The sequence below is a fragment of the Aulonocara sp. 'chitande type north' Nkhata Bay genome, linkage group LG13 (assembly GCF_057382095.1).
Source record: "Aulonocara sp. 'chitande type north' Nkhata Bay isolate Kocher_YH1m ecotype deep benthic linkage group LG13, A_spYH_male_GT1.1, whole genome shotgun sequence".
Classification (NCBI taxonomy): Eukaryota; Metazoa; Chordata; class Actinopteri; order Cichliformes; family Cichlidae; genus Aulonocara; species Aulonocara sp. 'chitande type north' Nkhata Bay.
The window spans coordinates 12,351,227-12,625,797 of record NC_141356.1 but is presented as its reverse complement, the minus strand read 5'-3'; the positions used below and the strand labels follow the sequence as shown (position 1 = coordinate 12,625,797).

The 274,571-nt window shown below is 42.3% G+C and overlaps 35 protein-coding genes, 1 long non-coding RNA gene and 2 pseudogenes across 38 annotated transcripts; 4 read left to right on the top strand and 34 right to left on the bottom strand.

Moving 5' to 3' along the window:
• Positions 1 to 6,088: 6,088 nt before the first annotated feature.
• Positions 6,089 to 10,140, top strand: LOC147315796 (uncharacterized). The gene is made up of 3 exons (XM_086258757.1): positions 6,089 to 6,175; positions 8,991 to 9,181; positions 9,304 to 10,140. The coding sequence occupies exons 1-3, from the start codon at positions 6,089 to 6,091 to the stop codon at positions 9,779 to 9,781; spliced, it is 756 nt and encodes a 251-aa protein (XP_086114883.1). The 3' UTR covers positions 9,782 to 10,140.
• Positions 10,141 to 16,758: 6,618 nt separating this feature from the next.
• On the bottom strand, positions 16,759 to 22,782 carry LOC147315795 (uncharacterized). Its single transcript, XM_086258755.1, has 3 exons — positions 22,702 to 22,782; positions 17,445 to 17,620; positions 16,759 to 17,353 (listed from the first exon to the last, which is right to left on the bottom strand). Exons 1-3 carry the CDS (start codon positions 22,780 to 22,782, stop codon positions 16,759 to 16,761), a joined length of 852 nt encoding a protein of 283 aa, XP_086114881.1.
• Positions 22,783 to 40,421: 17,639 nt separating this feature from the next.
• LOC147315794 (uncharacterized) lies at positions 40,422 to 48,267 on the bottom strand. Its single transcript, XM_086258170.1, has 3 exons — positions 48,203 to 48,267; positions 41,048 to 41,104; positions 40,422 to 40,914 (listed from the first exon to the last, which is right to left on the bottom strand). The coding sequence occupies exons 1-3, from the start codon at positions 48,265 to 48,267 to the stop codon at positions 40,422 to 40,424; spliced, it is 615 nt and encodes a 204-aa protein (XP_086114296.1).
• A 2,125-nt stretch (positions 48,268 to 50,392) lies between these two features.
• On the bottom strand, positions 50,393 to 62,323 carry LOC147315792 (uncharacterized). The gene is made up of 5 exons (XM_086260170.1): positions 62,264 to 62,323; positions 58,971 to 58,979; positions 58,527 to 58,702; positions 57,968 to 58,393; positions 50,393 to 50,462 (listed from the first exon to the last, which is right to left on the bottom strand). Exons 1-5 carry the CDS (start codon positions 62,321 to 62,323, stop codon positions 50,393 to 50,395), a joined length of 741 nt encoding a protein of 246 aa, XP_086116296.1.
• On the bottom strand, positions 50,642 to 56,490 carry LOC147315793 (uncharacterized). Its single transcript, XR_015124319.1, has 4 exons — positions 56,083 to 56,490; positions 55,830 to 56,004; positions 52,740 to 52,810; positions 50,642 to 52,639 (listed from the first exon to the last, which is right to left on the bottom strand). It is a non-coding gene; the product is annotated as an uncharacterized LOC147315793 (long non-coding RNA).
• Positions 62,324 to 67,015: 4,692 nt separating the features above from the next.
• Positions 67,016 to 70,855, bottom strand: LOC147315791 (uncharacterized). The gene is made up of 4 exons (XM_086258049.1): positions 70,680 to 70,855; positions 68,231 to 68,235; positions 67,750 to 67,928; positions 67,016 to 67,634 (listed from the first exon to the last, which is right to left on the bottom strand). The coding sequence occupies exons 1-4, from the start codon at positions 70,759 to 70,761 to the stop codon at positions 67,016 to 67,018; spliced, it is 885 nt and encodes a 294-aa protein (XP_086114175.1). The 5' UTR covers positions 70,762 to 70,855.
• A 4,806-nt stretch (positions 70,856 to 75,661) lies between these two features.
• Positions 75,662 to 78,603, bottom strand: LOC147315790 (uncharacterized). Its single transcript, XM_086258048.1, has 3 exons — positions 78,523 to 78,603; positions 76,392 to 76,567; positions 75,662 to 76,259 (listed from the first exon to the last, which is right to left on the bottom strand). Exons 1-3 carry the CDS (start codon positions 78,601 to 78,603, stop codon positions 75,662 to 75,664), a joined length of 855 nt encoding a protein of 284 aa, XP_086114174.1.
• Positions 78,604 to 86,329: 7,726 nt separating this feature from the next.
• LOC147315789 (uncharacterized) lies at positions 86,330 to 88,832 on the bottom strand. Its single transcript, XM_086258047.1, has 3 exons — positions 88,717 to 88,832; positions 86,964 to 87,139; positions 86,330 to 86,840 (listed from the first exon to the last, which is right to left on the bottom strand). The coding sequence occupies exons 1-3, from the start codon at positions 88,783 to 88,785 to the stop codon at positions 86,330 to 86,332; spliced, it is 756 nt and encodes a 251-aa protein (XP_086114173.1). The 5' UTR covers positions 88,786 to 88,832.
• A 28,200-nt stretch (positions 88,833 to 117,032) lies between these two features.
• On the top strand, positions 117,033 to 118,698 carry LOC147315788 (uncharacterized; annotated as a pseudogene).
• Positions 118,699 to 134,244: 15,546 nt separating this feature from the next.
• LOC147315787 (uncharacterized) lies at positions 134,245 to 139,029 on the top strand. 2 transcript variants are annotated; one of them, XM_086258751.1, is made up of 3 exons: positions 134,245 to 134,504; positions 134,737 to 134,817; positions 135,935 to 139,029. In XM_086258751.1, the coding sequence occupies exon 3, from the start codon at positions 135,959 to 135,961 to the stop codon at positions 137,708 to 137,710; it is 1,752 nt and encodes a 583-aa protein (XP_086114877.1). In that variant the 5' UTR covers positions 134,245 to 134,504; positions 134,737 to 134,817; positions 135,935 to 135,958; the 3' UTR covers positions 137,711 to 139,029. The 2 variants fall into 2 exon arrangements, with proteins under 2 accessions (XP_086114877.1, XP_086114876.1); XM_086258750.1 differs by lacking the exon at positions 134,737 to 134,817 and having other exon boundaries at positions 135,935 to 139,023.
• Positions 139,030 to 139,655: 626 nt separating this feature from the next.
• On the bottom strand, positions 139,656 to 143,737 carry LOC147315786 (uncharacterized). 2 transcript variants are annotated; one of them, XM_086258753.1, is made up of 4 exons: positions 143,480 to 143,737; positions 143,167 to 143,247; positions 141,044 to 142,049; positions 139,656 to 140,368 (listed from the first exon to the last, which is right to left on the bottom strand). In XM_086258753.1, exons 3-4 carry the CDS (start codon positions 141,674 to 141,676, stop codon positions 140,048 to 140,050), a joined length of 954 nt encoding a protein of 317 aa, XP_086114879.1. In that variant the 5' UTR covers positions 141,677 to 142,049; positions 143,167 to 143,247; positions 143,480 to 143,737; the 3' UTR covers positions 139,656 to 140,047. The 2 variants fall into 2 exon arrangements, with proteins under 2 accessions (XP_086114879.1, XP_086114878.1); XM_086258752.1 differs by lacking the exon at positions 143,167 to 143,247.
• A 5,038-nt stretch (positions 143,738 to 148,775) lies between these two features.
• LOC147315785 (inverted formin-2-like) lies at positions 148,776 to 149,981 on the bottom strand. The gene is made up of 4 exons (XM_086259948.1): positions 149,952 to 149,981; positions 149,653 to 149,817; positions 149,326 to 149,416; positions 148,776 to 148,951 (listed from the first exon to the last, which is right to left on the bottom strand). The coding sequence occupies exons 1-4, from the start codon at positions 149,979 to 149,981 to the stop codon at positions 148,776 to 148,778; spliced, it is 462 nt and encodes a 153-aa protein (XP_086116074.1).
• A 2,100-nt stretch (positions 149,982 to 152,081) lies between these two features.
• Positions 152,082 to 153,287, bottom strand: LOC147315784 (inverted formin-2-like). Its single transcript, XM_086259947.1, has 4 exons — positions 153,258 to 153,287; positions 152,959 to 153,123; positions 152,632 to 152,722; positions 152,082 to 152,257 (listed from the first exon to the last, which is right to left on the bottom strand). Exons 1-4 carry the CDS (start codon positions 153,285 to 153,287, stop codon positions 152,082 to 152,084), a joined length of 462 nt encoding a protein of 153 aa, XP_086116073.1.
• Positions 153,288 to 155,148: 1,861 nt separating this feature from the next.
• On the bottom strand, positions 155,149 to 156,763 carry LOC147315783 (inverted formin-2-like). The gene is made up of 6 exons (XM_086258167.1): positions 156,713 to 156,763; positions 156,560 to 156,630; positions 156,325 to 156,443; positions 156,026 to 156,190; positions 155,699 to 155,789; positions 155,149 to 155,324 (listed from the first exon to the last, which is right to left on the bottom strand). The coding sequence occupies exons 3-6, from the start codon at positions 156,352 to 156,354 to the stop codon at positions 155,149 to 155,151; spliced, it is 462 nt and encodes a 153-aa protein (XP_086114293.1). The 5' UTR covers positions 156,355 to 156,443; positions 156,560 to 156,630; positions 156,713 to 156,763.
• A 1,452-nt stretch (positions 156,764 to 158,215) lies between these two features.
• On the bottom strand, positions 158,216 to 159,830 carry LOC147315782 (inverted formin-2-like). Its single transcript, XM_086258168.1, has 6 exons — positions 159,780 to 159,830; positions 159,627 to 159,697; positions 159,392 to 159,510; positions 159,093 to 159,257; positions 158,766 to 158,856; positions 158,216 to 158,391 (listed from the first exon to the last, which is right to left on the bottom strand). The coding sequence occupies exons 3-6, from the start codon at positions 159,419 to 159,421 to the stop codon at positions 158,216 to 158,218; spliced, it is 462 nt and encodes a 153-aa protein (XP_086114294.1). The 5' UTR covers positions 159,422 to 159,510; positions 159,627 to 159,697; positions 159,780 to 159,830.
• A 1,490-nt stretch (positions 159,831 to 161,320) lies between these two features.
• Positions 161,321 to 162,935, bottom strand: LOC147315781 (inverted formin-2-like). Its single transcript, XM_086258089.1, has 6 exons — positions 162,885 to 162,935; positions 162,732 to 162,802; positions 162,497 to 162,615; positions 162,198 to 162,362; positions 161,871 to 161,961; positions 161,321 to 161,496 (listed from the first exon to the last, which is right to left on the bottom strand). The coding sequence occupies exons 3-6, from the start codon at positions 162,524 to 162,526 to the stop codon at positions 161,321 to 161,323; spliced, it is 462 nt and encodes a 153-aa protein (XP_086114215.1). The 5' UTR covers positions 162,527 to 162,615; positions 162,732 to 162,802; positions 162,885 to 162,935.
• A 1,452-nt stretch (positions 162,936 to 164,387) lies between these two features.
• LOC147315780 (inverted formin-2-like) lies at positions 164,388 to 166,002 on the bottom strand. The gene is made up of 6 exons (XM_086258087.1): positions 165,952 to 166,002; positions 165,799 to 165,869; positions 165,564 to 165,682; positions 165,265 to 165,429; positions 164,938 to 165,028; positions 164,388 to 164,563 (listed from the first exon to the last, which is right to left on the bottom strand). Exons 3-6 carry the CDS (start codon positions 165,591 to 165,593, stop codon positions 164,388 to 164,390), a joined length of 462 nt encoding a protein of 153 aa, XP_086114213.1. The 5' UTR covers positions 165,594 to 165,682; positions 165,799 to 165,869; positions 165,952 to 166,002.
• Positions 166,003 to 167,512: 1,510 nt separating this feature from the next.
• LOC147315779 (inverted formin-2-like) lies at positions 167,513 to 169,127 on the bottom strand. Its single transcript, XM_086258045.1, has 6 exons — positions 169,077 to 169,127; positions 168,924 to 168,994; positions 168,689 to 168,807; positions 168,390 to 168,554; positions 168,063 to 168,153; positions 167,513 to 167,688 (listed from the first exon to the last, which is right to left on the bottom strand). The coding sequence occupies exons 3-6, from the start codon at positions 168,716 to 168,718 to the stop codon at positions 167,513 to 167,515; spliced, it is 462 nt and encodes a 153-aa protein (XP_086114171.1). The 5' UTR covers positions 168,719 to 168,807; positions 168,924 to 168,994; positions 169,077 to 169,127.
• Positions 169,128 to 170,675: 1,548 nt separating this feature from the next.
• On the bottom strand, positions 170,676 to 172,290 carry LOC147315778 (inverted formin-2-like). The gene is made up of 6 exons (XM_086258044.1): positions 172,240 to 172,290; positions 172,087 to 172,157; positions 171,852 to 171,970; positions 171,553 to 171,717; positions 171,226 to 171,316; positions 170,676 to 170,851 (listed from the first exon to the last, which is right to left on the bottom strand). Exons 3-6 carry the CDS (start codon positions 171,879 to 171,881, stop codon positions 170,676 to 170,678), a joined length of 462 nt encoding a protein of 153 aa, XP_086114170.1. The 5' UTR covers positions 171,882 to 171,970; positions 172,087 to 172,157; positions 172,240 to 172,290.
• A 1,412-nt stretch (positions 172,291 to 173,702) lies between these two features.
• On the bottom strand, positions 173,703 to 175,317 carry LOC147315777 (inverted formin-2-like). Its single transcript, XM_086258043.1, has 6 exons — positions 175,267 to 175,317; positions 175,114 to 175,184; positions 174,879 to 174,997; positions 174,580 to 174,744; positions 174,253 to 174,343; positions 173,703 to 173,878 (listed from the first exon to the last, which is right to left on the bottom strand). Exons 3-6 carry the CDS (start codon positions 174,906 to 174,908, stop codon positions 173,703 to 173,705), a joined length of 462 nt encoding a protein of 153 aa, XP_086114169.1. The 5' UTR covers positions 174,909 to 174,997; positions 175,114 to 175,184; positions 175,267 to 175,317.
• Positions 175,318 to 176,047: 730 nt separating this feature from the next.
• LOC147315776 (uncharacterized) lies at positions 176,048 to 180,169 on the bottom strand (annotated as a pseudogene).
• Positions 180,170 to 180,207: 38 nt separating this feature from the next.
• On the bottom strand, positions 180,208 to 181,822 carry LOC147315775 (inverted formin-2-like). Its single transcript, XM_086258042.1, has 6 exons — positions 181,772 to 181,822; positions 181,619 to 181,689; positions 181,384 to 181,502; positions 181,085 to 181,249; positions 180,758 to 180,848; positions 180,208 to 180,383 (listed from the first exon to the last, which is right to left on the bottom strand). Exons 3-6 carry the CDS (start codon positions 181,411 to 181,413, stop codon positions 180,208 to 180,210), a joined length of 462 nt encoding a protein of 153 aa, XP_086114168.1. The 5' UTR covers positions 181,414 to 181,502; positions 181,619 to 181,689; positions 181,772 to 181,822.
• A 1,507-nt stretch (positions 181,823 to 183,329) lies between these two features.
• Positions 183,330 to 184,944, bottom strand: LOC147315774 (inverted formin-2-like). The gene is made up of 6 exons (XM_086258041.1): positions 184,894 to 184,944; positions 184,741 to 184,811; positions 184,506 to 184,624; positions 184,207 to 184,371; positions 183,880 to 183,970; positions 183,330 to 183,505 (listed from the first exon to the last, which is right to left on the bottom strand). Exons 3-6 carry the CDS (start codon positions 184,533 to 184,535, stop codon positions 183,330 to 183,332), a joined length of 462 nt encoding a protein of 153 aa, XP_086114167.1. The 5' UTR covers positions 184,536 to 184,624; positions 184,741 to 184,811; positions 184,894 to 184,944.
• Positions 184,945 to 186,454: 1,510 nt separating this feature from the next.
• Positions 186,455 to 188,069, bottom strand: LOC147315773 (inverted formin-2-like). The gene is made up of 6 exons (XM_086258040.1): positions 188,019 to 188,069; positions 187,866 to 187,936; positions 187,631 to 187,749; positions 187,332 to 187,496; positions 187,005 to 187,095; positions 186,455 to 186,630 (listed from the first exon to the last, which is right to left on the bottom strand). The coding sequence occupies exons 3-6, from the start codon at positions 187,658 to 187,660 to the stop codon at positions 186,455 to 186,457; spliced, it is 462 nt and encodes a 153-aa protein (XP_086114166.1). The 5' UTR covers positions 187,661 to 187,749; positions 187,866 to 187,936; positions 188,019 to 188,069.
• A 1,432-nt stretch (positions 188,070 to 189,501) lies between these two features.
• On the bottom strand, positions 189,502 to 191,101 carry LOC147315772 (inverted formin-2-like). Its single transcript, XM_086258037.1, has 6 exons — positions 191,051 to 191,101; positions 190,898 to 190,968; positions 190,663 to 190,781; positions 190,364 to 190,528; positions 190,037 to 190,127; positions 189,502 to 189,677 (listed from the first exon to the last, which is right to left on the bottom strand). The coding sequence occupies exons 3-6, from the start codon at positions 190,690 to 190,692 to the stop codon at positions 189,502 to 189,504; spliced, it is 462 nt and encodes a 153-aa protein (XP_086114163.1). The 5' UTR covers positions 190,693 to 190,781; positions 190,898 to 190,968; positions 191,051 to 191,101.
• Positions 191,102 to 193,779: 2,678 nt separating this feature from the next.
• On the bottom strand, positions 193,780 to 194,986 carry LOC147315771 (inverted formin-2-like). The gene is made up of 4 exons (XM_086258165.1): positions 194,967 to 194,986; positions 194,657 to 194,831; positions 194,330 to 194,420; positions 193,780 to 193,955 (listed from the first exon to the last, which is right to left on the bottom strand). Exons 1-4 carry the CDS (start codon positions 194,984 to 194,986, stop codon positions 193,780 to 193,782), a joined length of 462 nt encoding a protein of 153 aa, XP_086114291.1.
• Positions 194,987 to 196,864: 1,878 nt separating this feature from the next.
• Positions 196,865 to 198,071, bottom strand: LOC147315770 (inverted formin-2-like). The gene is made up of 4 exons (XM_086258164.1): positions 198,052 to 198,071; positions 197,742 to 197,916; positions 197,415 to 197,505; positions 196,865 to 197,040 (listed from the first exon to the last, which is right to left on the bottom strand). Exons 1-4 carry the CDS (start codon positions 198,069 to 198,071, stop codon positions 196,865 to 196,867), a joined length of 462 nt encoding a protein of 153 aa, XP_086114290.1.
• Positions 198,072 to 199,949: 1,878 nt separating this feature from the next.
• LOC147315769 (inverted formin-2-like) lies at positions 199,950 to 201,564 on the bottom strand. The gene is made up of 6 exons (XM_086258036.1): positions 201,514 to 201,564; positions 201,361 to 201,431; positions 201,126 to 201,244; positions 200,827 to 200,991; positions 200,500 to 200,590; positions 199,950 to 200,125 (listed from the first exon to the last, which is right to left on the bottom strand). The coding sequence occupies exons 3-6, from the start codon at positions 201,153 to 201,155 to the stop codon at positions 199,950 to 199,952; spliced, it is 462 nt and encodes a 153-aa protein (XP_086114162.1). The 5' UTR covers positions 201,156 to 201,244; positions 201,361 to 201,431; positions 201,514 to 201,564.
• A 2,025-nt stretch (positions 201,565 to 203,589) lies between these two features.
• LOC147315768 (inverted formin-2-like) lies at positions 203,590 to 205,204 on the bottom strand. The gene is made up of 6 exons (XM_086258035.1): positions 205,154 to 205,204; positions 205,001 to 205,071; positions 204,766 to 204,884; positions 204,467 to 204,631; positions 204,140 to 204,230; positions 203,590 to 203,765 (listed from the first exon to the last, which is right to left on the bottom strand). Exons 3-6 carry the CDS (start codon positions 204,793 to 204,795, stop codon positions 203,590 to 203,592), a joined length of 462 nt encoding a protein of 153 aa, XP_086114161.1. The 5' UTR covers positions 204,796 to 204,884; positions 205,001 to 205,071; positions 205,154 to 205,204.
• A 2,025-nt stretch (positions 205,205 to 207,229) lies between these two features.
• Positions 207,230 to 208,844, bottom strand: LOC147315767 (inverted formin-2-like). The gene is made up of 6 exons (XM_086258034.1): positions 208,794 to 208,844; positions 208,641 to 208,711; positions 208,406 to 208,524; positions 208,107 to 208,271; positions 207,780 to 207,870; positions 207,230 to 207,405 (listed from the first exon to the last, which is right to left on the bottom strand). Exons 3-6 carry the CDS (start codon positions 208,433 to 208,435, stop codon positions 207,230 to 207,232), a joined length of 462 nt encoding a protein of 153 aa, XP_086114160.1. The 5' UTR covers positions 208,436 to 208,524; positions 208,641 to 208,711; positions 208,794 to 208,844.
• Positions 208,845 to 210,444: 1,600 nt separating this feature from the next.
• On the bottom strand, positions 210,445 to 211,651 carry LOC147315766 (inverted formin-2-like). The gene is made up of 4 exons (XM_086258163.1): positions 211,632 to 211,651; positions 211,322 to 211,496; positions 210,995 to 211,085; positions 210,445 to 210,620 (listed from the first exon to the last, which is right to left on the bottom strand). The coding sequence occupies exons 1-4, from the start codon at positions 211,649 to 211,651 to the stop codon at positions 210,445 to 210,447; spliced, it is 462 nt and encodes a 153-aa protein (XP_086114289.1).
• A 1,878-nt stretch (positions 211,652 to 213,529) lies between these two features.
• Positions 213,530 to 215,144, bottom strand: LOC147315765 (inverted formin-2-like). The gene is made up of 6 exons (XM_086258033.1): positions 215,094 to 215,144; positions 214,941 to 215,011; positions 214,706 to 214,824; positions 214,407 to 214,571; positions 214,080 to 214,170; positions 213,530 to 213,705 (listed from the first exon to the last, which is right to left on the bottom strand). Exons 3-6 carry the CDS (start codon positions 214,733 to 214,735, stop codon positions 213,530 to 213,532), a joined length of 462 nt encoding a protein of 153 aa, XP_086114159.1. The 5' UTR covers positions 214,736 to 214,824; positions 214,941 to 215,011; positions 215,094 to 215,144.
• Positions 215,145 to 217,130: 1,986 nt separating this feature from the next.
• On the bottom strand, positions 217,131 to 218,745 carry LOC147315764 (inverted formin-2-like). Its single transcript, XM_086258032.1, has 6 exons — positions 218,695 to 218,745; positions 218,542 to 218,612; positions 218,307 to 218,425; positions 218,008 to 218,172; positions 217,681 to 217,771; positions 217,131 to 217,306 (listed from the first exon to the last, which is right to left on the bottom strand). The coding sequence occupies exons 3-6, from the start codon at positions 218,334 to 218,336 to the stop codon at positions 217,131 to 217,133; spliced, it is 462 nt and encodes a 153-aa protein (XP_086114158.1). The 5' UTR covers positions 218,337 to 218,425; positions 218,542 to 218,612; positions 218,695 to 218,745.
• Positions 218,746 to 219,441: 696 nt separating this feature from the next.
• LOC147315761 (inverted formin-2-like) lies at positions 219,442 to 240,115 on the bottom strand. The gene is made up of 25 exons (XM_086258031.1): positions 240,051 to 240,115; positions 235,231 to 235,392; positions 234,882 to 235,143; positions 234,554 to 234,669; positions 233,322 to 233,481; positions 232,926 to 232,959; positions 232,697 to 232,838; positions 230,972 to 231,104; positions 230,206 to 230,733; positions 230,011 to 230,137; positions 229,863 to 229,928; positions 229,668 to 229,770; positions 229,474 to 229,559; positions 229,261 to 229,361; positions 229,071 to 229,141; positions 228,159 to 228,266; positions 228,006 to 228,076; positions 227,824 to 227,889; positions 221,451 to 221,505; positions 221,152 to 221,316; positions 220,825 to 220,915; positions 220,328 to 220,450; positions 219,912 to 220,256; positions 219,743 to 219,811; positions 219,442 to 219,497 (listed from the first exon to the last, which is right to left on the bottom strand). Exons 2-25 carry the CDS (start codon positions 235,357 to 235,359, stop codon positions 219,442 to 219,444), a joined length of 3,207 nt encoding a protein of 1,068 aa, XP_086114157.1. The 5' UTR covers positions 235,360 to 235,392; positions 240,051 to 240,115.
• On the bottom strand, positions 223,490 to 224,696 carry LOC147315763 (inverted formin-2-like). The gene is made up of 4 exons (XM_086258162.1): positions 224,677 to 224,696; positions 224,367 to 224,541; positions 224,040 to 224,130; positions 223,490 to 223,665 (listed from the first exon to the last, which is right to left on the bottom strand). The coding sequence occupies exons 1-4, from the start codon at positions 224,694 to 224,696 to the stop codon at positions 223,490 to 223,492; spliced, it is 462 nt and encodes a 153-aa protein (XP_086114288.1).
• Positions 226,595 to 227,815, bottom strand: LOC147315762 (inverted formin-2-like). Its single transcript, XM_086258749.1, has 4 exons — positions 227,771 to 227,815; positions 227,472 to 227,636; positions 227,145 to 227,235; positions 226,595 to 226,770 (listed from the first exon to the last, which is right to left on the bottom strand). Exons 1-4 carry the CDS (start codon positions 227,798 to 227,800, stop codon positions 226,595 to 226,597), a joined length of 462 nt encoding a protein of 153 aa, XP_086114875.1. The 5' UTR covers positions 227,801 to 227,815.
• A 3,232-nt stretch (positions 240,116 to 243,347) lies between the features above and the next one.
• On the bottom strand, positions 243,348 to 249,396 carry LOC147315760 (uncharacterized). The gene is made up of 3 exons (XM_086258748.1): positions 249,243 to 249,396; positions 244,585 to 244,760; positions 243,348 to 244,461 (listed from the first exon to the last, which is right to left on the bottom strand). Exons 1-3 carry the CDS (start codon positions 249,309 to 249,311, stop codon positions 243,951 to 243,953), a joined length of 756 nt encoding a protein of 251 aa, XP_086114874.1. The 5' UTR covers positions 249,312 to 249,396; the 3' UTR covers positions 243,348 to 243,950.
• Positions 249,397 to 272,001: 22,605 nt separating this feature from the next.
• On the top strand, positions 272,002 to 273,122 carry LOC147315759 (uncharacterized). Its single transcript, XM_086258029.1, has 2 exons — positions 272,002 to 272,097; positions 272,183 to 273,122. Exons 1-2 carry the CDS (start codon positions 272,090 to 272,092, stop codon positions 273,120 to 273,122), a joined length of 948 nt encoding a protein of 315 aa, XP_086114155.1. The 5' UTR covers positions 272,002 to 272,089.
• The last annotated feature ends 1,449 nt before the right edge of the window (positions 273,123 to 274,571 follow it).

The following is a 274,571-nucleotide window of genomic DNA, read 5'->3' as shown; positions in this document are numbered from 1 at the left end:
TCTTCCATAGCTAACCTATAATTTCCTTTGGGATTAATAAAGTATTCTGCTTCTGATTCTATCATTTCATTTGCGGATTTTTCAGCTACTGCAGTAAATCTTGTCGATATTCAATTTGTGGGTAATCTATTATTTTCTTTCGCAACTTCTAAAAGTTTGACTTAAGGGAGCAGAATATCAGAAAACCCTCTCTATAGTTTTTATTCCTTTTTGGCCTTCATTAATAGAAGATTATATTAGCTTAGTGTCCCTATAAAAGTGTCCCTAACAGAAAATTTAGACAGCTGTATTTAGGGCTGCACGATTTTGCATAAAATGAGAATCACGATTTTTTTTCCCAATATAAATATTTCTTGCACTTATTACCTGCACATCAACTTCATAACAGTTGAGACTGAACATAAACAATAAATGTCTCACATTTTGTCGTTGCCGCAAAATGTTGTACTGCTTGTAATTCTGTCTCCACCGTTGCTCGATACTGCGAGCAGGTAGTGGAACCTGGAAAAATAGTTGCGGGACGGCACTGTGTAGCGTTTGTCTAAGGTGTTGATCATTTTCCTAAATCCCTCGTTTTGCACAGTGTTGATGGGAGCCATTGATAAGTAATAGCCTCCGTAATTTCTTTGTGCCTGCGGGAGTTCGACAGGTATGGGGAGGCGCTGTATAAGGTTCCCGTTATTGATGTTTGGGTGGTTGACAAGGATGGATTTTCTCCTGTCACTTTCTTGGCTTTTACAGCTTCATCATCTCTCACGTGCTCTCCGTTGTTTTTTCCCTGCCAGCTGGCTTCTGTATCATGTGGTATAAGGCTCCGCCCTTGTCATTTGTTGAGCAGGAAGAGCGAGCGCTTGTTTTCATGCAGATTATGTCCCGGATGAAAATGTGGTACAATCATCGTTTTGTTTTTTTAAATCGTTGTCCTTTGGAAATGAGACCGCACATAAGTATGAATTGAGATTGCGATTTTCTAACGATTAATTGTGCAGCCCTAGCTGTATTATTAAATTACCTTCACAAGAATCAAACACATAACATTTTTATTGCTTTGTAGTAAAGATAAAAGCAAATGACTGATCTATCATCATTTCTCTGTCAAGTAAGCTGAGTAGAAACAAGTTCAGTTTGCTGATGACCATATACACATTTACAAGTTTAAGGACATACTGTTAAGACTTTATATTAATAATTGTTAATAGAATCCGGATTTCTTGTTTTCCCCATGAGCTTCACTCCATTCATTGATCCTGTCTGCAACTCTTGGTGCCACTGGGTGCTTTGGACCCAGTGGACTCCTGGTTGGTTCCTGTTGTGGGATCTCTTGAGAAGAGAATCCCCTCCTTTTCAACGTCTGTGTTGGCGTGGAGCGAACAAACCTCCGACCGGTGGATCTAGTTGTCACTGCCTTGGAAGTTCCTGACCCAGTTCCTCTCAGGTTGGGTTTAATTAATGCCAGATCAGTAAAAATAAGACCTTCATGTAGAAGGAATTTTTCTCTTCCCATGTGTTGGAATTTCTTTGAGTGAAACTTGGATTCCATCCGGTGAGTTAAGTGTCTTTTCTGAATTACTGGCTGTGCCTATTTTAGTGTTCCGAGAGTTTCTGGCCACGGTGGAGGGCTAGCTGTTATTTTTAAGGCACATCTTGACTTTAAGCAGCTATCCCCATCGATACACCACAGCAGTTTTGAACTTTGTTTGTGCAAACTTGGCCACTCGCCTTCTCTGTTGTGTGCGATTGTTTATCGGTTATGCAGTAATTTTTCTAACAGACACATCCTGAAGTTTGCTGATGACACACTGATCGTCAGTCTTTATGTGAGGGATGAGTCAGGCCATGGGCTGGTTGTAGATGATTTTGTGGATTGGTGTGATGAGTCCTTCCTTTCACTAAATGTGTCAAAAACTAAAGACATGGTTATTGATTTTAGGAAGTCCTCTTGCTCATCACCTACTATCAATAAAGATGCTGATATTGGGATTGTGGAGAGTTACAAATATCTAGGTGTGGTACTTGACCATAAACTGTGTTTTGAATCTCATGCTGATGCCACTACCAAAAAAGTTAAACAAAGACTGTTCTTTTTAAGGAAAATTAGATCTTTTAACATCTCATCTGAGATGTTGTCTGCCCCTGCGACCTGGCCCCGGATAAAGATGGATGGACTATATACAATAGAATAAAATAATATACACAATAGGCTAAAAATAGAATACAAATGCTATATACAACTGAGTAAAAATACAACTTTGTCATTAAAAGAGTATTGCACTTAATCTTATTGTACGTGTCATTAAACATGAATATAAAATATACAAGAATCAAATTATGTGTGTGGTAATTTTTTGCATAGTTAAACATTGGAATTATAAATGAATTTTGTTATAAAGTTTAAGATTTAAATTTTACCTTTCCTTTTGTAAAATCTTATGTCTACTGGATAGACCCAACCCCTATTATTAATTGTATACAACATATTGATGTAGTACCAATGACATGATTTATTGGCCTTTTTACAGACAAATTTTTTTTACTCTGGTCCAAGTCAGTTGACACCCGTAAACTTGTAGCTTTTTTCAGTGGTTTGATTTGTTTTCACAAAGATAAAATTCTAAGTGACACCAAGCTACCAAAAAGCTAACAACAAACCATGTGAGATGGTTCAGTCTACTTATTGGTCAGATGCGTCTGCAGCAGGAGCAACAAAAGTAAATACAGGAAGAAGGTGCTGTGTCCTGGACTGTTGGGGAACATGGAGAATTTATGTTAATTCCAGGGTTAGTTGCTAGCCCATGCAGACATGTTTGCACATTTGTGTTACTTTCCTGTACTGAAAACCCAAAGCATACAAGGCTACAGGACAAGGCTGGATGAATTAATGTATTTTTTTGTTTGTTTGTTTTACACCAAAGCCATGATGTATTCCCAACTAAACTCTGACTATTACTAAGCATCAGCAGGCTATATTTATCTATTCCTCTGTTCCTCTGTGCAGTGGTGTCTATGCTTTTGAATATTTAGCAATTGAGATGTTTTTTCTTTTATCCCTCAACCCTTTAGAGAGAAGTAAATTTCCACTCAGCTGTGTGTGTTAGAAATGGAAATACTTGTGGTGAGTAATAAACCACGAGTAAATTTAGTCTTTAGTGGTTGAAGTAGTCGAAAGCCCCAGTGAGTAAGCCTTTTCTGAGAAAAAGTAGGAGGATGTAGTGATCTAAACTGAAAGTTTAACTACACTTGTAGCAGCTTTGCTAGTTCAAAACTCGTTATTTACATTTATTTTCATTTTGAAAATGCGAATATGAATGATGCATGAGTCAATTATACTATGGTTTGCCTTTTACATTTATTTTCATTTTGAAAATGTGAATATGAATGATGCATGAGTCAATTATACTATGGTTTGCCTTTTTTGTGGAGTTAAATAAAGAATTATACCTGAAAGGTCAATACCTTTCTATAGACTTTAATGCCATCATATTTGTTATTGAAAACAGAGACCTGTTTAGTGCCTCTGTGTTTCTGGTGGTGGTCAGAGGGCCCGGTGGCGCCAGTGTCTGGCAGCCTCGCCTCTGTCAGTGCGCCCCAGGGTGGCTGTGGCTACATTGTAGCTTGCCATCACCAGTGTGTGAATGTGTGTGTGAATGGGTGGATGACAGGTTGTGTAAAGCGCTTTGGGGTCCTTAGGGACTAGAAAAGCGCTATACAAATACAGGCCATTTACCATTTACCATTCCTGTGTGATCCAAATAGTTCCTGCTTCAAGCAATGTTCTGAAAATGCAGAATCTGGGGACGAGGGGGACGACTTGCCTCCCCTTTCAGTTAGTGATTACAGTTAGATTTAAATCTTCATGTTTTTGTTGCATATTTTAGTATACTCTTGTAATTTTCTTGCAAAATCTTCATTTACATGTTAGGACCTTTACTATTCTATTGCTTCATGTCTTATATTGATACTCATGTGTCTTTTGTGCCCTTCCTTAAGTCTCACTTCCACCTGTCTAGTTGTCAAAGAAGATAATTTGTCTCAGCTGTGTCTTATTGCCCACATGTCTCTCCTCTACCCTAATGACTTTTCGCTGCATCTTCATGGTGTGTTCCTGCATGAGTCAAAAGTCCAAATTTCTGAGTTCCCAATCTGAATTTGAATCTGGAAGGCCCCTTCTATTTGGATTTTATACTAACTAATAACAATCCAATATAAATAACAGTAAAACTGTGATTTTTAAAAAAAAATCTATGCTGCCCTGCCTATTTGTGATTTGTTAATAAATAAGCCACACAGAGTACCAGCAGACTTCGACTTAACTACTGGGATGTAAAAGAAATGTAAACTCAGGAATTACATCACTCCCAAGTTCAGTATTCAGACTTTGAGGTATCTGAAACTCAGTAATAGTCATACTCGTCATTTGTCTTCTGTCAGTTTTTGTTTGTGGTGCCTTGTGTGTCTGGAAGGCTTTCTACTTTTAAATTCTGCTGTTTGCTCCCTGTTTCTGAAGTTTCATAGAATTCTTCTACTTCACCTAAATAAAAGTTTCCTTTTTTTAAAAATTCCATTTTGCTTTGAGAGCACTTAGCTCAGAACAAACTGGCCCATTGCAGCACTGAAGACTGTGATTATTGACTGTATATAAAAGATAGAAGGAGTTTATGGTTTTGAAATATCTAACTAATATGAAAGTAAATTAACTTGTATTCCATGTAAGGGTCAACAGGGGATGACTTTCCTGGTTTCAAAGAGTAGTCTGATCATGAATAAATTTCTTTATGACCTAGTTTGACCTCAGTAAACACATTCCTTATGAATTTATTGTCTCAGTTGATAGATACAATATGATGTGTATTTTATAAAAAGTATTAGGAAACATTTTTTGAAAATTAGTTTTTGTATCATTGTAATTATATTTGGGGAGAGGGAGGTGTGGGCCTCTTTGCTTAGGCTGCTGCTCCCGCGACCCGGCCTCGGATAAAGCGGATGAAGATGGATGGATGTAATTATATTATAAAAACATTATCATAGTTAGGCCACAGAAGCCAGCTCAAGGCTGGATCCAGGGCTCTTGGAAATAGTTTTAAACATGAATAAAGGGCACTAGACCCTGAAAATAAAGGGTCTGTTCTTTAAAGATAAACGTCGCTCCAGTCTGAAAGCGAATGTATTTAAGTGGGGGGTGGAGTGTAAAGTATGTTGCCCCAGCTTCCTTGTTCAAAACAGACTCAGCAGATTGTATACAGTGGTTCAACTATAAGCAGTCCTGAGGCAAGTAAATGTGATTTTTTTCCTTTCATATGCATATTTTTTCTATTTGAAGAGGAAAACATTAATAGGGAAAGTGTTTCACAATCAGGACAAGTCTGTGTCATCAGATATCCTACTGAAATTAAGGAACAGTCACGATCCTGGGTCTTTTGACCCAGCGTTTTGAGTTTTCATTTATTTTGATGTTATGGTTGTTTAAGTTCGTTAGCTTATCTAAGTTCATTTACTTATTAGTTTCCCCTTGTGTTTTCAACCCCTGTGAAGTCTCCCTTACCCTTCATGTGTTTCATGTCTGCGTGTCTTATGTTGTCAAGTTCATGTTGTCATGTCTGTCATACAGTCGGCCTCTGCCAGAGGAATATCAGTAACTGATATTTTCAACTCACTAGAAATGGTTTTGATGCAATGTTTGATCTAAGAAGATACAATTAAGGTTTATTTTATCCTCTGTTTCACGCAAGTACAGATGGCTAACATTCAACTCTAATGACTAACTTTTGGTTTAATAAACATTCAACTCTAATGACTAACTTTTGGTTTAATAAACCATTCTCCAAACATTTGTATCTATTCATGGAGAAGTCACTTGGATGAGTGATGAAATGCTTCTCCCACTAAGAACGTTATGTCCAGATGAACAGAATCAACTTTTTGGGATTCCATTACCTGGATGATTGAGCATGCATCAAGACATTTGTATCTGTAATTTCACCTCTGCTCAAGAGCAGTACTAACTTTGTCCCTTTTTTAGTCTTATTTATTTTATAAGATAAATAATGGACAATTTATTTATAGCATCTCCATCACTGAAGAGTGAACACAGATGGAGCCTGTTGAAGTGATAATGTGGATTGACGTCTGTGTCTGCCTTCCTTTGACCATACTGATCATCTATTGTATGTGCTGTGCGGTATGTATGTATGCAATTACGTCCATCTCTATCAGTATTTGAAGATTTAACAAATCAACTAACCTGTACTGCTAGTTAAGTATTCACTGTGCTTTTTGGATTTAGCCAACCGCATTTAGCAAGATATAAAGAGCTATTGCACACATAAGGATTCCCAAACCCCTAGACACTATAGTGAGTTAATGTAATCAGAATCATGAGTTTAAACATAAATTAATGTTGCCTACCTTGGCTGTAACCCATCATTACTAGTAATCATTACAAATACTACAAAGTCTAGCAGACCTAGAATGACAATAAAATCAGACAAGGTTGTCTGTGGGAAAAGAAAGCTGATGCATCTGCATCACTGGCTTTCTCCTTGGGGTGGCACTGACTTCCTGTTCCTGTTGCAACACACAGTTGTGTTTTTGTGTATCTTGTCTGTTTAATTAAAAACTTTGATAATGTCTTATTTCATAGTCCAGTCTTTATGTGCTTTAGCCAAGCATGCTCTGTTGATTCACTCATGAATTATATTCACAGTATTCACTCACTGTGTCTTTAGCTTAGCTTAGCTTGTAGCCAACTCACTAGCAGCATGTGCTCTTCAGCTGCCCTTCCCTCACTTTCCTGCTCATTGTGTAAGATATTTGGTTACTCCTCGGCCTCCTTTAGTGACAATGATACTAGCCTTTGCAGATCTGGAGGCCCGGATTACTGGAGACCTGGCTTCACAGTAGGGCTGCTCAATTAATCGAATTTTAATCACGATTACGATCTGGGCCTTCAACGATCATTAAAAATGACTGAGCCGATTATTAGCCCCTCCCTCATTTATCCGCGACACCTTAAAGGCCGGTCTGTGAAAATATTGTCGGGCATAAACCGGTCCGTGGCTAAAACCTGCAGGACACCAGCCCTCAAGGCCTGGAGTTCGACACCCCTGCTGTAGACTGTGCAGCCTCATTAGCTCTGATTCTATCCAGAGTTGCAGTCAATGACCCACAATAATTATTTTATTGTGGGTGATTTTAAATGGTAAATGGTAAATGGCCTGCATTTGTATAGCGCTTTTCTAGTCCCTAAGGACCCCAAAGCGCTTCACACTACATTCAGTCATTCACCCATTCACACACACATTCACACACTGGCGATGGCAAGCTACATTGTAGCCACAGCTGCCCTGGGGCGCACTGACAGAGGCGAGGCTGCCGGACACTGGCGCCACCGGGCCCTCTGACCACCACCAGTAGGCAAACATGGGGTTAGTATCTTGCCCAAGGATATTTGGCATGCAGCCAGGAGGCAGCCTGGGATCGAACCACCGACCTTCTGATTAGTGGCTGACCTGCTCTGCCACCTGAGCTACATTTTAACATTTATGTAGATCAGGGCTGGGCAACTGCAAGCCTCAAGGGCCGGTATCCTCCACGTTTTAGATCTCACCTTGGGTCAACACACCTGAATCAAATGATTAGTTCATTACCAGGCCTCTGGAGAACGTCAGGACATGTTGAGGAGGTAATTTATCTATTTAAATCAGCTGTGTTGGATCAAGAACACATCTTGATGCAGGACACTGGCTATTGAGGCTTGGAGCTGCCCACCACTGATGTAGATGCTAAAAATGACAGCCTCAACATGGCATTTAATCTGGGCGATCGTGGCTCAAGAGTTGGGAGTTCGCCTTGTAATCGGAAGGTTGCCGGTTCGAGCCCCGGCTTGGACAGTCTCGGTCGTTGTGTCCTTGGGCAAGACACTTCACCCGTTGCCTACTGGTGGTGGTCAGAGGGCCCGGTGGCGCCAGTGTCCGGCAGCCTCGCCTCTGTCAGTGCGCCCCAGGGTGGCTGTGGCTACAATGTAGCTTGCCATCACCAGTGTGTGAATGTGTGTGTGAATGGGTGGATGACTGGATATGTAAAGCGCTTTGGGGTCCTTAGGGACTAGTAAAGCGCTATATAAATACAGGCCATATACCATTATTACAGCGGTCTCCAACCTTTTTTGCGCCACGGACCGGTTTATGCCTGACAATATTTACATGGACCGGCCTTTAAGGTGTCGCGGATAAATACAACATAATAAAACTAGTACCGGTACTGAAAAAAAGAAGATTTATTCATAACACACGTGAAAAGACCCAGGAAAACAGAGTTAACGATAAAAACGATAACAAAATAACGCTGAAAACCGATAAAAACCCTGAAAACTATAAATTTCACACCTGAGCCTCAACTCTTGTGGCCCGGTACCGGTCCGAGGCCCGGGGGTTGGGGACCGCTGTATTATTAGACTCAGTTGGCTTTGTTGAAAATAAAAGAACCTACCCAGCACATTCTCGATTTAGTTTTAAAGGTCTGTCGAGCCAGTGGTTATGATTTGGTTATTGATATTCTTTGATTTAAGGTTTCTATTATTTAGTTCCACCTTGTGTTCTGTCTGCTAGCCTGCCTGTCTATTTTACTTTATTTGTATTCCCAGTTTAGATAGTGTTGGTTTTTCAGGTGTTCAGCAAGAAAGCTGTTTTTTTAGTTTACAGTTTGCCTCCTGGAGTCTGCATTTTGGGTCCTCCATTCCCGCCTGCTGCACACAGCTCTGGACAGTAACCTTTAAATCCTTAAACCTTATATAGTGTTTAGTTATATGTCCTTATTAATGAGTAGGAAGGGGGAAATATAAAAAAGCCTTTGGAACAATAATTTTTATTTATCAAGGTAAAAAGGACTCTTGGTCCACTTTCCTTTGCAGAGACACTAGACACTGAATACAGTAAGGCAAAATATATAGTTATATAAAAAATGGCTTATTATTGTAAATCTCATATTTTCTGCAGAGACGAAGGGATCCAGGCCCTGCCCCCTATTACATACACATCCTGGTTTCCAATCTAATCCAGCTCTGTGCTCCAGTTCTTTGGCTGGCTAAACTGGAAGACCATCATCAGCCCACCGGTGTCTCTGCAGTGTTTGTCTTCTTCGGTGTTACAACTAGTCTCAACTTCAAAACCTGCATTGTTCTGGAAAGGTATTTATCTTTCATATATCTTTCAATGCAAGTATACTACATTTTATTGTGACTTGAAGCATCCTTACAGTCAAACTATTGTCTACCGCATCAATCAGAATACTGTCTGTTTTGTGTTGCAGGTATTTTTTCATCACCTGTCCAATGTTGAACTTCATAAGACAAACTAAAGGTTCTATTTTGGTCTCTGTTCTGGTCTGGACCGTGTGTGTTATCACTATCTCTCTTGCAATATTACTACCCCAACATGAACGCATCTATCTTTTTACCTTCTACCCTGCCCCTCTGTTCATTCTTTGTTTAGCTGGGACCCTCAAAGCTCTGCCTGCTGCCACCTCAGTTCCTGCTGAGGAAAAACGAAGAATTATAGGAACTTTGTTTCTGTTGCACCTGAATTACTTTGTGTTGGTCTTGCCTGCAGTAATTCTATTATCTTTTGTCAGAAATGTAAGTTTGGCCATGATCCTGCTCAGTCCTTTTGTGGACTTGATGCTATTTTGTTTCATGCAGAAAGGACCTGTTGACAGTTTGCTGTCATGTCTGTGCTGCTGCAGTATGAACAACACTGCAGCAGATGTTAGCAGCAGATCACCAGTTTAACTGATTTTAGCAGAAACAGGTGGGCTTGTGTTGGCAAAAACAAAGTGAGAATGAAGAGGGGAACATGTGATGGGACAGATGCAGAGAAATTTAAAAATAAAGATGGACTATGTGCACATAAACACACAGAGGAATGCAAACACAGAGTGTGTAAACAGTTGATGGAAATGTCATGTATATGTTTTATATATTTTTGGCTTATTTCATCATCTTCAAAACATTTATTTCATTAAATCTTTAAATGTCCACAGCATCTATACATATCTGCACAATTTCTTTTACAATTTCTGAATTTGATTCAAGAATCTTTTACAATCTCTACATAATTTTAGTTTTACTTTTATGATAGTTTGTTTCTGTCAAACCCTTTTTTTTCTCATTTTGCACATTTGTGACTTGACCAAATCCAGTAGCTCCTTTAGATCCCCCCCTGAACAGCAAGTAAATATTTGTGTCAGCTACAAACAATAATTTTAATACATCTTTTACTACTTTATCTAAATTCATGGTCACATGGTAAGAGAAGATAAAGAGTTCTAAAATCCTGTAAAGAAATGTGGCTTAGTTTTCTGTACTGACAATGTGGCACATTATAACATGATCCTTGTCCAATACATTTTTACATGACCTTCATGTATGCTTTTTATTCATACAAACATATTTATTAAAAGGTACAAAAATGAGTTATGTTTGTCTATTTGCTGCTGTGATGTACATGGATATCAAGGGTTTTTTTTAAGTGCTGTATAAGTCACCTAATAATAACAATAACAGTAATGGAGCTTTTCCATGCATCCCAACACAGTGGTTGTATTTCATTTCACTCTAAATTGGGATATAAATATTGAAACATTTGAACATTTATTTTAATCAGGTTTTCATAAATGATGAGTTCAGAGGGTCATGGTATGATAGTAACTACCTTTCCAGTATCATTTAATCTTTGAAATTGTCATGTCTGCAGTGGCAGACGAGTGGAGATTGAAAGTAGGACCCAAGATGCAGGCAGCTTCTGATGTGGGCGAGCTTTATTAATATGGTAGGTGATACAAACAGGAACATAATGGGCATGAAACAAAACAAAATGAAAGGATAACTTAAACTGTGAAAAATTAACCAAACAAAACTGAAACCTTAAATGGAGGCGCAGGGATGATGATGCAGGGAAAGAACACAGACAAACCAGCAATGCACACGAAAAAACACAGGGCTTAAATACACACAGGGCAATCAGGGAATGGGAGACAGGAGGGAGACAAGGCTGGGATTAATGGGACGAAAAGGGGAAGCAAAACTAGAAACATTGACAAGAGAAACAAACCTTAAAAAACACCAAACCTCTAAACACGCAAACTTAACACAGACTGGGGAGACAGAACATAGGAACTTGAAACGTGGAACAGAAGAGCACAGAGGACACAAAGCACTAGGGATAATCACAAACAACCCAACAGAATATTAATACACTCAAGCATAAACACCAAGTCCACAGACTCTGGACCATAACATAACCAGAATATTGCTACTATAGTAAGGCTACTACTAGAATCAAACTTAAAAAGTTTGAATTAAAGAACAGGGTCTGTAACAAAACAATTTCCCAGTTTGGAGTGAATAAATTACTCTTAATTCTGAACATTATGTGTACTAAAAAGGTGGACTGAAGCTTACATTCCAGAGTTCTGTGTCATTGTTCCCTTTGTTCCCTTCATGTCCACTCTGTCCAAGTCTCATCTTTGTGTTTTGCTCTTTCATTTCCCTCAGTTATGTAACTGTGGCTGTCTCCAGCTTGTTCCACCAACAGTTCCCACCTACTGCCATCCTCTCGTTACCTAGTGTGTTCTTAATTCCTTAGTGAGGAGCAAGTTTGGGAACCAAACTCAGGACTCCAAAAGCACAAAGGTTGAATAAAAAAAAACCCAGATTTATTGCTGGCCCCTCTCAAAATGCCAGGAATCCTGGTCGAGAGTAAATAATCCTGAACACGGGAAACACTCTTGAGGAAGAACACAGCCATCAGAAGATGACGAAACAAGGAACAGAGGGACACTGGGACATAGCAGACATGGATACGTGACAGACTGGGGGATAAGAGAAAGAATACAAAGACATGTACATGACGAGGAATAGGACTGCAGATGTAGACAGCCACTGCCCGTTCCTGAGCCTGTTCTGCTACTATTTTGTTTTTTCTGTTATATAGGAATTTTATAACAGGGTTTTCCATCCCATTGTCACCAAGTGCTTGCTAGAGTCTTTGCTTTACAATATTAAACACCTTGAGCCTACTGCTGTTGTGATTTGGTGCAATATAAATAAAACTGAACTGAAAATTTAATTGAAAGCTCCGTCATGTCGAAACTAGTGTGAGGGCACAGCAATGTTCAGATCTCTCCAGAGATATTCAATCAAGTTTAATTCAGGGCTCTGGCTCAGCCACTCAAAGAGATGACAATACCTACAGACCTGCTGTTAAGGCACAACAACACCTTTACTTCCTAAGGAGGCTAAAGACAGCCTAAATCCCCTCAAACTGCTCATCAACAGATGCACAATAGAAAGCATGCTCACAATCAACATGTCAGCTGCACCAAAGGTGACAAAAAGGCACTCCAACATGTAGTGGAAACAGCACAAAACACCAGTGATGCACAGTGAGCATCTCTGGGTCTTCTCTACAACACTTGCTGTGTATAGACGACCAGACAAACTGAGTCATCTGCTCAAGCTATTTCCATCAGACAGGTACTTCAGAACAGACTGAAACATAGTTTCTTCCCCAGAACTGTATCAGCTGTATAATTTATTTCAAATGAAGAAAATCTAGATTTGAATGAAGGAAATTCATTGCTGCGTGCAAAAATTATGTTTTTAACATGTTTTAATGCTGTGTATCTTGTTCTATTTAATCTGAACAAGCCCCTAAAAACAGTCAGTGATCATTGTCTGCCAACTTCAGTAACCCTATGAACGTCACTGCTATTTACTTTCCTATCTTCATTTATGTTGGAAGTGATAGGAGGTAGCAGATAGCAGAGCTGTACATTTTAATTTTTTTCAGAAATCCCTAAGTCAGACCATGGTATATTATATTTAGATGGAAGCTAGCGCCCTGCTAACTTCTAACTCCATTAAATATAATAAATTCTGTTTTCATGGATGTCTGGATGTCAAACTTAACTGTTACACCTAGTAGAGCAGCCACAGTGATCATTTTATTACAGATGAAAGAATTTATACAGTTTTTCAACTCTCAGTAATGCTGCAGTAATCATTTGACTTAGGGATCTGCAGTGGAGTTTGGGCCCACACATGGCTAATGACGTCAGACTTAAAGACCGGACTGTGTGTGTATATGGATAATAGCAAACACTGAAATAAATTTTTTACACGCAGCAATTAATTTTGTTCGCTCAAATTTAACTTTTCTTCGCTCAAAATAAATTTCTCCTCAAAATTCAACACTTGTACTTGCAATTGTTTTTTTCACATAAACCTTTATCGAGTGGAAAAAAAGTTAGCGTTCATCCTCCAGCTTCACTGTGTTTATATTATGCTAACTATAGCTGTGTAGCTAGCCACCACACAGAACATCATTAAATATACCAGCTAGCCCAACTTCAGACAGTAACCCTACAGTAACTTGCTGGATCCGCTGTCCACCAGCCATGTGATGACCCTCCTTCCCCCCAGCCAAGGGAAATACACTGCTCTCAATAGAACAGTGCTACAGCAGTAGAGTGTCTCGTGAAACTCCTCTCTCTTTTGGGCCTGGGTGATGGTACCGCTCTCGAGCTCATGGAGAGCACGCTGTCCTTGCTAGGAACAGATGATGGTGGATTCCGCTTCGCTCATGTCTTCCTCCGACAGTTGCTGGTGCAAGGTTGACCTCGTCAACTCCCTGCTGCTGGCTGCAAAGGATTACCACCCTCTCGCAGAAGAAATGGGTCGCATTCTCCTGGCTACCAGGAGCTTTGAGATCCGGGCCATAGTTCGCGACTCACTGACAGTATCTCCCGCGCCCCCACCGAGCCTCAGACTCATAGTGGCTGGGATCGGGGCACCACAGAAAAGGACAGTGTTCTTACCATCAGCTTTGCAGTTTTAAGCCCCAGGGAAACGAGCCCGCCAACGCTCTGTAGTGGCCGCGACCAATGGCAATGAGGAAAGGCTGCTCTTCATAGAGGATTCAAGCTCGGGGACATGTTTTCTTGTTTTACTCCGGCTCCCAGAAAAGCCTCGGGAACTCTTGTATCGTCTTTGCATACCTCCCCAATGGTATATTAGTTGATTGGAGATTTCCTGCGTATCACCAGAGAGAGCCCAAATACCAGTAGTGGTACGCATGCCACCGTTTGAGAAAGACTGGAATAGAGAATGTGTTCAGGCACCTTTAATCGCTAGCAGTATGACTCTGAAGTGCTGTACTGTATGTTTGTAAGTTTTCTCCCCAACAAACACAGCAATATCAGTGAAACATTTTGCTGTAACCCACATAATTTCCTTAAGGATCAATAAAGTATTCTGATTCTGAGAAAAAAAAGAAAAACAAAGAACCTCAAACTACTCAGTTCTGATGAATCGCAGTAGTTTCATCATTCTCCCACTGACATTTTTGCTGATATCTGTGAGTCAATATACTGAGACTAGGGCAGGGCAATATGACCAAAAATATTTATCACGATTATTTGAAAATTTGTGGTAACGATATAACATATGCCGTATGATATGGCCCAGCCCTAACTGAGACTATGCTTTTTATTCCTCATATGCAATGACTGTTACTGTCTAAAAGGAAAAACTCTAGCATTAAAGTATAGGAGGAATCCATTACTCAAAAGGCCAATTACAATAACATTTTATACATAGCTCTGAATATCTTATACATATTTCCATACCATTTTTTTCTATGCATATTTCTGTATATATGAGCTCCAGTTGCGAATGTATATAGGACCACCTTGTGTCTTCCTTTTATATTTTATATTCCCTTTGCTATAAGAGCTGTGTAACACTGAAATTTCTTATCAGTGGGATAATAAAGGTTTATTCTATTCTATTCTATTCTATGCTAATAGTTTTGAAGGGTAAACAAACAGGTGCATGTCAGGTTAAAACCAAAGGATTCATCACAGCATTTCAGAGGGATTTGCAGTTAAGGTATACTGATGTAGATTTAGCACAGGAGTATAAATGTTCTCTTATTAAGCAGCTAAACCACTAACAAAAACTACCCTCTGCTCACACGAGTTTTCTTGTTTCCCTTCATTGGCTTCAAGTTAAATTTAGAAATTAGAAGTTTTATTAATTACATAAAACACTGACTAGGATCCTAAACAGACACAAGACACTACTATATGGTTCTGTAACGGGTTGATAGTTTAAAGTCTTAGGATACAGTCATAAATGCATCAATGTAGGTTTTCCTGCAGTCACTGATCACACCAACAGATTAGTCGTCTTCTTATTGATTTTTATGCTGTCTGACATCTTTATGAAACCAGGGAAATGATGGCCTGTTGGTCTTTAGATTAAATTCTTGTAATTGCAAAAAGTTAAAAAACAAATTGTTTTCTTTTCAAGATATTTTTTTAGTTTCACCAATGCGGCTTCAAAGAAATTTAACCAGCTTGCAAAACACCAAAGACTTTTTTGAACTTAAAAAACACACACAACCTAAACACAACCACGTCAACATTTAACAACAATATTATTAATAATACATTACACACTGTCATAACTGAATCAGAGGAAATTCAAATTCTACTGTAACTGAAAATTCAATTTGTGCAACACTTAAAGTATCCTTTCAAAAAAATGTAAAGGATAAAATAAAAACTAAATATGATATTTATATAAATTAATGACTGTAATGATACAAAATAAAAATGTTTCAAGAGCTCTTTAGATGATTAATATTTGAGTTTAAGATGTCTTCAGATGAAACTTCATCAATCTTTTCTTGGTGGTGACTGGAGTTGATCCCAGCTGTCATATGACATCCTGGACAGTCTTCACACCTACAGGCAGTTTAGCATCACAAATATATTGAACTGCATGTTTTGGTCTGCAGGAGGAAGTCAAAGAGGAGAACCGTTCATGGAGATCATGCTGTGGTCTTTCTGCTTTTTTCTTCTTCTTTTAGTCATCACTGTTTTTCTCCCTCTGTTCCTCTTCTTCTCCTCTCTTTCTCTCTCTCCCCTGCTGTTAACTTTCTCCCAATCATTACTTTCTTTCTTTTTTCTTTTCTGTCCCAGGCCCTTGTCTCTTTTGGTTATAATAACCTAAAATAAAAATTCCTAATACAGTTTTAATTTGACTATCAAGTGAACCACTATAGCAAAGTGTGTCTCATTTGCAGGCGTTGGAGAGGCGGAGGTGGAGTTAGGATCAGTGTCACTGGCAAGACCTGGGCCAGTGTGCCAGGACTCTATATAAAAATCCTTTAGGGCAGTTTTTTTTTTTGGGGGGGGGGGCTTTGAACTTTGCTTTTAACAGAATTACATGCACACGCTCCACCCATCCACTCGCTTACACTACTGATGGTACTGACTACACACACCACAGTTTTTCTTTTTAGACAGTGCGTTTTCTTTTCTGCTTTATTTATTTAAAAAATATCTCTTGGAAGACATTCCTATCCATGTCTGGGTTTTTTGTCATGGCCGTGCGGCCCGGTTCATGACAGTTTAGTTCTTTTTCTCCTTCAGACAATTCTGACTGCTACACTGTCGGACAGGACAGGGAAAGAATGTAATAAAAGTCCCCATACTTCCTGTTGTGAGGTGACATAATCACTGCACCACCTTCATGCTATTTAGAAGAAATTACAAAATAATTTGTACATTTTCGTTTACAACATTCAACTACTCAAGCAAACAATATTTCCTGTTACTCCCAGTTGGTGCAAAGAACAGGATTAGGTGATTGACAGTCTGAGGGGACAGCTAAAAATATTTGGAAAGGATGGTGTTTACTTATCTCACTCTTGCTAACTCATCATCTCTCCTGTCGTGTGACCCTGTTTCCTCTTTCCCCTCATCTCTGACTACATGATCTGACCTGTCTGTGCTAACATCAGTCACATCTCCTGTGTTGTTTCTCTCCATAATGCAGCAGCACAGATGTACCAGCAGCCTGTCAATGGGTCCTTTACGCATGAAAATACACAGAATGAAGTCCAACAATGAACTAAAAAGAAACAAGATCATAATGATAAAATCAATAGTTTTTACAGGGAAGCGTCTCTCAAAGTTCAAAGTTAACAGAGTGACTGCAGGAAGGTTTATGAGAAAGTAATTAAGCAGCAACAGAACCAAGGTTCCTACAGTTCTTCGTTTTTCTTCAGTGGGCACTGAGGTGGCAGCAGGCAGAGCTTTAAGTGTCCCAGCGAGACAGAAGATGAACAGGGGGGCAGGGAGGGCGGCATAAATAATTAAACGTACAAATTCATATGAAAATACAGCAAGAGCAACACTAACACTACAAAAGACCCAGACCAGAACACAGACCAGCACAGAACTCCTAGTTTGTCTGAGGCAGTCCAACAGTGGGCAGGCGATGAAACAATACCTGCAACACAAAAGAGAAACAAATGATGCTTCAGAGTAAAAGATAATGTTCAGAGACATGAAAGTGAACTCACTGAAACACAGAGAGGTACCTTTCCAGAGCAATGCAGGATTTGAAGTAAAGATTGGCCGTCATAGCGAAATAGTAAAAGAAGCATGCAATGACATCATGCATTATTATCCTCCAAAAGAATGTCATGCTGTGATGGATCAGAACGGAGATGATGAGGTTTGTGTAATAGATGACAGGAACCTGATATCTGTGACCCTGCAGGAAATATTAATAATTGAAACCATATTAATACAATAAGAAATTTGACATATTGCACATATTGCAGGTGTAGATTAATAAAAAAAATTTAAAAAACACCTAGCACGCCCCTGCGGGCGGTTTATCCTTCAAGCTCGGGTCCTCTACCAGAGGCCTGGGAGCTTGAGGGTCCTGCGCAGTATCTTAGCTGTTCCCAGGACTGCGCTCTTCTGGACAGAGATCTCCGATGTTGTTCTCGGGATCTGCTGGAGCCACTCGCCTAGCTTGGGAGTCACCGCACCTAGTGCTCCGATTACCACGGGGACCACCATTACCTTCACCCTCCACATCCTCTCGAGCTCTTCTCTGAGCCCTTGGTATTTCTCCAGCTTCTCGTGTTCCTTCTTCCTGATATTGCTGTCATTCGGAACCGCTACATCGATCACTACGGCCGTCTTCTTCTGTTTGTCTACCACCACTATGTCCGGTTGGTTAGCCACCACCATTTTGTCCGTCTGTATCTGGAAGTCCCACAGGATCTTAGCTCGGTCATTCTCCACCACCCTTGGGGGCATCTCCCATTTTGACCTCGGGACTTCCAGGTTATACTCGGCACAGACGTTCCTGTACACTATGCCGGCCACTTGGTTATGGCGTTCCATGTATGCCTTGCCTGCTAGCATCTTGCACCCTGCTGTTATGTGCTGGATTGTCTCTGGGGCATCTTTACACAGCCTGCACCTGGGGTCTTGCCTGGTGTGATAGACCCCAGCCTCTATGGATTTTGTGCTCAGAGCTTGTTCTTGTGCTGCCATGATTAGTGCCTCTGTGCTGTCTTTCAGTCCAGCTTTGTCCAGCCACTGGTAGGATTTCTGGATATCAGCCACCTCCTCTATCTGCCGGTGGTACATACCGTGCAGGGGCCTGTCCTTCCATGATGGTTCCTCGTCTCCCTCCTCTTTCTTGGGTTTCTGCTGCCTGAGGTATTCACTGAGCACTCGGTCAGTTGGGGCCATCTTCCCAATGTATTCTTGGATGTTCGTTGTCTCATCCTGGACTGTGGTGCTGACACTCACCAGTCCCCGGCCCCCTTCCTTCCACTTAGCGTACAGCCTCAGGGTGCTGGACTTGGGGTGAAACCCTCCATGCATGGTAAGGAGCTTTCTTGTCTTTATGTCAGTGGCTTCTATCTCCTCCTTTGGCCAGCCTATTACCCCAGCAGGGTACCTGATCACGGGCAGGGCGTACGTGTTGATGGCCCGGATCTTGTTCTTACCATTCAGCTGACTCCTCAGGACTTGCCTGACCCTCTGCAGGTACTTGGTGGTTGCAGCTTTTCTAGCGGCCTCTTCATGGTTCCCATTCGCCTGCGGGATCCCCAAGTACTTGTAACTGTCCTCTATGTCTGCAATGTTGCCTTCTGGTAGTTCAATCCCCTCAGTTCTGACTACCTTCCCTCTCTTTGATTCCGTCGTCGGTATCCGTAGCCAGTCTTGTTAATGATCTCACTGAGGGGGTTCAGGCCTATGCAGAACAGCAGTGGGGACAGAGCATCTCCTTGGTAGATCCCGCACTTGATGGTGACTTGTGCTATGGGCTTGGAGTTGGCCTCTAGTGTTGTACGCCACATCCCCATTGAGTTCCTGATGAAGGCTCTTAGGGTCCCATTGATCTTGTACAATTCTAGGCATTCCAGTATCCAGCTGTGGGGCATTGAGTCATAGGCCTTCTTGTAATCAATCCAGGCAGTGCACAGGTTGGTCAGTCTGGTCTTGCAGTCTCGGCTGATTGTTCTGTCTACCAGTAGCTGGTGTTTTGCGCCTCTGGTATTCTTGCCAATTCCTTTCTGTGTCCCGCTCATGTATTGACCCATGTGCCTGTTCATCTTAGCCGATATGATGCCTGACAGGAGCTTCCATGTAGTACTGAGGCAGGTTATTGGTCGGTAGTTGGAGGGGACCGGTCCCTTCTTGGGGTCCTTGGGGATCAGGACCGTCCGGCCTTCAGTTAGCCATTCCGGGTGTCTCTCGTTAACTAGCAGCTGGTTCATTTGTGCTGCCAGACGCTCGTGGAGTGCAGTCAGCTTCTTCAGCCAGTAGGCGTGAACCATGTCGGGCCCTGGTGCTGTCCAACTCTTCATACTGGAGACCCTTTCTTGGATATTTGCCACTGTGATGGTTACTGGACCCTGTTCAGGGAGGTCGCTGTGGTCTGCCCTCAGATCCTCTAGCCACTGAGCATTGCCGTTATGGGTTGCATCCTTCTCCCATATGCTCTTCCAGTATTGCTCCGTCTCCAGCCTTGGTGGTGCTGTTCTCTTATTGTTCCCTTGCCACTGAGAGTACACCTTTGCTATGTTCCAAAGGCGTGTAGTCTAACCACTACGCTATCCAGCTGCTATGTGTATATATATATATATATATATATATATATATATATATATATACCCAGCACGCCCCTGCGGGCGGTTTATCCTTCAAGCTCGGGTCCTCTACCAGAGGCCTGGGAGCTTGAGGGTCCTGCGCAGTATCTTAGCTGTTCCCAGGACTGCGCTCTTCTGGACAGAGATCTCCAATGTTGTTCCCGGGATCTGCTGGAGCCACTCGCCTAGCTTGGGAGTCACCGCACCTAGTGCTCCGATTACCACGGGGACCACCGTTACCTTCACCCTCCACATCCTCTCGAGCTATTCTCTGAGCCCTTGGTATTTCTCCAGCTTCTCGTGTTCCTTCTTCCTGATATTGCTGTCATTCGGAACCGCTACATTGATCACTACGGCCGTCTTCTTCTGTTTGTCTACCACCACTATGTCCGGTTGGTTAGCCACCACCATTTTGTCCGTCTGTATCTGGAAGTCCCACAGGATCTTAGCTCGGTCATTCTCCACCACCCTTGGGGGCATCTCCCATTTTGACCTCGGGACTTCCAGGTTATACTCGGCACAGATGTATATAGAATACAGACATGTTGACTCTGTCATGCTGAAGAGACGCACATAGTTGTTACGAGAGTGATCACATTTATCTTGTGTCAAATCTAAAGTGAACCCCATGAAGGATCCAGATGCAGTACCTGGCAAGGTGCTCAGAGCATGTGCCTACCAGCTCACCCTCATCCTCACCAGAATCTTCAACCTCTCACTAGATCAGGCAGCCATCCCATCCTGTCTAAAATCAGCCACAATCATCCCTGTGCCAAAGAAGTCTCCCATCACTAGCCTGAACGATTACCGCCCAGTCTACAGAGAGGAAGTCCTGAAGTTGGCAGCATGCTGTTCAGAGAACAACCTGGCAGTGAACACCAAGAAAACCAAAGAGGTCACAGTCGACTTCAGGAGGCAGAGTGTCGGCTGACCTCTCCCCTCCCTGATGGACATTTATTCCTCCCGCTGCCTCAATAGAGAGACAAACATCATCAAGCATCATCAAGCTGCTCTTGACGAAGGCGGTCGCACTTTTCTCCTCTCCTCTCCCTTAGCTTCCCTGCTTAGGCTCTTATGTCCTTGTCTAGTCTCGTGTTTTTTGTATTACTTTTCCCTGAACAGTCTCTCACAGTCTGTTCTCTAAAACCGAAAAGAGAATTATGGATTTGATGAACTGGTCTCTGAATGCAATTGACACCCCTTCTCAACGAGAAGTCTGGGTTCGGGTGAGCCTGACTGCTGAAGATATCTACCTATTCGGAACCATGATAACAGGGTTCTGGCTGATTGGAGCTGGCTTGGCCCTGGCTTATCGAAGAATTAAGGAAGCGGAACCGGCTGTTCAAACCCCCACAAGGCTGCCCGCTGGGATTGAAATGATGGGACGAGGCGTGAGTTTCTCAAAATGGGCTCATTGAGTGCAGCACGGAGAAGATCTTGGAGAGGCTATGGCTGCTGTGAATACTCAGAACAAGACCTCTGAGTGAAAAACTGGATTACATCTGGAGGGGCTAGCTCGAATGACACCTTTGAGCGCAAATTCGATCACATCTTGGGGAAGTGCACTGCGGTCGTGAGTTCTCAGAACCTGCTCTTTGAGCAAAAAGAATGACAACATCACGGAACGTAAGCTTGGATAACATCATAGAAAGCTCACGGCTCTCCAACGGGAGATTGAGAGACCAGTGTTGGACTGTTAGAGCAGCTTACAAATTCATATGAGTTGTTCGCACTGAAGTAAAAAGCACCATCACTTCATGCGGATACCCTCTCGGTGCCAGCTGCGGTCAAGGCTGGAGCCGAACAAAAACACCCTGATAACGACTGTGTTTAGTCTGTTCCTTCCCATTCCATGCAAGGCCACCTGGGTTGGCTGGAAGACTGTTTACTTAGCCTAGCAGGGTGAAGGACACTGTCTCAGCTGAACTCTGGACACGCACACACAGACATATACACTGATATGCACACACTCATCCCCCCTCCCTTTCCAAACGCCTTCGACACTTATTCCCTTCCGATGCTGATTGTATACATTGTTATACCTCTCTGACCTGTCTTCCCCATGTGATGTTTTGTGTAATGTATGTATGGTCGGAGGCCATTGCGTGCAATAGGTCGGCAGCCTTATGAAATTTCCCCTTCTGGGACTAATAAAGGTATATCAAATCAAAGGACGGCTCCCACCCTGGTTTTAACTTTTTCAACCTGGAAGTGCTACAGGTGCATCAGCACAAAGACCCACAAACTCAAGAACAGTTTCTTCCCAAAAGCCATAACCACCCTGAACTCACACATGCACCAATAAACACAGTTCCACGCCCCATTCCAAGTACTCCCTCTATAAACCACCACTGTAAATTAACCCAAACTGTATATACTAAACATTTCATTTCCTTTTTTTAACCGACTGTATATTTGCAGATTTTATATATATTTCCTGTAAATACTGTCTACATGTACATAGTGCTGCAGAAACTGTACACCCCCATCTCCCCCGCCAAACACACAAACACACACACACACACACACACACACACACACACACACACACACCTACCTACATATTTGCACTGAGTAGGAGATGCTGTGTATTTCATTGTACATCTGTATAGTGACAATAAAGGCATTCTATTCTATCCTATTCTGTTCAATAAAGAGATGTGACATATTTACTTACCTCACGGCACACACACAAGAAGAACAGTACGGTCGTGGAAAGGAAAATGCAGATCAAGATCCATATCAGCACGTTCCACATCGCTCTCATTTTTGTGTGCTGGAGTTCTGAAAGAATCTTCGACTGACTTTGAATAAAAAAACAGAAAAACAAACAAAAAAAACCCCATGAAATAGCAGGTGGTGAAAATGGTTTTCTTTTAATGTTGTGAAACTCACTGACACTGTGCAAAAGATTTAAGAAGCACTTGGATAACACACCGGACACCAATGGAAACAAAATAGCATCTTTGATTGAAATGAAAATGATAAACCCACAGAGGGCAGAATTCAAAGACACCCTGAAAATGAAAAGAAAAGAAAAACAATTATGCAGCAGGCTCCTCCTGTCTCCAGGATCAAACAACTAACTTATTTAAGGAAGCTTCTTTGTAGCAAATATATAAAAACTCATTTCGGGTGTGTCAGCATGTCTCTGTCAAGTAATATGTGACTGTTGGGGTTTCTTTCTAATAGTGTAGATTTTCTCTGACTATATGAAGCACTTTAAGGCAGCCAGTGTGAATTGCCATTATATAAATAAAACTGAACTGACTGACAGAATCAGGTATAGTTAGCGCATTATCAATACACACATTTCCATTCACTGTATTTATCCAGAAGCACAAACTGCAAACACAAAAGAAATGAGTACAATCGCATAACACTGACTGTCCTACTCATGAGGCTGTTTCATCATACTTATGCTCCTCTTCAAGTACAAACAATAATAATATTGTAAACATTGCCTTCACTGACCTGAGAACTGCTTTCAGTTGAACCGGAGTGTAAAATCTGTAATATGATGAGTTTGTCTTGAACGGGGAAGTTGTGGTAGCTGCACCCACCCCCACTGACATGAGGTCACACTCACAGCGCAGAGTAGATGGTTGATTTTTAACATAGAGTTTTTCTTTTTCAGGATGTGGCCCACCTTTAACTTTAATTTACAATAACTCGTCTTTCCAACTGTGTGTTTCTTAAAACCAATAAAGTGGCCACATGAAACTAATAGGAAAAGTAAACAATTTATCTATGATACTTATGATTTAGCTTTTTTTATACTTTAAATTGTTAACGACCAAGTTAGTAGTTCATATCTGATATTTTAAACCCGTAAAGCATTCATTGTTAATCCATTTTTCTTATAATTTATGTTCCCATTTATACCAGTGAATTCAGCACTTGCTTCAGATGGTTGATAACATCAGAGTTTAACAGTCTTTATGTTGAAGTTTGAAACTCTGTCAAAGAGAAGTGAACTAATAAAAATGCAGTTTAACGACACAGACGCTGTCTGGGAATTTAAGAACTTAACTGCTCTAACTACAGAGCTCAATCATAAAAGGAAAGATATTCTGATCTTATTTATATACTATTTAATTTACTCGACCCCCCCAGGGACAAGGCCTCTTCTCCCCTGTCATGCTCATAGAGTATGAATGCCTGAATCTGTAAAATGTCTAAATCTTACTGAGAGACTGAGGAAAACAAAATATTATACCTGATTAAGACTTCTGTGCCTTAGACATTACCTAGGTCAGTGTTTCCCAACCTTTTGGAGCTAAGGCACATATATATGTTGATATATTTTAAAGTGTATTAATCCCAGTATGGAAATTAAACCATTCACTCAGTGACACAGTGAGCAGCCACCAATCCAGTGCCCAGGCAGCAGTGTGTAGGGATGGTACCTTGCTCTGGGGTACCTCAGGATAGCCGTTCGGTGGATTGGAACCCCCGATCTTTCAATCAAGGGGCAAACGCTCTTCCTGCTGAACTATCTCCTCAACATTTCACATTAGAAAAATCACAGGCACATTACCAAACAAAAACGTCAGAAAAAGCTTATTGATAATTCCCCCTTGCACACCAGGCATAACGAATTTGGCTCGGTTTGTCCCAGTTTACCTTTTTTGCTTTCTAGGACCTGAGTCATCTGGGTTGGAATTTTCTCCATGACCCAGTTCAGACTGATTATCAAAGAAAAATGTAACTAAGACAGAAAAAACAGTCTTGTATTTAAACATACTGCAGTGTCTCATATCACCAGTGCAGTAAACTGAACTAAATAATTTTATATGAAAAGATTTAAAGTTTTTATTACATATTTTGTAAAAACTTTAAGAACATTGAACATACAAAGACTTCTTTATTGTGTTTGAACATTTGTACAAAACTCTTATCCATGTCACACATCACAAGTTTTTTTAAATGTTTGTTCAGTCCATTTATTAACAACAAAGGAGAAACGAGGAGATTAAGTTGCTGCCTCCTGCTGCAATATTTGAACCTGTGGTGAAGCAGCTTCATTACTGAAGTCACTGTCATCAGCTGCAATCCACATAGACATATATGATAAACATAATGAATTGTACAATGTTATTTCTAAAAATTTCCACAGAAAAAACAGACAAACTTTAGAAACAAAGAAAGATGACGCGGCAAAAATAATTACAAGCAAGACATAATTCTGGGATCTATGAAGTGTCAAAGCTGTTTATGAAATAAAATTTAAATTATTTAGACTGACACTCCAGCAGTTTGCAAATATGCTGTTTCTGCATGAAAAGAAACAGCATCAAGTCGACGAAAGGACTGAGCAGAATCAAGAAAAGACCAATGGATGGTAAACCAAGAATTAAGCAAATGATTGTGAGGAGGATGATTAGTAAGTAGTTAAAGAACAACAGAATCAAAATTCCTAGACTTCTACATTTTTCCTCAGTGGGCAGTAAAGTGGCATCAGCCAGGTGAAGGTCCGAGCTGAGCAGAACATGAACATGAACCATTGAGGACGGCATAAATAATTAAACGTACAAATTCATGTAAGACGAAGGCAAGAGGGACACTAACAATACAAATGTTAATGTATGTCTTGTTAATGTTGGTTTATAATGGAGCACTGTAACAAAAAAATAATTTCCCCCAGGGATCAATAAAGTATTCTGATTCTGATTCTGAAAAAGCCCAGACCAGAACACAGACCAGCACAGAACAAACTTGTTCCTTTGAGGAAGTCTAACAGTGGGTACCTGATGGAAAAATACCTGCAACACAAGAAAGACAAATTCTATTTATCATTGTATAGAATAACATGTTTATAACTGCTATACAGTATAACATGTTCAGAGACATATAAGTACATACACACACACACACACACACTAAAAAATTGACAGGTACCTTTCCAGAGCAATGCACAACTTGAAGTGAAGACTGGCCATCACACAGAAGTAGTAAATAGGATTAGCTATGCTACTTCTTGTCTTCAAGCAACTTAAAGAAGTCCAGACGCTTTGCTTTGCAAGCTCCTTTCACTACAATGACCTGGATGACTGAGAACCTTAACAGACATGTGAAGTACATGTAAAAACTGTAAAATGTAAAACATGTAAAACTCATGTAAAACTCATGCTGGATGCCTGTAATGACTGAGTATCGTGTTAGAAACCAAAGGATGCCACATAAAAACTGTCAACCTAAAGAGGACTGAATTCAAAGACACCTTGAAAATCAAGGGAAAAAATGATGCAGCAGGCTTGTCTATGTTGCAGAAATTTCATTGCAGAAATTCAAAATGGTACTCAGTAGTTTATATGCATCCCACATGTTGCTATGGAACAGTACATGCAATATGTACTGTTTATACCACTGGGGAAACCTGCAGTCAGCTGAGACTGAAGAAGTCACTTAGGTGAATGACGAAACGTTTCTCCCACTGAAAACTTTACGTCCAGATGAACAGAATCAACTTTTGGGTATTTATTTACCTGGATGATTGAGCTGAAAGATCAGTTGAAACAGTTTTTGTTCACTCTCTCTGGGGTTGTGATGTTGTTATTTATTTATTCATGCAAAGACAGGCCCCTGCACGGCATGTACCACCAGCAGATAGAGAAGGTGGCTGACATCCAGAAATCCTACCAGTGGCTGGACAAAGCCGGACTGAAAGACAGCACAGAGGCACTAATCATGGCAGCACAGGAACAAGCTCTGAGCACAAGATCTATAGAGACTGGAGTCTATCACACCAGGCAAAATCTCAAGTGCAGGCTGTGTAAAGATGCCCCTGAGACAATCCAGCACATAACAACAGGGTGCAAGATGCTAGCAAGCAAGGCATACATGGAACGCCATAACCAAGTGGCCGGCATAGTGTACAGGAACATCTGTGCCGAGTATGGCCTGGAAGTCCCAAGCTCAAAATGAGAGACACCCCTCAGGGGGGTGGAGAATGATTGTGCTAAGATCCTATGGGAGTTCCTGGATGGCCGTAGTGATCAATGTAGCGATACTGCATAACAGCAAGATCAGGAAGAGGGAATACGAAGCTGGAGAAGTACCAAGGGCTCAGAGAAGAACTGGAGAAAATGTGTAAGGTGGTTGATAGGTTTGTAGCATAAACCTATTCGCTGGAACGTTAAGGACAATCTGCTACGCAGCAAAAAGCAAGACACAAGGCACCAAAGTTCTCTGGTTCACTCATGCATGAGGGAGACCTGCTGGAGCCAAGTGTCGTTCCACCACTTGACCTCCATCAGACTCTCAGCCAGGTTCCCCATAGCACTCCTTTTATTGTGGTTACATGAATATGCATAGGGTCATTAACATATAACATCTTACATAGGTATACATGTGAACAAAGAATACTGTGTATGTGTGTGTGTGTGTGTGTGTGTGTGTGTATGTGTGATTTGTGTGAGGTCAAGATGTGACCCTGTGAAGACTCTCCAAACGCTGGTGCCAGGAGTCTAGCGGGTCCATCTGAACAAAAGGCTCTTATACTTAAAGAGATATACATATGTTTGCTATGACATATATCAACAAAGAGAAAATACGACCTCTCCTAGGAGGTGTGTGATCTATGCCAGAACACTCTGTAGAGGAGTGAACGCACTCCCCTCTTCACACAGAGTTGTTACAGACCTCCTAGGATGAGACATTCTTTCAATCTACAAATGATTATACACCTCTAAGCATATATGGTTAAATATTTCTTAATACAAATGACAATAATAAAATCTAAACCCATCAGTGGTCCCAGTGGTAATCAGAGCACTAGGTGCAGTGACTCCCAAGCAAGGCGACTGGCTCCAGCAGATCCCAGGAACAACATCGGAGATCTCTGTCCAGAAGAGTGCAGTCCTGGGAACAGCTAAGATACTGAGCAGGACACTCAAGGACCCCCCACCTTTCAGAAGCAGGACAACGACCCCAAACACACAGGCAAAGCCATTAAGAACTATCGTCAGTGTAAAGAAGAACAAAAAGTACTGGAAGTGATGGTCTTTATCTGCAGTTTGATGGCAACACTAAATAATATTTGTAAATGATGCTGTTTGATTATTTTCTCTGAATTTCTTTCCATTTTCTCTCTCCATTTCACTGTATCAACTGTCCTTCGTGTTACCATCAGTCACAGTAATGATCAACTGCTACATCTGATACAGTGTTGCCACCTGCTGCAACTGGTTGGGGCTGATGGGAGGAAGACAAAAAAACAAAAAAGACAGTGTGGAAGAGAGCCAGAGATGAATAATTAATAATTACATGCAGAATGGTGTGTAAACACAATGTGAGTGAAAAGGGTGAGAGAAGAAAAAACACTCTACTATGCAGTGTTAGGCCTATGCAGCATAACTGATGGGTAGTAAACACACGGCACAACATAGAAGAGGGCGTGGCTTACAACGCCAACTGTCTGCGACCTACAATGTAGTTTTGAGATCCTCAGAAGGCATCGTAATGTCCACTCACATATTTTTTCAAGTGATTTCAGTGGGTCAAATGACAGGGAGAATCAAGGTCTCACAATGGTTTCACTCGAAACCTCTCCTAATATGACCCATACTTTACTTTGCTAATCACTTTTTCCTCTCTTTCCTATACTTCCTTATTACATCACTAAGTCTGTTTCTCCTCTCTTCTGTCCAGAGGGTATAACAAACACCATCTTGCCCATTTCCCTCAGCACTAAAAGTTGTACGTTCTCAGTCCTCATGATACTCGTCCCTACTACACAGAGCCTTCCTCAACTATTTACTGAACGCTGTATACCAACTTTGTATTGCCTAGGTGGTTGGAAACAAGCCTTGATAGCTCAGCATGGATGAACCACACAAGATGATTAAATCCCTTCCTCTTTTTTCTTTCCTAAATAATTATCACACTACCTGTGTATGCTCCTGATGTTATAGCACTACATGTGTTCGTGTAAAGAGGTGGTATGAAGTCAGAATGAATATTTTAAACAAATCACTTAATTTAAATAAATAAATCTTTAAAGCAGGAATGCTAATTCAACACAACTACCAGTACACATGTGGTAAACTGATTTGGTACAATTTTAAAACAGTCTGCTAACGAGTAGTTTGAGGTCCAGACATTTCTTTAAATTTTGTTTGGAATATTATAATATATTTTCGAGGGTAAATAAAATGTTGTAGCTGATTTTTTGAAAAATGAGGTCAGAGGTTTTTATATAAAATCTGATATACAATGTGACTTCAGGGTATATAAAGTGACCCACAGCTTCCTGGTTTATGTGGAAATATGTGAGACTACTATAAAGTGCAATTATATTTATTTCAGTTTTGAGCTTTTTTGTGCTCTTTCTTGTTAAATATCAGTCATGTCAAAGGGTTTAAACAGTTATTTCCTATTTGATATTCATTTTTTTCCCCATGCTGTTTTTAAAGATGTAGCATGTGACGCGATAAAATAAGCAACTGAAATATTAACTGACATTACTGTACCTATGGGGGAAGAGATTGTCACTGGGATAGGATTCTATAAGGTACTACCATAAAGCTTCCAACTGAGTGCATTCATTTGTACCATTTTACGTTACAGAAATAAGTCTTGGACTGTTTTGACCTGGTAATGATAAAAAAAATTTAAATTTTTAAAAGTTGAAAACACACATAGTTAGAGTTGGGACCATGAATTTGACCTCAGAGAAAACATTCAGGTACATTATATGACCAGATTGTTTGTGAATATATTGAATATAGCACACTACAGCTGATTGTTTCACTTCAGTAGTTCATCGACACAATATTGCAATCATAAAAACTCTTTGCAGCAGGGTTTTTAGCAGACACCTTGACTGGTGTGAGAAATACTAGTTTATGTGTTTTTCCTTCCTGTTGTGTTTGGGTCAAATCTGACCGATTGGCAAATTAAAAAACTCATAAATATTGTGTTTTACATCCGATTGCCTCGAGGCCTTATGACATCCTCCACACTATGCACTTGGACATATAAAAGTGATGAGCACCACTTTTGTTGAATTTTGAATTTTGTGGTTTAATCATCTGTGGTGTTCCCGGTCGAAAGGACCATAGGAAATGGATAGGATTGATAGGTGTTAATAGGAAAATTGTACTTAGTAGTCAATATAATCTTTTAATGATATAAGTTTGCATATGGTAGAATGCTGCATGTAATCATTTGTGTGTAGAAGTATATAGTTGGTGGCATATTGAAAGAACGTCTCATCCTAGGAGGTCTGTAACATTCTAGGGTGTTCACCCCCACATCCTAGGAGCATGAGAGAGGTCGTACCTTGTCTTATTGTTTTACGGTAGGATTAACGTAGCTATGTCAGTTTTAGTTTAAGTGCCTTCTTTACATAAAGATGAACTGTTGGATTTTCCAGACCAGCAGGTTAAGGGAAGCCACACACACACACACACACACACACACACACACACACACACACACACACACACACACACACACACACTTTACATCCTAAAACCACAATCAATATCATCAACAAGGAAGTCTCTGCATCAGCCCAGCCACTTCATACCATTAAGTCGCTAACAACATCTCTATCCCGCATCCCGATTCAATCCGGGCCCTGACTCCAATTTCACGAGTTTATCTTCCGTCTGTATGTTGACAGGTGTTCCTAAGTGGGATGCCAGTTGCCAAATGATTTTTATGATTGTTTTAGCCTAGCATTTGGCCTAATTAGATAGGATCCCAGTCGGACGCTAACTCAAGCCTGTCAAATGTAAAGCAAACAGAATAACAGCCCAGTACTCACATTGTTTCCACAAGCCATACATCAGCTGGTGCACAGAGAGAGGGCCCTCTGCATTATACAATGACCCTGGGATAGAGGAGATGAGAAGAACGAGCAGGAGTAAATGTAAAGAGAAGGGGAAAGCTATAAGGTGAAAGGGGATTATGGTGGGGAATAGTGGATAGCATACTTCACGCTAAGACTGTGGCCATACAAAGTTTATGGAATCTGCCTGATCCATTGTAAAGCCACAGACAGAAGTAAAGAAGTAATCAACAACAACTCATGAGCACGCCTGTGTTGAGACGCGGATCTTAATTTCCTAATGAGTGCCTGCTGATTGCTTGCTTGAGTTAGAAGTAGAAGTGCAAATAAACAAGATTTTAAAAAGTGCCTGCCTCTGAAGTGACATGTGTAAAGAACATGTTGACAAAGGTCATTAATCCCCTAAACTCCTACGTGTTTTCCTCTGAAATTACCCCCAGCTCAGCGCCCTGCAGCATGTCACACACCCTAAGCTTTTGATTTGTTTGCTCTGGTCACCTGCGCCATTCCTTTCATCCATCTTCCTGCTTCTGTGTCCTCATCCTTCTATCTTCCTTTTAGACAGCAGCATCAGCAATCTTCCACTAAGCTATAGAAAAATGAAAGCAAACCTATAAAATCTAGAAAAAAAAATGTGTGGAAGAGTTATGTTCACCAAAGCTAAAAAAATATGTTTGACCTAAAAAATTGCCCATTTTTAACAATAACAACGATTCCAGTTCAAACCTGCATAGATGAGCATTCTCTTTCTACCTCCTCTCTCTCTCTCTTTCTTTCTCTTTCATGTCATGGCTAACTGCCATTGGGCCCTAATATAATTATGGCTCACAGTTGTGCACATTTGAGAAATTGATTCCTTTGATGAAATGTGAGTGAGGCCAGTCTGCGAGAGATGTATATCCAGAGTGGTTGCTGCCAGCCACCCCAGCCTTGCGGAAGGCCCCCTGGGTACAAAACCGCCAGCTCAACCAGGCCCAGCCTGGCCCGGTCTGGCCTGGTCGTTAAAAGAAATGATAGCATATGTGCTTTGTTTGAGTTTGATGTCTTCGTAATGCATTACACAATTAGATTGATTTGACAATTTCCATTATACTTGATAAAATATTTATGTAGGCCTGAAGATGGTAGTTCTTATCAAAGGGGGCTGATCTGCAGTCCAGATGGGAGCCCTGGTCTGCAGTAAGAAGGCCATTAGTCAGTTAAAGCTGGGCACATTTGTGGGCAAATACAGCCTGTACCTACTCAAAATCTGCAATGTTAAAGAAGGTAGTTTGTAACTCATGAAGATATGTAAAATATCTAAGTGTCAGATATCAGTAATTAGATGCAAATAAATGAGATTAGTGAGTATCAGTTAATCAGTAATGTTGTCCTTGAATTTCTGCCTTCCATACAAACACTGATTGCTTTAGAAAAGAGAAGCTTGGCGGTGAAAAAAACAAACAAAAAAATCCAACAAAGACATTTTTGGTTACTCGCATTTCCGGCACATTAGCTTCAGATTTGCTTCAGCTGAAACCTGCAAAGAAAGTGCCAAAACATACTGTGTGCAGGCATCAAGCATAAAGACATACTGATGTTTGCTGTTAGCCTCATAGCTTAATTTGTCAGGTCAAGGGTCTGGATCGAGTATGCCATTATATCACCTCCATAACTCCACTGTGTGTGTGTGTGTGTCCTGTGCACTCAGAAGAATTCTAAACTTTAAGAACAATTTGACCCCATGTCTCCGAACTTTCTATGTCTGCGCCGTACATTAAAGAGTAAAATAAAAATCCAATAAATACACCAATTTAAGCAATAAATTCAAACCACTCATGCTCAGAGGTGAGTCTCCTTCACCCTTCTTTCCTTCCCTGTTCTCACATTCTGTGTCACACTGAATGTCCCCCTCTTTCTCACTTTCCTCACCTGTCTCCCCTCTCTCTCGTCCATTCCCTTCGCAAACCTCTCAGCGTGCACAGCCACCCCACATCCATCACAGCCCAGAAATTTAAGGACCCAAATTGGCCTCATCTGTCTCAATGTTGGATGCAGATGGAGTTTCTTCTGCAGAGGGAGGTGCGGTTAGTCACCCCTGCTGCCCCCACCCCTTCAATGTACTGACTTAAAGCCAAACCAGTCTGCACCAGTCTCAACACTAGAGCCGCATTATGAGGCCGGCTGCTGGGTATAAAGAGGGCACAGCGGCGAAGTGACCACCGCACTGACCACACGCGTTTTCTGTTTCATTCAGTTTTCTCTCAGTGACATTTTTTATTGTGTTTTTCCATCTAGCCTTCATTCTGGTTCACTCTCCTTCCTCCCCCCCGCTTCCCTACTCCTCCTTACTCATACCACCAGCACGCAAACACCTACACAAACACAAGCCATTGGTGGCCATCGCACAGTCTGCAGTACAGTCTCAAGCAGCCTGGTCAGGCCTGGCTCATTAATAAAGGCCCTAAATGAGGCGACATGCATAAAACATGAAGCGCTGCGTGCTGCTGTAATGAACTGCTGCTCCATAATTGCATCTCAGAACCGTAAAATGAAGACAAAATATTTGAAGAGGGATTCTGTCACCTCTCTGCAGATGCAACACTAATCACAGGCGTTCTGCGGGGCCCTGGGGTCCCCCCCACCCGACATTGGCAATACCCTCCAACTGTTGGGACATAATTGAATAATTGCTGATTAGAAAATAGGGGGAGAGGTAATAGTGTAGTGTCCAGTGTGTTATCTATAATAATCCCACTGGGAAGGACAAAATGTATATCTATAGTGCCCACTAGGAAATTATTTTATTAATTGAAGGTTCAGTTGTCTAATAGATGATAGAAAGATGTTGTTTGTAGCTGTTTAGGGAACCAGTAACTAATATTACTGTTAGTTACAGGGCTGATTTGTTAACGTTTAATACAATAAAACGATTAAAAAAAGGCAGATGGAGTAAGGTGTAAACACACAGGCAACAGAGACATCCAGACTCAGTGTGCGTACAGAGTGACAAGCTCGGAGACAGGCAGGCCTCCGGATGAGAGATTGGAGTCTCACCCAGGGGTGTCACACAGACGGTTAAAGAGTTGCTGTAGTGACAGGGTGGCCGTGGTGACATAATGAAGGTGCTGTGGTTGTCACAGGGGGTCAGTGGTGATCACCATGCCCATCTGGGAGGGGGACAGGAACATGTATAATGATTCTACCATTGACAAATGGCCTTCAACACAGAGACATGTGACAAACACACACACACACACACACACACACACACACACACACACACACACACACACGCACACACACACACACATTCTCTTAACGGGCCACTTTTGAAGTAAGAGGAATCCATATTAATCCATAATAGTGCATTTTAATTTATGTGAGCATGGAACTAATGATTTTATTTTAATGATCATGAATTCAAATCATTACAGACCCTAACATTTTTTTAAAAGTTTCTTCTAAATCTTAAAATCATTCAAATACTCACAGACTCATAAAAAAATATATAAATAGAAATTATTATTTACTTACTGCATAAAACACACAGTAGATGATCAGTATGGTCAAAGGAAGGCAGACACACATTTGATCCACATCATCACTTCAAGGACATAACGCTCTTCTTGATCATTTTCTATGATGGGGTTGTTGTATATGAATCTAAGAGGACCTCTTCCTCTGTAAAACACTTTATGGCATAGCAAGTAAAGGAAAACACACCAGAGTATTAGTGTAATTATTTAGACATGAAATTATTGATGACATTAGTTAAGAAGAAGCAACTCCTGCTGAGCTGAAAGTAAAAACATGAAAGAGCCTCAACTTGTGCCGACAGGGACACGTCTGTAAAATAAAGCTGGGATGAAGAAAAACCGGCTTAAAACCAGTTTGATAGCACTTGATTGAAACTCAATGATTTCAGTCAGATTTTGTTAGGTGTACAACAATGTTTATAAACATTTGATTTGAGCACATTTGAATTTAAATGTGTTGTTATATATGAATTATCAAAGATACACAAAAAGTAAAAATAAACAGTAAAAATAACACTTCTCTGTAGGTTTTTTTAATTTATTTTTTATTAATTTTTGTAACCACCTTAAAGGCTTGACTTTGGAAATTAATTGTATTCTATTATCTATGTGTACTGCATGACTGGATGGATAATATGAGCAACTGTTTTTTTTTTTAATTTTGTGTTCACCAGGATCACCTGTTGTATTTACTGCTATTTTATATAAAGATGTGAACACAAATGACTGATCTGTCATCAGGTCTCCATCAAATAATTTAATATAAACTTAATACATTACCAGCACACACATTTACATTAGCTACACTGAAACAGAAGTGCACGACAAGAACAAAGGAAAAGAAGTTAGTAGCACAACTTCAGTAGTTATTCAGCTGTTCTAGTTATGAGTCAGTTTCTTCATAACTATCCTCGTTTTCATGAAGAGAAAATATGAATAAGTGTAAACTTTGTCTCAGGGCTGCTTCCAGCTGAACCAGTGGGTAAAATCTGTAATGTGATGAGTTTGTCTTAAACAAGGAAGCTGTGGTGACCTACTTTACAAACCTCGTACTCACAGCAGCCCACGAACATGAAGCCAGTGGCAGTCAGCCAAACTTTCTACACAGTGAAAAATATATTTCCTGTTTGTTTGGTTAATGGTTACCCGTCTCAAAGTGACTGGCTGTAAATGAACCTCATATGTTTTTCTTTCTCTAAAATCTTCTTTGCTTTCTGTTAAGTTTCAGTAAAGTTCTGTAAGATGTGATTAGCATTACTGACAGTGTCATAAACGCAAATCATGATTTTGTTCTAAACATGCTCCAGTACTGCTGTTGCTAAAAGTAACACAGCTATGGAAAACTGAAAATAACATAAAGGAAAAATAAACTTTGTTACATAAAAGGCTTTTATCTCTGATGTTGATTATTTGGCATGTTTTCACAGGATTTAGAGTCATCCTTCATTTCTTGATATTTTTATTGGCAAATAGAAAAAGCTGGAGTGATTTCTTACAAACATGTAGAAAACATACATTAGCTACATACAAAAACAGCAAGCACAGGAAAGCAGTGAGTTTATTTACTGTGGATGTAGCTGTTTAACTAGTTACAAAAACTGTCTTCAGGTAGTGGGTCTGTTGGTGAATGCAAGTCTCTGGGGTTTAATCCACACAGACACAGAATCTCTCCACAGCTCTGTCTCACACATAAACACCACGGCAGGGAAGCATCCAGGCTTCTGCACAGAGGAGAACACAGATTAGCATTTTACTGAGATTCAACTGAAACCGGACTTACCAGACTTTTTTTTTTTTTTTTTGCCTGTCCTGTTTGGTTCTTTAGCCATTACATTTGTTGCCTGAAGGCCAGCAAAGGTACTGATTTACTTTACCAAGTGGATCATCACGGCCTTGCCCTATTGGTCAATTTTATTGACCTTTGTTATTATTATTTAGTTTTTTATTTTCAGTTGTTACAGACGGGACAGAAAAGGAAGAAAGAAAAAAAAAGGAAAGGGAGGAAAGAAAAACAGAGGGGAAGAGTGACGGTGAGAAAAGGCACTTAAATCTCCCGGATCACCTGTTGAGAGAAGAAGAAAAAAAAAAAAGAGAAAACAAGCAAAAAAGAGAACAAAATAACAAACACAACACAATTGCAATAATCTAGCTAACTGTAAATAACGGTAACTACTAAATATTGAATGTTGTTGTGCAGCACGCAGGACCGACAGCACACAATGTGCTTTGAGGCACTAAAACAAGCAGTGCAACACTCAGGCAAAGAATGAAGGTTTGCTTCCAGTTTAAATATGCTGGCCGCAAATTGGCTGATGACAAACAGGTGAGCTTGATTATCCCAGGTGTGCCAGGAGGAGGAGGGATGTCCAGGAAGACCCTGCCCCTGAAAGGCAAACCATAGTTATTGCTAATTTGATGGGTTCCAGATGTTGCTGCTCACTAGATCAGTAGATCAAAGTAGTGTTTAGCAGTGCTTTTCTGTTTTCAAAATGTTTTGGAAATCTAATCATCATTCCTAATTTTCAATATTAGGCCTGAATGATGTTTTGTTTTTTTTCCAAATAGAAACCATTTATATGCAGCCCCAAGCTATGACAATCCTAACATGTTTTACAGATGAAGACACTCACAATATACGATACAAATTGTTAACAATACATATTGATGACAATTTGAACCAAAAATTTACAATTTGGATTCACTCCATCTGACCTTTCCACTGATTTTCAGTCCAGTCCTTGTGTAATTTGGAATAGCCCAGCTGTCTATCCGTCTTTGCGTTCCTTAACAAAGGCTTCTTCACAGACATCCTCCCACTGAGACCATTTCTGTTGAGGGATCAGTGAACTGTAGATGGATCGCTGAAGAGCCAGATGCATTCCAGCATTATTAGACAAAACTCAGACAAAAAAGTAATTCAGTAATTCTGCTCAGTGCAAACATGGTAGATAATTTCTCAGACAGCTGAGTCAAACAAGTCTCCTGAACAAAAATGTAAATACTGGTAGCTCCATATTCATTACTATAACACATAAAAATGAATGATAGATAAAATTAACTTGTTAATCCAATTTCAGCATTCTGAATGAGTTATGTTCTTTTGCGGACCTTTTATGCAGCACCCATCTTATATTTTATGGTATACTGAACAGAGTTTGGATGTCAGGGTTTAACACAAAATAAATAAGACAGAGTGTCTTTTTATAGAAATACTCCCTAGAGCAGAAGTTGTGAATGAATCCACAACTGGAAATTTAAACAAATGCAAAAGTTAGATTTAGTCTAACTTTTTGAAATCATGTTTGTAACTTCACGAGCTTGTTACAACCCTATTCTTCCTGTTTCCACCACATTAAAACCCACAGACACAGCAGTAGTTGAAGTGGCGGCACGTAACGTGATTAATGACATACTTTTTTAAAGATTGCTATCTTCATTAGGAAAGTGTGGCCTCTGACATGCCAACCAGAGATAGGACTGAAAGCCTAAAAATTACACCAGTTTTCACCTTTATGTAAGTTTAAACTCACTGAAAGTATTTCTCACTTTTACACTTTTATAGTATCAAAGTAGCAGTGCACTATGTTTTGTCGTGCTCCTGTTAAAAACAGGTAAGCAGACTGCTGTATGCCTGTCAGCAGCATTAAGAGCATTAGGATTAGCCTAGAAGTAAATTAAACTAAAAATGTTTTAAAATATCTTATCTTATATTAAAGGAAGCCACTGATTTCTCAGCGGACGCAGTATTTTAACCCAACACGCCACGCGTGACGGATGCTCGCGCTCCTACCAGGTCAGAGCACCGACGGAGCTGCGTTTCATATGCTGCTGATCATATGAGTCTGATTAGTGCTTTGGCAGGTCTCCTTTTAAAGTGGACATGAAAATCATTTATGCTGCAGAGCCCTGCTGTCAAAATCTGACATATTTAATACTGTGTTGTTTAATTAATTTTTACATGTTTTAGAACTCTTCTGCCATCGTGTGCCAGTCCAGAGTGTGACGTCACATGGTGTTCCCTGGCTGTACTGCCTCCCTGCTGTAATATTCAGGTTTATAAAGCACATGAGAAATGAGGACTGTGTGGAAGAGAGAGAGTGTTAAATCCATGTTAGTTTTTGAGAGCAGTGCTCCATAGTGTAAATTAGCCTTTAAACATGTAGTATTTCATGTCCAATTTAAGCTCTTGGTCCAACACCTCCTCTGAAATGTGTTCATTCATAATCATTTTAAACTTAACACTTGCAACTGTAGGATGTTGTGGTGTGAGGGGGTTTTGTTTTTTTGTCACTGATATAACAGTAAAGGTAGTGAGAAAACTGAATTCACAGACACTTCAGTTTTTTCCTACAAACTTTATTAACCAAAACACACACAAAAGAAATCAAAACTTGGCTGGGATCCACGAGGGCAGAAGATCTACTCTTGTGTTTGACTCACAGGTGCTCACTCACTTATTTGACAATAATGGCTGATTGTAAGTGGAGTCATGTGTGGAGCTATTTCAGCTCCACAAACAGGAAAAAATACAGCATACTAAAGGAACAGCTAGAAGTGTTGAAGAAAGAAAATAACTTTAACTACAGAAATTGAAAGACTGAATGGAGAAATAGACAGTCGAAAGGCTATTAAGGCTCTGGAAGCAGAGAAAAAGTCTCTTACCAGCCAAGGTACCACTCTGCAGAAAGAGCTTGAGGGGCTGCGGCCAAAGCTGGTTAAGGAACAGGCTTTGCATCAGCAGAATAGTGAACTTAGAGCAGAGATCGACAGGCTCGCGATTTCAACTCCTGCTCTCCAAGCTGAAATTGCAGAGCTCCGGAAAAACCTCCAAGGGAAAAGAGTTTTTAACCTTGAGTACAATTCCCTGAAAATGGGAAAAAAAGAGCATTACTGAGCTCAACAAGGTCCTGCAAAAAGAAGTGGATAAGCTAAAAGAGAAAATGAGAAAGGAAAAGGCTCTGCAAGAGAAAGTCGCAGCAATGAGAGCGAAAAAAGAGAATGTATGCAGACAACGAGACGCTCTAAAAACAGAACTCAGCGATTTCACAGATTCAACAAGGTCAGACTTTGAAAGCTCAGTCACAGAAAGCACCAGATTGTCAGTTTGGAGAAGATTTTATACACCTGTTGTTAAAGAATTGACTGAAACACCTGATTCAATTATTTGGATTGGTGAGTGAAAACTTTTGGCAATATATTATATAGCAGTAGTTATACAAAGTAGTTTTAATGTAATATGACAACACCTTAGTAAAAATATCTCTCTTCCTGTTTGTGTCCTTCTGTTGTTCTCCCAGTCCTTGTTATGCCTCCTCTGATATCTGTTATCTAATGTACCATCAGCATCATATACTAGCAAATCGTGTAACTAAACTGTTTGCTTCAAAAGGAAGGTATAGGAAAGTCACACGTATCGTTTCACAGAGTAAGTGTGGAAAAAAGTATATGAAATGTATAAAAAGCCTTAAAAGGATTGCTGACATGCACTTGCATAGATGTTCACTGTGCACTGTGATCAGCTAGTTCAACTGAAAACAAAAACTTCCAGTTTTTTTCTTGTAATTTTTTAAATCCAACATGTAAAAGAAGTTTTCAAAACAAAGTCTCAACATTGAATCACTATATTCAGGTAACAAACACAGCCAAAGCACATATGCAGGTACATATTTCATATTACTAGTTTTACATAATGGAATCATAACTAGTAGATCAGAGGAAACACAAATGTTATTGTGAGGAACACAAAACTCAAAAAAGGACAAAAAAGGCTGAAATGTAAATGCAACATTAATAAAGGACTATTTTTTAAGAGTACAGGAGAATTCATTCATTCCAATAAAACAATGCTTCCTGTTAGGCGGGTTCAGATTGACTGAGAACTGGATGCCAGGTGGTCAATAGCCAAAGATGCTTCAACTGAGAACAGCAGTTCTAAAATCCTGGAGCTGTCCGATGTCCATTTGCAGATGATGGTGTTTGCTTAATTCACTCAAATCTCTAAGCTCTACCTTCATGTGAGTCCCCATCTCGTTCTCTCTTTGTCTCTGAATGCATGAACCCAACTCCCTGTGCTACCATCAGTCACACTGATGATCTGCTGCTGATATCTGCTGCAGCGAAACTGCAGCAGTACATACATTCCAGCAGCTTGTCAATGGGCCCGTTCTGCATGAAAATAAACAGGGTAAAGTCTACAAAGTGACTGAAAGGAAAAAAAATTAGGAATGCAATGCAATATTGGTCAGTGTTGCTAGATAGATATATTGATAGATTAACTGCAGGTAGGTTTATCAGAAAGTAGTTAAATAGCAACAAAACCAAAGTTCCCACAATTCTTCGCTTTTCTTCAATGGACACTGATGTGGCAGCCGGCAGGGCTTTGATAGTTCCAGCTAAACAGAAGATTAACACGGGGGCAGGGAAAAAGGCATGAATGATTAAGCGTGAAACGTCTTCTGTGGTTACAGCAAGAGCAGCACTAACAATACAAAGGACCCAGACCAAAACAAAGACCAGCACAGAACCTTTAGGTTGCCTGATGTAGTTCAACAGCAGGAATGCGATGAAAAAATACCTGCAAAATATGTAATATAGATATTCTGATTATCACAGTACAGAAAGGTATATGTCTGAACATAATGATGCTTCACAGTATAATATAATGTTCATACACGTGCAAGTACACACACTGAAACACAGAGCGGTACCTTTCCAGAGCAATGCACATCTTGGAGTAAAGAGTGACCATCAAACCAGCGAGATAAATGACAAGAGGAATACTGAAGGATGTATCGCTGATCTTCATGCCCATTACAAATGGGAACTGGAATAGATTGAAGACAAGGAGGCTTGTGTAATATGTGACAGGAGCCTGATCCCATCGCAACTGCAACAGAAAAAAAAATGCATTAATGCAGTTATACATTACACGTCTTAAACTAACTCTCTTTTTATAAATTGTTTTTGTAGTGACAACATACATTTTTCCACTTGCTTTTACTTTAATTATTATTGTGGAAATGTTTCTGAGCATGACATGAGAATGAAGACATGAGTGGCATATCATAAGGAGTTTAGGAGTTTAGACCTCACTGATCAGACTGTGTCGTGTCTAATGTTCAGTTTTTTTACAAGGTTTCCTGGACTTTGGAGTTTCCTGGAGACTTCTATCTCTTCTTCATCTGGAACCATAGTCAGATTGGTCCCTCTTACTCACATCACTTTTCAAAATCCCTTTTCAGTAGTCAGAAGCAAAAGCCTTTTTCTTAGCCCAAAGAGTTATTTACCCCAACACCTATCTACATCCAACCATTCATTGTCTGGACTGACCATAAAAGCATCACTTATCTCAAAGAGGCGAAACATCTCAACGGGTGACAAGTAGGTAGTCCCCATGCTTGATTAATTTCGACTGCCTTCCTCCTATACTATTGGCTGACTTACCTGGGGGCTTAAATCACTGGTCCACTACCCCACATGGCAGGAACCCTGGACTTTGTAGCTGGTCTGTCGCCATCTCAAGGTTACACAGTAATATTAACCTTTGTTGATTTTTTTTTCCTAAACTAGCCCACATTGTTTGCTGCCTAAATTACTTTGTACTCTGGAGGCAGAGCCTTAAGTTTTCAGGACCCTCTTCCGTGGAACCAGCTTACTGGGAGAAATTGGGAGAAAGACACCCTCTCAACTTTTAAGATTAGGCTTAAAACTTACCTTTTTGCTAAAGCACATACTTAGGGCTTGACCAGGTGACCCTGAATCCTTCCTTAGTTACACTACAATAGGTGTGGGCTGCTGGGGATTCCCAGAGTGTTTCTTCTTCAGCCACTTTCCCCCCCCCCAATATGTGTTTATACAACTCTCTGTATTTAATTATAAGTTATTATTAATCTCCGGCTCTCTTCCACAGGATGTCTTTGTTCTGTCTTCCTCCCTAAACCCAACTGATCACGGCAGATGGCCCCGCCCCTCCCTGACCCTGGTTCTGCTTGAGGTTTCTTCCTGTCAAAAGGGAGTTTTTCCTCGCAACTGTTGCCAAAGTGCTTGATTATAGGGCTCATATGATTGATAGTGTTTCTTTGTAGTACTGTAGGGCCTTGAGGTAACTGTTGTTATGATTGTCAGCTATATAAATAACACTGAATCGAATTGAGGTAAATTGAAATCGAGGCCTAATTAACCCCGTTTCTGTCTGCCTCAAGTTACCACATAAATGGTAAATGGCCTGTATTTGTATAGCGCTTTACTAGTCCCTAAGGAACCCAAAGCGCTTTACGCATCCAGTCATTCACACACTGGTGATGGCAGCTACATTGTAGCCACAGCCACCCTGGGGCACACTGATAGAGGCGAGGCTGCCGGACACTGGCGCCACCTCTGACCACCACCAGTAGGCAACGGGTGAAGTGTCTCGCCCAAGGACACAACGACGAGACTGTCCAAGCCGGGGCTCAAACCGGCAACCTTCCGATTACAAGGCGAACTCCCAACTCTTGAGCCACGATCGCCTAACATGACATGCGGTTCCATAATGTGTTTCACATCTTCCAGTTAAAACCTACAAGTTCCTGTTCATTGAGAATACTGAAGAAATACCTTAATTGTAATAATCATAAATTAAAGTTATATTGAAAAACACAAAGACAAATGTATCTACAGACTGTAGTAGAAATGTGAGCATAATAGTGCCATGCATTATTGTATTGGAGAGATTGTTTTCCTCAAATTATTCACATCATGACAGATATAAAGAGACATGAATATAAGTTATTATTTACTTACTGAAAAACACACACCACAGATAACCACGATGGTCAAAGCAATACAGATGCTCCCGCAGATTGTTAGCACCACGAGGATAAGCCCCATCCCACTTTCCATCCCACCTCAAGCTCAATCTGTGATGAAGTTCCTCCAGAAGATAATGCCAGCTATTGGAAAAGCTAGTGTTGGAAAAAGCAAGAGTGTAACACCGTTAGCTGAACATCAAATGATGGATAAAAATAATGGTGAGAAAGCAAACAAGTCATTGTACATGTACAATTTCCTTGTACAATGACAATGACAATAAAAGGCTATTTTTACTTACAAAACTGGGTTTACTTGTGTAACACAATATTGTTTTCAAGATTGTGCCTGTAGCAGTCTGGATTTATGTGTCTAAATACTTTGTTTTTCAGTTTTCAGTTTTCAGTTTTATTTGTCATATGCAAGTTAACACAGGGTCAGCATCGCAATGAAATGTATTTGATGAGCAAAAGACAGTCACTCAGCAGAATGGTACAGTAGAAGAAAAAATAAATAAATAAATAAAAAATAAATAGAAAAATAGTAAGAGCAAAATATTAATAAGATGTAGTAAAAGAAAAAAGAGATTTTTGGTTAACTGTCTAAATATATTTAATCACTAGTGTGTACATATATATAAATATATGTATGGGATATAGTCCGAACTGGCTGACGAACGTAGCTCCAAAAGCGTTTGTCTGTCATACCGAGTGTATGATCGCGCTGTGCGCACAGAAATAGAAAGCAGTACAAAATAAATAATAACATTTTTGCTGAGATGACTGGGAGCTCTCGTCGGTGCAGCCATCTTACGGCGCAACCGGAAGTAGATAAAGTTGATAAAATGATTTTGAACCAAAATGACAAAATAATCAATTTTTATGCATTGTGATTTAAAAACTAACATTTCTCTGTCAAGTAAACTGAGTAGAATTAAGTTCAGCTAGTTGATGAGCATATACACCAGGGGTCCCCAATCCCAGTCCGTGAGGGCCGGTGTCCTGCAGGTTTTAGATCTCACCCTGGGTCAACACACTTGAATCACATGATTAGTTCATTACCAGGCCTCTGGAGAACTTCAAGACATTTTGAGGAGGTCATTTATCCATTTAAATCAGCTGTGATGGATCAAGGACACATCTTAAACCTGCAGGGACACCGGCCCTTGAAGACTGGGATTGGGGACCCCTGATATACACATTTAAGTCAAAGTCAAAGTCAACTTTATTTGTCGATTCTGCCACATGTACAGGACATACGGAGAATAGAAATTGCGTTACTCTTCACTCCCTAGATAAATAGCAAATGAACATTTAAATATATTTAAATATAAAAGTGATTAAAAAATGCAAGTAAAATAATTAAAAAGTAAAAATTTAAATAAATACAATTTTACATATAACAAGAAAGCTATATAATATACAATATAATGGGTAAGTGACATTGAGTGTAAACCAGGCAGAGTAGTGCAAATAGGCAAAAGTGTATATAAAGTGTCATGACTTTATGTTAATAATTGTAAGCATTTACATTACTTTGCGCAGTGCTGCTTCCACCAGAACTAGTCACCTGTCACTAGTGAGGATGTTTTTAGAGCTTGTGTTCAACAGGGAAGTTGTGGTAACTCACTCTACATCTCACTCACAAACATTCACAGTCAAGCAAGTAAAGATACAAAAATAAAATATCTGATTTGAGATAAGGGGTATGGCAAGTAATTTTAGTACAATTAGTTCAGTCCACATTAACTATATATATGGAAGCAAAGAGCACAATATCATTACTTTTCATAATTTATTTGTATTTATATTAGTGCCTGTCAATAGATTAAAAAAATAACTAATCTCACAATTTTCGGTAATTAATCGCGATTAATTGCAATTACTTGATCAATAGCCTGGTTGCAATTACATTTTTCAACTTTATATTTAAGCTTGTAACTGACATTTATGTAATATAATGAAGTAAAAGCAGAATAAACACAAAGAATGCATGCTTAAATTCAAAGAGAATTTGAATAGTTTTCTTCAATCTTTTAACACAGGTTCTCTCCTGTGAAATACAACTTCAAAAAAACCTATATACCAGGGGTGTCAAACTCAAATACACAGTGGGCCAAAATTCAACACTGGAACAAGGTCGCGGGCTAACGTTAATATTTATTGAAAAAAAATCTTATTCCAGATTTAAGAATGAAGCTCTTCTTATGGACTCAAACAAGTTTTGCTGAAAAACTGAATATGGAACAAGCAAAGCTTAATACTAAACAATATATATATTAGCTGTATAATACCAGTAGGCCAACTCTAATAATAATTTGGAATGGCTTTGCGGGCCAAATGTAATTAGGCCAAATTTGGCCCGCGGGCCAGAGTTTGACACCTATGCCCTATGCTAATAGGTAAGTATGCTGTCAAACAATTAAACTGTTTAATCAGATTCATCACAGGGTTACTGTGGATTAGTTGTGATTAATCACGATTAAATATCTTTCATTTTTATTCTATATTAATCTCATTTCATTTTGCATGAGCAAATAGACTCAACAAAAAAGGGAAAATATACGCACTTAACGTGTTTATTAAACATCTTGAACATTCATGGTAACAGAAAACAAAAGTATTTATCCACTCTCTCTCTGTCACTCTTGGGGAGGCACTTCAAGTCCTTGAAACGAGGAACCAAAGCTATGTAAAGTGGATGTTCTCAATCATATTAATAGGTCTGCAGTTTGTTGCAATCCATTTGGCAATTGTGTCAGTCAATATTTCCGAGGTAGACTTGCTGAGTCCCCGATGCTCTGTGAGTGGTTTGTCGCAGGCTGGGTGACACGTTAGCCAAAGTGCTAACAGCATCCTCGACTAACGTATGCTTTGCGTCAATGTGATATTTTAAGCTGGAAGCGCTTCGGTGAAAAGAAAATTCCTTCTTGCACAATGCACATAATACTTTATGTAGGTCGACTGTTCCGTCTTGTTATTTTTTAATACTCAAATTTCCCATCAAGAGGGCCAATGTCCGTTTATCATCTTCCAGATTGAGTTGATTGGTTCAGCTGCCCGTCACTACCAGATCAACTGCCCGTTTGCGTATGTGCGAAGGTAACTCTACTTGGACAAACTGCCCAAAATGTGTTGGCAGAAACATTTCAGGGATTTTGAGTCATTCTGCACTCCAGATGCGTTCATTTTAATCGAGTTGACCGTGATGGCGGATTAATTTGCGTTAACGCGTTAATTTTGACAGCACTACTTAGTACATAAAGCAACCAGAGTGAAATAAAATAATTTCACTTTGATTATAAATAAAATTAAACTGACCCAATCTGAACAGAATCTGGTTTATTTAGTGTATTAACAATACACACATTTCCATTCACTATTTTACACAGAAGAACAAACTGCAAACACAAAAGAAATGAGTAAATGATAAAAAAAAAGGCCTGTATTTGTATAGCGCTTTACTAGTCCCTAAGGACCCCAAAGCGCTTTACACATTCAGTCATCCACCCATTCACACACTGGTGATGGCAGCTGCATTGTAGTCACAGCCACCCTGGGGCGCACTGACAGAGGCGAGGCTGCAGAACACAGGAGCCACCGGGCCCTCTGACCACCACCAGTAGGCAACGGGTGAAGTGTCTTGCCCAAGGACACAACGACCGAGACTGCCGGGGATTGGAATGGCAACCTTCCGATTACAAGACGAACTGCCAACTCTTGAGCCATGACCACCCTAATCACGATTAAATATCATTCATTTTTATTCTATATTAATCGCATTATGAGTACAATCACATGACACCGACAGTCCTATTTATGAGGCTGTTTCATCATATTTATGCTCCTCTTCAAGTACAAATAATAATAATATTGTAAACATTGCCTTCACTCACCTGAGAACTGCTTTCAGTTGAACTTGAGTGTAAAATCTGAAGTATAATGAGTTTGTCTTGAACGGGGAAGTTGTGGTAGTCTACGTTACACCCCACCCCCACTGACATGAGGTCACTCACCGCTCAGAGTAGATGGTTGATTTTTAACATAGAGTTTTTCTTTTTCAGGATGTGGCCCACCTTTAACTTTAATTTACAATAACTCATCTTTCCATCTGTGTTTCTTAAACCCAACAAAGTGGCCACATGAAACTAAAAGGAAAAGTAAACAATTTATCTATGATACTTATGATTTATGAATGTTTTTCTTCTTTGAATTGTTAACGACCAAGTTAGTAGTTCATATCTGATATTTTAAACCTATAAAAGCATTAATTTTCAATCCATTTTTTCTCATAATCTATGTTCCAATTAATGTTTTATATCAGTGAATTCAGCACTTGCTTCAGGTGGTTGATAACATCAGAGTTTAATTAGAATTAGAATTAGAATTCAACTTTATTGTCATTGCACATGCACAGGTACAGGGCAACGAAATGCAGTCTTTATGTTGAAGTTTGAAACTCTGTCAAAGAGAAGTGAAAGCTGCACGCGGCTCTTTGCCTGGTTTCATGCGGCTCTTACGTTGATATCAAAGTTTGGTTGTTGTTGTTGTTGTTGTTGTTGTTGTTGTTGTTGTTGTTGTTGTTAAATGTGCGTGTTCGCTTCGTTTGAGTTCAATACGGTATTTTCATCAAATGCGAATGTGTTTGAGATGAAAATACCGCAAAGTTTCCCAGTAGGGGCAAGTTCGCCCTCAAAATGGCAGGGAAAAAATGCACAGCAAAACCAAAATATGAAGATGAAGACAAGACGTTTTTAACAGAGTGGGAGAGTTTATATTTTTTTGTTGAACGCAATGGTAAGTCACTCTGCCTTATATGTCAGACATCATTAGTGCATTTCAAAGCTTCAAAGCTTCACCGCCACTTCAGCTCACGCCATGCTAACATCGACCAGAAATTTCCAAAAGGGACTGAATTTTGCAAGCACGAGTTGGCCACTTTGAAAAGTCAGGCAGAAAGCAGTCACAGTTTTTCCAAAGATTTACGAAGCGGTCAGAGACCATAACGCTCGCATCCTATCAGCTGGCTTGGAACATTGCACGGGCTAAAAAGCCATACAGTGAAGGGTAGTTCGTTAAAAAAAATGCCTCAGTGACGTTGTTGAAATCTTGTCTCCTGAAAACAACAAACTAAAACGCATGGTATCAGACATCCAACTGTCCTGCCACACTGTCGAACACAGAATATCGGACATTAACAGGGCTATTGAATCACAGTTGCACTCTGACCTTCAAGCATGTGAGTATTTTAGTGTTGCATTGGATGAGAGTTGTGATATACAAGACAAGCCTCAGACCGTGCAAATATTGCCAACTGTGTCAAATGATTGTGTGATCAAAGAAGAACTCCTGGATATTGTGCCATTAAAACACAGAACCCGTGGCATAGATGTGAAAGAAACCATGATGGCAGCAAATCTGCACATAACGAAATGAACTGCAATAGCCACAGATGGAGCACCAGCCATGATGGGATCTGTGAACGTGCACTTAACCACAGGCAATTCAAGAATCTCATCGCTTAGCTGGACCAAGGGCTTCCAGGCGACCTGCCGCTGCACTGCACTTTGAGGTGGCTGTCAAAAGGCCAGGTAGTCTCTCGCTTGTTTGAGCTTTTGGATGCTGTGAAACTTTTTATGGAAAAGAACGACAAGGACTATCCCGAGTGGATTATGGATCTGGCCTTTTTGGTCAACATGCTGTGTCACTCAGGACAGACTGAACCTGGCCCTGCGGGGTAAGTTAAAAATGCTGCCTGACCTGGTGCAAAGTATGTTTGCGTTTGTCAACAAACTGAAGCTGTTGAAGATGCATATTCAAAAGGGAGATTTAACGCATTTTCCCACCTAAAAGCCAGCGGGCAAGTCACCAGCGCCACCCTGAGTAAGCAAAGAGCCAGATATGCAACGCTGGTTGAAAGCTTACATATAATCATTTGTATGCTGATAAAAATCATCATATTAGGTCTGATAAGATTCTTTGTGCACTTGTGAGATGAGAAGAAGCAGTCTCGATGTTATAATTCCATTATAGCTTTTGAAACCAAACTGTCCTGTTCTGTTTTCTTTAAACGTGCCAGAGTTCACACCTTTAAATGTGTATTTGAGACATGACCCATTGCAAGTTCCTGTTCTTATAGTTTAGCAAGACGCTTACTTCTGCTTTTCTGCATACAGTTTAATTTCATTGAAAGGTCATATGTCTATGTATAATATGGCTGGAAACACACACACACACACGCACCTACACACACCCACACACACAGAATACAGACACTGATGTTGCTCAGATATGCCTGCTTAAGGATGTATTTGTAATTGCATATCCATGAATGATTACTTGCTAACAATAAAAAGGGCTGTAGCAAAGGAATCAGTCGAAGTTGGTTGGGTTCAGGTGAAGGAATCTTTTCCTCAACTTTGACTGACTTCCCTCGTGAGCCACAAAGACAAAGAGCTCTGTCTTGTTTTGTTTTGTTTTGTTGTGCAGTTTGTTGGTCTTGTGTTCCAGCGGGGTTTGTGCCTAGATAAACCCAAGAAAAAGTCTACAGTCAACTGGACTAACTTGTTAAATCACTCATTAATTTTCATTAGATCATTTTAAATTAATATGTGAGCATGAAACTTTCATTTTTATTGTAATATGAATGATTAATTCAGTGATTATTAAATCACTGCAGCCTGTTGTTATTCCCCTGTTTTTTAATTCTGGCAATTCTTCAAATCATTCAGATACTCAAAAACTGTTTCAAATTCAAATTCAAATTTTATTTGTCACGTACACAGTCATACACAGTACGATATGCAGTGAAATGCTTAGACAACTGTTATTGTTGTTATTATTAAATCGTAAATGGCCTGAATTTATATAGCGCTTTATTAGTCCCTAAGGACCCCAAAGCACTTTACATATCCAGTCATCCACCCATTCACACACACATTCACACACTGATGATGGCAAGCTACATTGTAGCCACAGCCACCCTGGGGCGCACTGACAGAGGCGAGGCTGCCGGACACTGGCGCCCGGTGTCTGCCCGGTGGTGTAGGGTCCTGATTACCCCAAGTTTGTGTTCCAGAGGGTGATGGGAGTCAAAGAGGAGGTACTGGTACTTTTGTCCCTCTGTGGGGGGATACTCCCACTAGGTTTAAATCTGGGACTCTCCACCATTTGACCTTAGAACTGAAGAAGTTTCTCGGATGAGAGGTCAAATGTCTTCAAGCAACTTAAAGAAGTCCAGACGCTTTTCTTTGCAAGCTCCTTTGACTACGATGACCTGGATGACTGAGAACCTTCACAGACATTATCAGAAGCAGTTACAAAAAGTGAACAGCAGGTGTCAGTGTTTTCCTTTTTCTGCAGGAGCAACACAGATGAAAAACCTGTTATGACCAAAAAAAAAACCCTGTATATAGGATACAGACATTTTGACTCTGTCATTCTGTAGAGATGCATATAGTTGTTATGTGAGTGATCACATTTATCTTATGTTAAATGTAAAAAATTGTTGTTCAATTCAATTCAATTCAATTCAATTTTATTTATATAGCGCCAAATCACAACAAAAGTCGCCTCAAGGCGCTTCATAGATACAGAGAAAAACCCAACAATCATATGACCCCCTATGAGCAAGCACTTTGGCGACAGTGGGAAGGAAAAACTCCCTTTTAACAGGAAGAAACCTCCGGCAGAACCAGGCTCAGGGAGGGGCGGCCATCTGCTGCGACCGGTTGGGGTGAGAGAAGGAAGACGGGATAAAGACATGCTGTGGAAGAGAGACAGAGGTTAATAACAGATATGATTCAATGCAGAGAGGTCTATTAATACATAGTGAGTGAGAAAGGTGACTGGAAAGGAAAAACTCAATGCATCATGGGAATCCCCCGGCAGCCTACATCTATTGCAGCATAACAAAGGGAGGATTCAGGGTCACCTGGTCCAGCCCTAACTATATGCTTTAGAAAAAAGGAAAGTTTTAAGCCTAATCTTAAAAGTAGAGATAGTGTCTGTCTCCCGAATCCAAAACTGGAAGCTGGTTCCACAGAAGAGGGGCCTGAAAACTGAAGGCTCTCCCTCCCATTCTACTTTTAAATACTCTAGGAACAACAAGTAGGCCTGCAGAGCGAGAGCGGAGCGCTCTAATAGGGTGATATGGTACTACAAGGTCATTAAGATAAGATGGGGCCTGATTATTTAAGACCTTGTATGTGAGGAGCAGGATTTTGAATTCAATTCTGGATTTAACAGGAAGCCAATGAAGGGAAGCCAAAACAGGAGAAATATGCTCTCTCTTTCTAGTCCCTGTCAGGACTCTTGCTGCAGCATTTTGGATTAGCTGAAGGCTTTTCAGTGAGTTTTTTGGACATCCTGATAATAATGAATTACAGTAGTCCAGCCTGGAAGTAATAAATGCATGAACTAGTTTTTCAGCGTCACTCTGAGACAGGATATTTCTAATTTTAGAGATGTTGCGCAAATGGAAGAAAGCAGTCTTACATATTTGTTTAATATGTGCGTTGAAGGACATGTCCTGGTCAAAAATGACTCCAAGGTTCCTCACCGCGTTACTGGAGGCCAAGGTAATGCCATCCAGAGTAAGAATCTGATTAGATACCATATTTCTAAGATTTTCAGGGCCGAGTACAATAACCTCAGTTTTAAAGTTGTTAAGTGCTGTGCTGTGGAATAACAGTCTAGCCACGTGTAGAGGTTCCTGAAAATGTAGAAACATCATGTTTTTCTTCTTCAATCAAATGAAATACAAGTTAAATGTCTAAAGGAGATTTTTTTTTAAACATTCTTTTCAAACATAATGAAAGCACCAAAAGATGAAAATATATATTTTAAAGAATAGTGTTCAGCCCTCTAATAATCCCAGGAATTTAGAGAAAGTAAATAATAGTGGAGCTGTGAGCACATGATTGGCTTTAATGAGTTTCTTTTATTCACTCATCTGTATGTCAAAAGCCCAGCAGTTAACATGGGATCTGCTAATTTTATGACATGACTGTATCTGGTTCAGTGATGTGACATTATTACACTTTACTACTTTTGGTTACTGGGCTACTTTTGTAGCAAGATTAATCTGCAGAGTGTACCTGGAAAGTGTTTGATTGTCAGACTTTTTATTTTATTTGTTAACATTAAAATAACCACTTAATTTTAATGATTCAACACTCCATGTTTAGAGTCTTTTTCAATTTTTCCTTTTAGCAAACTGCTTATCTAGTTTAGGGTCATGTGGGTGCTGCATCCCAGCTGCCAAACGTCGGGTACATTCTAGGCATGTCTATTGCTTGGCTAATTTTTTCCGGCTCGGACTGAGCAGATCCCTCCAGCGCGCAGACCTCAGGCTCTGGCTGAGATGTGGCTGGGCTTGACTGAAGACTAGTAGCCACAGGGGTGTGAGCAGAGGATGCCGTGGCTATAGCAGGTGGTTTAGATGAAGATGGCGGCGTGGCAGCTGCAGACAGGTGAGACGTGGGGGATTACAGTCGATTACAGTCGTCCAGCCTGGAAGTAATAAATGCATGAACTAGTTTTTCAGCGTCACTCTGAGACAGGATATTTCTAACTTTAGAAATGTTGCACAAATGGAAGAAAGCAGTCTTACATATTTGTTCAATATGTGCATTGAAGGACATGTCCTGGTCAAAAATGACTCCAAGGTTCCTCACAGCGTTACTGCAGGCCAAGGTAATGCGTAAGAGTAAGAATCTGGTTAGATACCATATTTCTAAGATTTTCAGGGCCGAGTACAATAACCTCAGTTTGATCTGAATTAAGAAGCAGAAAGTTAGCGGCCATCCAGGTCTTTATGTCTTTAAGACATTCCTGCAGTTTAACTCATTGGTGTGAGGCTGAGCAGATCCCTCCAGCGCGCAGACCTCAGGCTCTGGCTGATTTCCTTAAATAGGTCGCTCCTAACGAGAGTGATCTCGTGGCTGCAGGTGACGAGCGGCAGGTGTGGCTGCCTCCAGCACAGGAATACTTCCAAGATCGCCATCCTTCTGGCAACCAAAACATCCGGGAGTGCGAACATAACATAGCACACACACACAGGGAGACTGAGAAACTAGTGATGTGCGATACCACTGATTTCCTTTACGATCTGATACCAAGTAAAATTCAGGGTGGTATCGACAATACTGATCCGATACCGATACTTCGTACAAAAATTTAATGTTTTATTGTATTTCAAATTATAGCTTCATATTGATTACAGGACATCAACTTACTTGTTCTTATTGCTTAATAATGCAGAATTATATAGAAATAAAAAAGTTGTGCACTATTTGAACACTTTGAACACAGCACTAAATGACTCCGCGGGAGACGTCTATCTCACGCTAGCAGCACCTGTCCCTCTCCTCCTTTTCAGTTCTCCTCAACATACGCTCGTCATATTCTGTGATATGATTTACTCTGAGGTGTTTGACGAGGTTAGTGGTGTTGCCACAACACCTCACTGTCTTGCCACATGTATTGCAAACCGCGTTATGGCTGTTTGTGGAGGCAAAATATGTCCACACGTGACTTTGTTTACGCTCAGCCATTGTTGTGAGTGCGCACGCCAAGGGGCTACAACACATTTATACAGCTGTATTTTGCATGTGACTATGAAAAGCGGAAGAGGAAATAGTTCCTTTCAATTTAGATGATCCGAATGACGGATGCGAATCAGAGTTTCTTTCCACTGCGTTCCTTTTAATGATAAACTACAAATTTACCCCAAGGCACTAAAATATTGATATTTTAATATGAGAATCGATTCTAGAACATAAATAACTGGTACAGGAGGAATCGATATTTCAGTATCGATTCCACTAGGAGAAACAGGAAAGAGACAAAAAACACCAAAAATACATGAGCCCTGGGCCCCTAGACCCAGGCCGTGACAAAAGGATGCTAAATTATTTGGTTGAAATTAAATTGTCAACGAGCTCTGAATTCAAACAAACCATGAAAAATCCAATTAAAATACTATGCATCAGGCTAGTCTATTTTGCAGACATTTCATCAGTAGCAACTCAAAATACTCAGTAATTTTTATTGCTCCCACATCCTTGTATGCATGCCTGACAATAGGATGATTGCTTGTGTCCTGGGAGATCTCATTCCACATGATGTGTGCCAATTCTCCATTAGCGAGTTAATGCGGATGGGCTGCACAGTGCGAACGCGTTAACAAGCTACCCGTGCTAACACGTTAAAGCCGTGCAGACCTTGCACGGGGCGATTCGCATTATGGCCCGTGTTTAGTCTCTGTTCCCATGTGTACTCTGTACTTTTCCTGTGTCCACGTTCCCGTCTAGTCACTTTTGGCTCTTTTCTGCTTCACAGAAAAGCTAAAACATAAAATCAGAAATGAACCAAAAGCAAGTTTAAAAAGATGAGTTTTTAGCTGTTTTTTTTAAAATGAAACCATGGAGTACACCCATCTCAGACTCAAAGGAAGGGAGTTCCAGAGTCTGGGGGCCACAGTTACAAATGCTCTATCGCCTTTCGTTTTCAGCCTCGTATGCTGGACGTCCAAGCCCTGATCACATGACCTCAGGGACCTGCTGGGGATGTACGGATGTAAAAGATCTCTGATATAGGTTGGCGCTTGTCCAGGCAGAGCCCTGAATGTCAAAGTCAAAATCTTGAAGTGGATTCTGAATTTTATGGGGAGCCAGTGCAACTGGATCAGCAGAGGTGTAACGTGAGAGTATTTAGAAGACTTGGAAGCTTTGCAGCAACATTCTGAACAACTTGCAGGTGATCCACAGAGGCTTTACATAAACACTGGAGACTCTAATAAGTGCAGTTTCAGTAGAGTGTCCTACATCCTGCCTGCTACACAGAACTCACCATGACATTCTAACAACAATTGTAAACATTGTCTTTACTTACCTGAGGTCTGCCTTCAGTTGAAACTGTGGGTAAAATGTGTAATATGATGAGTTTGTCTTGAACGTAGAAGTTGTGGTGGCCTAATTTACACCCCACCCCCACAGACATGTGGTCACACTCAAAGTGCAGATGGTTTATTTTCAGCATAGAAACAACTTTTTTTTTCTCCAACATGTACCCCACAATGAAGTTTAGTATACACTACTCAGTTGATCTGTGCTGTTTTCTATACCTAACATAGTGGCTACATGAAACTAATAATACAAAGTAAAGGAAAAGTAAACCTTTTTTTTGTTTGTAATACTTTTTGATTTTTTTGCTTTTTTAAAAATCTAAATAGTTAACAGTTATGTATTGATTTCTTTCCCCTTAAAATATTAATTTTCTGTACACTTTTTCATATGATCTGTAGGGATGGGTATTGATAAGATTTTAACGATTCCGATTCCATTTTCGATTCTGTTTAACGATTCGATTCCTTATCAATTCTCTTATCGATTCTTTTTTTTTAAAAAGGAGAACACTAAGGTCGATTAGCTTAGAACTGTGTTTTATATCTTCTCTTTGAACAAGATAGAAATTTAGGAGTAACATGGCCTTACAAACCCAACAGTGAGATCTTAAGAGATCCACAGTCTACGGCTCTTCAATGGGGTGTCACAGGGTCCCCAGGAAAAAAAATGTATATGTAAAATAATAAAATAAATATTCTCCTGTAGCAATAACAAAGTGTAACATAAATTATTCTGTAGCAATTACACAAGAATATCCAGTAATGTCCTGCCTACAATTAAACACATTCACTTACCAAAGTGAAATCGGGGCATCTGCTGTGGCAAATGGGTTCAAGCCTTTGACCACAAACTTAGACACTGCTCGGTGACATTCGTCTATCCTGGCCTGAAAGGAGACGCTACCGGTAGACTGCAGCGAGAGCTGCCAGCATCTGAGCCAGCCAGACTCTGTCTCTCTCATCATGGTCACTAAATGCACAGTAATAGCAGGTTTTGTAATAAGGTAAATCGCGCTAACATAATATGCAATGCTAATTGATTAGTTACCTGCAGTATTAACGGAAGAGGACGTGGAAACGCTACCGCTGCTGCTGGGTTGAGCTTCGCTAGTCCGGAGCGGATCAAAAACACGACATTCGTTGAAAGCAATCGCGTGTTTTTTGAGCAAATGCTTTTGCATGTTCGTAGTGTTTCCTCCCTTTGATGAAATCTCTACTTTGCAAGTATTGCACGTTGCCCTGTTGTCATCCTTTCTCATAAAGTGTAACCAAACTTTGGAGCGTTTGTGCCGCTCAGGCGCCGTGTTTCCTACTGGGTAAAAGACGCTACTCAACGTGATGACGTCATTCGGGGCGACTGGAATCGATAAGGGAATCGTTTTTAAAAGTGGCAAACGATTCCAAGGAATTGAAACAGTGGGAACCGGTTCTCAACAAGAACCGGTTTTCGATACCCATCCCTAATGATCTGTGTTCCCATGTTTGCTTTGTACACGTACTTTTAATGCTTGGCAACTGCTTTAGGTTGTTTATAAACCCAGTGATCAGCAGTTTGTGGTGTTGCCAGGCAGAAATAGAAATATTTCTACATGAACACGGTCCTGCATAAATGACTGACATATTGAGATACTTTTATATGGTAGGCCTGTTTAAGATTCAAACTATCAACTGACAACATAAATGTATCTGTGAGGAGTTTACTGCATAGATGACAGCAACAACAAGCAATTTTGTCATAGACTTTAACTTTACATCTTTATGAAACCAGAGAACTGCCACCTGCTGGCCTTTATTAAATGTAGACTCCATACTACAGTCATACTGAAGTCAGAAAAAGCTATTTTTTCAAGCAATATTTGTTTTATTTCACCAATACAGAAGAAACTGAAGAAACAATGAACAGACAGAAAAATAACAGTCCTGTATTTAAACATACTGCTGTGTCTCATGTCAACAGTGCAGTAAACCAAACTAAATGAATATTATTTACAGTGATGTAAGACTCTTTTATTTCATCTTTAAAAGCATTGAATATACAAAAACGTCTTTATGTGTTTTAAAACTTGTACCAAACTCTTGTCCATGTCACACATCACAAGTATTCTTGCTGTTTGTTCAGTCCACTTATTAACAACAAAGGAGCGATGATGACATTAAGTTGCTGCCTCCTGCTGCAATATCTGAAGCTGTTTTGAAGCAGCTTCATTATTGAAATCACTGTCATCAGCTACAAGGATTGTCTTGGCTGCATATAGATATATGACAAACATAACAAATAGTACAGTATTATTTCCAAAAGTCAGTACAAGGGAGGAAATGGAAATGTTAATGTAACGAAACACAAATATAATCCAGAAAAACCAAATGTTAGCCCTAAATCCACAGAAAGAAAACCCATTATCATTTAAAAAAAGAAGAAGAAATCCATCCAAATTCCATCTACCGAATTTCTCACCCTTTCTCTAAGGGAGAGGCCAGCAACCCTTTGGAGGAAGCCCATTTCAGCTGCTTGTATCCATTATCTTGTTTGTTTTTTTCGTTCTCAAGGGACAAGTTATTATTTGGACATACTGTAGAAACAAAGAAAAATGATGTGGCAAACAAAATTATAAGCAAAAAATAAGTAGACTACTAAAACCTATGTGGGAAAGAAAAAAAAGGTGAACAACATTTAGATAGGCACTCCAGCAGCCTGTCAATGCATAAAAGAAACATAATCAAGTCCATGAAAGGACTGAGAAAGTCCATAGAAGATAAAACATAAACAGGACAGATGATTGTGGGAATGGGTATGGCGGAGAGTCTGATATTTGTGGAGGATGGTGTTTGGTTAATTTGTCAGAATTTGTAAAGTTTGATGCCCATTTCTCTATAACTGTGTTTTCATCAGCCCACCTGTCTGTGCTGTCAGTCACACTCTTCCATCAGCTGAGCACAGACATGCCAGCAGCTTGTCAATGCATCCTTTTAGCATGAAAAGAAACAGAATCAGGTCCACAAAAGGACTGAGCAAAAAAAAACCCCAAACAACAGAAAAGTAACGAAATATGTTACTGATGATTGTGGAAACAACGATTAGAAAGTAGTAAAAGAACAACAGAATCAAAATTCCTAGACTTCGACGTTTCTCCTCAGTGGGCACTGAGGTGGCAGCAGGCAGGGCTCTGAAGGTCCGAGCTAAGCAGAAGATGAACAGGGGGCCAGGGAGGACGGCATGAATAAATAATCGTCCTAATTCATCTAAGACTATGGCAAGAGGGACACTGACTATACAAAAAGCCCAGACTAGGACACAGACCAGCACAGAACTCCTCGTTTGTCTGAGGCAGTCCAACAGTGGATATGCGATGTGAAAACACCTGCAACAGAGGAGAGACACAAATTCTGTTTATAATTAATGAGAATAATATGATTCTGACTGTAAGGATGCTTTAAAGTACAATATAATGTTCAGAGACATGCAGGTACACACACTAAAAGACGAACAGGTACCTTTCCAGAGCAATGCACATCCTGAAGTACAGACTGGCCATCACACACGAGAGGTGAATAACAGCAGGTATGCTACTTCCTATTCTTAATAACCAAACAATCATTATGCAGATCTGGATTAGATTGGAGAGGAGGAGGTTTGTGTAATAGATGACAGGGACTGGACTCCTTCGCACCTGCAGGGAATATAAATGAATAATAAATAAATGCAATAATACACACGACATGCTGTTTATGCTGTTTTTATGATCTCTGGCAGCACAAGGAGAGTAATTCATAAAACAACTATCAATATTTATTTCAGATTGTAGCAACCTTTGTAAAATCAAAGTGTCTCTTGACTTCCTTGCTTTTCAGACTCTGATGTCAGAACTTCTCCTTTTTTCTAATGGTTCAAACTGGTGCATGTAAAGCACCAGAGGACAAAATACTCACTTGGGTTACTTCACAACACTACATATAATAGAAGTGTCAATCATTTAGAGGTGGTGTGAAGTTAAATTAAATTTTAGTGAAAGACCCTTTTAGGTTGATTGTGATAATAGTTGTTATTGTTGTGCTTAAATTTGTAATTTTGTAAATTTAGATATTTTTCTGTTCCTCCCCTACACATCTAGGATGTGGGGGAGGCAATTAGCTATAGTGTTTAACTGCAGGCACGTCCTATGTGAAGGTTCTCTGTCCTTACTTAGTGAGGATGTTTACTTCTTGCCATTTATGGCCTCGCCTATGCTTGTGTATGGTTGTGTACTGTTAAAAAGGGGTTAAGCCATATACAAGATGAGGGGAGATGACTTTTCTGACCAGCAGGAAGTCACGTATATAGAGAAATATACACACACATACAGACACCCACACATGTGCTCGCACATGCATGCACACACACACACACACAGTGCCTTAGCTTTTATGGCACACAATATGGGTTTTACATTGTTTTACAACTTGCCGGACGTCCCTTGCTAGCAAGTGAGAACCGTATGGAGTGTCTTGCTTTTGTTCACAATGACAAACCTCTGCACCAGCGAGGTCTGACATTAGAGCTAACAGATCCATTTCTAAAGAAATAAGATCTGTTTTGTTAGAGGCAATGTTGCCTTGATGAGAACAGTGACTTTAAGGTAACTTCTTTATGGTTTTTATGGTATGGGCTTTTAAATTCTGAATGACTCAGTAATATTGGGAAAAGAGCATTTTGTTTAAGTCACATCGTACATGTGATACGTGTGAAAGTCTGCATGTGTGTACGCTTCCATGTTTGCTGCCCTGTGAAAAACTAAATTACTGCACATTTAGAGGAACAGTTTGTCACTAGGATGGTGTCTGCACTGCCGAGGTGCAGCTGATTTAGGTCTTATTGCTCGTTCACTAAGAAGGAGAAAGTTCTTTCTGCTCCCAAGCGGGTCTTCAGAGTTTTTGTTTCTTAAATTAATTTAAAGTCAAATTATTTGAAAGATGAATTATTAAAATACAAAACATAGATTATATGTTTATAGATGGCTTTTTATACTTTTATACTACAAAAAACTATATTATAAAGTACAAAAACAAATATCCATCTTAATTTGATAAAGGGTCCAATTTCTAATAGTATGTGTAATATTTTAAGCTTTTAACTATTTAAAAGCATTTCAATCTCCGAAGCAGGAACCAGACCCATGTCCCGACCGACACATCACTACATGATATCACTGAGACGATCTATACTTATGCCCTCGATGTTTGTACCTTACAGAAACATATATATTTAAATATATATATATATATATATATATATACACATATACACTGAACAAAAATATAAACGCAACACCTTTGTTACTGCTCCCATTCCCCATGGGATGGACGTAGAGACCTAAAATTCATTCCAGATACACAATATAACCATCCCTCCCAAACAGTGGTCACAAATCAGTCCAAATGTGTGGTAGTGGGCACATCTGCTATATTGAGATAATCCATCCCACCTCACAGGTGTGCCACATCAGGATGCTGATCTGACATCATGAGTAGTGCACAGGTGTACCTCAGACTGCCCACAACAAAAGGCCACCCTGGAATGTGCAGTTTTGTCTCACAGCAAAATGCCACAGATGCCACAAGCAATGAGGGAGCGTGCAATTGGCATGCTGACAGCAGGAATGTCAACCAGATCTGTCGCCCGTGCATTGAATGTTCATTTCTCAACCATAAGCCGTCTCCACAGGCGTTTCAGAGAATATGGCAGCACATCCAACCGGCCTCACAACCGCAGACCTCGTGTAACCACACCAGCCCAGGACCTACACATCCAGCAGGTTCACCTCCAAGATCGTCTGAGACCAGCCACCCAGACAGCTGCTGGAACAATTGGTTTGCACAACCAAACAATTTCTGCACCAACTGTCAGAAACCGTCTCAGGGACGCTCAACTGCATGCCCGTCGTCCTCATCGGGGTCTTGACCTGACTCCAGCTCGTCGCCGTAACAGACTTGTGTGGGCAAATGCTCACATTCGATGGCGTCTGGCACGTTGGAGAGGTGTGCGCTTCACGGATGAATCATGGTTCACATTGTTCAGGGCAGATGGCAGCTGAGAATGTCCCAGTTCTTGTATGGCCAGCATACTCACCGGACATGTCACCCATTGAGCATGTTCGGGATGTGCTTGACCGGCGTATACGACAGCGTGTACCAGTTCCCACGAATATCCAACAACCTCGCACAGCCATTGAAGTGGAGTGGACCAACATTCCACAGGCCACAATTGACAATCTGATAGACTCCATGCGACGATGTGTTGCACTGCATGAGGCAAATGGTGGTCACACCAGATACTGACCGGTTCTGGGACCCCAGACCCCCAATAGCGCAAAAAACTGCACATTCCAGGGTGGCCTTTTGTTGTGGGCAGTCTGAGGTACACCTGTGCACTACTCATGATGTCAGATCAGCATCCTGATGTGGCACACCTGTGAGGTGGGATGGATTATCTCAATATAGCAGATGTGCCCACTACCACACATTTGGACTGATTTGTGACCACTGTTTGGGAGGGATGGTTATATTGTGTATCTGGAATGAATTTTAGGTCTCTACGTCCATCCCATGGGGAATGGGAGCAGTAACAAAGGTGTTGCGTTTATATTTTTGTTGAGTGTATATATATATATATATATATATATTCCCATTTTCAGACCATGAAAATGTGCTGTGGACATGCATGTAAATGTAATCAAGTTTGTTGTCTTTGCTGTGTTGAAACAATGTTGATTGTTTTACTTTAGTAATTAATCAGCACAGTTTTACAGTTAAATGAGCTCTTTGAAACACCGTTTGTAGTTGATGGCTTGAGTGTTGTTAAAGTCTAAATTTTGGTGAACTCTCATTTTACACATTGACATTTGTTATACTAATAGGCAACTTCTACAGTGGAACGGAACACTCTTTTAAGTCATTCAGTAAGTTATTATTATTATTATTATTATTATTATTATTATGAAGAGGATACAGGCTAGTGAGGAGAAAGAGAAGGGGAAGACGGGTTAGAGTCAAACTCTGCCACTCATTTAACTCATTTGTGGGTATTTGCTCAACCTGTGAGCTAAATCAGCACTAGTAAGCTTGAACTCGAGTGTAAAGGACTAATTATTTAATTTTAATGATCCATAATTAAGTCATTCCCTTCCTTTATTTATGTATTTATTTTGCTAAATCGTCAAATTATTCACATATAAAAAAATTTTTTATTTACTTACCACACAACAAATCATCAGTATGGTCAAAGGAAGGCAGACACACGTGTCGATCCACATCATCACTTCTAGGACTTTCTGAAACTCTAGATAATTTCCTGTGATAGGGTTTTGTAGGAATCTATACACTTTTGGTGTGGCATAGAAAATGATTTAAAAAAGCAGCAGGTTAACATAGTCATGAAATTACTGATTATGTTGGTAAACAAGCAGCAAAGGCAACTGATAATAACGTGGAATAGCCTCAAATGTGCTGGAGAATTAACTTTTAACTTTAATTAAAGTTAAAAATAAAAACAGATTGTCAAAACAAAAGTTGGCACAGAATAATAAACAGTGGTGGTGAAGAAAAGGATTATGAAAATATAAAATAAACACAATTTAAAGTCGATTGCTAACACTTGATTAAAACTCAACTGGATTCAACTTTTTTGTGAGTTCAGAGAAGTTTACAATTATTTGATTAACCATAAATTTCAATCAAACTAACTCTAATATAAAATCTACTTTGCATTACTGATCTTGATAACTTTACATGCCAATCTTTAAAAATGATTCAGAAATTGCTCATGAAATATCCCTGCACAGCAACAATGAAAACAAAAACACCTCTATGCAGCTTTAAATTATCCTTATAACCTTCATGTTTGCAAGTTAGGATTTTAGACTCTATGACAGGGCCATTCAATTACAGCTTATTGGGTCAGATTCTCAGAGCAAGGAATTTAACTGGACCAGGAATTTTCAGCTCTCAGTAAGAGCATGTTGTGATGAACCAACACAAATGTACTGAAATAAATCTAATTCAGTTCTGTCAAAGCCATCAGTGCACTAACCATAGCAGTGATACATATGAATACATCTACTGCTGCAGGCTCTGTTTTAAATCAACATGTGTGATTAGGCTGCATGGTTCACATTGCACATTGTGTTGCTATGCAGGCTACAGTTACGCTGACATTCTGTGGGAGAAGTTATTTATATTAATTAGTCAAATAGATTGAGGAGGTACAGTTAGTGCATTACCAACACACACATTCACAAAAAGCTGCTCACTCCAAGCACAAAAGAAAAGAAGGTAGTGACTTTAATAAACTATCTCCAGATGTTCTAATTCAGTCAGTTTCTATGTTTTTTATAACTATTCCTCTCTTCAGGTAGAAATAATATGAACATGAATAAAATAAGTGTCGCCCTTACTTGTCTCAGGACTGTTTCCAGCTGAACCGTTGGGTAAAATCTGCAATATGACAAGTTTGTCTTGAACGAGGAAGTTGTGGTAACACACTTTATAATCTCCACCCCGTACTCACTGACGTTCAAACTCACAGAAGCCCAAACATGAAGCCAGCGAGAGTCAAGATATATTTTAACTTAAATGATCAGTACAACAACTAAGCTGCATCGTTTCTGTTCTGCTGATGGTTTTATTTTGCTTTACAGTCACAAAAGCACATGCATTTTAATCAAGATTTTTACTCAGTCCAACTGTTGCCTAAACCACAACTCAGATCCAGCAAACTTAAAATATCAGGGATTAAAAACGTTGTGACAGCAAACATGACATCAGCTCCTGTGACTGTTAGTAAAAGTTTTTATTCAGGTAGAAATCTGGTCTCAAAGGTGTTTCCATGGCACATTATCAGCAGTAGCAGTTTAAAGCCACGGGGCAGCTGATGGCCTGATCCCCATGAAGTAGACAACCAAAAAGCTCTAATGTCTCTTAATACATGTGACAGTATTTTTACACAAGCTAGTACACATTGTTGAATAGTATCTTTATAACAGGTTATAGAGGGAGGCAAAAGTAGTCGTATCTTTACTACAATCATCGAGTGGATAACAGTAAACTGATTAAAGAAGAACAGAATCTGCTGCTCTTTGAAAAATAAATAAATTCTGGCAGTATTCATTTAAATAACCATATAAATGAATTACAGCTAAAATTAAATCTGTATTTCAGTTTCAAACTAAATAATTTCTGCAGTTTTGGTGAATCTATAATCTCTTATTTAACACTCAAAAATTTATGTCTAACAATTATATTTTCTTGTATAATGAGCACAGAGCTGCTTTTTGATAAAAACACTTTCCTTTTTATGGGAATAATTATTAGAACATCACTTGTGAATTAAAGCTGGAAATACTCCCAAACAAATGTAGTATATACATGTGTTTTTCTTAACTTTATTAAAACCTGCAGTTGGCAGCTGCTTTATGAACCCATATTTGTGACTGTATGAACCTCTAACAAGCTTAATCTTCCTGTTTGCACCATATTAAAACCCACAGACCCACCAGATGAGAGTGGCTGAAGTGGCAACAAACACCTTGTTGATGATTTTTAAAGATCGCTATCTTCAGTCAGAACCTGTGACCTCAGAGGTGTGAACAGAGACAGGGTGTGAAAGTTCTGACACATCTGTAGAGGTTATTAAGCTTTTAATGCAAACTAACTTACTGGCAATATTTTGTTTATTTACTTTAATAGAAAGAGTTGAATAGAATAGAATAGAATAGAATAGAATAGAATAGAATAGAATAGAATGCCTTTATTGTCACTATACCAATGTACAATGAAATACAGAGAATCTCCTACTGAGTGTAAACATGTGGGAGAAGAAAGGGGGGTGAGGTGCACAGTTTCTGCAGCACTATATATATTTGAACAGTATTTTGAAAAAAAAAAACAGCAACAAAAAAACAAAGAAGAAACAAGGCGCAGTTTCCAAGGCTGTCCATACCCGAAGCCTTGGAAACTGCTAAGCCATGGCTCACAGCCTTGGCCAGCTGCTTGATGAGGTACACCAGAGAGATAGAAGGCAGGAGAATAAACCAGCCGTTCTCCACAGAACCAGCCAATTTGTACTCTCAGTGGCAGGGTAGGCAGGCCTGAACCCTCTCAGTGAAATCACTGACAACACTGGCTATGGATACTGACTACGGAGTGTATGAGTTGTCAGCCACCTCCTGTACATGGATGACATCAAGCTGTATGCCAAGAGTGACATTGATTAACTGATCCACACCACCAGGATATACAGCAATGACACTGGATGAAATGTAGTCAGATGATAACAAAGAGAGGGAAGGTAGTCAGAACTGAGGGGATCGAACTACCTGTTGGACTTCCAGATACAGACGGACAAATGGTGGTGGCTACCCAACTGGTCATAGTGGTGGTAGGCACACAGAAGAAGACGACTGTAGTGATAAACGTAGCGGTTCCGAATGACAGCAACACCAAGAAAAAGGACCAAAGGTCTGCTAGATGATGTGAATCATCTAGCTGACCTTCTGAGGGTACTTCACGTAGTCTTGGTAACCAGCTACAGGGGATTCAGGTTTCAAGCTTCACCATAATCCTATCTTTCAGGTCAGTTCCTCTATTCCTCAGTCTGCTCCAAAGGCGTGTAGTCTTACCACTAACCTATCCAGCTCCATACTGATATATATATAATATTTAATCACACTGGTTTTCAGTACTCAAAGAGTTTTAGAAGGCTAAAGTATTAGCTGGCATAATGTTAGCTTACAATGTTATATTATTGTTTAGCCGACTCCTGTCAGCTGTCCAGAGATGGCTGGGTCTGATATCTGCTGATGATAACCAGCTGCGACAATATCAAGAATAAATAAACATGGTCCTGATTTCTTATGTTCGAACACTTCAGGTGAGGAGGAACAGGAGGAGATGGAGATGAGGAGAAGAGAGTAGTGGTGGAGTAGAGGAGGCAAGAGAAGACAAAAATATTGTTTGAAACAGATACTGATTAGAACTTCATATAACTGATACTACTATTCATTTCATGCAGCGATGTGCACATGACGTCACATATCTCTCAGCAGATACCCCTGTTTGTTAATTGTCTGGCCGGTTATATTAAGTAAACCTTAGTTGTGTTTTTGTTTAACTGGCTCAATGAATATTAAGCTCATAGCTCTTTTGCACACATCTCTGTTTCACACTTCAATATTTTGTCTTATTTGTTGTCTTCATTTATTTATTTGTGCTATTTGTATTTTTATCTGTTCTGTTTCTATTGTATATATTAATCGGCATCTGTGTGTGGACAGCAAAGAAAGAATTTCATTGCACAGAGAAATGCCTTTTTTTCTATGGACACATGACAGTAAACACTTTGAATCTTTGAATGTAAAATACTGTGAATAAACACAATGTATTTTCAGTTCTGTGTTGTTTATAAATAATAATAAAATAATAATAATAATAAAGATAATAAGAAGGAATGCAACTTCCAAGGACAATATTTATTCATTTATTTATTTTTGATAATTCAAAGAAGATTTTAACAAATGAGGAATTCAGGTATTTTACTTCAAATGTTGGGGAAAAAAAAGGTAATTTTTACACATAAAAACCTGCAACCATAAAACATCTTCCAACAATAACAATTGGAGGAGTTGAATACAAAGCTAACACAGGAAACCCTTCACACCTACAGGAAGTTTAGGATCACCAGTTAAACTAACCCTAATGCAGGTTTTGGACTGCAGGTATTAAAAGTACCTGACGAGGGCGCTCACAGACCTGAGGAGAACATGCAAACTCCAAACTGAAAGGCCCCAAACTGGATATGAACCCGGGTCCTTCTGGCTACCTCACCACCACGGGGCCTTTAGAAGAAATTATGAAACAATTTCTACTTTTAAACTGACATCATCCAACTACTCAACAAAACAATTCTTACAGCCTGAGGCTTCAGCTGAAGAAAGACTTTGGATGGTGTTTGCTTATCTCACACTTTCTAATTCCTCTTCATCTTCCCTACTCTGGGATTTTCTTTCCTCTTTCCCTTCATCTCTGACTACATGATCTGACCTGTCTGTGCTAACATCAGTAACATCTTCTGTGTTGTTGCTCTCCATACTGCAGCAGCACAGATGTGCCAGCAGCCTGTCAATGGGTCCTTTACATATGAAAGCAAACGAAATGAAGTCCAACAATGAACTTAAAAGAAATAGGATCATAGTGATAAAATCAATAGTTGTGACAGAGTGAGGTGAATAAAAAGTCAAATTTAGTAGACGCAAGTTAAGAGTTAATAGAATGACTGCAGGAAGGTTTATAAGAAAGTAATTAAGCAGCAACAGAACCAAGGTTCCTACAGTTCTTCGTTTTTCTTCAGTGGGCACTGAGGTGGCAGCAGGCAGAGCTTTAAGTGTCCCAGCGAGACAGAAGATGAACAGGGGGGCAGGGAGGGCGGCATAAATGATTAAACGTACAAGGTCATGTAAGACTATGGCAACAGCAACACTAACACTACAAAGGACCCAGACCAGAGCACAGACCAGCAGAGAACCCTCAGTTTGTCTGAGGCAGTCCAACAGTGGGCAGGCGATGAAACAATACCTGCAACACAAAACAGACAGATGATCAGATTATCACACAGAATAGTTTGTTTCTGAACGATGCCTCATAGTTCAGTATAATATTCAGAGACATGCACACACACACGCACTGGTACCTTTCCAAAGCAATGCACAACCTGAAGTAAAGACTGGCCGTCACAGCAAAATAGTAAATGAAACGTGCAATGTTGTTGTAATGCAGTATTTCCTCCCAAAAGAACATCATGTTGCGATAGATTAGAACGGAGATGATGAGGTTTGTGTAATAGATGACAGGAACCTGATATCTTTGACCCTGCAGGAAATATTAATTGAAACCACATTAATACAGTAATAAAGATTATATAGTCATAAGTGTAGATTAATGTGTATGAAGAGTAAATAAATAAATAAAATATATTTAGTTTACTTCTTAAAAAGTAAGTTATTTGTATGTTGGAAAAGATGAAAAATAATAATAATTACAATGTATTGTTTTGAATTAATTATTCATACACCTCAAAATAATCACAAATTTCAAACACTCACATCGGCACCTAGAATATCAAATTAATCTGACTTGCATGTCCAGCAGAAACAAAACGAATATTTAAACACAGCACCTTCCTGCCTGATCACAGTGAAGCGAAAGTGCGGGAGATATACTAAATATTTTTTAATTTAATTTAATTTTTCAATAAGAAAGTAAAATTTGGTCTCCAGGATTTAGAAAGGTCAGATGCAGAGCATACAGGAAGATTAACAGAAGCAGTTACAAAAAGTGAACAGCAGGCGTCCCACTGTGTCAACCTGTTTTCTTTGACTATAACAGCAACACAGATGAGTGACAACCAGAACCAAAAAAACCTGGTATCTCTCAAAAAACAGTGTATATAGAATTATATATTGCAGTTACTGAGAATATTACAGAGAATGATCACAGCTACCTTAAGACATATCTAAAAAAAATTAAGTGTTGACTGTTTTGCTGTAGAATAACAATATAGTCCGGTGCAGAGGTCACTGAATGGTCTAAAAATGTGAGGCTAAAATTTAGACCCAACATGTGTTTTTTTCTTCAGCCAAACTGCAAACATGTTGAACGTCTACATGAGATTTTGGCTTTAAGGAGTTTCATTTATTCACTCATCTGTATGTCAAAAGCCCAACAGTTAACATGGGACGTGCTAATTTATGACATGACTGTATCTGGTTCAGTGAAGTTGAATGATTAAAATTTTTACTTTACTTTTGCTGCACCAATAAAATAATATGTTAAGAATTTATTATTTTATTCTCTATTCCTACACTATTAATGGGCTACTTTTGTAGTAAGATGAATCTACAGAGTGTAACTGCACTGTAAAATGTAATTCTAGATGTTTGTTATTGTAACATATTATTCTATATCAGTTTGACAATAGATGACTGAAGTTGTTGTTATAACATAGAATTACAAAATAAAAACGTCCCAATTACACCAAAAAAAGCTAACTTAAAAACTCATGTCCAGCTAAATCAGCAACTTATGTGAACTTGACAATGTGGGGAAGTTGAGCACAGCAGGATTCCACGTGACTGCTATCGAGGTGCATCATGGGGAATTGGCGGTTAACGACATTCATTCATTCATTTCATTCATTTATTTGTTCATTTTCAGGCACAACAAATACCTATATTGAACATAAAATGCACAAAACACACATGCTCACATTACTTGGACGTTTTCTAATCGTCTTCATTGGAATCTGCTTTCAAGGTGAGTAACATTGATTATAACTATAAGGAAAGAGAGCTACAAAAGTTGGAACATGTTTTGAATTTATGGCATGACGCGGGTTTTTCTCTTTTACCGAAATGTTTGCTTTAGCTAATGTAACTTTAGCCGACAAGGTCCAGCTTGTGTGTCATGACCAAACTTAATACTGACCTAATACCTAATACTGACATATGACCTTTTTTATGGGTTTAATGTGGCACTGACCAAATCATAAGTATTGTGCCGCTAGCTTTAAGGTTGTGCACTCAAACACTGTTGCAATATTAGCAAGCTAACTCAGCTAATTAATAAAGCTTATTTCATATTGTCTCTGTACTTGTAAATTTCTTTCAAGTTCACAGGCTGTTGTATTTTGGTGGAAGTTCATTTTGGAAATATTTCCAATAATCATTTTCTAAAGGAAGATCCCTCACAGACTCTCAAGACTGTGAGGGTTAGCATTGTTTCTTTTAGTAAATTTAATAATTACAGCACCAAAGTGGATTTTAAATGAAACAATCAAGTGGTGATTGAAGTGCAGACTTTCAGCTTTAACTCAAAGGGTTAACTCCCTCCTCCCTGTAGATGCCACATGATAACATGTGTACTTTTTCTACACCAAATGTATTATTACAAGATCTTTGACACTGGAGATGGTCTGGGTTTTAGAGAAATTAACTGGCAAGCTAGCATTGATATTATTAGTGTCTTGTGTTTATTCATGTCTTCACCAGGGTCTTTGACATTTCGCTGCTGTACTGTTCACTTCAGCTTTACGTTTGATTTCTCACATTGTATATTGTAATGGCAGAGATATTAGGATATTTAAGTGCCTGCAGTGGCTGCTACAGCTGTGGGGGGCAATACTTTGGTGAAGTGTCCTGGACCCTGGAAATAAAGTTACCTTGAACGTTACCTTGAAGAGACTGTGTAGACTTAACTTAAAATTTTAAGGCAGCCCTTTACATCATATTTTTAAGTTGAAACAACAACTTATATTTTACAGTGTGGAAAATGTTTGATTGTCAGACTATTTTATTTGTGAGTATTTAAGCAATCACTTAATTTTAATGATGACTCAACAGTCCATGTTTATTTATTTATTATTTCAGTTTTTCCTTTTACCCAACTGTTTATCTTGCTCAGGGTCATGTGGGTGCTGGATCGTATCCCAGCTGTCACTGGGCCAAAGGTAGGCAGGTCGGCAGTCTTTTGCTGGGCTAATTTTTATTTCTTTTCTTTTTTAATATATTTTATTCTATTGTTAATTTTAATTTTAATTTTGTTTTTTCATTGTGACATACTTACAACACACACAGCAGAAGAACAGTATGGTCACGGGAAGGAAGAAGCAGACCTCGATCCATATCAGGACTCCCCACATCTCCATCTGACTTTCTGTGTGGTGGAGTTGCTGTAGAAGAATTTTCTACTCTGAATTTTCTACTCTGAAAAAAAAAAATATGTGAAACAGCAGGTGGTGAAAGTGATTCACTGGTTTGCTCTAAATGCTGGAAAAACACTGAGTTCCTCCAAATGACCCTCCTCAAACTCATATTTTTTTTTCCCGTTTGACTTAAAATACATGTGTGGGAAAAGTCACACACAGTTAGACGGAGAAACAGGAGAGAGACAACAAAACACCAAAAATACAAAAAAAGCTGTATTTCGCATATGACTATGAAAGGCAGAAGAAGAAGTAGTTCCTTCCAATTTAGATGATCTGAATGATATAGTTTATTTCCACTGGGTTCCTGTTAATGATAAACTAAAAATTTATCCCAAATTATTAAAATATCGATATTTTAATATCAGAATCGATTCTAGAACATAAATAACTGGTACCGGAGGAAGCGATATTTCAATATTGATCCACACACCAGAAACAGGGAAGAGACAAAAAACACCAAAAATGAGCCCTGGGTCCCTTGACCCAGGCCGTGACAAAAGGATGCTAAATTATTTGGTTGAAATTCAATTGTCAACAAGCTCTGAATTCAAACAAACCATGAAAATCCAATTAAAATCTTATGCATCAGGCTAGTCCATTTCATCAGCAGCAACTCAAAATACTCAGTAATTATTAATGCTCCCACATGCTTGTATGCATGCCTGACAATAGGATGATGTCTTGTGTCCTGGGGGATCTCCTCCTACATCTAGGATGATGTGGGTACAAGGGCATCACTGAGCTCCTGGAAAGTGACCCAGAGGTTTTCCATTGGCTTTAGGTGAGTTTGGGGTCCAGTCAGTGGTATTAATTCCTTCATCTTCCAGGAGCTGCCTGCTCTCACTACATAAGACCGAGTATTGTGTTGCACCAGGAGGAACCCAGAACCCACTACACCAGTGCAAGGGCTGGGTTCCAAGGATATTATCCTGATATTAAATCACAGTCAGGGTGCCGTTGCCTAACCCATAGAGGACTGTGTGTCCCTTCATTGCAGTTTCAGCAAAACCATTTTTTGGGGTGGTTGTCTCATTGTTGCCCCTCTGATGCACATTTTGCTAATTTCATTAAGACCAAAGCAGCCGAAACTGATTAATAACACCCACGCCACTCAACTTACCAGATCAATGTTGTAGTTAGCTTCTCTGATGATATATTCCGATGAAGACTTTTTAAAAGTGTTCTTTAAATTTTTTAAACTCGTATATATAATATAGAATTCTTAGAAAGAGAAGGGAGGCATAATTTTAGAGGGAAGTGGAATTTAAAATTACAAAGAGTCAGAACAACATTGAAAAGGATGTCTATTTCAATAGCTGGAGTTAAATTCTGGAATGTGTTAAAAGAAGAAATAAAGGTCAGTAGTGATATAAACCAGTTTAAAATAAAACTCAAAAAAGAAATATTAAATAAGTATAAGAATGAAGAAAATGCAATTAACCCAAGACAGCAGTCAAACTCATGTTTATTTTCTTCTGCAAATTAGCAAATCTAAATATAGTTTTAGTTGAACATGTGAAAATATTTTTTTAAGATGTTATGTTCTAAGTTGAAGGCATTGTATACGTTTTTGTTGTTCAAATTTAGATGATGAGGATGTAAACCTGAGGGGGTAGGGCTAAATAAGTATATACTTCTGCCTACTCCCTTTCAAACAACTGTATGGAATGATTTTATGAAACGTTGGTGAATGTATATGTTTGAAATAAAAAAAGAAATGAACTCGACTGAACTGAATATATAGTAAAGAGATGCAAACTTTTACTTTGTGAGAAACTTCTCAGAGTTACTGACCCCCAATGTGTATTTGAAACTTTTTAAAACTGCAATTTCTTTAGTATTTTCTATGGTATTTTGGATCCCCGATAACTTCTTAGGTAGAGGAACTAGGTATATAAATTTCAGAGCTAAACAATATGTTTAAACTCTGTTAAAACCATCAGTTTTACATGAACTCTAAGTGCCACAGTCAGAAAATGTGTTTTTCATATTGGCTTTTTTTTTTTCTCTAACCGACTAAGCATCAAGTTTTAATAACAAAAGAAAATATCGAAAAACTTTAACATCTGTGATTTTTAACATATGATTTTTACTTAAATGTTGTTACCAAAGTCATTGTCCAGTTGTGTTTCTCCCATATTAAAGTTTTTTTTTAAATATTGTTACGTTTTAACTTTGAGCAACTGCTAAATTTGACATTATATTTACCCAAGAAGTTAAAACCAGTCTAATTTCATCTCCAAAGGTTGACTCTGTTCATCTGGACGTAGCATTTTCCGTGAAATGTTTTGTCACTCATCCAAGTGACTTTTTCAGTCTCAACTGAAGGCAGGTTTCCCCAAATCTTATAAACAGTCCATTTGCACAATGACTGAAACCAGCCCACCAAAGGAACGATGGGCTGAGAGGTCAGTTTCTTCATCATAATTATGCAAATTCTCATAACGATTGATTACAAAACACTGATCAATGGCCATGAGTACCATTCACAGTGAGTTGGGGAATGGCTGCAATCACAGCATTGTGAGATGGTGACAGATGTACCCTTAGGCCCCCTCCTCGATTCAGAGATTGTCTTTCCCTTTTCACGTAAATGGCCTCCTTGACTCCACGCTCAAACCAGCGTTCCTCCCTTTCCAGGATGTGAACATCCTCATCATTGAAAGAGTGTCCACTGTTTCTCCCACAGAAAGTGCTACATCCAGAAGAACAGAATAAACTTTTGGAGATTTACTTACCTGGATGATTGACCATGCATCAAGACAGTCTAATTTAAGGTCATTTTCATGAAGGCAAGTTTAATTTAGACTAGGAATGTGTACCCAATCAACTGGTAACTGATCATGTCAGCAGCTAAATACAGTACTTATTTTATATTCACCAGGATCAGACAACTAATTTAAGAAACATCAATCTAAAATAAATTGAATTATGTTCCTTATAAATGATCACAATAATTGTAAACATTGTCTTTAGTTACCTGAGGTCTGCCTTCAGTTGAAACTGTGGGTAAAATGTGTAATATGATGAGTTTGTCTTGAACGTGGAAGTTGTGGGAGCCTAATTTACACCCCACCCCCACAGACATGTGGTCACACTCAAAGTGCAGATGGTTTATTTTCAGCATAGAAACAACTTTTTTTTTCCAAGATGTAGCCCACATTCAAGTTTCGTTGATACTAATCAGTTGATCTGTGCTGTTTTATAAACCTAACATAGTGGCTACATGAAACTAATAATACAAAATAAAAGAAAACTAAACCTTTTATCTATGATACTTTTTCATTTATTGCTTTTTTTTAAATCTAAATTGTTATCACTTATGTATTGATTTATTTCCCCCTAAAATATTAATTTTCTGTACACTTTTTCATGCAATCTGTGTTCACAAGTTTGCTTTGTACAAGTACTTTCAATGCTTGGCGACTGCTTTAGGTTGTTTATAAACCCAGTGATCAGCAGTTTGTGGTGTTGCCAGGCAGAAATAGAAATATTTCAACATGAACACGGTCCTGCATAGATGACTGACATATTGAGATACTTTTAAATGGTAGGCCTGTTTAAGATTCAAACTATCAACTGACAACATAAATGTATCTGTGAGGAGTTTACTGTGGCCATAGATGACAGCAACAACAAGTAATTTTCTCATAGACTTTAATTTTACATCTTTATAAAACCAGAGAACTGCCACCTGCTGGCCTTTTGATTAAATGTAGGACCCATAATGGATGAACAATTTGTAACTGCAAAAAATTAGACAAAGCTATTTTTTCCAAGCTAGATTGTATTTTATTTCACAAATACAGCTCTGAAGAAAAATACAGTGTCTCATATCACCAGTGCAGTAAACTAAACTAAATAAATATTACCTCAAACCACCCAGTTCTGTTGAATCACAAAAAAGTTTGTTCCCATCTATGTTTTGTACCACAAATAAATTTAGCCTTAGTAGTTGCTTTAGGTTTTTGTTCAGTAGATTCAATAGTTTCAGCATTCTCGCTCTGAAGTTTTGATGACATCTGTGAGTCACTGTAAGAAGAAATTAAATGCTCATTTAAATGCGCATAGAGGATCATAACTTCCATGGACAATTTTTATTTAGTTATTTATTTTTGATATCTCAAAGAAGAGGAGTTTAACAAATGAGGAAAATATCAGGTATTTCAGTTCAAACTTCAGAAAAATAATAATAATAATTTTTGAACATAAAAAACCTGCAACCAAGAAAGCATCTTACAACAATAATATTAATATTACACTACATTGTGTCATAACTCAAAAGATCAGAGGGAAATAAATTGTTACTGTGAGGGAAAACAAAAGTTATCCAAGAAATTAAACAACAATATAATTAAGTATGATATTAAAAAAAAAACAATGTAAGCTGGATATGATCATTAAATGTCTTATAAAAAGCAATAACATAATAATAACCTTCTGTGATTAATATTTGAATATAAGAAGCCTTCAGAAGAAATGTCATCAGTCTCTTTTCATCCTCCTTATAGGAGTTAAATACAAAGCTAACACAGGAAACCCTTCACACCTACAGGAAGTTTAGGACCACCAGTTAAACTAACCCTAATGTTTTGGACTGCAGGAATTAAAAGTACCTGACGAGGGTGCTCACAGACCTGAGGAGAACATGCAAACTCCAAACTGAAAGGCCCCAAACTGGATATGAACCCGGGTCCTTCTGGCTACCTCACCACCACGGGGCCTTTAGAAGAAATTATGAAACAATTTCTACTTTTAAACTGACATCATCCAACTACTCAACAAAACAATTCTTACAGCCTGAGGCTTCAGCTGAAGAAAGACTTTGGATGGTGTTTACTTATCTCACACTTTCTAATTCCTCTTCATCTTCCCTATCATGTGACCCTGTTTCCTCTTTCCCTTCATCTCTGACTACATGATCTGACCTGTCTGTGCCAACATCAGTCACATCTCCTGTGTTGTTGCTCTCCATACTGCAGCAGCACAGACGTGCCAGCAGCCTGTCAATGGGCCCTTTACACATGAAGGCAAACAGAATGAAGTCCAACAATGAACTAAACAGAAAAAAGATCATAATGATAAAATCAGTAGCTGTCTCAGGGCGACGTGGACGCAAGCTGACAGGTAATAGAATGACTGCAGGAAGGTTTATGAGAAAGTAATTAAGCAGCAACAGAACCAAGGTTCCTACAATTCTTCGTTTTTCTTCAGTGGGTACTGAGGTGGCAGCAGGCAGAGCTTTAAGTGTCCCAGCGAGACAGAAGATGAACAGGGGGGCAGGGAGGGCGGCATAAATAATTAAACGTACAAATTCATATAAAAATACAGCAAGAGCAACACTAACAATACAAAAGGCCCAGACCAGAACACAGACCAGCACAGAACCCTCAGTTTGTCTGAAACAGTCCAACAGTGGGCAGGCGATGAAACAATACCTGCAACACAAAACAGAAAGATGATCATATTATCACACAGAATAGTTTGTTTTTGACCACAGTGATCCTTCAGAGTACATAATAATAATCAGAGAGATGCAAGTACACACACACACACACACACACTGGTACCTTTCCAGAGCAATGCACAACCTGAAGTAAAGACTGGCCGTCACAGCAAAATTGTAAAAGAAAGATGCACTGTTGTCATACAGTGTCCTCCACCAAAGGAACGTCATGCTGCGATGGATTAGAACGGAGATGAGGAGGTTTGTGTAATAGATGACAGGGACCTGATATTTTCGCCCCTGCCAGAAATATTAATTGAAACCACATTAATGCAGTAATAAAGATTATATAGTCATAAGTGTAAATTAATGTGTATGAATAAATAAATATATTTATTTTATGTCTTATAAAGCAAGATAAATATTTTACTTTTATGTTGGAAAACATGAAAATCAATTTCTCCTATAATATATATTTTTATATATTGTGTATTATTCATACACCTCAAAATAAACACAAATTTCAAACACTTACATCTGCACATTGAAGATCAAATTAATTTCACATGTATGTCCAACAGAAATAAAATGAATATTTGAGCACTGCACCTTCTTGCTTCACCACAGTGAAGCCAATGTACATGACATACACTTAATATTTTTTTTATTTAACGCCAATTAGTAAGTAAAATTTATTCTCCAGTAGCCTACTTATTTCTCCAGATGCAGAACAAACAGGAAGAATAACAGAAGCAGTTACAAAAAGTGAACAGCAGGTGTCACACTCTGTCAACCTGCTTACTTTGACTATAACAGCAACACAGATGAGTAACAAAATAAGAAACCAAAAAATGTTATGTCCCAAAAACACTATATATATCTATCTATCTATATAGATAGATAGATATAGATAGATATAGGTATATAGATATATATAGAACAGTCAACACTATAGATAGATAGATAGATAGATAGATAGATAGATAGATAGATAGATAGATAGATAGATAGATAGATAGATAGATAGATAGATAGATAGATAGATAGATAGTGTTGACTGTTTTGCTGTAGAATAACAATATAGCCCCCTATTAATCCCAGGAATTTAGAGAATATCTTGATGCATGCACAATTTAGCAAGTAAGTAAATACCCAAAAGTTGATTCTGTTCATCTGGACGTAGCGATTTCAGTGGGAGAAACATTTTGTCACTCATCCAAGTGACTTCTTCACTCTCAGCTGACTTTATAAACAGAACATTTGCATGTGTCTGTGAAGGTCCTCAGTCATCCAGGTCATCGTAGTCTAAGGAGCTTGGAAAGAAAAGCGTCTGGACTTCTTTAAGGTGCTTGAACCTCTCATCCTTAGAGAACATTTGCACAATAACTTAAACTAGCACCACTGAATGAACAATGGGCTTGGAGGTCAGTTCCTTGATCATTAATATGCAAATTCTCATGACCATTGATCAACAACCACTGATCAATGACTTTGATGGTGCTAGTTTCAGTCATTATGCAAATGTACTGTTTATAAGATTGGGGAAACCTGGAGTCAGCTGAGACTGAAGAAGTCACCTGGATGAGTGACGAAATGTTTCTCCCAGAAAACGCTACGTCCAGATGAACAGAATCAACTTTTGGGAACTTAGAGAATAATTTCTAAATAGTAGTGAAGCTGTCAGCACATGATTGGCTTTAAGGAGTTTCATTTATTCATGAATGTGTATGTCAAAAGCCCAACAGTTAACATGGGATGTGCTAATTTTATGACATGACTGTATCTGGTTCAGTGAAGTTGACATTATTGCCCTTTACTTTTGCTGCACCAATAAAATATAATATGGTAAGACTTTATTATTTTATTCTACTATTCCTACACTATCAATGGGCTACTTTTATAGTAAGATGAATCTACAGAGCGTAACTGGAAAGTGTTTGATTGTCAGACTTTTGATTTTATTTGTAAAGATTAAAGTAACTACTTAACTTTAATTATGACTCAACACTCCATGTTTATTTTCTTTCTCCTTTGAGTCAACAGCTTATCTAATTCAGGGTCACATGGGTGCTGGATCGTATCTGACATCTGGCAGTCTATCGCTGGGCTAATTTTTAATTTTTTTCATTTTTATATGTTATTCTTTTCTTTTTGTTTTTAATTTTAATTTAGTGTTTTGTTTTTGTTTTTTGCTAAGTTTTTTTAATTGTTCACAAACTTATATAGACATAAAAAGATTGGACGTATTTACGTACCACACCACATGCACAGCAGAAGAACAGTATGGTCACTGGAAAGAAGAAGCAGACCTCGATCCATATCAGGACTCCCCACATCTCCAGCTGACTTTCTGTGTGGTGGAGTTGCTGTAGAAGAATTTTCTACTCTCTTTAAAAAAATAATAATAATAATAATAGTAACAATAATAATAGCAACTCAAAATACTGCCACATGCTTGTATGCATGCCTGACAATAGGATGATGGCTTGTGTCCTGGGGAATCTCATCCCACATCTAGGATGATGTGGGTACAAGGGCATCACTGAGGTGGAAAGTGACCCAGAGGTTTTCCATTGGCTTTAGGTGAGTTTGGGGTCCAGTCAGTGGAATTAATTCCTTCATCCTCCAAGACTGCCTGCTCTCACTACATAAGGATGAGTATTGTGTTGCACCAGGAGGAACCCAGAACCCTCTGCACCAGTGCAGGGTCCTGATACTAAATCACAGTCAGGGTGCCGTTGCCTAACCCATAGAGGACTGTGTGTCCCTTCATTGCCTCTCCAGACCATCACTGACCCACCACCAAAACGGTCATGCTGAATTATGTTACGGGCAGCATTATGTTATCCATGGCTTCAGACATTTTGACACCTGTCATGTGTGCTCAAAGTAAACTTGCTTTCATCTGTGAAAAGCACAGGATAACAGTGGTGGCTCTGCCACAAACCCCACTTGGCAAATGCCACTTGGGCTCCATGGTGTCGGGCAGTGACCACAGGGCCCACTAGTGTATATTGGGCTCTCATGCTACCTTCATGAAGTTTGTTTTGATTGTTTTTTCAGAGACATTCACACCAGAAGAGTGATGGAGTTCATTTTGTAGGTCTCTGGCAGTGCTCACCCGGTTCTTTACTGAAACCGGTCATGCTGATAGGTTAAGGACCTTCTACAGCTCTGCCCAGCTTTCCTAGAGTAACTGTCTTTCTCCTGATACTGTCTTGGGAGACCCAGGAAACCCTCTAACTACTTTAGCATGGCATGTGTAACCTCTGTAGGGTCCAGATATTTCCTCATGAAACCAGTAGTGACCCTACCCAAATGCAAAACTGAAAAAAATACTGAAAAGATCCATCCATCCATTTTCTTCCGCTTATCCGAGGCCGGGTTGCGGGGGCAGCAGCCCAAACAGAGAAGCCCAGACCTCGCTCTCCCCAGCCACCTCCTCCAGCTTATCCGGGGGAACACCAAGGCATTCCCAGGCCAGCCAAGAGATATAATCTCTCCAGCGTGTCCTGGGTCTGCCCCGGGGCCTCCTCCCGGTGGGACATGCCCAGAAAAACTCTCCCAGGAGGTGCTCAGGGGGCATCCTTGTCAGATGCCTGAACCACCTCACCTGGCTCCTTTCGATGTGGTGGAGCAGCGGCTCTACTCTGAGCCCCTCCTGAATGGCCGAACTTCTCACCCTATCTCTAAGGGAGAGGCCAGTCACCCTTTGGAGGAAGCCCATTTCTGCCGCTTGTATTCGCGATCTCGTACTTTCGGTCACTACCCACAGCTTGTGACAATAGGTGAGGGTAGGGATGTAGATCGACCCGTAAATTGAAAGCTTTGCTTTTACACTCAGCTCTCTCTTCACCACAACAGACCGGTACAGCATCTGCATCACTGCAGCCACTGCACCAATCCACTGAAAAGATAAGGACGGATAAAATGCAGGTGACTTCAACATACAAAACCATTTTTGTTTTGGGGTTGTCTCATTGTTGTCCCTCTAATGCACCTGTTGTTAATTTCATTAACATTGATTAATAACACCCCATGGCACTCACCTTACGCTGATTAAAAACATTTAAAAAGTGTTCTTCTATTTTTTTAAGTAGTATATATAGTATAGCATTTAAATTAAAGACATGCAAAATTTTACTTTGTGTGAAACTTCTCAGAGTTTCAAGCCTCCAATGTACATTTGGAACTTTTTAAAACTGCAATTTCTTTCATGTTTTTTATGGTGTTTAAGATCCCTGATAAATTTGGGGATAAAAAAATTGATTTAAGCTCTGTTTAAAAATATAAAAACCAACCACTTGTAACTTTTTAAATTTCAGCAACTGTTATATTTGTCATTCTGTTTACCCAAGAAATTAAAACTAGCCTAATTTAAGGTAGCCTTCATAAAGGGAAGTTTAACTTTAGAATTAATTCATTAGACTAGTAATGCATACCCAACAAACTAGTAACTGATAATGTCAGCAGCTAAACACATTGATCAAATCATCATTTAGTCAAAACAAAATTAAATAGTCCATTACCAGTGATCACATTTATATCCACTCACATTAAGAGCAACTCACTGCAGACAATCTCAGTGTACTTAATTGCACTATTTATAAAGTTTTTCTTCATAATTATGCATACATCTAAAATAAATTGAATTATGCTCCTCTTCACGTATAAATAATAACAATAATTGTAAACATTGTCTTTACTTACCTGAGGACTGCTTTCAGTTGTAAAATCTTTAATATGATGAGTTTGTCTTGAACATGCAAGTTGTGGTGGCCTAATTTACACCCCACCCCCACTGACATGTGGTCACACTCAAAGTGCAGATGGGGTTTTTCTTCAGCATAGAAACACTTTCTTACCCAAGATTACCACATTCAAGTTTCATATACACTAATCAGTTGATCTGTGCTGTTTTCTATACCTAACATAGTGGCTACATGAAACTAATAATACAAAATAAAGGAAAAGTAAAGCTTTTATCTATGATACTTTTTGATTTTTTGCTTTTAAAAAAATCTAAATTGTTAACAGTTATTTATTGATATCTGTCATTGTTAAACTACCCAAAATATAAAATTTCAGTCATCTTTTTCATATAATCTGTGTTCCCATGTATTCTTCTTACAAATAATTTAAATGCTCAGTGACTGTCTATGTTGTTTGTAAATCCAGTGATCAGCAGTCTTTATGATGTCATAATTTGTGGTGATGCTAGGTAGAAATAGAAATATTTCTACCTGCATAGATGACAGATGATTGAGATACCATATTGAGATAAGGTAGATCTGCATAAGGTTCAAACTATCAACTAACAACATAAATGTGTTGGTGACGGGTTTACTGTGATCATAGATAACAGCAACAACAAGTACTTTTCTCATAGACTTTTATTACTTATATATTATTTACAGGAAAGTCTTCTTTTACATCTTTAAAAACATTGAAGATACAAAAACTTTATGTATTTCAACATTGTACAAAACTCGTATCCACATCACAAGTATTCTTGCTGCCTCTTCAGTCCAGTTATTAACAATAAAGGAGAGATGATGACATGAAGTTGTTGTCCTGCTGCAGTATCTGAACCTGTGGTAAAGCAGCTTCGTTATTAAAATCACTGTAATCAGCTACATTTGCAGGATTGTCTTGGCTACGTATAAATATCATATACATAATAAATAGTACAATATTATTTCTAAAACTCAGTAGATCAGAGGAAATGGAAATGTTATTGTGAACGAACACAAATATACTATATATTTATAATCTGATTATAATTATATATATCAGATTATAATCTATATAATCTATATAAATATATATAATCTATATGTTACCCTTAAATGATCCCATAAGAAAAAAAAAATCACATAAATTCAAGTTACAGAGAACTGAATATATTATTTGGACATGCTGTAGAAACAAACTCACTTCCGTCACTTGCCTCTCTGGGGAGAGGTAAGTGTCTTGTTGTTTTTCCTCGGGCTGGGGATCCTCTTGATAATGTATTGCTTTCTGTATATAGTGTTGGTTGTGTTCTCTCCCTCTTCTTCCGTCTCCCTGCCTATGTTTATGTTTGTTCCCGGATGTTTTGGGTCACTGGAAGGATTGCAACACCTGAAGTGTTTCTGCACTGGAGGCTGCCACACCTGCTGCCCATCACTAGCTGCAGCTGATGGCCTCGTTAGGAGCACACTATTTAAGAGTGTGGCTGATCTCCAGTTGGTGTGGGATTATACCAGAGTGAAACTTGTTAGTACTACCATAGACTAACATGCATGAAAGGCCTCGCTTCAGTGAATGGCCATATGTTACGCCCCCTCCCTTAAACCCGGGGTGGCCACCGGTCAGAGCAGCGCAAGGGAGCGGGCGTAACATAAGTGGGAACTTGTCCGAGATTATTCTCGTGGTGTGTGGCGGTTATGGCGCAGTTCAGGTTAGAGGATTTTAATGTGCAGCCTTCAGTGGAGGATCTAGGGAGGTGTTGAAAGGATGATCTCTGTGCTGTTGCCGCCCCATTACGGTATTGTGGTGGCCAGGTCGCTGAAAAAAGAAGATATGAAAGCTCTTGTGGTTGGGGGGTTGGTCACTCTCCAACCCATCTAGCGATGCCCTTAATGCGTTTGAACGTATTGCCCTGGCCCTGCACTGGCCCAAAGAGGTTTGGCCTTTGCCGCTGCAGTGTAAACTGGTCGGTAAGGTGCAGGTGTGTGCAGCTCTCACCCTTGAGGACAGTTTGGTGTATGATAAGGTATGGAGTGCCATTCTCAGAGGCTTACAGACAGTGTTTTGGGTCCCTCCGAAAGCCCCCCACGCAAACCTTTCTTGAGTTTGCAAGGGAAAAGGGTATATTGTTTGATAGTTGGAGTCAGGCGAGTGGTGTTGTAGACTTTAAGTCGCTGTGCGAGTTAATATTGCTGGAGGAGTTTAAGAACTGTTTTCCTGAGCAGACAGTGATGTACCTGAACATGCAGAAGGTGGCCACGTTACAAGAGGCAGCTGTCCTGGCCGAGGAGTTTGCCCTAACGCATAAGGCAGTGCAACAAATAGAATAGTGTTATTGTAAATTGTGTGAGAACATGATTGTGACTGTCCTGAGTGAAGTATTGCAAACTGTGGAAAGAGTGATTTTGAATGTTCTGAGTGAAGTATTTTGCAAGTGTCAGAGGCATAAAGTGAGACATGAGTAAGAAAAGGAATAGGAAGTGAAGCAGGGGTAACAGCCAGACAGACTGACAAGGGTGCAGACAGTAAACTGGATAGCAGAGGGTGATACTGCAGGTCACCAGCTGCCCCTAGGGGACACAAAATAAATAAAGTAGAATGAAAAAATATGTAATAATACTAAAACCCCTTTTAGTATTATTACATTTTTTTTGGCGGGCCAGACCTTAAAAGACCCTAAAACAGAAAAAGTCCAGTTTCCTGTTTTTGAAAAAAAAAGAGAAACCAAACACTCTTTATAGATAAACAATAATAAAGGTATAAATAAAGAATAAGAATAAATAAGTAACAATTAATAAAACTGAATGCATTCTGAGAATTATGAAAGATAATTCTTGAAAAATGCCCTAAACGTTAAAGGGAGCAGTTGCACATTAAACAGTTTGGTGGATGGAGAATCACAAGCTGGGAAGTTCACCTGCAATATCACTGTGTCTGAGTGGACTCGGAAAGACTGTCTGAGTTTGAAATTTGCCACAGATGGAGTAAAGTTTCAACAGAAGAGACTGAAAAACAAGACAAGGCTGAAGAAAAATTGCCCAAAGGATCACTGAGAATGCACATCCCATGTGGAAAAGAAATAGAACAAACTTCATATAGTGAATCATAGAAGGCTTATATGATTTACTCATGAAAGCGGCCACTTTCTCATTACTTTCATATATTGTTTTAGGAAGTATCCAAAACATACAAATTTCATTTATGTAATTTTTCAAGGGATCTTGTATCTGTTTTCACTCTTGTATGCTTTTCATACATGTTTCACACAAGACAGATGCAAACTTTATAAGATTTAAATATATCTTTTTCATATGGGATGTCACAGCCATGAACTGCTGCGGGATGTGGGAGAGAAAGACAGCAGCAGACAGAAGGAGGAAGAAGATAACAAGGAGGGAGAAGAGAACATGGAGGAACAATGAAGACTGTTTTTAGTGTGGGGACACGTGAAAATCAGGTTAAGGAAAACCAGGAAAAAACTGAGGCCGACTGACTTGGTGTGGAGGTTGAGAAAGGGTCAGAATATTGCAACATGTTTGATCTGGCTAATGTATTTTTCAGTAAAAAAAAGTGTAATCCTGGCAGTTAGCTTTGGGTTGCTTTCTCTTTCCAGGCAAAAAATTATACTCATCCATGGCCTAAACCAGTCCCTAAGATTTTTTACAGTGCACTTAAAGAAAACTTGTCAGGTTTAATCCCTATGGAGAGATCAACATTTTTGGATACGCAAATTTAATAATCTGTCCTTTTTAGCAGGCCTGCAAGATTAAAACTAAAGTGCTATAAAATATCCTACCTAGAGCAGTTGCAAGGTTAACCCCCTTCATTAGGCTTTGGAGAAAAATGTACCTATCTGGGACCTACAAAAGTTGATTCTGTTCATCTGGACGTAGCGTTTTCAGTGGGAGAAACGTTTTGTCACTTATCCAAGTGACTTCTTCAGTCTCAGCTGACTGCAGGTTTCCCCAATCTTCATTCTCATGACCATTGATAAATGGTCAGGAGAATTTTGATATTACATGGTTATTACTTTGGTAGTTGCATAGTAATAACTTAGAAATTACCGGATTATTACCCTGTTGTTTCCCCCTTGTTATCCTACTATTCACCTTTATTACCAAGCTGTAATAGAAACTGCTACCATGTATAATTTCAATATCCAATAAGCAATCTGTTTAAGGTCTTTCTATACATATTTCTGCATGTTCATTTCGTAGTACAAGTAAATTATTATATATATCTTAGAGGTTGCTTTAGGTGGCTGATAACCCCAGAGATGAGCAATCTTTAGAATAATTAAATTTATATCCATAATCACATATTGTGTATGCTACCGTTGTATATAGTGTATTATCTTCTTTCTTTTTTATTTGTCTGTATTTTTCTTCTGCTATCTGTACACACAAATTTCCCCAACGTGTGATCAATGAAGTCGTATCTTATCTTATCTTAGAGACTTGATGAGACTGCAAACTTATCAGTAAAGTTGTTATTAATATTAGTAATATTATTGCAAGATATATAATACAATAATGATGGTAAGTTTAACAAAAAGTGAAAAATCCAGTTGACTATAAACCCAGATAATTATACAGAAAACCTTTAAAATATTAAAGAAAACAATGCACTGCAGAGCAGCAAAAAGAGCAACAACAATTCTTTGTACCTTTATTAAATCCTTAAGCATTTAATAATAATGTTTCCCTTGAAATGTATGTAATTCATCTGTACAAAACCTCTATCCACATGACCAGCTGGTGTGTTTGTTCAGTCCAGTTATTTACAATAATATTCGAATATAGTGGTGGTGTAGAAACTTCATTACTAAATTAACTGTAATCAGCCAGCAAGCACAACCTCAGTACTAAAATGGTTATTGTATCGCAATATACAATTTTATACAAAACATACATATATATATGTGTGTGTGTGTGTGTGTGTGTGTTGTGTGTGTGTGTGTGTGTGTGTGTGTGTGTGTATACATATATATAGTTATATTCTTCCTTTGATCTGTTGAGCTAAGATACAATATTATGCTATCCTTATAATATATATATATATATATATATATATATATATATATATATATATATATATATATATATATATATATATATATATATATATATATATAGTAAATACAACATTAATTGGAAATCTAAAACCAGAGCCACTTCAGCTGAGAGTAGTACTGCTCAGATTCTTGGTATTTATCTGTTGTTTGATGGCAACATTAAATAATATTTGTAAAGGATGCTGTTTGATTATTTTCTCTGTTCTCTCTACATTTGACTCACTTTGACTGCATCAGCTGTCCTTTCCGTGTTACCATCAGTCACAGTGATAATCAGCTGCTACATCTGATACAGTGATGTTCATACTACAGCAGCACAGACAGACTAGCAGTTTGTCTATGCATCCTTTTTGCATGAAAAGGAACAAAATCAAGTCCACAAAAGGACAAAGCAGAAACAAGATTGAAACTGGAATGAAAAGACAGAATAAATTTATATCTGCTAAAAAATCTAAAATTGGAAAAATCAGTGTGGGAAGAATCATGACAAAGTAGTTAAAGAACAACAGAACCAAAGTTCCCAGACTTCTTCGTTTGTCTTCAGTGGGCACTGAGGTGGCAGCAGGCAGGGCTGTGAAAGTCCAGGCTAAGCAGAAGATGGACATAGGGGCAGGAAGGAGGGCATAAATAATTAAACGTACAAATTCTTTTAAGATTATGGCAAGAGGAACACTGACAATACAAAAAGCCCAGACCAGGACACAGACCAGCACAGAACTCCTAGTTTGTCTGAGGCAGTCCAACAGTGGGTAGGCAAAGAAGAAACATCTGTAACACAGGATGCGAACATATTATGATTATCACAGTACAGAATGGTATGTTTCTGACAATAATGATGCTTTCCAGTAGAAAACAACATTCATAGACATCCAAGTACACAGATGGAAGTACCTTTCCAAAGCGATGCACATCTTGAAGTAAAGACTGGCCATAGCACATGAGACGTGAATCATAACACAGATGCTTCGTTCCACTCTCGCCACCCAAGCAATCATTATACACATCTGGATTAGATTGGAGATGAGGAGGTTTGTGTAAGAGATGATGGGGACCTTAACTCTTTGCACCTGTAGGAAATACATGTTAAAATTAAATTTCCACTTTATTTCCTCTCCTTCACACACATATGTTATATCTTTCTTTTTACTTTCTTTTTTTTTAACTTTCTTTTTATTGTTTTTATTTAAACATTGTACAGTGGGGGTAAAGGATAACAACAAACAGAAGATAAAAAGAAAGAAAAAAATGATAAAATAAAAAGTAGGTAAATAAATAAATAAACCAGGTGAAAAAAAGAACGTGTTGGGTCACCATTTTTCTACAATTTGATTATTTCTCATTATCAGTGTGATGGTCTTTATCCTGTCGAGTTTGTACTCAGTCCATTTCTCCCACTTTCAATGGTATTGATCTTCCTGAGTCCTTATTCTCTAAGTCAATTGTTCCATGATTTGTATTTCATCTATAATTTTGATCTATTCATCCTGCGATGGTGGGTCTATCTTGTACATTTTCTTGTGATTGCCAATTTACAGGCTGCAAGCATAATTTTCAATATGTCTCTATCTTTGTTGAACACATTTCCTGTAATGACACCAAGACATAATAATGTACAAGACTGAGATACAGCATAACCCAGAATTTTAACCTATAACTAAATGAACATCTTCCTCAAATTTCTGGATTTTGGGAGAGAACCAAAATACATGGGAATGATTCACAATTACATCTCCACAGCTTTTCCAACACGGTTGTGGTAATGAAGTGTGTTTGTTCCTAATTCTGGGTGTCATAAAAAATCTAAATACATTTTTCCAGCAATGTAATCTTCAGGCACGTAATGATGATGTTGTTGACTGCTGTGTTTTCCAGATTTGTGACCATTCCTCATCAAATATGTTCAGTCCCAAGTCTCTCTGCCACTTCAGTTTTACATATGTTGTTGTTTAATCTCCTGGAAGTTCATAGAATTCCTATCTTTAATTAGTGTACATATCGCTGTTAATCCATTAGGAATCCACTGTTTAAATCTTTGGTCCATAGAACAAGGGAAAAAACCCTTATTATAAGCGATCCATTGAAGCAGTCCGAGCTCTTTTTCCAGTTTGTATTTTTGTACCAGATTAAACCATATTTTTAGCGTAAACTGAGTGACTAAATTCAGCTGTTTAATTACTCTCATTGCTTCTTCTCTGTCTCCTATAAGGCTGTGAATTTCTCTTCCTTGTACTGATTTTTCTAAATTCTTTCATTTGGCTGTAGCTAATTTTTTGGAAAAATGGTTTACAGATTTTCTGGAGGAGGACAGACATTTGTTTAGAACTCTTAAAGATGTTGAAGAAGCAAGCTCCTTTAAGCAAATACTTTGGTGTCCCTCCACTTTCAAAGAAATGTCAGGAGTCCGAATCGCAAAACAAGCGCGTATTCTCGGAAAAGTGGTTGCAGGAGGTGAGCTGGCTTCAAACAAATGATGTGGTGCAGAATATGTGTGAGGATGGAGCTAATGATTTCATTTTCATGATGATGAATTCAAATAATTAGAAACGCTACCAGTGTTTTTCTTTCTTTCTTCTAAATCTTAAAATCATTCAAATACTCACAGACTCATAAAAAAAAATATAAATATTAATTATTATTTACTTACTGCATAAAACACACAGTAGGTGATCAGTATGGTCAAAGGAAGGCAGACACACATGTTGATCCACATCATCACTTCAAGGACATAACGCTCTTCTTGATCATTTTCTGTGATGGGGTTGTTGTATATGAATCTAAGAGGACCTCTTCCTCTGTAAAACACTTTATGGCATAGCAAGTAAAGGAAAACACAGCAGAGTATTAGTGTAATTATTTAGACATTAAATTATTGATGACATTAGTTAAGAAGAAGCAACTTCTGCTGAGCTGAAAGTAAAAACATGAAAGAGCCTCAACTTGTGCCGACAGGGACACGTCTGTAAAATAAAGCTGAGATGAAGAAAAACCGGCTTAAAACCAGTTTGATAGCACTTGATTGAAACTTAACTGATTTTGGTCAGATTTTGTTAGGTGTACAGAACTGTCTATAAAAATTTTATTTGCACAAATTTAAACATGTTGTTATGTTATTAAATCTATGATTGTGAATAAAATTTATTCAGAAATTCCTCAAAAAATGTTCCAACACACCAAAAACAGTAAAAAAAAATATAACAACAACTCTCTGCAGGTTTTTTTAAATTTTTGTAAACTCCTTAAAGGCTTAACTTTGAACATTCATTGGAGTCTAATATGTATGTGTACTGAATGAACTGGATGCATTCTATGGGTAACTATTTTGTTATTTTGTGTTCACCAGGATCACCTGTTGTATTTACTGCTATTTTATATAAAGATGTGAACACAAATGACTGATCTGTCATCAGGTCTCCATCAAATAATTTAATATAAACTTAATACATTACCAGCACACACATTTACATTAGCTACACTGAAACAGAAGTGCACGACAAGAACAAAGGAAAAGAAGTTAGTACCACAACTTCAGTAGTTATTCAGCTGTTCTAGTTATGAGTCAGTTTCTTCATAACTATCCTCGTTTTCATGTAGAGAAAATATGAATAAGTGTAAACTTTGGCCTTACTTGTCTCAGGGCTGCTTCCAGCTGAACCAGTGGGTAAAATCTGTAATGTGATGAGTTTGTCTTAAACAAGGAAGCTGTGGTGACCTACTTTACAAACCTCGTACTCACAGCAGCCCACGAACATGAAGCCAGCAGCAGTCAGCCAAACTAATAAACACAAATCATGATTTTGTTGTGAACATTCTCCAGTACTGCTGTTGCTAAAAGTAACACAGCCATTAGGAACCGAAAATAACATAAAGGAAAAATAACCTTTGTTACATAAAAGGTTTTTATCTCTGATGTTGATTATTTGGCATGTTTTCACAGGATTTTGAGTCATCCTTCATTTCTTGATATTTTTATTGGCAAATAGAAAAAGCTGGAGTGATTTATTACAAACATATAGAAAACATACATTAGCTACATACAAAAACAGCAAGCACAGGAAAGCAGTGAGTTTATTTACAGTGGACGTAGCTGTTTAACTAGTTACAAAAACTGTCTTCAGGTAGTGGGTCTGTTGGTGAATGCAAGTCTCTGGGGTTTAATCCACACAGACACAAAAATTTGCTCACTAATCTCTCTCACACATGAACACCACTGCAGGGAAGCATCCAGGCTTTTGCACAGTGAGATTAACAATTTTCTGAGATATAACAGACTGACCAGACAGAGAGGTGCACTAACACTGGCAGTGCACCACTCAGGCAAAGAATGAAGGTTTGCTTCCAGCTTAAGTAGGCTGCCAGCAGACTGGGTGATGACCACCAGGTGAGCTTGATTATCCCAGGTGTGCCAGGAGGTGGGCGGATATCCAGGAAGACCCCACCACTGAAAGGTGGTTATCCAGAGACACACACCATGAGCGAATGAGAGGAAGAGAAAGAGCCCAAGGATGGAGCGAGACAGAGAGTACTGGCAGAAACGCAGAGGAGTACTGGAGATCCATGAGAGTACATAAGGCAAAAACAGAGTCTGCACAATTCTAATAATTTTGAAAGGCTCTATTTAATGTCACCACCTTTATTCAGAATATTTCTGTACCAAAAATTTTCAATTTGGACTCATCACTCCATCTGACCACTGATTTTCAGTCTAGTTCTTGTGTAATTTGGAATAGCCCAGCCGTTTATCCCTGTTTGCCTTCTTTAAGAAAGGCTTCTTCACAGTCATTCTCCCACTGAGACTTCTCACGCAAAACTCGAAACTGTTACACAAACCTATCGTGGGAAAGATAGAAACAACTCCTTACAGGCGTTTGCTCTCTCAGGCTCAGCAGGAACAAATGAACAAAGAGTAGAAAAAACAACAGTTTAGCTTTAAGGCTGTTTTTAGTGGAAAAGAACTACGGCAAGTCTGCTGGTACAAAAAACACAGCCAAATTATCATACCTGCCTTAAAGGGGCAGCACAGTGCTATGTACAAATGCAGTTCATAGGGCAAACAGAGTTTCTAATGAGCTGGAAAGGCAACATTTGGTGTCACCACCTTTATTCTTAGGACTGTTGGAACTCTTTTGGGCAAAATCTTTTGCTGTTTCTTTAAGTAATCTTCAGAAGTTTTACTCCAGAGATCTTGGATTACATATCAAAGCCCTTTCTTGGTTGCTGTGTTTTTTTCCTATTTCTTTGTCACACTGCTTCAATAATATTGAGGTCTGGAGTCTGCAGAGGTCCGTCCATGACTGATACTGTTCCCCTGTGTGATTTTCTGTTCACAAATACTTTCATCTCATTGGCAGTGTGTTTGGGATCATTGTCATGCAAAAAAACAAACAAACAAACCCACTGATGACAGTTCAATCCCCAAAATTTTAATTCAGATTCAGAGCTGTTGCCACTGATATTCATAACAGTTCTTGTTTAACTGCAGAAGCCTAGCCTGTATCCCTAATAAAGAAAGGCTTCTTCACATCCATCCTCCCACTGAGACCATTTGTGATGAGGGATCAGTGAACAGGAGATGGATCGAGACAGATGCATGTGTAAAAGTTGTGTGTCAGGTCTTTGGTGTATTTTTCCTGTTTCTTAAGGACATGACAGATCTTTTTCATGACAAGGAGCTACTCCATCCTTCTTATACAGTTAATTATCATAATCTTCAGTGGTGTGAAGGTCCAGCTGATGGCTTATTCAAGAAGTCACAACCACAGACTTGTGTAGAAAATCAAAACAAGCATATAAGCAGGTATTCTAGTATCATTAGATAAATCTTCTATACAATAAGAATTAGGTTACTCATTAATTCTGCTGCAATACCGACACATGGAGTCTATTTATTTTGATTTTTAGTGAACACAAACTAAAACTATTTGGTTATATGAAAGCAAATGTGATTTCGTGAAATATTCAATGATTGTTATTTATTTTTTATATTTATTGCAGAAACTATCCATCTTTGTACAGTATAGGTGATAATTAGTGACAGCACATTTTCTTACCTTTCACTTGTGCTTACAGCACCAGACCAGACGGCTGATTCAGACAAGTACAGAATCTGCTAACAAAACTTGAAATACTGGTAGTTTCATAGATGTAATTATTAGCACTAAAACATTTTTATCTTCCACATCTCATATTTCCTTGTATACTGAACAGAGTTTGCTGCCAGGGTTGGAGGAAGAAAACATGGGACAGAGTGTCCTTTTTTCTCTCCGTTACATAGAAATACTCACTAGAGCAGCAGTTGTGAATTGATCCACAAATGGAAATAATCTGAAACAAATGGAGCATATACAGATTTAGCCTAACTTTTTGAAGTCATGTTTTTAACTTCATGAGCTCCTTACAAACCTATTCTTCCTGTTTACACCACATTAAAACCCACAGACAGCAGTAGCTGAAGTGGCAGCAAATGTCTGATTGATGACATAGTTTTTTTTAAAGATTGTTATCTTCAGTAGGAAAGTGTGGCCTCTGAAATGTGAAACAGAGATAGGATATGAAAGCCTAAAAATTACACCAGTTTTCTCACGTCTAAACAGACGACTGCTTCTCACCAGCAGTAGAAAAAAGTGATACAAAGCAGAAATCAAATTATGCAAAACATTAAAAAAAACAGGTACTCTAGTTCCTAGGTCCCTTTGTTAAAATATATGAGACGTTTCATACACATTTCATACACAATCATTTTGTATTTTGGTTCAGAAAATTATGAAGAACTGTGATATTTCCTTGAAGTGATGCTGTGACTTTTTGTCAATAGTTAAAGAATTACACATTTTACAAAGAGCAGTATTAATGATTTATAGAACGTAATTTCCTAACACATTACTGACCTTAGTTTTTAGACCTAAATATTTCTTCACACGGGCACTTAACCTCCTAGGACCTGCCGTCCACATATGTGGACATCTCATTTTGGGATGTCTAGACCAAAATACAAAATTTTACTCTACAAGGGCCTGATAACCACTTATAAGGACAATATACTGCAAATGTTCTATTGAAATGTAAAACAAATGTCCTCATATATTGATCTTATTTTTGTCAGAGATAAAATCCGGTAAAAAAAAAATATATATATATATGTAAATTCTTTGTTTTTATATTCATCAGGTCCCAAACAGCCCAAATAGCAAAGAGAATTTAAAAATGCTGCCATGAAAGAGTTTGGGTCTTAGGAGGTTAAACTGAAGGAAAAAACCCGATGATGCGAGGTGAGCGCTTCAGTTTGTCACAAAGTGGAATGAATGTGATTGGTTGAACAGGTGTTCTTGCTCTGTGTTCTGTTTGTTGCGTTTCCATCAGCGTCAGAGACTCAGCAGCAGATTAGAATCAAGTATCATAACATTTATACATTTAATAAATACACGCATGTTCTCGCGACAATGCGACGCACTGTTTGCTCTTCATTCAGTGATTTTAGTACAGCAGGCTTCACACGGTGCACATATAAAACATATTTCTCCTGAACAGAGCCGCTTGCTGTGAAAACGTGGATTTTAAACCTGAACGATCAAACCTGCTCCGACAGTTTGAGTTTTTCTTCTCTCAGCTGTCCTGCTGGAAAACTATCAGCACAGTTGATGAACGACCGTTTTTTAGTTTCAGAGATATGAGGGATATTTCCCAAAATCTGACCTGCATCGATCCTCCACTCAGTGTCCGTTGTTACCATGGTTACTGCACACGCTGTGTGAATTAAACAGCTGACACTGCGGTAACTCCCGGCGAGTGTTTACGTTTTCATTACAAAAGAATTATCTGACTTGACTTAAGTTAACTTGGATAACTTAAGTTAACTTGGATAACTTAAGTTAGGGAGTATCAGAACTAACGTCAACGTGAGCTGTTTCCTCGGAAATCTCGACTCGTGTTGACGTTCGAACGACAAACTGGTAAGAACTGCACATCACTACACTGAAATATACAGGCTATTACTGAAATACACGCGCTATGTTATAAACTCTAGTGGTACTATTAACATGTTTAGTTATAAAGGACACCTTCTTGCCTTTAGTCTTATTCATGAGCATTATTAATTGTCTTCTAACACCCAGAAGTCAGCACGATGTGTTTCATAGTTTCTAACAAGCATTTTACTTCTCAACGTAACATGATCGAAACACCGACATCTGCTTATTGAACAAAAACAAAAGAACACAAATCAGATGTGAATTTGATTTTTTTTTTCTAATTTTAATTAACTCCAAAAATTCTAATAGACAGCTGAGCTCAGAATAGAATAATCATCTCTGGACAGGCTGGAGGCTTTCAATATCCACCTACTGTACGCTGAAACTTTAATCTGAGCCAAACTGATTTTCTTAGGAGTAAATAAAATAGTGCTATTTAACGAAGCCACTGATGTCTCAGCGGACGCAGTATTTTAACCCAGCCACGTGTGACGGACACTCGCGCTCATACCAGGTCAGAGCACCGACGGAGCTGCGTTGCATAAGCCGCTGATCATATGAGTCTGATTACTGCTTTGGCAGGTCTCCTTTTAAAGTGGACATGAAAATCATTTATACCTTGCTGTCAAAATCTGACATATTACTGTGTTGTTTAATAAATAAGTGTTTACAACTTTTAGAACTTTTCTGCCATCGTGTGCCAGTCCAGAGTGTGACGTCACAGGGTGTTCCCTGGCTGTACTGCCTTCCTGCTGTAATATTCAGGATTGTAAAGCACACGAGAAATGAGGACTGTGTGGAAGAGAGAGAGTGTTAAATCCATGTGAGAGCAGTGCTCCATAGCAAGGGTGTAGATTTGGTTTCGGTGTTGGTGGGGACCGAAGCCTGCCCTGTTTCTTTTTTTTTTCCTTTTTGTTTTTGCTTCTTGATAAAAAGAGGAGAAACATACTTGCCTACATATGCTATTCTACGTGCTTTTAAACCATTTAAAATCACAATTCATAGTTTTATATGTGAATTATATAATGTTAAATTACTATTAAACAAATGACTGACTAAGTATTTTAGGCTTTAGTTTACTTCAGCCATATTCCATATAAATCAGGTATCATACAAAAATAAAAATAGCTTCAAATACAGTCATGACAATAAAAGAATATGACTTTAAGTACTTAACAACATTACTTCAGTTATAGCACACCAACATCTCTGACACATTAGCACTAAGGGAACACTGAATGACCTGCTGGTTTTTGTCCATAAAACTACTGATGTAAGATGACCACAAAGTAAAAGATCTCTCAGCAAAATTATGCAACATTTTAGGCACTATTGCCCCGATCAACTCAGTGAGCTGGGATTTTTTATTCTAAACATGGACTACTGTTACAGCAACAGACATGGACTACATGCCCCACACAACAAATCTACACCCTTGCTCCATAGTGTAAATTAGCCTTTAAACATGTAGTATTTCATGTCCAATTTAAGCTCTTGGTCCAACACCTCCTCTGAAATGTGTTCATTCACAATCATTTTAAACTTAACACTTGTAACTGTAGGATGTTGTGGTGTGAGGGGGTTTTGTTTTTTTTACAAAATCTTTTCTTTCACTGATATAACAGTAAAGGTTGTGAGAAAACTGAATTCACAGACACTTCAGTTTTTTTCCTACAAACTTTATTAACCAAAACACACACAAAAGAATTCAAAACTTGGCTGGGATCCACGAGGGCAGAAGATCTACTCTTGTGTTTGACTCACGTGTGCTCACTCAGTTATTTGACAATAATGGCTGATTGTAAGCAGTGTTGGTCAAGTTACTTGAAAAAAGTAATCAGTAACTAATTACTGATTACTTCCCCCAAAAAGTAATCCCATTACTTTACTGATTACTTATTTTCAAAAGTAATTAATTACTTAGTTACTTTTTAAAAACACAATTTACAACCTGAAGAGGTGATAAAGTGATAGATCTCTCAGCCCAATTCTACTTTTTCTACATAATCCATCATACAAAATGTAATCAAATGGAAAAGTCCCTTTTTTTTAACTTGTTTTATTAGTTTTAATCTTTTAACTTTATGCATCAAGCAAAAATTTAATTATATGCAACATTCTCTGACTGGAAGAAATTTGTTTAATATTAATATAGACTAGCGGTCCTTTTGCTCTATTTTCACCTGTAAAAGCAGGAGCAGGGTAGGCGGAGGTTTACCCTGGTGCAGGTGTGCCGCAGCGGTCAGTGGAAGGATATGGCAGTTTCTCTGTGAATTTCCCATTACGTGGTAGCGCACTCGGAGCTTGCTTGGAAGTTTAGGGTTTTTTTTCGCTGTAAAAATAAGTTTTCTTCCCACGCACAACGGACACTAATGTTTTTGTCACTTTTTATGGAATCAAACTTAAAGTAAGGTCAGTACTTCCACGCTTTAAACGCTGCACGCTCATACTCTCTCCAGTACTCGTTATATTATCCATTGTTGATCTGCACACAGCTGTTGTCACAAACGTTCATGATGAGGCGAACTGAAGAGGTGAGAGATACTGTAGGTGCTGCTAGGATGAGACAAACATCATTCGCAGAGTCCTTTGGTGTTGCAGGCAGACACTATCCGGGTACAGAGAGACATGTAGCACTGCAGCTGAATTTTATAAAGGCTTAGGTTTTTGTGTTTATGTTTAAAAAGCGGGATTTCCCCGCATCATTAAAAGCCATTCGTTCAAATTAATGAATATAAAGAATGAAATACATGCTACAATAAAAAGCTTTATGAGTTTAGCTTGAAGTAATACGTGTGCTCCCTGAGATCACCTCACATCAGTTCAGTTGGCCTAGATTTGGTCAGCTAAGGTTGTAGAGTAGAGCTGTTATAGTGGATCATATAGGCTTCGTATCATTAAAATAAACAGTGTACTTGCAGTAAAACAGCCATTGTAGGCTTCAAAAAATAAAAATACAGCTCAAACATATTTCATACATGAAACAAATAATTCAATTCAATTTTATTTATATAGTGCCAAATCACAACAAAAGTCGCCTCAAGGCGCTTCATAGATACAGAGAAAAACCCAACAATCGTATGACCCCCTATGAGCAAGCACTTTGGCGACAGTGGGAAGGAAAAACTCCCTTTTAACAGGAAGAAACTGTCATGATCCGGAGTCTGCGACTCCGTGTTTATGTTATTATTATTCTGTGGTTTTGGTTATTTTGGGGTTCTTGTACATTCCCTGTTAACGTTTCATGTTCCTATGTTCTGTGTTCCCCAGTCTGTGTGAAGTCTGTGTGTTGTAGCATTGCGTGTATGTGTTTCCTGTTTTATTGTGAAGGTCTGCGTCTTATGTGAGTGTTTCAGTTTGCCTCCCTAGTCTTGTCACGTTACTCACTCCCAGCTGTGTCCCCCACCTGTGTGTGATCTCCCTGTGTTCTCTGAGTGTATTTTAGTCGTGTCTTCTGTCTTAGTAGTTGCTGGTTCGTCTGTGTTATTCCCCTCCATTTTCCTGTGTATTCTGGCCGCATTACTCTCCCTGCATCTCCGTTTCATGTCTCAAGGTTTCAGGCTTGGTTTTGCCTAGCTTTTCCCAGTTTAGTTTACTCTTAGGTTTAGGTTTTTGTCCACCTCATCTCCGTTTGTGTCACCCTTTGGTTAATAAAGCTCACTCACCACTTAAGCAGTCTGCATCTTGGGTCCATTTATATTCACACATAGCCTGCCTCGGCACCCCGTGACAGAAACCTCCGGCAGAACCAGGCTCAGGGAGGGGCGGGGCCATCTCCTGCGACCGGTTGGGGTGAGAGAAGGAAGACAGGATAAAGACATGCTGTGGAAGAGAGAAAGAGATTAATAACAGATATGATTCAATGCAGAGAGGTCTATTAATACATAGTGAGTGAGAAAGGAAAAACTCAATGCATCATGGGAATCCCCCGGCAGCCTACATCTATTGCAGCATAACTAAGGGAGGATAACATGTATAAATCTTACATCTATAAACCTTTATGCAGCTATAAAATGTGTCTCAACTGTATTATTTTTTTCAGTCACATTTGTTTTGAGCGATTGTTAATCGAATGTTTCAAATGCAGGTTTTTTATTTCTTGTATAATAATTCTTCATAATGAAACATGAAAGGTATCATTTGAAATACACTACTGCTTAGTTTAAATTTCCAAAACACATCCAGTTTTTGTACAAACAATCTGTGTCGGGTCAGCATCGTCCATATCAGCTTGAGTTTTATTTGGTATCAGATCAGAGAGGAAATTAGTATTGCGCCAACAATAAAGCTTTAATTCCCAAACTTTTGAGATAAAGTATTTCTTATTCTTTATTGTATTTTCCTATTTAATACATTCTACAAATATCACAAAGCTTGTGAATGGTTTCTTATTCCTTGTCCTTAACGTGTTATTAACATGCAGAACGTTATAAATACTTTTATCCTGTAGAGAGAGACAAATATCTCTGTTACAGTGTGTTCATCTCCCTTCTTGACAGAGTAGCTGTCACAAAGTAAAGTTCCTTAGAAGGAAACGGGAGACTGAAAAGTTTTAAGTAGGCAGAGTATGGCTAACTGGCATTTTATGATGATATATTAATAAAGAAATTCAAACATGCAGCAAATCTGCCAAGAAGAAGAAGTGTCCACACACTTTAATAATAGCAGTCCATTTCTTTAAACCACTTTCTTATTCTGAGAGTATTGCAAACAAATACTCACTTAGTGCTCTGCATTAGGATGTCTCTCCTTACTTTGTACCTGTGACTGTTTTGGAATTATTCCTCTTATTGTTTCAGGTCAGTCATCCTGTGTTTTGCCTTGAGCTTTTAAATACCACAAATAGCAATAGGTAAATATTTGAAAAGTCGTCAATCTGACCTGGGTCCTGGAGAAAATTGCGACCCAGATAAGGGCTCTAGCATGAGTAGTGGTCAAAAGAAAGCAAAAAAGGTATACTGGGGACAAACTGAGCCAATTCTGCTAAGCCTGGTGCATAGAGCAAAACTATCAATATGCTATTTGTAACATTTTTGTGTGGTGGTGTGCCGTGTGATCTTTTGAATGTGAAATATGTGCCCTGGCTCCAAAAGCCAGGAAACATTGGTTTATGTCATGTGATCATGAGTGTGATGTCACAGTGTATTTTCTCGTTTAAAACAACTTTGAATATTTTAGTGATTTGTTCAAAAAAAGAAAAAGAAGAATGGCTACCGAAACCCCTCCTTGAATCGCTACCTTATCGTGGTGGAGGGGTTTGTGTGTCACAGGGATCCCAGGGGCTATGTTGTCTGGGGGCTTTTGGCCCCTGGTAGGGTCTCCCATGGCAAATTGGCCCTGCGTGAGGGACCAGACAAAGAGCGATTCATAAGACCCTTATGAAAAGGACACCGAGGGAACAGTTTACCCTGCCCGGGATAGGGTTACCGGGGCCCCGCCCTGGAGCCAGGCCTGGGGAGGGTGCCCGAGGGCGAGCGTCTGGTGGCCGGGCCTTAGTCCATGGGGCCCGGCCGGGCACAGCCCGAAGAGGCCCACCACCCGCAGGAGGCGCCATAGGGGTCGGGTGCATTGTGTGTCGGGTGGCGGCCAGGAGCGGAGGCCCTGGCGGACTGATCCCCGGCTGCCAAGACTGGCAATAGGGACATGGAATGTCACCTCTCTGGTGGGGAAGGAGCCTGAGTTAGTGCGTGAGGTTGAGAGGTACCGGCTAGATATAGTCGGGCTCACCTCTACACATGGCTTGGGCTCTGGAACCAGTCTCCTGGAGAGGGGCTGGACTCTGTCTCAGTCTGGAGTTGCCCCTGGTGAGAGGCGGCGGGCTGGGGTGGGTATCCTAATATCCCCTCGGCTTGCTGCCGGTACGTTGGGGTTTTTCCCGGTGGACGAGAGGGTTTGTTCCCTGCGCCTTAGGGTCGGGGAACGGGTCCTGACTGTCATCTGCGCTTATGCGCCGAGTGGCAGTTCAGAGTACCCAGCCTTCTTAGAGTCCCTGGGGGGGGGTGCTGGAGGGTGCTCCACCTGGAGACTCTGTTGTCCTGCTGGGAGACTTCAATGCTCACGTGGGTAACAACAGCGAGACCTGGAGGGGCGTGATTGGGAGGAACGGCCTCCCTGATCTGAACCCGAGCGGTGCTCTGTTATTGGACTTCTGTGCTAATCACAGCTTGGCCATAACGAACACCCTGTTCGAACATAAGAGTGTCCATAAGTGCACGTGGCACCAGGACACTCTAGGCCGTAGGTCGATGATCGATTTTGTAATCGTATCAGCAGACCTGCGACCATATGTTCTGGACACTCGGGTAAAGAGAGGGGCTGAGCTGTCAACTGATCACCACCTGGTGGTGAGTTGGATCAGGTGGCGGGGGAGGACGCTGGACAGACCTGGTGCACCTAAACGCGTAGTGAGGGTGTGCTGGGAACGTCTAGCAGAGGCCCCAGTCCGCGAGATCTTCAACGCACACCTCCGGCAGAGCTTCAACAGCATTCCGAGGGAGACTGGGGACATTGAGTCCGAATGGACCATGTTCAGCGTCTCCATTGCCGAAGCTGCTGCATTGAGCTGCGGCCGCAAGGTGGTTGGTGCCTGCCGTGGTGGTAATCCCCGTACCAAATGGTGGACACCAGAGGTGAAGGGAGCCACTAGGCTGAAGAAGGAGTCCTATCGGGCTTGGTTAGCCTGTGGGACTCCGGAGGCAGCCGACAGGTATCGACAGGCCAAGCGGAATGCGGCTCGGGCAGTGGCTGAAGCAAAAACTCGGGTGTGGGAGGAGTTCGGAGAGGCCATGGAAAAAGGCTTTCGGACTGCCTCGAAGAGATTCTGGCAAACCGTCAGACGTCTCAGGAGGGGAAAGCGGTGCTCTACCTGCACTGTGTATAGTGCTGGCGGAGCGCTGCTGACGTCGACTGAGAAAATTGTCAGGCGGTGGAAGGAATACTTCGAGGACCTCCTTAATCCCACTGACACGTCTTCCGAGGAGGAAGCAGAGTCTGGGGATGAGGGGAACGACCCGCCAATTTCCGGGGGCGAGGTCACTGAGGCAGTTAAACAACTCCTTGGTGGCAGAGCCCCTGGTGTTGATGAGATTCGCCCCGAGTTCCTGAAGGCTCTGGACGTTGTAGGGCTGTCCTGGTTGACACGCCTCTGCAATGTTGCGTGGAGATCAGGGGCAGTACCTGTGGACTGGCAGACCGGGGTGGTGGTCCCCATCTTTAAGAAAGGGGACCGGAGGGTGTGTTCCAACTACAGGGGGATCACACTCCTCAGCCTCCCTGGGAAAGTCTATGCCAGGGTGCTGGAAAGGAGAGTTCGTCCGTTAGTCGAACCTCGGATACAGGAGGAACAATGCGGTTTTCGTCCTGGTCGCGGAACACTGGACCAGCTCTTTATCCTCTCCAGGATACTTGAGGGTGCATGGGAGTTTGCCCAACCAGTCTACATGTGTTTTGTGGACTTGGAGAAGGCATTCGACCGTGTCCCTCGGGGTGTCCTGTGGGAGGTGTTGCGGGAATATGGGGTGTCTGGCCCATTGCTACGGGCCATTCGATCCCTATACAACCGTTGCAAGAGCTTGGTTCGCATTGCCGGCAATAAGTCGGACTCGTTCCTGGTGGGTGATGGGCTCCGCCAGGGCTGCCCTTTGTCTCCGGTTCTGTTCATAATTTTTATGGACAGGATTTCTAGGCGCAGCCAAGTGGCGGAGGGCTTTCGCTTTGGTGGCCTCAGAATCTCATCTCTGATTTTTGCAGATGATGTGGTTCTGTTGGCTTCATCGGGTGAGGGCCTCCAGCTCGCACTGGAACGGTTCGCAGCCGAGTGTGAAGCAGCGGGAATGAGGATCAGCACCTCCAAATCTGAGGCCATGGTTCTCAGCTGGAAAAGGGTGGAGTGCCCACTCCGGGTCGGGGAGGAGTTCCTGCCCCAAGTGGAGGAGTTCAAGTATCTCGGGGTCTTGTTCGCGAGTGATGGGAGAAGGGAGCCGGAGATCGACAGACGGATTGGGGCTGCAGCTGCAGTAATGCGGACGCTGCACCGGTCCGTCGTGGTGAAGAGGGAGCTGAGTGTAAAAGCGAAGTTCTCAATTTACCGGTCGATCTACGTCCCTACCCTCACCTATGGCCAGGAGCTGTGGGTAGTGACCGAAAGAACGAGATCGCGGATACAAGCGGCAGAAATGAGCTTCCTCCGAAGGGTGGCTGGCCTCTCCCTTAGAGATAGGGTGAGAAGTTCGGCCATCCGGGAGGGGCTCAGAGTAGAGCAGCTGCTGCTCCACATCGAAAGGAGCCAGCTGAGGTGGTTCGGGCATCTGACAAGGATGCCCCCTGGGCGCCTCCTGGGTGAGGTGTTCCAGGCATGTCCCACCGGGAGGAGGCCCCGGGGCAGACCCAGGACACGCTGGAGAGATTATATCTCTCGGCTGGCCTGGGAACGCCTTGGTATTCCCCCAGATAAGCTGGAGGAGGTGGCTGGGGAGAGGGAGGTCTGGGCCTCTTTGCTTAGGCTGCTGCCCCCGCGACCCGGCCCCGGACAAAGCGGTTGAGGATGGATGGATGGCTACCGAAAAACAAACCCAATACAAGAACATGTATCACAGGATCGAAGCCATTAAAGAACAGTTATATGCTGCGCAACTCCAAATTTACGAGGTCAGCACTGAGCTCCACAGCCCTGATTATATGGAGGACAAATATTTCGTAATGAGGGCGGAGGAAGTGAATGCAAGAGCAAAATGTGTTTCTCTTCGAAAGGAATTAAACAAACTCTTGGACGTAGCCCAAAATCATAAATCTAACGCTGAAATAAGAAGGAAGAAAAGAAAAGCTGTTGAAGCGTCTCAGAAAACGGTCAAAGACAACAGCGGGCCAGAAGTTAATGTGACCATTAAAGAAGAGAATGAAAGTGTCACACAAGAGCATGTGGCCCTCAAGAAGGAACTTCAAGATTTGCAGGCATCGGTTATAAATAAAGCAGCCTTAGAGAAGAACTGTGAGGCGCTAAAAAAATGTACAGAAGAGATGAAGGCGCAAAACAGTGCACTGCAACAGCAAATCCGGAGATTGAAAAAGGAACGCGAGCACATAAGCAATTTGGTTCAGGTCTACGAGTCTGAAAAACAACATGTCGCTGTTAAAAGGGAAAATCAGAAGTTGATGAAAGACATCGAGAAGATACTTACAGACGTTCTACAGGCCAGATCATCCCTTAAAGAAACTTACAAAAATAACCATGATCTCAGGAAACTGTTCTCTGAAAATGGAGAAAAACTGGCACAAATGAGCAAACTGAAAAAAGAAAACAAGGAATTAAAAGCTCAAATAAGTGGGCTAAATGATCGTGTAGAAATGAGAAAAGCTTTAAAAAAAAACTAGAAAAGGAAGGAAAAGCTCTCCAGGGGCACAAAAAAGTATTTTTAAAAGGCGTGCTGATGTCTCCAAACAGGTGTTTACTGAAGAAGACTGGAGTAAAAAATATAGCATACTAAAGGAACAGGTAGAAGTCTTGAAGAAAGAAAATAACGAAATAACTACAGAAATTGAAAGACTGAATGGAGAAATAGACAGTTGAAAGGCTATTAAGGCAAATTATAAGGCTCTGGAAGCAGAGAAAAAAATCTCTTACCAGCCAAGGTACCACTCTGCAGAAAGAGCTTGAGGGGCTGCGGCCAAAGCTGGTTAAGGAACAGGCTTTGCGTCAGCAGAATAGTGAACTTAGAGCAGAAAATGAGAAAGGAAAAGGCTCTGCAAGAGAAAGTCGCAGCAATGAGAGCGAAAAAAGAGAATGTATGCAGACAACAAGACGCTCTAAAAACAGAACTCAGCGATTTCACAGATTCAACAAGGTCAGACTTTGAAAGCTCAGTCACAGAAAGCACCAGATTGTCAGTTAGGAGAAGATGGTTTAAATTTTAAACTTCATACAAGAAGGTTAGAATGTGAGTCCACCACTGTGTGAAGTCTGACTTTATGGTGTTGAACTGGCTTTACTCCAGGGGCCTTATTTCAGCTCTAATCTCAAAAATAATATTAAACTGGCACTTTATCCAAATTACAGTTAAACAAAACCCAACCAGTCCTGGCGGATGGCTGCCCCAAGAGGAGCCTGGTTCTGCCGGAGGTTTCTTCCTGCTAAAAGGGAGTTTTTCCTCCCCACTGTTGCCAAGTGCTTGCTCACAGGGGATCATTTGATTGTTGGGTTTTGTTTTTTTCTTTTTTGTTTTGTCTTTGTTTCTCTTTTTTGTTTCAATTTTTTTCTGTTTTTTGTTTTATTTGTCTTTGTTTCAGTTTTTTTGTTTTGTTTGTCTTTGTTTCAGTTTTTTTGTTTTGTTTGTCTTTGTTTCAGTTTTTTTTCTTTTATGTTTTGTTTTTTGCCTTTTATTAATATTGCCGGTTTGATCCAATTAATCCAAATACATAGGTTTAACTAATAAAAACCAAAATCAATAATCAATGAACAAACTGTCTCTTGTAAATGTGTTTTTAGTTTTCCATTTCAAAATGCTTCCTGTTAGACATGCTGTCTTTGGTACCTATTGTATTAGGGGAAAAAGTAGGCATATTTCCATAAATTAGGTATTGAAAAAATAACAATGTTAATGCAGTGGGCCCCAGTCCCAATAACTCTTAAAGTTTCTTTGTTGACTCTGTTATGTGGTTAAAATCAAGAGAGAGTTGAGGATTAGAATTCCCAAAGACACAAGTAACATTAGAAATAAAGATCAGACGTCCCCTGTAGTTAGATTGTGTTTCATACAAAATTAAGTGGGGTTTTTTCTTGCACAGACACCATCACAGATATCATTGCTGTGAGCTTGCGGGATAAGGTCCATGTGGTATTTTACAAAGGCTTATGCCCACATGTGCTTAGTAAAGCCAGGTGCTGAAAGACATCCATTGTTTTCTTACTGCTTTATAATACTAAACATTTTATATATGTAATCGTGAGAACTGAAGCTTCTATTGAATTTGAAGTTGAACATTGTGGCTTTTTGTCATGGTCCCGTATCTTCAAAACAGTTTTTGAGTTTGTTATGGACGCGTTATTTGTTCTTTTTCTTTGGAAATTTGAGATAACTTGTGTTCTAGTTGTGTATTTTCCACATGAGTTAATCTTGAACTCAGTTTTTGTTAGTGTCTCTCTGAGTTTCGTCCCTTTTTCTACCCTTTCTGTCATGTCTCAATGTCTGTTTATCCCAAGTTGCAGTTGGAAATTTACATGTCTTAGCCTCTGGGCTACCTGGAGCCATTTTTCATCCACAGCGTTTTTTAATTTCAAGCCATTTTCACTGTGTTGAATAGAATATAGCCAAACTTTCCAAACATTTTTTTTTAACTTTAGAATTCCAGTCTGAGTTCATTAGATTAGCTTAAAGTGGCTAAGCTACAAGCTTCCATCCACCTGAGATCCTAGAGCCAAAAAACGCCCCATTGAAACCCATTATAAACGCTATTTTTCACTGCCCAATCATTACCATCAAATTAAATGTCATCTTTCCACTTTCAAATGTCTTTGAAGTAGGGGCCTTAGAATTGTAATTTTTTTTTATTTGTCCACCAGGTGGCGCCCTTGTTTCATATTTCACCATTGAACGAACTCCAGCCAAAAAAAGTCAGATTTTGAGCGTCTCTTTCTGCTTTAGAAAGTGAAAAAAGAATTGTGTTCTGTGTCACTATCAATGACCTTTATATTAAAAAAAAAAAAAAAAGGTCCTTTTGCCTAAAAGAAGAGAAAAAGATGTGTCTGTGTCTGCTTCTAACTTTAGATAAAAGTATGTTTATGTCTAAAATCAGAAGCCTTCCCTCTTTGAAGTCCACCCCGCAATGCAAACAAATCTAACATGAAAACGAGAACAAAAAACAAATTATACTTTATTTTGTCTTCAAGCTTAGCTTGTTTATGCAGGTGCACTGCAGCAGAGGTTATAAGAATAAGCCGTAGCGCGGGAGTAGGCATTTTCACGATGGCACGGTATTACAGGACCGAGGAAGTAGTGGACATCCTGATGCGCTCCGACAGCGAGGATCTTTCCTCTTCACCTGCCCAGAGTGACTCTGATTCCGGGGATGACACGGAGGAGTCATCTCTCCACACCGATCAGCAGGAGTCGTCTTCTGATTTTTCTACTGGAGATGAGAACGAGGGGGAGATGCACGAGGAAGCAGCGGCATGGACTGCCAAAAATGGAAAGAAATGGTCCCTGACAAACACCGAGACGCTGCGCTACGTCGCAGCACCCACGGGGCTTATTCCGGGACCGACCCACTACGCCGTCGCCCGAATTTCAGACCCACTCTCCAGCTTCAGGTTGTTCCTAACCGATGAGATTATACAGCATATCGTTTCAATGACAAACCTTCATGGCAGACGGGCAATCTCAGAATGGAGAGATTTGGACAGCCACGAAATGCTGTCTTATGTGGGGCTGCTCATTTTGGCCGGTGTATACCGGTCAAAACACGAGTAAATCAAAAGCCTTTGGAGTGACAAAACGGGAAGGAGGATGTTCCGGGCCGCGATGTCCCAGAAAAGATTTTCGCACATTTGCAGGGCCCTCAGATTTGACGACAAGCTCTCCCGACCTGGACGCCGTACCGACAAATTGTCTCCCTTTCGGCAGGTATGGGACATGTGGGCACACCGCCTGCTGTTTATGAGATACAATAAATAACATAAGTAAGTATCGCCGATGTTGTTTAGTCCAGACTGGGACCTTACGGTGGATGAGCAGCTGGTACCGTTCAAAGGAAGGTGTGGTTTCCGCCAGTACATCCCCAAAAAGCCTGCTAAACACGGCATAAAGATCTGGGCAGCCTGCGACGTCAAGACATCTTACGCCTGGCGGCTGCAGGTTTACGCCGGGAGAGCAGCGGGCGAACCAGCCGAAGTAAATCAGGGGATGAGGGTCGTCCTGCAGATGACCGACGGGCTCCAGGGACACGTCGTGACATGCGACAACTTTTTTACCTCATTTGAACTGGCAGAGGAACTCCTCAAGAATAAAATGGCTCTGGTCGGCACAATTCGCCGGAACAAAACAGAAATTCCACCCGTTTTGCGCCAGACGAGAGGGAGAGCCGTCTATGCCTCCACCTTTGCCTTTTCATTGAAACACACCCTAGTGTCCTACATTCCCTGACGGGGCAGGAATGTGCTTTTGTTGAGCACCAAACATCGCAGGCCGGAGGTCAGCGATGGACAAAGAAAAAAGCCGGTGATCATTGACGACTACAATCGATGCAAAGGAGGTGTCGAAAACCTTGATAAGGTGGGTGTCATTACGCATCAGTTACGCACACCTTTATTCATTTTTGCTCATATATTCTTGTGTAAAATATACAGAGGTTTTATGTTGGGTTTTTTTTTGTTGTTGTTGTTGTTTTGTTAGGTTGTCTGCACCTACTCCTGCAGGAGATGGACCAATCGATGGCCAATGGCCCTCTTTCATAACGTCATAGACTCCCTCTACAACGCCTTCGTGCTGTGGACCTCTGTAGATCAGGCCTGGCATCAGCAGAAGTCACACAGGAGGAGGCTGTTCATAGAAGAGGTGGGAGAAAGCCTGATCAAGCCTCATTTGTCAAAAAGAGAGCGCCTTCCCCGCTCATCAGCCGCTGCTGAATTAGTCAGAGATGCGCAGGATGGTGCTGCTGCAGGCCCCTCTGGAGTGACAGATCCCAAGGGCAGGAAGTCCTGTGAGCTCTGTTTTGAGAAAAGGAGGCGAGTCGGAAACACCTGCAGCAAATGTGGAAAGTTCACCTGCCGAGCCCACAGCAAATTTGTCTGCAGCAACTGCTCTACCTGAGCAAGACATTTACCCCCCGGCCACACACAGCCCCTCCACCCTCTCACTAGCTCTCTCTTTCTCACACTTTCACTTGCTCTCTCTTTCTCTCTCATACATTTCCCCATTCCCAACAACAATATACATGTTCTTGTTCATCGTTGAAAAAATAAATGTTTATTTGGTTCAAACTGATCTTGTATTTTTATTTACATAATGCTTTTTATTTTATTTTAGAAGGCAACAAGGTAATATGCATTTAACAGGGCAAGAGTGAAAAACCGTTCTCCTGCAGAAAAACTAACGGCCGATCAAAATGAATGTCAGTGGTAATTTTTAGACCATCCAAAGGCCTAATTATAATTACAATAAAATATAACTTTCAAATGTATTTTATGGAAAATATTTAATTTTTTCGTTTTTTTCGCCAAAAAAAGCCGTGCGCTCATGTGACAAAACCGGGATAAAAAGGGTTAAAATCCGCGAAATGTAATTAAAACTTTACATGAATATTTCAAGGAGAAGTAGGTCTAAAAGATTGGCTAATTTAAAGTGGAAAAAAATATTAATATATAATATTTTTATAGCACTTTTTATGGCGTGGTCGATTTTTGGCTCTAGGGCGTCGAAAGGGAGTCTTTTTCTAAGGCGCTCCAAGTTAAGTCATACAGAATAGATATCAGAGCCTTAAACAGGCTGACTTCTGCTATATGGGTCAAATTGGGCAGAAAGTATACAAACACATAACCAGTGTTGGGTAAGTTACTTTAAAAAAGTAATTAATTACTAATTACTTAGTCAATATTAGTGATGGGTCGTTCGCGAACGAAATGGCTCTTAGAGCCGGCTCTTTGACGTGAACGACGCAGCCGGCTCCTTATCGCGAGCCGTCACGTGGGTTTTTTTTTTTTCTCTCACCCTCTCTCTCTCGCACTTTTTTTCCGCTTCACTTCGCACCTGAGCCTTGTGCTTTATGCTGGGCAGAGGGGGGAGGGGCGGTAGTTACACTCAGTAGCACAGGAACCGACAGATGGAGAGAGAGAGAAAGAGAGCCAGGACAACAACGTCACATTAGAAAGGTATAGTAATCATCCACAACTATTTTCGGTGGCAGATGATAAAGGATTCAGAAAGTTTATTCATGCAGGCCCATATGACAGAGAATATGCATCTTCTTTTTGTTTTCATATTATAATTTATATTTAATTGTGTTGTGGTTTGCAGTGTTTTGTGTTGTTTTCACTTTAAATTTGTAAAAGGAAAAAGCTGAAAATTTAAATAGTTAAAAGTTGAAATGTGAATAGTTGATTTTTGTATTATATGATTTATTTATTACATTTTATGTGGAGTGAAAAAAATAAAAGTATATTTACAGTGGCCCCTACAGACAAAGCACATACAAACTTCAAATCACGTACAAACTCCAAAACGCGTAAAAACTCCAAAACACGTACAAAAGACAACAGAAGTGCTCTAGGATGCTGGGCGCAGTGTTGAGCTTTTGTTGCCTAGTGGCTACACAAGCCAGCAAGTACCAACGACCGGATTTGGTGTGTGGTAATAACAGGTAAATGAACTTTTTTTAAAATTATTTGAATATATTTGAGTGCCTGTGTATAAATACACAAACAATACACACATGCTTTCAATTGTGTAATTTAAGTGATCTAGTATCTCTGCTTTGGAAGTTCAGTTCATGCTAGAAATGTGTTTTGGAGTTTGTACGTGTTTTGTCTCTAGGGGCCACCGCATATATTTATATATAAACATATATAAATAAAACCACTTTTTTTACGTTAGTAATTCCTTTTGTGCAAAATTTTATATTATTGTGAATAATAAATTAATTAAAGCAACAAAACAACCTGAAGAGTCGGTTCGGAGCCGAAAGAGCCGGCTCTTTTTAGTGATCCGAGCCGAAAGAGCCGGATCTCTAAAAAGAGCCGGAAATCCCATCACTAATGGAGAAGGCGAGTGCGTGGCAACTGAGATCAGACAGAGTCACCACTTAAATCTCAATTATTAAAGAATCCAGAGTGGAGAGCGGATGAGAGGGTTTTTAAGAGGCAAGTATGATTTAAGAAATGTAAACTTACTCTGTGTTTGGTAAGGGTGTCAGCCATTCAGAGAAAAGTTCTGTAAACTGACGAGAGCCTGATCAAACTTCAAGGGTGCGCCTTGAGAGGTTCAGAAGTTTTATTCTTTTCATTGTCGGTTGTTCAGTGTGTTGTTTATACAGTTAAGATGTCCTTTTGTAATAATTACAGTTGGACCAAAATCACCTCTCAAAATGCTATAAGAAAGAAATGTTTTGATAAAATTATAAAGTGTGGTAAGTGATAGTAAAATAATGAAATATATAAGAAAGTCAAATGTGTAAAATTGTAAAATAATATTGTAAAACCTAGTATGAACCATAACTAAGGTTAAATTACTATGACGTCCGCCCCAAATTTGTCAACAGATGCTGGGATCACCAAAAATGGTGCCAGGAGTTTCATACAGATATGGTGAGAAGTTTAGAGGCTCTTATAATGAATATGAATATTATATTGTAATTTGGGGCTTTTAATGATTTCTCTAACTTTACAGTATACATTTTAATGCCTTTAAAAAGGAAGAATTGGGTGCAGAAGTTTGAATTTAGTTTTAGATAGTGATGTGCGGTACCACTGATTTCCTTTCCGATCCGATACCAATTAATATTCAGGGTGGTATCGACGATACTGATCCGATACTTACTTATGTTATTTATTGTATCTCAAATTATAGCGTCATAATGATTACAGGACATCAGATTACTTGTTCTTATCACTTAATAATGCAGAGTTCATCACATAGAAAGAAAAAAACTGAAGTTGTGCGCTATGTGAACACGTTGCCTGCCTGCAGCACTAAAGGACTCCGTGAGAGACGTCTGTCTCGCCTTAGCAGCACCTGTCCCTGTCCTCCTCTTCAGTTCACCTCAACATACACTCGTCATATTCTGCGATATGATTTGCTCTGAGGTGTTTGACAAGGTTAGTGATGTTGCCACAACCATACATGCCAACCCTCTAGATTTTTCCGGGAGAATCCCAAATTTCAGTGCCCCTCCAGAAAATCTCCCTGAGCCACCATTCTCCCAAATTTCTCCTGATTTTCCACCCGGACAACAAAATTGAAAAACCATATCCCAGACTGGTCCAGCCAATTCCAGTTTCCAACAATGTTGGCAGCAACTTAGTTTTAATATTACTCTTATTTCTCTTTTTGGGTCGCAAAAAAACGTAACATATTTTCAGGTGAGAATGTAGCTGTGTAAACTTCAAATATCTGAGCCGACCGACGCATCGTCTTCAAATCCCCGCGGTCTTTCGCTACTCGGGTTAAACATGATATATAAGTCACTTTGATAACTTCAAAATGTTATTGTTTGGCGTTTTCAGTGTTTTATTTGTAAATCAGTTTAGCTGAAATTAAAGTTATTAGATTAGATCAAATTAAATTTAACTTTATTAATCCCTCGGGAGGGTTCCTCTGGGTTTTCACACAGCTGAATAAACGTCAAACAGAAAACTGATTAAACAGAAGTGTGAGACGGTCGAGAGTTTACGCCAGTGCACTGTTATATTTTAGATAGCAAGGAGCAGGCGGCAGTGTTTCACTCCACCGAGGGAGCTCGTGACGTACTACCCGGCTTTCTTTAGACCGCGAAGGCCAGGTCCTCAGGTGGAAGCAGCCTCTGAATTTGGACAACCCCGCTGTTTCCAGACATTTAACGTATTTTATCCGATAAATAAACACTGTAAAATGTATTTATCCCCCCAGCAGCCCTTTTGAATATCTCTCGAGTGTGGCCACAACACCTCACGTTTTTGCCACATGTATCGCAAACCACGTTTCAGCTTTTATGGAGGTAAAATACGTTCACACATTACTCCAATTACGCTCAGCCATTGTTGTGAGTGCGCACGCCAAGGGGCTGCGAGACAGACAGCTGTATTTCGCACATGACTATGAAAGGCGGAAGAGGAAGTAGTTCCTTTGAATGTAGACAATCTGAATGTTATAGTTTCTTTCCACTGTGTTCCTGTTAATTATAAACTACAAATTTACCCTAAATTACTAAAATATCGATATTTTAATGTGAGAATCGATTCTAGAACATAAATGACTGGTATCGGAGGAATCGATATTTCAGGATCGATCCGCACATCACTAGTTTTAGATTTTCTCTTATCCACACAGGGTAAAAAGTATACATACAAGCTCAAGTATACCCATATAGAAAAGAAATAGAAAAAACTTAGAAAATACTTGCCTAAGATGTGGTCTACTTCATATAGTGAATCATATAAGGCTTATATGATTCACTCATGAAGGTGGCCACTTTCTCATTACTTTCATATAGTGTTTTAGTAAGTATCCAAAATATACAAGTTTCATGTATATCATTTTTCAAGGGATCTTATATCTGCTTTCACTCTTGTATACTTTTCATACAAGTTTCACACAAGAGAGGTACAAACTTTATAAGATTTATATATATCGTTTCCATATGGGTATGCATGCACCCCACCTTGAGCTATATTAAGATAACAATGAATTAATATCAGTAGATAGGAATACAAACTTCAGTCTTAAGTAAAAAAAAAAAAAAACAACAACTTTTTAATCATACTCAGCTTGAATCTGAATAAAAAGAAGAAAAATAAAAGATATCTATTTCCTGATGCCTACATTAAAATGTAGGGAACACCTAAAATGTCCAACTGTAACTTGATATTGTCAGGTGCAGGCTGTGTGCAGGCAGGAGTGGTGGTAAGGAGGACCCAAAGTGCAGATGCTCAGAGGCAAAAGTGTACTTCAAAACTCCGTTTTATTGCTGGATTACAAAATGTAGCAGAAATCCAAATAAACTTACATAACGTTAGCTTCATAGCATAAGTGCCTAAGTCATTTTTTGGTCAAATTGAGATTTTTGCCTAACTTTACTCCCCTACCACTGCTGCATCATCCTGTCCGTCTGCCTATGTCATTGGCCAATCACAACACTCATAAGAGTCAAAAAACATACTTGCCTAAGTCATTCATTTGACTTAGGCAGTTTTACCATTGGACTTAGGCAGTTTTGCTACAATAAATTTGACTTAGGCAGTTTTGATGTATGCAAAATGGCTGATAAGAAGAAGAGGTTGACCGCAAGTGAAGCCCTTGCTCTTCTTTTTGATTCATTTACATCTGGTAAAAGTTAATATTTTTTTAGTTTTTTGGTCACTAAATGTATTTTCATTCAATCAAAGAGGTTATGACCATGTTAAAAGATTCCTTTTTTTTGCAAACAAAGTATGATGGCTAGCTAACGTTAGCGTTAGTAGTGTAGCATTAGCATAGTAATGTAGTACAAGCTAGCAGCTAGCTAACAGCAGCATGCTACCAGAGTAAATCTTTGGCAATTTCAAAGGCAATTTGAGCATTTTCAGCAAGTTTGCAAATTATATTATGTTTCAAACATTTGCTTTTTATTAGGAGGAGAGTCTAAGGACGGGGGACGCCCTGGGTTCATTGTTAATTGTTAAATTGGACTTTATATTGACTGTGTTCAAATGACTGATACTGGTTGAACTCTATTGCCAGTAATATTCATGTAGCCCTTTGAGGCGACTGTTGTTGTGATTTTGGGCTATACAAAAATAAATTGATTTGATTTGATATTAATAGTACAAATTGATTATTTTTTTTTTTTTACATAGCAGACATTTTGACTACACAAGTAGATTTAGATGTCATCTTGATTTACCATTTTAAGATACTCCAACAGCATTTTATTTTCTGTTGTATCATCAGGAAAGGAAGTTGATGTGAACTTAGAGGAGTTGGTGGATATAGATGAGGGAGAAGGAGGAAATTATGTTGATATGGGGCAACAGACTGATAAGCAGCCAGAGGAAGGAGAGGAAGATGAAGGAGAGGAAAAGAAAGGGGAAGGAGAGGAAGATGAAGGAGAAGGAGAGGAAGATGAAGGAGAGGAAAAGAAAGGGGAAGGAGACGAAGATGAAGGAGAAGAAAAGGAAGGGGAAGGAGAGGAAAAGGAAGGAGAAGGAGAGGAAGATGAAGGAGAGGAAAAGAAAGGGGAAGGAGACGAAGATGAAGGGGAGGAAGAGGAAGGAGGGGAGGTGGAAGCAGAGGAAGAGGAAGCCAGTCCAACCCCCAGCACTTCTGCTGTTCGTCACAAGCGTCCACTGCCCCATACGTGGAAGAAAAATGTCATCAAAGAAAAGCGTCTGAAGGGAGAGAATTACAAGAATACAATGGGACAGGAGAGACCACCAAAGGCCATGGGCCCACCATGCACATCACAGCACTGCTTCAAGTCAACGAAAAGAAGTTGTGAGCTACTGACTGAAGTTGAGAGAAGAGGAATCTTCAACAATTTCTGGTCCATGCCTTCCTGGGAGACACGCAAGGTGTATATCCAGACTGTTGTTGAAAATGTGCCCATAAAACAGAAGAAAGGTGGTGTTGATTCAAGGAGAACAACATCTCTGCTATACCACCTGCAACTCTCAGATAGATGCAAAATACCTGTGTGCAAAAATCTTTTCTGTTCCACACTTGGTATTGCCCTGAGAACCATTGGATCATGGTTAACTGCAGGCATGAAACCCAACACTCATACCCAGCCCAACCCCAAGATCAACAAGACTGGTCCTCATATGCCAATATCAGATGGAGACCAGGCCTTCCTGAAAGAGTGGCTCTCTGGAATACCTACAGTCCCATCCCATTACTGCCGCCAGGTTCCCTCTTATCAGAACAAGAAGTTCCTGGAGCCAGGAACAGTTTTGAGAGAGCTTCACAAGGAATACCAGAATGCTGCCAATGAGAATGGAAAGCGTGCTGTGAGTGAGACATACTTTCGGAAGGTTTTTGGAGAGCAGGATTACTCTGTGTTCATTCCAAAAAAAGACCAATGTGACATCTGTGTAAGCGCCAAGGTAGGAAATACAGATGAGGATGCTCTTGCTACACACTTGAGATTGAAGAGTCAGGCTCAAGCTGAAAAGGCTGCAGACAAAAATGAATCCAGTGACACACTTTCAGTGTGGACAATGGACCTTCAACGCGTTCTTCTTTGCCCCCAGACAAAAGCAAGTACAATGTACTACAAAACTAAATTACAGATGCACAACTTTACCTGCTTCAACATGAACAACAGAGATGGGTACTGTTATGCTTGGGAAGAACATGAAGGCTCCCTCAGCAGTGAGGTTTTTGCACATCTGCAGTCCAACCACTTTGAGTCTGTCCTACAGGCCAACAGAAACATTGAGAAAGTCATTGTCTGGAGTGATGGCTGCGGGTATCAGAACCGGTGTGCTACCATCAGCAACGCCTACCTTTACCTGGCCATGAAGCATGGTGTCAGCATTGAGCAGAAATTTCTAGTTGCAGGCCACACACAGATGGAGTGTGACTCCATGCACAGTCTAATTGAACGGCGCATTGTGCAAGACGTTTACACTCCACGAGATTACGTTGTCATCTTTGAGGCTGCACGCATTAATCCATCCCCATACAGGGTGACTCAACTATACCACAATGACTTCATGAAGTTATCTGGCACCTATGTCACCAATATTCGACCCGGCAAAAAAGTTGGGGACCCCACAGTCCATGACCTCCGGGCTTTGCAGTACTTGACTGATGGACGGATCAGGTACAAGCTGGATTTTGAATCTGACTGGGAAGACCTGCCTCGGCGCATCAGCATACCCGACAACAAGCCATTCAAGTGGATCCCACTCTTTCCTGCTCAGTTGCCCATCACCCTGAGGAAATACAGTGACTTACAGTCAATGAAAAATGTACTACCAAGAGTGGCCCACAAGTACTATGATGATCTTCCTCATCAGTAGTATACATAGCCTACCAAATAGTACACACACACACACGCACGCACACACACACACACACACACACACACGCACACACCCGCACACGAAGAGAAAGAGAGAGAAGAGAGAGACAAACACACACAGACAGATACAAACACACATAGACACACGCACACCTCTTTTATGAGCCTACAGGCCTCCTCTGCAAATTAATGGGTGGGTGAGGTGAAGTGAGTAAGTCTCCTTACTCTAGCTGCCATTTTGTGATTAAAATTGAAAAGTTACAGTGTGTTATGGTTACATTATAGTATGTCATGTTCATTTTATAGTTTGAAGAAAAACTGCCTAAGTCATAGGCATAATCTGCCTAAGTAACTTTTATTAGACAAAAGAAATGATGTTGGGTTTTGTTCTTTTTCCATACTTTTCCTCACATATACTTAAATGTTCTGTGAAAATATCAATTAAAAATATGCATGTGATATTTAGAAAATTAGTTTTTTCTTGTTTTCCAAAAACACAAAAAAATGACTTAGGCAATTATGCTATCAAGCTAACGATAAGCAGGTAGACAGACCACACAGCATAAATGAGATCACAACACAGACACAGAGAAACACAGGCCTTAAATACACAGAGGGAGCAATCAGGGAATGGGTAACAGGAGGGAAACACAGCTGGGGCAAATCAGGCCTAACGAGACAAGGGGAAGCGAAACCAGATACATTAACATCAGACATGGACCTTCAAAATAAAACAGGAAACATAACACATACTGAACTAAAGACACAGACTCACACGCAGGCACTGCAACAGAGAGAACAGAGACGTGGGACCAGGACAGACACAGACACTGACTGGACACGGGGATATCGCAGACAGGGGAGACAGCAACTAAGGATGCACAGAGACATAAAACAGAACTCTAACAAAGAAACCAAAGAATAGAAATGATAAATAATATATAAACTCAAAACCCGGGTCAACGACCCAGGCATCCTAACAGATATACAATGAAAAATCACCTAACTTGTCTTTGAATTATGTATTTATTTAAGAAAACAAAAAATAATTTGACAATATTATGTGGTGAAATTATTATTAACTAGTCTGGTTTAAGAACAAAATTTACAGTTCGTAATTTAAATTAATAGTTTATGCCATTTAAATGTCATGCAGCTTTGTCAGAGATTATCTTAAACCCCACCCCCAAGCCATTGAAGGTTCAACTTCAAAGAAAAGTGGGTGACATCATAGTGGCTGCAGCCAAACGTGGGCGGGGCTTTAACCCACAGGGGCCGTCCAGAATCCCAAGCATTTAGTTTACAAAGAGCACACATGCCAACCACAACTCCAACCACCCAACAATTTATTTCCACTTCTACATTTCAGAGTCAGAGAAATATTAATACAAACTTAAACATGACAACTGCACACAGTTACACCTCAGTGGAAACATGGAAGTCCTTAAGTGACCACTTTTTTGGTACAATTGTACCACAGTGGCAATCTCTGCAGTTCAACCCAGAGTACTGCAACACTAAGCTGCCTTCCACTTTGCTGAAAGACATGTTGAAACTTTGTTCCATGTTAGTGGACGCAATGGACACAACTGTGGAGAAGGGAGATCCAGTGTCCACACAGACTGATGAGGCCTGTCTTCACTCAGTGGACACAGAGTCCCCTGAGAAAACAGAAGAAACCCGAGCAAAGGACAGCATCCTGAAAGAAAGTTCTGTAGATGACCACGGTGATAAAGAAGAAACAGAAACTCCAGGACTGGAGGACTCTTCCGACTCAAAAAACCTCAAGCTGCATTTGACTGCAGAGGAGAGCAGTCTTGATAAAACATCCACAGGTGACAGTGAAAATAGCGAAATTGTAACACTGCATCGTGCACCTACACCACCCAACATATATCTAAATGTTTTTATTGGTTTAAGTGATTCATCTGAGGACGAAGCGTCTGTGTCATCCCAGATGTTTCCTCCTCAAACCCAAACCACAGCCACAGTAGAACCGAAGAAAAACTACTCAGCTGATACAAAAGACTTGGACAACATAGAAGCTTGCCCCCTGGAAAAGCCTGTGAAGAAAAAACTACATAGGTCAGTCCGTAAGTCTGATTCAGATTTTGGTTCTTATGACATCACTCTGGCATCTGATTATCTGTCTGAAGAAAAGATGTGTGTTTACAAAGTTATTCAGTTGGTAGTTTCAGAGGCCACAAGCAAAGCCTCGTCTAAATACAAGGACTTCACACAGCGGCACAATCCCGACTCTATCAGCGATCGCCTGCTTGAAAAACTCTGGCCTCAAATTGACGAGAAAAATTTGGATCTATCTCCAAAAAGGCTGACCAATATCAACAGGGACATTTTCACCAATCTTTGTAAAGCACATAACTGCAAGGAGAAATATTTGATTTTATATCTGAGCGAACGGCTTGATGATATTACTGTCCCAACGTTTACAGAACCCCTGTTGGCTTTACCAAAAAGAGTACTCACTGTATCTGAAAACCGAGAAGAGTACATAAAAGTTGTTGAAAGCTTCACTAAAGATTTGGTTCTGCACGCTATAAGCAATGCAAGAGGCAAAGGGAATTGGCTCCAGGGGCAGATAAAGCCATTATGAACAGGTTTACCAACAGGATTTGGGCTAAAATTTTGTCCCAAAACCTTAAAATGTCCTTAGAGAACACTGAAGAAGTCAGTGTGAAAGTATACAATGAACTCCGAGAAAAGTGGAAAAATCCAAACACTGTGCTGGAGTTAATGTTTAATGGCCAAGACAATATTGACAACGTGATTGTCAAAAGTTTCAAAAGAAATGCCCCATTGAAGAGACCTAATTTCTTCTCTAGGGTTTTCTTATGAGCACGTTAAAGTTTACCTGACACCTACATCAAAAAAGCGGCGTTTTCAAAAATACCTGGGTACATGTGGACATAGCTTAAATGCATTACATTTTTTATTACAATTCTTCATTGTAAATGTTAAAACCAGACTACTTTAAAATAACTGTCTCATGAACCACCTGGTTGATAATAATTTCACCACATTACATTATAACGTTTTTCTGTCCTTTATCCCGTCTTCCTTCTCCCACCCCAACCGGTCGCAGCAGATGGCCGCCCCTCCCTGAGCCTGGTTCTGCCGGAGGTTTCTTCCTGTTAAAAGGGAGTTTTTCCTTCCCACTGTCACCAAAGTGCTTGCTCATAGGGGGTCATATGATTGTTGGGTTATGTATTATTGTAGGGTCTACCTTACAATAGAAAGCGCCTTGAGGCAACTGTTGTTGTGATTAGGCACTATATAAATAAAACTGAATTGAATTCAAATAAAAATTAATTTAAAAAAAAGTTTTAAAAGTGTTCTTAGTTTTATTTGCTGTCAATTTGCCTAGAATGGAATATCAGATTAGAACAGCCTCTAAAATATAATATTTAATTAATGTATTAAATAAATCAAATGATTTACAGAAAATAAAATTCAAAAACACTTTCATTTTCACTGTATCTGTATGGCTATAGAGGAGCTGTTATTATTTTGCCTGTTTGTCAGTGCTGGTATAAACCCCGTTGGTGCTGTGTTGATCCCTTTGCAAAGGTTTGAAGCTTCTTTCGATAAACCTGAGAAAGTCAGTTTGGGTCGATGCTCAGTGTATTTTTCCACAACAATCTTGGTGACGAGGATGAGATTTCTTGAGTGATTTTTGTTCTCGCAGGTAGACTCAATGAGTCTGAAAGAGCGCTTATGTCCGAGCAAAGTATGGAGAAGTGATGGGATTTCCGGCTCTTTTTTAGAGAACTGGCTCTTTCGGCTCGGATCACTAAAAAGAGCCGGCTCTTTCGGCTTTTACGGTTGTTTTGTTGCTTTAATTAATTTATTATTAACAACAATATAAAATTATGCACAAAAGGAATTACTAATGTAAAAAAAAAGGGGTTTTATTTATATATGTTTATATATAAATATATGCGGTGGCCCCTAGAGACAAAATGCGTACAAACTCCAAAACACATTTCTAGCATGAACTGAACTTCCAAAACAGAGCTACCTAGATCACTTAAATTACACAATTGAAAGCATATGTGTATTGTTTGTGTATTTATACACAAGCGCTCATATATATTCAAATAATTAAAAAAAAAAAGTTCATTTACTTGTTACTACCAGACACCAAATCCGGTCGTTGGTACTTGCTGGCTTGTGTAGCCACTAGGTAACAAAAGCTGAACACTGCGCCTAGCATTCTGGAGCACTTCTGTTGTGTTTTGTACGTGTTTTGGAGTTTGTACGTGCTTCGGAGTTCGTACGTCCTATGGAGTTTTTACGTGTTTTGGAGTTTTTACGTGCTTCAGGGTTTGTACATGCTTCAGAGTTAACCCTTGGTAGAACCTCAAAATCCCATCCTTTCGTGAACCTCGGGACCAAAAATTGTCCCGCCCCAAAAGTGCTCTAAAAATGTTATATATCAATATTTTTTTCTACTTTAAATTAGTCAATCTTTTAAAACTACTTCTGCTTAAAATATCCATGTCAAATTTTAATTATATTTTCGTTGTTTTAACCCTTTAAATCCCAGTTTTATTACATGAGCGCCCTGTTTTTTTAGCCCCAAAAAACAAAAGAACTAAATATTTTCCAAAAAAAACCATTTGAAGTAATATTTGTTTGTTATTATAATTAGGCCTTTAGATGGACCAAAGATTGTCACCAACATTCATTTCGATCCACTTTTATTTTTTTTGCAGGAGCGCATTTCATAAAATGCACACACTATCGGTCCTAATCGACCACGCCCAAAAAAGTGCTATAAAAAATTTATATATTAATATTTTATTCCACTTTAAATTAGCCAATCTTTTAGACCTACTTCTCCTTGAAATATTCATGTCAAGTTTTAATTACATTTCGCGGATTTTAACCCTTTATATCCCGGTTTCGTCACATGAGCGCACTGCTTTTTTTGCCCCAAAAAACATAAAACTTGAATATTTTCCAAAAAAAACATTTGAGGTAATATTCAATTGTTATTATAATTAGGCCTTTAGATGGACTAAAGATTGGCACCAACAGTCATTTCGATCGCCTTTTATTTTTTTTCAGGACCAGAAAATGGTGCCTTATTACTTTGCATTGATTTAATTACTTCGACAATTTCACTAATAGTTATCTCTCTATCAATTTCTGTTCTGTCATTTACCGATATTTGTGGAATCGGTAATCTATCAAGCGTTTCAGCAATCTTTTTTTCATCAACCGGATCTGAGGTATAAAGATTGGAATAGAACATTTTAAACTGGTCATTAATGGTTTTCGGATCAGACGTCTTTTCTCCAGAGGTTTTACAGATTTCAGAAATCGTGTTAGCTGATATGGATTGCTTAATTTGATGTGCCAAAAGTTTTCCGGCTCTTTCCCCATGTTCATAGAACTTTTGCCTTGATTTGAAAAATAAACGTTCTGTTTGCTGAATGGACCGAATTTTGTATTTTGAATTTAGTAATAATTTTCTCTTATATAGGTCTGGTGTTGGATTTTCTGCATATAAGCAGTCAATCTCTTTTATACTGTTGGCTAGGTTGTTCATTTGTTGTAAGTATTTCTTTTTTTGAAATGATACATATGAAATTATCTGGCCTCTAAGATAGGCCTTTAATGCCTCCCATACAACAGTCATTTTCATCCCTTGGGTTTGATTTGTCTCTAAGAAAAACTGTATTTGCTCAGAGACCTTTTTTTTTTAAATGAGTCTTTAGTTAGGAGTAAAGGATCAAGTCGCCAGGCCGGTTTTTGACTTAAGCGTTCATAAAAATTTACATCTAATTGTACTGGACTGTGGTCTGAGATAACAATAGAGTTGTATTGGCAATCTAAAACCTTGGGAAGAATTCTACTATCTACAACAAAAAAAATCGATCCGTGAGTATGACCGGTGCACTGGTGAGAAAAATGAGAATTGTTTAGATGTAGGATTTTTGTCCCTCCAGGGGTCAAAAAAAGCATAAGATTGCATAAAGGATTTAAGAACATTACCCGCTTTTGAAATTTTGCTATCAGGTTTTGGGTTTGATCTGTCAAGTTGAGGATTAAGTACGCAGTTAAAGTCACCACCCAGTATCAAATGGGACTCTGTTAAATCTGGCAGGTGTTTTAAAAAGGTACAATAAAAATTTGGGTCGTCCCAGTTTGGTCCATATACATTAGCAAGAATGACTTGTTTCCCATACAACCTGCCCTGTATAATAATATATCTCCCTCTGGTATCCGCCACAGTTGATAGTGGAATAAATGGAATCCCCTTCCTAATTAGAATAGCCACACCCCGTGATCTATCCTCAAATTTTGAGCTAAATATTTGGCTTACCCATGTTTTTTTTAGTTTAATTTGTTCACTTGATCGGAGGTGTGTTTCCTGCAGATATACAACATCGGATCTCAATGATTTTAAATGAGTAAAAACCCTTGTGCGTTTAACCGGATTATTTATACCTTTAACATTCCATGTTATAAAACGAAGAGGCAGATGACTTTGCGAGCTTGCCATTCAGGTACCAAAATGCAGGTGCAGAAAAAATATGTCCCAACCTCTGGAACCCCCCCAAAAGAAAGAGGGGGAGAAGGAAAAAAAAAAGGGAAAAAAATAAATAAATAAAACGAGCCTCAAAACCCCATGCTGATCTACTATTATCCCTGAGATCGCAACCCTCCAGGCTAGGATAGCACAGTGACTAAACGTACTGTTAACCCTCAAACAGCCCCTCAACTGGGCAAATATATAACATTTAATAACTAAACAAAACTCCAAAACTTATATTTTCCACTTTCCCCGTGTTTATTCTAATCAAATGCCCCAGAATAACAGCAATATCTCGAACATATCAAAAATCGGAACGAAGAAGGAAGGCAGAGTATTCATAATCAATTAAATCAAAAATCATTCTACCTTCCGGCCTTTTATGACTATGGCCCAATTATTTACTTGACATCTCCCCAGCACCGACGTATAACTATGTCCCTTGAGTTCAAGCAATCACACATGTGGAGTCCAACTTATCTTTTCTCACACGGCTGTACCTCTCACGGCCGTCGTAAGTCTTTTTTGATAAAGTCTATTGCAGCCGCTGGGTCGGTGAAACGATTGTCCTGTCCCGTCGGTGAAGTGATGCGGAGAACAGCTGGAAACAAAAGTCCAAACTTAACGCCAGCCTCGGAGCAAACGTTTAGCCTCCATAAAAGCAGCTCGTTTCTTTGCCACCATTGCTGTAAAATCAGGAAAAATGCTTATCTTCATGTCCTGCAGCAGCAACGGCTGCGACTTGGCGGCCCTTCGGAACACCTCTTCCTTGTCTTGGTAATAGTGAAACTTCACCACGATTGCCCTGGGGGAGTTTCCCTGTTGACCCAAGCTTCGATGAGCGCGGTCCAGCATCGGAGTAAAGTCGAGGCCCAGTATGTCTTTCAGCATTGTAGCAATAGCTGCCGTAGGTTTCCCGGTGTTTTCAAAGCCCTCCTTCACCCCTACAATGCGTGCATTGCACCGGCGTTGTCGCCCCTCGATGTCGTCCAACTTGCTGGTCAACTTAGCAACGTCCGATTTCAGCTTGCTAACCTCGTTTTCCAACTCCACTGTCCGGTCTGAAGAAGTATTCAAGTCAAGTCAAGTCAACTTTATTTGTCAATTCTGCCACATGTACAGGACATACAGAGAATAGAAATTTCGTTACTCTCAAACCCTAGTGATTAAAAAATGCAATTCAGAACTGCCCAGACCAGACACAGTGACGTTTCACCAGAATCCCTTTGATCTCTGATCTTCTTTATGACATCAGCACCCGAAAACCTATAAATAGGGGAGAGGTTCTCACTCTTGTCAGTCTTTCAAAGAGAGTGGAAGAATTCACTAGGCAGGAAAACACTTAAACTACTCGAAACTTCCGTTTCTGACACAGTTGACCGTCTTTTTAAAAAATCTTTTAGTTAGTACAGAGATTTAGCATCAACTTCAATTTGAAATATGAGTCTGTCAAATCCTGTTGTATGCAACATGAGAGCCGAGAACGAAAAACTTCAACAGCAAATCAAAGAGCTGAAAAATGAGAATAAAACTCTCAAACAACAAAACTCTACCATACGTGACCTTAAAGTCGAGAACGCCGACCTTAAGGAGCAAAAAAGAGAGCTCATAAATGAGAACAAGATTCTCCAAAAAAACATTGAAGTTCTCTTCAAACGAAGTGGGTTCTCTAAAAACAAGAGGAAAAGAGACCTGCAACTAGAGAATGAAACAATTCACTTCAAAATTCAAGAGCTGGAATATTGTAACCAAATTCTAAAGGATTTAAACAGCTCCAAAACCAAAGAGATCCAGCAACAGAAAGAGGTGATGCAGGAAATGGAGGCAGAAATCAGAGAGTTGCAAAGCAGCAAGACAGGCTTGGTTATAAAAGTGGGAGACATGGAAAAGGACAACCCGTCTTTAAGAGAGGAAAATGATGTGACGGTAAAACGCATGTGTGAGCTGAAAAGGGACTTTGAAAAGGAATGTTACACCCCGGCCTAGGCAACCGGGGTGCAACGCAGGAAAATAAAAATAAGGAAAATAAAACCACGAAGGCCCTCCACCAAAACCCCAAAACGAAGGTGTCTCAAACGAAAATATTAACAAACCCATTCACAACTATTTACAACAGACTATTTATTTACAACAAAAACACCAAACTATTTACAACACGGGGGAGATCGCGACCATGACACACTGAAACACAGGGTTTAAATACATAGAGGGAGCAATCAGGAAAATGGACAACAGGAGGGAAACACAGCTGGGGCAAATTAGAACTGACGAGACAGGGAAACGTAAACTGAACACACTAAGATAACACAGACTTTCAAAGTAAAGCAGGAAATACATAACAGTCACGCAAAAACAAAACACTGACACACCGAAACGTAACATTTCCCCCTACCCAAAAATCAAACATGTAACCCCAAGTGAAATGTTTGATCAAAACCGGATGAAGGCTGGTGGAGGCTGGAGCGGTCCCACGGACCCTCCAGCGAAGACGGATGAAGTCTGGAGCGGTCCCACGGACCCTCCAGCGAAGGCAGACGAAGGCTGGAGCGGTGCCTCGGACCCTCCAGCGAAGACAAACGAAGACTGAAGCGGTGCCTCGGACCCTCCAGCAAAGGCAGACGAAGGCCGGAGCGGTGCCTCGGACCCTCCAGCGAAGGCGGACGAAGGCTGAAGCGGTCCCTCCAACGGACCCTCCAGCGAAGACGGACGAAGGCTGATGAAGGCTGGAGCGGTCCCACTGACCCTCCAGCAGACGACGAAGGCTGGAGCGGTCCCTCGGACCATCCAGCGAAGGCGGATGAAGGCTGGAGTGGTCCCTCGGACCCTTCAGCGAAGGCGGATGAAGGCTGGAGCGGTCCCACGGACCCTCCAGCAGACGACAAAGGCTGGGGCGGTCCCCGGACCCCCCAGCGAAGGCAATCCCGGACGAGCCCCCATATGTTACACCCCGGCCTAGGCAACCGGCGTGCAACGCAGGAAAATAAAAATAAGGAAAATAAAACCACGAAGGCCCTCCACCAAAAATCCAAAAACGAAGGTGTCTCAAACGAAAATATTAACAAACCCATTCACAACTATTTACAACAGACTATTTATTTACAACAAAAACACCAAACTATTTACAACACGGGGGAGATCGCGACCATGACACACTGAAACACAGGGTTTAAATACATAGAGGGAGCAATCAGGAAAATGGACAACAGGAGGGAAACACAGCTGGGGCAAATTAGAACTGACGAGACAGGGAAACGTAAACTGAACACACTAAGATAACACAGACTTTCAAAGTAAAGCAGGAAATACATAACAGTCACGCAAAAACAAAACACTGACACACCGAAACGTAACAGGAAAAAGATGACATGCAACAGGAAATACAGGCTGTTAAAACTGAGCTCCATCAGGCAAACACAGCCTTTAAAGAGTTACAAGAGAGTGAAGAAAGAAAAAGGATCATGAATGAGGAAAACAAAACAACGGACAGTGAACAGCTCAGACAGACCCTGGAACTCCAATGCTTTGCACATGAAATTGACATATTGAGGCATAACGAACTTCTTGAACAGGACCTCCAGGAGCTTTCCAAAAGGAGTGGTGATTCTCAAAAAGAACTGAAACCACACAATGAGAGTGTGAAAGGAGAATCACGGATCTCCAAAGCCACTGAGAAAGACTCCCAACATGATTTTAACGTGACCAACAGAGAAAAGGAGTTTTTGTACCATCAATTTGAGGCAGTGAAAAGAGAGCTCCTAATTGAGAACAAAATTCTCCAAAGAAACGCTGAAGTTCTCTTCAAACGACGTGGGTTCTCTAAAAACAAGAGGAAAAGAGACCTGCAACAGAAAGAGGTGATGCAGGAAATGGAGGCAGAAATCGGAGAGATGCAAAGCAGCAAGACAGGCTCGGTTATAAAAGTGGGAGACATGGAAAAGGACAACCAACATGATTTTAACAAGACCAACAGAGAAAAGGAGTTGTTGTGCCATGAATGTGAGGCACTGAAAAGAGAGCTTGTCAAGAAAAATCTGTGTAATGTACAGGAAGCCTTGAAAACAAGACATGGCGTTGGGAGTCTGAGCTTGGGTTTGCAAAGTTTCACAGGAAGCACATAACAATCTGATAAACAACTACGATGTCCAAGTTGACATACTCAAACAACAAAATAAGGCCTTAGAAAATACGGTTAGCGACCTTACCAAAAAGATGTGGAATGGACGGGAAGCGATGAGACAAATGGAAAAGAACTTTCAAGAACAAAGGAAGCTACTCGAAAATCTCCGAGGAGAATTCGAGGAAATTTAGCACAACTAGGACTTTGGCCCTCCCTATTAAACCTGGTTAACGCAGGTTCAATAGGGCTATAACTCAGACAATGGAAGTTCATTTGATTTAATTGGCCCAAAATGAGTGACTGCACCCAGACACTCAGTAGCAAAAGAATTACAGAGATTCAAGAGAGAAAACTGTTTCTGCATAGACTCCTATAGTACTGCAAGTTGTGTCATCGCTTGGTGTCCTGCATAGAGTGCAGGTTTAAGGTATCTACGTATCTTTCAGAATTAGAAGCTATGCTGCGTCAGGGGTTATAACAGCTGTGCCCCCCCCCAACCGGTCGAGGCAGATGGCTGCCCCTCACTGAGCCTGGTTCTGCCGAAAGTTTCTTCCTGTTAAAAGGGAGTTTTTCTTTCCCACCGTCACCAATGGCCTCGATGACTGATAACCTTCACAGACACTGTCATCAAGGGTTTGCTCACAGGGGATCATCTGATTGTTGGGGGGTTTTCTCTCTTATATTGTATGGTCTTTACCTTACAATATAAACAGCCGAGAAGCGGCTATTTTTGCGATCCGGTGCTTTAGAAATACATCTTAGCTGAACTGAACTCCATAACATCTGGACCGAAATGCCTACACACAACGGTAGGCATTTCAATCAAGAGCTCTGTCCAAAACGTTCAGTGACAAGCATCAGCACCAGGATTGTTTTTTTAGCTCACCAACAGTTCATGTTCCATACCCAGTTTTTATTGTGACTGCAACTTTGTAAGACTGGGTTGGGAGATGTTCTTGTGGTGAGCTTTTATTCACATAATTGGTTTCTTTAATAGTGAAATAAAATATATTTGTATAACTGGAAACAGCGTTCTCATGTGTGATTATCACATTGTATTCTTTAAACCATGTAACAGAATATATAATATATATAATTTACTCATAGTAATATTAATATCTAATGTGACTGAGTTTCCTCATCTCTACTTATGTGCCGATGTGTTCACTGAGGCCATTGTATGGTCCATTTTGGCTGCATTTCCATGTTTTAAACATGAAATTTGCTTATTTAAAGGGTGTCTCATGTATCTCTTATGCAGAAATATGTGTTGCCTAGCTGGACAAATGTAGCACAGGTCTACTATTATTGGCCTAATGTATTTTACCAATCATTTCAGCATCCAGATAATCTCTTTCATACTCCCTTAGATGAATTTAGCCTGGTTGTCATGAAATAGGCATTTGAAACAATAACTACCAGTATCTTCGAATGTGTGTGATTTCACTAATCCTACACATTCTTTGCAAGACAACTGGGTGCTTTTATGTAAAGAATGATCTGAGAACACTGAGGCTAATGAAGTAACAAGAGAAACATAGTAAGTAGTCTTTCAGTTTGCATGATCAATTTGGATTATTGTTCATTTTCATTTACCATGTCAACATGTTTTAGAGCAACGTTTTCTGATTTTGAGCTCTTTTAGGTGTAAGTCATCGTCAGTGATTACCCTAAGCCCAAAGCAACACCAAACATGGGCAACCAAAATGCATCATTTTGTTAGCATGTAATTGTTCTCCCAATTCTTAGAAATCAGGAAACAACAAAAATAACAATTTTAACTTACAGACATGAAACACTCCCCCACCCTGGAAAAAAGTCCATTTTGCCTTTTACAAAAATATAAGGTTAGTGTAATGTTAGATTTTGCATTAATACCTATGACTGAGACCTCAAAGGTAATTCCTCGACTGCTTCAGTAACAGCCTGGTTGATTTTAACAAGTTAAGTAAATTTGCGGTCAATTTAGACTCAATTCAAAATCTCCTACTTGGGACGAACACTAAATGTAAATAGCTGACTTTCTAAATAAACCTATCCATCTTTGCAAGGTCCATTTTTGCTTTCACTAAATTCCAAATGTTTAGCCATAATTAGCTTAGCTGTCCTACTCTTGTTACTGCTCTTTCCTACTGCTGTTACAATCAAATGAACATCTCTGCAAAGATAAATTAGCTGAGACCTTAGGTTGATGGTAGTTACTAGCAAACATACAAACTTACATACACTATATAGTACAGTTCTATGATACATCACCAAATAGAACAATTTGTGGCAATGCAGACAAGCAGAGAAACATGCACAACATTGCTTCAGTCTCATAGCTACATGCAGCACAGTCAGTCCACCAAATCATCAAGCACTTAAAGTACCATTACTCATTAAAGACAGAAGGAAAATCACACTGCAACTCGATACACCTGGACAAGAAGCAAACTGGTAAGAGGGCTGATTTTACATTGACAGTTTACATTCAGGACTACGCTGCTATTGCTTTTCTTTGTTGTAACTTTTAAACTTTTTAAAATTTCTCTTCCCATTCAAATGAATGGCAAAATCTTCAAATCTCTTCAAACCTACCCTACTCTGAAACTTAACTACTTCAGAGTATGCAATAAGGTTGATTGTGTTCATCTGGACGTTGTGTTTTCAGTGGGAGAAACGCTACGTCATTCATCCAAGTGACTTCTTCACTTTTAGTCTCATTCACATTGCATTTTTGCTCGCAAATAATTTTCTAGTTCATGTTAGTATGTTATGTTTACAATGTCCACTGCCTTTTTTAAGCAAGCTACTGGAAAGCACACAAAATATTCATGAATTGTATGTAAAATTATTTTGTGAAAAATAATTATTGTTTTTTCCATCTCCCTTCACTCTTTGGCTCACCTTGTTCTTCCTGATCTTGTACAATCTCTTTGTCCTCTCCCTCTGATTTGAATTGATTAGGTAAATTAATAGTGAATTTAGACAAAATTAAACATCTGCTACTCTAACAGCCATCTTTCTATACACACACATCCCTCTTTACAATTTAGTCACAACAAAAAGTTACTTTGACGAGATTTAAGCATTAAAAGCTCGCTGGTCAGTCATCTCCATGTGTTCTGTCCTTGGTCTTTCTCCCATTGCTCATCTTCTTAGCTTGGCCTGGATTTACTGAAGGGCTCCTAAATGTGGGTTCCATTTATGTAAAATCATACTAACTCTTCACCACAATTATATATTTTAACTGTAGGCAACACTAACTAACTGTCAGAGAGCCTGACAGATGCTTACGGCACATCAGTTGACCAATCTAGTATTTGCCAAAGCTTCACAATGACATGTTTTTGTTTTTTTTGGTTTGTTTGTATAAAAGTCAACCCGACACACTGTTATGTTGATCACTCTGGACGAGTGTTTGTTGAAGCACCACACATATGGCTTTCATGGTTTGCCAACCTGTTCACCAACTCTCCGGTTGGTCTTCTGCACATGCTCCTGCTCTCCAGGCGGCAAATGCTGCTCCTCTAGGCCGAAAAAAGTGCATCTTCCCGGGGTACGATCACCGGGGACTCCTTTTTCCAGCACACACGTGACAACAAATACGTCATTTCCTGTTGACCAAAAAAAAAAAAAAAAAAAAATGCACCCTCTCACGGTCCTAGGGACCGAAAATGGTCCCGCCCGATCAGCGGGCGAAGCCGCTGCTGCACGCCGGGAATCAGGCTTCCTTTCCCGCAGGTCTGTTTAAGCAGCCCGCTGTTTTCCAGCAGGGGTCAAATGTGAAGCAAGGGCGCCACCCGGTGGACAAATAAAAAAATTACAACTCTAAGGCCTCCTCCAAAATGAAAGTGAAACTTAAACATCGACGATCCCTTTGTACGGAAGAGGATTAGGGCCACTGGAAAAAAAAAAAAAAGAATTCTGACTTTAATCTCAGAATTCTGACTTTATTCTCAGAATTCTGACTTTTTTCTCAGAATTCTGAGATTAAAGTCAGAATTCTGAGAATAAAGTCAGAATTCTGACTTTTTTCTCAGAATTCTGACTTTATTCTCAGAATTCTGACTTTTTTCTCAGAATTCTGAGATTAAAGTCAGAATTCTGAGAATAAAGTCAGAATTCTGACTTTTTTCTCAGAATTCTGACTTTAATCTCAGAATTCTGACTTTTTTCTCAGAATTCTGACTTTAATCTCAGAATTCTGACTTTTTTCTCAGAATTCTGACTTTTTTCTCAGACTTCTGACTTTATTCTCAGAATTCTGAAAAAAAGAAGTCAGAATTCTGAGATTAAAGTCAGAATTCTGAGATTAAAGTCAGAATTCTGACCGAAACCAAAGCCAACAAGTCGAGAGTCACGCTGCTGCACCACATCCTGCAGGTAATGCTGGGAATACTACGAATACTGGGGAATACTGCAGTATTCTCATAATAATTCAGTTGCTGCTGTTTGTGACCCTTAGGAGGCTGAAGAGAATCACCCCGACCTGCTCAACCTGCCCGATGACCTGGAGATCTGTGCAAAGGCTGCTGGGTAAACACATATAGGAGTTCAGTCACGTACAGACTGCTGGGTGGAGTCTGTGACGTGGTAGCTCAGGTGTTTCGCCTGCAGCGGTGTTAAATGTTGCCCTCTGACTCCACCTGCAGGCTCAGCTTGGACTCTATTCAGTCTGAAACAAAGACTCTAAACAAACGGCTGAAAAACTCAGAGGAGCGTTTCCTCCTCATCTGACGACATGAAGGAGCAGTACCTGTCCACCATACAGGTGAGTCACTCAGGATGAGGCTGTCACCTTTACGGGCAGATAAATCCAGTCTGTACACTCACTGACACCGTTTTAGTGGGACAGACCTGCTGTTCCAGGTGAACTTACCTGTTGTTCTTATGTGGTGTTACCAGGAGAGCCTGCAGGCTGTTGAGCAGCTGCAACTCCTGCTGTCATCTGTGGAGGAGCAGAGGAAGCACCTGTCCGCCTACCTCTGTGAGGACAGCAGCAGCTTCTCCCTCGAAGAGCTCTTCAGCACCATCAAGGCATTCAGAGACCTCTTCCTTCGAACCCTCAAGGTCAGCGCCAATCGCAGTGCGGCTCAGTCTGCAGGACTCATACCCTGCCGCACGTTTGCATGTGTCATTTAAACTATGTCTCAGCCAGCCAATCGGCTCTGACTTGAACCGTGACAAAGTGTGGTAGCTGCCACACATTAGTCCTGTTTCCCTGTAAATGTTAAGCTCCGCCCTCTCTGGGGGGCCGGTTAGCCTGCTGAAGTTTGAACTGTGTGTTCCTTTTATTCTTCGATCAGGAGAACGAAGGTCACAGGGAGCAGGAGAAGAGGAGGAAGAGGTTGGAGGAAGGGAGGAAACTGAGAGAAGAAGCCCCCACCAGAAAGATCAGCAAGTCAGACACCATTATTTCACCTTAAATCCTCCCTCCTTAAATGGAGAGACAGGTGTCCCTCACCTGTCTCTCCAGGTGTGGCAGGTGAAGGACAGGTCAAGTGCAAGTGGAGAACAGGTGAGACATGTGAAGGGCCGGTGACGGACAGGTCGAGAATCAATAGCTGACATCAGCAACATTTTTCTGCAACAGTTTATCAGCAGCTGAATATTTAAAGGAAATGATGTGAGAGCATCAGGACGAGAAGAAAGTTTGTAAAGATTAAATGCTGCTGTACCTGTGAGGCTGTCAGGTGATGCAGTGACAGCTTTCACCTGTTGTTTGTGACACGTGCGCTAAGCTCACAGGGGAACGTGTGTCTGTGCTGCAGTTAGGACAGACATGGCCAATTGGGACGAAGGATGCACCGTCGACAACCTGCTGGCCGAGATCAGGAAGGGCTGCAGGCTGAGGAAGACAAGCCCACGGGCAGAGCCGGACGGTGGGGTCGAAGGTGAGAGCCCGGCAGGACTTCTGCAGACTTTCTTGTCACTACTGCTCGTTTGATCAAGTTCTCCTTTTCAGGTCACCCCGGGGTCACGCAGATGTCACCGGCCCAAGATAAGCCAGATTTTCCCGAGAAGCCTCGGGAGGAGGTCCGGACTCCCACACATCCACCTGCTGGAACCAGACCAGAACCGGAGCCAGCAGAGCCAGACAGAGCTGCCTCAGAGCTCCAGGCCCTCTGTGAACGCCCCGCAGCTGAGGTCCAGGGTCCGGAGTCTGAAGTGGACACCAGACCGGCGCAGCAGGAAGTCCAGCACACAGCTAGTCAGCAGGATGTGACCCAGGTCAACAGGAGCAAAGATCCTAACCCGGAAGATTCTGCTCCCCGGAACGCATCAAACACCTTAGACACCAGCCCAGCAGGTAGAGTGAGGCGCTGTGCTCTCTGCTTCAGGCTTTGAGCACGCTCAGTGCTGCTGTTTGTTTCTGAAACATGGAAATTTTAATGCTTCCTGTCCCACAGCCCACCCACACAGATCAAGTTGTGTTCAGTGTTTGCAGCAGAGTGACGGAGACTCGGCCGCAGATTACAGTTGAGTGGAGTCGAGATTGCCATACCATGGTGATGTAGCCGGGTCAGTCTGGCTGTTGTGATGTAGCTCTGAGTCTATGAGGTCACTTCCTGTTCCTGAACATTAGTGTTTCCTGTGACATGGTGAGCTGAGGCTCAGGCTGTAAGGTCTCATCAAGACGATGATAGAACATCCTTTAGTGTTGATGATGAAATAAGCTTTATATCTAGAAACCGACCAATCGTATCCTCTCTTTGATCTCCAGAAGGCCACACAGGAAGAAAGCGTTTGAAGAAAAAGAAAAAATGCATCCTTCAGTGAGGTGAGCTCACCTGCAGCTGTGCATAAATCCACGTCAGCGGCGATTCACTGCTGTCCTTCACTCTAAAGCATTTCATTGGTCGAAATGTTTTTATGTTGTGGGATTTAAGGTCTTTTTTTAAATATCATTTATTATTTTATTCTTCTTCTATGGTTCCAGGTACATGGGTCAGGACTTGTTTCTGTGGCGACAGGACTGGACCTGCAGGAGAACAAAGTGTTTAACCCTCTGTAGAACCTGGGACCATTTCGTGGCCTTTGCGTTTTTTAATTCCACACCATTTCCACTGTGTTTTACGGAAGAGGATTAGGGCCACTGGAAAAAAAAAAGGAAAGAATTCTGAGATTAAAGTCAGAATTCTGACTTTTTTCAGAATCCTGACTTTTTTCAGAATTCTGAGATTAAAGTCAGAATTCTGAGATTAAAGTCAGAATTCTGAGATTAAAGTCAGAATTCTGAGATTAAAGTCAGAATTCTGAGATTAAAGTCAGAATTCTGACTTTAATCTCAGAAAAAAAAAAGTCAGAATTCTGAGATTAAAGTCAGAATTCTGAGATTAAAGTCAGAATTCTGACTTTAATCTCAGAATTCTGAAAAAAAGAAGTCAGAATTCTGAGATTAAAGTCAGAATTCTGACTTTTTTCAGAATTCTGACTTTTTTCAGAATTCTGACTTTTTTCAGAATTCTGACTTTTTTCAGAATTCTGACTTTAATCTCAGAAAAAAAAAAAAGTCAGAATTCTGAGAATAAAGTCAGAATTCTGACTTTTTTCAGAATTCTGACTTTAATCTCAGAAAAAAAAAAAAAGTCAGAATTCTGAGATTAAAGTCAGAATTCTGACTTTTTTCAGAATTCTGACTTTTTTCAGAATTCTGACTTTTTTCAGAATTCTGACTTTAATCAGAAAAAAAAAAAAGTCAGAATTCTGAGATTAAAGTCAGAATTCTGAGAATAAAGTCAGAATTCTGACTTTTTTCTCAGAATTCTGACTTTAATCTCAGAATTCTGACTTTTTTCTCAGAATTCTGACTTTAATCTCAGAATTCTGACTTTTTTCTCAGAATTCTGACTTTAATCTCAGAATTCTGACTTTTTTCTCAGAATTCTGACTTTTTTCTCAGACTTCTGACTTTATTCTCAGAATTCTGAGATTAAAGTCAGAATTCTGACTTTAATCTCAGAATTTTGAGGTGGGCACCTGCAGGCTTCCAGCTTCGGTGACAGCGATGTGTCCAGTTTGGCAGGTGGAGAACTAATTCACTAAATATGGTGGATATAAGTGACTTTTTGCGTGGCCGAGGGGTCCCCGAAGATGCTATTTTATTAATGGAAGAGCAGAAGGTGAGTAACAAAAAAGAGAAATAGTTTGGTGTCTCCTATTTTTACAGGAAAACAGTTACGGTACAGTTACGGTTAGCTGTTAGCATGCTTGTTAGCTTATAATGTTATATAGGAATGAACGTGTTTCACGATGTTACAGTATACTAGGTGAATTGACGTTTTAACTGTTGTTGATCGCAGGATCATCCCAGATGGGTTCGTTGCATTTTATTTTATTGTTCTACTATTTCAGAGTTTTTCAAGGCAGTTAAGCGGAGCTGTGTTACAGATGCTAGCCGCCTGCCAATATCACTGATATATTTGATGTGTACAAGTAAGTTACACTTAGTACAGCGGAGGAGAGAAGCTGTAATGAATGTTTATGCGGATATTTCACTCAGAAAAATGGGTGGCGTTCATACACAGCCACCGACACAGCCCCGGTTGTTGTTCTGACGGTGGCCGACTGACGATCCCCTCACAACATGTTAGCTAACACAAACTAATGTAGTGCATGTAACTGTGTATACGTTAGTGGTACAGTGTCGGAAGAAATGAGCAAACTGTTTATAATGTCAGAATGACATCATCTTTCTCCTATATATAAAAGTGCTGGCTGAGGAGCGCTGCCGGGTTGAACTTTGACCTCGGAGTGACGTGACGTTTGTTCGCACAACCAATAGAAGTGCAGAAAGTCGCAAATCAGGCATATTGTTCGCATAAACACAAAAATAAATAACGAAATAATCCCGATATTGTGCCAAAGACTGATTTACAATGTTACTTTGTGTTCTATGTGTAATACCTTTGCTTAAATGACTAAATGGACTGTGTATTTATGACTCTGCGTTATAGTCTTACATACATAAGTAACATTCATATGTACAGATAAAAATGTACAGAGCTATGTACACAAGCGTGTACACAAAAGTCTACTGCTGATCGAGCTGCTCAGTGGTCGTACAGTCTCATGCAGAGAGCGTGGAGGTGTTGTCCATGGTGGATGTTAGCTTAGACAACATCCTCTCCTCCCCAGTCTGCTCAGTGGACTTTAGCAGACCGCTAAAGCTGGCCCTCCCGACCAGTTTGTTAAGTTTCCCCCTGTCCCTCTCTGCCATTCCACCACTCCAGCAGACCACAACATAAAAGACAGCAGACGCCACCACAGTGTCGTAGAACATCCTTAGAAGACGTACTACCTACATCATAACCAATCAAGTCCCACTTTTTTTTAAATACAGAAGAGGATTTATTATTTACTGAAAGGCTATGCCTTAGTTTGCTTCTTTCATTATTGTGTTTCGCCCTGCATAAAATAGATAGCTTTTCTGATAACTACAGTCAATACTCTCCTACTGGCATTAACGAGGCCTAAGAGGCTTAACTGTAATATTGCTTTGCAGCGTAAATGTTGCAGAAAATGACTGTCTTTTCTTTCTTCCTGTGTGCAGATTGACTGTGACGTCATAGCGCTGATGGATGACGCAACTTTGGCAAACTACATTCCCTCGTACGGAGACCGAATTGCCGTCTTCAATTTCTGCAAAAGCAAGCAACCACTGTCAAAAAGAAAACTAGGACTTCTGCAAAAACTTCGTGAGAAAATGAAAACCAGAAAAGAAAGTCCAAAGGAGAACACTTCACATACAGATGCAGGAATAAGACAGACAAAGAAGCAAAAAGCAACACGCAATGTTGAGATAGGATGGATACATTGTGATGGAAAAATAGCCAAACAGGTGAGAGCGAAGCAGGGAGGTGGCACTAGAAAAATTCAAATGGCCACTGATGCTGGATTAAAAGATATTCTTCAGGAAGGAAAGAAACTTTTTTTTCCTAATGGCATATCTCCTAAGGGATGTGAAACAGATTTTGAGTTTGAGGTTTGGGACTTTAAACAGAACCACCTTACTGATGATACCTGCCAGTCTATTGGCAATATGTATGAGGCAGCGAGACTGACAATGTTACGCTTCTACATTGCAACAAAACCAAAAGATCCTGAAGAAGATGCCAGCGAGACATCTGAAGTGGTGTTTGTCTCAGAAAGCAGTGGCAGTGATATTAATCCATTGCAAGTGGGGGAAGTCAGGGGTAATTTTGATGAAGTCATCGCTGGTTCAGAAATTTTAGATGATCCAGAAATTACTTTTGGTCCAATTTTTGATGCTGAAGAAGATACAGAAGACACATTAGTCTATGAGGGTTTTCTTGTACCCCTCAGTCCACCTAATTCAGAGAACATAATAACAATCACCATACGTCATACTGACACTTTACATGACATGATTACTGCTTTCTCTGATGAGGAGATTTTGACCAAAACACTGAATGTGAAGCGCATACTTCCAGACAACACAGAAGAACCAGGCACTGGATCAGGAATACTAAGAGATGTACTCACATGCTTCTGGCATGAATTTTATGAGCGATGCACCCTAGGTGCAACCATTAAAGTGCCATTCATTCGCCATGATTTTCCTGCTGAAAAATGGAAGGCAGTTGGGCGAATACTCCTGAAAGGTTACCAAGAATGTCAGTATTTTCCAAATAAACTTGCAATCCCTTTTATGGAACAAGTGCTTTTCAGTGGTGTTTACAGTGATCTTAAAGCACACTTTCTACAGTTTGTCAGCAGCCAAGAATGTGATGTTTTGATGGAAGCAGTAAAAGATTTCTCTGCAGTTGACTTGGATGATCTTGTGGAAATTCTTGACAGTTATGGCTGTAGAAAAAGAATCACTGCTGAGACTCTTCCTACAATCCTTGATGAAATAGCACACAAAGAGCTTGTCCAAAAACCAATGTTTGTTATTGACTGCTGGCGGGAGATCATCGACCCCCATATCTCCCTCAGTCCGGAGGGACTGACCAAGTTATTCTCTGAACTGCAACCAACTTCAAAAAAAGTGTGCCAGCTGCTGAAATTTGCTGTGGATTTGACTCCACAACAAAAAGAAGTGAAAAATCATCTCAAAAGATTCATCAGAGAGCTGGATAACATTAAACTTCAGAAATTTATGCGTTTCTGCACCGGATCTGACCTTATAGTAACAAACAGTATTTATGTGGAATTTCAAGATATGACAGAGTTTACAAGAAGACCAGTCGGACGCACGTGTGGGAATGTTCTGCAGCTAGCTAACAGCTATGAAAACTTCCCAGATTTTCATTCTGAATTTAATGCAGTTCTTGAAAGTAATGTCTGGGTGATGGACATTGTTTAGACTCTCACAGCAATGCGCTACATTTGAACTGCTCATGCACACTAGAGCATAACTGTAAAGAGATGTTAGGAATATGTATTTTTATGTATTTTGAACTTATACAGTATACTTTTTTTAATTAGAGAGAAGTTTCTCAGCTCTGTTAGAAGTCTAGTTTTGGCTAATATTTCATTTTCTTTTATCATTTTGAGTTTTACATAATACAGTCACAAAACAAAACGAACAGGTACACTGTTTACTACCATATCCAGAGCTGTCTTCACCAAATCCAAGCTTTCCAGCTGTAAGACAGAAACCTTCAGCAAAAGCATGAAGAAAGATTACTTAAGATCTATAAACTATAATTAAACTGCTCTTAAACGTTCTTTAATGCACCATGTGTGGTGTGAGAGCTCAGCACAGTCAAATACTTTTGTAAGTAATTAGTAGAAAGACTAATTCATTCAGATGGTATTTTCTTATTAGGTCAGGGCTAAAACTGAACATAGTTATAACGTAAAAGTAATGCTGTTATGCAACACTGTATTGTAAAAGGAATAAGTACAATTTTATACTTTAGCATTTGTCATGTCTGAAAACATTTTGCTTTACAGTATATGCAATTTTTAGTTAAGGTAGGTTAAGGTATCAAAGTTTGGCATTTGTTGTTGATTACAAAGGTTCCATATAAAGTTGGTGAAAATATATTTTTAAATTCCAGTATTTTCTTAATGTCATATTGTTTCTAAGCATACCTGTTATTCATCCATCAAATTGATTCAAGCTGCTTAAAGGATTCAGTCTGTTTTGAAGATGGTTATTGATTACTGAGATCATAAATAAACACTGTACACTTCAGTGCAGTGGTCAAGTACTGTGATTATTCAGGCATCCTTTTGTAATGCCAAATTGTCATGTTCTCAGATATAGTATTAATCTTAACACCTGAAAAAATGTCTTGTTACTGCCAGAAATTATGCATTTTTATTTGTATGCATGTATGTTCTCAGTCATTCACACTTGTTTTTATTTCTATACCATAGATGACACTGAAGGAATATGTGATACCACAATAGCCAGTGTTCATGGTCTTTACAGTAAGTCACTGATGTATACTGATGCATAACAAGACTATATGAGATCTATAAGTTTGTTTTAAAAGTTGAGTCATTCTTGTTACAGGGCAGCTTATACGGTTATGAGTTTTAGCCATGTTATTGGCATTGGAAAGAACAGGTTTCTTGTAAACTTTTTCCAATAAAATGTTACTGTACACAGTACATTTGTATTGTTGTTTTGAATATGTTCATCAAACTCCATATCTATTTGAACATGCCAGAATTCAAGAGACTGCCACACATGAGCTCAGTAACATGGAAGAATACCATTTATTTTTAATTTCAAATATTTCATAAAGATACACAAATATAAATGTAAAACATGTTGCACTTAATGGGACAATAACTTGGTTCCACTTGCAGGAACTGTTTTGTTGCATTGTTGCTGGGATACTACAAATAAAAGTCAAAATATTTTTGGTATGTTTCTTATAATTTTAGGATTCATATCATGAAGGAGCCTTGTATACAACAGCTAACACTGAATCAGTATAGCAATGATTCGTGGTCATTTTACATGAAAAACCAGCTAAAATATCTTACAACTAACAGAAGTGAAATACATTAATAATTAAGTGATGGATCTTCACATGGGTAAATGATTATAATAGCTTTGCTTTAATATAATTGCACTAAAAGCTCCCCAAAAGGCATAACGACTTTAAATATTAACAATGATACGTTTATAGAAACATGCTGTTGTCAAGACCTAGAATTGTTAATGCTACTATGGTTTGCTGAAACATACCACAGATAACCCGGGCACTTAGCATATCATATGCTGGTGCCTGGGTTTCCAGCCATGAATATTAAGAGTAAAGTTTGATACAGAAAACAATGAGCAGGGAGCTGGTCAGTTTATATTTTATATACTATGCACATGTCTGGCAACAAAACACAGAAATTTATATTGCAATTTACTGGTAGGCAGGTTTACACCACTTATGATTCAATCAAAAATATAACATTTGTAAATGCAGTTTAATGTATGGCCTTTTAAAAGGATTGACATGTGTTTCATAACTGATTGATAATATCACAATATTCAGCTTTTTCAAGTAATATATAAACATTTCTGTTTAATGGTAGTGTGAATGTAGAAAAACATTTTTCATTTAATGCAGTGCAGAAATACCTGCATAAAAGGTACCTGTAAGACATGGCACCTACTATCAAATCACGTTATCAAGATAAAGAGAAATATTTTGTATTTATTTGTACATTTACACACTGAAGTTCCTTAAATACTTTGCAGTATTTCTTCTCTTAACCTAATGTACAGATCCGCAGCACCAAGTGGATCTCCTGGGGCATCCCATTCATTTTCTACCATAAGCAGACAACACAGTTCAAAGACTGTTTCATCACAGGGGTGTTGACCTTTTGGGCTACACTCTTCCATACACAAAGTGATATCCTCCATAGAAATAGGCTTCAGTCTATCCTCAGCACTGTGCAGCTCTGGAAATGAGTACATTACTACTGGTCGACCCGATGCTGCACTACCACTTGGCCGGATTTTGTGCGAGTTCCATGTGTTCACAACTTCATCAAGTTCATCCTACATGAAAAACAACACAATATAAGTACCGGTATATGAAACAGACCATGTACCAGTAGATTTAGCCAAAGTTGAGGCTTATTAACTCATTAATCAACAGACATAGAAACTGACCTCTAATTAATGTAAAACCAAGCAGCAACAACAAAAGAGCACTTTCACTAAACAGCACATGGACACAGAATGGTGCTGCATGATTCTGCTGTTGAATAGATAGCCCAACACTTTATACTCAGTGTGCAATGATTCTACAATAAATTTTCAATAGAGAATTAACCAAATGATAGGATTGCTTTCTGAAACCGTGCCCAAAGGACCACTAGGTAACAGACTCCATAGTAATTTAAACCATGTGGCAATAAATAAAAAAAAATGCTCCATGCACCTGTGCTGAGAAAGGTGCAGTTACTTCCACTGATAACATGAATACAATTCCATCAAAGTATTAAAATGGAATCCCAAAAAGTTGATTCTGTTCATCTGGATGTAGCGTTTTCAGTGTGAGAAATGTTCTGTCAAAAAACATTCCTTACCTGGCTGATTGAGCATGCATCAAGACATATTAAAATGGAAATAAAATTCATATTTAATTTAAAGAAAAAAAATGTTCTAACCATATTTATATTTTCTATTTATGCAGCTAAGACATTACATAGCATGAGCACATGCTTTTACCTGAATAAGATTGAGAAAGCAGAATTGGATAAGACTTTTGTCCAAAAAATCCCCTGTGAAGTGGCCATCATCCTGAAAAGTTTGAAATAAGTTCATCCAAAATTGTGCACTCTGTTTGCGTAGGGTAGCCCACCATCCTTCTATACGTTGGTTGGCCGTACTTCTTCCGTAAAGGAAACTTTTCTCACCTGCAAAACTGTCTGTGTGGTTTCTCCGTAAAAACATCTGCATTTGTTCAACACAACCATTTTCGGTACCTCGGTCAGCACGTAACCTTTCTGGACATCCGCTGATGCATGAAACTGTTTTCAGAAAATAACTTGCAATCAATTTAGGGTCACTGTTTGTAGTATAAGCCTCCATCCATAAAACATAGCGGCTAAAACCATCTATGCAGCCACTGATAGCAATACCATATGGTTTCAACTTGTCATAGCCATCCATGTGCCAGAGAGCATTTGGCCCTCTGCAGCTGTACTGTCGTCTTCTCAACCGTCGAGCTCGTCTCAGTTCCACACCTTGAGGGTCAAGCAATTTGATTATGCATCTTACAGTATCTTGTGACACCACAAATCCATGTTGAATTGCACGTAGATGTAGCCAACGATAACCTTGCATCTGTCCATTTGTCATGATCTCTTGTTGGACAAAGGCTAGCACTTCCTCCAAGTTTGATTGATTCTTCCTTCTAAAAAGCCCAAGTCTTTTACAAATTCTCTTTAGAGTTCGAACACTTATAATTGTCTGATGACTATGTGCTAAAATTGAAAGTATTTCTTTGTTACTGAAAGTCTGAAATACAGTCTTATTAAGTCATCCAAATCTGACATGTCAGCCACTGTTTCTCTCACTTTGAGAGGTGAACTTTTTGCAGAAGTCCTAGTTTTCTTTTTGACAGTGGTTGCTTGCTTTTGCAGAAATTGAAGACGGCAATTCGGTCTCCGTACGAGGGAATGTAGTTTGCCAAAGTTGCGTCATCCATCAGCGCTATGACGTCACAGTCAATCTGCACACAGGAAGAAAGAAAAGACAGTCATTTTCTGCAACATTTACGCTGCAAAGCAATATTACAGTTAAGCCTCTTAGGCCTCGTTAATGCCAGTAGGAGAGTATTGACTGTAGTTATCAGAAAAGCTATCTATTTTATGCAGGGCGAAACACAATAATGAAAGAAGCAAACTAAGGCATAGCCTTTCAGTAAATAATAAATCCTCTTCTGTATTTAAAAAAAAGTGGGACTTGATTGGTTATGATGTAGGTAGTACGTCTTCTAAGGATGTTCTACGACACTGTGGTGGCGTCTGCTGTCTTTTATGTTGTGGTCTGCTGGAGTGGTGGAATGGCAGAGAGGGACAGGGGGAAACTTAACAAACTGGTCGGGAGGGCCAGCTTTAGCGGTCTGCTAAAGTCCACTGAGCAGACTGGGGAGGAGAGGATGTTGTCTAAGCTAACATCCACCATGGACAACACCTCCACGCTCTCTGCATGAGACTGTACGACCACTGAGCAGCTCGATCAGCAGTAGACTTTTGTGTACACGCTTGTGTACATAGCTCTGTACATTTTTATCTGTACATATGAATGTTACTTATGTATGTAAGACTATAACGCAGAGTCATAAATACACAGTCCATTTAGTCATTTAAGCAAAGGTATTACACATAGAACACAAAGTAACATTGTAAATCAGTCTTTGGCACAATATCGGGATTATTTCGTTATTTATTTTTGTGTTTATGCGAACAATATGCCTGATTTGCGACTTTCTGCACTTCTATTGGTTGTGCGAACAAACGTCACGTCACTCCGAGGTCAAAGTTCAACCCGGCAGCGCTCCTCAGCCAGCACTTTTATATATAGGAGAAAGATGATGTCATTCTGACATTATAAACAGTTTGCTCATTTCTTCCGACACTGTACCACTAACGTATACACAGTTACATGCACTACATTAGTTTGTGTTAGCTAACATGTTGTGAGGGGATCGTCAGTCGGCCACCGTCAGAACAACAACCGGGGCTGTGTCGGTGGCTGTGTATGAACGCCACCCATTTTTCTGAGTGAAATATCCGCATAAACATTCATTACAGCTTCTCTCCTCCGCTGTACTAAGTGTAACTTACTTGTACACATCAAATATATCAGTGATATTGGCAGGCGGCTAGCATCTGTAACACAGCTCCGCTTAACTGCCTTGAAAAACTCTGAAATAGTAGAACAATAAAATAAAATGCAACGAACCCATCTGGGATGATCCTGCGATCAACAACAGTTAAAACGTCAATTCACCTAGTATACTGTAACATCGTGAAACACGTTCATTCCTATATAACATTATAAGCTAACAAGCATGCTAACAGCTAACCGTAACTGTACCGTAACTGTTTTCCTGTAAAAATAGGAGACACCAAACTATTTCTCTTTTTTGTTACTCACCTTCTGCTCTTCCATTAATAAAATAGCATCTTCGGGGACCCCTCGGCCACGCAAAAAGTCACTTATATCCACCATATTTAGTGAATTAGTTCTCCACCTGCCAAACTGGACACATCGCTGTCACCGAAGCTGGAAGCCTGCAGGTGCCCACCTCAAAATTCTGAGATTAAAGTCAGAATTCTGACTTTAATCTCAGAATTCTGAGAATAAAGTCAGAAGTCTGAGAAAAAAGTCAGAATTCTGAGAAAAAAGTCAGAATTCTGAGATTAAAGTCAGAATTCTGAGAAAAAAGTCAGAATTCTGAGATTAAAGTCAGAATTCTGAGAAAAAAGTCAGAATTCTGAGATTAAAGTCAGAATTCTGAGAAAAAAGTCAGAATTCTAACTTTATTCTCAGAATTCTGACTTTAATCTCAGAATTCTGACTTTTTTTTTTTTCTGATTAAAGTCAGAATTCTGAAAAAAGTCAGAATTCTGAAAAAAGTCAGAATTCTGAAAAAAGTCAGAATTCTGACTTTAATCTCAGAATTCTGACTTTTTTTTTTTTCTGAGATTAAAGTCAGAATTCTGAAAAAAGTCAGAATTCTGACTTTATTCTCAGAATTCTGACTTTTTTTTTTTCTGAGATTAAAGTCAGAATTCTGAAAAAAGTCAGAATTCTGAAAAAAGTCAGAATTCTGAAAAAAGTCAGAATTCTGAAAAAAGTCAGAATTCTGACTTTAATCTCAGAATTCTGACTTCTTTTTTTCAGAATTCTGAGATTAAAGTCAGAATTCTGACTTTAATCTCAGAATTCTGACTTTAATCTCAGAATTCTGACTTTTTTTTTTCTGAGATTAAAGTCAGAATTCTGACTTTAATCTCAGAATTCTGACTTTAATCTCAGAATTCTGACTTTAATCTCAGAATTCTGACTTTAATCTCAGAATTCTGACTTTAATCTCAGAATTCTGAAAAAAGTCAGGATTCTGAAAAAAGTCAGAATTCTGACTTTAATCTCAGAATTCTTTCCTTTTTTTTTTCCAGTGGCCCTAATCCTCTTCCGTAAAACACAGTGGAAATGGTGTGGAATTAAAAAACGCAAAGGCCACGAAATGGTCCCAGGTTCTACAGAGGGTTAAACACTTTGTTCTCCTGCAGGTCCAGTCCTGTCGCCACAGAAACAAGTCCTGACCCATGTACCTGGAACCATAGAAGAAGAATAAAATAATAAATGATATTTAAAAAAAGACCTTAAATCCCACAACATAAAAACATTTCGACCAATGAAATGCTTTAGAGTGAAGGACAGCAGTGAATCGCCGCTGACGTGGATTTATGCACAGCTGCAGGTGAGCTCACCTCACTGAAGGATGCATTTTTTCTTTTTCTTCAAACGCTTTCTTCCTGTGTGGCCTTCTGGAGATCAAAGAGAGGATACGATTGGTCGGTTTCTAGATATAAAGCTTATTTCATCATCAACACTAAAGGATGTTCTATCATCGTCTTGATGAGACCTTACAGCCTGAGCCTCAGCTCACCATGTCACAGGAAACACTAATGTTCAGGAACAGGAAGTGACCTCATAGACTCAGAGCTACATCACAACAGCCAGACTGACCCGGCTACATCACCATGGTATGGCAATCTCGACTCCACTCAACTGTAATCTGCGGCCGAGTCTCCGTCACTCTGCTGCAAACACTGAACACAACTTGATCTGTGTGGGTGGGCTGTGGGACAGGAAGCATTAAAATTTCCATGTTTCAGAAACAAACAGCAGCACTGAGCGTGCTCAAAGCCTGAAGCAGAGAGCACAGCGCCTCACTCTACCTGCTGGGCTGGTGTCTAAGGTGTTTGATGCGTTCCGGGGAGCAGAATCTTCCGGGTTAGGATCTTTGCTCCTGTTGACCTGGGTCACATCCTGCTGACTAGCTGTGTGCTGGACTTCCTGCTGCGCCGGTCTGGTGTCCACTTCAGACTCCGGACCCTGGACCTCAGCTGCGGGGCGTTCACAGAGGGCCTGGAGCTCTGAGGCAGCTCTGTCTGGCTCTGCTGGCTCCGGTTCTGGTCTGGTTCCAGCAGGTGGATGTGTGGGAGTCCGGACCTCCTCCCGAGGCTTCTCGGGAAAATCTGGCTTATCTTGGGCCGGTGACATCTGCGTGACCCCGGGGTGACCTGAAAAGGAGAACTTGATCAAACGAGCAGTAGTGACAAGAAAGTCTGCAGAAGTCCTGCCGGGCTCTCACCTTCGACCCCACCGTCCGGCTCTGCCCGTGGGCTTGTCTTCCTCAGCCTGCAGCCCTTCCTGATCTCGGCCAGCAGGTTGTCGACGGTGCATCCTTCGTCCCAATTGGCCATGTCTGTCCTAACTGCAGCACAGACACACGTTCCCCTGTGAGCTTAGCGCACGTGTCACAAACAACAGGTGAAAGCTGTCACTGCATCACCTGACAGCCTCACAGGTACAGCAGCATTTAATCTTTACAAACTTTCTTCTCGTCCTGATGCTCTCACATCATTTCCTTTAAATATTCAGCTGCTGATAAACTGTTGCAGAAAAATGTTGCTGATGTCAGCTATTGATTCTCGACCTGTCCGTCACCGGCCCTTCACATGTCTCACCTGTTCTCCACTTGCACTTGACCTGTCCTTCACCTGCCACACCTGGAGAGACAGGTGAGGGACACCTGTCTCTCCATTTAAGGAGGGAGGATTTAAGGTGAAATAATGGTGTCTGACTTGCTGATCTTTCTGGTGGGGGCTTCTTCTCTCAGTTTCCTCCCTTCCTCCAACCTCTTCCTCCTCTTCTCCTGCTCCCTGTGACCTTCGTTCTCCTGATCGAAGAATAAAAGGAACACACAGTTCAAACTTCAGCAGGCTAACCGGCCCCCCAGAGAGGGCGGAGCTTAACATTTACAGGGAAACAGGACTAATGTGTGGCAGCTACCACACTTTGTCACGGTTCAAGTCAGAGCCGATTGGCTGGCTGAGACATAGTTTAAATGACACATGCAAACGTGCGGCAGGGTATGAGTCCTGCAGACTGAGCCGCACTGCGATTGGCGCTGACCTTGAGGGTTCGAAGGAAGAGGTCTCTGAATGCCTTGATGGTGCTGAAGAGCTCTTCGAGGGAGAAGCTGCTGCTGTCCTCACAGAGGTAGGCGGACAGGTGCTTCCTCTGCTCCTCCACAGATGACAGCAGGAGTTGCAGCTGCTCAACAGCCTGCAGGCTCTCCTGGTAACACCACATAAGAACAACAGGTAAGTTCACCTGGAACAGCAGGTCTGTCCCACTAAAACGGTGTCAGTGAGTGTACAGACTGGATTTATCTGCCCGTAAAGGTGACAGCCTCATCCTGAGTGACTCACCTGTATGGTGGACAGGTACTGCTCCTTCATGTCGTCAGATGAGGAGGAAACGCTCCTCTGAGTTTTTCAGCCGTTTGTTTAGAGTCTTTGTTTCAGACTGAATAGAGTCCAAGCTGAGCCTGCAGGTGGAGTCAGAGGGCAACATTTAACACCGCTGCAGGCGAAACACCTGAGCTACCACGTCACAGACTCCACCCAGCAGTCTGTACGTGACTGAACTCCTATATGTGTTTACCCAGCAGCCTTTGCACAGATCTCCAGGTCATCGGGCAGGTTGAGCAGGTCGGGGTGATTCTCTTCAGCCTCCTAAGGGTCACAAACAGCAGCAACTGAATTATTATGAGAATACTGCAGTATTCCCCAGTATTCGTAGTATTCCCAGCATTACCTGCAGGATGTGGTGCAGCAGCGTGACTCTCGACTTGTTGGCTTTGGTTTCGGTCAGAATTCTGACTTTAATCTCAGAATTCTGACTTTAATCTCAGAATTCTGACTTTTTTTTTTTCTGAGATTAAAGTCAGAATTCTGACTTTAATCTCAGAATTCTGACTTTAATCTCAGAATTCTGACTTTTTTTTTTCTGAGATTAAAGTCAGAATTCTGACTTTAATCTCAGAATTCTGACTTTAATCTCAGAATTCTGACTTTTTTTTTTCTGAGATTAAAGTCAGAATTCTGACTTTAATCTCAGAATTCTGACTTCTTTTTTTCAGAATTCTGAGATTAAAGTCAGAATTCTGACTTTAATCTCAGAATTCTGACTTTAAAGTCAGAATTCTTTCCTTTTTTTTTTCCAGTGGCCCTAATCCTCTTCCGTAAAACACAGTGGAAATGGTGTGGAATTAAAAAACGCAAAGGCCACGAAATGGTCCCAGGTTCTACAGAGGGTTAAACACTTTGTTCTCCTGCAGGTCCAGTCCTGTCGCCACAGAAACAAGTCCTGACCCATGTACCTGGAACCATAGAAGAAGAATAAAATAATAAATGATATTTAAAAAAAGACCTTAAATCCCACAACATAAAAACATTTCGACCAATGAAATGCTTTAGAGTGAAGGACAGCAGTGAATCGCCGCTGACGTGGATTTATGCACAGCTGCAGGTGAGCTCACCTCACTGAAGGATGCATTTTTTCTTTTTCTTCAAACGCTTTCTTCCTGTGTGGCCTTCTGGAGATCAAAGAGAGGATACGATTGGTCGGTTTCTAGATATAAAGCTTATTTCATCATCAACACTAAAGGATGTTCTATCATCGTCTTGATGAGACCTTACAGCCTGAGCCTCAGCTCACCATGTCACAGGAAACACTAATGTTCAGGAACAGGAAGTGACCTCATAGACTCAGAGCTACATCACAACAGCCAGACTGACCCGGCTACATCACCATGGTATGGCAATCTCGACTCCACTCAACTGTAATCTGCGGCCGAGTCTCCGTCACTCTGCTGCAAACACTGAACACAACTTGATCTGTGTGGGTGGGCTGTGGGACAGGAAGCATTAAAATTTCCATGTTTCAGAAACAAACAGCAGCACTGAGCGTGCTCAAAGCCTGAAGCAGAGAGCACAGCGCCTCACTCTACCTGCTGGGCTGGTGTCTAAGGTGTTTGATGCGTTCCGGGGAGCAGAATCTTCCGGGTTAGGATCTTTGCTCCTGTTGACCTGGGTCACATCCTGCTGACTAGCTGTGTGCTGGACTTCCTGCTGCGCCGGTCTGGTGTCCACTTCAGACTCCGGACCCTGGACCTCAGCTGCGGGGCGTTCACAGAGGGCCTGGAGCTCTGAGGCAGCTCTGTCTGGCTCTGCTGGCTCCGGTTCTGGTCTGGTTCCAGCAGGTGGATGTGTGGGAGTCCGGACCTCCTCCCGAGGCTTCTCGGGAAAATCTGGCTTATCTTGGGCCGGTGACATCTGCGTGACCCCGGGGTGACCTGAAAAGGAGAACTTGATCAAACGAGCAGTAGTGACAAGAAAGTCTGCAGAAGTCCTGCCGGGCTCTCACCTTCGACCCCACCGTCCGGCTCTGCCCGTGGGCTTGTCTTCCTCAGCCTGCAGCCCTTCCTGATCTCGGCCAGCAGGTTGTCGACGGTGCATCCTTCGTCCCAATTGGCCATGTCTGTCCTAACTGCAGCACAGACACACGTTCCCCTGTGAGCTTAGCGCACGTGTCACAAACAACAGGTGAAAGCTGTCACTGCATCACCTGACAGCCTCACAGGTACAGCAGCATTTAATCTTTACAAACTTTCTTCTCGTCCTGATGCTCTCACATCATTTCCTTTAAATATTCAGCTGCTGATAAACTGTTGCAGAAAAATGTTGCTGATGTCAGCTATTGATTCTCGACCTGTCCGTCACCGGCCCTTCACATGTCTCACCTGTTCTCCACTTGCACTTGACCTGTCCTTCACCTGCCACACCTGGAGAGACAGGTGAGGGACACCTGTCTCTCCATTTAAGGAGGGAGGATTTAAGGTGAAATAATGGTGTCTGACTTGCTGATCTTTCTGGTGGGGGCTTCTTCTCTCAGTTTCCTCCCTTCCTCCAACCTCTTCCTCCTCTTCTCCTGCTCCCTGTGACCTTCGTTCTCCTGATCGAAGAATAAAAGGAACACACAGTTCAAACTTCAGCAGGCTAACCGGCCCCCCAGAGAGGGCGGAGCTTAACATTTACAGGGAAACAGGACTAATGTGTGGCAGCTACCACACTTTGTCACGGTTCAAGTCAGAGCCGATTGGCTGGCTGAGACATAGTTTAAATGACACATGCAAACGTGCGGCAGGGTATGAGTCCTGCAGACTGAGCCGCACTGCGATTGGCGCTGACCTTGAGGGTTCGAAGGAAGAGGTCTCTGAATGCCTTGATGGTGCTGAAGAGCTCTTCGAGGGAGAAGCTGCTGCTGTCCTCACAGAGGTAGGCGGACAGGTGCTTCCTCTGCTCCTCCACAGATGACAGCAGGAGTTGCAGCTGCTCAACAGCCTGCAGGCTCTCCTGGTAACACCACATAAGAACAACAGGTAAGTTCACCTGGAACAGCAGGTCTGTCCCACTAAAACGGTGTCAGTGAGTGTACAGACTGGATTTATCTGCCCGTAAAGGTGACAGCCTCATCCTGAGTGACTCACCTGTATGGTGGACAGGTACTGCTCCTTCATGTCGTCAGATGAGGAGGAAACGCTCCTCTGAGTTTTTCAGCCGTTTGTTTAGAGTCTTTGTTTCAGACTGAATAGAGTCCAAGCTGAGCCTGCAGGTGGAGTCAGAGGGCAACATTTAACACCGCTGCAGGCGAAACACCTGAGCTACCACGTCACAGACTCCACCCAGCAGTCTGTACGTGACTGAACTCCTATATGTGTTTACCCAGCAGCCTTTGCACAGATCTCCAGGTCATCGGGCAGGTTGAGCAGGTCGGGGTGATTCTCTTCAGCCTCCTAAGGGTCACAAACAGCAGCAACTGAATTATTATGAGAATACTGCAGTATTCCCCAGTATTCGTAGTATTCCCAGCATTACCTGCAGGATGTGGTGCAGCAGCGTGACTCTCGACTTGTTGGCTTTGGTTTCGGTCAGAATTCTGACTTTAATCTCAGAATTCTGACTTTAATCTCAGAATTCTGACTTTTTTTTTTTCTGAGATTAAAGTCAGAATTCTGACTTTAATCTCAGAATTCTGACTTTTTTTTTTTCTGAGATTAAAGTCAGAATTCTGACTTTAATCTCAGAATTCTGACTTTAATCTCAGAATTCTGACTTTTTTTTTCTGAGATTAAAGTCAGAATTCTGACTTTAATCTCAGAATTCTGACTTTAATCTCAGAATTCTGACTTTAATCTCAGAATTCTGACTTTAATCTCAGAATTCTGACTTTTTTTTTTCTGAGATTAAAGTCAGAATTCTGACTTTAATCTCAGAATTCTGACTTTTTTTTTTCTGAGATTAAAGTCAGAATTCTGACTTTAATCTCAGAATTCTGACTTTAATCTCAGAATTCTGACTTTAATCTCAGAATTCTGAAAAAAGTCAGGATTCTGAAAAAAGTCAGAATTCTGACTTTAATCTCAGAATTCTGACTTTAAAGTCAGAATTCTTTCCTTTTTTTTTTCCAGTGGCCCTAATCCTCTTCCGTAAAACACAGTGGAAATGGTGTGGAATTAAAAAACGCAAAGGCCACGAAATGGTCCCAGGTTCTACAGAGGGTTAAACACTTTGTTCTCCTGCAGGTCCAGTCCTGTCGCCACAGAAACAAGTCCTGACCCATGTACCTGGAACCATAGAAGAAGAATAAAATAATAAATGATATTTAAAAAAAGACCTTAAATCCCACAACATAAAAACATTTCGACCAATGAAATGCTTTAGAGTGAAGGACAGCAGTGAATCGCCGCTGACGTGGATTTATGCACAGCTGCAGGTGAGCTCACCTCACTGAAGGATGCATTTTTTCTTTTTCTTCAAACGCTTTCTTCCTGTGTGGCCTTCTGGAGATCAAAGAGAGGATACGATTGGTCGGTTTCTAGATATAAAGCTTATTTCATCATCAACACTAAAGGATGTTCTATCATCGTCTTGATGAGACCTTACAGCCTGAGCCTCAGCTCACCATGTCACAGGAAACACTAATGTTCAGGAACAGGAAGTGACCTCATAGACTCAGAGCTACATCACAACAGCCAGACTGACCCTGCTACATCACCATGGTATGGCAATCTCGACTCCACTCAACTGTAATCTGCGGCCGAGTCTCCGTCACTCTGCTGCAAACACTGAACACAACTTGATCTGTGTGGGTGGGCTGTGGGACAGGAAGCATTAAAATTTCCATGTTTCAGAAACAAACAGCAGCACTGAGCGTGCTCAAAGCCTGAAGCAGAGAGCACAGCGCCTCACTCTACCTGCTGGGCTGGTGTCTAAGGTGTTTGATGCGTTCCGGGGAGCAGAATCTTCCGGGTTAGGATCTTTGCTCCTGTTGACCTGGGTCACATCCTGCTGACTAGCTGTGTGCTGGACTTCCTGCTGCGCCGGTCTGGTGTCCACTTCAGACTCCGGACCCTGGACCTCAGCTGCGGGGCGTTCACAGAGGGCCTGGAGCTCTGAGGCAGCTCTGTCTGGCTCTGCTGGCTCCGGTTCTGGTCTGGTTCCAGCAGGTGGATGTGTGGGAGTCCGGACCTCCTCCCGAGGCTTCTCGGGAAAATCTGGCTTATCTTGGGCCGGTGACATCTGCGTGACCCCGGGGTGACCTGAAAAGGAGAACTTGATCAAACGAGCAGTAGTGACAAGAAAGTCTGCAGAAGTCCTGCCGGGCTCTCACCTTCGACCCCACCGTCCGGCTCTGCCCGTGGGCTTGTCTTCCTCAGCCTGCAGCCCTTCCTGATCTCGGCCAGCAGGTTGTCGACGGTGCATCCTTCGTCCCAATTGGCCATGTCTGTCCTAACTGCAGCACAGACACACGTTCCCCTGTGAGCTTAGCGCACGTGTCACAAACAACAGGTGAAAGCTGTCACTGCATCACCTGACAGCCTCACAGGTACAGCAGCATTTAATCTTTACAAACTTTCTTCTCGTCCTGATGCTCTCACATCATTTCCTTTAAATATTCAGCTGCTGATAAACTGTTGCAGAAAAATGTTGCTGATGTCAGCTATTGATTCTCGACCTGTCCGTCACCGGCCCTTCACATGTCTCACCTGTTCTCCACTTGCACTTGACCTGTCCTTCACCTGCCACACCTGGAGAGACAGGTGAGGGACACCTGTCTCTCCATTTAAGGAGGGAGGATTTAAGGTGAAATAATGGTGTCTGACTTGCTGATCTTTCTGGTGGGGGCTTCTTCTCTCAGTTTCCTCCCTTCCTCCAACCTCTTCCTCCTCTTCTCCTGCTCCCTGTGACCTTCGTTCTCCTGATCGAAGAATAAAAGGAACACACAGTTCAAACTTCAGCAGGCTAACCGGCCCCCCAGAGAGGGCGGAGCTTAACATTTACAGGGAAACAGGACTAATGTGTGGCAGCTACCACACTTTGTCACGGTTCAAGTCAGAGCCGATTGGCTGGCTGAGACATAGTTTAAATGACACATGCAAACGTGCGGCAGGGTATGAGTCCTGCAGACTGAGCCGCACTGCGATTGGCGCTGACCTTGAGGGTTCGAAGGAAGAGGTCTCTGAATGCCTTGATGGTGCTGAAGAGCTCTTCGAGGGAGAAGCTGCTGCTGTCCTCACAGAGGTAGGCGGACAGGTGCTTCCTCTGCTCCTCCACAGATGACAGCAGGAGTTGCAGCTGCTCAACAGCCTGCAGGCTCTCCTGGTAACACCACATAAGAACAACAGGTAAGTTCACCTGGAACAGCAGGTCTGTCCCACTAAAACGGTGTCAGTGAGTGTACAGACTGGATTTATCTGCCCGTAAAGGTGACAGCCTCATCCTGAGTGACTCACCTGTATGGTGGACAGGTACTGCTCCTTCATGTCGTCAGATGAGGAGGAAACGCTCCTCTGAGTTTTTCAGCCGTTTGTTTAGAGTCTTTGTTTCAGACTGAATAGAGTCCAAGCTGAGCCTGCAGGTGGAGTCAGAGGGCAACATTTAACACCGCTGCAGGCGAAACACCTGAGCTACCACGTCACAGACTCCACCCAGCAGTCTGTACGTGACTGAACTCCTATATGTGTTTACCCAGCAGCCTTTGCACAGATCTCCAGGTCATCGGGCAGGTTGAGCAGGTCGGGGTGATTCTCTTCAGCCTCCTAAGGGTCACAAACAGCAGCAACTGAATTATTATGAGAATACTGCAGTATTCCCCAGTATTCGTAGTATTCCCAGCATTACCTGCAGGATGTGGTGCAGCAGCGTGACTCTCGACTTGTTGGCTTTGGTTTCGGTCAGAATTCTGACTTTAATCTCAGAATTCTGACTTTAATCTCAGAATTCTGACTTTTTTTTTTTCTGAGATTAAAGTCAGAATTCTGACTTTAATCTCAGAATTCTGACTTTAATCTCAGAATTCTGACTTTTTTTTTTCTGAGATTAAAGTCAGAATTCTGACTTTAATCTCAGAATTCTGACTTTAATCTCAGAATTCTGACTTCTTTTTTTCAGAATTCTGAGATTAAAGTCAGAATTCTGACTTTAATCTCAGAATTCTGACTTTAAAGTCAGAATTCTTTCCTTTTTTTTTTCCAGTGGCCCTAATCCTCTTCCGTAAAACACAGTGGAAATGGTGTGGAATTAAAAAACGCAAAGGCCACGAAATGGTCCCAGGTTCTACAGAGGGTTAAACACTTTGTTCTCCTGCAGGTCCAGTCCTGTCGCCACAGAAACAAGTCCTGACCCATGTACCTGGAACCATAGAAGAAGAATAAAATAATAAATGATATTTAAAAAAAGACCTTAAATCCCACAACATAAAAACATTTCGACCAATGAAATGCTTTAGAGTGAAGGACAGCAGTGAATCGCCGCTGACGTGGATTTATGCACAGCTGCAGGTGAGCTCACCTCACTGAAGGATGCATTTTTTCTTTTTCTTCAAACGCTTTCTTCCTGTGTGGCCTTCTGGAGATCAAAGAGAGGATACGATTGGTCGGTTTCTAGATATAAAGCTTATTTCATCATCAACACTAAAGGATGTTCTATCATCGTCTTGATGAGACCTTACAGCCTGAGCCTCAGCTCACCATGTCACAGGAAACACTAATGTTCAGGAACAGGAAGTGACCTCATAGACTCAGAGCTACATCACAACAGCCAGACTGACCCGGCTACATCACCATGGTATGGCAATCTCGACTCCACTCAACTGTAATCTGCGGCCGAGTCTCCGTCACTCTGCTGCAAACACTGAACACAACTTGATCTGTGTGGGTGGGCTGTGGGACAGGAAGCATTAAAATTTCCATGTTTCAGAAACAAACAGCAGCACTGAGCGTGCTCAAAGCCTGAAGCAGAGAGCACAGCGCCTCACTCTACCTGCTGGGCTGGTGTCTAAGGTGTTTGATGCGTTCCGGGGAGCAGAATCTTCCGGGTTAGGATCTTTGCTCCTGTTGACCTGGGTCACATCCTGCTGACTAGCTGTGTGCTGGACTTCCTGCTGCGCCGGTCTGGTGTCCACTTCAGACTCCGGACCCTGGACCTCAGCTGCGGGGCGTTCACAGAGGGCCTGGAGCTCTGAGGCAGCTCTGTCTGGCTCTGCTGGCTCCGGTTCTGGTCTGGTTCCAGCAGGTGGATGTGTGGGAGTCCGGACCTCCTCCCGAGGCTTCTCGGGAAAATCTGGCTTATCTTGGGCCGGTGACATCTGCGTGACCCCGGGGTGACCTGAAAAGGAGAACTTGATCAAACGAGCAGTAGTGACAAGAAAGTCTGCAGAAGTCCTGCCGGGCTCTCACCTTCGACCCCACCGTCCGGCTCTGCCCGTGGGCTTGTCTTCCTCAGCCTGCAGCCCTTCCTGATCTCGGCCAGCAGGTTGTCGACGGTGCATCCTTCGTCCCAATTGGCCATGTCTGTCCTAACTGCAGCACAGACACACGTTCCCCTGTGAGCTTAGCGCACGTGTCACAAACAACAGGTGAAAGCTGTCACTGCATCACCTGACAGCCTCACAGGTACAGCAGCATTTAATCTTTACAAACTTTCTTCTCGTCCTGATGCTCTCACATCATTTCCTTTAAATATTCAGCTGCTGATAAACTGTTGCAGAAAAATGTTGCTGATGTCAGCTATTGATTCTCGACCTGTCCGTCACCGGCCCTTCACATGTCTCACCTGTTCTCCACTTGCACTTGACCTGTCCTTCACCTGCCACACCTGGAGAGACAGGTGAGGGACACCTGTCTCTCCATTTAAGGAGGGAGGATTTAAGGTGAAATAATGGTGTCTGACTTGCTGATCTTTCTGGTGGGGGCTTCTTCTCTCAGTTTCCTCCCTTCCTCCAACCTCTTCCTCCTCTTCTCCTGCTCCCTGTGACCTTCGTTCTCCTGATCGAAGAATAAAAGGAACACACAGTTCAAACTTCAGCAGGCTAACCGGCCCCCCAGAGAGGGCGGAGCTTAACATTTACAGGGAAACAGGACTAATGTGTGGCAGCTACCACACTTTGTCACGGTTCAAGTCAGAGCCGATTGGCTGGCTGAGACATAGTTTAAATGACACATGCAAACGTGCGGCAGGGTATGAGTCCTGCAGACTGAGCCGCACTGCGATTGGCGCTGACCTTGAGGGTTCGAAGGAAGAGGTCTCTGAATGCCTTGATGGTGCTGAAGAGCTCTTCGAGGGAGAAGCTGCTGCTGTCCTCACAGAGGTAGGCGGACAGGTGCTTCCTCTGCTCCTCCACAGATGACAGCAGGAGTTGCAGCTGCTCAACAGCCTGCAGGCTCTCCTGGTAACACCACATAAGAACAACAGGTAAGTTCACCTGGAACAGCAGGTCTGTCCCACTAAAACGGTGTCAGTGAGTGTACAGACTGGATTTATCTGCCCGTAAAGGTGACAGCCTCATCCTGAGTGACTCACCTGTATGGTGGACAGGTACTGCTCCTTCATGTCGTCAGATGAGGAGGAAACGCTCCTCTGAGTTTTTCAGCCGTTTGTTTAGAGTCTTTGTTTCAGACTGAATAGAGTCCAAGCTGAGCCTGCAGGTGGAGTCAGAGGGCAACATTTAACACCGCTGCAGGCGAAACACCTGAGCTACCACGTCACAGACTCCACCCAGCAGTCTGTACGTGACTGAACTCCTATATGTGTTTACCCAGCAGCCTTTGCACAGATCTCCAGGTCATCGGGCAGGTTGAGCAGGTCGGGGTGATTCTCTTCAGCCTCCTAAGGGTCACAAACAGCAGCAACTGAATTATTATGAGAATACTGCAGTATTCCCCAGTATTCGTAGTATTCCCAGCATTACCTGCAGGATGTGGTGCAGCAGCGTGACTCTCGACTTGTTGGCTTTGGTTTCGGTCAGAATTCTGACTTTAATCTCAGAATTCTGACTTTAATCTCAGAATTCTGACTTTTTTTTTTTCTGAGATTAAAGTCAGAATTCTGACTTTAATCTCAGAATTCTGACTTTAATCTCAGAATTCTGACTTTTTTTTTTCTGAGATTAAAGTCAGAATTCTGACTTTAATCTCAGAATTCTGACTTTAATCTCAGAATTCTGACTTCTTTTTTTCAGAATTCTGAGATTAAAGTCAGAATTCTGACTTTAATCTCAGAATTCTGACTTTAAAGTCAGAATTCTTTCCTTTTTTTTTTCCAGTGGCCCTAATCCTCTTCCGTAAAACACAGTGGAAATGGTGTGGAATTAAAAAACGCAAAGGCCACGAAATGGTCCCAGGTTCTACAGAGGGTTAAACACTTTGTTCTCCTGCAGGTCCAGTCCTGTCGCCACAGAAACAAGTCCTGACCCATGTACCTGGAACCATAGAAGAAGAATAAAATAATAAATGATATTTAAAAAAAGACCTTAAATCCCACAACATAAAAACATTTCGACCAATGAAATGCTTTAGAGTGAAGGACAGCAGTGAATCGCCGCTGACGTGGATTTATGCACAGCTGCAGGTGAGCTCACCTCACTGAAGGATGCATTTTTTCTTTTTCTTCAAACGCTTTCTTCCTGTGTGGCCTTCTGGAGATCAAAGAGAGGATACGATTGGTCGGTTTCTAGATATAAAGCTTATTTCATCATCAACACTAAAGGATGTTCTATCATCGTCTTGATGAGACCTTACAGCCTGAGCCTCAGCTCACCATGTCACAGGAAACACTAATGTTCAGGAACAGGAAGTGACCTCATAGACTCAGAGCTACATCACAACAGCCAGACTGACCCGGCTACATCACCATGGTATGGCAATCTCGACTCCACTCAACTGTAATCTGCGGCCGAGTCTCCGTCACTCTGCTGCAAACACTGAACACAACTTGATCTGTGTGGGTGGGCTGTGGGACAGGAAGCATTAAAATTTCCATGTTTCAGAAACAAACAGCAGCACTGAGCGTGCTCAAAGCCTGAAGCAGAGAGCACAGCGCCTCACTCTACCTGCTGGGCTGGTGTCTAAGGTGTTTGATGCGTTCCGGGGAGCAGAATCTTCCGGGTTAGGATCTTTGCTCCTGTTGACCTGGGTCACATCCTGCTGACTAGCTGTGTGCTGGACTTCCTGCTGCGCCGGTCTGGTGTCCACTTCAGACTCCGGACCCTGGACCTCAGCTGCGGGGCGTTCACAGAGGGCCTGGAGCTCTGAGGCAGCTCTGTCTGGCTCTGCTGGCTCCGGTTCTGGTCTGGTTCCAGCAGGTGGATGTGTGGGAGTCCGGACCTCCTCCCGAGGCTTCTCGGGAAAATCTGGCTTATCTTGGGCCGGTGACATCTGCGTGACCCCGGGGTGACCTGAAAAGGAGAACTTGATCAAACGAGCAGTAGTGACAAGAAAGTCTGCAGAAGTCCTGCCGGGCTCTCACCTTCGACCCCACCGTCCGGCTCTGCCCGTGGGCTTGTCTTCCTCAGCCTGCAGCCCTTCCTGATCTCGGCCAGCAGGTTGTCGACGGTGCATCCTTCGTCCCAATTGGCCATGTCTGTCCTAACTGCAGCACAGACACACGTTCCCCTGTGAGCTTAGCGCACGTGTCACAAACAACAGGTGAAAGCTGTCACTGCATCACCTGACAGCCTCACAGGTACAGCAGCATTTAATCTTTACAAACTTTCTTCTCGTCCTGATGCTCTCACATCATTTCCTTTAAATATTCAGCTGCTGATAAACTGTTGCAGAAAAATGTTGCTGATGTCAGCTATTGATTCTCGACCTGTCCGTCACCGGCCCTTCACATGTCTCACCTGTTCTCCACTTGCACTTGACCTGTCCTTCACCTGCCACACCTGGAGAGACAGGTGAGGGACACCTGTCTCTCCATTTAAGGAGGGAGGATTTAAGGTGAAATAATGGTGTCTGACTTGCTGATCTTTCTGGTGGGGGCTTCTTCTCTCAGTTTCCTCCCTTCCTCCAACCTCTTCCTCCTCTTCTCCTGCTCCCTGTGACCTTCGTTCTCCTGATCGAAGAATAAAAGGAACACACAGTTCAAACTTCAGCAGGCTAACCGGCCCCCCAGAGAGGGCGGAGCTTAACATTTACAGGGAAACAGGACTAATGTGTGGCAGCTACCACACTTTGTCACGGTTCAAGTCAGAGCCGATTGGCTGGCTGAGACATAGTTTAAATGACACATGCAAACGTGCGGCAGGGTATGAGTCCTGCAGACTGAGCCGCACTGCGATTGGCGCTGACCTTGAGGGTTCGAAGGAAGAGGTCTCTGAATGCCTTGATGGTGCTGAAGAGCTCTTCGAGGGAGAAGCTGCTGCTGTCCTCACAGAGGTAGGCGGACAGGTGCTTCCTCTGCTCCTCCACAGATGACAGCAGGAGTTGCAGCTGCTCAACAGCCTGCAGGCTCTCCTGGTAACACCACATAAGAACAACAGGTAAGTTCACCTGGAACAGCAGGTCTGTCCCACTAAAACGGTGTCAGTGAGTGTACAGACTGGATTTATCTGCCCGTAAAGGTGACAGCCTCATCCTGAGTGACTCACCTGTATGGTGGACAGGTACTGCTCCTTCATGTCGTCAGATGAGGAGGAAACGCTCCTCTGAGTTTTTCAGCCGTTTGTTTAGAGTCTTTGTTTCAGACTGAATAGAGTCCAAGCTGAGCCTGCAGGTGGAGTCAGAGGGCAACATTTAACACCGCTGCAGGCGAAACACCTGAGCTACCACGTCACAGACTCCACCCAGCAGTCTGTACGTGACTGAACTCCTATATGTGTTTACCCAGCAGCCTTTGCACAGATCTCCAGGTCATCGGGCAGGTTGAGCAGGTCGGGGTGATTCTCTTCAGCCTCCTAAGGGTCACAAACAGCAGCAACTGAATTATTATGAGAATACTGCAGTATTCCCCAGTATTCGTAGTATTCCCAGCATTACCTGCAGGATGTGGTGCAGCAGCGTGACTCTCGACTTGTTGGCTTTGGTTTCGGTCAGAATTCTGACTTTAATCTCAGAATTCTGACTTTAATCTCAGAAACCTGACTTTTTTTTTTTCTGAGATTAAAGTCAGAATTCTGACTTTAATCTCAGAATTCTGACTTTAATCTCAGAATTCTGACTTTTTTTTTTCTGAGATTAAAGTCAGAATTCTGACTTTAATCTCAGAATTCTGACTTTAATCTCAGAATTCTGACTTTAATCTCAGAATTCTGAAAAAAGTCAGAATTCTGACTTTAATCTCAGAATTCTGACTTCTTTTTTTCAGAATTCTGAGATTAAAGTCAGAATTCTGACTTTAAAGTCAGAATTCTTTCCTTTTTTTTTTCCAGTGGCCCTAATCCTCTTCCGTAAAATACAGTGGAAATGGTGTGGAATTAAAAAACGCAAAGGCCACGAAATGGTCCCAGGTTCTACAGAGGGTTAAACACTTTGTTCTCCTGCAGGTCCAGTCCTGTCGCCACAGAAACAAGTCCTGACCCATGTACCTGGAACCATAGAAGAAGAATAAAATAATAAATGATATTTAAAAAAAGACCTTAAATCCCACAACATAAAAACATTTCGACCAATGAAATGCTTTAGAGTGAAGGACAGCAGTGAATCGCCGCTGACGTGGATTTATGCACAGCTGCAGGTGAGCTCACCTCACTGAAGGATGCATTTTTTCTTTTTCTTCAAACGCTTTCTTCCTGTGTGGCCTTCTGGAGATCAAAGAGAGGATACGATTGGTCGGTTTCTAGATATAAAGCTTATTTCATCATCAACACTAAAGGATGTTCTATCATCGTCTTGATGAGACCTTACAGCCTGAGCCTCAGCTCACCATGTCACAGGAAACACTAATGTTCAGGAACAGGAAGTGACCTCATAGACTCAGAGCTACATCACAACAGCCAGACTGACCCGGCTACATCACCATGGTATGGCAATCTCGACTCCACTCAACTGTAATCTGCGGCCGAGTCTCCGTCACTCTGCTGCAAACACTGAACACAACTTGATCTGTGTGGGTGGGCTGTGGGACAGGAAGCATTAAAATTTCCATGTTTCAGAAACAAACAGCAGCACTGAGCGTGCTCAAAGCCTGAAGCAGAGAGCACAGCGCCTCACTCTACCTGCTGGGCTGGTGTCTAAGGTGTTTGATGCGTTCCGGGGAGCAGAATCTTCCGGGTTAGGATCTTTGCTCCTGTTGACCTGGGTCACATCCTGCTGACTAGCTGTGTGCTGGACTTCCTGCTGCGCCGGTCTGGTGTCCACTTCAGACTCCGGACCCTGGACCTCAGCTGCGGGGCGTTCACAGAGGGCCTGGAGCTCTGAGGCAGCTCTGTCTGGCTCTGCTGGCTCCGGTTCTGGTCTGGTTCCAGCAGGTGGATGTGTGGGAGTCCGGACCTCCTCCCGAGGCTTCTCGGGAAAATCTGGCTTATCTTGGGCCGGTGACATCTGCGTGACCCCGGGGTGACCTGAAAAGGAGAACTTGATCAAACGAGCAGTAGTGACAAGAAAGTCTGCAGAAGTCCTGCCGGGCTCTCACCTTCGACCCCACCGTCCGGCTCTGCCCGTGGGCTTGTCTTCCTCAGCCTGCAGCCCTTCCTGATCTCGGCCAGCAGGTTGTCGACGGTGCATCCTTCGTCCCAATTGGCCATGTCTGTCCTAACTGCAGCACAGACACACGTTCCCCTGTGAGCTTAGCGCACGTGTCACAAACAACAGGTGAAAGCTGTCACTGCATCACCTGACAGCCTCACAGGTACAGCAGCATTTAATCTTTACAAACTTTCTTCTCGTCCTGATGCTCTCACATCATTTCCTTTAAATATTCAGCTGCTGATAAACTGTTGCAGAAAAATGTTGCTGATGTCAGCTATTGATTCTCGACCTGTCCGTCACCGGCCCTTCACATGTCTCACCTGTTCTCCACTTGCACTTGACCTGTCCTTCACCTGCCACACCTGGAGAGACAGGTGAGGGACACCTGTCTCTCCATTTAAGGAGGGAGGATTTAAGGTGAAATAATGGTGTCTGACTTGCTGATCTTTCTGGTGGGGGCTTCTTCTCTCAGTTTCCTCCCTTCCTCCAACCTCTTCCTCCTCTTCTCCTGCTCCCTGTGACCTTCGTTCTCCTGATCGAAGAATAAAAGGAACACACAGTTCAAACTTCAGCAGGCTAACCGGCCCCCCAGAGAGGGCGGAGCTTAACATTTACAGGGAAACAGGACTAATGTGTGGCAGCTACCACACTTTGTCACGGTTCAAGTCAGAGCCGATTGGCTGGCTGAGACATAGTTTAAATGACACATGCAAACGTGCGGCAGGGTATGAGTCCTGCAGACTGAGCCGCACTGCGATTGGCGCTGACCTTGAGGGTTCGAAGGAAGAGGTCTCTGAATGCCTTGATGGTGCTGAAGAGCTCTTCGAGGGAGAAGCTGCTGCTGTCCTCACAGAGGTAGGCGGACAGGTGCTTCCTCTGCTCCTCCACAGATGACAGCAGGAGTTGCAGCTGCTCAACAGCCTGCAGGCTCTCCTGGTAACACCACATAAGAACAACAGGTAAGTTCACCTGGAACAGCAGGTCTGTCCCACTAAAACGGTGTCAGTGAGTGTACAGACTGGATTTATCTGCCCGTAAAGGTGACAGCCTCATCCTGAGTGACTCACCTGTATGGTGGACAGGTACTGCTCCTTCATGTCGTCAGATGAGGAGGAAACGCTCCTCTGAGTTTTTCAGCCGTTTGTTTAGAGTCTTTGTTTCAGACTGAATAGAGTCCAAGCTGAGCCTGCAGGTGGAGTCAGAGGGCAACATTTAACACCGCTGCAGGCGAAACACCTGAGCTACCACGTCACAGACTCCACCCAGCAGTCTGTACGTGACTGAACTCCTATATGTGTTTACCCAGCAGCCTTTGCACAGATCTCCAGGTCATCGGGCAGGTTGAGCAGGTCGGGGTGATTCTCTTCAGCCTCCTAAGGGTCACAAACAGCAGCAACTGAATTATTATGAGAATACTGCAGTATTCCCCAGTATTCGTAGTATTCCCAGCATTACCTGCAGGATGTGGTGCAGCAGCGTGACTCTCGACTTGTTGGCTTTGGTTTCGGTCAGAATTCTGACTTTAATCTCAGAATTCTGACTTTAATCTCAGAATTCTGACTTTTTTTTTTTCTGAGATTAAAGTCAGAATTCTGACTTTAATCTCAGAATTCTGACTTTAATCTCAGAATTCTGACTTTTTTTTTTCTGAGATTAAAGTCAGAATTCTGACTTTAATCTCAGAATTCTGACTTTAATCTCAGAATTCTGACTTCTTTTTTTCAGAATTCTGAGATTAAAGTCAGAATTCTGACTTTAATCTCAGAATTCTGACTTTAAAGTCAGAATTCTTTCCTTTTTTTTTTCCAGTGGCCCTAATCCTCTTCCGTAAAACACAGTGGAAATGGTGTGGAATTAAAAAACGCAAAGGCCACGAAATGGTCCCAGGTTCTACAGAGGGTTAAACACTTTGTTCTCCTGCAGGTCCAGTCCTGTCGCCACAGAAACAAGTCCTGACCCATGTACCTGGAACCATAGAAGAAGAATAAAATAATAAATGATATTTAAAAAAAGACCTTAAATCCCACAACATAAAAACATTTCGACCAATGAAATGCTTTAGAGTGAAGGACAGCAGTGAATCGCCGCTGACGTGGATTTATGCACAGCTGCAGGTGAGCTCACCTCACTGAAGGATGCATTTTTTCTTTTTCTTCAAACGCTTTCTTCCTGTGTGGCCTTCTGGAGATCAAAGAGAGGATACGATTGGTCGGTTTCTAGATATAAAGCTTATTTCATCATCAACACTAAAGGATGTTCTATCATCGTCTTGATGAGACCTTACAGCCTGAGCCTCAGCTCACCATGTCACAGGAAACACTAATGTTCAGGAACAGGAAGTGACCTCATAGACTCAGAGCTACATCACAACAGCCAGACTGACCCGGCTACATCACCATGGTATGGCAATCTCGACTCCACTCAACTGTAATCTGCGGCCGAGTCTCCGTCACTCTGCTGCAAACACTGAACACAACTTGATCTGTGTGGGTGGGCTGTGGGACAGGAAGCATTAAAATTTCCATGTTTCAGAAACAAACAGCAGCACTGAGCGTGCTCAAAGCCTGAAGCAGAGAGCACAGCGCCTCACTCTACCTGCTGGGCTGGTGTCTAAGGTGTTTGATGCGTTCCGGGGAGCAGAATCTTCCGGGTTAGGATCTTTGCTCCTGTTGACCTGGGTCACATCCTGCTGACTAGCTGTGTGCTGGACTTCCTGCTGCGCCGGTCTGGTGTCCACTTCAGACTCCGGACCCTGGACCTCAGCTGCGGGGCGTTCACAGAGGGCCTGGAGCTCTGAGGCAGCTCTGTCTGGCTCTGCTGGCTCCGGTTCTGGTCTGGTTCCAGCAGGTGGATGTGTGGGAGTCCGGACCTCCTCCCGAGGCTTCTCGGGAAAATCTGGCTTATCTTGGGCCGGTGACATCTGCGTGACCCCGGGGTGACCTGAAAAGGAGAACTTGATCAAACGAGCAGTAGTGACAAGAAAGTCTGCAGAAGTCCTGCCGGGCTCTCACCTTCGACCCCACCGTCCGGCTCTGCCCGTGGGCTTGTCTTCCTCAGCCTGCAGCCCTTCCTGATCTCGGCCAGCAGGTTGTCGACGGTGCATCCTTCGTCCCAATTGGCCATGTCTGTCCTAACTGCAGCACAGACACACGTTCCCCTGTGAGCTTAGCGCACGTGTCACAAACAACAGGTGAAAGCTGTCACTGCATCACCTGACAGCCTCACAGGTACAGCAGCATTTAATCTTTACAAACTTTCTTCTCGTCCTGATGCTCTCACATCATTTCCTTTAAATATTCAGCTGCTGATAAACTGTTGCAGAAAAATGTTGCTGATGTCAGCTATTGATTCTCGACCTGTCCGTCACCGGCCCTTCACATGTCTCACCTGTTCTCCACTTGCACTTGACCTGTCCTTCACCTGCCACACCTGGAGAGACAGGTGAGGGACACCTGTCTCTCCATTTAAGGAGGGAGGATTTAAGGTGAAATAATGGTGTCTGACTTGCTGATCTTTCTGGTGGGGGCTTCTTCTCTCAGTTTCCTCCCTTCCTCCAACCTCTTCCTCCTCTTCTCCTGCTCCCTGTGACCTTCGTTCTCCTGATCGAAGAATAAAAGGAACACACAGTTCAAACTTCAGCAGGCTAACCGGCCCCCCAGAGAGGGCGGAGCTTAACATTTACAGGGAAACAGGACTAATGTGTGGCAGCTACCACACTTTGTCACGGTTCAAGTCAGAGCCGATTGGCTGGCTGAGACATAGTTTAAATGACACATGCAAACGTGCGGCAGGGTATGAGTCCTGCAGACTGAGCCGCACTGCGATTGGCGCTGACCTTGAGGGTTCGAAGGAAGAGGTCTCTGAATGCCTTGATGGTGCTGAAGAGCTCTTCGAGGGAGAAGCTGCTGCTGTCCTCACAGAGGTAGGCGGACAGGTGCTTCCTCTGCTCCTCCACAGATGACAGCAGGAGTTGCAGCTGCTCAACAGCCTGCAGGCTCTCCTGGTAACACCACATAAGAACAACAGGTAAGTTCACCTGGAACAGCAGGTCTGTCCCACTAAAACGGTGTCAGTGAGTGTACAGACTGGATTTATCTGCCCGTAAAGGTGACAGCCTCATCCTGAGTGACTCACCTGTATGGTGGACAGGTACTGCTCCTTCATGTCGTCAGATGAGGAGGAAACGCTCCTCTGAGTTTTTCAGCCGTTTGTTTAGAGTCTTTGTTTCAGACTGAATAGAGTCCAAGCTGAGCCTGCAGGTGGAGTCAGAGGGCAACATTTAACACCGCTGCAGGCGAAACACCTGAGCTACCACGTCACAGACTCCACCCAGCAGTCTGTACGTGACTGAACTCCTATATGTGTTTACCCAGCAGCCTTTGCACAGATCTCCAGGTCATCGGGCAGGTTGAGCAGGTCGGGGTGATTCTCTTCAGCCTCCTAAGGGTCACAAACAGCAGCAACTGAATTATTATGAGAATACTGCAGTATTCCCCAGTATTCGTAGTATTCCCAGCATTACCTGCAGGATGTGGTGCAGCAGCGTGACTCTCGACTTGTTGGCTTTGGTTTCGGTCAGAATTCTGACTTTAATCTCAGAATTCTGACTTTAATCTCAGAAACCTGACTTTTTTTTTTTCTGAGATTAAAGTCAGAATTCTGACTTTAATCTCAGAATTCTGACTTTAATCTCAGAATTCTGACTTTTTTTTTTCTGAGATTAAAGTCAGAATTCTGACTTTAATCTCAGAATTCTGACTTTAATCTCAGAATTCTGACTTTAATCTCAGAATTCTGACTTTAATCTCAGAATTCTGAAAAAAGTCAGAATTCTGACTTTAATCTCAGAATTCTGACTTCTTTTTTTCAGAATTCTGAGATTAAAGTCAGAATTCTGACTTTAAAGTCAGAATTCTTTCCTTTTTTTTTTCCAGTGGCCCTAATCCTCTTCCGTAAAATACAGTGGAAATGGTGTGGAATTAAAAAACGCAAAGGCCACGAAATGGTCCCAGGTTCTACAGAGGGTTAAACACTTTGTTCTCCTGCAGGTCCAGTCCTGTCGCCACAGAAACAAGTCCTGACCCATGTACCTGGAACCATAGAAGAAGAATAAAATAATAAATGATATTTAAAAAAAGACCTTAAATCCCACAACATAAAAACATTTCGACCAATGAAATGCTTTAGAGTGAAGGACAGCAGTGAATCGCCGCTGACGTGGATTTATGCACAGCTGCAGGTGAGCTCACCTCACTGAAGGATGCATTTTTTCTTTTTCTTCAAACGCTTTCTTCCTGTGTGGCCTTCTGGAGATCAAAGAGAGGATACGATTGGTCGGTTTCTAGATATAAAGCTTATTTCATCATCAACACTAAAGGATGTTCTATCATCGTCTTGATGAGACCTTACAGCCTGAGCCTCAGCTCACCATGTCACAGGAAACACTAATGTTCAGGAACAGGAAGTGACCTCATAGACTCAGAGCTACATCACAACAGCCAGACTGACCCGGCTACATCACCATGGTATGGCAATCTCGACTCCACTCAACTGTAATCTGCGGCCGAGTCTCCGTCACTCTGCTGCAAACACTGAACACAACTTGATCTGTGTGGGTGGGCTGTGGGACAGGAAGCATTAAAATTTCCATGTTTCAGAAACAAACAGCAGCACTGAGCGTGCTCAAAGCCTGAAGCAGAGAGCACAGCGCCTCACTCTACCTGCTGGGCTGGTGTCTAAGGTGTTTGATGCGTTCCGGGGAGCAGAATCTTCCGGGTTAGGATCTTTGCTCCTGTTGACCTGGGTCACATCCTGCTGACTAGCTGTGTGCTGGACTTCCTGCTGCGCCGGTCTGGTGTCCACTTCAGACTCCGGACCCTGGACCTCAGCTGCGGGGCGTTCACAGAGGGCCTGGAGCTCTGAGGCAGCTCTGTCTGGCTCTGCTGGCTCCGGTTCTGGTCTGGTTCCAGCAGGTGGATGTGTGGGAGTCCGGACCTCCTCCCGAGGCTTCTCGGGAAAATCTGGCTTATCTTGGGCCGGTGACATCTGCGTGACCCCGGGGTGACCTGAAAAGGAGAACTTGATCAAACGAGCAGTAGTGACAAGAAAGTCTGCAGAAGTCCTGCCGGGCTCTCACCTTCGACCCCACCGTCCGGCTCTGCCCGTGGGCTTGTCTTCCTCAGCCTGCAGCCCTTCCTGATCTCGGCCAGCAGGTTGTCGACGGTGCATCCTTCGTCCCAATTGGCCATGTCTGTCCTAACTGCAGCACAGACACACGTTCCCCTGTGAGCTTAGCGCACGTGTCACAAACAACAGGTGAAAGCTGTCACTGCATCACCTGACAGCCTCACAGGTACAGCAGCATTTAATCTTTACAAACTTTCTTCTCGTCCTGATGCTCTCACATCATTTCCTTTAAATATTCAGCTGCTGATAAACTGTTGCAGAAAAATGTTGCTGATGTCAGCTATTGATTCTCGACCTGTCCGTCACCGGCCCTTCACATGTCTCACCTGTTCTCCACTTGCACTTGACCTGTCCTTCACCTGCCACACCTGGAGAGACAGGTGAGGGACACCTGTCTCTCCATTTAAGGAGGGAGGATTTAAGGTGAAATAATGGTGTCTGACTTGCTGATCTTTCTGGTGGGGGCTTCTTCTCTCAGTTTCCTCCCTTCCTCCAACCTCTTCCTCCTCTTCTCCTGCTCCCTGTGACCTTCGTTCTCCTGATCGAAGAATAAAAGGAACACACAGTTCAAACTTCAGCAGGCTAACCGGCCCCCCAGAGAGGGCGGAGCTTAACATTTACAGGGAAACAGGACTAATGTGTGGCAGCTACCACACTTTGTCACGGTTCAAGTCAGAGCCGATTGGCTGGCTGAGACATAGTTTAAATGACACATGCAAACGTGCGGCAGGGTATGAGTCCTGCAGACTGAGCCGCACTGCGATTGGCGCTGACCTTGAGGGTTCGAAGGAAGAGGTCTCTGAATGCCTTGATGGTGCTGAAGAGCTCTTCGAGGGAGAAGCTGCTGCTGTCCTCACAGAGGTAGGCGGACAGGTGCTTCCTCTGCTCCTCCACAGATGACAGCAGGAGTTGCAGCTGCTCAACAGCCTGCAGGCTCTCCTGGTAACACCACATAAGAACAACAGGTAAGTTCACCTGGAACAGCAGGTCTGTCCCACTAAAACGGTGTCAGTGAGTGTACAGACTGGATTTATCTGCCCGTAAAGGTGACAGCCTCATCCTGAGTGACTCACCTGTATGGTGGACAGGTACTGCTCCTTCATGTCGTCAGATGAGGAGGAAACGCTCCTCTGAGTTTTTCAGCCGTTTGTTTAGAGTCTTTGTTTCAGACTGAATAGAGTCCAAGCTGAGCCTGCAGGTGGAGTCAGAGGGCAACATTTAACACCGCTGCAGGCGAAACACCTGAGCTACCACGTCACAGACTCCACCCAGCAGTCTGTACGTGACTGAACTCCTATATGTGTTTACCCAGCAGCCTTTGCACAGATCTCCAGGTCATCGGGCAGGTTGAGCAGGTCGGGGTGATTCTCTTCAGCCTCCTAAGGGTCACAAACAGCAGCAACTGAATTATTATGAGAATACTGCAGTATTCCCCAGTATTCGTAGTATTCCCAGCATTACCTGCAGGATGTGGTGCAGCAGCGTGACTCTCGACTTGTTGGCTTTGGTTTCGGTCAGAATTCTGACTTTAATCTCAGAATTCTGACTTTAATCTCAGAAACCTGACTTTTTTTTTTTCTGAGATTAAAGTCAGAATTCTGACTTTAATCTCAGAATTCTGACTTTAATCTCAGAATTCTGACTTTTTTTTTTCTGAGATTAAAGTCAGAATTCTGACTTTAATCTCAGAATTCTGACTTTAATCTCAGAATTCTGACTTTAATCTCAGAATTCTGACTTTAATCTCAGAATTCTGAAAAAAGTCAGAATTCTGACTTTAATCTCAGAATTCTGAAAAAAGTCAGAATTCTGACTTTAATCTCAGAATTCTGACTTCTTTTTTTCAGAATTCTGAGATTAAAGTCAGAATTCTGACTTTAAAGTCAGAATTCTTTCCTTTTTTTTTTCCAGTGGCCCTAATCCTCTTCCGTAAAATACAGTGGAAATGGTGTGGAATTAAAAAACGCAAAGGCCACGAAATGGTCCCAGGTTCTACAGAGGGTTAAACACTTTGTTCTCCTGCAGGTCCAGTCCTGTCGCCACAGAAACAAGTCCTGACCCATGTACCTGGAACCATAGAAGAAGAATAAAATAATAAATGATATTTAAAAAAAGACCTTAAATCCCACAACATAAAAACATTTCGACCAATGAAATGCTTTAGAGTGAAGGACAGCAGTGAATCGCCGCTGACGTGGATTTATGCACAGCTGCAGGTGAGCTCACCTCACTGAAGGATGCATTTTTTCTTTTTCTTCAAACGCTTTCTTCCTGTGTGGCCTTCTGGAGATCAAAGAGAGGATACGATTGGTCGGTTTCTAGATATAAAGCTTATTTCATCATCAACACTAAAGGATGTTCTATCATCGTCTTGATGAGACCTTACAGCCTGAGCCTCAGCTCACCATGTCACAGGAAACACTAATGTTCAGGAACAGGAAGTGACCTCATAGACTCAGAGCTACATCACAACAGCCAGACTGACCCGGCTACATCACCATGGTATGGCAATCTCGACTCCACTCAACTGTAATCTGCGGCCGAGTCTCCGTCACTCTGCTGCAAACACTGAACACAACTTGATCTGTGTGGGTGGGCTGTGGGACAGGAAGCATTAAAATTTCCATGTTTCAGAAACAAACAGCAGCACTGAGCGTGCTCAAAGCCTGAAGCAGAGAGCACAGCGCCTCACTCTACCTGCTGGGCTGGTGTCTAAGGTGTTTGATGCGTTCCGGGGAGCAGAATCTTCCGGGTTAGGATCTTTGCTCCTGTTGACCTGGGTCACATCCTGCTGACTAGCTGTGTGCTGGACTTCCTGCTGCGCCGGTCTGGTGTCCACTTCAGACTCCGGACCCTGGACCTCAGCTGCGGGGCGTTCACAGAGGGCCTGGAGCTCTGAGGCAGCTCTGTCTGGCTCTGCTGGCTCCGGTTCTGGTCTGGTTCCAGCAGGTGGATGTGTGGGAGTCCGGACCTCCTCCCGAGGCTTCTCGGGAAAATCTGGCTTATCTTGGGCCGGTGACATCTGCGTGACCCCGGGGTGACCTGAAAAGGAGAACTTGATCAAACGAGCAGTAGTGACAAGAAAGTCTGCAGAAGTCCTGCCGGGCTCTCACCTTCGACCCCACCGTCCGGCTCTGCCCGTGGGCTTGTCTTCCTCAGCCTGCAGCCCTTCCTGATCTCGGCCAGCAGGTTGTCGACGGTGCATCCTTCGTCCCAATTGGCCATGTCTGTCCTAACTGCAGCACAGACACACGTTCCCCTGTGAGCTTAGCGCACGTGTCACAAACAACAGGTGAAAGCTGTCACTGCATCACCTGACAGCCTCACAGGTACAGCAGCATTTAATCTTTACAAACTTTCTTCTCGTCCTGATGCTCTCACATCATTTCCTTTAAATATTCAGCTGCTGATAAACTGTTGCAGAAAAATGTTGCTGATGTCAGCTATTGATTCTCGACCTGTCCGTCACCGGCCCTTCACATGTCTCACCTGTTCTCCACTTGCACTTGACCTGTCCTTCACCTGCCACACCTGGAGAGACAGGTGAGGGACACCTGTCTCTCCATTTAAGGAGGGAGGATTTAAGGTGAAATAATGGTGTCTGACTTGCTGATCTTTCTGGTGGGGGCTTCTTCTCTCAGTTTCCTCCCTTCCTCCAACCTCTTCCTCCTCTTCTCCTGCTCCCTGTGACCTTCGTTCTCCTGATCGAAGAATAAAAGGAACACACAGTTCAAACTTCAGCAGGCTAACCGGCCCCCCAGAGAGGGCGGAGCTTAACATTTACAGGGAAACAGGACTAATGTGTGGCAGCTACCACACTTTGTCACGGTTCAAGTCAGAGCCGATTGGCTGGCTGAGACATAGTTTAAATGACACATGCAAACGTGCGGCAGGGTATGAGTCCTGCAGACTGAGCCGCACTGCGATTGGCGCTGACCTTGAGGGTTCGAAGGAAGAGGTCTCTGAATGCCTTGATGGTGCTGAAGAGCTCTTCGAGGGAGAAGCTGCTGCTGTCCTCACAGAGGTAGGCGGACAGGTGCTTCCTCTGCTCCTCCACAGATGACAGCAGGAGTTGCAGCTGCTCAACAGCCTGCAGGCTCTCCTGGTAACACCACATAAGAACAACAGGTAAGTTCACCTGGAACAGCAGGTCTGTCCCACTAAAACGGTGTCAGTGAGTGTACAGACTGGATTTATCTGCCCGTAAAGGTGACAGCCTCATCCTGAGTGACTCACCTGTATGGTGGACAGGTACTGCTCCTTCATGTCGTCAGATGAGGAGGAAACGCTCCTCTGAGTTTTTCAGCCGTTTGTTTAGAGTCTTTGTTTCAGACTGAATAGAGTCCAAGCTGAGCCTGCAGGTGGAGTCAGAGGGCAACATTTAACACCGCTGCAGGCGAAACACCTGAGCTACCACGTCACAGACTCCACCCAGCAGTCTGTACGTGACTGAACTCCTATATGTGTTTACCCAGCAGCCTTTGCACAGATCTCCAGGTCATCGGGCAGGTTGAGCAGGTCGGGGTGATTCTCTTCAGCCTCCTAAGGGTCACAAACAGCAGCAACTGAATTATTATGAGAATACTGCAGTATTCCCCAGTATTCGTAGTATTCCCAGCATTACCTGCAGGATGTGGTGCAGCAGCGTGACTCTCGACTTGTTGGCTTTGGTTTCGGTCAGAATTCTGACTTTAATCTCAGAATTCTGACTTTAATCTCAGAATTCTGACTTTTTTTTTTTCTGAGATTAAAGTCAGAATTCTGACTTTAATCTCAGAATTCTGACTTTAATCTCAGAATTCTGACTTTTTTTTTTCTGAGATTAAAGTCAGAATTCTGACTTTAATCTCAGAATTCTGACTTCTTTTTTTCAGAATTCTGAGATTAAAGTCAGAATTCTGACTTTAAAGTCAGAATTCTTTCCTTTTTTTTTTCCAGTGGCCCTAATCCTCTTCCGTAAAATACAGTGGAAATGGTGTGGAATTAAAAAACGCAAAGGCCACGAAATGGTCCCAGGTTCTACAGAGGGTTAAACACTTTGTTCTCCTGCAGGTCCAGTCCTGTCGCCACAGAAACAAGTCCTGACCCATGTACCTGGAACCATAGAAGAAGAATAAAATAATAAATGATATTTAAAAAAAGACCTTAAATCCCACAACATAAAAACATTTCGACCAATGAAATGCTTTAGAGTGAAGGACAGCAGTGAATCGCCGCTGACGTGGATTTATGCACAGCTGCAGGTGAGCTCACCTCACTGAAGGATGCATTTTTTCTTTTTCTTCAAACGCTTTCTTCCTGTGTGGCCTTCTGGAGATCAAAGAGAGGATACGATTGGTCGGTTTCTAGATATAAAGCTTATTTCATCATCAACACTAAAGGATGTTCTATCATCGTCTTGATGAGACCTTACAGCCTGAGCCTCAGCTCACCATGTCACAGGAAACACTAATGTTCAGGAACAGGAAGTGACCTCATAGACTCAGAGCTACATCACAACAGCCAGACTGACCCGGCTACATCACCATGGTATGGCAATCTCGACTCCACTCAACTGTAATCTGCGGCCGAGTCTCCGTCACTCTGCTGCAAACACTGAACACAACTTGATCTGTGTGGGTGGGCTGTGGGACAGGAAGCATTAAAATTTCCATGTTTCAGAAACAAACAGCAGCACTGAGCGTGCTCAAAGCCTGAAGCAGAGAGCACAGCGCCTCACTCTACCTGCTGGGCTGGTGTCTAAGGTGTTTGATGCGTTCCGGGGAGCAGAATCTTCCGGGTTAGGATCTTTGCTCCTGTTGACCTGGGTCACATCCTGCTGACTAGCTGTGTGCTGGACTTCCTGCTGCGCCGGTCTGGTGTCCACTTCAGACTCCGGACCCTGGACCTCAGCTGCGGGGCGTTCACAGAGGGCCTGGAGCTCTGAGGCAGCTCTGTCTGGCTCTGCTGGCTCCGGTTCTGGTCTGGTTCCAGCAGGTGGATGTGTGGGAGTCCGGACCTCCTCCCGAGGCTTCTCGGGAAAATCTGGCTTATCTTGGGCCGGTGACATCTGCGTGACCCCGGGGTGACCTGAAAAGGAGAACTTGATCAAACGAGCAGTAGTGACAAGAAAGTCTGCAGAAGTCCTGCCGGGCTCTCACCTTCGACCCCACCGTCCGGCTCTGCCCGTGGGCTTGTCTTCCTCAGCCTGCAGCCCTTCCTGATCTCGGCCAGCAGGTTGTCGACGGTGCATCCTTCGTCCCAATTGGCCATGTCTGTCCTAACTGCAGCACAGACACACGTTCCCCTGTGAGCTTAGCGCACGTGTCACAAACAACAGGTGAAAGCTGTCACTGCATCACCTGACAGCCTCACAGGTACAGCAGCATTTAATCTTTACAAACTTTCTTCTCGTCCTGATGCTCTCACATCATTTCCTTTAAATATTCAGCTGCTGATAAACTGTTGCAGAAAAATGTTGCTGATGTCAGCTATTGATTCTCGACCTGTCCGTCACCGGCCCTTCACATGTCTCACCTGTTCTCCACTTGCACTTGACCTGTCCTTCACCTGCCACACCTGGAGAGACAGGTGAGGGACACCTGTCTCTCCATTTAAGGAGGGAGGATTTAAGGTGAAATAATGGTGTCTGACTTGCTGATCTTTCTGGTGGGGGCTTCTTCTCTCAGTTTCCTCCCTTCCTCCAACCTCTTCCTCCTCTTCTCCTGCTCCCTGTGACCTTCGTTCTCCTGATCGAAGAATAAAAGGAACACACAGTTCAAACTTCAGCAGGCTAACCGGCCCCCCAGAGAGGGCGGAGCTTAACATTTACAGGGAAACAGGACTAATGTGTGGCAGCTACCACACTTTGTCACGGTTCAAGTCAGAGCCGATTGGCTGGCTGAGACATAGTTTAAATGACACATGCAAACGTGCGGCAGGGTATGAGTCCTGCAGACTGAGCCGCACTGCGATTGGCGCTGACCTTGAGGGTTCGAAGGAAGAGGTCTCTGAATGCCTTGATGGTGCTGAAGAGCTCTTCGAGGGAGAAGCTGCTGCTGTCCTCACAGAGGTAGGCGGACAGGTGCTTCCTCTGCTCCTCCACAGATGACAGCAGGAGTTGCAGCTGCTCAACAGCCTGCAGGCTCTCCTGGTAACACCACATAAGAACAACAGGTAAGTTCACCTGGAACAGCAGGTCTGTCCCACTAAAACGGTGTCAGTGAGTGTACAGACTGGATTTATCTGCCCGTAAAGGTGACAGCCTCATCCTGAGTGACTCACCTGTATGGTGGACAGGTACTGCTCCTTCATGTCGTCAGATGAGGAGGAAACGCTCCTCTGAGTTTTTCAGCCGTTTGTTTAGAGTCTTTGTTTCAGACTGAATAGAGTCCAAGCTGAGCCTGCAGGTGGAGTCAGAGGGCAACATTTAACACCGCTGCAGGCGAAACACCTGAGCTACCACGTCACAGACTCCACCCAGCAGTCTGTACGTGACTGAACTCCTATATGTGTTTACCCAGCAGCCTTTGCACAGATCTCCAGGTCATCGGGCAGGTTGAGCAGGTCGGGGTGATTCTCTTCAGCCTCCTAAGGGTCACAAACAGCAGCAACTGAATTATTATGAGAATACTGCAGTATTCCCCAGTATTCGTAGTATTCCCAGCATTACCTGCAGGATGTGGTGCAGCAGCGTGACTCTCGACTTGTTGGCTTTGGTTTCGGTCAGAATTCTGACTTTAATCTCAGAATTCTGACTTTAATCTCAGAATTCTGACTTTTTTTTTTTCTGAGATTAAAGTCAGAATTCTGACTTTAATCTCAGAATTCTGACTTTTTTTTTTTCTGAGATTAAAGTCAGAATTCTGACTTTAATCTCAGAATTCTGACTTTAATCTCAGAATTCTGACTTTTTTTTTTCTGAGATTAAAGTCAGAATTCTGACTTTAATCTCAGAATTCTGACTTTAATCTCAGAATTCTGACTTTTTTTTTTCTGAGATTAAAGTCAGAATTCTGACTTTAATCTCAGAATTCTGACTTCTTTTTTTCAGAATTCTGAGATTAAAGTCAGAATTCTGACTTTAATCTCAGAATTCTGACTTTAAAGTCAGAATTCTTTCCTTTTTTTTTTCCAGTGGCCCTAATCCTCTTCCGTAAAACACAGTGGAAATGGTGTGGAATTAAAAAACGCAAAGGCCACGAAATGGTCCCAGGTTCTACAGAGGGTTAAACACTTTGTTCTCCTGCAGGTCCAGTCCTGTCGCCACAGAAACAAGTCCTGACCCATGTACCTGGAACCATAGAAGAAGAATAAAATAATAAATGATATTTAAAAAAAGACCTTAAATCCCACAACATAAAAACATTTCGACCAATGAAATGCTTTAGAGTGAAGGACAGCAGTGAATCGCCGCTGACGTGGATTTATGCACAGCTGCAGGTGAGCTCACCTCACTGAAGGATGCATTTTTTCTTTTTCTTCAAACGCTTTCTTCCTGTGTGGCCTTCTGGAGATCAAAGAGAGGATACGATTGGTCGGTTTCTAGATATAAAGCTTATTTCATCATCAACACTAAAGGATGTTCTATCATCGTCTTGATGAGACCTTACAGCCTGAGCCTCAGCTCACCATGTCACAGGAAACACTAATGTTCAGGAACAGGAAGTGACCTCATAGACTCAGAGCTACATCACAACAGCCAGACTGACCCGGCTACATCACCATGGTATGGCAATCTCGACTCCACTCAACTGTAATCTGCGGCCGAGTCTCCGTCACTCTGCTGCAAACACTGAACACAACTTGATCTGTGTGGGTGGGCTGTGGGACAGGAAGCATTAAAATTTCCATGTTTCAGAAACAAACAGCAGCACTGAGCGTGCTCAAAGCCTGAAGCAGAGAGCACAGCGCCTCACTCTACCTGCTGGGCTGGTGTCTAAGGTGTTTGATGCGTTCCGGGGAGCAGAATCTTCCGGGTTAGGATCTTTGCTCCTGTTGACCTGGGTCACATCCTGCTGACTAGCTGTGTGCTGGACTTCCTGCTGCGCCGGTCTGGTGTCCACTTCAGACTCCGGACCCTGGACCTCAGCTGCGGGGCGTTCACAGAGGGCCTGGAGCTCTGAGGCAGCTCTGTCTGGCTCTGCTGGCTCCGGTTCTGGTCTGGTTCCAGCAGGTGGATGTGTGGGAGTCCGGACCTCCTCCCGAGGCTTCTCGGGAAAATCTGGCTTATCTTGGGCCGGTGACATCTGCGTGACCCCGGGGTGACCTGAAAAGGAGAACTTGATCAAACGAGCAGTAGTGACAAGAAAGTCTGCAGAAGTCCTGCCGGGCTCTCACCTTCGACCCCACCGTCCGGCTCTGCCCGTGGGTTTGTCTTCCTCAGCCTGCAGCCCTTCCTGATCTCGGCCAGCAGGTTGTCGACGGTGCATCCTTCGTCCCAATTGGCCATGTCTGTCCTAACTGCAGCACAGACACACGTTCCCCTGTGAGCTTAGCGCACGTGTCACAAACAACAGGTGAAAGCTGTCACTGCATCACCTGACAGCCTCACAGGTACAGCAGCATTTAATCTTTACAAACTTTCTTCTCGTCCTGATGCTCTCACATCATTTCCTTTAAATATTCAGCTGCTGATAAACTGTTGCAGAAAAATGTTGCTGATGTCAGCTATTGATTCTCGACCTGTCCGTCACCGGCCCTTCACATGTCTCACCTGTTCTCCACTTGCACTTGACCTGTCCTTCACCTGCCACACCTGGAGAGACAGGTGAGGGACACCTGTCTCTCCATTTAAGGAGGGAGGATTTAAGGTGAAATAATGGTGTCTGACTTGCTGATCTTTCTGGTGGGGGCTTCTTCTCTCAGTTTCCTCCCTTCCTCCAACCTCTTCCTCCTCTTCTCCTGCTCCCTGTGACCTTCGTTCTCCTGATCGAAGAATAAAAGGAACACACAGTTCAAACTTCAGCAGGCTAACCGGCCCCCCAGAGAGGGCGGAGCTTAACATTTACAGGGAAACAGGACTAATGTGTGGCAGCTACCACACTTTGTCACGGTTCAAGTCAGAGCCGATTGGCTGGCTGAGACATAGTTTAAATGACACATGCAAACGTGCGGCAGGGTATGAGTCCTGCAGACTGAGCCGCACTGCGATTGGCGCTGACCTTGAGGGTTCGAAGGAAGAGGTCTCTGAATGCCTTGATGGTGCTGAAGAGCTCTTCGAGGGAGAAGCTGCTGCTGTCCTCACAGAGGTAGGCGGACAGGTGCTTCCTCTGCTCCTCCACAGATGACAGCAGGAGTTGCAGCTGCTCAACAGCCTGCAGGCTCTCCTGGTAACACCACATAAGAACAACAGGTAAGTTCACCTGGAACAGCAGGTCTGTCCCACTAAAACGGTGTCAGTGAGTGTACAGACTGGATTTATCTGCCCGTAAAGGTGACAGCCTCATCCTGAGTGACTCACCTGTATGGTGGACAGGTACTGCTCCTTCATGTCGTCAGATGAGGAGGAAACGCTCCTCTGAGTTTTTCAGCCGTTTGTTTAGAGTCTTTGTTTCAGACTGAATAGAGTCCAAGCTGAGCCTGCAGGTGGAGTCAGAGGGCAACATTTAACACCGCTGCAGGCGAAACACCTGAGCTACCACGTCACAGACTCCACCCAGCAGTCTGTACGTGACTGAACTCCTATATGTGTTTACCCAGCAGCCTTTGCACAGATCTCCAGGTCATCGGGCAGGTTGAGCAGGTCGGGGTGATTCTCTTCAGCCTCCTAAGGGTCACAAACAGCAGCAACTGAATTATTATGAGAATACTGCAGTATTCCCCAGTATTCGTAGTATTCCCAGCATTACCTGCAGGATGTGGTGCAGCAGCGTGACTCTCGACTTGTTGGCTTTGGTTTCGGTCAGAATTCTGACTTTAATCTCAGAATTCTGACTTTAATCTCAGAATTCTGACTTTTTTTTTTTCTGAGATTAAAGTCAGAATTCTGACTTTAATCTCAGAATTCTGACTTTTTTTTTTTCTGAGATTAAAGTCAGAATTCTGACTTTAATCTCAGAATTCTGACTTTAATCTCAGAATTCTGACTTTTTTTTTTCTGAGATTAAAGTCAGAATTCTGACTTTAATCTCAGAATTCTGACTTTAATCTCAGAATTCTGACTTTAATCTCAGAATTCTGACTTTAATCTCAGAATTCTGACTTTAATCTCAGAATTCTGACTTTTTTTTTTCTGAGATTAAAGTCAGAATTCTGACTTTAATCTCAGAATTCTGACTTTTTTTTTTCTGAGATTAAAGTCAGAATTCTGACTTTAATCTCAGAATTCTGACTTTAATCTCAGAATTCTGACTTTAATCTCAGAATTCTGAAAAAAGTCAGGATTCTGAAAAAAGTCAGAATTCTGACTTTAATCTCAGAATTCTGACTTTAAAGTCAGAATTCTTTCCTTTTTTTTTTCCAGTGGCCCTAATCCTCTTCCGTAAAACACAGTGGAAATGGTGTGGAATTAAAAAACGCAAAGGCCACGAAATGGTCCCAGGTTCTACAGAGGGTTAAACACTTTGTTCTCCTGCAGGTCCAGTCCTGTCGCCACAGAAACAAGTCCTGACCCATGTACCTGGAACCATAGAAGAAGAATAAAATAATAAATGATATTTAAAAAAAGACCTTAAATCCCACAACATAAAAACATTTCGACCAATGAAATGCTTTAGAGTGAAGGACAGCAGTGAATCGCCGCTGACGTGGATTTATGCACAGCTGCAGGTGAGCTCACCTCACTGAAGGATGCATTTTTTCTTTTTCTTCAAACGCTTTCTTCCTGTGTGGCCTTCTGGAGATCAAAGAGAGGATACGATTGGTCGGTTTCTAGATATAAAGCTTATTTCATCATCAACACTAAAGGATGTTCTATCATCGTCTTGATGAGACCTTACAGCCTGAGCCTCAGCTCACCATGTCACAGGAAACACTAATGTTCAGGAACAGGAAGTGACCTCATAGACTCAGAGCTACATCACAACAGCCAGACTGACCCTGCTACATCACCATGGTATGGCAATCTCGACTCCACTCAACTGTAATCTGCGGCCGAGTCTCCGTCACTCTGCTGCAAACACTGAACACAACTTGATCTGTGTGGGTGGGCTGTGGGACAGGAAGCATTAAAATTTCCATGTTTCAGAAACAAACAGCAGCACTGAGCGTGCTCAAAGCCTGAAGCAGAGAGCACAGCGCCTCACTCTACCTGCTGGGCTGGTGTCTAAGGTGTTTGATGCGTTCCGGGGAGCAGAATCTTCCGGGTTAGGATCTTTGCTCCTGTTGACCTGGGTCACATCCTGCTGACTAGCTGTGTGCTGGACTTCCTGCTGCGCCGGTCTGGTGTCCACTTCAGACTCCGGACCCTGGACCTCAGCTGCGGGGCGTTCACAGAGGGCCTGGAGCTCTGAGGCAGCTCTGTCTGGCTCTGCTGGCTCCGGTTCTGGTCTGGTTCCAGCAGGTGGATGTGTGGGAGTCCGGACCTCCTCCCGAGGCTTCTCGGGAAAATCTGGCTTATCTTGGGCCGGTGACATCTGCGTGACCCCGGGGTGACCTGAAAAGGAGAACTTGATCAAACGAGCAGTAGTGACAAGAAAGTCTGCAGAAGTCCTGCCGGGCTCTCACCTTCGACCCCACCGTCCGGCTCTGCCCGTGGGCTTGTCTTCCTCAGCCTGCAGCCCTTCCTGATCTCGGCCAGCAGGTTGTCGACGGTGCATCCTTCGTCCCAATTGGCCATGTCTGTCCTAACTGCAGCACAGACACACGTTCCCCTGTGAGCTTAGCGCACGTGTCACAAACAACAGGTGAAAGCTGTCACTGCATCACCTGACAGCCTCACAGGTACAGCAGCATTTAATCTTTACAAACTTTCTTCTCGTCCTGATGCTCTCACATCATTTCCTTTAAATATTCAGCTGCTGATAAACTGTTGCAGAAAAATGTTGCTGATGTCAGCTATTGATTCTCGACCTGTCCGTCACCGGCCCTTCACATGTCTCACCTGTTCTCCACTTGCACTTGACCTGTCCTTCACCTGCCACACCTGGAGAGACAGGTGAGGGACACCTGTCTCTCCATTTAAGGAGGGAGGATTTAAGGTGAAATAATGGTGTCTGACTTGCTGATCTTTCTGGTGGGGGCTTCTTCTCTCAGTTTCCTCCCTTCCTCCAACCTCTTCCTCCTCTTCTCCTGCTCCCTGTGACCTTCGTTCTCCTGATCGAAGAATAAAAGGAACACACAGTTCAAACTTCAGCAGGCTAACCGGCCCCCCAGAGAGGGCGGAGCTTAACATTTACAGGGAAACAGGACTAATGTGTGGCAGCTACCACACTTTGTCACGGTTCAAGTCAGAGCCGATTGGCTGGCTGAGACATAGTTTAAATGACACATGCAAACGTGCGGCAGGGTATGAGTCCTGCAGACTGAGCCGCACTGCGATTGGCGCTGACCTTGAGGGTTCGAAGGAAGAGGTCTCTGAATGCCTTGATGGTGCTGAAGAGCTCTTCGAGGGAGAAGCTGCTGCTGTCCTCACAGAGGTAGGCGGACAGGTGCTTCCTCTGCTCCTCCACAGATGACAGCAGGAGTTGCAGCTGCTCAACAGCCTGCAGGCTCTCCTGGTAACACCACATAAGAACAACAGGTAAGTTCACCTGGAACAGCAGGTCTGTCCCACTAAAACGGTGTCAGTGAGTGTACAGACTGGATTTATCTGCCCGTAAAGGTGACAGCCTCATCCTGAGTGACTCACCTGTATGGTGGACAGGTACTGCTCCTTCATGTCGTCAGATGAGGAGGAAACGCTCCTCTGAGTTTTTCAGCCGTTTGTTTAGAGTCTTTGTTTCAGACTGAATAGAGTCCAAGCTGAGCCTGCAGGTGGAGTCAGAGGGCAACATTTAACACCGCTGCAGGCGAAACACCTGAGCTACCACGTCACAGACTCCACCCAGCAGTCTGTACGTGACTGAACTCCTATATGTGTTTACCCAGCAGCCTTTGCACAGATCTCCAGGTCATCGGGCAGGTTGAGCAGGTCGGGGTGATTCTCTTCAGCCTCCTAAGGGTCACAAACAGCAGCAACTGAATTATTATGAGAATACTGCAGTATTCCCCAGTATTCGTAGTATTCCCAGCATTACCTGCAGGATGTGGTGCAGCAGCGTGACTCTCGACTTGTTGGCTTTGGTTTCGGTCAGAATTCTGACTTTAATCTCAGAATTCTGACTTTAATCTCAGAATTCTGACTTTTTTTTTTTCTGAGATTAAAGTCAGAATTCTGACTTTAATCTCAGAATTCTGACTTTAATCTCAGAATTCTGACTTTTTTTTTTCTGAGATTAAAGTCAGAATTCTGACTTTAATCTCAGAATTCTGACTTTAATCTCAGAATTCTGACTTTTTTTTTTCTGAGATTAAAGTCAGAATTCTGACTTTAATCTCAGAATTCTGACTTCTTTTTTTCAGAATTCTGAGATTAAAGTCAGAATTCTGACTTTAATCTCAGAATTCTGACTTTAAAGTCAGAATTCTTTCCTTTTTTTTTTCCAGTGGCCCTAATCCTCTTCCGTAAAACACAGTGGAAATGGTGTGGAATTAAAAAACGCAAAGGCCACGAAATGGTCCCAGGTTCTACAGAGGGTTAAACACTTTGTTCTCCTGCAGGTCCAGTCCTGTCGCCACAGAAACAAGTCCTGACCCATGTACCTGGAACCATAGAAGAAGAATAAAATAATAAATGATATTTAAAAAAAGACCTTAAATCCCACAACATAAAAACATTTCGACCAATGAAATGCTTTAGAGTGAAGGACAGCAGTGAATCGCCGCTGACGTGGATTTATGCACAGCTGCAGGTGAGCTCACCTCACTGAAGGATGCATTTTTTCTTTTTCTTCAAACGCTTTCTTCCTGTGTGGCCTTCTGGAGATCAAAGAGAGGATACGATTGGTCGGTTTCTAGATATAAAGCTTATTTCATCATCAACACTAAAGGATGTTCTATCATCGTCTTGATGAGACCTTACAGCCTGAGCCTCAGCTCACCATGTCACAGGAAACACTAATGTTCAGGAACAGGAAGTGACCTCATAGACTCAGAGCTACATCACAACAGCCAGACTGACCCGGCTACATCACCATGGTATGGCAATCTCGACTCCACTCAACTGTAATCTGCGGCCGAGTCTCCGTCACTCTGCTGCAAACACTGAACACAACTTGATCTGTGTGGGTGGGCTGTGGGACAGGAAGCATTAAAATTTCCATGTTTCAGAAACAAACAGCAGCACTGAGCGTGCTCAAAGCCTGAAGCAGAGAGCACAGCGCCTCACTCTACCTGCTGGGCTGGTGTCTAAGGTGTTTGATGCGTTCCGGGGAGCAGAATCTTCCGGGTTAGGATCTTTGCTCCTGTTGACCTGGGTCACATCCTGCTGACTAGCTGTGTGCTGGACTTCCTGCTGCGCCGGTCTGGTGTCCACTTCAGACTCCGGACCCTGGACCTCAGCTGCGGGGCGTTCACAGAGGGCCTGGAGCTCTGAGGCAGCTCTGTCTGGCTCTGCTGGCTCCGGTTCTGGTCTGGTTCCAGCAGGTGGATGTGTGGGAGTCCGGACCTCCTCCCGAGGCTTCTCGGGAAAATCTGGCTTATCTTGGGCCGGTGACATCTGCGTGACCCCGGGGTGACCTGAAAAGGAGAACTTGATCAAACGAGCAGTAGTGACAAGAAAGTCTGCAGAAGTCCTGCCGGGCTCTCACCTTCGACCCCACCGTCCGGCTCTGCCCGTGGGCTTGTCTTCCTCAGCCTGCAGCCCTTCCTGATCTCGGCCAGCAGGTTGTCGACGGTGCATCCTTCGTCCCAATTGGCCATGTCTGTCCTAACTGCAGCACAGACACACGTTCCCCTGTGAGCTTAGCGCACGTGTCACAAACAACAGGTGAAAGCTGTCACTGCATCACCTGACAGCCTCACAGGTACAGCAGCATTTAATCTTTACAAACTTTCTTCTCGTCCTGATGCTCTCACATCATTTCCTTTAAATATTCAGCTGCTGATAAACTGTTGCAGAAAAATGTTGCTGATGTCAGCTATTGATTCTCGACCTGTCCGTCACCGGCCCTTCACATGTCTCACCTGTTCTCCACTTGCACTTGACCTGTCCTTCACCTGCCACACCTGGAGAGACAGGTGAGGGACACCTGTCTCTCCATTTAAGGAGGGAGGATTTAAGGTGAAATAATGGTGTCTGACTTGCTGATCTTTCTGGTGGGGGCTTCTTCTCTCAGTTTCCTCCCTTCCTCCAACCTCTTCCTCCTCTTCTCCTGCTCCCTGTGACCTTCGTTCTCCTGATCGAAGAATAAAAGGAACACACAGTTCAAACTTCAGCAGGCTAACCGGCCCCCCAGAGAGGGCGGAGCTTAACATTTACAGGGAAACAGGACTAATGTGTGGCAGCTACCACACTTTGTCACGGTTCAAGTCAGAGCCGATTGGCTGGCTGAGACATAGTTTAAATGACACATGCAAACGTGCGGCAGGGTATGAGTCCTGCAGACTGAGCCGCACTGCGATTGGCGCTGACCTTGAGGGTTCGAAGGAAGAGGTCTCTGAATGCCTTGATGGTGCTGAAGAGCTCTTCGAGGGAGAAGCTGCTGCTGTCCTCACAGAGGTAGGCGGACAGGTGCTTCCTCTGCTCCTCCACAGATGACAGCAGGAGTTGCAGCTGCTCAACAGCCTGCAGGCTCTCCTGGTAACACCACATAAGAACAACAGGTAAGTTCACCTGGAACAGCAGGTCTGTCCCACTAAAACGGTGTCAGTGAGTGTACAGACTGGATTTATCTGCCCGTAAAGGTGACAGCCTCATCCTGAGTGACTCACCTGTATGGTGGACAGGTACTGCTCCTTCATGTCGTCAGATGAGGAGGAAACGCTCCTCTGAGTTTTTCAGCCGTTTGTTTAGAGTCTTTGTTTCAGACTGAATAGAGTCCAAGCTGAGCCTGCAGGTGGAGTCAGAGGGCAACATTTAACACCGCTGCAGGCGAAACACCTGAGCTACCACGTCACAGACTCCACCCAGCAGTCTGTACGTGACTGAACTCCTATATGTGTTTACCCAGCAGCCTTTGCACAGATCTCCAGGTCATCGGGCAGGTTGAGCAGGTCGGGGTGATTCTCTTCAGCCTCCTAAGGGTCACAAACAGCAGCAACTGAATTATTATGAGAATACTGCAGTATTCCCCAGTATTCGTAGTATTCCCAGCATTACCTGCAGGATGTGGTGCAGCAGCGTGACTCTCGACTTGTTGGCTTTGGTTTCGGTCAGAATTCTGACTTTAATCTCAGAATTCTGACTTTAATCTCAGAATTCTGACTTTTTTTTTTTCTGAGATTAAAGTCAGAATTCTGACTTTAATCTCAGAATTCTGACTTTAATCTCAGAATTCTGACTTTTTTTTTTCTGAGATTAAAGTCAGAATTCTGACTTTAATCTCAGAATTCTGACTTTAATCTCAGAATTCTGACTTTAATCTCAGAATTCTGACTTTAATCTCAGAATTCTGAAAAAAGTCAGAATTCTGACTTTAATCTCAGAATTCTGACTTCTTTTTTTCAGAATTCTGAGATTAAAGTCAGAATTCTGACTTTAAAGTCAGAATTCTTTCCTTTTTTTTTTCCAGTGGCCCTAATCCTCTTCCGTAAAATACAGTGGAAATGGTGTGGAATTAAAAAACGCAAAGGCCACGAAATGGTCCCAGGTTCTACAGAGGGTTAAACACTTTGTTCTCCTGCAGGTCCAGTCCTGTCGCCACAGAAACAAGTCCTGACCCATGTACCTGGAACCATAGAAGAAGAATAAAATAATAAATGATATTTAAAAAAAGACCTTAAATCCCACAACATAAAAACATTTCGACCAATGAAATGCTTTAGAGTGAAGGACAGCAGTGAATCGCCGCTGACGTGGATTTATGCACAGCTGCAGGTGAGCTCACCTCACTGAAGGATGCATTTTTTCTTTTTCTTCAAACGCTTTCTTCCTGTGTGGCCTTCTGGAGATCAAAGAGAGGATACGATTGGTCGGTTTCTAGATATAAAGCTTATTTCATCATCAACACTAAAGGATGTTCTATCATCGTCTTGATGAGACCTTACAGCCTGAGCCTCAGCTCACCATGTCACAGGAAACACTAATGTTCAGGAACAGGAAGTGACCTCATAGACTCAGAGCTACATCACAACAGCCAGACTGACCCGGCTACATCACCATGGTATGGCAATCTCGACTCCACTCAACTGTAATCTGCGGCCGAGTCTCCGTCACTCTGCTGCAAACACTGAACACAACTTGATCTGTGTGGGTGGGCTGTGGGACAGGAAGCATTAAAATTTCCATGTTTCAGAAACAAACAGCAGCACTGAGCGTGCTCAAAGCCTGAAGCAGAGAGCACAGCGCCTCACTCTACCTGCTGGGCTGGTGTCTAAGGTGTTTGATGCGTTCCGGGGAGCAGAATCTTCCGGGTTAGGATCTTTGCTCCTGTTGACCTGGGTCACATCCTGCTGACTAGCTGTGTGCTGGACTTCCTGCTGCGCCGGTCTGGTGTCCACTTCAGACTCCGGACCCTGGACCTCAGCTGCGGGGCGTTCACAGAGGGCCTGGAGCTCTGAGGCAGCTCTGTCTGGCTCTGCTGGCTCCGGTTCTGGTCTGGTTCCAGCAGGTGGATGTGTGGGAGTCCGGACCTCCTCCCGAGGCTTCTCGGGAAAATCTGGCTTATCTTGGGCCGGTGACATCTGCGTGACCCCGGGGTGACCTGAAAAGGAGAACTTGATCAAACGAGCAGTAGTGACAAGAAAGTCTGCAGAAGTCCTGCCGGGCTCTCACCTTCGACCCCACCGTCCGGCTCTGCCCGTGGGCTTGTCTTCCTCAGCCTGCAGCCCTTCCTGATCTCGGCCAGCAGGTTGTCGACGGTGCATCCTTCGTCCCAATTGGCCATGTCTGTCCTAACTGCAGCACAGACACACGTTCCCCTGTGAGCTTAGCGCACGTGTCACAAACAACAGGTGAAAGCTGTCACTGCATCACCTGACAGCCTCACAGGTACAGCAGCATTTAATCTTTACAAACTTTCTTCTCGTCCTGATGCTCTCACATCATTTCCTTTAAATATTCAGCTGCTGATAAACTGTTGCAGAAAAATGTTGCTGATGTCAGCTATTGATTCTCGACCTGTCCGTCACCGGCCCTTCACATGTCTCACCTGTTCTCCACTTGCACTTGACCTGTCCTTCACCTGCCACACCTGGAGAGACAGGTGAGGGACACCTGTCTCTCCATTTAAGGAGGGAGGATTTAAGGTGAAATAATGGTGTCTGACTTGCTGATCTTTCTGGTGGGGGCTTCTTCTCTCAGTTTCCTCCCTTCCTCCAACCTCTTCCTCCTCTTCTCCTGCTCCCTGTGACCTTCGTTCTCCTGATCGAAGAATAAAAGGAACACACAGTTCAAACTTCAGCAGGCTAACCGGCCCCCCAGAGAGGGCGGAGCTTAACATTTACAGGGAAACAGGACTAATGTGTGGCAGCTACCACACTTTGTCACGGTTCAAGTCAGAGCCGATTGGCTGGCTGAGACATAGTTTAAATGACACATGCAAACGTGCGGCAGGGTATGAGTCCTGCAGACTGAGCCGCACTGCGATTGGCGCTGACCTTGAGGGTTCGAAGGAAGAGGTCTCTGAATGCCTTGATGGTGCTGAAGAGCTCTTCGAGGGAGAAGCTGCTGCTGTCCTCACAGAGGTAGGCGGACAGGTGCTTCCTCTGCTCCTCCACAGATGACAGCAGGAGTTGCAGCTGCTCAACAGCCTGCAGGCTCTCCTGGTAACACCACATAAGAACAACAGGTAAGTTCACCTGGAACAGCAGGTCTGTCCCACTAAAACGGTGTCAGTGAGTGTACAGACTGGATTTATCTGCCCGTAAAGGTGACAGCCTCATCCTGAGTGACTCACCTGTATGGTGGACAGGTACTGCTCCTTCATGTCGTCAGATGAGGAGGAAACGCTCCTCTGAGTTTTTCAGCCGTTTGTTTAGAGTCTTTGTTTCAGACTGAATAGAGTCCAAGCTGAGCCTGCAGGTGGAGTCAGAGGGCAACATTTAACACCGCTGCAGGCGAAACACCTGAGCTACCACGTCACAGACTCCACCCAGCAGTCTGTACGTGACTGAACTCCTATATGTGTTTACCCAGCAGCCTTTGCACAGATCTCCAGGTCATCGGGCAGGTTGAGCAGGTCGGGGTGATTCTCTTCAGCCTCCTAAGGGTCACAAACAGCAGCAACTGAATTATTATGAGAATACTGCAGTATTCCCCAGTATTCGTAGTATTCCCAGCATTACCTGCAGGATGTGGTGCAGCAGCGTGACTCTCGACTTGTTGGCTTTGGTTTCGGTCAGAATTCTGACTTTAATCTCAGAATTCTGACTTTAATCTCAGAATTCTGACTTTTTTTTTTTCTGAGATTAAAGTCAGAATTCTGACTTTAATCTCAGAATTCTGACTTTAATCTCAGAATTCTGACTTTAATCTCAGAATTCTGACTTTTTTTTTTCTGAGATTAAAGTCAGAATTCTGACTTTAATCTCAGAATTCTGACTTCTTTTTTTCAGAATTCTGAGATTAAAGTCAGAATTCTGACTTTAAAGTCAGAATTCTTTCCTTTTTTTTTTCCAGTGGCCCTAATCCTCTTCCGTAAAATACAGTGGAAATGGTGTGGAATTAAAAAACGCAAAGGCCACGAAATGGTCCCAGGTTCTACAGAGGGTTAAACACTTTGTTCTCCTGCAGGTCCAGTCCTGTCGCCACAGAAACAAGTCCTGACCCATGTACCTGGAACCATAGAAGAAGAATAAAATAATAAATGATATTTAAAAAAAGACCTTAAATCCCACAACATAAAAACATTTCGACCAATGAAATGCTTTAGAGTGAAGGACAGCAGTGAATCGCCGCTGACGTGGATTTATGCACAGCTGCAGGTGAGCTCACCTCACTGAAGGATGCATTTTTTCTTTTTCTTCAAACGCTTTCTTCCTGTGTGGCCTTCTGGAGATCAAAGAGAGGATACGATTGGTCGGTTTCTAGATATAAAGCTTATTTCATCATCAACACTAAAGGATGTTCTATCATCGTCTTGATGAGACCTTACAGCCTGAGCCTCAGCTCACCATGTCACAGGAAACACTAATGTTCAGGAACAGGAAGTGACCTCATAGACTCAGAGCTACATCACAACAGCCAGACTGACCCGGCTACATCACCATGGTATGGCAATCTCGACTCCACTCAACTGTAATCTGCGGCCGAGTCTCCGTCACTCTGCTGCAAACACTGAACACAACTTGATCTGTGTGGGTGGGCTGTGGGACAGGAAGCATTAAAATTTCCATGTTTCAGAAACAAACAGCAGCACTGAGCGTGCTCAAAGCCTGAAGCAGAGAGCACAGCGCCTCACTCTACCTGCTGGGCTGGTGTCTAAGGTGTTTGATGCGTTCCGGGGAGCAGAATCTTCCGGGTTAGGATCTTTGCTCCTGTTGACCTGGGTCACATCCTGCTGACTAGCTGTGTGCTGGACTTCCTGCTGCGCCGGTCTGGTGTCCACTTCAGACTCCGGACCCTGGACCTCAGCTGCGGGGCGTTCACAGAGGGCCTGGAGCTCTGAGGCAGCTCTGTCTGGCTCTGCTGGCTCCGGTTCTGGTCTGGTTCCAGCAGGTGGATGTGTGGGAGTCCGGACCTCCTCCCGAGGCTTCTCGGGAAAATCTGGCTTATCTTGGGCCGGTGACATCTGCGTGACCCCGGGGTGACCTGAAAAGGAGAACTTGATCAAACGAGCAGTAGTGACAAGAAAGTCTGCAGAAGTCCTGCCGGGCTCTCACCTTCGACCCCACCGTCCGGCTCTGCCCGTGGGCTTGTCTTCCTCAGCCTGCAGCCCTTCCTGATCTCGGCCAGCAGGTTGTCGACGGTGCATCCTTCGTCCCAATTGGCCATGTCTGTCCTAACTGCAGCACAGACACACGTTCCCCTGTGAGCTTAGCGCACGTGTCACAAACAACAGGTGAAAGCTGTCACTGCATCACCTGACAGCCTCACAGGTACAGCAGCATTTAATCTTTACAAACTTTCTTCTCGTCCTGATGCTCTCACATCATTTCCTTTAAATATTCAGCTGCTGATAAACTGTTGCAGAAAAATGTTGCTGATGTCAGCTATTGATTCTCGACCTGTCCGTCACCGGCCCTTCACATGTCTCACCTGTTCTCCACTTGCACTTGACCTGTCCTTCACCTGCCACACCTGGAGAGACAGGTGAGGGACACCTGTCTCTCCATTTAAGGTGAAATAATGGTGTCTGACTTGCTGATCTTTCTGGTGGGGGCTTCTTCTCTCAGTTTCCTCCCTTCCTCCAACCTCTTCCTCCTCTTCTCCTGCTCCCTGTGACCTTCGTTCTCCTGATCGAAGAATAAAAGGAACACACAGTTCAAACTTCAGCAGGCTAACCGGCCCCCCAGAGAGGGCGGAGCTTAACATTTACAGGGAAACAGGACTAATGTGTGGCAGCTACCACACTTTGTCACGGTTCAAGTCAGAGCCGATTGGCTGGCTGAGACATAGTTTAAATGACACATGCAAACGTGCGGCAGGGTATGAGTCCTGCAGACTGAGCCGCACTGCGATTGGCGCTGACCTTGAGGGTTCGAAGGAAGAGGTCTCTGAATGCCTTGATGGTGCTGAAGAGCTCTTCGAGGGAGAAGCTGCTGCTGTCCTCACAGAGGTAGGCGGACAGGTGCTTCCTCTGCTCCTCCACAGATGACAGCAGGAGTTGCAGCTGCTCAACAGCCTGCAGGCTCTCCTGGTAACACCACATAAGAACAACAGGTAAGTTCACCTGGAACAGCAGGTCTGTCCCACTAAAACGGTGTCAGTGAGTGTACAGACTGGATTTATCTGCCCGTAAAGGTGACAGCCTCATCCTGAGTGACTCACCTGTATGGTGGACAGGTACTGCTCCTTCATGTCGTCAGATGAGGAGGAAACGCTCCTCTGAGTTTTTCAGCCGTTTGTTTAGAGTCTTTGTTTCAGACTGAATAGAGTCCAAGCTGAGCCTGCAGGTGGAGTCAGAGGGCAACATTTAACACCGCTGCAGGCGAAACACCTGAGCTACCACGTCACAGACTCCACCCAGCAGTCTGTACGTGACTGAACTCCTATATGTGTTTACCCAGCAGCCTTTGCACAGATCTCCAGGTCATCGGGCAGGTTGAGCAGGTCGGGGTGATTCTCTTCAGCCTCCTAAGGGTCACAAACAGCAGCAACTGAATTATTATGAGAATACTGCAGTATTCCCCAGTATTCGTAGTATTCCCAGCATTACCTGCAGGATGTGGTGCAGCAGCGTGACTCTCGACTTGTTGGCTTTGGTTTCGGTCAGAATTCTGACTTTAATCTCAGAATTCTGACTTTAATCTCAGAATTCTGACTTTTTTTTTTTCTGAGATTAAAGTCAGAATTCTGACTTTAATCTCAGAATTCTGACTTTAATCTCAGAATTCTGACTTTTTTTTTTTCTGAGATTAAAGTCAGAATTCTGACTTTAATCTCAGAATTCTGACTTTTTTTTTTTCTGAGATTAAAGTCAGAATTCTGACTTTAATCTCAGAATTCTGACTTTAATCTCAGAATTCTGACTTTAATCTCAGAATTCTGACTTTTTTTTTTCTGAGATTAAAGTCAGAATTCTGACTTTAATCTCAGAATTCTGACTTTAATCTCAGAATTCTGACTTTAATCTCAGAATTCTGACTTTAATCTCAGAATTCTGACTTTAATCTCAGAATTCTGACTTTTTTTTTTCTGAGATTAAAGTCAGAATTCTGACTTTAAAGTCAGAATTCTGACTTTAATCTCAGAATTCTGACTTTAATCTCAGAATTCTGACTTTAATCTCAGAATTCTGACTTTAATCTCAGAATTCTGACTTTAATCTCAGAATTCTGACTTTTTTTTTTCTGAGATTAAAGTCAGAATTCTGACTTTAATCTCAGAATTCTGACTTTAATCTCAGAATTCTGAAAAAAGTCAGGATTCTGAAAAAAGTCAGGATTCTGACTTTAATCTCAGAATTCTGACTTCTTTTTTTCAGAATTCTGAGATTAAAGTCAGAATTCTGACTTTAATCTCAGAAAAAAAAAAGTCAGAATTCTGAGATTAAAGTCAGAATTCTGAGATTAATCTCAGAATTCTGACTTTTTTTTTTCTGAGATTAAAGTCAGAATTCTGACTTTAATCTCAGAATTCTGACTTTAATCTCAGAATTCTGACTTTAATCTCAGAATTCTGACTTTAATCTCAGAATTCTGACTTTTTTTTTTCTGAGATTAAAGTCAGAATTCTGACTTTAATCTCAGAATTCTGACTTTAATCTCAGAATTCTGACTTTAATCTCAGAATTCTGACTTTAATCTCAGAATTCTGACTTTAATCTCAGAATTCTGACTTTTTTTTTTCTGAGATTAAAGTCAGAATTCTGACTTTAATCTCAGAATTCTGACTTTAATCTCAGAATTCTGACTTTAATCTCAGAATTCTGACTTTAATCTCAGAATTCTGACTTTTTTTTTTCTGAGATTAAAGTCAGAATTCTGACTTTAATCTCAGAATTCTGACTTTAATCTCAGAATTCTGACTTTAATCTCAGAATTCTGACTTTAATCTCAGAATTCTGACTTTTTTTTTTCTGAGATTAAAGTCAGAATTCTGACTTTAATCTCAGAATTCTGACTTTAATCTCAGAATTCTGAAAAAAGTCAGGATTCTGAAAAAAGTCAGGATTCTGACTTTAATCTCAGAATTCTGACTTCTTTTTTTCAGAATTCTGAGATTAAAGTCAGAATTCTGACTTTAATCTCAGAATTCTGACTTTAAAGTCAGAATTCTTTCCTTTTTTTTTTCCAGTGGCCCTAATCCTCTTCCGTAAAACACAGTGGAAATGGTGTGGAATTAAAAAACGCAAAGGCCACGAAATGGTCCCAGGTTCTACAGAGGGTTAAACACTTTGTTCTCCTGCAGGTCCAGTCCTGTCGCCACAGAAACAAGTCCTGACCCATGTACCTGGAACCATAGAAGAAGAATAAAATAATAAATGATATTTAAAAAAAGACCTTAAATCCCACAACATAAAAACATTTCGACCAATGAAATGCTTTAGAGTGAAGGACAGCAGTGAATCGCCGCTGACGTGGATTTATGCACAGCTGCAGGTGAGCTCACCTCACTGAAGGATGCATTTTTTCTTTTTCTTCAAACGCTTTCTTCCTGTGTGGCCTTCTGGAGATCAAAGAGAGGATACGATTGGTCGGTTTCTAGATATAAAGCTTATTTCATCATCAACACTAAAGGATGTTCTATCATCGTCTTGATGAGACCTTACAGCCTGAGCCTCAGCTCACCATGTCACAGGAAACACTAATGTTCAGGAACAGGAAGTGACCTCATAGACTCAGAGCTACATCACAACAGCCAGACTGACCCGGCTACATCACCATGGTATGGCAATCTCGACTCCACTCAACTGTAATCTGCGGCCGAGTCTCCGTCACTCTGCTGCAAACACTGAACACAACTTGATCTGTGTGGGTGGGCTGTGGGACAGGAAGCATTAAAATTTCCATGTTTCAGAAACAAACAGCAGCACTGAGCGTGCTCAAAGCCTGAAGCAGAGAGCACAGCGCCTCACTCTACCTGCTGGGCTGGTGTCTAAGGTGTTTGATGCGTTCCGGGGAGCAGAATCTTCCGGGTTAGGATCTTTGCTCCTGTTGACCTGGGTCACATCCTGCTGACTAGCTGTGTGCTGGACTTCCTGCTGCGCCGGTCTGGTGTCCACTTCAGACTCCGGACCCTGGACCTCAGCTGCGGGGCGTTCACAGAGGGCCTGGAGCTCTGAGGCAGCTCTGTCTGGCTCTGCTGGCTCCGGTTCTGGTCTGGTTCCAGCAGGTGGATGTGTGGGAGTCCGGACCTCCTCCCGAGGCTTCTCGGGAAAATCTGGCTTATCTTGGGCCGGTGACATCTGCGTGACCCCGGGGTGACCTGAAAAGGAGAACTTGATCAAACGAGCAGTAGTGACAAGAAAGTCTGCAGAAGTCCTGCCGGGCTCTCACCTTCGACCCCACCGTCCGGCTCTGCCCGTGGGCTTGTCTTCCTCAGCCTGCAGCCCTTCCTGATCTCGGCCAGCAGGTTGTCGACGGTGCATCCTTCGTCCCAATTGGCCATGTCTGTCCTAACTGCAGCACAGACACACGTTCCCCTGTGAGCTTAGCGCACGTGTCACAAACAACAGGTGAAAGCTGTCACTGCATCACCTGACAGCCTCACAGGTACAGCAGCATTTAATCTTTACAAACTTTCTTCTCGTCCTGATGCTCTCACATCATTTCCTTTAAATATTCAGCTGCTGATAAACTGTTGCAGAAAAATGTTGCTGATGTCAGCTATTGATTCTCGACCTGTCCGTCACCGGCCCTTCACATGTCTCACCTGTTCTCCACTTGCACTTGACCTGTCCTTCACCTGCCACACCTGGAGAGACAGGTGAGGGACACCTGTCTCTCCATTTAAGGAGGGAGGATTTAAGGTGAAATAATGGTGTCTGACTTGCTGATCTTTCTGGTGGGGGCTTCTTCTCTCAGTTTCCTCCCTTCCTCCAACCTCTTCCTCCTCTTCTCCTGCTCCCTGTGACCTTCGTTCTCCTGATCGAAGAATAAAAGGAACACACAGTTCAAACTTCAGCAGGCTAACCGGCCCCCCAGAGAGGGCGGAGCTTAACATTTACAGGGAAACAGGACTAATGTGTGGCAGCTACCACACTTTGTCACGGTTCAAGTCAGAGCCGATTGGCTGGCTGAGACATAGTTTAAATGACACATGCAAACGTGCGGCAGGGTATGAGTCCTGCAGACTGAGCCGCACTGCGATTGGCGCTGACCTTGAGGGTTCGAAGGAAGAGGTCTCTGAATGCCTTGATGGTGCTGAAGAGCTCTTCGAGGGAGAAGCTGCTGCTGTCCTCACAGAGGTAGGCGGACAGGTGCTTCCTCTGCTCCTCCACAGATGACAGCAGGAGTTGCAGCTGCTCAACAGCCTGCAGGCTCTCCTGGTAACACCACATAAGAACAACAGGTAAGTTCACCTGGAACAGCAGGTCTGTCCCACTAAAACGGTGTCAGTGAGTGTACAGACTGGATTTATCTGCCCGTAAAGGTGACAGCCTCATCCTGAGTGACTCACCTGTATGGTGGGACAGGTACTGCTCCTTCATGTCGTCAGATGAGGAGGAAACGCTCCTCTGAGTTTTTCAGCCGTTTGTTTAGAGTCTTTGTTTCAGACTGAATAGAGTCCAAGCTGAGCCTGCAGGTGGAGTCAGAGGGCAACATTTAACACCGCTGCAGGCGAAACACCTGAGCTACCACGTCACAGACTCCACCCAGCAGTCTGTACGTGACTGAACTCCTATATGTGTTTACCCAGCAGCCTTTGCACAGATCTCCAGGTCATCGGGCAGGTTGAGCAGGTCGGGGTGATTCTCTTCAGCCTCCTAAGGGTCACAAACAGCAGCAACTGAATTATTATGAGAATACTGCAGTATTCCCCAGTATTCGTAGTATTCCCAGCATTACCTGCAGGATGTGGTGCAGCAGCGTGACTCTCGACTTGTTGGCTTTGGTTTCGGTCAGAATTCTGACTTTAATCTCAGAATTCTGACTTTAATCTCAGAATTCTGACTTTTTTTTTTCTGAGATTAAAGTCAGAATTCTGACTTTAATCTCAGAATTCTGACTTTTTTTTTTCTGAGATTAAAGTCAGAATTCTGACTTTAATCTCAGAATTCTGACTTTAATCTCAGAATTCTGACTTTAATCTCAGAATTCTGAAAAAAGTCAGAATTCTGACTTTAATCTCAGAATTCTGACTTCTTTTTTTCAGAATTCTGAGATTAAAGTCAGAATTCTGACTTTAAAGTCAGAATTCTTTCCTTTTTTTTTTCCAGTGGCCCTAATCCTCTTCCGTAAAATACAGTGGAAATGGTGTGGAATTAAAAAACGCAAAGGCCACGAAATGGTCCCAGGTTCTACAGAGGGTTAAACACTTTGTTCTCCTGCAGGTCCAGTCCTGTCGCCACAGAAACAAGTCCTGACCCATGTACCTGGAACCATAGAAGAAGAATAAAATAATAAATGATATTTAAAAAAAGACCTTAAATCCCACAACATAAAAACATTTCGACCAATGAAATGCTTTAGAGTGAAGGACAGCAGTGAATCGCCGCTGACGTGGATTTATGCACAGCTGCAGGTGAGCTCACCTCACTGAAGGATGCATTTTTTCTTTTTCTTCAAACGCTTTCTTCCTGTGTGGCCTTCTGGAGATCAAAGAGAGGATACGATTGGTCGGTTTCTAGATATAAAGCTTATTTCATCATCAACACTAAAGGATGTTCTATCATCGTCTTGATGAGACCTTACAGCCTGAGCCTCAGCTCACCATGTCACAGGAAACACTAATGTTCAGGAACAGGAAGTGACCTCATAGACTCAGAGCTACATCACAACAGCCAGACTGACCCGGCTACATCACCATGGTATGGCAATCTCGACTCCACTCAACTGTAATCTGCGGCCGAGTCTCCGTCACTCTGCTGCAAACACTGAACACAACTTGATCTGTGTGGGTGGGCTGTGGGACAGGAAGCATTAAAATTTCCATGTTTCAGAAACAAACAGCAGCACTGAGCGTGCTCAAAGCCTGAAGCAGAGAGCACAGCGCCTCACTCTACCTGCTGGGCTGGTGTCTAAGGTGTTTGATGCGTTCCGGGGAGCAGAATCTTCCGGGTTAGGATCTTTGCTCCTGTTGACCTGGGTCACATCCTGCTGACTAGCTGTGTGCTGGACTTCCTGCTGCGCCGGTCTGGTGTCCACTTCAGACTCCGGACCCTGGACCTCAGCTGCGGGGCGTTCACAGAGGGCCTGGAGCTCTGAGGCAGCTCTGTCTGGCTCTGCTGGCTCCGGTTCTGGTCTGGTTCCAGCAGGTGGATGTGTGGGAGTCCGGACCTCCTCCCGAGGCTTCTCGGGAAAATCTGGCTTATCTTGGGCCGGTGACATCTGCGTGACCCCGGGGTGACCTGAAAAGGAGAACTTGATCAAACGAGCAGTAGTGACAAGAAAGTCTGCAGAAGTCCTGCCGGGCTCTCACCTTCGACCCCACCGTCCGGCTCTGCCCGTGGGCTTGTCTTCCTCAGCCTGCAGCCCTTCCTGATCTCGGCCAGCAGGTTGTCGACGGTGCATCCTTCGTCCCAATTGGCCATGTCTGTCCTAACTGCAGCACAGACACACGTTCCCCTGTGAGCTTAGCGCACGTGTCACAAACAACAGGTGAAAGCTGTCACTGCATCACCTGACAGCCTCACAGGTACAGCAGCATTTAATCTTTACAAACTTTCTTCTCGTCCTGATGCTCTCACATCATTTCCTTTAAATATTCAGCTGCTGATAAACTGTTGCAGAAAAATGTTGCTGATGTCAGCTATTGATTCTCGACCTGTCCGTCACCGGCCCTTCACATGTCTCACCTGTTCTCCACTTGCACTTGACCTGTCCTTCACCTGCCACACCTGGAGAGACAGGTGAGGGACACCTGTCTCTCCATTTAAGGAGGGAGGATTTAAGGTGAAATAATGGTGTCTGACTTGCTGATCTTTCTGGTGGGGGCTTCTTCTCTCAGTTTCCTCCCTTCCTCCAACCTCTTCCTCCTCTTCTCCTGCTCCCTGTGACCTTCGTTCTCCTGATCGAAGAATAAAAGGAACACACAGTTCAAACTTCAGCAGGCTAACCGGCCCCCCAGAGAGGGCGGAGCTTAACATTTACAGGGAAACAGGACTAATGTGTGGCAGCTACCACACTTTGTCACGGTTCAAGTCAGAGCCGATTGGCTGGCTGAGACATAGTTTAAATGACACATGCAAACGTGCGGCAGGGTATGAGTCCTGCAGACTGAGCCGCACTGCGATTGGCGCTGACCTTGAGGGTTCGAAGGAAGAGGTCTCTGAATGCCTTGATGGTGCTGAAGAGCTCTTCGAGGGAGAAGCTGCTGCTGTCCTCACAGAGGTAGGCGGACAGGTGCTTCCTCTGCTCCTCCACAGATGACAGCAGGAGTTGCAGCTGCTCAACAGCCTGCAGGCTCTCCTGGTAACACCACATAAGAACAACAGGTAAGTTCACCTGGAACAGCAGGTCTGTCCCACTAAAACGGTGTCAGTGAGTGTACAGACTGGATTTATCTGCCCGTAAAGGTGACAGCCTCATCCTGAGTGACTCACCTGTATGGTGGGACAGGTACTGCTCCTTCATGTCGTCAGATGAGGAGGAAACGCTCCTCTGAGTTTTTCAGCCGTTTGTTTAGAGTCTTTGTTTCAGACTGAATAGAGTCCAAGCTGAGCCTGCAGGTGGAGTCAGAGGGCAACATTTAACACCGCTGCAGGCGAAACACCTGAGCTACCACGTCACAGACTCCACCCAGCAGTCTGTACGTGACTGAACTCCTATATGTGTTTACCCAGCAGCCTTTGCACAGATCTCCAGGTCATCGGGCAGGTTGAGCAGGTCGGGGTGATTCTCTTCAGCCTCCTAAGGGTCACAAACAGCAGCAACTGAATTATTATGAGAATACTGCAGTATTCCCCAGTATTCGTAGTATTCCCAGCATTACCTGCAGGATGTGGTGCAGCAGCGTGACTCTCGACTTGTTGGCTTTGGTTTCGGTCAGAATTCTGACTTTAATCTCAGAATTCTGACTTTAATCTCAGAATTCTGACTTTTTTTTTTCTGAGATTAAAGTCAGAATTCTGACTTTAATCTCAGAATTCTGACTTTTTTTTTTCTGAGATTAAAGTCAGAATTCTGACTTTAATCTCAGAATTCTGACTTTAATCTCAGAATTCTGACTTTAATCTCAGAATTCTGAAAAAAGTCAGAATTCTGACTTTAATCTCAGAATTCTGACTTCTTTTTTTCAGAATTCTGAGATTAAAGTCAGAATTCTGACTTTAAAGTCAGAATTCTTTCCTTTTTTTTTTCCAGTGGCCCTAATCCTCTTCCGTAAAATACAGTGGAAATGGTGTGGAATTAAAAAACGCAAAGGCCACGAAATGGTCCCAGGTTCTACAGAGGGTTAAACACTTTGTTCTCCTGCAGGTCCAGTCCTGTCGCCACAGAAACAAGTCCTGACCCATGTACCTGGAACCATAGAAGAAGAATAAAATAATAAATGATATTTAAAAAAAGACCTTAAATCCCACAACATAAAAACATTTCGACCAATGAAATGCTTTAGAGTGAAGGACAGCAGTGAATCGCCGCTGACGTGGATTTATGCACAGCTGCAGGTGAGCTCACCTCACTGAAGGATGCATTTTTTCTTTTTCTTCAAACGCTTTCTTCCTGTGTGGCCTTCTGGAGATCAAAGAGAGGATACGATTGGTCGGTTTCTAGATATAAAGCTTATTTCATCATCAACACTAAAGGATGTTCTATCATCGTCTTGATGAGACCTTACAGCCTGAGCCTCAGCTCACCATGTCACAGGAAACACTAATGTTCAGGAACAGGAAGTGACCTCATAGACTCAGAGCTACATCACAACAGCCAGACTGACCCGGCTACATCACCATGGTATGGCAATCTCGACTCCACTCAACTGTAATCTGCGGCCGAGTCTCCGTCACTCTGCTGCAAACACTGAACACAACTTGATCTGTGTGGGTGGGCTGTGGGACAGGAAGCATTAAAATTTCCATGTTTCAGAAACAAACAGCAGCACTGAGCGTGCTCAAAGCCTGAAGCAGAGAGCACAGCGCCTCACTCTACCTGCTGGGCTGGTGTCTAAGGTGTTTGATGCGTTCCGGGGAGCAGAATCTTCCGGGTTAGGATCTTTGCTCCTGTTGACCTGGGTCACATCCTGCTGACTAGCTGTGTGCTGGACTTCCTGCTGCGCCGGTCTGGTGTCCACTTCAGACTCCGGACCCTGGACCTCAGCTGCGGGGCGTTCACAGAGGGCCTGGAGCTCTGAGGCAGCTCTGTCTGGCTCTGCTGGCTCCGGTTCTGGTCTGGTTCCAGCAGGTGGATGTGTGGGAGTCCGGACCTCCTCCCGAGGCTTCTCGGGAAAATCTGGCTTATCTTGGGCCGGTGACATCTGCGTGACCCCGGGGTGACCTGAAAAGGAGAACTTGATCAAACGAGCAGTAGTGACAAGAAAGTCTGCAGAAGTCCTGCCGGGCTCTCACCTTCGACCCCACCGTCCGGCTCTGCCCGTGGGCTTGTCTTCCTCAGCCTGCAGCCCTTCCTGATCTCGGCCAGCAGGTTGTCGACGGTGCATCCTTCGTCCCAATTGGCCATGTCTGTCCTAACTGCAGCACAGACACACGTTCCCCTGTGAGCTTAGCGCACGTGTCACAAACAACAGGTGAAAGCTGTCACTGCATCACCTGACAGCCTCACAGGTACAGCAGCATTTAATCTTTACAAACTTTCTTCTCGTCCTGATGCTCTCACATCATTTCCTTTAAATATTCAGCTGCTGATAAACTGTTGCAGAAAAATGTTGCTGATGTCAGCTATTGATTCTCGACCTGTCCGTCACCGGCCCTTCACATGTCTCACCTGTTCTCCACTTGCACTTGACCTGTCCTTCACCTGCCACACCTGGAGAGACAGGTGAGGGACACCTGTCTCTCCATTTAAGGAGGGAGGATTTAAGGTGAAATAATGGTGTCTGACTTACTGATCTTTCTGGTGGGGGCTTCTTCTCTCAGTTTCCTCCCTTCCTCCAACCTCTTCCTCCTCTTCTCCTGCTCCCTGTGACCTTCGTTCTCCTGATCGAAGAATAAAAGGAACACACAGTTCAAACTTCAGCAGGCTAACCGGCCCCCCAGAGAGGGCGGAGCTTAACATTTACAGGGAAACAGGACTAATGTGTGGCAGCTACCACACTTTGTCACGGTTCAAGTCAGAGCCGATTGGCTGGCTGAGACATAGTTTAAATGACACATGCAAACGTGCGGCAGGGTATGAGTCCTGCAGACTGAGCCGCACTGCGATTGGCGCTGACCTTGAGGGTTCGAAGGAAGAGGTCTCTGAATGCCTTGATGGTGCTGAAGAGCTCTTCGAGGGAGAAGCTGCTGCTGTCCTCACAGAGGTAGGCGGACAGGTGCTTCCTCTGCTCCTCCACAGATGACAGCAGGAGTTGCAGCTGCTCAACAGCCTGCAGGCTCTCCTGGTAACACCACATAAGAACAACAGGTAAGTTCACCTGGAACAGCAGGTCTGTCCCACTAAAACGGTGTCAGTGAGTGTACAGACTGGATTTATCTGCCCGTAAAGGTGACAGCCTCATCCTGAGTGACTCACCTGTATGGTGGACAGGTACTGCTCCTTCATGTCGTCAGATGAGGAGGAAACGCTCCTCTGAGTTTTTCAGCCGTTTGTTTAGAGTCTTTGTTTCAGACTGAATAGAGTCCAAGCTGAGCCTGCAGGTGGAGTCAGAGGGCAACATTTAACACCGCTGCAGGCGAAACACCTGAGCTACCACGTCACAGACTCCACCCAGCAGTCTGTACGTGACTGAACTCCTATATGTGTTTACCCAGCAGCCTTTGCACAGATCTCCAGGTCATCGGGCAGGTTGAGCAGGTCGGGGTGATTCTCTTCAGCCTCCTAAGGGTCACAAACAGCAGCAACTGAATTATTATGAGAATACTGCAGTATTCCCCAGTATTCGTAGTATTCCCAGCATTACCTGCAGGATGTGGTGCAGCAGCGTGACTCTCGACTTGTTGGCTTTGGTTTCGGTCAGAATTCTGACTTTAATCTCAGAATTCTGACTTTAATCTCAGAATTCTGACTTTTTTTTTTTCTGAGATTAAAGTCAGAATTCTGACTTTAATCTCAGAATTCTGACTTTAATCTCAGAATTCTGACTTTTTTTTTTTCTGAGATTAAAGTCAGAATTCTGACTTTAATCTCAGAATTCTGACTTTTTTTTTTTCTGAGATTAAAGTCAGAATTCTGACTTTAATCTCAGAATTCTGACTTTAATCTCAGAATTCTGACTTTTTTTTTTCTGAGATTAAAGTCAGAATTCTGACTTTAATCTCAGAATTCTGACTTTAATCTCAGAATTCTGACTTTAATCTCAGAATTCTGACTTTAATCTCAGAATTCTGACTTTAATCTCAGAATTCTGACTTTTTTTTTTCTGAGATTAAAGTCAGAATTCTGACTTTAATCTCAGAATTCTGACTTTAATCTCAGAATTCTGACTTTAATCTCAGAATTCTGACTTTAATCTCAGAATTCTGACTTTTTTTTTTCTGAGATTAAAGTCAGAATTCTGACTTTAATCTCAGAATTCTGACTTTAATCTCAGAATTCTGACTTTAATCTCAGAATTCTGACTTTAATCTCAGAATTCTGACTTTTTTTTTTCTGAGATTAAAGTCAGAATTCTGACTTTAATCTCAGAATTCTGACTTTAATCTCAGAATTCTGACTTTAATCTCAGAATTCTGAAAAAAGTCAGGATTCTGAAAAAAGTCAGGATTCTGACTTTAATCTCAGAATTCTGACTTCTTTTTTTCAGAATTCTGAGATTAAAGTCAGAATTCTGACTTTAATCTCAGAATTCTGACTTTAAAGTCAGAATTCTTTCCTTTTTTTTTTCCAGTGGCCCTAATCCTCTTCCGTAAAACACAGTGGAAATGGTGTGGAATTAAAAAACGCAAAGGCCACGAAATGGTCCCAGGTTCTACAGAGGGTTAAACACTTTGTTCTCCTGCAGGTCCAGTCCTGTCGCCACAGAAACAAGTCCTGACCCATGTACCTGGAACCATAGAAGAAGAATAAAATAATAAATGATATTTAAAAAAAGACCTTAAATCCCACAACATAAAAACATTTCGACCAATGAAATGCTTTAGAGTGAAGGACAGCAGTGAATCGCCGCTGACGTGGATTTATGCACAGCTGCAGGTGAGCTCACCTCACTGAAGGATGCATTTTTTCTTTTTCTTCAAACGCTTTCTTCCTGTGTGGCCTTCTGGAGATCAAAGAGAGGATACGATTGGTCGGTTTCTAGATATAAAGCTTATTTCATCATCAACACTAAAGGATGTTCTATCATCGTCTTGATGAGACCTTACAGCCTGAGCCTCAGCTCACCATGTCACAGGAAACACTAATGTTCAGGAACAGGAAGTGACCTCATAGACTCAGAGCTACATCACAACAGCCAGACTGACCCGGCTACATCACCATGGTATGGCAATCTCGACTCCACTCAACTGTAATCTGCGGCCGAGTCTCCGTCACTCTGCTGCAAACACTGAACACAACTTGATCTGTGTGGGTGGGCTGTGGGACAGGAAGCATTAAAATTTCCATGTTTCAGAAACAAACAGCAGCACTGAGCGTGCTCAAAGCCTGAAGCAGAGAGCACAGCGCCTCACTCTACCTGCTGGGCTGGTGTCTAAGGTGTTTGATGCGTTCCGGGGAGCAGAATCTTCCGGGTTAGGATCTTTGCTCCTGTTGACCTGGGTCACATCCTGCTGACTAGCTGTGTGCTGGACTTCCTGCTGCGCCGGTCTGGTGTCCACTTCAGACTCCGGACCCTGGACCTCAGCTGCGGGGCGTTCACAGAGGGCCTGGAGCTCTGAGGCAGCTCTGTCTGGCTCTGCTGGCTCCGGTTCTGGTCTGGTTCCAGCAGGTGGATGTGTGGGAGTCCGGACCTCCTCCCGAGGCTTCTCGGGAAAATCTGGCTTATCTTGGGCCGGTGACATCTGCGTGACCCCGGGGTGACCTGAAAAGGAGAACTTGATCAAACGAGCAGTAGTGACAAGAAAGTCTGCAGAAGTCCTGCCGGGCTCTCACCTTCGACCCCACCGTCCGGCTCTGCCCGTGGGCTTGTCTTCCTCAGCCTGCAGCCCTTCCTGATCTCGGCCAGCAGGTTGTCGACGGTGCATCCTTCGTCCCAATTGGCCATGTCTGTCCTAACTGCAGCACAGACACACGTTCCCCTGTGAGCTTAGCGCACGTGTCACAAACAACAGGTGAAAGCTGTCACTGCATCACCTGACAGCCTCACAGGTACAGCAGCATTTAATCTTTACAAACTTTCTTCTCGTCCTGATGCTCTCACATCATTTCCTTTAAATATTCAGCTGCTGATAAACTGTTGCAGAAAAATGTTGCTGATGTCAGCTATTGATTCTCGACCTGTCCGTCACCGGCCCTTCACATGTCTCACCTGTTCTCCACTTGCACTTGACCTGTCCTTCACCTGCCACACCTGGAGAGACAGGTGAGGGACACCTGTCTCTCCATTTAAGGAGGGAGGATTTAAGGTGAAATAATGGTGTCTGACTTACTGATCTTTCTGGTGGGGGCTTCTTCTCTCAGTTTCCTCCCTTCCTCCAACCTCTTCCTCCTCTTCTCCTGCTCCCTGTGACCTTCGTTCTCCTGATCGAAGAATAAAAGGAACACACAGTTCAAACTTCAGCAGGCTAACCGGCCCCCCAGAGAGGGCGGAGCTTAACATTTACAGGGAAACAGGACTAATGTGTGGCAGCTACCACACTTTGTCACGGTTCAAGTCAGAGCCGATTGGCTGGCTGAGACATAGTTTAAATGACACATGCAAACGTGCGGCAGGGTATGAGTCCTGCAGACTGAGCCGCACTGCGATTGGCGCTGACCTTGAGGGTTCGAAGGAAGAGGTCTCTGAATGCCTTGATGGTGCTGAAGAGCTCTTCGAGGGAGAAGCTGCTGCTGTCCTCACAGAGGTAGGCGGACAGGTGCTTCCTCTGCTCCTCCACAGATGACAGCAGGAGTTGCAGCTGCTCAACAGCCTGCAGGCTCTCCTGGTAACACCACATAAGAACAACAGGTAAGTTCACCTGGAACAGCAGGTCTGTCCCACTAAAACGGTGTCAGTGAGTGTACAGACTGGATTTATCTGCCCGTAAAGGTGACAGCCTCATCCTGAGTGACTCACCTGTATGGTGGACAGGTACTGCTCCTTCATGTCGTCAGATGAGGAGGAAACGCTCCTCTGAGTTTTTCAGCCGTTTGTTTAGAGTCTTTGTTTCAGACTGAATAGAGTCCAAGCTGAGCCTGCAGGTGGAGTCAGAGGGCAACATTTAACACCGCTGCAGGCGAAACACCTGAGCTACCACGTCACAGACTCCACCCAGCAGTCTGTACGTGACTGAACTCCTATATGTGTTTACCCAGCAGCCTTTGCACAGATCTCCAGGTCATCGGGCAGGTTGAGCAGGTCGGGGTGATTCTCTTCAGCCTCCTAAGGGTCACAAACAGCAGCAACTGAATTATTATGAGAATACTGCAGTATTCCCCAGTATTCGTAGTATTCCCAGCATTACCTGCAGGATGTGGTGCAGCAGCGTGACTCTCGACTTGTTGGCTTTGGTTTCGGTCAGAATTCTGACTTTAATCTCAGAATTCTGACTTTAATCTCAGAATTCTGACTTTTTTTTTTTCTGAGATTAAAGTCAGAATTCTGACTTTAATCTCAGAATTCTGACTTTAATCTCAGAATTCTGACTTTTTTTTTTTCTGAGATTAAAGTCAGAATTCTGACTTTAATCTCAGAATTCTGACTTTTTTTTTTTCTGAGATTAAAGTCAGAATTCTGACTTTAATCTCAGAATTCTGACTTTAATCTCAGAATTCTGACTTTTTTTTTTCTGAGATTAAAGTCAGAATTCTGACTTTAATCTCAGAATTCTGACTTTAATCTCAGAATTCTGACTTTAATCTCAGAATTCTGACTTTAATCTCAGAATTCTGACTTTAATCTCAGAATTCTGACTTTTTTTTTTCTGAGATTAAAGTCAGAATTCTGACTTTAATCTCAGAATTCTGACTTTAATCTCAGAATTCTGACTTTAATCTCAGAATTCTGACTTTAATCTCAGAATTCTGACTTTTTTTTTTCTGAGATTAAAGTCAGAATTCTGACTTTAATCTCAGAATTCTGACTTTAATCTCAGAATTCTGACTTTAATCTCAGAATTCTGACTTTAATCTCAGAATTCTGACTTTTTTTTTTCTGAGATTAAAGTCAGAATTCTGACTTTAATCTCAGAATTCTGACTTTAATCTCAGAATTCTGACTTTAATCTCAGAATTCTGAAAAAAGTCAGGATTCTGAAAAAAGTCAGGATTCTGACTTTAATCTCAGAATTCTGACTTCTTTTTTTCAGAATTCTGAGATTAAAGTCAGAATTCTGACTTTAATCTCAGAATTCTGACTTTAAAGTCAGAATTCTTTCCTTTTTTTTTTCCAGTGGCCCTAATCCTCTTCCGTAAAACACAGTGGAAATGGTGTGGAATTAAAAAACGCAAAGGCCACGAAATGGTCCCAGGTTCTACAGAGGGTTAAACACTTTGTTCTCCTGCAGGTCCAGTCCTGTCGCCACAGAAACAAGTCCTGACCCATGTACCTGGAACCATAGAAGAAGAATAAAATAATAAATGATATTTAAAAAAAGACCTTAAATCCCACAACATAAAAACATTTCGACCAATGAAATGCTTTAGAGTGAAGGACAGCAGTGAATCGCCGCTGACGTGGATTTATGCACAGCTGCAGGTGAGCTCACCTCACTGAAGGATGCATTTTTTCTTTTTCTTCAAACGCTTTCTTCCTGTGTGGCCTTCTGGAGATCAAAGAGAGGATACGATTGGTCGGTTTCTAGATATAAAGCTTATTTCATCATCAACACTAAAGGATGTTCTATCATCGTCTTGATGAGACCTTACAGCCTGAGCCTCAGCTCACCATGTCACAGGAAACACTAATGTTCAGGAACAGGAAGTGACCTCATAGACTCAGAGCTACATCACAACAGCCAGACTGACCCGGCTACATCACCATGGTATGGCAATCTCGACTCCACTCAACTGTAATCTGCGGCCGAGTCTCCGTCACTCTGCTGCAAACACTGAACACAACTTGATCTGTGTGGGTGGGCTGTGGGACAGGAAGCATTAAAATTTCCATGTTTCAGAAACAAACAGCAGCACTGAGCGTGCTCAAAGCCTGAAGCAGAGAGCACAGCGCCTCACTCTACCTGCTGGGCTGGTGTCTAAGGTGTTTGATGCGTTCCGGGGAGCAGAATCTTCCGGGTTAGGATCTTTGCTCCTGTTGACCTGGGTCACATCCTGCTGACTAGCTGTGTGCTGGACTTCCTGCTGCGCCGGTCTGGTGTCCACTTCAGACTCCGGACCCTGGACCTCAGCTGCGGGGCGTTCACAGAGGGCCTGGAGCTCTGAGGCAGCTCTGTCTGGCTCTGCTGGCTCCGGTTCTGGTCTGGTTCCAGCAGGTGGATGTGTGGGAGTCCGGACCTCCTCCCGAGGCTTCTCGGGAAAATCTGGCTTATCTTGGGCCGGTGACATCTGCGTGACCCCGGGGTGACCTGAAAAGGAGAACTTGATCAAACGAGCAGTAGTGACAAGAAAGTCTGCAGAAGTCCTGCCGGGCTCTCACCTTCGACCCCACCGTCCGGCTCTGCCCGTGGGCTTGTCTTCCTCAGCCTGCAGCCCTTCCTGATCTCGGCCAGCAGGTTGTCGACGGTGCATCCTTCGTCCCAATTGGCCATGTCTGTCCTAACTGCAGCACAGACACACGTTCCCCTGTGAGCTTAGCGCACGTGTCACAAACAACAGGTGAAAGCTGTCACTGCATCACCTGACAGCCTCACAGGTACAGCAGCATTTAATCTTTACAAACTTTCTTCTCGTCCTGATGCTCTCACATCATTTCCTTTAAATATTCAGCTGCTGATAAACTGTTGCAGAAAAATGTTGCTGATGTCAGCTATTGATTCTCGACCTGTCCGTCACCGGCCCTTCACATGTCTCACCTGTTCTCCACTTGCACTTGACCTGTCCTTCACCTGCCACACCTGGAGAGACAGGTGAGGGACACCTGTCTCTCCATTTAAGGAGGGAGGATTTAAGGTGAAATAATGGTGTCTGACTTGCTGATCTTTCTGGTGGGGGCTTCTTCTCTCAGTTTCCTCCCTTCCTCCAACCTCTTCCTCCTCTTCTCCTGCTCCCTGTGACCTTCGTTCTCCTGATCGAAGAATAAAAGGAACACACAGTTCAAACTTCAGCAGGCTAACCGGCCCCCCAGAGAGGGCGGAGCTTAACATTTACAGGGAAACAGGACTAATGTGTGGCAGCTACCACACTTTGTCACGGTTCAAGTCAGAGCCGATTGGCTGGCTGAGACATAGTTTAAATGACACATGCAAACGTGCGGCAGGGTATGAGTCCTGCAGACTGAGCCGCACTGCGATTGGCGCTGACCTTGAGGGTTCGAAGGAAGAGGTCTCTGAATGCCTTGATGGTGCTGAAGAGCTCTTCGAGGGAGAAGCTGCTGCTGTCCTCACAGAGGTAGGCGGACAGGTGCTTCCTCTGCTCCTCCACAGATGACAGCAGGAGTTGCAGCTGCTCAACAGCCTGCAGGCTCTCCTGGTAACACCACATAAGAACAACAGGTAAGTTCACCTGGAACAGCAGGTCTGTCCCACTAAAACGGTGTCAGTGAGTGTACAGACTGGATTTATCTGCCCGTAAAGGTGACAGCCTCATCCTGAGTGACTCACCTGTATGGTGGACAGGTACTGCTCCTTCATGTCGTCAGATGAGGAGGAAACGCTCCTCTGAGTTTTTCAGCCGTTTGTTTAGAGTCTTTGTTTCAGACTGAATAGAGTCCAAGCTGAGCCTGCAGGTGGAGTCAGAGGGCAACATTTAACACCGCTGCAGGCGAAACACCTGAGCTACCACGTCACAGACTCCACCCAGCAGTCTGTACGTGACTGAACTCCTATATGTGTTTACCCAGCAGCCTTTGCACAGATCTCCAGGTCATCGGGCAGGTTGAGCAGGTCGGGGTGATTCTCTTCAGCCTCCTAAGGGTCACAAACAGCAGCAACTGAATTATTATGAGAATACTGCAGTATTCCCCAGTATTCGTAGTATTCCCAGCATTACCTGCAGGATGTGGTGCAGCAGCGTGACTCTCGACTTGTTGGCTTTGGTTTCGGTCAGAATTCTGACTTTAATCTCAGAATTCTGACTTTTTTTTTTTCTGAGATTAAAGTCAGAATTCTGACTTTAATCTCAGAATTCTGACTTTTTTTTTTCTGAGATTAAAGTCAGAATTCTGACTTTAATCTCAGAATTCTGACTTTAATCTCAGAATTCTGACTTTAATCTCAGAATTCTGACTTTAATCTCAGAATTCTGACTTTAATCTCAGAATTCTGAAAAAAGTCAGGATTCTGAAAAAAGTCAGGATTCTGACTTTAATCTCAGAATTCTGAAAAAAGTCAGAATTCTGACTTTAATCTCAGAATTCTGACTTTAATCTCAGAATTCTGACTTTAATCTCAGAATTCTGACTTTAATCTCAGAATTCTGAAAAAAGTCAGGATTCTGAAAAAAGTCAGAATTCTGACTTTAATCTCAGAATTCTTTCCTTTTTTTTTTCCAGTGGCCCTAATCCTCTTCCGTAAAACACAGTGGAAATGGTGTGGAATTAAAAAACGCAAAGGCCACGAAATGGTCCCAGGTTCTACAGAGGGTTAAACACTTTGTTCTCCTGCAGGTCCAGTCCTGTCGCCACAGAAACAAGTCCTGACCCATGTACCTGGAACCATAGAAGAAGAATAAAATAATAAATGATATTTAAAAAAAGACCTTAAATCCCACAACATAAAAACATTTCGACCAATGAAATGCTTTAGAGTGAAGGACAGCAGTGAATCGCCGCTGACGTGGATTTATGCACAGCTGCAGGTGAGCTCACCTCACTGAAGGATGCATTTTTTCTTTTTCTTCAAACGCTTTCTTCCTGTGTGGCCTTCTGGAGATCAAAGAGAGGATACGATTGGTCGGTTTCTAGATATAAAGCTTATTTCATCATCAACACTAAAGGATGTTCTATCATCGTCTTGATGAGACCTTACAGCCTGAGCCTCAGCTCACCATGTCACAGGAAACACTAATGTTCAGGAACAGGAAGTGACCTCATAGACTCAGAGCTACATCACAACAGCCAGACTGACCCGGCTACATCACCATGGTATGGCAATCTCGACTCCACTCAACTGTAATCTGCGGCCGAGTCTCCGTCACTCTGCTGCAAACACTGAACACAACTTGATCTGTGTGGGTGGGCTGTGGGACAGGAAGCATTAAAATTTCCATGTTTCAGAAACAAACAGCAGCACTGAGCGTGCTCAAAGCCTGAAGCAGAGAGCACAGCGCCTCACTCTACCTGCTGGGCTGGTGTCTAAGGTGTTTGATGCGTTCCGGGGAGCAGAATCTTCCGGGTTAGGATCTTTGCTCCTGTTGACCTGGGTCACATCCTGCTGACTAGCTGTGTGCTGGACTTCCTGCTGCGCCGGTCTGGTGTCCACTTCAGACTCCGGACCCTGGACCTCAGCTGCGGGGCGTTCACAGAGGGCCTGGAGCTCTGAGGCAGCTCTGTCTGGCTCTGCTGGCTCCGGTTCTGGTCTGGTTCCAGCAGGTGGATGTGTGGGAGTCCGGACCTCCTCCCGAGGCTTCTCGGGAAAATCTGGCTTATCTTGGGCCGGTGACATCTGCGTGACCCCGGGGTGACCTGAAAAGGAGAACTTGATCAAACGAGCAGTAGTGACAAGAAAGTCTGCAGAAGTCCTGCCGGGCTCTCACCTTCGACCCCACCGTCCGGCTCTGCCCGTGGGCTTGTCTTCCTCAGCCTGCAGCCCTTCCTGATCTCGGCCAGCAGGTTGTCGACGGTGCATCCTTCGTCCCAATTGGCCATGTCTGTCCTAACTGCAGCACAGACACACGTTCCCCTGTGAGCTTAGCGCACGTGTCACAAACAACAGGTGAAAGCTGTCACTGCATCACCTGACAGCCTCACAGGTACAGCAGCATTTAATCTTTACAAACTTTCTTCTCGTCCTGATGCTCTCACATCATTTCCTTTAAATATTCAGCTGCTGATAAACTGTTGCAGAAAAATGTTGCTGATGTCAGCTATTGATTCTCGACCTGTCCGTCACCGGCCCTTCACATGTCTCACCTGTTCTCCACTTGCACTTGACCTGTCCTTCACCTGCCACACCTGGAGAGACAGGTGAGGGACACCTGTCTCTCCATTTAAGGAGGGAGGATTTAAGGTGAAATAATGGTGTCTGACTTGCTGATCTTTCTGGTGGGGGCTTCTTCTCTCAGTTTCCTCCCTTCCTCCAACCTCTTCCTCCTCTTCTCCTGCTCCCTGTGACCTTCGTTCTCCTGATCGAAGAATAAAAGGAACACACAGTTCAAACTTCAGCAGGCTAACCGGCCCCCCAGAGAGGGCGGAGCTTAACATTTACAGGGAAACAGGACTAATGTGTGGCAGCTACCACACTTTGTCACGGTTCAAGTCAGAGCCGATTGGCTGGCTGAGACATAGTTTAAATGACACATGCAAACGTGCGGCAGGGTATGAGTCCTGCAGACTGAGCCGCACTGCGATTGGCGCTGACCTTGAGGGTTCGAAGGAAGAGGTCTCTGAATGCCTTGATGGTGCTGAAGAGCTCTTCGAGGGAGAAGCTGCTGCTGTCCTCACAGAGGTAGGCGGACAGGTGCTTCCTCTGCTCCTCCACAGATGACAGCAGGAGTTGCAGCTGCTCAACAGCCTGCAGGCTCTCCTGGTAACACCACATAAGAACAACAGGTAAGTTCACCTGGAACAGCAGGTCTGTCCCACTAAAACGGTGTCAGTGAGTGTACAGACTGGATTTATCTGCCCGTAAAGGTGACAGCCTCATCCTGAGTGACTCACCTGTATGGTGGGACAGGTACTGCTCCTTCATGTCGTCAGATGAGGAGGAAACGCTCCTCTGAGTTTTTCAGCCGTTTGTTTAGAGTCTTTGTTTCAGACTGAATAGAGTCCAAGCTGAGCCTGCAGGTGGAGTCAGAGGGCAACATTTAACACCGCTGCAGGCGAAACACCTGAGCTACCACGTCACAGACTCCACCCAGCAGTCTGTACGTGACTGAACTCCTATATGTGTTTACCCAGCAGCCTTTGCACAGATCTCCAGGTCATCGGGCAGGTTGAGCAGGTCGGGGTGATTCTCTTCAGCCTCCTAAGGGTCACAAACAGCAGCAACTGAATTATTATGAGAATACTGCAGTATTCCCCAGTATTCGTAGTATTCCCAGCATTACCTGCAGGATGTGGTGCAGCAGCGTGACTCTCGACTTGTTGGCTTTGGTTTCGGTCAGAATTCTGACTTTAATCTCAGAATTCTGACTTTAATCTCAGAATTCTGACTTTTTTTTTTCTGAGATTAAAGTCAGAATTCTGACTTTAATCTCAGAATTCTGACTTTTTTTTTTCTGAGATTAAAGTCAGAATTCTGACTTTAATCTCAGAATTCTGACTTTAATCTCAGAATTCTGACTTTAATCTCAGAATTCTGAAAAAAGTCAGAATTCTGACTTTAATCTCAGAATTCTGACTTCTTTTTTTCAGAATTCTGAGATTAAAGTCAGAATTCTGACTTTAAAGTCAGAATTCTTTCCTTTTTTTTTTCCAGTGGCCCTAATCCTCTTCCGTAAAATACAGTGGAAATGGTGTGGAATTAAAAAACGCAAAGGCCACGAAATGGTCCCAGGTTCTACAGAGGGTTAAACACTTTGTTCTCCTGCAGGTCCAGTCCTGTCGCCACAGAAACAAGTCCTGACCCATGTACCTGGAACCATAGAAGAAGAATAAAATAATAAATGATATTTAAAAAAAGACCTTAAATCCCACAACATAAAAACATTTCGACCAATGAAATGCTTTAGAGTGAAGGACAGCAGTGAATCGCCGCTGACGTGGATTTATGCACAGCTGCAGGTGAGCTCACCTCACTGAAGGATGCATTTTTTCTTTTTCTTCAAACGCTTTCTTCCTGTGTGGCCTTCTGGAGATCAAAGAGAGGATACGATTGGTCGGTTTCTAGATATAAAGCTTATTTCATCATCAACACTAAAGGATGTTCTATCATCGTCTTGATGAGACCTTACAGCCTGAGCCTCAGCTCACCATGTCACAGGAAACACTAATGTTCAGGAACAGGAAGTGACCTCATAGACTCAGAGCTACATCACAACAGCCAGACTGACCCGGCTACATCACCATGGTATGGCAATCTCGACTCCACTCAACTGTAATCTGCGGCCGAGTCTCCGTCACTCTGCTGCAAACACTGAACACAACTTGATCTGTGTGGGTGGGCTGTGGGACAGGAAGCATTAAAATTTCCATGTTTCAGAAACAAACAGCAGCACTGAGCGTGCTCAAAGCCTGAAGCAGAGAGCACAGCGCCTCACTCTACCTGCTGGGCTGGTGTCTAAGGTGTTTGATGCGTTCCGGGGAGCAGAATCTTCCGGGTTAGGATCTTTGCTCCTGTTGACCTGGGTCACATCCTGCTGACTAGCTGTGTGCTGGACTTCCTGCTGCGCCGGTCTGGTGTCCACTTCAGACTCCGGACCCTGGACCTCAGCTGCGGGGCGTTCACAGAGGGCCTGGAGCTCTGAGGCAGCTCTGTCTGGCTCTGCTGGCTCCGGTTCTGGTCTGGTTCCAGCAGGTGGATGTGTGGGAGTCCGGACCTCCTCCCGAGGCTTCTCGGGAAAATCTGGCTTATCTTGGGCCGGTGACATCTGCGTGACCCCGGGGTGACCTGAAAAGGAGAACTTGATCAAACGAGCAGTAGTGACAAGAAAGTCTGCAGAAGTCCTGCCGGGCTCTCACCTTCGACCCCACCGTCCGGCTCTGCCCGTGGGCTTGTCTTCCTCAGCCTGCAGCCCTTCCTGATCTCGGCCAGCAGGTTGTCGACGGTGCATCCTTCGTCCCAATTGGCCATGTCTGTCCTAACTGCAGCACAGACACACGTTCCCCTGTGAGCTTAGCGCACGTGTCACAAACAACAGGTGAAAGCTGTCACTGCATCACCTGACAGCCTCACAGGTACAGCAGCATTTAATCTTTACAAACTTTCTTCTCGTCCTGATGCTCTCACATCATTTCCTTTAAATATTCAGCTGCTGATAAACTGTTGCAGAAAAATGTTGCTGATGTCAGCTATTGATTCTCGACCTGTCCGTCACCGGCCCTTCACATGTCTCACCTGTTCTCCACTTGCACTTGACCTGTCCTTCACCTGCCACACCTGGAGAGACAGGTGAGGGACACCTGTCTCTCCATTTAAGGAGGGAGGATTTAAGGTGAAATAATGGTGTCTGACTTGCTGATCTTTCTGGTGGGGGCTTCTTCTCTCAGTTTCCTCCCTTCCTCCAACCTCTTCCTCCTCTTCTCCTGCTCCCTGTGACCTTCGTTCTCCTGATCGAAGAATAAAAGGAACACACAGTTCAAACTTCAGCAGGCTAACCGGCCCCCCAGAGAGGGCGGAGCTTAACATTTACAGGGAAACAGGACTAATGTGTGGCAGCTACCACACTTTGTCACGGTTCAAGTCAGAGCCGATTGGCTGGCTGAGACATAGTTTAAATGACACATGCAAACGTGCGGCAGGGTATGAGTCCTGCAGACTGAGCCGCACTGCGATTGGCGCTGACCTTGAGGGTTCGAAGGAAGAGGTCTCTGAATGCCTTGATGGTGCTGAAGAGCTCTTCGAGGGAGAAGCTGCTGCTGTCCTCACAGAGGTAGGCGGACAGGTGCTTCCTCTGCTCCTCCACAGATGACAGCAGGAGTTGCAGCTGCTCAACAGCCTGCAGGCTCTCCTGGTAACACCACATAAGAACAACAGGTAAGTTCACCTGGAACAGCAGGTCTGTCCCACTAAAACGGTGTCAGTGAGTGTACAGACTGGATTTATCTGCCCGTAAAGGTGACAGCCTCATCCTGAGTGACTCACCTGTATGGTGGACAGGTACTGCTCCTTCATGTCGTCAGATGAGGAGGAAACGCTCCTCTGAGTTTTTCAGCCGTTTGTTTAGAGTCTTTGTTTCAGACTGAATAGAGTCCAAGCTGAGCCTGCAGGTGGAGTCAGAGGGCAACATTTAACACCGCTGCAGGCGAAACACCTGAGCTACCACGTCACAGACTCCACCCAGCAGTCTGTACGTGACTGAACTCCTATATGTGTTTACCCAGCAGCCTTTGCACAGATCTCCAGGTCATCGGGCAGGTTGAGCAGGTCGGGGTGATTCTCTTCAGCCTCCTAAGGGTCACAAACAGCAGCAACTGAATTATTATGAGAATACTGCAGTATTCCCCAGTATTCGTAGTATTCCCAGCATTACCTGCAGGATGTGGTGCAGCAGCGTGACTCTCGACTTGTTGGCTTTGGTTTCGGTCAGAATTCTGACTTTAATCTCAGAATTCTGACTTTAATCTCAGAATTCTGACTTTTTTTTTTTCTGAGATTAAAGTCAGAATTCTGACTTTAATCTCAGAATTCTGACTTTAATCTCAGAATTCTGACTTTTTTTTTTTCTGAGATTAAAGTCAGAATTCTGACTTTAATCTCAGAATTCTGACTTTTTTTTTTTCTGAGATTAAAGTCAGAATTCTGACTTTAATCTCAGAATTCTGACTTTAATCTCAGAATTCTGACTTTTTTTTTTCTGAGATTAAAGTCAGAATTCTGACTTTAATCTCAGAATTCTGACTTTAATCTCAGAATTCTGACTTTAATCTCAGAATTCTGACTTTTTTTTTTCTGAGATTAAAGTCAGAATTCTGACTTTAATCTCAGAATTCTGACTTTAATCTCAGAATTCTGACTTTAATCTCAGAATTCTGACTTTAATCTCAGAATTCTGACTTTTTTTTTTCTGAGATTAAAGTCAGAATTCTGACTTTAATCTCAGAATTCTGACTTTAATCTCAGAATTCTGACTTTAATCTCAGAATTCTGACTTTAATCTCAGAATTCTGACTTTTTTTTTTCTGAGATTAAAGTCAGAATTCTGACTTTAATCTCAGAATTCTGACTTTAATCTCAGAATTCTGACTTTAATCTCAGAATTCTGAAAAAAGTCAGGATTCTGAAAAAAGTCAGGATTCTGACTTTAATCTCAGAATTCTGACTTCTTTTTTTCAGAATTCTGAGATTAAAGTCAGAATTCTGACTTTAATCTCAGAATTCTGACTTTAAAGTCAGAATTCTTTCCTTTTTTTTTTTCCAGTGGCCCTAATCCTCTTCCGTAAAACACAGTGGAAATGGTGTGGAATTAAAAAACGCAAAGGCCACGAAATGGTCCCAGGTTCTACAGAGGGTTAAACACTTTGTTCTCCTGCAGGTCCAGTCCTGTCGCCACAGAAACAAGTCCTGACCCATGTACCTGGAACCATAGAAGAAGAATAAAATAATAAATGATATTTAAAAAAAGACCTTAAATCCCACAACATAAAAACATTTCGACCAATGAAATGCTTTAGAGTGAAGGACAGCAGTGAATCGCCGCTGACGTGGATTTATGCACAGCTGCAGGTGAGCTCACCTCACTGAAGGATGCATTTTTTCTTTTTCTTCAAACGCTTTCTTCCTGTGTGGCCTTCTGGAGATCAAAGAGAGGATACGATTGGTCGGTTTCTAGATATAAAGCTTATTTCATCATCAACACTAAAGGATGTTCTATCATCGTCTTGATGAGACCTTACAGCCTGAGCCTCAGCTCACCATGTCACAGGAAACACTAATGTTCAGGAACAGGAAGTGACCTCATAGACTCAGAGCTACATCACAACAGCCAGACTGACCCGGCTACATCACCATGGTATGGCAATCTCGACTCCACTCAACTGTAATCTGCGGCCGAGTCTCCGTCACTCTGCTGCAAACACTGAACACAACTTGATCTGTGTGGGTGGGCTGTGGGACAGGAAGCATTAAAATTTCCATGTTTCAGAAACAAACAGCAGCACTGAGCGTGCTCAAAGCCTGAAGCAGAGAGCACAGCGCCTCACTCTACCTGCTGGGCTGGTGTCTAAGGTGTTTGATGCGTTCCGGGGAGCAGAATCTTCCGGGTTAGGATCTTTGCTCCTGTTGACCTGGGTCACATCCTGCTGACTAGCTGTGTGCTGGACTTCCTGCTGCGCCGGTCTGGTGTCCACTTCAGACTCCGGACCCTGGACCTCAGCTGCGGGGCGTTCACAGAGGGCCTGGAGCTCTGAGGCAGCTCTGTCTGGCTCTGCTGGCTCCGGTTCTGGTCTGGTTCCAGCAGGTGGATGTGTGGGAGTCCGGACCTCCTCCCGAGGCTTCTCGGGAAAATCTGGCTTATCTTGGGCCGGTGACATCTGCGTGACCCCGGGGTGACCTGAAAAGGAGAACTTGATCAAACGAGCAGTAGTGACAAGAAAGTCTGCAGAAGTCCTGCCGGGCTCTCACCTTCGACCCCACCGTCCGGCTCTGCCCGTGGGCTTGTCTTCCTCAGCCTGCAGCCCTTCCTGATCTCGGCCAGCAGGTTGTCGACGGTGCATCCTTCGTCCCAATTGGCCATGTCTGTCCTAACTGCAGCACAGACACACGTTCCCCTGTGAGCTTAGCGCACGTGTCACAAACAACAGGTGAAAGCTGTCACTGCATCACCTGACAGCCTCACAGGTACAGCAGCATTTAATCTTTACAAACTTTCTTCTCGTCCTGATGCTCTCACATCATTTCCTTTAAATATTCAGCTGCTGATAAACTGTTGCAGAAAAATGTTGCTGATGTCAGCTATTGATTCTCGACCTGTCCGTCACCGGCCCTTCACATGTCTCACCTGTTCTCCACTTGCACTTGACCTGTCCTTCACCTGCCACACCTGGAGAGACAGGTGAGGGACACCTGTCTCTCCATTTAAGGAGGGAGGATTTAAGGTGAAATAATGGTGTCTGACTTGCTGATCTTTCTGGTGGGGGCTTCTTCTCTCAGTTTCCTCCCTTCCTCCAACCTCTTCCTCCTCTTCTCCTGCTCCCTGTGACCTTCGTTCTCCTGATCGAAGAATAAAAGGAACACACAGTTCAAACTTCAGCAGGCTAACCGGCCCCCCAGAGAGGGCGGAGCTTAACATTTACAGGGAAACAGGACTAATGTGTGGCAGCTACCACACTTTGTCACGGTTCAAGTCAGAGCCGATTGGCTGGCTGAGACATAGTTTAAATGACACATGCAAACGTGCGGCAGGGTATGAGTCCTGCAGACTGAGCCGCACTGCGATTGGCGCTGACCTTGAGGGTTCGAAGGAAGAGGTCTCTGAATGCCTTGATGGTGCTGAAGAGCTCTTCGAGGGAGAAGCTGCTGCTGTCCTCACAGAGGTAGGCGGACAGGTGCTTCCTCTGCTCCTCCACAGATGACAGCAGGAGTTGCAGCTGCTCAACAGCCTGCAGGCTCTCCTGGTAACACCACATAAGAACAACAGGTAAGTTCACCTGGAACAGCAGGTCTGTCCCACTAAAACGGTGTCAGTGAGTGTACAGACTGGATTTATCTGCCCGTAAAGGTGACAGCCTCATCCTGAGTGACTCACCTGTATGGTGGACAGGTACTGCTCCTTCATGTCGTCAGATGAGGAGGAAACGCTCCTCTGAGTTTTTCAGCCGTTTGTTTAGAGTCTTTGTTTCAGACTGAATAGAGTCCAAGCTGAGCCTGCAGGTGGAGTCAGAGGGCAACATTTAACACCGCTGCAGGCGAAACACCTGAGCTACCACGTCACAGACTCCACCCAGCAGTCTGTACGTGACTGAACTCCTATATGTGTTTACCCAGCAGCCTTTGCACAGATCTCCAGGTCATCGGGCAGGTTGAGCAGGTCGGGGTGATTCTCTTCAGCCTCCTAAGGGTCACAAACAGCAGCAACTGAATTATTATGAGAATACTGCAGTATTCCCCAGTATTAGTAGTATTCCCAGCATTACCTGCAGGATGTGGTGCAGCAGCGTGACTCTCGACTTGTTGGCTTTGGTTTCGGTCAGAATTCTGACTTTAATCTCAGAATTCTGACTTTAATCTCAGAATTCTGACCTTTTTTTTTTTCTGAGATTAAAGTCAGAATTCTGAGATTAAAGTCAGAATTCTGACTTTAATCTCAGAATTCTGACTTTTTTTTTTCTGAGATTAAAGTCAGAATTCTGACTTTAATCTCAGAATTCTGACTTTAATCTCAGAATTCTGACTTTAATCTCAGAATTCTGACTTTTTTTTTTCTGAGATTAAAGTCAGAATTCTGACTTTAATCTCAGAATTCTGACTTCTTTTTTTCAGAATTCTGAGATTAAAGTCAGAATTCTGACTTTAATCTCAGAATTCTGACTTTAAAGTCAGAATTCTTTCCTTTTTTTTTTTCCAGTGGCCCTAATCCTCTTCCGTAAAACACAGTGGAAATGGTGTGGAATTAAAAAACGCAAAGGCCACGAAATGGTCCCAGGTTCTACAGAGGGTTAAACACTTTGTTCTCCTGCAGGTCCAGTCCTGTCGCCACAGAAACAAGTCCTGACCCATGTACCTGGAACCATAGAAGAAGAATAAAATAATAAATGATATTTAAAAAAAGACCTTAAATCCCACAACATAAAAACATTTCGACCAATGAAATGCTTTAGAGTGAAGGACAGCAGTGAATCGCCGCTGACGTGGATTTATGCACAGCTGCAGGTGAGCTCACCTCACTGAAGGATGCATTTTTTCTTTTTCTTCAAACGCTTTCTTCCTGTGTGGCCTTCTGGAGATCAAAGAGAGGATACGATTGGTCGGTTTCTAGATATAAAGCTTATTTCATCATCAACACTAAAGGATGTTCTATCATCGTCTTGATGAGACCTTACAGCCTGAGCCTCAGCTCACCATGTCACAGGAAACACTAATGTTCAGGAACAGGAAGTGACCTCATAGACTCAGAGCTACATCACAACAGCCAGACTGACCCGGCTACATCACCATGGTATGGCAATCTCGACTCCACTCAACTGTAATCTGCGGCCGAGTCTCCGTCACTCTGCTGCAAACACTGAACACAACTTGATCTGTGTGGGTGGGCTGTGGGACAGGAAGCATTAAAATTTCCATGTTTCAGAAACAAACAGCAGCACTGAGCGTGCTCAAAGCCTGAAGCAGAGAGCACAGCGCCTCACTCTACCTGCTGGGCTGGTGTCTAAGGTGTTTGATGCGTTCCGGGGAGCAGAATCTTCCGGGTTAGGATCTTTGCTCCTGTTGACCTGGGTCACATCCTGCTGACTAGCTGTGTGCTGGACTTCCTGCTGCGCCGGTCTGGTGTCCACTTCAGACTCCGGACCCTGGACCTCAGCTGCGGGGCGTTCACAGAGGGCCTGGAGCTCTGAGGCAGCTCTGTCTGGCTCTGCTGGCTCCGGTTCTGGTCTGGTTCCAGCAGGTGGATGTGTGGGAGTCCGGACCTCCTCCCGAGGCTTCTCGGGAAAATCTGGCTTATCTTGGGCCGGTGACATCTGCGTGACCCCGGGGTGACCTGAAAAGGAGAACTTGATCAAACGAGCAGTAGTGACAAGAAAGTCTGCAGAAGTCCTGCCGGGCTCTCACCTTCGACCCCACCGTCCGGCTCTGCCCGTGGGCTTGTCTTCCTCAGCCTGCAGCCCTTCCTGATCTCGGCCAGCAGGTTGTCGACGGTGCATCCTTCGTCCCAATTGGCCATGTCTGTCCTAACTGCAGCACAGACACACGTTCCCCTGTGAGCTTAGCGCACGTGTCACAAACAACAGGTGAAAGCTGTCACTGCATCACCTGACAGCCTCACAGGTACAGCAGCATTTAATCTTTACAAACTTTCTTCTCGTCCTGATGCTCTCACATCATTTCCTTTAAATATTCAGCTGCTGATAAACTGTTGCAGAAAAATGTTGCTGATGTCAGCTATTGATTCTCGACCTGTCCGTCACCGGCCCTTCACATGTCTCACCTGTTCTCCACTTGCACTTGACCTGTCCTTCACCTGCCACACCTGGAGAGACAGGTGAGGGACACCTGTCTCTCCATTTAAGGAGGGAGGATTTAAGGTGAAATAATGGTGTCTGACTTGCTGATCTTTCTGGTGGGGGCTTCTTCTCTCAGTTTCCTCCCTTCCTCCAACCTCTTCCTCCTCTTCTCCTGCTCCCTGTGACCTTCGTTCTCCTGATCGAAGAATAAAAGGAACACACAGTTCAAACTTCAGCAGGCTAACCGGCCCCCCAGAGAGGGCGGAGCTTAACATTTACAGGGAAACAGGACTAATGTGTGGCAGCTACCACACTTTGTCACGGTTCAAGTCAGAGCCGATTGGCTGGCTGAGACATAGTTTAAATGACACATGCAAACGTGCGGCAGGGTATGAGTCCTGCAGACTGAGCCGCACTGCGATTGGCGCTGACCTTGAGGGTTCGAAGGAAGAGGTCTCTGAATGCCTTGATGGTGCTGAAGAGCTCTTCGAGGGAGAAGCTGCTGCTGTCCTCACAGAGGTAGGCGGACAGGTGCTTCCTCTGCTCCTCCACAGATGACAGCAGGAGTTGCAGCTGCTCAACAGCCTGCAGGCTCTCCTGGTAACACCACATAAGAACAACAGGTAAGTTCACCTGGAACAGCAGGTCTGTCCCACTAAAACGGTGTCAGTGAGTGTACAGACTGGATTTATCTGCCCGTAAAGGTGACAGCCTCATCCTGAGTGACTCACCTGTATGGTGGACAGGTACTGCTCCTTCATGTCGTCAGATGAGGAGGAAACGCTCCTCTGAGTTTTTCAGCCGTTTGTTTAGAGTCTTTGTTTCAGACTGAATAGAGTCCAAGCTGAGCCTGCAGGTGGAGTCAGAGGGCAACATTTAACACCGCTGCAGGCGAAACACCTGAGCTACCACGTCACAGACTCCACCCAGCAGTCTGTACGTGACTGAACTCCTATATGTGTTTACCCAGCAGCCTTTGCACAGATCTCCAGGTCATCGGGCAGGTTGAGCAGGTCGGGGTGATTCTCTTCAGCCTCCTAAGGGTCACAAACAGCAGCAACTGAATTATTATGAGAATACTGCAGTATTCCCCAGTATTCGTAGTATTCCCAGCATTACCTGCAGGATGTGGTGCAGCAGCGTGACTCTCGACTTGTTGGCTTTGGTTTCGGTCAGAATTCTGACTTTAATCTCAGAATTCTGACTTTTTTTTTTTCTGAGATTAAAGTCAGAATTCTGACTTTAATCTCAGAATTCTGACTTTTTTTTTTCTGAGATTAAAGTCAGAATTCTGACTTTAATCTCAGAATTCTGACTTTAATCTCAGAATTCTGACTTTAATCTCAGAATTCTGACTTTAATCTCAGAATTCTGACTTTAATCTCAGAATTCTGAAAAAAGTCAGGATTCTGAAAAAAGTCAGGATTCTGACTTTAATCTCAGAATTCTGAAAAAAGTCAGAATTCTGACTTTAATCTCAGAATTCTGACTTTAATCTCAGAATTCTGACTTTAATCTCAGAATTCTGACTTTTTTCAGAATTCTGAAAAAAGTCAGAATTCTGACTTTAATCTCAGAATTCTGACTTTAAAGTCAGAATTCTTTCCTTTTTTTTTTCCAGTGGCCCTAATCCTCTTCCGTAAAACACAGTGGAAATGGTGTGGAATTAAAAAACGCAAAGGCCACGAAATGGTCCCAGGTTCTACAGAGGGTTAAACACTTTGTTCTCCTGCAGGTCCAGTCCTGTCGCCACAGAAACAAGTCCTGACCCATGTACCTGGAACCATAGAAGAAGAATAAAATAATAAATGATATTTAAAAAAAGACCTTAAATCCCACAACATAAAAACATTTCGACCAATGAAATGCTTTAGAGTGAAGGACAGCAGTGAATCGCCGCTGACGTGGATTTATGCACAGCTGCAGGTGAGCTCACCTCACTGAAGGATGCATTTTTTCTTTTTCTTCAAACGCTTTCTTCCTGTGTGGCCTTCTGGAGATCAAAGAGAGGATACGATTGGTCGGTTTCTAGATATAAAGCTTATTTCATCATCAACACTAAAGGATGTTCTATCATCGTCTTGATGAGACCTTACAGCCTGAGCCTCAGCTCACCATGTCACAGGAAACACTAATGTTCAGGAACAGGAAGTGACCTCATAGACTCAGAGCTACATCACAACAGCCAGACTGACCCGGCTACATCACCATGGTATGGCAATCTCGACTCCACTCAACTGTAATCTGCGGCCGAGTCTCCGTCACTCTGCTGCAAACACTGAACACAACTTGATCTGTGTGGGTGGGCTGTGGGACAGGAAGCATTAAAATTTCCATGTTTCAGAAACAAACAGCAGCACTGAGCGTGCTCAAAGCCTGAAGCAGAGAGCACAGCGCCTCACTCTACCTGCTGGGCTGGTGTCTAAGGTGTTTGATGCGTTCCGGGGAGCAGAATCTTCCGGGTTAGGATCTTTGCTCCTGTTGACCTGGGTCACATCCTGCTGACTAGCTGTGTGCTGGACTTCCTGCTGCGCCGGTCTGGTGTCCACTTCAGACTCCGGACCCTGGACCTCAGCTGCGGGGCGTTCACAGAGGGCCTGGAGCTCTGAGGCAGCTCTGTCTGGCTCTGCTGGCTCCGGTTCTGGTCTGGTTCCAGCAGGTGGATGTGTGGGAGTCCGGACCTCCTCCCGAGGCTTCTCGGGAAAATCTGGCTTATCTTGGGCCGGTGACATCTGCGTGACCCCGGGGTGACCTGAAAAGGAGAACTTGATCAAACGAGCAGTAGTGACAAGAAAGTCTGCAGAAGTCCTGCCGGGCTCTCACCTTCGACCCCACCGTCCGGCTCTGCCCGTGGGCTTGTCTTCCTCAGCCTGCAGCCCTTCCTGATCTCGGCCAGCAGGTTGTCGACGGTGCATCCTTCGTCCCAATTGGCCATGTCTGTCCTAACTGCAGCACAGACACACGTTCCCCTGTGAGCTTAGCGCACGTGTCACAAACAACAGGTGAAAGCTGTCACTGCATCACCTGACAGCCTCACAGGTACAGCAGCATTTAATCTTTACAAACTTTCTTCTCGTCCTGATGCTCTCACATCATTTCCTTTAAATATTCAGCTGCTGATAAACTGTTGCAGAAAAATGTTGCTGATGTCAGCTATTGATTCTCGACCTGTCCGTCACCGGCCCTTCACATGTCTCACCTGTTCTCCACTTGCACTTGACCTGTCCTTCACCTGCCACACCTGGAGAGACAGGTGAGGGACACCTGTCTCTCCATTTAAGGAGGGAGGATTTAAGGTGAAATAATGGTGTCTGACTTGCTGATCTTTCTGGTGGGGGCTTCTTCTCTCAGTTTCCTCCCTTCCTCCAACCTCTTCCTCCTCTTCTCCTGCTCCCTGTGACCTTCGTTCTCCTGATCGAAGAATAAAAGGAACACACAGTTCAAACTTCAGCAGGCTAACCGGCCCCCCAGAGAGGGCGGAGCTTAACATTTACAGGGAAACAGGACTAATGTGTGGCAGCTACCACACTTTGTCACGGTTCAAGTCAGAGCCGATTGGCTGGCTGAGACATAGTTTAAATGACACATGCAAACGTGCGGCAGGGTATGAGTCCTGCAGACTGAGCCGCACTGCGATTGGCGCTGACCTTGAGGGTTCGAAGGAAGAGGTCTCTGAATGCCTTGATGGTGCTGAAGAGCTCTTCGAGGGAGAAGCTGCTGCTGTCCTCACAGAGGTAGGCGGACAGGTGCTTCCTCTGCTCCTCCACAGATGACAGCAGGAGTTGCAGCTGCTCAACAGCCTGCAGGCTCTCCTGGTAACACCACATAAGAACAACAGGTAAGTTCACCTGGAACAGTAGGTCTGTCCCACTAAAACGGTGTCAGTGAGTGTACAGACTGGATTTATCTGCCCGTAAAGGTGACAGCCTCATCCTGAGTGACTCACCTGTATGGTGGGACAGGTACTGCTCCTTCATGTCGTCAGATGAGGAGGAAACGCTCCTCTGAGTTTTTCAGCCGTTTGTTTAGAGTCTTTGTTTCAGACTGAATAGAGTCCAAGCTGAGCCTGCAGGTGGAGTCAGAGGGCAACATTTAACACCGCTGCAGGCGAAACACCTGAGCTACCACGTCACAGACTCCACCCAGCAGTCTGTACGTGACTGAACTCCTATATGTGTTTACCCAGCAGCCTTTGCACAGATCTCCAGGTCATCGGGCAGGTTGAGCAGGTCGGGGTGATTCTCTTCAGCCTCCTAAGGGTCACAAACAGCAGCAACTGAATTATTATGAGAATACTGCAGTATTCCCCAGTATTCGTAGTATTCCCAGCATTACCTGCAGGATGTGGTGCAGCAGCGTGACTCTCGACTTGTTGGCTTTGGTTTCGGTCAGAATTCTGACTTTAATCTCAGAATTCTGACTTTAATCTCAGAATTCTGACTTTTTTTTTTCTGAGATTAAAGTCAGAATTCTGACTTTAATCTCAGAATTCTGACTTTTTTTTTTCTGAGATTAAAGTCAGAATTCTGACTTTAATCTCAGAATTCTGACTTTAATCTCAGAATTCTGACTTTAATCTCAGAATTCTGACTTTAATCTCAGAATTCTGAAAAAAGTCAGAATTCTGACTTTAATCTCAGAATTCTGACTTCTTTTTTTCAGAATTCTGAGATTAAAGTCAGAATTCTGACTTTAAAGTCAGAATTCTTTCCTTTTTTTTTTCCAGTGGCCCTAATCCTCTTCCGTAAAATACAGTGGAAATGGTGTGGAATTAAAAAACGCAAAGGCCACGAAATGGTCCCAGGTTCTACAGAGGGTTAAACACTTTGTTCTCCTGCAGGTCCAGTCCTGTCGCCACAGAAACAAGTCCTGACCCATGTACCTGGAACCATAGAAGAAGAATAAAATAATAAATGATATTTAAAAAAAGACCTTAAATCCCACAACATAAAAACATTTCGACCAATGAAATGCTTTAGAGTGAAGGACAGCAGTGAATCGCCGCTGACGTGGATTTATGCACAGCTGCAGGTGAGCTCACCTCACTGAAGGATGCATTTTTTCTTTTTCTTCAAACGCTTTCTTCCTGTGTGGCCTTCTGGAGATCAAAGAGAGGATACGATTGGTCGGTTTCTAGATATAAAGCTTATTTCATCATCAACACTAAAGGATGTTCTATCATCGTCTTGATGAGACCTTACAGCCTGAGCCTCAGCTCACCATGTCACAGGAAACACTAATGTTCAGGAACAGGAAGTGACCTCATAGACTCAGAGCTACATCACAACAGCCAGACTGACCCGGCTACATCACCATGGTATGGCAATCTCGACTCCACTCAACTGTAATCTGCGGCCGAGTCTCCGTCACTCTGCTGCAAACACTGAACACAACTTGATCTGTGTGGGTGGGCTGTGGGACAGGAAGCATTAAAATTTCCATGTTTCAGAAACAAACAGCAGCACTGAGCGTGCTCAAAGCCTGAAGCAGAGAGCACAGCGCCTCACTCTACCTGCTGGGCTGGTGTCTAAGGTGTTTGATGCGTTCCGGGGAGCAGAATCTTCCGGGTTAGGATCTTTGCTCCTGTTGACCTGGGTCACATCCTGCTGACTAGCTGTGTGCTGGACTTCCTGCTGCGCCGGTCTGGTGTCCACTTCAGACTCCGGACCCTGGACCTCAGCTGCGGGGCGTTCACAGAGGGCCTGGAGCTCTGAGGCAGCTCTGTCTGGCTCTGCTGGCTCCGGTTCTGGTCTGGTTCCAGCAGGTGGATGTGTGGGAGTCCGGACCTCCTCCCGAGGCTTCTCGGGAAAATCTGGCTTATCTTGGGCCGGTGACATCTGCGTGACCCCGGGGTGACCTGAAAAGGAGAACTTGATCAAACGAGCAGTAGTGACAAGAAAGTCTGCAGAAGTCCTGCCGGGCTCTCACCTTCGACCCCACCGTCCGGCTCTGCCCGTGGGCTTGTCTTCCTCAGCCTGCAGCCCTTCCTGATCTCGGCCAGCAGGTTGTCGACGGTGCATCCTTCGTCCCAATTGGCCATGTCTGTCCTAACTGCAGCACAGACACACGTTCCCCTGTGAGCTTAGCGCACGTGTCACAAACAACAGGTGAAAGCTGTCACTGCATCACCTGACAGCCTCACAGGTACAGCAGCATTTAATCTTTACAAACTTTCTTCTCGTCCTGATGCTCTCACATCATTTCCTTTAAATATTCAGCTGCTGATAAACTGTTGCAGAAAAATGTTGCTGATGTCAGCTATTGATTCTCGACCTGTCCGTCACCGGCCCTTCACATGTCTCACCTGTTCTCCACTTGCACTTGACCTGTCCTTCACCTGCCACACCTGGAGAGACAGGTGAGGGACACCTGTCTCTCCATTTAAGGAGGGAGGATTTAAGGTGAAATAATGGTGTCTGACTTACTGATCTTTCTGGTGGGGGCTTCTTCTCTCAGTTTCCTCCCTTCCTCCAACCTCTTCCTCCTCTTCTCCTGCTCCCTGTGACCTTCGTTCTCCTGATCGAAGAATAAAAGGAACACACAGTTCAAACTTCAGCAGGCTAACCGGCCCCCCAGAGAGGGCGGAGCTTAACATTTACAGGGAAACAGGACTAATGTGTGGCAGCTACCACACTTTGTCACGGTTCAAGTCAGAGCCGATTGGCTGGCTGAGACATAGTTTAAATGACACATGCAAACGTGCGGCAGGGTATGAGTCCTGCAGACTGAGCCGCACTGCGATTGGCGCTGACCTTGAGGGTTCGAAGGAAGAGGTCTCTGAATGCCTTGATGGTGCTGAAGAGCTCTTCGAGGGAGAAGCTGCTGCTGTCCTCACAGAGGTAGGCGGACAGGTGCTTCCTCTGCTCCTCCACAGATGACAGCAGGAGTTGCAGCTGCTCAACAGCCTGCAGGCTCTCCTGGTAACACCACATAAGAACAACAGGTAAGTTCACCTGGAACAGCAGGTCTGTCCCACTAAAACGGTGTCAGTGAGTGTACAGACTGGATTTATCTGCCCGTAAAGGTGACAGCCTCATCCTGAGTGACTCACCTGTATGGTGGACAGGTACTGCTCCTTCATGTCGTCAGATGAGGAGGAAACGCTCCTCTGAGTTTTTCAGCCGTTTGTTTAGAGTCTTTGTTTCAGACTGAATAGAGTCCAAGCTGAGCCTGCAGGTGGAGTCAGAGGGCAACATTTAACACCGCTGCAGGCGAAACACCTGAGCTACCACGTCACAGACTCCACCCAGCAGTCTGTACGTGACTGAACTCCTATATGTGTTTACCCAGCAGCCTTTGCACAGATCTCCAGGTCATCGGGCAGGTTGAGCAGGTCGGGGTGATTCTCTTCAGCCTCCTAAGGGTCACAAACAGCAGCAACTGAATTATTATGAGAATACTGCAGTATTCCCCAGTATTCGTAGTATTCCCAGCATTACCTGCAGGATGTGGTGCAGCAGCGTGACTCTCGACTTGTTGGCTTTGGTTTCGGTCAGTTTGAGCAGAGTGTTGATCTTAAAGCCTTCAGCATTCCCCGTGTGAGTTCCCTGATGGACCATACATCACATGACTAAATCAGACTACCAGCCTTTACATTTTATTTCAGCTAAATAACAGACTGATTTATGATTTGGCAACTAAATGAACTGTCTTGGTAGACAGTCTGTTGGTAGATTTGTGCTGAGCTAATAGTTGGTGCTGAGTCACACCTGCCTGAATGTGCAAACAAATAAAAACAAAAAAAACAAACAAAACACTCCTCGGACGAACTGTTAGTGCAATCAACCTCACAGCTGTGATATTACTGCTTAGATAACTTCATAAAAACTTCATCAGAGGCTCCAGTTAGCTGAGGTGAAGTCCAGCAGTTGCTAGAGGCCCACTCCACAGCAGAGACACGGACATGACTTATTTTTCTTGCACGAAAGGACAAGCATCATGGTGCAGTGGAACCAGCATCCAGGACATAAACAGCTGCATTATACTGCTAACATCTGCACAGACAGCATGTTGATGCTAAACTAGCCAAGAACTTAAGGCCCTTTCGCATAGGATGCGGCACACTGACCGCTAGCTTGTTCTCCACCTGTCTCGCTTAGCGTAAAGGACCCAAACTCTGTGTTGTGCTGGCCGATGCGCTCTGCTTGGAAGTCTTTGACTTTGTGTCCTTCACAAGAGTTTGTGTTGAGTTATGTTCAAATTTTTAATAAAACAAAAATATCGCTCATTCATATAGATGGAAGAGTTTGTTTGTGTGGTTTGAGTCTTCGGGAAGAGAACTGCTTTAGGACCGTCACCGAGCATGCCACACAAAGTAATCAGATTACAAGGAGTAAAAAAAAGATTCTCACATAGTTGAGAAAGTTTCCGACACTCAGGATTAGTTTACAGAAGACTGGCAGCCGAGCGCTCTCCTTCACACCTGCACACAAAACAACACACACAAACAGAAACAAGATCACCACCACAGCAGCCAAACGTGCGTGTGCAGCCAGTGTGTTTGTTGTGTAGCTGCTGTGTGTTTGTCATGTATATACACACTCTGGCAGGCGCGGTCCAGCAGCTCAGCTCTGAGCCTCATAGTCTCCAACACACAGCTGCTCTCCTCACACAGCAACATACACTCAATCCTCAGAGAGTAACTGCAACACACACACACACACACACACACACACAGCAAGTGAGTGGACCTGTGGTGAGCTGTGCTTATTTATCTGTGCTTGATGTGTGCTGCAGCTGGCGCTGTCCTCACACCTGGGCAGATCAATGAGCTGCAGGTAAAACTGATCTGCTGATGCCAACTTGTCCTGCTCTGCCAGATGAGACTTCAGGTTCCCTACCTGAGGAGGGAAAGATGAGATACAGGTCAAGTACAGGTGAAGGACAACTGAAGCACAGGTGAGAGACAGGTGGAGAACAGGTGAAGCGCAGGTGACCTCTGCTCTGACCTCATGTTTCTCTGGGAGGAGTTTGATGAACTGTTTCAGGGCCTCAACATCAAACTTTGATCGGTCTCCTCTTCGGATGAGATCCACAAAGTCCTCGTGGGAACTGCAGGTGAGACAGGTCAGGTGATACAGGGATGGTGATGTCACAGCACAGGTGTTTTTATTGGCTGCAAGACTCAGAAAAAGAACAGTCACCATTTGAAGTGCTTGAGGAAGATGTTGAGGTTAAGGCTCTTCTTGGCGTCGATGAAGGACACCTGTGGACAGAATTGAACATGTGGATGTGAAAAAGGTAAAACGTGTAACGCCACACCTGTAAGGTGAAGACAGAGAAAGCTGCTCTTTGGGCTCCGTCTTTGACTTGGTTCTGGTCTTGGTCTCAGTCGGAGGGAGACTGAAGAGGTGCTCGATACTGCAGTAATCTGGCTCCATGGAGTCCAAAGATGTTGACGTCCACAGAGACTCGTGGCCTGTGGACACAGAGTGACGTCAGCTTGGATGAATCCTGCACCTGACCTGGGCCAACACCAGGCCTCACCTGACACCAGTCTGGATGGAAGTTTCTGCCAGTTCAGCTTCTTCATCCGCAGTGTTGGGCAGGGGGTGTGGCTTGAATTAGGAGCGGAGCTGCTATATAACCTGCCCAGACTTTGAACTGTCTCAGCTCTGATGTCACCTGGAGGAGAGGGGGGGAGTGGAGGTCCAGCACCAGGTAAGGGTGGAGGGGGAGGAGCCATAGCACCAGGTAAGGGTGGGGGTGGAAGGGGTGGAGGGAGAGGAGCCATAGCACCAGGCAAGGGTGTGGGCGGCAGTGGAGGGGGTGGAAGGGGAAGAGTCATAGCACCGGGTAAGGGAGGAGGAAGAGGGGGGGCATAGGAAGTGGGAAGAGCCGGAGGCAGTGCTGCTGCAGTGGGGGCTGTCGGAGCATCTTTGGTGAGTGCCTCTGATTGGCTGGGAGGACTGTCTGGTAGTCTAGTCTGGACCGCCCTGTCGATGGTAAGATTGGCTGAGTAAGTCTTTCGGGGGAGGAGCTTCTCCAGCAGGTGATCTGCAGAGTCTACCTCAGCTGCGATCAAGAAAAACAGAGCCGATGAATTCACCTTCGCCTGATCCTGTGAAATGCCCTCAGCTTTGATCATACTCTGCCTGCTGTCATTTATACAAACTGACAAAACAGGGCCTGCATCTGAACCTTAAGGGACTCTTTACAGGGGTCATCGTTTATATAGAGAGGACACTTCTACAAAGAGGCGGAATCAGAGCTGGACCCAGTGATCTGCTGTTGGATGCACCCTCATACTTACCATCCTGAGCCAGCAGGGTGGCTCGATCCATCAGCAGCTCCAGAGCACACCAGACCTCAGCTCTGTCCGGACCCACCAGCAACAAGGCCTGAAGGATGGACAGCAGCTGCACGGAGGATGGATGGCTGGACACCTGAACGCAGAGAGGGTCAGGACAGGTTATTTTGGCTACGTTCACACTGCAGGTCTTAATGCTCAATTCCAATTTTTTGATCAAATCCGATTTTTTTGTCTGCTCGTTCACACTACAAATAAAATGCGACAGCAAACGCGCTCTAGTGTGAACCCTCGAAGCGGCCGCATGCGCAAAAGAAGACGTCACCCACAACGCGCTCTGTTTAGACCCAGAGCAAATAATATTGTTTGACTGATGGCCCTTAATATAAAGACTTCGGACTTTACGTTTCCCAATTTTGCTTTAAGTTATTTTGTTATTTACATAATAATGTAAATAACCTAATAATGATCCTTATTGCTGTTTTAGAGGAGCACTGCTTCAAAGGATAGTTGCAGATTTCTGTCAAAATCTGCAGATTACACAGTACAAATAAAATGTTCACGTTGTCTTCCCAACAGTTTCACTAACATCTACACTGGATGGCCGGAAGCGTTCGCGATGTCTTCTCTGGCGCTTCTGCGGCGCTGATAATTGGCGTCCGTCTTGTGTCAGTGACGTACAAGACGGATTTAATGCGACGTGACCATCAAACAGCAGTCGCATTCTAAAACATCGGATATGTATTGGATTCAGCACCACATACGAAAGTGACCCAGATCAGATTTGAAAATATCGGATTTGTTCCGTTCACACTGTCACACCATGGTCGGATAGATGGGTCGCATAGGGTCAAAAAAAAAAAAAAAAAAAAAAAATCGGATTTGATGCGCTTTCGACTGCAGTGTGAACATAGCGTCTGTCTCCTTACATTTCTATCATTGAAAAGAGAACTACCAGCAGTGTCACTTTCACAGATGCTGCGCCAATCGCTCTGAAGGTGGCAGTGTTGGGTTCTGTAGTTTAAACCAGTGTTTCCCAATCTTTTGGAGCCACGGTACATATTTCACGTTAGAAAAATAACACAACATACTACCAAACAAAAATGTCACAAAAAGCATATTGATAATTTTTCCCCGCGCACCATGTATAGCAGAATTGGTTCAGTTTGTTTAGATGTATCTGTCGGCAACCAATTTAATTAGAGCAGGTAGTTGTACTCCCCTCTAGTGGAAGATAATGTAATTGTTCTGCCCATTACTCAAGCCGATTGCTTAGACCAGCGGTCTCCAACCTTTTTTGCGCCACGGACCGGTTTATGCCCGACAATATTTTCACGGACCGGCCTTTAAGGTGTCGCGGATAAATACAACAAAATAAAACTAGTACCGGTACCGAAAAAAAGAAGATTTATTCATAACACACGTGAAAAGACCCAGGAAAACCGAGTTAACGATAAAAACGATAACAAAATAACTCTGACAACCGATAAAAACCCTGAAAACTAAACATTTCACGCCTGAGCCTCTACTCTCGCGGCCCGGTACCAAACGACTCACGGACCGGTACCGGTCCGAGGCCCGGGGGTTGGGGACCGCTGGGCTTAGAGTACCAATTGGGTGGAATAAGATAATCTTCCACGGCACACCTTTGTGCCGCGGCACAGTGGTTGGGAAACATTGGTTTAAACGTTCCAGCTTGAGTCGCATCACTCTTTAAACTGTGGTTACCATGGTGTAGAGCATTGTGAAGACCTGCTGGTGGCTGCTCATATCAATCCCTCCGTACAGCCTCTCCATCTCCTCCATGTCCTCCGACAGAGAGTCTTCAAACACGTCACACTGGATGTTCAGGTCCTTGTCCTGCGTCTCCCTGCACACACAGGCAGGAAACTGATTGGAAACACGACTGATTATTGATTAATAACTGATGTAAGCAAAGTGAGAATGAAGCCAGTACCTGAGCCTGGGGAGCAGGTTCAGCAGCTGCAGACCTAAAAATCACAGACATATATATCACTTCTTATTTTGGTCAAGCAGCAGGACACACTCACACCATGACGACCTCTGAGGGTCTGACACTCGAGCCCTCAGCGAGACCTGACTCCAGGAAAGCCTCCGTACAGGGATGTGATGTCACACTGTGACAGATATCAAGCTCCTCCTACACATAACTCTGATAACAGTTTAATTCAACTTTATTTATACATCGCCAAATCACAACAACAGTCACATCAAGGTCTTTCTGTTGTGAGGTAAAGACCCTACAACATGATGAAAGCAGTGATGTCAGCAATGACATCATGATGATGATGTCAGGGGTGATGTCAGATTGGTGATAAACAGTTCGTTTTACCGATGAACTCCTGCCGCACCCGGTGCCTTCTCCTCAGCTCCTCCTCCTGCAGCACGAGGACGTTGACCATACTTAGCAGCGTCACCATGTAGAGGATGTTGTCGGTGGCGTGAAGCTCATTCATGATCACGCTGAAGCGATACTGCTGCTTCTTCAGGCTCTGAATACAGACGCAGGAAGTGACAGGTCAGAGGACGGACACGGTTCGTTTACACCTTCATTAAACACAACTTCCTGCTTCAGTCTGACTGAAGTGTGATGATTAAACACTCCTAATAACTGTGTCTGTGCGTGTGTGTGTACATGTTATGTTTAGACATCTTTGTGAGGACAGAAAATTGGCATGCCACTATACTTGTGGGGACCAACAGCCCTTATGGGGACAAAGTGCCCATCCCCACAAGTTTGAAGACGTGTCTGAGGCTCAAAATGTGGTTTTAGTGTCAGGGTTACAGTTAGGTTATGGTTAGGGTTAGGCATTCATTTTTGATGGTTAGGGTAAGCAGCTAGGGAAAGGGTTATGTCAATGAGATGTCCTCACTAAGATAATAAAACGAGTGTGTGTGTGCACACGTGTGGTATCCCATGATTCCATGCTGTAAGTTCAGAGCCTGTGAGAACAGGCTGGGCGGGGACGATAAGATCTGCAGCGTCTGAGGTTCAGCTGTTTGTTATGGTGTATCTGCAGTTACGCCCTGATGGTACACAGACCACGTCGTCGTTGCTCTCACCTGGCAGCGAGGAGCTGTGGTGGAGCTTTGTGAGCTCTCTGCTGACTTAGGTAATCAGCCAGTGGCTTTCAGTTTGAGCTGTTCTGCTTGTCATGTTAGCCTTGAAACTAAGTGAAACTGACTCGCACTTCCTTTTGCTAACGTCCTGCCGATAAAGCTTTTCAAACCGACCCAAATGGCCTGCTCATGTCTCCCCATCCAGCTCATGCGACATCTGTTGGTTCGTCCATCAAGCAGGTAAACATGCCCCTCTAAACAAATGAAATCAGCCAAGAGAGCCTCTGAAAGTGACCTGGACCTACAGCAACATTTAACTGTTTATATGACTGAGCGCCAACTGTCCTGACTGCCATCGTGAGGCAGAGTTCAGATTACTTAAACTGATCTCATGAAATCACAAATCACCTCAGAGGAGACCGAGAAGGAAGGGAAAAAAGGAAAAAAGGAAGGACAGGAAGGAAATAAGGAGAGAGGAGGAAGTGGACGAGGACATGAGCATACCTTGTAGTTGTCGAGTGCATCGAAGACGAGGTGGTGTCCCCGAGGGTCGAAGACGGCAAGAGCAGCCAGCAGCTGGAACAGCTGCATCTTCACCATGACATTGGACGTGTCGAGAGCTGAGGGCATATAGGAGGAGGTGGAGTTACCGCTTTCATAAGTAATGACTCTGAGTCGTCATCTTCACCTCACAGGTACACCGGCTACCTGCTTAGCTTAGGCTGGAACAGCCACCTGAGTCTACCTGTTGCTCAGGGTAGCGTGTAAATATGATTTTAAGGTGGTTTTAAGGCAGATCTGCTTCATTCTAACTTTCTGGTCCTCCACCCACCTTGAGCCAGCATCCTGATGTAGCCCTCGTTGTCCAGGATGAAATGCAGCCCTGCGGACGAGTTCATGATGGTCCGGACACAGCTGACGCAGGTGAGCTGCAGCAGAGCATCGGCGATGTGGGCGCAGCCGCGGCCCGACAGAGCCTCCAGCGCCTCCAGCAGGAGGTCCAAACCCTGTAGTTCAAGGAACTGCACCATCCATGACTGATTACTCACCTCCAGCCGCCGCTGCAGACCCGAGTAGTTCACCACTGTGGGAACCTGGAGGGGCAGAGTGACCATCGGTCAGAGCTGTGAGACGCCCTCTCCTTCCCCTGCAGGACTCCTGAGGTTCTGCTTCTTTCCTACCTGCAGCAGTCGGATGCAGAGCTCGGGGTCAGCGTTCTCCAGATTGGCCTCCACCTTGCCGTCAGTGACTGTGGCGGGGCCTCTGGTCAACTGGTCCTTTACCGCCCCCCATTTGGTACTGGTTGCCATGATGACAGGCTAAAGGTTTTACCGATGTTTGAGCTGACGAGGGTTAAAACAGATACAGGTAATCAATCACAAACAATCAATGACATCATCATCTTTTTAACGTCCATGACAAGCAGACCTGACACAAGCGATGACATCACGCCCGTGTCAGCCTGCCTCGGGCTCACAGTTTCACATTCATTAACACATCTCTGAGTCACAAACTGAGCTCCTCCAGTGGACGCCTTTATCTGCTCAGGAGGTCAGAGTCCTTTACTGTGATTGGACTCCATTGGGCTTTAGTTGTGTCATAAATTATTATTTGAATTATGTTCCTGACTGACAGCTCGAGTACACTTCTGATGTGGACCAGTTTTAACTTGGTTTTATTCAGCTCCGAATCAAAGCTCCAAATCACAACAACAGTCACCTTGAGATGCTGTACTGTCTTTGTACTCTCAACAACCATATGAGTAAGAAGTTTTGTGACAGTGGCAAGGAAAACCTCAATTTTAACAGGAAGAAACCTCCAGCAGAGCCAGGCTCAGACCAGTTTGGGAGAGGGAAGGAAGACAGGACAAAGGCACTCTGTGGAATGCATGAATAACAAGAAACAGAGAAAAAGAAGAAGAATGCAGTGAATCAGGCTGAAGGATCAGCTGATTAACAGACTGATAATAAAGCACATGATTGGCTCCAGTAACAGAAAAATAAACACGAAGCGCTCACAGCTATCGTGGCTGTGATTTGGAAAGTGAATGAATCAGACTGAAGGCTACGTGAATCCTGCACTCAGTGTGTTGCAGAGTCTTCATCAGTGAAGAAGAGTGACTGCACGTCACAGCGTGGTGGGTGAAATATGTCAGCTATGTGGTATTTCTGGTATTCAGTGCGTGTGCATGTCCTGACAGCTGAGCACGCTCACCACATTAACGCGCCGCTGTGAGAAAACCTGAACTTTAAACTTGAAAGGTGGAGTAGGTCAGTCACATGGTCAAAGGGTGTTTCCAGAGGCCTGGATTCAAATCTCCCCCGGGGCATTTGAATCCCCCCCCCCCATCCAGCCAGCCTTCCTGCGTCAGTAAAGCTTCAGAATATTAAACACAACCATGAAACTTTCAGACTCACTGCAACATGGTCCTAATAAAGTGAGCACTGACTGTGTAAACCAGCAGAAACACAGGCAGGAAATTCACCTGTAAAGGTGTGTGTGGGTGTGTGTGTGAGTGAAGACAGACTGACTGGGGGGAGAAATTCCTTCTCAGCAGATGAGCTCAGGATAAAGACTCTTCCTCTTTTTGGACAGATGCTTCATCGCTTGGTTAAACTGTGGCCTCCTCCTCACGCCCGGCAGCAGAACTTTAACCACGGAAACAAATGCTCCTCATCAGCAGCAGCAGGTTTCAGTCTTCAGAGAAGGACCAGCAAACAAACTCAGCACTAGTTGTTCCAGTATCGGGAAAAACTGAGGGATGATCCTTTAAACCTGAAGCTCAGGTGTTTGTCATCATTTAACAACTTAAACAGACCTTTCACTGTACACATGCGCATATCTGTCAGTGGTACACCCTCACAGAAGAACAAATGCATTGATCTCAGTGCTGATGGATCAATACAGTGATTGGATAAGAGCAGACCCGCATGCTCCGATTCAAAGGTTCAAAAGTTTAAACACAGTTGTGGCTAAAAACCGCTGACAGGTCGAGCTGTGCCTGCCAAACCGGACTCCCTTCAAAATTAATCGAATTTAGTGTCTGAGCTTCAGTTCACTCGGTGCTGTGGTGGGTTCGGCTCAGCAACACCGGCCGGAGGACGGAGCAGCTTCAGCCGCTCCGCTGCTCCCACAGGTACAGGTGTATTTCACCGGGAACAGAAGAAGCTCATCACACAAACTTACCTGGAATCTGTCACTTGTGTCAAGCCGGCCTCCAATTCGAGACTTGCAGTCAAGCCAGCCTCCAGTTTGTTTTACGTTCCCTGTGTATTCAAAGTATTACGGAATGGATGTGGAAACCGGATTTCAAAATAAAAGCCAACTTCGAGTGAATTAACAGGTATGTTAAGAACATAATAACATATAATTTAGGCTTTTTTTTTCCTTTTTCTTTTTTTTCAAACTCTAATGTTAGATCTATATGATAGTGATGGCCCGCTTGAAGCTGACGCTCCGGAGCGTGTGTCGAAAAAAACAACACACTGGTTCAGAAGCACTGTGTCGAGGCTTGCTTCGTTTGGCAAAAGTCACGTGACCAGTGACGTCCGAAGCTTCATTACGCACGTAACTGCTTCGGTACCTGATTCAAACGGATATAAGGAAGTGAATCATCCACGGGATTCGTGGAGTGTGTTGATGGTGACATAGAGCGAAGAGGTGATCATTCCACTGACAGATATGGAGCCAGCGAGGAAGAGAGGACGTTCTGGCGTGTGGGAATATTTTGAGTTGATTTTGCTCAATTCATTTTATCTGCCGAAGTGAAAAACCTGAAATGTCCAAAATCATGTTTTCATAATGTAAATCTCATTACAGCATATGACTTTAGGAACACTTCCATGTGAATTAAAGCTGATGAAGACTACAACAATGTATTTGACACTATACGTACATTACATTGCTACACAGTTTAGAAAATCATTTTGTTTATTGTTTTTAGGTGATAGTCTGCAGGACCCAGGAATACCTGCATATCTACCAGCTTGCAGTGCAGTTCCTGCACTCCACAGCCTCTTCTGTTCCATGCAAGTGGATTTTCTCCAAGGCAGGAGAAACTATTTCTAAGAAAAGAAACAGACTCAGCCAGCGCACAGTAACACTAATCCTCTTTTTAAATGTAAATTACAAAAGGGCTACCTGACATAGATCATGTTTTTACTTTGCAAGTTCTTGATTAGGGGTGGGTTTTGATTATTGCCTTTCTGATTACAATCCATGCTAAATTGGATAAATTTATATTGATTCATTACAATCCTGTGTCGATTTGTAAATTAACGTTATTATGCCTGAAACGCCAGCATCTCAGGTTAAACCTCACAACATGTCGTCAAACACCATACAGCTAAAACAGTACCTGGGAGCAGGTTTACGGATTCTGCATACAAACGTAAACACAGAGCGCGGACCCGACGCGTCAGAGTCAGATTTTGGTGTGTCGTCGGGTCCGCGCTGTGTTTGCCTCTTTTTTTTTTCGCTGGCTTCTGCAGCTGCAGGTTCATAACTCTCTGTTTACATCTCTAATTAAGTCTCACATGTGTCAGCTTTCTTTTAATAGATACGAAATTATGGATATATACTGATAGATGACCAGAATTGTAATATTTCTGACTGAGGCAAAACTTTCAAGATTCCAATCAAATTGAATCGGATCCTGTATCGAATCAAAATGATTCTACAAATCAGTAACGATGCAGCCGTACTCAGCCCCTAAGCATTTTCCCTTTCCAGTTCACAATCAATCCCACCCCTAGGTCAAAAATATGTATAGGACAATTGGCCTAATCTAATATTTTGTATGAACCTGTCCAGCTGTCCAGTGATTAAATGACAAGTAGATGGGGGCAGGACTCCACAGCAGGGGCATACTCCATAATGTGCTGTGCAGTCTCATATGTATATTGTATATGTTGCTCACTTATTGTATTTACCAACATAAAGGAGTTATGAGCAAAGAAAGGCCACACCATAGTGCATGTTTAAATAGGGAAAGTTTATTGATCAAAATGTATTACGCAAATACGCATTACATTTTTTTCAGCCCCCCAATCGAGAAAACAAAACCAATTACATGTTCAAAGCAACGGAACGGTGGCCCAATATCAGAGAGAACTCCACTCTTGAGTGAGCAGTGATGATTGAGTGTGCGTGTTAGTCCCCATAGGGAAATAGTTCCTCTGCATTTAACCCATTCACCCAGTGAATTTTTTATTGAGCAGTCCGTTTTATTTTGCAGATTCAAGCTGCTCTTCAAAATATTCGCCACCAGATGTCACCGGAGAGGACTGTGTTGAAAAGCTTCGAGTAATGAACCATTTTTCAATACAAGCTTCAGTGCTTCGGAAAGCTTCATTTGGCCATCACTACTATATGACACAGCCTTGTACCCTAATTGTGCCCTGTCACTATCAAGGCCATCTTATTTTGCCTTCCAAAATAAAAGCCTTTTCAAATTGTCCATATACGACCTACTCTTTTAACGATTTCAAAATGCTCTTAAATGAAAAATTCATGTTTCAACAGGATAATTCCACTTTAGATCAACAGTATACAGCCCCACAGTGATACCATATCAATATCAAGTCATTCTGATTTTGACTTCCAAAGTAAAAGCCTTTGACAATGTCAAAGTAAAAGCAGGAGTGACTAAAACAAGCTCTCTTCAATTATTTTGGGATGTTATTTACTTATCAATTGTGAAAAAATTGCTCTGAATAAACAGAGAAGCAAAAACGCTCATGAACTGGCGTGGAGAAAGACGTGTCTGTGTGAACAGGGAAAAAGCTGAACGTGGCGCGGCGCTTCCACGTGCAGTGTCTACCGTCACTCACGAGTAAAAAGACTGCAACATTAACATTAGCATTGGAGGCTAAATAGAATTTTCGACACATCTCCTCCTCTATTAAAGCTCGTTTTCAGCAACCGAACACCAAGAAACATCAAGAAAACCTCACTGCGCCGATAGAATACCGTGAATTTTATATAAGTTTGAATAACTTACCGTTTGTGTAAAATACTCCAATGAGTACGGCAGGCATCCACCACGGTGTAACCAGCAGAAGCACATGGAAAATCGGCCCGGCAGAGCAAACTATTAATTGATCCACGGGTTTACCTGGGCAGAAGCCCAGGGGCCTGCCAAGTTAAATAACTCTCTTCAGAGTTCATTTGCTTGGACTTGAATAACACTGTTTAATAACTCCAACACTGAACACTATTTGAATCAGAATGTGTTAAAATGACACTTTGAGAGTGGAAATCAACTCTAACATCTTTAACCCTGAAATTTTAACACTCCAGTTTTTGCTGTGTATATTGTTTGATAGTTGGAGTCAGGCGAGTGTTGTTGTAGACTTTAAGTCGCTGTGCGAGTTAATATTGCTGGAGGAGTTTAAGAACTGTTTTCCTGAGCAGACAGTGATGTACCTGAGCATGCAGAAGGTGGCCACGTTACAAGAGGCAGCTGTCCTGGCTGAGGAGTTTGCCCTAACGCATAAGGCAGTGGAACAAATAGAATAGTGCTATTGTAAATTGTGTGAGAACATGATTGTGACTGTCCTGAGTGAAGTATTGCAAACTGTGGAAAGAGTGATTTTGAATGTTCTGAGTGAAGTATTTTGCAAGTGTCAGAGGCATAAAGTGAGACATGAGTAAGAAAGGGAATAGGAAGTGAAGCAGGGGTAACAGAGAGACAGACTGACAAGGGTGCAGACAGTAAACTGGATAGCAGAGGGTGATACTGCAGGTCACCAGCTGCCCCTAGGGGACACAAAATAAATAAAGTAGAATGAAAAAATATGAAATAATACTAAAAACCCTTTTAGTATTATTACATTTTTTTTGGTGGGCCAGACCCTAAAAGACCCTAAAACAGAAAAAGTCCAGTTTCCTGTTTTTGAAAAAAAAAAGAGAAACCAAACACTCTTTATAGATAAACAATAATAAAGGTATGAATAAAGAATAAGAATAAATAAGTAACAATTAATGAAACTGAATGCATTCTGAGAATTATGAAAGATAATTCTTGAAAAATGCCTTAAACGTTAAAGGGAGCAGTTGCACATTAAACAGCATGGTGGATGGAGAATCACAAGCTGGGAAGTTCACCTGCAATATCACTGTGTCTGAGTGGACTCAGAAAGACTGTCTGAGTTTGAAATTTGCCACAGATGGAGTAAAGTTTCAACAGAAGAGACTGAAAAACAAGACAAGGCTGAAGAAAAACTGTAAAAAAAAAAAGTATCACTGATAATGCACATCCCATACGGAAAAGAAATAGAACAAACTTATAAGTCTTGCATAAGATGTGGCCTACTTCATATAGTGAATCATATAAGTGGCCACTAATGAAAGTGGCCACTTTCTCATTACTTTCATATATTGTTTTAGTAAGCATCCAAAACATACAAGTTTCATTTATATAATTTTTCAAGGGATCTTGTATCTGTTTTCACTCTTGTATGCTTTTCATACATGTTTCACACAAGACAGATACAAACTTTATAAGATTTATATCTATCTTTTCCGTATGGGATGTCACAGCCATGAACTGCTGCGGGATGTGGGAGAGAAAGACAACAGCAGACAGGAGGAAGAAGATAACAAGGAGGGAGAAGAGAACATAGAGGAACAATGAAGACTGTTTTTAGTGTGGGGACACGTGAAAATCAGGTTAAGGAAAACCAGGAAAAAACTGAGGCCGACTGACTTGGTGTGGAGGTTGAGAAAGGGTCAGAATATTGCAACATGTTTGATCTGGCTAATGTATTTTTCAGTAAAAAACATGTAATCCTGGCAGTTAGCTTTGGGTCACGGAGCCCCGCAGCGGACATGGGAGAAAAAAAAAAGATTAGGGAGAAAAAAAAAATAATTAGGGAGAAAAAAAAATTAAGACGGACTTTTGCGAGAGCTCGCAAAAGTTTTACCCGCATTCTTCCGAGGCCGCCAGCTCGAAGCCGACCGGGAGGTCGAGGCACGATGTGCCGGGAAAGCGGTGTTCCTCCCGGCTGTAGTAGGTCTCGACCTCCCGTTAGCTTCGAGCTAGTGAGTGTCAGATCTCCACTTTTGCAAATATGTGATGTCTTGTAAACCGAGCAGGTATCTGACGTTTACACAACTACATTCACGCCTCAAAAGATCTTAAGAGTGTATTTTGTGACCCAGAAAGAGTAATATTACAACTAAGTAGCGGCCGCCATTGTTGGAGTTTTGCGAGATCTCGCAAAACAAACTCGGGATCTCGCAAAAGTCCGTCTTAATTTTTTTTTTTTCTCCCTAATTTTTTTTTTTCTCCCTAATTTTTTTTTTCTCCCATGTCCCCTGCGGGGCTCCGTATTGGGTTGCTTTCTCTTTCCAGGCAAAAAATTATACTCAGCCATGGCCTAAACCAGTCCCTAAGATTTTTTACAGTGCACTTAAAGAAAACTTGTCAGGTTTAATCCCTATGGAGAGATCAACATTTTTGGATACGCAAATTTAATAATCTGTCCTTTTTAGCAGGCCTGCAAGATTAAAACTAAAGTGCTATAAAATATCCTACCTAGAGCAGTTGCAAGGTTAACCCCCTTCATTAGGCTTTGGAGAAAAATGTACCTCTCTGGGACCAAAAGTTCATCTGGACGTAGCGTTTTCAGTGGGAGAAACGTTTTGTCACTTATCCAAGTGACTTCTTCAGTCTCAGCTGACTGCAGGTTTCCCCAATCTTCATTCTCATGACCATTGATAAATGGTCAGGAGAATTTTGATATTACATGGTTATTACTTTGGTAGTTGCATAGTAATAACTTAGAAATTACCGCATTATTACCCTGTTGTTTCCCCCTTGTTATCCTACTATTCACCTTTATTACCAAGCTGTAATAGAAAGTGCTACCATGTATAATTTCAATATCCAATAAGCAATCTGTTTAAGGTCTTTCTATACATATTTCTGCATGTTCATTTTGTAGTACAAGTAAATTATTATATATATCTTAGAGGTTGCTTTAGGTGGCTGATAACCCCAGAGATGAGCAATCCTTAGAATAATTAAATTTATATCCATAATCACATATTGTGTATGCTACCGTTGTATATAGTGTATTATCTTCTTTCTTTTTTATTTGTCTGTATTTTTCTTCTGCTATCTGTACACACAAATTTCCCCAACGTGTGATCAATGAAGTCGTATCTTATCTTATCTTAGAGACTTGATGAGACTGCCGAACACAACCTATCACATGAGACTGCAAACTTATCAGTAAAGTTGTTATTAATATTAGTAATATTATTGCAAGATATATAATACAATAATGATGGTAAGTTTAACAAAAAGTGAAAAATCCAGTTGACTATAAACCCAGATAATTATACAGAAAACCTTTAAAATATTGAAGAAAACAATGCACTGCAGAGCAGCAAAAAGAGCAACAACAATTCTTTGTACCTTTGTTAAATTCTTAAGCATTTAATAATAATGTTTCCCTTGAAATGTATGCAATTCATCTGTACAAAACCTCTATCCATATGACCAGCTGGTGTGTTTGTTCAGTCCAGTTATTTACAATAATATTCGAATATAGTGGTGGTGTAGAAACTTCATTACTAAATTAACTGTAATCAGCCAGCAAGCACAACCTCAGTACTAAAATGGTTATTGTATCGCAATATACAATTTTATACAAAAAATAAAAAATAAAAAAAATAAAAAAATATATATATATATAGTAAATACAACATTAATTGGAAATCTAAAACCAGAGCCACTTCAGCTGAGAGCAGTACTGCTCAGATTCTTGGTATTTATCTGTTGGTTGATGGCAACACTAAATAATATTTGTAAAGGATGCTGTTTGATTATTTTCTCTGTTCTATCTACATTTGACTCACTTTGACTGCATCAGCTGTCCTTTCCGTGTTACCATCAGTTACAGTGATAATCAGCTGCTACATCTGATACAGTGATGTTCATAATACAGCAGCACAGACAGACTAGCAGCTTGTCTATGCATCCTTTTTGCATGAAAAGGAACAAAATCAAGTCCACAAAAGGACAAAGCAGAAACAAGATTGAAACTGGAATGAAAAGACAGAATAAATTTATATCTGCTAAAAAATCTAAAATTGGAAAAATCAGTGTGGGAAGAATCATGACAAAGTAGTTAAAGAACAACAGAACCAAAGTTCCCAGACTTCTTCGTTTGTCTTCAGTGGGCACTGAGGTGGCAGCAGGCAGGGCTGTGAAAGTCCAGGCTAAGCAGAAGATGGACATAGGGGCAGGAAGGAGGGCATAAATAATTAAACGTACAAATTCTTTTAAGATTATGGCAAGAGGAACACTGACAATACAAAAAGCCCAGACCAGGACACAGACCAGCACAGAACTCCTAGTTTGTCTGAGGCAGTCCAACAGTGGGTAGGCAAAGAAGAAACATCTGTAACACAGGATGCGAACATATTATGATTATCACAGTACAGAATGGTATGTTTCTGACAATAATGATGCTTTCCAGTAGAAAACAACATTCATAGACATCCAAGTACACAGATGGAAGTACCTTTCCAAAGCGATGCACATCTTGAAGTAAAGACTGGCCATAGCACATGAGACGTGAATCATAACACAGATGCTTCGTTCCACTCTCGCCACCCAAGCAATCATTATACACATCTGGATTAGATGTGAGATGAGGAGGTTTGTGTAAGAGATGATGGGGACCTTAACTCTTTGCACCTGTAGGAAATACATGTTAAAATTAAATTTCCACTTTATTTCCTCTCCTTCACACACATATGTTATATCTTTCTTTTTACTTTCTTTTTTTAACTTTCTTTTTATTGTTTTTCTTTAAACATTGTACAGTGGGGGTAGAGGATAACAACAAACAGAAGATAAAAAGAAAGAATAAAATGATAAAATAAAAAGTAGGTAAATAAATAAATAAACCAGGTGAAAAAAAGAACGTGTTGGGTTACCATTTTTCTAGAATTTGATTATTTCTCATTATCAGTGTGATGGTCTTTTTCCTGTCGAGTTTGTACTCAGTCCATTTCTCCCACTTTCAATGGTATTGAAAGTGGGAGTAAGTCAATTGTTCCATGATTTGTATTTCATCTATAATTTTGATCTATTCATCCTGCGATGGTGGGTCTATCTTGTACATTTTCTTGTGATTGCCAATTTACAGGCTGCAAGCATAATTTTCAATATGTCTCTATCTTTGTTGAACACATTTCCTGTAATGACACCAAGACATAATAATGTACAAGACTGAGATACAGCATAACCCAGAATTTTAACCTATAACTAAATGAACATCTTCCTCAAATTTCCGGATCTTGGGAGAGAACCAAAATACATGGGAATGATTCACAATTACATCTCCACAGCTTTTCCAACACGGTTGTGGTAATGAAGTGTGTTTGTTCCTAATTCTGGGTGTCATAAAAAATCTAATTACATTTTTCCAGCAATGTAATCTTCAGGCACGTAATGATGATGTTGTTGACTGCTGTGTTTTCCAGATTTGTGACCATTCCTCATCAAATATGTTCAGTCCCAAGTCTCTCTGCCACTTCAGTTTTACATATGTTGTTGTTTAATCTCCTGGAAGTTCATAGAATTCCTATCTTTAATTAGTGTACATATCGCTGTTAATCCATTAGGAATCCACTGTTTAAATCTTTGGTCCATAGAACAAGGGAAAAAACCCTTATCATAAGCGATCCATTGAAGCAGTCCGAGCTCTTTTTCCAGTTTGTATTTTTGTACCAGATTAAACCATATTTTTAGCGTAAACCGAGTGACTAAATTCAGCTGTTTAATTACTCTCATTGCTTCTTCTCTGTGAATTTCTCTTCCTTGTACTGATTTTTCTAAATTCTTTCATTTGGGTGTAGCTAATTTTTTGGAAAAATGGTTTGCAGATTTTCTGGAGGAGGACAGACATTTGTTTAGAACTCTTAAAGATGTTGAAGAAGCAAGCTCCTTTAAGCAAATACTTTGGTGTCCCTCCACTTTCAAAGAAATGTCAGGAGTCCGAATCGCAAAACTAGCGCGTATTCTCGGAAAAGTGGTTGCAGGAGGTGAGCTGGCTTCAAACAAATGATGTGGTGCAGAATATGCCGTGAAAATCCCACTCTAGCGGACGAAAACAGTGCTTTTTATATGTACACAAACGCGCGCACATGTACATATATATATACAAATGTGTATGTGTGTGTGTGTGTGTGTGTGTGTGTGTGTATACATATATATATATATATGTATGTATGTATGTATGTATGTATGTATGTGTATATATATATATATATACATACACATATATATATATATATATATATATATATATATATATATATATATATATATATATATCCTCAAGCGGCTGGCCAAGGCTGTGAGTCTTTGCTTGGCAGTTTCCAAGGCCTCAGGTATGGACAACTTGCTGTATTTCTTAGGCACCTTCTTTGTTGCACCTTTCTGCAACTCCGTTAGTTGGCTAACCTCCCTCCGTGCTACTTTGATCTTGCCCTCTAGCCTCCTTCTCCATGGAGGGTACTGCCCCTTGTGGCTGTTCAACTTGTAGCCAAGCATCTCACTGATCACTGCTGCCGTATTGTAGATCAGCTTGTTAGTGTCGGTAATCGTGGTTGTAGGTATTGCCCGTAGTGCTGCATTAACATCATCAAGCAGACCTTCTGAGGGTACTTCACGTAATCTTGGTAACCGGCTACGGGGGATCCAGGTTTCAAGCTTGGCCATGATCCTATTTTTCAGGTCAGTTCCTCTCGCACTCAACGATCCTTCTCCTATCGCACTTGGGGCTATGTACCCAATCTCGGGTGGGGGTGATGATATCTCCCCCCTGACCTGGCGTCCTGACTCCTCCTTGCCGTAGCATTTGTGTTGTACCTCGTCAATCTCTAGCTGTGAGAGCAGTCCCTTCTTTCGAATGTTGGAACACTGAGCACTGTAATTATATATATATTAGAGATGGACCGATCCGATATTACGTATCGGTATCGGTCCGATACTGACCTAAATTACTGGATCGGATATCGGAGAAAAATAAAAAAATGTAATCCGATCCATTAAATATCACGAAAGCACCTCACAAAACTTGCAACACGCCGTAACTCGCCTCAGAACGTCGGAGCAGTATGCATCACGTGATAGAGCAGCTGTGGCATGCGGGACCTGTCGGTGGTCTGGATAGCATGTGGAGCTTCGCTAGCAACCTGGCATTTCATCTCCGACAAAGTTATCCCCGAGAGAAGTAAAGCAAGTGTGTAAGTCCATCTCTGAATGTTTGTAAAGCATTCCCAGTTAAGCTTAACTAGCGACTGCCTCTCGCTCTCCGGCTGCTACTTCAATCTGAAACTGCTAATGATCAGCTGATCGGCTTTTCTGTTGTGAGTTCGTCTCTCTTGTTTGTTTTTGGTCCACTTTGCGCCAGAAAGAGCAAACCAGCGGCTGAACAACAGCAGCACGTTTAAGCTTGATAAGCTGTTGTTAGAATTTATTTAATATTACTTTCTACACCAGGATCTTTTTCTACGTAGCTGACGGCTGGTAACTGTGCAGGGGCGGATCTAGCAAAGTTTAGCCAGGGGGGCCGATAGGGCATTAACTGGGAAAAGGGGGCACAAAGACATACTTTTCTTTCTTATTCTCATTTAAAATGTCTAGCTTTTAATAAATAATTATCTGACACCCAAAGTTTTAATTTGATGTAAAATGAATAGAAGTCAATTACTGTATATAGTGACTATTAAGTCTAATATATATACCCTAGTAAGCTATAGTACATTTTCCTTTGGGAAGGTACCATCTGTGCAGTCTGCAATTTTGTTGAAGAAAGATGTTGAATCTATTTAATATTTCTTGAAAAATAATTGATTTCTGTGCATTTTTTTTCACACTGCATCAAATTAAGGTTGATTACGTTGATTAAGTATCATGAGGTGGAGCGTGAGGGGTGGTTCCCTATTTTTTATTTATTTATTTTTGTTGTTGCTGGGAGTTGGAACCCTATTAGTTAGGTTGCTTAATATTTACGCTAAGTACTCTTTAAAATACCAGAATAGGGAGGATGGTGTAGGTCTAAGTTTATTAGATTGATCAGTATTGCTGAACTATGAAATATTTTTTTTGTATACAGGTATAACAGAATAGCTTTAGTGTAGTTGTTGTTTTAAACTTGAGTATGAACTTGCAGACTTGCAAAATGCAGCAAGATATTTTAAAAAACAGTTTTGTTGATTAAAAAACACTATATCGGATTCATATCGGTATCGGCAGATATCCAAATTTATGATATCGGTATCGGTATCGGACATAAAAAAGTGGTATCGTGCCATCTCTAATATATATATATATATATATATATATATACGTGTATATATATATATATATGGTGGTGGCTAACCAACCGGACATAGTGGTGGTAGACAAACAGAAGAAGACGGCCGTAGTGATCGATGTAGCGGTTCCGAATGACAGCAATATCAGGAAGAAGGAACACGAGAAGCTGGAGAAATACCAAGGGCTCAGAGAAGAGCTCGAGAGGATGTGGAGGGTGAAGGTAACAGTGGTCCCCGTGGTAATCGGAGCACTAGGTGCGGTGACTCCCAAGCTAGGCGAGTGGCTCCAGCAGATCCCGGGAAAAACATCGGAGATCTCTGTCCAGAAGAGTGCAGTCCTGGGAACAGCTAAGATACTGCGCAGGACCCTCAAGCTCCCAGGCCTCTGGTAGAGGACCCGAGCTTGAAGGATAAACCGCCCGCAGGGGCGTGCTGGGTGTTTTTTTTTATATATATATATATATACACATATATATATATACATACACACACATATATATATATATATATATATATATATATATATATATATGTATATATATATATATATATATATATATATATATATATATAAATTGGCCATTCTTGCTAGTATACATACTCATTCTCCTAATACTTAATACTTTTGAAGTAAGAAGAACCCATATGGTGTAACTCAAACACCTTTTAAATCATTCGGTAAGCTTGATTATGTGTGAGGATGGAGCTAATGATTTCATTTTCATGATGATGAATTCAAATAATTACAAATGCTACCAGTGTTTTTCTTTCTTTCTTCTAAATCTTAAAATCATTCAAATACTCACAGACTCATAAAAAAATGTATAAATATTAATTATTATTTACTTACTGCATAAAACACACAGTAGATGATCAGTATGGTCAAAGGAAGGCAGACACACATGTTGATCCACATCATCACTTCAAGGACATAACGCTCTTCTTGATCATTTTCTATGATGGGGTTGTTGTATATGAATCTAAGAGGACCTCTTCCTCTGTAAAACACTTTATGGCATAGCAAGTAAAGGAAAACACAGCAGAGTATTAGTGTAATTATTTAGACATGAAATTATTAATGACATTAGTTAAGAAGAAGCAACTTCTGCTTAGCTGAAAGTAAAAACATGAAAGAGCCTCAACTTGTGCCGACAGGGACACGTCTGTAAAATAAAGCTGAGATGAAGAAAAACCGGCTTAAAACCAGTTTGATAGCACTTGATTGAAACTTAACTGATTTTGGTCAGATTTTGTTAGATGTACAGAACTGTCTATAAAAATTTTATTTGCACAAATTAAAATTTAAACATGTTGTTATGTTATTAAATCTATGATTGTGAATAAAATTTATTCAGAAATTCCTCAAAAAATGTTCCAACACACCAAAAACAGTAAAAACCCCCCAAAAATCCAACTTTGCAGGTTTTTTTAAAAAATTTTTGTAAACTCCTTAAAGGCTTAACTTTGAACATTCATTGGAGTCTAATATGTATGTGTACTGAATGAACTGGATGCATTCTATGGGTAACTATTTTGTTATTTTGTGTTCACCAGGATCACCTGTTGTATTTACTGCTATTTTATATAAAGATGTGAACACAAATGACTGATCTGTCATCAGGTCTCCATCAAATAATATAAAATAAACTTAAGACATTACCAGCACACACATTTACATTAGCTACACTGAAACAGAAGTGCACGACAAGAACAAAGGAAAAGAAGTTAGTACCACAACTTCAGTAGTTATTCAGCTGTTCTAGTTATGAGTCAGTTTCTTCATAACTATCCTCGTTTTCATGTAGAGAAAATATGAATAAGTGTAAACTTTGGCCTTACTTGTCTCAGGGCTGCTTCCAGCTGAACCAGTGGGTAAAATCTGTAATGTGATGAGTTTGTCTTAAACAAGGAAGCTGTGGTGACCTACTTTACAAACCTCGTACTCACAGCAGCCCATGAACATGAAGCCAGCAGCAGTCAGCCAAACTAATAAACACAAATCATGATTTTGTTGTGAACATTCTCCAGTACTGCTGTTGCTAAAAGTAACACAGCCATTAGGAACCGAAAATAACATAAAGGAAAAATAACCTTTGTTACATAAAAGGTTTTTATCTCTGATGTTGATTATTTGGCATGTTTTCACAGGATTTTGAGTCATCCTTCATTTCTTGATATTTTTATTGGCAAATAGAAAAAGCTGGAGTGATTTATTACAAACATGTAGAAAACATACATTAGCTACATACAAAAACAGCAAGCACAGGAAAGCAGTGAGTTTATTTACAGTGGACGTAGCTGTTTAACTAGTTACAAAAACTGTCTTCAGGTAGTGGGTCTGTTGGTGAATGCAAGTCTCTGGGGTTTAATCCACACAGACACAAAAATTTGCTCACTAATCTCTCTCACACATGAACACCACTGCAGGGAAGCATCCAGGCTTTTGCACAGTGAGATTAACAATTTTCTGAGATGCAACAGACTGACCAGACAGAGAGGTGCACTAACACTGGCAGTGCACCACTCAGGCAAAGAATGAAGGTTTGCTTCCAGCTTAAGTAGGCTGCCAGCAGACTGGGTGATGACCACCAGGTGAGCTTGATTATCCCAGGTGTGCCAGGAGGTGGGCGGATATCCAGGAAGACCCCACCACTGAAAGGTGGTTATCCAGAGACACACACCATGAGCGAATGAGAGGAAGAGAAAGAGCCCAAGGATGGAGCGAGACAGAGAGTACTGGCAGAAACGCAGAGGAGTACTGGAGATCCATGAGAGTACATAAGGCAAAAACAGAGTCTGCACAATTCTAATAATTTTGAAAGGCTCTATTTAATGTCATCACCTTTATTCAGAATATTTCTGTACCAAAAATTTTCAATTTGGACTCATCACTCCATCTGACCACTGATTTTCAGTCTAGTTCTTGTGTAATTTGGAATAGCCCAGCCGTTTATCCCTGTTTGCCTTCTTTAAGAAAGGCTTCTTCACAGTCATTCTCCCACTGAGACTTCTCACGCAAAACTCGAAACTGTTACACAAACCTGTCGCGGAAAAGATAGAAACAACTCCTTACAGGCGTTTGCTCTCTCAGGCTCAGCAGGAACAAATAAACAAAGAGTAGAAAAAACAACAGTTTAGCTTTAAGGCTGTTTTTAGTGGAAAAGAACTACGGCAAGTCTGCTGGTACAAAAAACACAGCCAAATTATCATACCTGCCTTAAAGGGGCAGCACAATGCTATGTACAATGCAGTTCATAGGGCAAACAGAGTTTCTAATGAGCTGGAAAGGCAACATTTGGTGTCACCACCTTTATTCTTAGGACTGTTGGAACTCTTTTGGGCAAAATCTTTTGCTGTTTCTTTAAGTAATCTTCAGAAGTTTTACTCCAGAGATCTTGGATTACATATCAAAGCCCTTTCTTGGTTGCTGTGTTTTTTTCCTATTTCTTTGTCACACTGCTTCAATAATATTGAGGTCTGGAGTCTGCAGAGGTCCGTCCATGACTCTGTGTGATTTTCTGTTCATACTTTCATCTCATTGGCAGTGTGTTTGGGATCATTGTCATGCAAAAAAACAAACAAACAAACCCACTGATGACAGTTCAATCCCCCAAATTTTAATTCAGATTCAGAGCTGTTGCCACTGATATTCATAACAGTTCTTGTTTAACTGCAGAAGCCTAGCCTGTATCCTTAATAAAGAACGGCTTCTTCACATCCATCCTCCCACTGAGACCATTTCTGATGAGGGATCAGTGAACAGGAGATGGATTGAGACAGATGCATGTGTAAAAGCTCTGTGTCAGGCCTTTGGTGTATTTTTCCTGTTTCTTAAGGACATGACAGATCTTTTTCATGACAAGGAGCTACTCCATCCTTCTTATACAGTTAATTATCATAATCTTCAGTGGTGTGAAGGTCCAGCTGATGGCTTATTCAAGAAGTCACAACCACAGACTTGTGTAGAAAATCAAAACAAGCATATAAGCAGGTATTCTAGTATCATTAGATAAATCTTCTATACAATAAGAATTAGGTTACTCATTAATTCTGCTGCAATACCGACACATGGAGTCTATTTATTTGATTTTTAGTGAACACAAACTAAAACTATTTGGTTATATGAAAGCAAATGTGATTTCGTGAAATAGTCAATGATTGTTATTTAATTTTTTATATTTATTGCAGAAACTATCCATCTTTGTACAGTATAGGTGATAATTAGTGACAGCACATTTTCTTACCTTTCACTTGTGCTTACAGCACCAGACCAGACGGCTGATTCAGACAAGTACAGAATCTGCTAACAAAACTTGAAATACTGGTAGTTTCATAGATGTAATTATTAGCACTAAAACATTTTTATCTTCCACATCTCATATTTCCTTGTATACTGAACAGAGTTTGCTGCCAGGGTTGGAGGAAGAAAACATGGGACAGAGTGTCCTTTTTTCTCTCCGTTACATAGAAATACTCACTAGAACAGCAGTTGTGAATTGAATCGATCCACAAATGGAAATAATCTGAAACAAATGGAGCATATACAGATTTAGCCTAACTTTTTGAAGTCATGTTTTTAACTTCATGAGCTCCTTACAAACCTATTCTTCCTGTTTACACCACATTAAAACCCACAGACACAGCAGTAGCTGAAGTGGCAGCAAATGCCTGATTGATGACATAGTTTTTTTTAAAGATTGTTATCTTCAGTAGGAAAGTGTGGCCTCTGAGATGTGAAACAGAAATAGGATATGAAAGCCTAAAAATTACACCAGTTTTCTCACGTCTAAGCAGACGACTGCTTCTCACCAGCAGTAGAAAAAAGTGATACAAAGCAGAAATCAAATTATGCAAAACATTAAAAAAACAGGTACTCTAGTTCCTATTGTTAAAATATATGAGACGTTTCATACACATTTCATACACAATCATTTTGTATTTTGGCTCAGAAAATTATGAAGAACTGTGATATTTCCTTGAAGTGATGCTGTGACTTTTTGTCAATAGTTAAAGAATTACACATTTTACAAAGAGCAGTATTAATGATTTATAGAACGTAATTTCCAAACACATTACTGACCTTAGTTTTTAGACCTAAATATTTCTTCACATGGGCACTTAACCTCTTAGGACCTGCTGTCCACATATGTGGACATCACATTTTGGGATGTCTAGACCAAAATACAAAATTTTACTCTACAAGGGCCTGATAACCACTTATAAGGACAATATACTGCAAATGTTCCATTGAAGTTTAAAACAAATGTCCTCATATGTTGATCTTATTTTTGTCAGAGATAAAATCAGGTAAAAAAAAAACAAAATCTGTAAATTCTTTGTTTTTATATTCATCAGGTCCCAAACAGCTCAAATAGCAAAGAGAATTTAAAAATGCTGCCATGAAAGAGTTTGGGTCTTAGGAGGTTAAACTGAAGGAAGAAACCCGATGATGAGAGGTGAGTGCTTCAGTTGTCACGGTCCTGGGTCTTATGACCCAGTGTTTTGAGTATGAGTTCATTTTGATGTTTATAGTTTATGTTAAGCCCTTCAGGTTTTCTAAGTTCATTTGTTACCATGTCTAGGTGATTTTAGTTCTTATTAATTCCCCCTCATGTTTCCAACCCATGTTAAGTCTCCCCTGCTCTTCATGTGTTTCATGTCTGTGTCTTACGTTGTCAAGTTCTGGTTGTCATGTCTGCGTTTCATTATGCTTCCTGTTTTATTTTGGAAGGAGTCGTGTGTTCTTGGTTCTTTGTATTTAGCTTCACTGCTCCTGTCATTAGGTTCATGTTAGTCAGCTGTTTCCTCATGTGTCTCCACTTCCCCTGATCACCTCATGTGTGTATTTAAGTCCTTTGTTTTCTGCATGCCATTGTCGGGTCGTCTGTTTACCTCACCTCAGTCATAGGCCTAGTTGGCGTCTGGTATTTCCACGTTAGTCATAGTTATAGTTTTTGGTCGCAGTACCGTTTAGTATTTTGTTTCTTAGTGTCTTGTCAGTTTACTTTGGTTTCCTGGTTTACTTCTGCCGTCATCTAATAAAGGATCACTTTTTCTGTTCAAACTTCAACTCCTCGTCCTCATCTGCTTTTGGGTCCTGTTTTCTTTACACACCGGCGCACCCCGCCGTGACATCAGTTTGTCACAAAGTGGAATGAATGTGATTGGTTAGACAGGTGTTCTTGCTCTGTGTTCTGTTTGTTGCGTTTCCATCAGCGTCAGAGACTCAGCAGCAGATTAGAATCAAATATCATAACATTTATACATTTAATAAATACATGCATGTTCTTGCGACAATGCAACTGTCAATGGAAAATTGTATTTAGTAGTCAGTATAATCTTTTAGTGATATAAGTTTGCATATGATAGAATACTGCATGTAGTTATTTGTATTAGGAAATATTCAGCCATGTATACTTAGAGGCATATAATCAATTGTGTGTGATCTCTAACAGGCTGCAGGCTTGGTGTGCACTCCAGGAATGCACCCCCACGTCCTGGGAGCATGAGAGTTCGTACCTTGTTTTATTGTTTTATTGTTTTAACGTAGCTACGTCTGTTCTAGTCTAAGTGTTTTAACTGCTGGACTTCCTCACAGTGTTATCTAGGGTGAACCATCTAGGGTGAGGGGGAGATTACCCTCTTCCTGACCAAGGATGTACCTTTTGTGCTTTCATGTTATATGACCCTTTGATCAGCAACACACACACACACGTACACCTCCACATTCCAATGTAAAGAACAAACGCTCACTGAAGTATAAATAAAGACCGGGGCAGTTTCTTAGCGCGAGTCTCAGTCTGGAGGCTGCCCTTGCTAGCAAGAAGTTCTGTGTGTTTCTCCTCTCTGAGTCTTTACTGAAGAAGTGTTTTAGAACATTTTCCTTAACAGCGACGCACTGTTTGTTCTTCATTCAGTGATTTTAGTACAGCAGGCTTCACATGGTGCACATATAAAACATATTTCTCCTGAACAGAGCCACTTGCTGTGAAAACGTGGAGCTTCCAGCTGATTTTAAACCTGAACGATCAAACCTGCTCCGACAGTTTGAGTTTTTCTTCTCTCAGCTGTCCTGCTGGAAAACTATCAGCACAGCTGATGAACGACCGTTTTTTAGTTTCAGAGATATGAGGGATATTTCCCAAAATCTGACCTGCATCGATCCTCCACTCAGTGTCCGTTGTTACCATGGTTACTGCACACGCTGTGTGAATTAAACAGCTGACACTGCGGTAACTCCCGGCGAGTGTTTACGTTTTCATTACAAAAGAATTATCTGACTTGACTTAAGTCAACTTGGATAACTTAAGTTAGGGAGTATCAGAACTAACGTCAACGTGAGCTGTTTCCTCGGAAATCTCGACTCGTGTTGACGTTCGAACGACAAACTGGTAAGAACTGCACATCACTACACTGAAATATACAGGCTATTACTGAAATACACGCGCTATGTTATAAACTCTAGTGGTACTATTAACATGTTTAGTTATAAAGGACACCTTCTTGCCTTTAGTCTTATTCATGAGCATTATTAATTGTCTTCTAACACCCAGAAGTCAGCACAATGTGTTTCATAGTTTCTAACAAGCATTTTACATCTCAACGTAACATGATCGAAACACCGACATCTGCTTATTGAACAAAAACAAAAGAACACAAATCAGATGTGAATTTGATTTTTTTTTCTAATTTTAATTAACTCCAAAAATTCTAATAGACAGCTGAGCTCAGAATAGAATAATCATCTCTGGACAGGCTGGAGGCTTTCAATATCCACCTACTGTACAACTATGTGCTGAAACTTTAATCTGAGCCAAACTGATTTTCTTAGGAGCAAATAAAATAGTGCTATTTAACGAAGCCACTGATGTCTCAGCGGACGCAGTATTTTAACCCAGCCACGCGTGACGGACACTCGCGCTCATACCAGGTCAGAGCACCGACGGAGCTGCGTTGCATAAGCCGCTGATCATATGAGTCTGATTACTGCTTTGGCAGGTCTCCTTTTAAAGTGGACATGAAAATCATTTATACCCTGCTTTCAAAATCTGACATATTACTGTGTTGTTTAATAAATAAGTGTTTACTACTTTAAGAACTTTTCTGCCATCGTGTGCCAGTCCAGAGTGTGACGTCACAGGGTGTTCCCTGGCTGTACTGCCTTCCTGCTGTAATATTCAGGATTGTAAAGCACACGAGAAATGAGGACTGTGTGGAAGAGAGAAAGTGTTAAATCCATGTGAGAGCAGTGCTCCATAGCAAGGGTGTAGATTTGGTTTCGGCGTTGGTGGGGACCGAAGCCTGCCCTGTTTCTTTTTTTTTTCCTTTTTGTTTTTGCTTCTTGATAAAAAGAGGAGAAACATACTTGCCTACATATGCTATTCTACCTGCTTTTAAACCATTTAAAATCACAATTCATAGTTCTATATGTGAATTATATAATGTTAAATTACTATTAAACAAATGACTGACTAAGTATTTTAGGCTTTAGTTTACTTCAGCCATATTCCATAAAAATCAGGTATCATACAAAAATAAAAATAGCTTCAAATACAGTCATGACAATAAAAGAATATGACTTTAAGGACTTAACAACATTACTTCAGTTATAGCACACCAACATCTCTGACACATTAGCACTAAGGGAACACTGAATGACCTGCTGGTTTTTGTCCATAAAACTACTGATGTAAGATGACCACAAAGTAAAAGATCTCTCAGCAAAATTATGCAACATTTTAGGCACTATTGCCCCGATCAACTCAGTGAGCTGGGATTTTTTATTCTAAACATGGACTACTGTTACAGCAACAGACATGGACTACATGCCCCACACAACAAATCTACACCCTTGCTCCATAGCGTAAATTAGCCTTTAAACATGTAGTATTTCATGTCCAATTTAAGCTCTTGGTCCAACACCTCCTCTGAAATGTGTTCATTCACAATCATTTTAAACTTAACACTTGCAACTGTAGGATGTTGTGGTGTGAGGGGGTTTTGTTTTTTTTACAAAATCTTTTCTTTCACTGATATAACAGTAAAGGTTGTGAGAAAACTGAATTCACAGACACTTCAGTTTTTTTCCTACAAACTTTATTAACCAAAACACACACAAAAGAATTCAAAACTTGGCTGGGATCCACGAGGGCAGAAGATCTACTCTTGTGTTTGACTCACGTGTGCTCACTCAGTTATTTGACAATAATGGCTGATTGTAAGCAGTGTTGGTCAAGTTACTTGAAAAAAGTAATCAGTAACTAATTACTGATTACTTCCCCAAAAAAGTAATCCCGTTACTTTACTGATTACTTATTTTCAAAAGTAATTAATTACTTAGTTACTTTTTAAAAACACGATTTACAACCTGAAGAGGTGATAAAGTGATAGATCTTTCAGCCCAATTCTACTTTTTCTACATAATCCATCATACAAAATGTAATCAAATGGAAAAGTCCCTTTTTAAAACTTGTTTTATTAGTTTTAATCTTTTAACTTTATGCATCAAGCAAAAATGTAATTATATGCAACATTCTCTGACTGGAAGAAATTTGTTTAATATTTAAACCTTTTTTCTGCACATTCCAGCACATAAATTTATTTTTTTTGTGTGTTTACACTCAGCCTTTAAATAGATGCAAGTAAAACACAGCAGAAAATAAATAAAGTCAAAGACTGAGCGGTCCTTTTGCTCTATTTTCACCTGTAAAGCAGGAGCAGGGTAGGCGGAGGTTTACCCTGGTGCAGGTGTGCCGCAGCGGTCAGTGGAAGGATATGGCAGTTTCTCTGTGAATTTCCCATTACGTGGTTGCGCACTCGGTGCTTGCTTGGAAGTTTAGGGTTTTTTTCGCTGTAAAAATAAGTTTTCTTCCCACGCACAACGGACACTAATGTTTTTGTCACTTTTTATGGAATCAAACTCAAAGTAAGGTCAGTACTTCCATGCTTTAAACGCTGCACGCTCATACTCTCTCCAGTACTCGATATATGATCCATTGTTGATCTGCACACAGCTGTTGTCACAAATGCAGGTTTTTTATTTCTTGTATAATAATTCTTCATAATGAAACATGAAAGATATCATTTGAAATACACTACTGCTTAGTTTAAATTTCCAAAACACATCCAGTTTTTGTACAAACAATCTGTGTCGGGTCAGCATCGTCCATATCAGCTTGAGTTTTATTTGGTATCAGATCAGAGAGGAAATTAGTATTGCGCCAACAATAAAGCTTTAATTCCCAAACTTTTGAGATAAAGTATTTCTTATTCTTTATTGTATTTTCCTATTTAAGCTTGTGAATGGTTTCTTATTCCTTGTCCTTAACGTGTTATTAACATGCAGAACGTTATAAATACTTTTATCCTGTAGAGAGAGACAAATATCACTGTTACAGTGTGTTCATCTCCCTTCTTGACAGAGTAGCTGTCACAAAGTAAAGTTCCTTAGAAGGAAACGGGAGACTGAAAAGTTTTAAGTAGGCAGAGTATGGCTAACTGGCATTTTATGATGATATATTAATAAAGAATTTCAAACATGCAGCAAATCTGCCAAGAAGAAGAAGTGTCCACACACTTTAATAATAGCAGTCCATTTCTTTAAACCACTTTCTTATTCTGAGAGTATTGCAAACAAATACTCACTTAGTGCTCTGCATTAGGATGTCTCTCCTTACTTTGTACCTGTGACTGTTTTGGAATTATTCCTCTTATTGTTTCAGGTCAGTCATCCTGTGTTTTGCCTTGAGCTTTTAAATACCACAAATAGCAATAGGTAAATATTTGAAAAGTCATCAATCTGACCTGGGTCCTGGAGAAAATTGCGACCCAGATAAGGGCTCTAGCATGAGTAGTGGTCAAAAGAAAGCAAAAAAGGTATACTGGGGACAAACTGAGCCAATTCTGCTAAGCCTGGTGCATAGAGCAAAACTATCAATATGCTATTTGTAACATTTTTGTGTGGTGGTGTGCCGTGTGATCTTTTGAATGTGAAATATGTGCCCTGGCTCCAAAAGCCAGGAAACATTGGTTTATGTCATGTGATCATGAGTGTGATGTCACAGTGTATTTTCTCGTTTAAAGCAACTTTGAATATTTTAGTGATTTGTTCAAAAAAAGAAAAAGAAGAATGGCTACCGAAAAACAAACCCAATACAAGAACATGTATCACAGGATCAAAGCCATTAAAGAACAGTAATATGCTGCGCAACTCCAAATTTACGAGGTCAGCACTGAGCTCCACAGCCCTGTTTATATATGGAGGACAAATATTTCGTAACGAGGGCAGAGGAAGTGAATGCAAGAGCAAAATGTGTTTCTCTTCAAAAGGAATTAAACAAACTCTTGGACGTAGCCCAAAATCATAAATCTAACGCTGAAATAAGAAGGAAGAAAAGAAAAGCTGTTGAAGCGTCTCAGAAAACGGTCAAAGACAACAGCGGGCCAGAAGTTAATGTGACCATTAAAGAAGAGAATGAAAGTGTTACACAAGAGCATGTGGCCCTCAAGAAGGAACTTCAAGATCTGCAGGCATCAGTTATAAATAAAGCAGCCTTAGAGAAGAACTGTGAGGCGCTAAAAAATGTACAGAAGAGATGAAGGCGCAAAACAGTGCACTGCAACAGCAAATCCGGAGATTGAAAAAGGAACGCGAGCACATAAGCAATTTGGTTCAGGTCTACGAGTCTGAAAAACAACAACATGTCGCTGTTAAAAGGGAAAATCAGAAGTTGATGAAAGACATCGAGAAGATACTTACAGACGTTCTACAGGCCAGATCATCCCTCAAAGAAACTTACAAAAATAACCATGATCTCAGGAAACTGTTCTCTGAAAATGGAGAAAAACTGGCACAAATGAGCAAACTGAAAAAAGAAAACAAGAAATTAAAAGCTCAAATAAGTGAGCTAAATGATCGTGTAGAAATGAGAAAAGCTTTAAAAAAAACTAGAAAAGGAAGAAAAAGCCCTCCAGGGGCACAAAAAAAGTATTTTTAAAAGGCGTGCTGATGTCTCCAAACAGGTGTTTACTGAAGAAGACTGGAGTAAAAAATATAGCATACTAAAGGAACAGGTAGAAGTCTTGAAGAAAGAAAATAACGAGATAACTACAGAAATTGAAAGACTGAATGGAGAAATAGACAGTCGAAAGGCTATTAAGGCAAATTATAAGGCTCTGGAAGCAGAGAAAAAGTCTCTTACCAGCCAAGGTACCACTCTGCAGAAAGAGCTTGAGGGGCTGCGGCCAAAGCTGGTTAAGGAACAGGCTTTGCGTCAGCAGAATAGTGAACTTAGAGCAGAAAATGAGAAAGGAAAAGGCTCTGCAAGAGAAAGTCGCAGCAATGAGAGCGAAAAAAGAGAATGTATGCAGACAACGAGACGCTCTAAAAACAGAACTCAGCGATTTCACAGATTCAACAAGGTCAGACTTTGAAAGCTCAGTCACAGAAAGCACCAGATTGTCAGTTAGGAGAAGATAGTTTAAATTTTAAACTTCATACAAGAAGGTTAGAATGTGAGTCCACCACTGTGTGAAGTCTGACTTTATGGTGTTGAACTGGCTTTACTCCAGGGGCCTTATTTCAGCTCTAATCTCAAAAATAATATTAAACTGGCACTTTATCCAAATTACAGTTAAACAAAACCCAACCAGTCCTGGCGGATGGCTGCCCCAAGAGGAGCCTGGTTCTGCCGGAGGTTTCTTCCTGCTAAAGGGGAGTTTTTCCTCCCCAAGTGCTTGCTCACAGGGGATCATTTGATTGTTGGGTTTTGTTTTTTCTTTTTTGTTTTGTCTTTGTTTCTCTTTTTTGTTTCAATTTTTTTCTGTTTTTAGTTTTATTTGTCTTTGTTTCTGTTTTTTTGTTTCGTTTGTCTTTGTTTCAGTTTTGTTTTGTTTGTCTTTGTTTCAGTTTTTTGTTTTATTTGTCTTTGTTTCTTTTTTTTCTTTTATGTTTTGTTTTTTGCCTTTTATTAATATTGCCGGTTTGATCCAATTAATCCAAATACATAGGGTTAACTAATAAAAACCAAAATCAATAATCAATGAACAAACTGTCTCTTGTAAATGTGTTTTTAGTTTTCCATTTCAAAATGCTTCCTGTTAGACATGCTGTCTTTGGTACCTATTGTATTAGGGAAAAAAGTAGGCATATTTCCATAAATTAGGTATTGAAAAAATAACAATGTTAATGCAGTGGGCCCCAGTCCCAATAACTCTTAAAGTTTCTTTGTTGACTCTGTTATGTGGTTAAAATCAAGAGAGAGTTGAGGATTAGAATTCCCAAAGACACAAGTAACATTAGAAATAAAGATCAGACGTCCCCTGTAGTTAGATTGTGTTTCATACAAAATTAAGTGGGGTTTTTTCTTGCACAGACACCATCACAGATATCATTGCTGTGAGCTTGCGGGATAAGGTCCATGTGGTATTTTACAAAGGGTTATGCCCACATGTGCTTAGTAAAGCCAGGTGCTGAAAGACATCCATTGTTTTCTTACTGCTTTATAATACTAAACATTTTATATATGTAATCGTGAGAACTGAAGCTTCTATTGAATTTGAATTTGAAGTTGAACATCGTGGCTTTTTGTCATGGTCCTGTATCTTCAAAACAGTTTTTGAGTTTGTTATGGACGCGTTATTTGTTCTTTTTCTTTGGAAATTTGAGATAACTTGTGTTCTAGTTGTGTATTTTCCACATGAGTTAATCTTGAACTCAGTTTTTGTTAGTGTCTCTCTGTGTTTCGTCCCTTTTTCTACCCTTTCTGTCATGTCTCAATGTCTGTTTATCCCGAGTTGCAGTTGGAAATTTACATGTCTTAGTGTGAGTCTCAGTGAGTATGGAGGGCCAGGCGTGCTAAAATTAAACAAATTACTTAAATGCGCTATTGAATACTTAATTAACATTTTCATGTGGCTACGCTTTCGGTGAGCATTTTCCCAACACAACAACGGACATGTGGAAACTAACTAAACTAAACTATACATTATGAAAAGCCCCGTTTGTGTGTCACCAAATACACTTTGGATATTTGTGGTTTCATGTTAGATATCCGGTCAGTTTGCCAAGATAGAGCCTATTTGCCAAAATCTTTGATGATTTCGGAGATGTCTGCCCAGCCCAGTATCTCAGTAAAGGGTGTGACAGACCCGCTTGCCTTGCAAGAGGTCAAGCTCTTGTTCAGCTAACACACACAACTTGCATAACCCCCGCTGACTGTCCCCTCTCAGAGGCTGAACACCAACTTCATTTACTGAGATAATATCTATCGGGTGTTTATTTCCTGTGTCATGCTTGTTGTGGACTTTACAAGGACAAACTGATAAGAACTGTAAATTGCGATACGGAAATATATGAGCTCTTACTGAAATGCACGTGCTGTATTAAAACTATGATACAAATCTGGAAGTGCTGCTACCTGTAGCAGTATGATTTTCTCACCCAATAAAGGAATATTTAATATATCAGTCTACTCTTCATTCTATCAGAAACAGTTATCACAGCTCGTACATTTTCTTTTTACACATATATGTAAGCATTGAGCCAAATGTAAGAATGGCAACAAATTAAGAGCGGCCTCCCATGGACGAACGTGATAGAGCCTGCCTGAAACTAGGAAAAAAATTGAAACGGGAGTGGCATTCAGGGAGGGAAACGTGGGTGTACGGGGTGCGGGAGCCAACCCTGATGCGCGGCCTGTGAAATGCGACCCAGGAGTACTCTGGGACCCCCGGGGTCTGGAGCTGGCCCGAAGGGGAGCACAAGGGTTAAACCCCTCTGGGCTACCTGGAGCCATTTTTCATCCACAGCGTTTTTTAATTTCAAGCCATTTTCACTGTGTTGAATAGAATATAGCCAAACTTTCCACACATTTTTTTTTAACTTTAGAATTCCAGTCTGAGTTCATTAGATTAGCTTAAAGTGGCTAAGCTACAAACTTCCATCCACTTGAGATGCTAGAGCCAAAAAACGCCCCATTGAAACCCATTATAAACGCTATTTTTCACTGCCCAATCATTACCATCAAATTAAATGTCATCTTTCCACTTTCACTCAGTCTTTGAAGTAGGGGCCTTAGAATTGTAATTTTTTTTATTTGTCCACCAGGTGGCGCTCTTGTTTCATATTTCACCATTGAACGAACTCCAGCCAAAAAAAGTCAGATTTTGAGCGTCTCTTTCTGCTTTAGAAAGTGAAAAAAGAATGGTGTTCTGTGTCACTATCAATGACCTTTATATTTACAAAAAAATAAAGGTCCTTTTGCCTAAAAGAAGAGAAAAAGATCTGTCTGTGTCTGCTTCTAACTTTAGATAAAAGTATGTTTATGTCTAAAATCAGAAGCCTTCCCTCTTTGAAGTCCACCCCGCAATGCAAACAAATCTAACATGAAAACAAGAACAAAAAACAAATTAGACTTTATTTTGTCTTCAAGCTTAGCTTGTTTATGCAGGTGCACTGCAGCAGAGGTTATAAGAATAAGCCGTAGCGCGGGAGTAGGCATTTTCACGATGGCACGGTATTACAGGACCGAGGAAGTAGTGGACATCCTGATGCGCTCCGACAGCGAGGATCTTTCCTCTTCACCCGCCCAGAGTGACTCTGATTCCGGGGATGACACGGAGTCGTCGTCTCTCCACACCGATCAGCAGGAGTCATCTTCTGATTTTTCTACTGGAGATGAGAACGAGGGGGAGACGCACGAGGAAGCAGTGGCGTGGACTGCCAAAAATGGAGAGAAATGGTCCCCGACAAACACCGAGACGCTGCGCTACGTCGCAGCACCCACGGGGCTTATTCCGGGACCAACCCACTAAGCCGTCGCCCGAATTTCAGACCCACTCTCCAGCTTCAGGTTGTTCCTAACCGATGAGATTATACAGCATATCGTTTCAATGACAAACCTTCATGGCAGACGGGCAATCTCAGAATGGAGCGATTTGGACAGCGACGAAATGCTGGCTTATGTGGGGCTGCTCATTTTGGCCGATGTATACCGGTCAAAACACAAGTCAATCAAAAGCCTTTGGAGTGAGAAAACGGGATGTTCCGGGACGCGATGTCCCAGAAAAGATTTTCGCACATTTGCAGGGCCCTCAGATTTGACGACAAGCTCTCCCGACCTGGACGCCGTACCGACAAATTGGCTCCCTTTCGGCAGGTATGGGACATGTGGGCACACCGCCTGCCGATGTTGTTTAGTCCAGACCGGGACCTTAAGGTGCGGTTTCCGCCAGTACATCCCCAAAAAGCCTGCTAAATACGGCATAAAGATCTGGGCAGCCTGCGACGTCAAGACATCTTACGCCTGGCGGCTGCAGGTTTACACCGGGAGAGCAGCGGGCGAACCAGCCGAAGTAAATCAGGGGATGAGGGTCGTCCTGCAGATGACGGACGGGCTCCAGGGACACGTCGTGACATGCGACAACTTTTTTACCTCATTTGAACTGGCAGAGGAACTCCTCAAGAATAAAATGGCTCTGGTCGGCACAATTCGCCGGAACAAAACAGAAATTCCACCCGTTTTGCGCCAGACGAGAGGGAGAGCTGTCTATGCCTCCACCTTTGCCTTTTCATTGAAACACACTCTAGTGTCCTACATTCCTCGACGGGGCAGAAATGTGCTTTTGTTGAGCACCAAACATCGCAGGCCGGAGGTCAGCAATGGACAAAGAAAAAAGCCGGTGATCATTGACGACTACAATCGATGCAAAGGAGGTGTCGACAACCTTGATAAGGTGGGTGTCATTACGCATCAGTTACGCACACCTTTATTCATTTTTGCTCATATATTCTTGTGTAAAATATACAGAGGTTTTATGTTGTTGTTGTTTTGTTAGGTTGTCGGCACCTACTCCTGCAGGAGACGGACCAATCGATGGCCAATGGCCCTCTTTCATAACGTCATAGATGTCTCCCTCTACAACGCCTTCGTGCTGTGGACCTCCGTAGATCAGGCCTGGCATCAGCAGAAGTCACACAGGAGGAGGCTGTTCATAGAAGAGGTGGGAGAAAGCCTGATCAAGCCTCATTTGTCAAAAAGAGAGCGCCTTCCCCGCTCATTAGCCGCTGCTGAATTAGTCAGAGATGCGCAGGATGGTGCTGCTGCAGGCCCCTCTGGAGTGACAGATCCCAAGGGCAGGAAGTCCTGTGAGGTCTGTTTTGAGAAAAGGAGGCGAGTCGGAAACACCTGCAGCAAATGTGGAAAGTTCACCTGCCGAGCCCACAGCAAATTTGTCTGCAGCAACTGCTCTACCTGAGCAAGACATTTACCCCCCCGGCCACACACAGCCCCCCCCACCCTCTCACTAGCTCTCTCTTTCTCTCTCATACATTTCCCCATTCCCAACAACAATATACATGTTCTTGTTCATCGTTGAAAAAATAAATGTTTATTTGGTTCAAACTGATCTTGAATTTTTATTTACATAATGCTTTTTATTTTATTAGAAGGCAACAAGGTAATATGCATTTAACAGGGCAAGAGTGAAAAACCGTTCTCCTGCAGAAAAACTAACGGCCGATCAAAATGAATGTCAGTGGTAATCTTTGGACCATCCAAAGGCCTAATTATAATTACAATAAAATATTACTTCAAATGTATTTTATGGAAAATATTCAAGTTTTTTGTTTTTTTCGCCAAAAAAAGCCGTGCGCTCATGTGACAAAACCGGGATATAAAGGATTAAAATCCGCGAAATGTAATTAAAACTTTACATGAATATTTCAAGGAGAAGTAGGTCTAAAAGATTGGCTAATTTAAAGTGGAATTTTTTTTTAATATATAATCTTTTTATAGCACTTTTTATGGCGTGGTCGATTTTTGGCTGTAGGGCGTCGAAAGGGAGTCTTTTTTTACATGAGCTCCTGCAGAAAAACCAACGGCCGATCAAAATGAATGTCAGTGGTAATTTTTAGACCATCTAAAGGCCTAATTATAATTACAATAAAATATAACTTTCAAATGTATTTTATGGAAAATATTAAATTTTTTCGTTTTTTTCGCCAAAAAAAGCCGTGCGCTCATGTGACAAAACCGGGATATAAAGGGTTAAAATCCGCGAAATGTAATTAAAACTTTATATGAATATTTCAAGGAGAAGTAGGTCTAAAAGATTGGCTAATTTAAAGTGGAAAAAAATATTAATATATGATATTTTTATAGCACTTTTTATGGCGTGGTCGATATTTGGCTCTAGGGCGTCGAAAGGGAGTCGTTTTCTAAGGCGCTCCAAGTTAAGTCATACAGAATAGATATCAGAGCCTTAAACAGGCTGACTTCTACTATTTGGGTCAAATTGGGCACAAAGTATACAAACACATAACCAGTGTTGGGTAAGTTGCTTTAAAAAAGTAATTAATTACTAATTACTTAGTCAATATTGTATTTAAAATACTAATTACTGTGTCAAAAAAGTAACTTAATTACTACATAAGTATTTACTTATGTAGTCGTTTGGTACCGGGCCGTGAGAGTTGAGGCTCAGGTATGAAATGTATAGTTTTCAGGGTTTTTATCGGTTCTGAGCGTGATTTTGTTATCGTTTTTATCGTTAACTCGGTTTTCCTGGGTCTTTTCATGTGTGTTATGAATAAATCTTCTTTTTTACGGTACCGGTACTAGTTTTATTTTGTTGTATTTATCCGCAACACCTTAAAGGCCGGTCTGTGAAAATATTGTTGGGCATGAACCGGTCCGTGGCGCGAAAAAGGTTGGGGACCGCTGCTTTAAATAATAGATACATTTTTTAAAAGACAGACACTCTACAGTACGCAGCGGTAGCATCTGTTCCACAATGTAGCCTAAGCCTGCAGTCATTTTTTAAGCTCACCTTCAGACGCTTTCTGTGCTGCTGAAGTAAAATCACGTTTTGATAAATCACGTGATATTCAGGACTGCAAACAGAGCAGCATTCACTGAGCTTGTTGCGTTTGTGGATATGTGACTGACTTTAATTATCCATTAAATCATCACATTCTCTGTAAGATTAAGGTCAACTATTGAACGTCTTATATTTTAAAGTAAAGTCTTTAAAACCAAGTTAACGCTGAAAGTGCAAAGACCGCTAATGTCACATGACTTTACGGACATGTGGCCAACAGTAATGTTTTAATGTTCTTCATTATTAAACATTTGCACATAAATAAGTGACATAATATTCAGTACTTACTTTTAAAAGTTTACTCTTTGGCCGCTCCGCTTTCACCGTTTTTTTCGGCAAAATTATCCACACCCACCGCCGCGCTATGAAGTCTGAGATATGTTGGGCCATGAAGTCTACACCACCACATCTTTAAAATTCAGGGAAATGAAGGACGCATTTGAGGGCCGCATTTCGAGCAGCCTTTGAATTGGGACAGCCTTCGTCGCATCGCTGTGATGTAATCGGCCTTAAAATGCGGCCTTTAAGGCTGCAGACCCAGAGCCGTTTCGTTCACGATCAACACATCACTAGTATGGAGAAGGCGAGTGCGTGGCAACTGAGATCAGACAGAGTCACCACTGAAATCTCAATTATTAAAGAATCCAGAGTGGAGAGCGGATGAGAGGGTTTTTAAAGGGGCAAGTATGATTTAAGAAATGTAAACTTACTCTGTGTTTGGTAAGGGTGTCAGCCATTCAGAGAAAAGTTCTGTAAACTGACGAGACCCTGATCAACCTTCAAGGGTGCGCCTTGAGAGGTTCAGAAGTTTTATTCTTTTCATTGTCGGTTGTTCAGTGTGTTGTTTATACAGTTAAGATGTCCTTTTGTAATAATTACAGTTGGACCAAAATCACCTCACAAAATGCTATAAGAAAGAAATGTTTTGATAAAATTATAAATTGTGGTAAGTGATAGTAAAATAATGAAATATATAAGAAAGTCAAATGTGTAAAATAGTCAAATAATATTGCAAAACCTAGTATGAACCATAACTAAGGTTAAATTACTATGACGTCCGCCCCAAATTTGTCAACAGATGCTGGGATCACCAAAAATGGTGCCAGGAGTTTCATACAGATGTGGTGAGAAGTTTAGAGGCTCTTATAATGAATATGAATATTATATTGTAATTTGGGGCTTTTAATGATTTCTCTAACTTTACAGTATACATTTTAATGCCTTTAAAAGGGAAGAATTGGGTGCAGAAGTTTGAATTTAGTTTTAGATAGTGATGTGCGATACCACTGATTTTCTTTCCGATCCGATACCAATTAATATTCAGGGTGGTATCGACGATACTGATCCAATACCAATACTTATTTTATTTATTGTATCTCAAATTATAGCGTCATAATGATTACAGGACATCAGATTACTTGTTCTTATCACTTAATAATGCAGAGTTCATCACATAGAAATAAAAAAAATGAAGTTGTGCGCTATGTGAACACGTTGCCTGCCTGCAGCACTAAAGGACTCCGTGTCTCGCCTTAGCAGCACCTGTCCCTGTCCTCCTCTTCAGTTCACCTCAACATACACTCGTCATATTCTGTGATATGATTTGCTCTGAGGTGTTTGACAAGGTTAGTGATGTTGCCACAACCATACATGCCAACCCTCTAGATTTTTCCGGGAGAATCCCAAATTTCAGTGCCCCTCCAGAAAATCTCCCGGAGCCACCATTCTCCCAAATTTCTCCCGATTTTCCACCCGGACAACAAAATTGAAAAACCATATCCCAGACTGGTCCAGCCAATTCCAGTTTCCAACAATGTCGGCAGCAACTTAGTTTTAATATTACTCTTATTTCTCTTTTTGGGTCGCAAAAAAACTTTTAACATATTTTCAGGTGAGAATGTAGCTGTGTAAACTTCAAATATCTGAGCCGACCGACGCATCGTCTTCAAATCCCCGCGGTCTTTCGCTACTTGGGTTAAACATGATATATAAGTCACTTTGATAACTTCAAAATGTTATTGTTTGGCGTTTTCAGTTTTATTTGTAAATCAGTTTGGCTGAAATTAAAGTTATTATATTAGATCAAATTAAATTTAACTTTATTAATCCCTCGGGAGGGTTCCTCTGGGTTTTCACAGCTGAATAAACGTCAAACAGAAAACTGATTAAACAGAAGTGTGAGACGGTCGAGAGTTTACGCCAGTGCACTGTTATATTTTAGATAGCAAGGAGCAGATGGCAGCGTTTCACTCCACCGAGGGAGCTCGTGACGTACTACCCAGCTTTCTTTAGACCGCGAAGGCCAGGTCCTCAGGTGGAAGCAGCCTCTGAATTTGGACAACCCCGCTGTTTCCGGACATTTAACGTATTTTATCCGATAAATAAACACTGTAAAATGTATTTATCCCCCCAGCAGCCCTTTTGAATATCTCCCGAGTGTGGCCACAACACCTCACGTTTTTGCCACATGTATCGCAAACCACGTTTCAGCTTTTATGGAGGTAAAATACGTTCGCACATTACTCCAATTACGCTCAGCCATTGTTGTGAGTGCGCACACCAAGGGGCTGCGAGACAGACAGCCGTATTTCGCACATGACTATGAAAGGCGGAAGAGGAAGTAGTTCCTTTGAATGTAGACAATCCGAATGTTATAGTTTCTTTCCACTGTGTTCCTGTTAATTATAAACTACAAATTTACCCTAAATTACTAAAATATCGATATTTTAATGTGAGAATCGATTCTAGAACATAAATGACTGGTATCGGAGGAATCGATATTTCAGGATCGATCCGCACATCACTAGTTTTAGATTTTCTCTTATCCACACAGGGTAAAAAGTATACATACAAGCTCAAGTATACCCATATAGAAAAGAAATAGAAAAAAACTTGCCTAAGATGTGGCCTACTTCATTAAAGTGAATCATATAAGGCTTATATGATTCACTCATGAAGGTGGCCACTTTCTCATTACTTTCATATAGTGTTTTAGTAAGTATCCAAAATATACAAGTTTCATGTATATCATTTTTCAAGGGATCTTATATCTGCTTTCACTCTTGTATGCTTTTCATACAAGTTTCACACAAGACAGATACAAACTTTATAAGATTTATATATATATATATATCGTTTCCATATGGGTATGCATGCACCCCACCTTGAGCTATATTAAGATAACAATGAATTAATATCAGTAGATAGGAATACAAACTTCAGTCTAAGTTAAAAAGAAAAAAACAACAACAACTTTTAATCATACTCAGCTTGAATCTGAATAAAAAGAAGAAAAATAAAAGATATCTATTTCCTGATGCCTACATTAAAATGTAGGGAACACCTAAAATGTCCAACTGTAACTTGATATTGTCAGGTGCAGGTTGTGTGCAGGCAGGAGTGGTGGTAAGGAGGACCCAAAGTGCAGACGCTCAGAGGTAAAAGTGTACTTCAAAACTCAGTTTTATTGCTGGATTGCAAAACGTAGCAAAAATCCAAATAAACTTACATAAGCAGGTAGCCAGACCACACAGCATAAATGAGGGTAGCTCACAACACAGACACAGAGAAACACAGGGCTTAAATACACAGAGGGAGCAATCAGGGAATGGGTAACAGGAGGGAAACACAGCTGGGGCAAATCAGGCCTAACGAGACAAGGGGAAGCGAAACCAGATACATTAACATCAGACATGGACCTTCAAAATAAAACAGGAAACATAACACATACTGAACTAAAGACACAGACTCACACGCAGGCACTGCAACAGAGAGAACAGAGACGTGGGACCAGGACAGACACAGACACTGACTGGACTGGACTGGATATCGCAGACAGGGGAGACAGCAACTAAGGATGCACAGAGACATAAACCATAAAACAGAACTCTAACAAAGAAACCAAAGAATAGAAATGATAAATAATATATAAACTCAAAACCCTGGGTCAACAACCCAGGCATTCTAACAGATATACAATGAAAAATCACCTAACTTGTCTTTGAATTATGTATTTATTTAAGAAAACAAAAAATAATTTGACAATATTATGTGGTGAAATTATTATTAACTAGTCTGGTTTAAGAACAAAATTTACAGTGCGTAATTTAAATTAATAGTTTATGCCATTTAAATGTCATGCAGCTGTGTCAGAGATTATCTTAAACCTCGCCCCCAAGCCATTGAAGGTTCAACTTCAGAGAAAAGTGGATGACATCACAGTGGCTGCAGCCAAACGTGGGCGGGGCTTAAACCCTTATACAGGGACCGTCCAGAATCCCAAGCATTTAGTTTACAAAGAGCACACATGCCAACCACAACTCCAACCACCCAACAATTTATTTCCACTTCTACATTTCAGACTCAAAGAAATATTAATACAAACTTAAACATGACAACTGCACACAGTTACACCTCAGTGGAAACATGGAAGTCCTTAAGTGACCACTTTTTTGGTACAATTGTACCACAGTGGAAATCTCTGCAGTTCAACCCAGAGTACTGCAACACTGAGATGCCTTCCACTTTGATGAAAGACATGTTGAAACTTTGTTCCATGTTAGTGGACGCAATGGACACAACTGTGGAGAAGGGAGATCCAGTGTCCACGCAGACTGATGAGGCCTGTCTTCACTCAGTGGACACAGAGTCCCCTGAGAAAACAGAAGAAACCCGAGCAAAGGACAGCATCCTGAAAGAAAGTTCTGTAGATGACCACGGTGATAAAGAAGAAACAGAAACTCCAGGACTGGAGGATTCTTCCGACTCAAAAAACCTCAAGCTGCATTTGACTGCAGAGGAGAGCAGTCTTGATAAAACATGCACAGGTGACAGTGAAAATAGCGAAATTGTAACACTGCATCGTGCACCTACACCACCCAACATATATCTAAATGTTTTTATTGGTTTTAGTGATTCATCTGAGGAAGAAGCGTCTGTGTCATCCCAGATGTTTCCTCCTCAAACCCAAACCACAGCCACAGTAGAACCGAAGAAAAACTACTCAGCTGATACAAAAGACTTGGACAACATAGAAGCTTGCCCCCTGGAAAAGCCTGTGAAGAAAAAACTACATAGGTCAGTCCGTAAGTCTGATTCAGATTTTGGTTCTTATGACATCACTCTGGCATCTGATTATCTGTCTGAAGAAAAGATGTGTGTTTACAAAGTTATTCAGTTGGTAGTTTCAGAGGCCAAAGCCTCGTCTAAATACAAGGACTTCACACAGCGGCACAATCCCGACTCTATCAGCGATCGCCTGCGTGAAAAACTCTGGCCTCAAATTGACGAGAAAAATTTGGATCTATCTCCAAAAAGGCTGACCAATATCAACAGGGACATTTTCACCAATCTTTGTAAAGCACATAACTGCAAGGAGAAATATTTGATTTTATATCTGAGCGAACGGCTTGATGATATTACTGTCCCAACGTTTACAGAACCCCTGTTGGCTTTACCAAAAAGAGTACTCACTATATCTGAAAACCGAGAAGAGTACATAAAAGTTGTTGAAAGCTTCACTAAAGATTTGGTTCTGCACGCTATAAGCAATGCAAATGAGACAAGGGAATTGCCTCCAAGGGTTGATAAAGCCATTATGAACAGGTTTACCAACAGGATTTGGGCTAAAATTTTGTCCCAAAACCTTAAAATGTCCTTCGAGAACACTGAAGAAGTCAGTGTGAAAGTATTCAATGAACTCCGGGAAAAGTGGAAAAATCCAAACACTGTGCTGGAGTTAATGTTTAATGGCCAAGACAATATTGACAATGTGATTGTCAAAAGTTTCAAAAGAAATGCCCCACTGAAGAGACCTAATTTCTTCTCTAGGGTTTTCTTACGAGCACGTTAAAGTTTACCTGACACCTGCATCAAAAAAGCGGCGTTTTCAAAAACACCTGGGTATACATGTGGACGTAGCCTAAATGCATTACATTTTTTATTACAATTCTTCATTGTAAATGTTAAAACCAAACTACTTTAAAGTAATTGTCTCATGAACCACCTGGTTGATAATAATTTCACCACATTACATTATAACGTTTTTCTGTCCTTTATCCCGTCTTCCTTCTCCCACCCCAACCAGTCGCAGCAGATGGCCGCCCCTCCCTGAGCCTGGTTCTGCCGGAGGTTTCTTCCTGTTAAAAGGGAGTTTTTCCTTCCCACTGTCGCCAAAGTGCTTGCTCATAGGGGGTCATATGATTGTTGGGTTCTGTATTATTGTAGGGTCTACCTTACAATAGAACGCGCCTTGAGGCAACTGTTGTTGTGATTAGGCACTATATAAATAAAATGGAATTGAATTCAAATAAAAATTAATTTAAAAAAAGTTTTAAAAGTGTACTTAGTTTTATTTGCTGTCAATTTGCCTAGAATGGAATATCAGATTAGAACGGCCTCTAAAATATAATATTTAATGTATTAAATAAATCAAATGATTTACAGAAAATAAAATTCAAAAACACTTTCATTTTCACTGTATCTGTATGGCTATAGAGGAGCTGTTATTATTTTGCCTGTTTGTCAGTGCTGGTATGAACCCCGTCCGTGCTGTGTTGATCCCTTTGCAAAGGTTTGAAGCTTCTTTCGATAAACCTGAGAAAGTCAGTTTGGGTCGATGCTCAGTGTATTTTTCCACAATAATCTTGGTGACAAGGATGAGATTTCTTGAGTGATTTTTGTTCTCTTTTTGTTCTCGCAGGTAGACTCAATGAGTCTGAAAGAGCGCTTATGTCCGAGCAAAGTATGGAGTACTGATGGGATTTCCGACTCATTTTAGAGAACTGGCTCTTTCGGCTCGGATCACTAAAAAGAGCCGGCTCTTTCGGCTCCCAACCGGCTCTTCAGGTTGTTTTGTTGCTTTAATTAATTTATTATTAACAATAATATAAAATTATGCACAAAAGGAATTACTAATGTACAAAAAAAGTGTTTTTATTTCTATATGTTTATATATAAATATATGCGGTGGCCCTTAGAGACAAAACGAGTACAAACTCCAAAACACATTTCTAGCATGAACTGAACTTCCAAAACAGAGCTACCTAAGATCACTTAAATTACACAATTGAAAGCATATGTGTATTGTTTGTGTATTTACACACAAGCGCTCATATATATTCAAATAATTTAAAAAAAATGTTCATTTACTTGTTACTACCACACACCAAATCCGGTCGTTGGTACTTGCTGGCTTGTGTAGCCACTAGGTAACAAAAGCTCAACACTGCGCGTAGCATTCTGGAGCACTTCTGTTGTCTTTTGTACGTGTTTTGAGTTTTTATGTGCTTCTGAGTTTTTA

Coding starts and splice junctions, on each gene's coding strand:
- LOC147315771 (XM_086258165.1), bottom strand. CDS start 194,986: ATGAAGGAGCAGTACCTGTC. Junction 194,832..194,966: donor ATGAAGGAGCAGTACCTGTC/CCACCATACAGG, acceptor TGTTCTTATGTG/GTGTTACCAGGAGAGCCTGC. Junction 194,421..194,656: donor TCTTCCTTCGAACCCTCAAG/GTCAGCGCCAAT, acceptor TTCTTCGATCAG/GAGAACGAAGGTCACAGGGA.
- LOC147315791 (XM_086258049.1), bottom strand. CDS start 70,761: ATGGAGATGTGGGGAGTCCTGATATGGATCGAGGTCTGCTTCTTCCTT. Junction 67,635..67,749: donor TTGTGCATTGCTTTGGAAAG/GTACCAGTGCGT, acceptor TTTGTGTTGCAG/GTATTGTTTCATCGCCTGCC.
- LOC147315790 (XM_086258048.1), bottom strand. CDS start 78,603: ATGTGGGGAGTCCTGATATGGATCGAGGTCTGCTTCTTCTTTCCAGTG. Junction 76,568..78,522: donor TCTGCTGTGCATGTGGTGTG/GTACGTAAATAC, acceptor TATTTCTGGCAG/GGGCGAAAATATCAGGTCCC. Junction 76,260..76,391: donor TTGTGCATTGCTCTGGAAAG/GTACCAGTGTGT, acceptor TTTGTGTTGCAG/GTATTGTTTCATCGCCTGCC.
- LOC147315779 (XM_086258045.1), bottom strand. CDS start 168,718: ATGAAGGAGCAGTACCTGTCCACCATACAG. Junction 168,555..168,688: donor AGTACCTGTCCACCATACAG/GTGAGTCACTCA, acceptor TGGTGTTACCAG/GAGAGCCTGCAGGCTGTTGA. Junction 167,689..168,062: donor AGCCCCCACCAGAAAGATCA/GCAAGTCAGACA, acceptor TCTGTGCTGCAG/TTAGGACAGACATGGCCAAT.
- LOC147315774 (XM_086258041.1), bottom strand. CDS start 184,535: ATGAAGGAGCAGTACCTGTCCACCATACAG. Junction 184,372..184,505: donor AGTACCTGTCCACCATACAG/GTGAGTCACTCA, acceptor TGGTGTTACCAG/GAGAGCCTGCAGGCTGTTGA. Junction 183,506..183,879: donor AGCCCCCACCAGAAAGATCA/GCAAGTCAGACA, acceptor TCTGTGCTGCAG/TTAGGACAGACATGGCCAAT.
- LOC147315786 (XM_086258753.1), bottom strand. CDS start 141,676: ATGACAAATGGACAGATGCAAGGTTATCGTTGGCTACATCTACGTGCA. Junction 140,369..141,043: donor GCTTTCTCAATCTTATTCAG/GTAAAAGCATGT, acceptor TTTTTCATGTAG/GATGAACTTGATGAAGTTGT.
- LOC147315780 (XM_086258087.1), bottom strand. CDS start 165,593: ATGAAGGAGCAGTACCTGTCCACCATACAG. Junction 165,430..165,563: donor AGTACCTGTCCACCATACAG/GTGAGTCACTCA, acceptor TGGTGTTACCAG/GAGAGCCTGCAGGCTGTTGA. Junction 164,564..164,937: donor AGCCCCCACCAGAAAGATCA/GCAAGTCAGACA, acceptor TCTGTGCTGCAG/TTAGGACAGACATGGCCAAT.
- LOC147315777 (XM_086258043.1), bottom strand. CDS start 174,908: ATGAAGGAGCAGTACCTGTCCACCATACAG. Junction 174,745..174,878: donor AGTACCTGTCCACCATACAG/GTGAGTCACTCA, acceptor TGGTGTTACCAG/GAGAGCCTGCAGGCTGTTGA. Junction 174,344..174,579: donor TCTTCCTTCGAACCCTCAAG/GTCAGCGCCAAT, acceptor TTCTTCGATCAG/GAGAACGAAGGTCACAGGGA.
- LOC147315789 (XM_086258047.1), bottom strand. CDS start 88,785: ATGATGTGGATCAACATGTGTGTCTGCCTTCCTTTGACCATACTGATC. Junction 87,140..88,716: donor CCTACTGTGTGTTTTATGCA/GTAAGTAAATAA, acceptor TATTTCCTACAG/GTGCAAAGAGTTAAGGTCCC. Junction 86,841..86,963: donor ATGTGCATCGCTTTGGAAAG/GTACTTCCATCT, acceptor CCTGTGTTACAG/ATGTTTCTTCTTTGCCTACC.
- LOC147315768 (XM_086258035.1), bottom strand. CDS start 204,795: ATGAAGGAGCAGTACCTGTCCACCATACAG. Junction 204,632..204,765: donor AGTACCTGTCCACCATACAG/GTGAGTCACTCA, acceptor TGGTGTTACCAG/GAGAGCCTGCAGGCTGTTGA. Junction 204,231..204,466: donor TCTTCCTTCGAACCCTCAAG/GTCAGCGCCAAT, acceptor TTCTTCGATCAG/GAGAACGAAGGTCACAGGGA.
- LOC147315766 (XM_086258163.1), bottom strand. CDS start 211,651: ATGAAGGAGCAGTACCTGTC. Junction 211,497..211,631: donor ATGAAGGAGCAGTACCTGTC/CCACCATACAGG, acceptor TGTTCTTATGTG/GTGTTACCAGGAGAGCCTGC. Junction 210,621..210,994: donor AGCCCCCACCAGAAAGATCA/GCAAGTCAGACA, acceptor TCTGTGCTGCAG/TTAGGACAGACATGGCCAAT.
- LOC147315770 (XM_086258164.1), bottom strand. CDS start 198,071: ATGAAGGAGCAGTACCTGTC. Junction 197,917..198,051: donor ATGAAGGAGCAGTACCTGTC/CCACCATACAGG, acceptor TGTTCTTATGTG/GTGTTACCAGGAGAGCCTGC. Junction 197,506..197,741: donor TCTTCCTTCGAACCCTCAAG/GTCAGCGCCAAT, acceptor TTCTTCGATCAG/GAGAACGAAGGTCACAGGGA.
- LOC147315782 (XM_086258168.1), bottom strand. CDS start 159,421: ATGAAGGAGCAGTACCTGTCCACCATACAG. Junction 158,857..159,092: donor TCTTCCTTCGAACCCTCAAG/GTCAGCGCCAAT, acceptor TTCTTCGATCAG/GAGAACGAAGGTCACAGGGA. Junction 158,392..158,765: donor AGCCCCCACCAGAAAGATCA/GCAAGTCAGACA, acceptor TCTGTGCTGCAG/TTAGGACAGACATGGCCAAT.
- LOC147315775 (XM_086258042.1), bottom strand. CDS start 181,413: ATGAAGGAGCAGTACCTGTCCACCATACAG. Junction 181,250..181,383: donor AGTACCTGTCCACCATACAG/GTGAGTCACTCA, acceptor TGGTGTTACCAG/GAGAGCCTGCAGGCTGTTGA. Junction 180,849..181,084: donor TCTTCCTTCGAACCCTCAAG/GTCAGCGCCAAT, acceptor TTCTTCGATCAG/GAGAACGAAGGTCACAGGGA.
- LOC147315762 (XM_086258749.1), bottom strand. CDS start 227,800: ATGAAGGAGCAGTACCTGTCCACCATACAG. Junction 227,637..227,770: donor AGTACCTGTCCACCATACAG/GTGAGTCACTCA, acceptor TGGTGTTACCAG/GAGAGCCTGCAGGCTGTTGA. Junction 227,236..227,471: donor TCTTCCTTCGAACCCTCAAG/GTCAGCGCCAAT, acceptor TTCTTCGATCAG/GAGAACGAAGGTCACAGGGA.
- LOC147315778 (XM_086258044.1), bottom strand. CDS start 171,881: ATGAAGGAGCAGTACCTGTCCACCATACAG. Junction 171,317..171,552: donor TCTTCCTTCGAACCCTCAAG/GTCAGCGCCAAT, acceptor TTCTTCGATCAG/GAGAACGAAGGTCACAGGGA. Junction 170,852..171,225: donor AGCCCCCACCAGAAAGATCA/GCAAGTCAGACA, acceptor TCTGTGCTGCAG/TTAGGACAGACATGGCCAAT.
- LOC147315760 (XM_086258748.1), bottom strand. CDS start 249,311: ATGATGTGGATCAACATGTGTGTCTGCCTTCCTTTGACCATACTGATC. Junction 244,761..249,242: donor TCTACTGTGTGTTTTATGCA/GTAAGTAAATAA, acceptor TATTTCCTACAG/GTGCAAAGAGTTAAGGTCCC. Junction 244,462..244,584: donor ATGTGCATCGCTTTGGAAAG/GTACTTCCATCT, acceptor CCTGTGTTACAG/ATGTTTCTTCTTTGCCTACC.
- LOC147315764 (XM_086258032.1), bottom strand. CDS start 218,336: ATGAAGGAGCAGTACCTGTCCACCATACAG. Junction 218,173..218,306: donor AGTACCTGTCCACCATACAG/GTGAGTCACTCA, acceptor TGGTGTTACCAG/GAGAGCCTGCAGGCTGTTGA. Junction 217,307..217,680: donor AGCCCCCACCAGAAAGATCA/GCAAGTCAGACA, acceptor TCTGTGCTGCAG/TTAGGACAGACATGGCCAAT.
- LOC147315796 (XM_086258757.1), top strand. CDS start 6,089: ATGGAGCCTGTTGAAGTGATAATGTGGATTGACGTCTGTGTCTGCCTT. Junction 6,176..8,990: donor TCTATTGTATGTGCTGTGCG/GTATGTATGTAT, acceptor TATTTTCTGCAG/AGACGAAGGGATCCAGGCCC. Junction 9,182..9,303: donor ACCTGCATTGTTCTGGAAAG/GTATTTATCTTT, acceptor TTTGTGTTGCAG/GTATTTTTTCATCACCTGTC.
- LOC147315781 (XM_086258089.1), bottom strand. CDS start 162,526: ATGAAGGAGCAGTACCTGTCCACCATACAG. Junction 161,962..162,197: donor TCTTCCTTCGAACCCTCAAG/GTCAGCGCCAAT, acceptor TTCTTCGATCAG/GAGAACGAAGGTCACAGGGA. Junction 161,497..161,870: donor AGCCCCCACCAGAAAGATCA/GCAAGTCAGACA, acceptor TCTGTGCTGCAG/TTAGGACAGACATGGCCAAT.
- LOC147315794 (XM_086258170.1), bottom strand. CDS start 48,267: ATGCGTTTTAGTTTGTTGTTTTCAGGAGACAAGATTTCAACAACGTCA. Junction 41,105..48,202: donor TCACTGAGGCATTTTTTTTA/ACGAACTACCCT, acceptor TCCTCTTGTCAT/TTATCTCGCTGGTTTGATGG. Junction 40,915..41,047: donor ATGTGCATTGCTCTGGAAAG/GTACCGCTCTGT, acceptor CATATTTTGCAG/GTATTTTTTCATCGCATTCC.
- LOC147315795 (XM_086258755.1), bottom strand. CDS start 22,782: ATGTGGAACGTGCTGATATGGATCTTGATCTGCATTTTCCTTTCCACG. Junction 17,621..22,701: donor TCTTGTGTGTGTGCCGTGAG/GTAAGTAAATAT, acceptor TATTTCCTGCAG/GGTCACAGATATCAGGTTCC. Junction 17,354..17,444: donor TCCTGCATTGCTCTGGAAAG/GTACCTCTCTGT, acceptor TTTGTGTTGCAG/GTATTGTTTCATCGCCTGCC.
- LOC147315792 (XM_086260170.1), bottom strand. CDS start 62,323: ATGATGTGGATCGACACGTGTGTCTGCCTTCCTTTGACCATACTGATG. Junction 58,394..58,526: donor ATGTGCATTGCTCTGGAAAG/GTACCTGTTCGT, acceptor CCTCTGTTGCAG/GTGTTTTCACATCGCATATC. Junction 50,463..57,967: donor AAGCTGCTGGCATGTCTGTG/CTCAGCTGATGG, acceptor AAACACTGACAC/CTGCTGTTCACTTTTTGTAA.
- LOC147315783 (XM_086258167.1), bottom strand. CDS start 156,354: ATGAAGGAGCAGTACCTGTCCACCATACAG. Junction 155,790..156,025: donor TCTTCCTTCGAACCCTCAAG/GTCAGCGCCAAT, acceptor TTCTTCGATCAG/GAGAACGAAGGTCACAGGGA. Junction 155,325..155,698: donor AGCCCCCACCAGAAAGATCA/GCAAGTCAGACA, acceptor TCTGTGCTGCAG/TTAGGACAGACATGGCCAAT.
- LOC147315763 (XM_086258162.1), bottom strand. CDS start 224,696: ATGAAGGAGCAGTACCTGTC. Junction 224,542..224,676: donor ATGAAGGAGCAGTACCTGTC/CCACCATACAGG, acceptor TGTTCTTATGTG/GTGTTACCAGGAGAGCCTGC. Junction 224,131..224,366: donor TCTTCCTTCGAACCCTCAAG/GTCAGCGCCAAT, acceptor TTCTTCGATCAG/GAGAACGAAGGTCACAGGGA.
- LOC147315767 (XM_086258034.1), bottom strand. CDS start 208,435: ATGAAGGAGCAGTACCTGTCCACCATACAG. Junction 208,272..208,405: donor AGTACCTGTCCACCATACAG/GTGAGTCACTCA, acceptor TGGTGTTACCAG/GAGAGCCTGCAGGCTGTTGA. Junction 207,406..207,779: donor AGCCCCCACCAGAAAGATCA/GCAAGTCAGACA, acceptor TCTGTGCTGCAG/TTAGGACAGACATGGCCAAT.
- LOC147315784 (XM_086259947.1), bottom strand. CDS start 153,287: ATGAAGGAGCAGTACCTGTCCACCATACAG. Junction 153,124..153,257: donor AGTACCTGTCCACCATACAG/GTGAGTCACTCA, acceptor TGGTGTTACCAG/GAGAGCCTGCAGGCTGTTGA. Junction 152,258..152,631: donor AGCCCCCACCAGAAAGATCA/GCAAGTCAGACA, acceptor TCTGTGCTGCAG/TTAGGACAGACATGGCCAAT.
- LOC147315772 (XM_086258037.1), bottom strand. CDS start 190,692: ATGAAGGAGCAGTACCTGTCCACCATACAG. Junction 190,529..190,662: donor AGTACCTGTCCACCATACAG/GTGAGTCACTCA, acceptor TGGTGTTACCAG/GAGAGCCTGCAGGCTGTTGA. Junction 190,128..190,363: donor TCTTCCTTCGAACCCTCAAG/GTCAGCGCCAAT, acceptor TTCTTCGATCAG/GAGAACGAAGGTCACAGGGA.
- LOC147315765 (XM_086258033.1), bottom strand. CDS start 214,735: ATGAAGGAGCAGTACCTGTCCACCATACAG. Junction 214,572..214,705: donor AGTACCTGTCCACCATACAG/GTGAGTCACTCA, acceptor TGGTGTTACCAG/GAGAGCCTGCAGGCTGTTGA. Junction 213,706..214,079: donor AGCCCCCACCAGAAAGATCA/GCAAGTCAGACA, acceptor TCTGTGCTGCAG/TTAGGACAGACATGGCCAAT.
- LOC147315785 (XM_086259948.1), bottom strand. CDS start 149,981: ATGAAGGAGCAGTACCTGTCCACCATACAG. Junction 149,818..149,951: donor AGTACCTGTCCACCATACAG/GTGAGTCACTCA, acceptor TGGTGTTACCAG/GAGAGCCTGCAGGCTGTTGA. Junction 148,952..149,325: donor AGCCCCCACCAGAAAGATCA/GCAAGTCAGACA, acceptor TCTGTGCTGCAG/TTAGGACAGACATGGCCAAT.
- LOC147315769 (XM_086258036.1), bottom strand. CDS start 201,155: ATGAAGGAGCAGTACCTGTCCACCATACAG. Junction 200,591..200,826: donor TCTTCCTTCGAACCCTCAAG/GTCAGCGCCAAT, acceptor TTCTTCGATCAG/GAGAACGAAGGTCACAGGGA. Junction 200,126..200,499: donor AGCCCCCACCAGAAAGATCA/GTAAGTCAGACA, acceptor TCTGTGCTGCAG/TTAGGACAGACATGGCCAAT.
- LOC147315787 (XM_086258750.1), top strand. CDS start 134,430: ATGGTGGATATAAGTGACTTTTTGCGTGGCCGAGGGGTCCCCGAAGAT. Junction 134,505..135,934: donor TATTAATGGAAGAGCAGAAG/GTGAGTAACAAA, acceptor TCCTGTGTGCAG/ATTGACTGTGACGTCATAGC.
- LOC147315761 (XM_086258031.1), bottom strand. CDS start 235,359: ATGGCAACCAGTACCAAATGGGGGGCGGTAAAGGACCAGTTGACCAGA. Junction 229,362..229,473: donor CAGCTCATTGATCTGCCCAG/GTGTGAGGACAG, acceptor TGTGTGTTGCAG/TTACTCTCTGAGGATTGAGT. Junction 220,257..220,327: donor GCCGGACGGTGGGGTCGAAG/GTGAGAGCCCGG, acceptor TCTCCTTTTCAG/GTCACCCCGGGGTCACGCAG.
- LOC147315773 (XM_086258040.1), bottom strand. CDS start 187,660: ATGAAGGAGCAGTACCTGTCCACCATACAG. Junction 187,497..187,630: donor AGTACCTGTCCACCATACAG/GTGAGTCACTCA, acceptor TGGTGTTACCAG/GAGAGCCTGCAGGCTGTTGA. Junction 187,096..187,331: donor TCTTCCTTCGAACCCTCAAG/GTCAGCGCCAAT, acceptor TTCTTCGATCAG/GAGAACGAAGGTCACAGGGA.